At 44.7% G+C, this 284,689-nt stretch overlaps 5 protein-coding genes and 1 non-coding gene across 8 annotated transcripts; 3 read left to right on the forward strand and 3 right to left on the reverse strand.

Annotated features, from left to right (window-relative positions):
* Positions 1-621: 621 nt before the first annotated feature.
* MYO1B (myosin IB) lies at positions 622-138,445 on the forward strand. 3 transcript variants are annotated; one of them, XM_035136296.2, is made up of 31 exons: positions 622-838; positions 33,677-33,821; positions 48,750-48,865; positions 71,333-71,427; positions 72,038-72,142; positions 75,365-75,411; positions 79,244-79,307; positions 92,861-92,959; positions 93,167-93,270; positions 94,332-94,479; positions 94,628-94,746; positions 95,349-95,435; positions 95,686-95,751; positions 99,594-99,698; positions 102,767-102,829; positions 105,088-105,288; positions 106,235-106,461; positions 109,752-109,952; positions 111,948-112,041; positions 113,595-113,744; positions 114,521-114,589; positions 115,829-115,915; positions 116,232-116,318; positions 119,881-119,967; positions 123,323-123,397; positions 124,532-124,666; positions 126,083-126,189; positions 128,841-128,973; positions 129,440-129,592; positions 131,382-131,509; positions 136,770-138,445. In XM_035136296.2, exons 2-31 carry the CDS (start codon positions 33,687-33,689, stop codon positions 136,891-136,893), a joined length of 3,411 nt encoding a protein of 1,136 aa, XP_034992187.2. In that variant the 5' UTR covers positions 622-838; positions 33,677-33,686; the 3' UTR covers positions 136,894-138,445. The 3 variants fall into 3 exon arrangements, with proteins under 3 accessions (XP_034992187.2, XP_034992196.2, XP_034992204.2); XM_035136305.2 differs by lacking the exon at positions 116,232-116,318 and having other exon boundaries at positions 623-838; XM_035136313.2 differs by lacking the exons at positions 116,232-116,318; positions 119,881-119,967 and having other exon boundaries at positions 623-838.
* On the forward strand, positions 60,274-60,350 carry TRNAH-GUG (transfer RNA histidin (anticodon GUG)). The gene has a single exon. It is a non-coding gene; the product is annotated as a tRNA-His (tRNA).
* A 16,447-nt stretch (positions 138,446-154,892) lies between the features above and the next one.
* Positions 154,893-155,774, reverse strand: LOC118084189 (testis-specific serine/threonine-protein kinase 6-like). The gene has a single exon (XM_035113605.2). The coding sequence runs from the start codon at positions 155,772-155,774 to the stop codon at positions 154,899-154,901; it is 876 nt and encodes a 291-aa protein (XP_034969496.1). The 3' UTR covers positions 154,893-154,898.
* Positions 155,775-165,579: 9,805 nt separating this feature from the next.
* On the reverse strand, positions 165,580-168,826 carry LOC118084290 (baculoviral IAP repeat-containing protein 5.1-like). Its single transcript, XM_035113707.2, has 4 exons — positions 168,689-168,826; positions 167,351-167,460; positions 166,928-167,048; positions 165,580-165,738 (listed from the first exon to the last, which is right to left on the reverse strand). Exons 1-4 carry the CDS (start codon positions 168,824-168,826, stop codon positions 165,580-165,582), a joined length of 528 nt encoding a protein of 175 aa, XP_034969598.1.
* Positions 168,827-206,960: 38,134 nt separating this feature from the next.
* Positions 206,961-211,238, reverse strand: LOC118093213 (testis-specific serine/threonine-protein kinase 6-like). Its single transcript, XM_035132189.2, has one exon. The coding sequence runs from the start codon at positions 208,829-208,831 to the stop codon at positions 207,998-208,000; it is 834 nt and encodes a 277-aa protein (XP_034988080.1). The 5' UTR covers positions 208,832-211,238; the 3' UTR covers positions 206,961-207,997.
* Positions 211,239-215,701: 4,463 nt separating this feature from the next.
* NABP1 (nucleic acid binding protein 1) lies at positions 215,702-239,195 on the forward strand. The gene is made up of 6 exons (XM_035136337.2): positions 215,702-216,406; positions 216,786-216,924; positions 224,631-224,702; positions 227,366-227,441; positions 227,735-227,804; positions 231,253-239,195. The coding sequence occupies exons 1-6, from the start codon at positions 216,316-216,318 to the stop codon at positions 231,450-231,452; spliced, it is 648 nt and encodes a 215-aa protein (XP_034992228.1). The 5' UTR covers positions 215,702-216,315; the 3' UTR covers positions 231,453-239,195.
* Positions 239,196-284,689: the final 45,494 nt, after the last annotated feature.

Consider the following 284,689-nt stretch of genomic DNA (forward strand, 5'->3'; position numbering starts at 1 on the left):
TGGGGTGGGGGTCCCTTCCAACTCTACCTGCTATGATTCTAAGTCGCTTGGAAACCTTCGGGTGTTGACAGAATATGCACATCGTGCAGACTTAAACATATAGAATAAGAGAACAACAAGAACATATGTTTGAAGAAGATTGAAAAACGTTTATGGAATATATGGGAAATAATTGTGTACAGCTGAAAACGCTTGGCAGCATTAAGATACAGTAAATTCAACAGTCTAAACAAGTTTTGATGGATGCAATAACGGAATACTGAATGGTATGGTTTTTGTAAAATATGCAGGGGTTTATGGTATGTAAAATGAACCATGGAAAGGAGGGAAGCCACTGATATCTTAAGGATGTGAAATGAGTATTTAAAATTGTACAACAGAAAACTTAATAAAAACTATATACCAGTAAAAGAAGGAACCTCCTTCGGGTGACAAGGACTATTAAGTCCAATAAATGAATGAATGGATGGATGAATGAATGAATGGATGAGGCAAACTTCCCCCTGCGCCAGCTTTAGCCGCTGGGCGGCGCTCCCCACCGGTTCGCCTCCACGCGTCTCCGCAGCGCCGACCCCGAGGGGCGTGGCCGCTCTGGCCGCCGGAGGCTTCGGCAGCGGCTTCCCTTTGGCTGGCGGGAGAAGCCGGGACAACCTCTCTCTTCTCTCTCTCTCTCTCTCTCTCGCCGGAGGGAGGCTTCCCCGCCAGGCGCAGAGGGCGCGCGTGCCGCGGAGAGAACGAGTGGAACCGAGCGCCTGCCTCCCTGCCTGGCTGGAGTTCGGCGCCGGCGCCCAGCGGAGCTGCTCCCGTCGGATCAAGAGTCGCGAAGGAAGGGGAAAAGGTACGCCGAGAGGCGCCCGCGGAGCTGCTTTGGGGGCCACCCTCCTGCCCGCCTCCTCGGGCGCTGCTGTTGAGGGGTCGCGCGCCTCCAGGTTCTCCGCTGCTTTGGGGCGAGCGGGGTGGGTGAGTTTGTAAGGGGATTAAAAGGGGGAGTGGGGGGCGTTTGGAAAGGGGCTGGGGGGGGGGTGCCGGTCCAGAGTGCTGCTGGGCCAGGGGCTTTTGGAGAGGCAGTGCGACCTCCTCACCCCCATCCACCGACCCCTCCGCCCCGCTCTGGGTGGCGAAGGGCTGGCTTGGGGAGGGACTGGCTTGGAGATCAAAAGGGCGAATTCCCCCCCCCACGTGATGGCAGGATGTGTTGCTTATGGAAGGCTGAGAGGCGACTTGGAAAGCGGCGAGGGGGGAATGGATGAGTTAAGGGAGCTGGGGTGGTCTGGCTGAGGATGGGAGGGACCCTTTTTTTTAAAAAACCCATCCTGTGGGTCTCGAAGATGGAGGTTAAGTGGGGGGAATGGGGAATCCGGGTTTGGAGACTGAAGGTGGGAATAGGGTGGTGATGGGGGATCGTTTGGGGGAAGGGGGTGGTAGGAGATTAGGGAAAGGCTTGTTTGGGGTTTGTGCCATGACGGTGAGATTTGGGAACTTTGGAGCATGGAGGCAGCCTTAGGATAGGGAGGCTGCTTTGGCTTCGTCGGGGGATGAGCAGAGGAACCAGGGTTGGTTGGGTCGCTGTATGTGTGGCTGCTGGTCTGTGATCTGGATCCGCGCTTCTTTGGGACCGGGCACCTGGGAAGTAGATCTAAATGGAATTTGACTAGGTCATTACACACCCACTTTTAGCCTCCCCCTCCCCCCCCCGAGTTTGATTTCGAAATGAGCTCTTGGAAACGTTGCCAGGGCGCAGCGTTTTCTAGGAGCAGAGGGGACTAAAAGTTTAAAGCCATGCATTTGGTTTTCTCCCGTGAAGTTGGGTAGGGGCATTTGTACCCTCTCTTGTGAAATCGGTTCTCTCCTCCTGCATCTCTTCTCTTCCCTGACTGGTCTTTGTTTAGTCTCAAGGACTGGATGTGTGAGAGAGCGCCTTTCTGTCCTTCATGTATGTGTGGCGCCTGCAGAGGGATTGAAACCAGATTCTGTGACTGTAGATTTCAGTGTGTTTAAGCCCTAGAGCCACTAGGGTGCTCATGTAACTCTTTGTCTTTAGAGACCTTTTGTCCCAAGCTTTGGGACATCTGTGCCTTGTTGAGGGAGGGTGGGGGACTGTTCCTTTTGTTTAAGAATCCAGAGGTAGAAATATTTAGCTGCAACAAGTTCTCTGCTTAGCAGCAAAGCTGCAAGATGGCATTGAGTAGGGGAAAGCTGCTGCTGCTGCTCTGCCTCTTTTATTGTGTTTGCTATGATTGTCACCTTATTTATGAACGGAGGCTTTGTGTCTTAAAACAGCTGTAGAGGAAACAGAAAATCAACAAGTGAAGCTTTTTTCTGCCATGGAGATGCAGTGGTGATAGGGAAAAAAACAAACTTTTTTCAACATATATTGCAGCCGTTCAAGCTTTCAGTTACTGTATTTAGGAAAGCAAATAAAGAAGGAAAAAACAATTCTTGCTACATTTCTGGCTTTATTTATATCCCCCCTCCCCTTTTTGTAAAGGAGGCAAGTTGCCCTTCGGAGTAAATATGTTTGCATGGTCCATTATCAGAGTTATAACTATGTTCATTACTCGAGAAAAGGTGGCTGGCTCATGCTTAAAGGAGTGCCTGAGTGGGAAACTCATATGGAAATAACTGTTGAGTTCATCGGTTGCACAATAGGTGACATTGTCCTAGAGTACTTTTTCCAAAGGATTTTCCTCTCCCTCTCATACTAGTGTTGAAATGATCAAGGCAGGCTTGCAAATAAGCCCACAGAGGTCACTAGCCTATTAGCCTGTATACCTGTGTGCATTTGGAATTTGTCACACACTGGTGCACTAATTGGGAGGTGGGGGAGAAGAACCAACCACCTTCTAGTTGATGAACTGTTCCAGGAGTGGGGAAGCTGTGGCCCACTAGATGATGCTGGATTCTCTTATCATCCTCATCTAGCGTGACCAATGGCCAGGGATGATTATGGGAGTTGTACAACACCATCTGGGCAGCAACTGGTTGTCCTCCGATATAGGCTACCAGGATAGTGGTTATTCAGAAGCTATCTTGGCCCCCAGTTGGGTGCTTGAAGTACTCTGCTTTGGGGACACCATCATCCTGTGAACATATGTAAACATAACTCAGTTGGTTAGAGCATGGTGCTGATAATGCCAAGGTTGCAGGCTCCAGCCTCATATGGGACACCTGCATATTCCTGAATTGCAGGGGGTTGGACTAGATTGACATGCAGAGTGTGGAAATGAGCAATCTATAGTAACACGTAGCGAAATGACAGCTCAGGTGACTGATGGACAGTAGGGCTGGGCGATATCTGGTTTTCAACATCGTGATATATCACCAGCTAACCATCGTAATATATTGATATATCACAATGTCTGAAATAAGGATGGAGTTATGTAGAGGCATTGGCTGGCTTCATGGGTTTCCCCACATTGTGATTTTTGCATAGCGCGCACACACAATGATTCTCAATATATTGCAGGTCAAAAATTATGAAACTGATATCACGATATGGACTTCAAACCAGTTTTGGACAGTACATTGCTATATCGCCCAGCCCTAGGCGACAGTCCTCCTTGCCTGTCATAGTTGACTTATTGGAGTAAGGGGAAGACAGTAACGAACTGATGAGCAGAGACTTGAATCCTCCTCTCTCCAGGACTTTGCTTCATCAGCACGTTCCCCACGGGGAACAAGCTGATGAAGTATCACCAAACAGGATTGAACGCCATTCCTCGCGACTCCTGGAGAGACTCCAGTTCTGCTCTCTGGAACCATCTGAGCATGATTTAACCCACTCCCTCATCAGCTGATGAATTGGGGGCAAAACGTTGCAGCTTACACTGCCCCTGCCAGTTCCCAGCTAAACTGAGCAAGATTATACCCCTTTCTCATCAACTGATGAGAAGGGGGCTAAATTCTGCTTCTTTGGGGAACTGGTAGATGTGACGCCATCCTTCTGTCGAAGTGGCATTTGCTGATTGGCAGGTGGGCATGGCTTGGGGGAAATGGTTTGCTGGGCCAAATTGGTCTCCCTTGGCTGGTGGGCCAAAGGTTCTTCACTCCCGGCACTATAGAGGACGTGGGTGGCACTGTGGTCTAAACCACTGAGCCTCTTGGGCTTGCTGATTGGAAGGTTGGCAGTCTGAGCAACGGGGTGAGCTTCTGCCAACCTAGCAGTTTGAAAGCACACCAGTGCAAGTAGATAAATAGGTACGGCTGCGGCAGGATGGTAAACAGCGTTTCCATGCACTCTGGTTTCCGTCATGGTGTTCTGTTCTGCCAGAAGCAGTTTAGTCATGACCCGGAAAGCTGTCTGTGGACAAACGCTGGCTCCTTTGACCTGAAGCGAGATGAGTGCTGCGCCCAATAGTCACCTTTGACTGGACTCAACCGTCCAGGGGTCATTTACCTTTTACCTTTACTCCTGGCATATCGGAACAGCTGTAAAAGCTGATGGCATGAGTGCTATGATAGCATTCATTGGGGCTTTGACCGCTGCCCCAATATATGCAGAAAGTTTTCACAGCCAGCCCACTTTGCTTTAGAGTGCTTCACTTTGGAAGAGGTCTTAAGCATCTTGCTTTGCTTTGGGATTTGGGGTTTGCCCAAACTGGATCCACATCCCAATAGATGTCCAGTTTAAAAACATGTTAGTCTGGTGTTGGTCTTGCAAGCACTAGGGGGTTGACTTTTAACAGATGGTCTGAACGGGCTGGGCTGAAATCACTGTCAGTGATGGGTGTCATTTCACTATTGAAAAGCAAATGGGATGAGTAATTGGATTGCAGATGTATTTATAGAAAAAGAGCTGTGATTTTTCAAGAAAATGGGAACTTTTGGTACCGTATCTAAGCCATAAGGGAAGATGTTAAATGTAAATGATGTTCTAGAGAAGATCACTTATTAAAAGTGCTTAGATTAACTCAAGTGTGCCATCTCTATGCACAATTTGACTCCATCTGTCATGAATGTCTTGTCTACAAGCTTATATTGAAGCCCGGTGTTTAAGGATATGCTTCAATATTTTAATGTTGGGGACCAGGGCTAATGTTTTAAAATACGTAGAATTCATTTCTGTATTCTCAAGCACTTTATTGATGAACGAGCTGAAATGTATTTTATCAGTGCAAATAATGGGGCTAAAGAAATACAACAGTTTGAACTGAGATGTGCACTATATGTCCTTTGCCTTCTCAAATAATCCTTCTTAAATGTTATTGATTATTTGCTCTGGGATGCTGGCTCCACCAGTGTCTCATTAAAGCCCTGTCTTTGATTTGGAAAGTCCTTGAATTAAAGTGGCATGCACAACATGAGGGTAGCATACCTACAGAGCTTTCAGTAAGCACTAAACCTGCTTGACAATGAAAGCCGTAACATTTATGGCATAAATCAACGGCTGTTCTTTCATAATTCAGAAATAATTAAATTTTAAAAAACACCCAAATGCAACAATATGTGGGTGGCCACCAGTATTATCTAATTTTCTTCTTGCTAGAGTTTTGATCCATTTCCAAGAAAGTTACTCAGCTTACGAGTTCCTCAAAAGACGTGGAGGTGGAATTTGTAAATTCCTTCAGTTTTAGAAGTGAGTTGATGCACACATCTCCCATCCTTTGTATTTAACACTAGTAATTACTCTGCAACGTTTTAGGTTTCTGCAGAACGCAATAGTGAGCTACTCATCTGAACACCCCAAAACATTTAGTCATTCACTTGAGCCATTTGGGCATGTATGCTAATTTTAATTCCTTTCTCCACAAGCATCTTAGTCATGACGCACCCTGATATTCCTTCTTTCGGCTTATTTTATTGTTGATGCTTTGGGAATGTTGGGATCCTGAGAACCACACTTTGGCCTAGATGACTTTCACGCCCCCGACCACCCTTGCTTTGCAATTCTAGGATCACTGCCTTCTGAAACTATGTACAGTAGAATTAGTTTTTTCTTGTTCCCCAAAAAATTGCAGAGTCAGGCAGGTGAACTGTTTGAGTCATGATCCTTTCCCTCCTTATGCCAGACTACCATTGTCTGAATCTAACATTGCTCTAGGTGACCAGCCCTGTCTTATGTGAATCATTGCTTTGTCAAATCCTGTTTCAAAGGAGAGGCTTGTCCCAAATTGGTCTCTGTTGGCCTGGCACATCTGTATAGTAGGGCAGTTAATAAGTTGATACTCACAGAAAATGTCCTGGGCAGGATACTCTTAGTCCCAACGTGGGGTATCCTTGTTTTGGTTGTCCATGTATACTTGACTTCTATGCCAATAATATTAGAAGAGGAAGAGGAAGAGGAAGAAGAAGAGTTTGGATTTGATATCCCGCTTTATCACTACCCGAAGGAGTCTCAAAGCGGCTAACATTCTCCTTTCCCTTCCTCCCCCACAACAAACCCTCTGTGAGGTGAGTGGGGCTGAGAGACTACAGAGAAGTGTGACTAGCCCAAGGTCACCCAGCAGCTGCATGTGGAGGAGTGGAGTCTCGAACCCGGTTCCCCAGATTATGAGTCTACCACTCTTAACCACTACACCACACTGGCTCTGTATATGCTGGTCTTTGACAAAAGAAACAACTACATTAGTGTGCTAACAATATGTATGTTGTTATGGCTGTTTTGTTAATGTTAACTGCTGTACAAGCAACCCCCTCATTTACGCGGGGGTTACGTTCCAAGGCACCGTGTGTTCAGTGAAATTGCATACATTTGAAACACCATTGGAAAAGTCCCCGTTCCATGCCCGCCCTGCTCCTTTTTGTGATGTTTTTCCGGTCACTTTCGGGTTTGGAGCAGTGTGTGCGTGCGCACGCAGTCGTGCACATATTGAACACGTGTAAATTGGGGGGTTTGGTTTGCCTGCATGTGAAAAATGGACTCAACTACTGTTATCCTACTCTTCCTTAAATTTCTCAATGTAACTGAAATAACTTCCTTGGAAAAAAGGGAGGTATTTATTTTAGGAGTTTTTGTGTTACATAAGTGGTGCAAAGGAGACTTGAACACTTCGATGGAATGTGCAGAGTGTTGTTGTTTCGTGCATTCTTTAGTCAGAAATGTTTCTCTTCAGTTCTGTATAGAAACTCGCTCTCCCCCCCCCCACTCCCACTTGTAGTGCTAAGTTTCTTTTGGCAGTTGTAGGAGTCCTCATATTTTACCATGCAGGAATCATGTGGGGTTGGAGATAACCCTGTGCTTGTATGATTATTTTTAAGAAGAATACAGAGCTGTAAAAAAAAAGGAAAAAAAGACATGCCCCAGAATCTCAATGCAGAATATTTGTCATTGGTTGCATCAATTGCGCTTTTGCAAATTTACCTGCTGCCGACACATTTCCAGTGTGGTTTTATGTTATCCATCTCAAGGTCTCACCCTCAGATCATAGTCTTTAAGCACTGTTGCAGTAACAGTGTGAAAACAATTCATATTTTGGTGGCATTTATTGCTTAGGGAGCGGGATCAGGCATGAGCTTAATGTACTGTGGTTAAATTGCATTAGAGTCATTAAACTGAAATTGAATCGGAGTCACCTAAATGAAACACTTATCATAAAGGAAACCATTTCTAGGTAGACAAGGGCACACTTCCGAATTCTAGCTATGCATTTATTGTTTTATGTTGGATTTCCAGGTGGGGTGTGTTGTTTTTTTTTGCTGTGTCCTTCATCTCTCTTCAGTGCTGTGATGAGCTAAGACAGGCATCCCCAAACTGCGGCCCTCCAGATGTTTTAGCCTACAACTCCCATGATCCCTAGCTAACAGGACCAGTGGTCAAGGATAATGGGAATTGTAGTTCAAAACATTTGGAGGGCCGAAGTTTGGGGATGCCTGAACTAAGATCTCAGTGAGTGGGCAGGGGGTCTAATGGACCTGGCAGTCCTTAAAGTTTCCTAAACCCAGGTTGTTCTGGTCCATGTAAATTAATCATAGAATTGTAGAGTTGGAAGGGACACTGAGGATCATCTAGTCCAGGGGTGTCAAACTCAAATTCATCGGGGGCTGCATCAGCAGTTTGGTCACCCTCAAAGGGCCGGTTGCGTCTGTAGGACTATGTATCCACTCTTTATTATCATAAATTATTGTCACTGCATTCAATTATTACTGTTTTTTGTAATAATGTAAGCTCATTCCCGCCCCCACGCGGATCACATTCCTGCGTCGTGGCGCGTGTGTGTGCGAGGGGATGTAAACGAGGGAAATTTGAACAAAAGGTGGGGATCGACGGCTTCCGGGGGGGGGGGGCTCAACTAAACCTTCGGCAGGAAGGAGAAAGCCACTGCTGGGATTAAAAACCTGCAGATGGAAAGAGGGCTTCCCTCTCCCGCCCTGCGCACACCCAACCCCCGCTAGGCAGGATGCCACACGCTGCAACCCACCCCATGCTTTGGAGAGGGGCAGGAACATGCGGTGCAGCGCCAACTCCCTGCTTTGCTTTTGCATCCTCCTTCCTCAGCGCCAGAGTCCCTTCCCCTCGTGCTGAGGGAGGGCAGCGGATTTCCCGAGGAGGAAGGCGGCGGCAGCCCCAGCGGACGTGCATCTTCGCCTCAGAGCTGCTCTTCCCCCCACCCGCGCTGTTGTCGTCTTCACCGCCGCCTCTCCCTACCGGGACTGCAGGCAGAGGAGGCTTGAAAACCTCCCCCCCCAAAAAAAATTTCCCCTCCCACCTACTCAAACCGCGAGGCGACTCCATCTGGAGCCCTACATCACGAGGGGCTGAGAGGAGGCGGCGGCAGAGCAGGAAGAGCAGGAACCCGTGCCGTCGTCGCCGCCTCCCTCCCGGCCGCCCCCCGGGAGCAGCTCCGCCGGAACTGAGAAGCCAAAGGGCGGCTCAGGGGTGGGGGGCAGAGCAAAAGCCAGGCACCCTCCCGAGTGTCTATGAGGAGAAAACGGAAGAGGGAAGAGAAACCCGGCTCCACCAAGAGAGCGGCTGTTGCGCCTCACCTACTTCCCCCTCAGGGTCACTCCGCGTCCCTTTCGTCCGCTCGCTTGCCCACCTCCCGGATGCAGCCGAGGAGAGGAAGGGAAGCGGCGGGCGGCGGCTCCCCAGTGCCGCCTCACTCGCTCTCGGAGACAACAGCAAAGCCCGCCAAAAAAAAATCCAGCGCTGCTCCGTCCCGGCACCAACTTTGCCGGCGGCGCCTGTAGGGCTTTCCTACCTCCTCGGCGGGCTTCCTCCTCCTCCTCCTCCTGCATCTCACTTCCCCGTCTGGCCGCTGTGCCACCGCCTCCCTCAGCCTCATTCGAAATTGAAATTCCCTGGCCAAGGCCGTTAGCGCGGCTCCAGCACCCCGGCCTCCGCCTGCAGCCCCGCCCCCGGTTTTGACCCTCGGCCAATTACAGGCTCCAGAACTACTGTCGGCGGTTAATGTCAGCGGCGGCTACGCGGGCCACATGACGAGGTCTGGCGGGCCGGATTAGGCCCCCGGGCCTTGTGTTTGACACCCGTGATCTAGTCCAAATGCAGGAATATGCAGCTGTCCCATATGGGGATCGAACCTGCAACCTTGGCATTATCAGCACCACGCTCTAACCAACTGAGCTTGAACTTGGCCCAATAACACCAGTGCTTAAAGGTTGTCCTGATTGCCCATATGTTGTGTGCTGGCAGTTGTCTGTTCCCATCAACAGTCTGGCTTCCACATTTTGCCTCAGCTGGAGCTCCAGACCAAGTACAAGGGTAGCCTCACATAGAGTGCACTGCAGGAATCAAGTCTTGAGATTTACTATGGCCAGGCTATTCCTGCCCAAGAAAAGCCGTAGCTCGCACACCAGCCATAGTTGGTAGAAGGCACTCCTAGCCACTGAGGCTTTTTGAGCAGTGTTAGAAACTCAGATACATAAACAAGGTGTCAAATGACTCCTTAAACTAAGGTTGCAGTTGCCAAAAATGGAATAAATAGTTGCCATTTTGGGGCAAGATGGCTCTAAAGTCTTATTTTTCAAATTATGGACTGACTGTGCTTGATTCTCAGTTAAACATCCGGCTAGTTCATCTGGGCTCAGTTAAGCACTTTGAGAACTTAGAGAAGAAAAGTCACTTGATCCAGGGTCAGTCCACATATATACTGGCCTATCCCGACCTCTTTCCTAATGGTGTCTTCTGCTGGCCGCAACTGGTTGAAAGCCAGGTGCAAAATGAGCTTGGTGCCTAGCTGATTTTGAGTACTGCTTGAGCCTCAAGTGAAGAAGATAGTTGCAGGAGTACTCCCCCCTGCCAAACCTCCCGAAACTGAACCTATTCTTAGAAGGAGAGTAACACCACCTGAAACAGGCAAATGACCATTCTTCCCGGGTACCCACCCTTCTTCTCAGGATTCAAACTCAATCTATTAGCTTGCATCCTATAAGGGGGAGGGCTTATAGAGAACCCCCCCCCTTCATCAGGAGCTGCCCGTCTCCCAGCAGTCATGAGAGCGAAGGGTCTGATGGAGGGAGTCAGGAAACGGAAAGGGAGTGCCAGGGCTCTGGCAACATCCAAGAGTCCCTGCTCCATAGGCAGGAAGAGAGGGAGGCGGAAAGAGAGGACAGGAATAGGTCAGACAGAAGACCCGTCCCCCAGACACCGGAATTGAGGAGGAGGAGGAAAGGGAGGCGCTTCTCAGTTCCGAGGCTTTTATGTTGGTCCAGAATGCGAAAGGCGCCAGTGCAGGAATCTGACTCGAGCAGGTAGACATGCAATCAGCAGTCCGTTCACTGCAAATAATGTGCACCAATAAAAACGCCTGAAAGACAAGCATGTGGAAGGTCGTTACTCAAGAGTAGTCAATACAACCCTGACACATCCATTCCGCAACTTCACCCAGACAATATTCCAAATCATACTCAGCCTCTCCTGACTCAGAAGATAAGGCTGAAATAAAGCTGTGTTTCATCAGCTCATCAGCATACTGCTCCAATTGCTCCAAAATTCCTAAGGGCCACTCCCAACGTCTTTGTACAAATGTTTAAGCAGCATTGGTAACAGAATCATGCCCCCGGCTGGCCTCCGTTTCGTCTTGGGAGACAATGGAAGAATGCGCCTTCGGGGCTGAAGTCAAACCATTGGAGAATTACGGCTCCAATACAGGAGAGGCGTGTTTTGTTGCAGTTGAGGCAGATGAAGGCATCCGGTTGTGCTGAGGCAGGTATACCATGGTGTTTCTTCTTTCTGTGCTCCTCTCAGTAGTCATTCATCCTCTGGTCAATGCTGTGGATAGACAACCTGATTGATTGTCTCCTGGCGCTGCTGTGGTCATCTGCAAGGGGTTCCCCCACAGCGAGATTGGAGCACAAGGATTATGGAGCTAAGACACAATCTCTCAATGCTACTATCTAGACACGGCCCTGAAAGGAGGAACAAGAATAGTGTGTAAAATGTTATTGTTGTTTAGTCGTTTAGTCATGACCCCATGGACCAGAGCACACCGGGCACTCCTGTCTTCCACTGCCTCCCGCAGCTTGGTCAAACTCAAGTTAGTAGCTTCAAGAACACTGTCCAACCATCTCGTCCTCTGTTGTCGCCTTCTCCTTGTGCCCTCAATCTGTCCCAACATCAGGGTCTTTTCCAGGGAGTCTTCTCTTCTCATGAGGTGGCCAAACTATTGGAGCCTCAGCTACAGAAGCTGTCTTTCCAGTGAGCACTCAGGGCTGATTTCCTTCAGAATGGATAGGTTTGATCTTCTTGCAGTCCATGGGGCTCTCAAGATTCTCCTCCAGCACCACAATTCAAAAGCATCAATTCTTCGGCCACCAGCCTTCTTTATGGTTCAGCTCTCACTTCCATACATCACTACTGAGAAAACCATAGCTTTAACTATACGGACCTTTGTCGGCAAGGTGATGTCTTTGCTTTTTAAGATGCTATCTAGGTTTGTCATCGCTTTTCTCCCAAGAAGTAGGCTTCTTTTAATTTCGTGACTGCTGTCACCATCTGCAGTGATCATGGAACCCAAGAAAGTAAAATCTCTCACTGCCTCCATTTCATCCCCTTCTATTTGCCAGGAGGTGATGGGACCAGTGGCCATGATCTTGGTTTTTTTTTTTTTTATGTTGAGCATCCCCGATAACCATCTTACAGAGCCAGTCCAGGAAGATGCTGTGGCCAGTGGTATTAAATTCCACCAACAACTTGAGAAGCAGAGATGTATTTTCCCTCTTCTGATCTCAGTAATGCGACAGCTTTGAAGCATAATGAAAACTTGCAAACTGGGATGACAAGGACAGCCAGAAAAAAGTATGCATGTTACCTAGATTTTCAGATAATTGGAAGCAATCATTGGTAGGAAAACTTCAGTCTAAATCCCCCAAGCCCAGGGTTAGCTAGGATCTGAATTGAGATGCCTCATCTACTTGGAGATAAGAATAACACGCAGGAGAAATAAGTACCGGTAATTAAGAAATAGGCATTTGAGACATGACTCACGTAATTACGTTTCCCACTAGAGATTTGCAAAAGGCTGGAAGAATATAGGAAAGTGCTGAGGGTCTGTTTTCAACAAGGTCCTCTGAGATCATCACGTTTCTGAGCATTGAGGGGAAAGAATCTCCTTATACCCCTTTCAAATATCATATTTCTTCAATAGCAGTAAGTAATAGCGCCAGTTCTTTGCTTAAGAATACGAATGACAAAACTGGAAGATGTAAACTGGAGTTTAATCCACAGGATGTCTTCTTTCTTTTGAAGATTTCTTAAATAAAAAAATCACACTTTGATGGGTATCACACTTTCATGTTTGTCTTATCTAGCCACTTTATTACCCTGATTTGAAACTGATATGCATTCAAAAACTCGAAGAGTAGTTACGACTTCTGAAACATTAGGTGGAGAAATGAATGCTTTCCTTGTAGTTGTCTAGGTACCGTCAGATTTTTTTAAAAATGTTACTTTTGAAGTCATAAGAGTTCAGCACTTCCTTTGTTTTTGAGTCCTTTCTGAATTTGCAGTTCCAATGAATAGCTCGGCAATCATACTTTGGTATGGCCAAGTCACACAACTGTTTTGTTATGCAGGGATACAAGTCGCCTTTGTTGCACGGAAGGATCTCTCCCATGATGACCAGGGACCAGTTGCTGGGCTCCCAACCATCACATAACGTCTCTGCCTACAACATCTCTGTGTTGACCACGGACATTGCACAGGGGAAGCCTAGGCTTGTAGTGCAGAACGTGTGCTGGAACTGGGTACAAAATGCTGTAGTGTGGAAGGCTATGTGCTCTGAGCTCAATGTGCCTATGCTTCTCCTACACACATATTGGCACTCAGTGTGTAATCAGTGGGGATAGGGCCAGCGCAACCTCTCCTATTCATAGAGACACCTTCATGTGATTAACATGTTAAGTGGAGCTATAGGTGATGGAACTGTCTCCTGGATGGGCTACTTTCCAAGGCTGACGAGCCCCATTTATTTCTCCCTCCCCCCTACAGCAGTGTTTCTCAACCTTTTTTGGGCCACGGCACACTTGTTCCGTGAAAAAAATCACGAGGCACACCACCATTAAAAAAGTTAAAAAATTTAACTCTGTGCCGCCCTATATTGACTATATAATTATGACTGTAAGAAACACTTGCCAATTGCTGTGTTGGTTGCAATCTCCTGTAATAAGGCTTCACAAGCTGTCTGGCGGGTCAGTGCTGTGTATTGGCGGCTGCCAGGCTCGTTTGCACTGAGCTTTGGGAAAGAGGAGGAGAAATATTGCTTTCCGGCGGGTCAGCGCTGTTTATTGGCAGCCGCCAGGCACGTGACAATGCAAATCGCCCTTCTCGTCGCCGCACGTCGCGGCACACCAGCCAGCGTCTCGTGGCACACTAGTGTGCCGCGGAACAGTGGTTGAGAAACGCTGCTCTACAGCACATGCAGAAACTGCTTTCTTGACCCTTGGACCTACTATTATCTCGTCCACTCAATCGCCTGTCTTCACATGCAGGGGGGACCTCTGATCCTAAACCTCCACTGCCTTGCAGGATATCTTCAGGAGATGAAAAGGCCAAGGGGTAAACCAGTGATGGCGAACCTATGACACACGTGTCAGATGTGACACACAGAGCCCTCACTGCTGGCACATGCCCCATCAGCCCATTCACACTGTTGTTGTCCCCCCCTCCCCAATTTGTTCTCCCGCTCCTCCTACAGCTTGTCTCCGCTGTTGCTGGTAGCCAGAGATTGGTTTTTTAACCCTTTCTGTGCTGTTTTTTCCTGGCGCCTTGGCAGACTATGATTGGGTGTAACAGCATTCGTTTTTTAACCCGTTCTGTGCTGTTTTTTGGGGGGGGGGGCGCTTTGGCAGACTATGTCGGTGCTGCGTGTTAGTTCCAGCGAAGGTATTATTCGTCATTTATTTCTGTTCTCTTCCCCCCCCCAAAAGAGCAGCAGCTTTGTGGCATCCTCCCCCCCCAAAAGCAAAGCAACTTTTGCACCCCCCCCCCAAAAACCTCCAAAACTTGGGTTAGCAGCTCCCTCCAAAAAGCTCAACAACTCTGGGCACTTTGTGATAAATAAGGGGTGTTTGGTTTGGTTTGGTTAAATAATGAGTTTTTGGTTTATTAAATACAGTTATATATTACAACTATACATTTTTGTTATTTAAACTATAAATATTGCGAAATTCTGGTTTTTTTCTCAAAGTGACACATCGCCCGAGTTATGCTTGGTTTTTTGGCAAATATTGACACACCAAGCTCAAAAGGTTGCCCATCACTGGAGTGAACCCTACACAAATCCATAGTGTGTAGGGTTGCATGGCATCTTGTATGCCTCCTTCCAGCAACTCCTTTAGCCAAGCTGGTGCCAAACGTATTGCATTGCTCTGCTTTCCTTTGGACCACATCAGTGAGGCCGAGGGGTGGCAGGTGGATCTTGTTGACTGGGCAGCCCAGGGCCTCCATAAACACTGCCCAGGCTTGTGCCCCAGGGTTTCACTTTGGTGCTGCTAATGTCTTCACCCCCGGAGGCACACTCCATTGTCTCTCGAGAGACAGATGGATGCCAACAAGGTGATTGAACAAGTGAAGGGAGCTCAACATCCCCTGGCTATTTCTGCTATACTTTCAGATTGTAAATCACAAGCATTTTTGTAGCTGCTGGGGTATCAGTCATGCCATGTGTCTGTTAGCAAGATCACTGCAGACTTGGGAATGAAAGCTGTTGCAAGGTTGCTATGGCTCTTGACTCACCAAGATCCATCCTGATTATTCTCCGCTCCACCGTAGTGAAGCCGACTTCCTCTTACCCCCAGTAAAGGTAAAAAGGTAAAGGAGCCCTGGACGGTTAAGTCCAGTCAAAGGCAACTATGGAGTTGCGGTGCTCATCTCGCTTTCAGGCCGAAGGAGCTGGCATTTGTCCACAGACAGCATTCCAGGTCATATGGGCAGCATGACTAAACCGCTTCTGGCGCAACGGAAGACCGTGACGGAAGCCAGAGCGCACGGAAACACCATTTACCTTCCTACCTATTTATCTACTTGCACTGGCGAGCTTTTGAACTGCTAGGTTGGCAGGAGCTGGGACAGAGCAATGGGAGCTCACCGCATCGCGGGGATTAGAACCACTGACCTTCTGATTGGCAAGCCCAAGAGGCTCAGGGGTTTAGGCCACAGCACCACCTGCGGCCGACAGTAGAACTGGACAGAAGGCAATGTTGCACCTACTAGCTCTGTATTTCTTAGGTGGCACGAGACACCCAAAGGTTTTCACCTTGCCCCATGACTTGCCTGTCTAAGGACCTGTTTTCTCTCGCCATCCTTTACCTCCTCCTCACCTGTCTGCATAAACAGCAGCTTGCTCAGTTCTTGCTGTCCCATGGAATAGTTTTAAGATTAGTGGTAGACAGGAAATCTGTTTGGCTGAAGTTAAGAGCATATAGAATTGCCGGCGCTACTGATAGTAGCAGGAAGCTTCTGATGTGATTTGTAACAGGTATGCTGCTTTTGCTTCCTTAGGCAATTATCCAGCCTTATTTGCATGGCACGGTGCCATTAATTGTGCTAGCGTTGCTTGCTTTGATTCCCCCTGGCTTGTTATTCCCTGCCTTTGCTCTGGATAGAGCAACTGCTTTCTAACTCTGGGTCTGAGCATCTATCCTGTTTTCTTAGCTTGGGTGAAGCTAATCTGATCCCTTTCTTTTAAGAAAACAAAAACAAAAAACCTCTCACCTTCTTATTTGGCCCTGATGATGTTGAAGACTGGTGGAAGTCAGATAGACAAAAGAATTTTGTAATGTCCACAGTTATTTAACATTGCAGTGATAAAATGTATCAAGTGATTCGAAGTGGAGCAATATGTTCCTAGTACTGTGCATGTTTAACTGACAGCTTCCTTGTAAACACATGTAAGAGCTGGACCAGTGTTGCTTTTTATTTATTCCCCCCCCCCCAAAGTTAACGTCTCGTGAAGGGGAATTTTGCAGAGTGTTATTGGAAGGTGTATCAGCTGATACCCCGTTTCTCATATTTTAAGACATACCCATAAAATAAGCCATAGCAGGATTTTTAAGCATTCAAGGAATATAAGCCATACCCCGAAAATAAGACATAGTGATAGGCGCAGCAGCAATGCCGGCCGCGGCAGGAGGAGGAGGAAAACAATAAGACATCCCTTGAAAATAAGCAATAGTGTGTGTTTTTTGAGGAAAAAATAAATATAAGACGTGTCTTATAATATGAGAAACACGGTATATTAATCTGTATCAGTACATTTAAGAGTAACTATGAATGTGGACCACTTACGGAGGCATTTGGTGTATTTTGGCCGAAGTTGGCAAAGTGCTTCCTTACTCTGGGCTCCTGGTCACTTTTGACCGGGGTTGCGCTAGTTCAGTTACTGATAGGATCAGTCAACATCTACAAAGGGCTTGTTAGCTCTGTAAAGCCTAAACTGTTGTGAAATCTACCAGCACATTCTTAAATAGCAGAAAAGTAACTTTTCTATATGTATTTATTACCCTGACCAGTCAAATGCTGTAAAAAGGACTGAAGTGGAGACTATTGGCTAATTTTACTTGCTTTAGACATAGTTATGAGTAATTATATCTGAAGAAGAAAACTCTGTGTTTACACCATGCGTTGGCAAACTAAAGCCCGGGGGCCGAATCCGGCCCAATTGCCTTCTGGATCCGGCCCGTGGACGGTCTGGGAATCGCCGCGTGGATCGGTGTGGGGATTCTGATCGTTTGGGCTGCGCCATTTCCCCGCACACCCGCACTGCGGTGGCGCCTCCTCCTCCCTCCTTCTGGCTTCTCCCCGCCCTGCCTAGAGGAGGAAGAGGGTTGGGCTTTGTTGATGCGCGGTTGGCTGAGCATCATTTTAAGCAGCCCATCTCCGGAGCCAGCCCTTTCGCATTGCTCATCGCCCCTCCGCCGCCACCAGACCCTGCCGCTTGCAAGGCACAAGTAAGCAGCCACTGGGGCTCGTCTGGTGCTGTGGAGAAGGGAGGGGAGTGTCGGTGGGGGGATTCCCCCCCAAATATAGTCTGGCCCCCCCACAAGGTCTGAGGGACAGTGGACTGGCCCCCTGCGGAAAACGTTTGCTGACCCCTGGTTTACACACTCACATCACTTCCCCCATTGCAGTCGCTTGAAGTTCTGTATGTCCCTGAAAATAGTGATTTCTGCTCATCAGCTAATTGTTGGGTTGGGAGACCCAAAGGATGGATATTTCATTACCAGCAAGATTGTTTTTCAGGGTGTGGCATCTTGAGAGGGACACCTTGCTAGGAGTGGGTGGTGGTGATGTCTTCCTCATAATAGTATAAAGAAACTTTGGTTATTGTTATTTTATACAATGACTGTTAAGGTTTTTCTAAGACCTCGTTTCTGATGATACACTCGTTGCAATGAGAAATATTTGGGTGTGTAAGAAATATGAAACAGGTATTCAGAAGTGGTTTAGGAGGTAAAGTTTGGAGAGGAACCATGAAAAAGAGGCGTCTGGCCTGAGTGTTTTACATTACAGTGGTACCTCGACTTACGAAGGCGATCCGTTCCGTGGCGCACTTCGTAAGTTGAAACCTTCGGATGTCGAAGCGTCCATTTTGCGCATGCATGAAGTGCGATTTTGTGCTTTGCGCATGCGCAGACCGCGCACGAGGCGAAAATACTTCCGGGTTTGCCGACTTCGTAAGTCGAAACCTTCGTAAGTCGAGGCATTCGGAAGTTGAGGTACCACTGTATGTCTATCTTGGCTGTAAGCAAAATGTGCCTGTGTCTTGAAGTATAGCTGTAAAAAAAACACCAATATTGTATGTTGAATTATTACATTACACAGAATAGCAAAACAAAGGGATATTCACCTTGGTACATATCCAATTCATGCACTTCTATGCCACCCCAAGCTGAGTTCATTGGAAGAAGGAGGAGAGAGACAGAGAAGCAGTATAGCGTTTTGTATTTCTGCCTGCCTGCCCACCTCATTCTCCTGAACTGCTTTGTGGGTCTGCGTAGGATATATCAGACTGGGGGGCTGTCTTTGTCCTCTTTGTGACTTGGAGGGAGCGGATGGTGCTGTGGTCTAAACTACTGAGCCTTTTGAGCTTGCCGATTGGAAGGTTGGTGGTTTGAATCTGTGCAACAGGGTGAGCTCCCGTTGCTCTGTCCCAGCTCCTGCCAACCTAGCAGCTCGAAAGCATACCAACACAAGTAGATAAATAGGTACCACCGCGGTGGGAAGGTAAACGGCATTTCTGTGTGCTCAGGCACTCATCACAGTGTCCCATCAAGCCAGAAGTGGTTTAGGCATGCTGTCCACATGACCTGGAAAGCTGTCTGCAGACAAATGCCGTCTCCCTCATCCTGAAGCGAGTTGAGCACCGCACCCCATAGTCATGTTTGACTGGACTTAACTGTCCAGGGGTCCTTTACCTTTTACCTCTCTGTGACTTGCCATGTCAGATAATAATAATAATAATAATAATAATAATAATAATAATAATAATAATAATAATAATAATAATAATAATATTTATACCCTGCCCATCTGGCTGGGTTTCCCCAGCCACTCTGGGCGGCTTCCAACAGAAATATTAGAATACACTAATTTCTTAAAGATTAAAAGCTTCCCTAAACAGGGCTGCCTTCAGATGTCCTCTAAAAGTCTGGTAGTTGTTTTTCTTTTTGACATCTGGTGGGAGGGCGTTCCACAGGGCGGGTGCCACTACCGAGAAGGCATTGTCTGCCGCTTAGGAACTACAGGGAGGAGAGAAGTCTGGTTGGATATGCAGGACTCAGTGCCTTAGTAATATTGCCAGCCAATACGTCAACTATATGCATTACTATTCATGCTTATTAGCATGATTCCTGCTCATTGTTTCAACTGACAAGGCAGCAGGCAGAAAAACAGGCTGCCAATCAAGTTTCTTTATTGAACAAGCTGTCTTCACAAAGGTGTGACTTAGGCTTCACACACACACAATCCAGACTTTAGGGTGGATGGCAAATTAAGTTAGGAAGAAGCGGGATGTCAGCACTCCTGATTATCATGCTAGAAAAGGCAGGTGTGCCCTGCACAGTTGTCTGTTTGGAATTGTTTTGGATGCATGTACATACCTGCCAAGTCTCCCGCTGAAAAATGCGGGAACAGCAGCGGTGTGGCACCAGAAGTTGCGTAGAAGCAACTTCCGGGCCGCTCTGACCACGTGTGGGCACCGGAAATAGGGCAGAGCGACACCGGAAGTCACTTCTGCGCATACCCGGCAGCCATCTTGGTGGTGGACGCATGGTGGCGGCCATCTTGGTGGTGGTGGCGGCCATCTTGGTGATGGCTGCCGCCATGCGGCCACCACTAAGATGGCCGCTGGGCATGCGTAGAAGCGACTTCTGGTGCCCACACATGGGCAGAGCAGCACCCAAAATGGAGGCTCCCTGGCAGGTAGGAAATCCGGGGGATTTCCGGGATTTTTCTCCATTCGGGAGAACAGCGGGAAACGGATTAAAATCTGGGGGTTTCCTGCGAAAAACGGGATACTTGGCAGCTAAGTGCACATAGCCCTTGACTATGTACATTGCAGTTTAATGGTTTGTGTAATAAGGATGTTTCACTTAGAAAAAAACACGTGGTAACTTGTCAGTTAAGCTTGGCTAAGTGTGTATGCTGACCTCTTGTGTGCTTGGTCCAAATTATGACACCTAAAACAAACAATCCTTTGCCTGGCATTTGTGCTTCTGTTCTGTAACTCTTCTACAAACACAACCTTTGCAACTTAAGCCCCCAAAAAGGTAGCAGTCATCTTAGTTTTAAGGGGGGGGGAATACATCTAGACTTTAAACTGGAGTGATCTGCTGCTATGGGACGTATTATTTCTTTCTCTTGAGCTGCATTCTTTTCGTAGCAATTTCTCTCTATAAAATTAACTCCTGCCGTTTTCCTCTTTCACTTACTTTAGAGGAAATACCGTAGAGGAAATTTACCAATGACTTGGATGATGGGCTTGAGGGCATCCTGAGCAAGTTTGCAGATGACACCAAATTGGGAGGGGTGGCTAATCCCCAGAGGACAGGATCACACTTCAAAATGAGTTTAACAGATTAGACAACTGGGCCAAAGCAAATAAGATGAATTTTAACAGGGAGAAATGTAAAGTACTACACTTGGGCAAAAAAAGAAAAAAAGAAAGAAAGGCACAAATACAGGATGGGAGACACCTGGCTTGAGAGCAGTACATGTGAAAAGGATCTAGGAGTCCTAGTAGACCACAAACTTGACATGAGTCAACAGTGTGATATAGCAGCTAAAAAAGCCAATGCAATTCTGGGCTGCATCAATAGGAGTATAGCATCTAGATCAAGGGAAGTAATAGTACCACTGTATTCTGCTCTGGTCAGACCTCACCTGGAGTACTGTGTCCAGTTCTGGGCACCACAGTTCAAGAAGGATACTGACAAACTGGAACGCGTCCAGAAGAGGGCAACCAAAATGGTCAAAGACCTGGAAATGATGCCTTATGAGGAACGGCTTAGGGAGCTGGGTATGTTTAGCCTGGAGAAGAGAAGGTTAAGGGGTGATATGATAGCCATGTTCAAATATATAAAAGGATGTCATATAGAGGAGGGAGAAAGGTTGTTTTCTGCTGCTCCAGAGAAGCGGACACAGAGCAATGGATTCAAACTACAAGAAAGAAGATCCCACCTAAACATTAGGAAGAACTTCCTGACAGTAAGAGCTGTTCGACAGTGGAATTTGCTACCAAGGAGTGTGGTGGAGTCTCCTTCTTTGGAGGTCTTTAAGCGGAGGCTTGACAGGCATATGTCAAGAATGCTTTGATGGTGTTTCCTGCTTGGCAGGGGGTTGGACTGGATGGCCCTTGTGGTCTCTTCCAACTCTATGATTCTATGAAATACCTGTCTGACTTATTATTGTATGCAGCTTAATGTTCTCAAAACACAATGCTGAGGCAGATGCCTTCCATAGCATTGACATATCCTTAAAACACTTAGCTGGTACCAGAGTGCATTTGTGCTGCGACGAGATAAGATTGAAAGCTTAAATGCTTCTCATGAATTGGCTTCAGAATGAATACCCTTCAGTAGCATGTGGGTGGTACACCATCCACAGTTTTGCCTGTTCAGCGTGGCGAGATAAAACCTGCTGTGCACGTTTCCCTCACTACATATTGGGCGTATTTGAACATAGCGCTATATCTTTGCATTAGGGATCCATGTCTTCACGTCTCATCTGCTTCCCCCTCCTCATCCGGCCTGGCCACAAGGAGTTCAGAAGCTTTCGCTTGTGTTTTAGATGAATTGCAGCTTGCCGTGTCCCTCAAACTTGGTTCTTAACTATGGTTAGTGGAAACAAACAAGCTTCCAGCCGCAGTTCTCAACTAACCACAGTCAAGATTAACCACAGTTTAGGATTCAGACGACCTAGTAAACTGTGGTTAATTAGAAACAGAAGCTTCCAATCTCCTCCTGATGCGACTGTGAGGAGAGGGGAGTTGCAAATGTGGGAGGCTGAGGCCAAATGTAGCCACTGCATATTTGTGTGGTCCAGGAAGTTAAGAATGGAAAAAAAGTTTACACAGTTAAAATTATCCCATAGTCATGTGCATGAACATCTCATGGAAGCAGGTATCTCGGTAGTTCCACAGAAGATAAGGGTTGGAGAAAATGTTTTGACTACAATGTTTTGTAGTCACTAAAAAGGAATGTTTTAGCGTTGCAAAAGCAGCAGAAGCTGTTCCTTAGCATACCTGACTTAGACCAGTGTTTCTCAACCTTTTTTGGGCCACGGCACACTTGTTCTATGAAAAAAAATCCCGCGGCACACCAACTCTGTGCCGCCCTATATTTAGTTTAGTTTGGAGGGGAGACGTAAAGCATGCCACTGAAGAACTGCAGCGCGGTAGCCAGGCGGACCCACCAGGCGCAGAGCCTGCGGAGTGAGCAGGGACACGTTAGATGACGCGCACAGACCCCAGGCGGGCAGACACGGGCGCGCAGCTGCCGCCGCCTCCCTCCCAGCCGCCCCAGGCAGCTGCCGCCGCTCTGGCCCGGCAAAGGGAAGCCCTGCACAGCCTTCCCCGCCTGCCTCCTCCTCCCCAGGCGGCGGCGGCGGCCTCTCTGGCCTCCGGCTGGATGCCGACTCTAAATTTTGCTGTGACGTGCGGCGACGAGAAGGGTGATTTGCATTGTCACGTGCCTGGCGGCCGCCAATACTCAATGCTAACCCGCCGGAAAGGAAGCCGGCCGGGTCACGATGCGGGCGCTCGCCTCGCATCGTGACCCGGCCGGCTTCCTTTCCGGCGGGTCAGCGACGTGACAATGTAAATCGCCCTTCTCATCGCGGCACACCAGCCAGCGTCTCGCGGCACAGTAGTGTGCCACGGAACACCGGTTGAGAAACGCTGACTTAGACAACATTTTTAAAGTGTATGTAGATTTCTCTGCTTGCATTTTGTTGTGTTCACTTTGCAAGGAATTGCTTCTCTACCTCAGGTTCATTGGGGATTAATGAAGTGGAGTAATGCTTATGGATTGATCTGTGACATCCAGTTTTTATTTCATGACTCATTAGGCTTAGTTTTGCCTTTGCCTGCTTTAGAAACTAGCGGCTTGCATAGTTTTCTTTCATACTAAACACTGGGAAATAGAGATAAAATTTCTGGAATTTGTCATAGTCCGAAAATCACTATAAAAAAAATTCCTTCAGTAGCACCTTAAAGACCAACTAAGTTTTTATTTTGGTATTAGCTTTCATGTGCATGCACACTTCTTCAGATACACTTGAAACATAAGTCAGTCCCTTATGTATATACAGAGGGTGGGGGGGGGTGGGAATGGGTGATGGGCTGATGGGAGTGGTAAACCTGTAGATGGCTGTTAACGACTGCTGATGACTGCAATTGGTCCTGCGGGGGAAAAGCAAGGGCTGAGGCGCTAAAGAAAGCTTGATCATGCATAATGAGATAAGAATCCAATGTCTTTGTTCATCCCAGGTGGCTCCATGGTTTTAAGCTTGGTAATAAGTTCCAATTCAGCAACTTCTCTTTCCAGTCTGTTCCTGAAATTTTTCTGTAATAAAACAGCTTCTTTGAGATCTTGTATAGAATGTCCTGGGAGATTGAAGTGTTCTCCTACTGGAATCTCTGTCTTGTGGTTCCTGATGTCAGATTTATGTCCATTTATCCTTTGTACACAATGTGTATGCCATCAAATGCCAACAGTGCCCTTCAGCTCTCTATATTGGACAAACAGGCCAAACCCTACGCCAAAGGATAAATGGACCTAAATCTGATATCAGGATATTTATACCCTGCCCATCTGGCTGGGTTTCCCCAGCCACTCTGGGCGGCTTCCAACAGAAAAATAAAACACAATAATCTATTAAACATTAAAAGCCTCCCTAAACAGGGCTGCCTTCGGATGTCTTCTAAAAGTCTGGTAGTTGTTTTCCTCTTTGACATCTGTTGGGAGGGCGTTCCACAGGGCAGGCGCCACCACCGAGAAGGCCCTCTGCCTAGTCCCCTGCAACTTGGCTTCTCGCAACGAGGGAACCGCCAGAAGGCCCTCGGTGCTGGACCTCAGTGTCCGGGCAGAATGATGGAGGTGTAGACGCTCCTTTAGGTATACTGGACCGAGGCCATTTAGGGCTTTAAAGGTCAGCACCAACACTTTGAATTGTGCTCGGAAACTATGCTAGTGGGTTTCAGGGACACACACAGCCTGCAGGCTATCATCTTGAGAAGCTTTTAGCAAATTGGAAGGCAAGGACAGCCTATCACTACCAATTTCCCATTTGTCCAAACTTTGCCCTTGTTTCTGGAGCAGTCCGGCTCCTTGAAGATAAACTGTAGTGACTTACGCAACCAGCCACCCTCTAGCATTCCACTGCAATATAATTTATTTGTAAAATAATGAATAAGGAAGCTGGGGGGGGGGAAGAGAGGTAAGTAGAGTGCAAGATCAAACAAACAAACAAACAAACAAACAAACAAACAAACAAACTTAACAGCTAAGTAGCCAAACCAGAGGAAGCAACAGGGTTCAGCTCACATGCCTGGAGTATGCATGGTTCTTCACGACTTTTGCTGATGGCAAACATTAGATCAGACTTCTTGGTGATAGAGGATGTAGAAATGCTCTGGAAAATGCGAGATGACGCTTCCTTTGATGCAGTCCTGTCTAACTGCCCTGCAAACAAACCAGAATAAAGCCAATTAAATAGCCAACATTGTCTTACCTCTCTGTAAACAGGATCATAGATCATAGAATCACACACACACACACACACACACACACACACACACACACACAGTAAAGTTGGAAAGTACCCCAAGGGCAACCTAGTTCAACCCCTTGCAAGGCAAGAATCTTCTTGCCCAACATGGGGCTCAGACCCACAACGCTGAGGTTAAGAACCTAATGCACTGCTCACTGAGCCATCCTTTTTGCATATTGAGGATGAATTCTCAATAAACGGTTTGTCTGGAAGTGTCCGCAGAAGCCAGTTCCAATATGTTCAATGGGACTTACTTCATAAATAGTTGGTTTTAGGATTGCAGATTAAATTGAGCTTGCTTGCCACCTGAGCATTGGTAGCTAAGCATGACAGCTGGCATAACTGTTAACTGTTATGTTTTTGTTCTTCTATTGTTGCCTTCCTTTTATTTGTTTAGAACTACTTTGGGAACAAGTTAATTGCGGGATCGTATAAAAATAAACATGATGGTCATGGATATCTAAAGCTGGCCTTTCTGAAAGCGATTTCACAAGGTACAAATCCAGAAGAAACATATAAAAACCTGGTTTGGAGGCTTGCTCGTTCTTCTAGCGCTTGTGGTTTGCAATAAATACTGAATGCAGCAGATCTATTTTTGATAGCTTAGTGCTTCTTTGACATCAGCAAAAGCAAAACAAAACAAAACCCATGCAAACAAGACACATAGAAGACAATATTTTGTCTTTGGCCCAGACAAATGTGATGTAGGGGAACAGTGCTTTCCAATTTCACATTTACTTATTATAGATTTATTGCAACAACTGTGAATTACTGCCTATTCCAGCACAGGCTGATTTGTTTGCTCAGGATCTTGTGTGTGTGACAGTGCCATCGGCTTCGAAGCATCTCAAACATGTTAGAAAGGCGAGTTCTAGCTTCCTGTGGTGGTACATTATTGTGGAGCTGTTATCTTGCAAGCAACCCTGGAAACATTTTACATTGAAGGTTGGGCTGTACGCTTATGAGATAACTTGAGGCACTTGGTTGGCTTGTCCTAGTAAAAAAAAATATTGGTGGGCATCTTTTGTTTATGAATCATCAGAGATTCCATAACTTCCCTTCCCTCTCTTGGCTATAGCTTGCACTCTTTGCATGACTGGGTGACTCAAGTTGGTCTGCTGAATTCGGAAACTTTGCGCTTCCTGACTGAGGGCTAAAATACATTCTGTCAAGGAGCAAATTACTGGAGACCCTCTTAAGATCACCCTGAAGATAATAGAAATTTGTTAAACAAGCATATTCCCCGGGAAATCAGGTCTTCCCTCAAGAGAGGGCACATGTTGCGGTGGGACCCGGCAATCAGGCCTAGATGTTGGGGCGGGGACAGTTGGAGCAGCCACAACACCCTATTGGTGGTCCCTCTAATGGGGAGCGATTGGGCTATGGGCATGCCAGTCAAAGAGTTAGAGGGACCACTATTTAACCGCTGCACGTGACCCAGAGATCCTCTTTTCGGTTCTCAGTGCATCGGAACACCCGCCCACCTCTCCCTAATTTTAGGGCTTGTGCTTGACCTTGCTATGCTGCCCATAGCTGCCAAGTCTCCCGTTTCCCCCGGGAAATCCCTGTTTTTCCAGCTCTTCCTAGCTGAAAAAACAGATTTTTTTGTCCCCCCCCCCGGTTTATTCTGGTGCGGCGGCCATTTTGGAACTGGGCGGAGCATGCTCAGAAGCGACTTTTGATGCTGCTCTGCCCAGTTCCAAAATGGCTGCAGTGCAACTTCTGGCGCGACAGCCATTTTGGAACTGGGCAAAGCAGCATCAAAAGTCACTTCTGAGTATGCTCCGCCCAGTTCCAAAATGGCGGCAGCGCTACTTCCGGTCTGCTATTTCCGGCCCGGTCCCTTATTTCTCTGACAGCAACTTGGCAGGTATGATGCCGTCATGTGTTGCCTGTCTTTGGGGCAGGGGCATGGCAGGAATTCCCCCCATTTGGCTGATTGGCTGGTGCCACTTGGATTTCGCCTGCCGCGTAGCAAATCGTCACAACTTGTCAGGTTGGCGGATAGGCTCTGGTTCTTGTCGATAGGGGTGGCAGGATTCCTAGCCATCCCTATGCATGGGTATTCCTGTAAAAGGAATCCAAGGACTCATGGTTGGCCTTTCCCAAGCGGGGTTGTGCCCTGAGCCTGAGTTCAGGGCTCATCTGGGTGGGGGTGTGGCAGGCAGACCCAAGTTTGACTGACGGTTGCTAACCGTAGTCAGCACGTCCTGCAACGCTACAGGAGCTAGCCGAACCAGAGCCTATGCAACCACTCACTTGATTTGTAATCAGTAAAGTTGTGGCCTAAATTCTGCCAAAAACCAAACCAAAATTCGAGTCCTGTCTGAATTTATTTCTAGGCCAGGTTAAAGGGTCTCCACACGCAAATAGTATTCCCCCCCCCAAAAAAAACCTTAATTTTAGGCCGCTTGTGAATAACACGTCTTTATTAAAGCTCTGGTTTTTAGACCTTGCTAGTTCAGAGGCTAGTGATGCCACATATCCAAATAAATAATCAATTTAAAGAAATGTGGGCTGGTGATACATCATAATATGTATGGAATTTGAATTCCATAATGGAGAGGAAAGTTAAGTTTCATGGAGTAAGGGTAGAAGCACAAACAGGAACTTGCCCAATATTTTCTGAGAGGTCTGCGATGTTGAAGTGTAATCTGATTTTGAACCACCGTTCTCATTACGTAGCATCGGCTTCTCTCAGTAATGCTGGAATCTTGTTTCAAGCTCTTTTAAGATGTATATTAGTAGACCGTTTGCCCAGTCTCTGTGTTACGGCATTTGCTAGTGAGCAGGTTCTCTCGCCTTCCCCCAGAAATTTCATGTCAGACACTTTGGGCCACAGAAATGCAGAGGAAGTTGTCAGCTATGGGGAAATTTTGAGGAATTGAGGGGGAAATTCTGTTCCATCGCTGACCTGTTGAAAACTCAACATTTCCACTTCTCTTATTAAAGAAGACTCCAATCTGATCAAGGTCTTTAAGGCAAATTGCTGTTGGCATCCATTTGTCTCGAGGGACAATGGAGTACGCCTCCGGGGATGAAAACCACTGCACTCACAACACCAAAGTGACCTCCCCGGGGCAAAAGCCTGGACAGGAAAAATTTAGAGGTCCTGGGCAACCCAGACAACAAGACAACCTTCTCGGCCTCGCTGATGATGTCCAAAGGAAAGCAGAGTGATATGTTTGACACCAGCTTGGCTGCAGGAGTTGGAGGAAGGAGGCATACAAGGGCGCCATCCAACCTTCTTAGCGACTCCACTCCGGATCTGTATAGGGTTTACTCCTTAGGCTTTTCTTCCCCCAAAGGGGGATGAGGTTTAGGATGAGATATTTCATTCTCCTAGATCAGGGGTAGGCAACCTAAGGCCCGGGGGCCGAATGGCGACCCAATCGCCTTCTCAATCGCCAATCCCAATCGCCTGACAGTAAGAGCTGTTCGACAGTGGAATTTGCTGCCAAGGAGTGTGGTGGAGTCTCCTTCTTTGGAGGTCTTTAAGCGGGGGCTTGACAGCCATCTGTCAGGAATGCTTTGATGGTGTTTCCTGCTTGGCAGCGGGTTGGACTGGATGGCCCTTGTGGTCATCTGTGATTCTATGATTCAATCCGGCCCACAGACGGTCCGGGAATCAGCGTGTTTTTACCTGAGTAGAATGTGTCCTTTTATTTAAATGCATCTCTGGGTTATTTGTGGGGCATAGGAATTAGTTCATATTCCCCCCCCCCCAAAAAAAATATAGTCCGGCCCACCACATGGTCTGAGGGACAGTGGACCGGCCCACGGCTGAAAAAGATTGCTGTTTCCTGTCCTAGATGGATTGTCTTCCCAGGTTGACGAGCCCCATCTGCCCCCCACTTCCCTCTACAGCACGTGCAGAGACTGCCTTCATTGCACCCACTTATTGGTCTCATCCGCTCAATCTACCAGAGTCTGTCTTTGCATGCAGGGGAAGTCTCTAACTCACAGAGGGTTTTGAGACCCATCAGCTGCACTGCACTCACCTGGTTTAGCTGGCCAGCCAAAGCCTTTTCTCAGGGTGTGGCTGCTATCTCATGCTGACAACTTCTAGGAGCCACAGGTGAGAGCTGAGGCCAGGGTGGCGACCAAAGCTGGACAAACTACCACAGAAGGAGCACGACGTGTCCCCCGCCAGAGGTACTCCCCCCTCACCTAACACCCCGTACACCCCAAGTAAAATATTGTAGGAATAATAATGGGAAGCATTGTATTTTATAGATAACGCCTGATACCTAAAGGTGTTGTTGAGATGGAGCACTTTGCATGCTGGAAATGGAGCTTGTCTCATGCTGATTTGAAAATTCTTGAGAATGTCCTTCGGTTAATTTCGTTTGGCAGAGATTTATGATATTATAGCATATGGCCTAAAATGGGGCCAATTCTCCACCCCTCCCCTGTGTTCTTTGACTTGAATGGAAAGATTTACAACTTTCTTTCTCCTCAGTCTCAGTCAATCTATATATCTTGAAATAATGTATTTCTAATACCCTAAATGGCTGAATACATTTTTAGTGCCTGTGTCACCATAAATTAGGACACTGTGCCAGAGGCTGTTCGTTCAGCCTTACGTTTACTCGAAAACATGCCTCACTGTGTTCAGTGGGGCTTACTCCCAGGTAAATATTAATGTGATTGCAGCCACAGTTTCTAAATATAATAAGGAAATGGGGAAAAGGTATGTATGTTAATGATCCGGCCCAGTTCTTGCTTCTGAGGATATTTTGGAGTGGCGACGGTCTTTAAAAATAGAATCTGCTGAGCTCCTTAGGTCCTGGTGTTATTATCCATTTTCTTTTCCTGAATGGATGCTTAATTTGAATAGCACACTGAACTGTTTCCTTGTGATTTATTTGTTAGAAATTGAGACTTCTCATATTGTTTTTGGAGTTCAATGTGGAATACAGTGTACCTCGGGTTACAAACTCTTCAGGTTACAAACACTGCTAATCCAGAAATATTACCTCGGGTTAAGAACTTTGCTTCAGGATGAGAACAGAAATCGTGCTCTGGCGGCGCGGCAGCAGCAGGAGGCCCCATTAGCTAAAGTGGTACCTCAGGTTAAGAACAGTTGCAGGTTAAGAATGGACCTCCGGAACGAATTACGGTAAGTTCTTAACCAGAGGTACTACTGTATATTTATGATCTTATTATACAGTTCAAAAGGGTGCTGACAAAACAGTTGTAGAAAACTTACTGTGTACATAGATTGCTGTAGTTGAACACTGGGTATTGCTTAATGATGATTCTTTTATTAGTATGCCGGTTCATTTTAGCCGCTGATTTATGTTAACTTTAGGAGGATATTGGTGACAGTAACTAACCTACTAATAATATCTCTTAGTTATTGCAATACATCGTTGATTAAGAGTGTATAAGTTGAGCATCATCATCATTTCCACTTGGTGGGAACAACTAGTTTTTGTCACTACAGTGTAAGGTAGTTTTGATTTTGGAGCATATACTTGCAAGTATTAATAAAATATATCATTAGATTATCCATGCTAGAGAAACAAACCTTTTTTCACCCCCCCCCCTTTTAAACAGTGCTTGTCATATAAATGTGGGGTGTGTGGGTGTCAAGCAGACTTGAATACAGAACTTTTGGCTACAACTGACTTTGCACAGTGTTTATGGGCAACACCTCACAGCAACCTATCTAATTTATTTCGATAGACTTAGACAGGCTTGTCAAGGATAAAGATAACCATGGTTGCTGTATACTAGTTCCAAGATCAGAGGAGGAGGCTACCAAGTCCTGCTTTCGGACTTCCTGCAAGTCACCTGGCTAGCTGATCCAAGAGGGTTTGATCCAGCAAGGGTGCTCTTGTGTTCTCCTTGCTTAATCTTGCTGTAGGTAGACCTTTTTCGATTTGGCAGTTAGACCCGCAACTAACGCGGCTTCATAAGCTGTGCTGCTGTTTCAGTTTGGAACACTTTAAATGTCACTTAAGATACGAGCTGTTTCTTGGTTTCGTCTTGTTGGAATAGGAGGCTTATTGGTTTGGCTTTGTCCACACTTGAAATTCCACAGCGGTGATGCATTTTAGTATGGTAGGTAGCTTGTAATTTAGAGTGGTAAAAAATCGAGACTCTGCTTCAGACTAAAAAATTTAGCCACAAATGACCTTATTAGGATTTGTATTGCTCAGGAAAGCGTGCCTTGAGAAGTACAGATCCAATGCAAACAAATTTCCATTATTAACTTAAGGTCAGAAGTTGTTGTTTTGGTGTTTCTGACATGGAAAAGTTTGACACTGCGGGTTCTGATCAGCATGAAACTAGAAGCAGCTGATGCAGAATGGGTGTGAGGTTTTAGAGTCTCTTGCACAAAGAATGGGGATGTACCGTATTTATCCATGTATAAGATGACCTTTTCCCCCTGATTTTTTTGTGATAAATTGAGGGTTGTCTTATACACTGGTCAATATGCTAAGTAAGGAAGGGCAGGTGCTGTGGCGGTAGCAGGGACATGTTGGAGAGAAGGCAGCCTACCCACTCTTCCGAGCTTAGGAAGACTATTTGGTGAGTGCCAGTATGCGGTGTATTGCGGCACCAGTTCCATCAGCCAGAGCAGGGGGTCATCAAAAAGCTGCTCAACAGCTCAGCGAACTTACAAAAGAACAACAACAACTGTTGAGGGCTCCCAAAAATAGGGGCCATCTTATACATGAGGTCGTGTTATACACGGAAAAATACGGTTTTATTTCTTTGGAAGGGACCCAGGTGGCGCTGTGGGTTAAACCACAGAGTCTAGGGCTTGCTGATCAGAAGGTCGGCGGTTCGAATCCCTGTGACGGGGTGAGCTCCCGTTGCTTGGTCCCAGCTCCTGCCAACCTAGCAGTTCGAAAGCAGATCAAAGTGCAAGTAGATAAATAAAAACCGCTCCAGCGGGAAGGTAAACGGCGTTTCCGTGCGCTGCTCTGGTTCGCCAGAAGCAGCTTTGTCATGCTGGCCACATGACCCGGAAGCTGTCTGCGGACAAACGCTGGCTCCCTCGGCCTATAGAGCGAGATGAGCGCCGCAACCCCAGAGTCGGACACGGCTGGACCTGATGGTCAGGGGCCCCTTTACCTTTACCTTATTTCTTTGGAAGTAAGATCCTCACGGTTCAGTGTACAGTGGACCCTCTGGATATGAATTTAATTCGTTCCAGGGGTCTGTGCCCACCCCGAAAAAATCCATATCCGAAGGCGCTGCTTCTGTGCGTGGCGTGAGAAGCCAATCCTGCAGCCAATCAGAAGCTGCGCCAGCATCGCCGCCCGCCATGCCAGCGTCACGGAAGTCAGTCCCCATGCTGTGAGGTGTACGTAGTGTACGGGGACTGCCCGAGCGGGCGGCAGGCCGGATTGACGAGCCTGGGGGGGTCGCATCTGGCCTCCGGGCCTTAGTTTGCCGACCCCTGTTCTATGCAGTTACGTTTTCCTTTTGCTTGGCTTTCTTCTTCCAGACCAAATGCCTTCATTTCCTTTTTACAAAGAACGCAAGAAGGCTTTCAGTCAAGCCTACGTAAGGCGGTGGGATCCTTTGGGATCCTTCTAGTCTTTTCTGATGAGTTTTGTTCCGTGCCAGACCCTCCCAGTTCATTGCTAATACCAGGCTTATTAAGCACCTGCGGCCGATTAAATAGCCGGGCTGCCCATTAACCCCTTCAGTGCACGTTCACTTAAAGCCAAACTGTTTCCTTTTGTTTGGAAGCCATGGATGTGTCTAATTGTAGCTTTCTGGAAACGTGTGAATTAAAGGGACTCTTTCTATGTAGATAGTGTGGAGATAAACACAGGGATGCGACCTTACAGTGTGCATTAAATTTTCCTGTGCCTTCAGTTAGTTTTGCAGATGGAATAATTCTCATGTAGGCACCTCTCTGGTAAGATAAGCCTCCACGAATCATAATTTCACCATGTACATGTTTTAATTAAAGGTACAGAGGCCCTGCTTCTGAATGGTTGGCCACCCCAGTGCTGTGACAGCCTGGGTGCTTTTGAGACATAGCCACCATCATTCTTACAAGGCAGGAAGTCCGCTTGCTTTAGCTGTACATTTGCAACTTGATTCTTTTGGATGGTTATGATTGTGTCATAGCTAATAATAATTTTATTATTTGTATCCCGCCCATCTGGCTGGGTTGCCCCAGCCACTCTGGGCAGCTCCTAGAATATATAAGAACATAATAAAACATTGAACATTAAAACTTTCTCAATACAGTGGTACCTCTGGTTACGAACGCTTCTGGTTATGAGCTCCGCTAACCCGGAAGTAGCTGCTCCTGGTTGCCAGCTTTGCCCCAGGATGCGGACAGAAATCATGCGCCGGAAGCGCGCCCGCAGCAGAAGGCCCCCGTTAGCAAAAGCGCACCTCAGGATAAGAACGGTTTCAGCTTAAGAACGGACCTCCGGAACAAATTAAGTTCATAACCTGAGGGACCATTGTACAGCACTGCCTTCGGGTGTCTTCTAAAGGTTGTATAGTTACTTATCTCCATGGCATCTGTTGCAAGGGCGTTCCACAGGGAGGGCGCCACTGCCGAGAAGGCCCTCTGCCTGGTTCCCTGTAGCTTTACTTCTTGCAGGGAGGGAACCGCCAGAAGGCCCTCAAAGCTGGACCTCAGTGTCTGGGCTGAACTACAGGGGTGTAGATGCTCCTTCAGGTATACGGGGCCAAAGCCGTTTAGGGCTAGAAAAGTTACAGAACCATACTGCAAGGAGACCTGAGTTCTCGGAGCCTTCTACCTTCCTTGAATGGTTTTTTTCATAGTTGCGATATAGCAAAAGCAAACAGTGGAAACAGTTGTTTTCTGACCTTGAAGGCAATGCTCTCGACTGCTTCTGCTCAGTTTCTTTTGATTAGGCTGCCTGCTGTGAGCAATTTTTCCAAAATTACCCCTTCTCCCCCCCCCCTCCTGTGTTGCTATGTGCTTGAAATGTCATTTGAGGTACTTTGTCCTTGTGTTTTATGTTAAAGTTTAATCTCCTTGCTTTTGGTTTCTGCCTGCAGTAAAGAGAAAATGGCAAAGATGGAGGTGAAGACATCTCTTTTGGACAACATGATTGGGGTTGGGGATATGGTGCTTCTCGAGCCGCTCACGGAGGAATCCTTTATCGATAATCTCAAGCAGCGTTTTGATCACAGTGAGATATATGTAAGTATGCTGTAACCTTACTCTATAATGGAGCTTGTATAGAAAGCCTCACTCAGGACCTCAGTACAAACTGATCCAGATCGCCTGAGGCGCTTCTCTGTGTGTCCCCCTCCCCAAGAGGTTCGGAGGGTGACAACACGATAATGGGCCTTTTCTGTGGTGGCTCCCCATTTGTGGAATGCTCTCTCCAGAGAGGCTTGCCTGGTGCCATCATTATATGTCTTTAAGTACCAGGCAAAAACATTCCTCTTTACTCAGGCCTTCGGTCATTAAACAATCTATAGCCTTTTAAATGTGGGAGGTCCCAGCTCCTGCCAACCTAGCAGTTCGAAAGCACGTCAAAGTGCAAGTACATAAATAGGTATCACTCTGGCGGGAAGGTAAACGACGTTTCCGTGCGCTGCTCTGGTTTCACCAGGAGCAGCTTAGTCATCCTGGCCACATGACCTGGAAAAACTGTCTACGGAAGCGGACAAACGCCAGCTCCCTCGGCCTGTAAAGCGAGATGAGCGCTGCAACCCCAGAGTCGTTCGCGACTGGACTTAACTGTCAGTGGTCCCTTTACGTTTACCTTTACTGCTATTATGATTTTTTTTCTGTGATTGTTTTATTGTCTTTTATTATGATGCTATGTAAATTATGCTTTTAATGTTGAACACTACCCTGGGATCTTCGGATAAAGTGTGGTATATAAATTGAATGAATGAATGAATGATAGATAGATAGATAGATATAAATATGGGATCATTCCATGCAATTAGGTATAGGAATTCAAGACTGTATTTAGAATTGGTTGCGACCAAAACGGACAAATAAACACACAGAAAATCAGGATATGCAATGAAGGTGTGAACAACATTAATAGAACACAATGGTATGGTTCTCATTGATGTCTATGCATCAAACTAATGTGACAAACAGTAACTAGAGACCAAACATGTTTCAACTCCCACAAGCTCTTCCTTACTAGTCAAGAAATCTGTTACACAATTTGTCACCCAAAATTAGCCACTTGCCTAATAGTTGACACTCTGAGCTGACCATAAGGCTGCAAATACCCATTCAGTGAACATGAAACAATTGTGTTTTTCCACTCAGGCCAAGTCATATATGTTTAGGAGCATCTCCAGATCTTAGGTTTTAGATGTCAGCTATCCACCATGTGTTCTACATGGATTTAGCATGCCTAGAGTATTTTTGTTTGTTTGTTAAAACCTGATAAATGTTTTGAACTGATGTATGCATAACAGTGGACAAATAAACCCATTCAGCTGATAACAGGATTCCTTCCAGTAGCACCTTAGAGACCAACTAAGTTTGTCATTGGTATGAGCTTTTGTGTGCATGCACACTTCTTCAGGTGCGGCAGACCACCCTTACTTGTAGCTGATAACATAGTAATCCTGAAGCGAAGTCATTTTAAGGTGATGAATTGCAATGTTTTCACTTACCTGTTTTATTTTTAAAAAAATGCTGGGAACTGAATTTTGTTGTTGGGTCTTCTGGAATGTTTCATAACAACACAAAACCATTAAGACTTTATTAAGCAGGTTGGGGGGAGAGAAGTGGTGCTGGGAGGGAGTTTAAGGCAACGGAGGAGAAGGGGTGGAGTTGCTTAACAGCAGCAAACCCTGGAGTGGCTCAGGGTGGTAGAGTTCGAGGAGGAGAGGCAACTTTCAAGGCAGGGTTATCTTGGGGGTGGAAAGGTAACGAAAAGTTTGGTCAAGGCCACTTTTAAAAGCAAATGCATGTATTTCGTAACTGGGAAACTTGCCTAGGGGTCAACAGGTGCCCTTGATTCCTGAAAGTGAATTGTATAATAATACACTTTGCTTTTCCTTTCCTTTTGAACTCATTCTGGAGTTTGCTTGGTGAACTCATCTGTTGACAAGACTCTTGATTTATGCACATGAGATTTCCCTCCTCTGAGCAGATCCCCCCCCCCCGCCCCAAAGCTTTTTGTGTGTGTAAACTGCTACTGTTTAGGACCTCAAAAAGAGAGAGAAAGGATCGCAATGCTGGTCTGTCTTCAAAGGGCATTCTTCCCTTTTGATAAGGAAAGTATTCTGTGACTCAGAATTGCTTTCGGCTTTTCTCGGCCCCTTGCATAGACTCAGCCAACAGGCTTTGCCAAAGTGAGAGGTGCGGGCTAAATCCTGCTCTTTAGAACGGTGATCTGTGCAGGTGTACAGATATGAAGGTTTAGAGGTTGGGTGCAGGGCCACAAGGATGTGTGCTCCCCACCCCACCCAAGTGAACTCCCCTTGTCTCACTCAGCTTCCATTTCGGAATAAATGTGAAAGCATTGCTAACCAGAGTTAGAAATGAAACTATTAATTTATTATTTGTACCCCACCCATCTGACTGGGTTGCCCCAGACACTCTGGGTGGCTTCCAACATATATAAAAACATAACAAAACACTAAACATTAAAAAGCTTCCCTCTACAGGGCTGTCTTCAGTGGTCTTCTAAATGATATGTAATTACTCATCTGCTTGACATCTGATAGGAGGGTGCCACTACCAAGAAGGCCCTCTGCCTGGTTCCCTGTAACCTCACTTCTCGCAGTGAGGGAATGGCCAGAAAACCTTTGGAGCTGGACCTCAGTGTCTGGGCAGAACGATGTGGGTGGAGACGCTCCTTCAGGTATACAGGGCCAAGGTCATTTAGGACTTTCAAGGTCAGCACCAACACTTTGAATTGTGCTCTGAAACCAACTGAGAGAGGCAACCTTTGTATTTCAGGACCAGTGTTATATGGTCCTGGCGGCTGTTCCCAGTCACCAGTCTAGCTTCTGCATATTGGATTAGTTGTCGTTTCTGAGTCACCTTCTAAGGTAGCCTCGCGTAGACCGCATTGCAGTAGTCCAAGCAGGAGATAACCAGGGCATGTACCAATCTAGCAAGACAGTGCGCAGGCAGGTAGGGTCTCAGCCGGAGTACCAGATGAACAGCCACCCTGGATGCAGAATTACACTTGTTTACCTGCCAGTTCTACTTTGCCCCTTCTCCTTTCTCTCTCACCCTCTGTTTTATTGCTTAAAAGAGACTTATTTAGGACTGTTAGCTAATTTCCATTTTGCTCTCACAGTATCATTCTTAAGGGCTGACAGGGACCTGCTTATAAACAAGGTTGTTTAAAGAAAAGAAAAAGAAAAGCAGGAATTCACATGCTCCAGGCTACAGAAAGCCTCATGGGGATTGCCTCTACCTAGCTAGCACTGTCTAATGGTCCAGACTTCTCTTACTTTCCTGCTTTTGTCTTGGGATTCTCAGTATCTGTGCTGAAAGCTAGACAGATCAGGGTTTTAGATATAGGTAGGTAGCTGTGTTGGTCTGCCGTAGTCGAAACAAAATAAAAAAATTCCTTCCAGTAGCACCTTCCAGTGAGCACTCAGGGCTGATTTCCTTCAGAATGGATAGGTTTGATCTTCTTGCTGTCCATAAGACTCTCATTAAGTAATATAGCCCTGCATTTGTCTGTTAGAGATAAAATGGGATCAATTTTTCTTTCTTTAAAAGTTCACAAAATAGAAATAGAAATACTTTATTGTCACTGTACCACTTGTTTACAGTGAGATTAAATGAGCCCCACTCTCCACGACAATCTCAGCTATAGACTTTGGTTAACTATTGCCGCCCTCGACATTCAGATGTAGAACTTAGTTTTAGTGCCAACTCACACCATTTTGGTTCCACTTCACACATTTTGTGGTTTTGTGCACCTTCAAGGTGCGTAGCTAAAGATGCTGCATTTGAATGTGGCAAATGCATCTCAGAGGACTGTGATTGGCTGAAGCTCCAGACTGATTGACACTTGCTGCATGTGAAATTTATTATTATTTATATCCCCGCCCTTCCTCCCAAATGGCCCTTTAGATGGATTTGACTGTTAAACCTACTGCCCTGAACAACTTTCAGGTATGGAGGTGAGATGCCTAGTCTTGTCTGTTAGTTTCTACTCTTTCTTTTTGACTCTCTTCTTTCTGGATAGCCAGGTGGTTGTCAAATGTACGGGGGGGGGGGGGGATGATGACCTGCTACCGCGGCGAAATTAGTTGCAGTGTTTGCTTTGGTGCAATTTACTTAGAAACATTTGCCTTCCGGGTGGAAAAATGGAAAGCGTAATGCTGATGGTCAACAAAAGAGGTTTAAAGACTGTCTCAAGGCAAATCTAAAAAAAAATGTAGTATAAACACTGACAACTGGGAAACACTGGCCTGCGAGCGCTCCAGTTGGAGAACAGCCTTTACCAGAGGTGTCATGTGCTTTGAAGAAACTCGATTTCAGGACGCAAGGGAGAAACATGCTAAGAGGAAGGCACGCTTGGCAAATCCACACCGTGATCAACTCCCGCCCGGAAACCAATGTCCCCACTGTGGAAGGACGTGTGGGTCCAGAATTGGCCTCCACAGTCACTTACGGACCCATTGTTAAAACTGTGTTTATGGAAGACAATCTTACTCGGATACAAGTGATCGCCAAAGAAGAAGAAGAATGCCTATTAACTTAAAACAGAGCTGTTTGGTCCGGTGTCAGATTAAAAAAGACTTTCAAGCAAGTATGAAAATCCCAGTCATCATATCTTGGCCAAAAAAGAGGAATGACTGGGGCAGCCAACATATCTGATTATTTTCACTTAAAACAATTGCTAGGACCAATGAGATTGAAGTAAACACTTGCTTCTTAGATATGCCTTTGATTGTCAGTATAAAGAAGGTAGCTTTTTCATTGAGGCACCAGGTCATGTTCTTGCTGCCAGTGTTCCTCTGTTACTTTTTTATTTATTTTCCAAGTAATGCTAAGAATGTTGTCTGTGCTCCCAATCGTTCTATCGCTATGTAAATTTTGCTGCCCTCGCTGCTTTCACTCCTTACTGAACCTGTTTCCCCTGCCCTCTGGAGCACGTTGTACCGCTTGTTAAATGTGCTCTACTTAATTGTAAAGCAAAGCTCAGCCCTGAAGCCTCGCATCCTGAAATCTGAAACTTTGCTTGGCGTGACGGATCAAGGAAGGCAAAGACTGCTGTTGGGTTTGCAGGAATTTTGAACCCGATGCATAGCTAAATGCACAGAAGGATCCGTGGTGGTTCTGTTCTAGTGAGGGAGCGTTCAAGTACACACACAAACTACACACACAAACTGCTGTCTTCCTCAAGGTGCAAGAAATCAAGTGTGTATTCAAAGGTACATTCTAGCCACTCTTCTTCCCCTCTCCCTCACCGACAATCAGGCTGCTTTTCAGCCTCCCCAGGGCTTTAAAATGCAATTTAGGGGGAAGGGTTTGGCATGTGAAATGCCAAAAATGTACTATTTTAAAGCGAAGGGACTTCAAAGGGAGACTGCTGAAATACACCAGGAGTTTCAAGGCTATCATAATTGCGGGTCCAACTGAGACAAATAATTTTTCACACCTTTTATGCCATAGGTCAGTGCTCCCCAACCTTTTTATCGCAGTGGACCAGTCAACGTTTGATAATTTTACCACGGCCCACTGAGGGGGGGATGTTGATTGTTTATATTTTATTTAGATTGTTTTGATTTAAATTTTTTAATTTAATTGTATTTCAATGTTCCTTGGGCGGCCTGGTACCAATTGATCCACGGACCGGTACCGGTCCATGGCCCGGGGGTTGAGGACCACTGCCATAGGTGACCTACCAACATTACTGGGTAATGAAAAATGACGACTGTGCTTTTCTGCATTTCATTTGCTCCATACCTCACTTTTCACGCACACCCTTCCCACCAAACCTTCACACACACACACACACACACACACACACACACACACACACACAGAGAAAGTAGAATTGGAAAGTAATCCAAAGGTAATGTAGTCCAATCCCTTCTTGCCCAACATGGAGTTCAGTCTCTCAACCCTGAGGTTAAGAACCTCATGTTCTGCTGACTGAGCCATCCCAGTAGTAAAATATCTCCTGTAGAATTGTAGAGTTGGAAGGGTCCACAAGGGCCATCTAGTCCAAACCTCTGCAAAGCAGGGAACTCACCTAAAGCATCCATGACAGATGGCCATCCAACCTGCTCAGAAACCTCCAAGGAAGGAGAGTCCACAACTTCCCTGGGGGACTGTTCCACTCTCAAACAGCTCTTACTGTCAGAAAGTTTTTTTCTGATGTTTAGTTGGACATTCCTTTCTTGATCATTGGTTCAAGTCCTACCTTCCAGAACAGGAGAAAACATATTGCTCCATGTGACAGCCCTTGAGATACTTAAACCTCATATTTGAGATATATATTTGAGATATATATATATATAATAATAATATTCATTTTTTAAACAAACAAGAACATACAAATAGCATTTATAACAAATAATAACTTCATATAATGCTGCAAACTTACTAATACAAAATCAAACTAAGCAAAAACAGAAAACCCCCCACAAAAAACAAAAGAACCAGCACCTCTCATTTAGAGTCTTCATGATGTATTTTTTTATTTTTTAAAAAAAACAAAACTTGGAAGATCAAGAAGTGGTCTAGTAGTTCTGTCCGCATCAGGGTTTCAGCATGTGCTGGGGGCAGGAAGTGCAGAGGGAAGAGAATACTTGTTACTGGCACCAAGGTGGAAACGGAGAACAGCTGTGAGTCTCAAGGTAAACTACCTTGAGTGGTTACTGTAGAATGAGTCATACAGGCAAAACTGTTCTTAATTTTCTTTACTTGAAAGGTAGGCTGTCTACCCCGTAAGACAGTGCTTGGTTGCATAAATCGTATATACCAGTCTACCTTTGCCAGTTTAGATTCTGTATTCTGCCCTTGAAACAGCTTGGCCGTTCAATTGGCCATGATTCCTGTGTTAATTATAGTATCTAATCCTCCCTATAGAATCAATAATGATGTAATGCAAAATTACATTCTCTCCCTTTTGGGGCTGAGGAATAGAGTTAATGCATTTTTTGTACTGTATTTATGATTTCCTGGAATAAAAGAGGGGTGGGCACTTCCCCTCCTGCCTCTCCTTGTCAGTCTTCAATGGCCAAGCAAATTTTCTTTCAGGTCTATTGATCCAGTGCTGCAAGTTCTTTAAGAGCTGGGAAGAGCGCCATCTCTTCTCTTCCACCCCACCCTTTCAGTCGCTGCCTCACCATTTACTGCCTTTGACTTGGATCCATGAACTGGCATGCTGCCTTTAACTAACTAGGGAAGAGATGAATAGGTGTGTAAAACAGCTCTCTTTTAGAAGGTGGAATGAAATGTGCTATGGCTTATTTTCAGCCCATTAACAGATCTGTAAGCTATAGTGTCTAGATCAGGCACCCCCAAACTGCGGCCCTCCAGATGTTTTGGCCTACAACTCCCATGATCCCTAGCTAACAGGACCAGTGGTCAGGGATGATGGGAATTGTAGTCCAAAACATCTGGAGGGCCAAAGTTTGGGGATGCCTGGTCTAGATCATAGCTGCCAAGTTCTCCCTTTTTTAAGGGAAATTCCCTTATGCTGAATAGGCTTCCTCACGAGAAAAGGGAAAACTTGGCAGCTACGGTCTAGATAAGGGGTGGGGAATCAGTGGTTCCCCAGATCTTGCACTGCAGCTTGCATCATTCTGGCTGGGGAACATGGAATATAGGGTGAGATTCATCAACGTTGTTGCATGCGCGGAATAAGGATTCCCACCCCTCTTCTCCCCTTATGCACCCTAAATCTGCTCTGGAGGCTTTGGAAAACCCCAGAACATGCTTAGGGAGGCACAGGGGAAAGAGAATGGAAAAAAGTCCTGCTATGTAAGTGGACTTCATTCATTGCCCACATACCCCACTTAGTGCAACAATGAATTCCTTCCATAGAGTCCAATAGCATCTGGAGGGCAACAGATGCCACGAATCAACTAGTTCAGGGGTTCCCAAACTAAGGCCCAGGGGCCGGATGCGGCCCAATCACCTTCTAAATCCGGCCCGTGGACGGTCCGGCAATCAGCATGTTTTTACATGAGTAGATTGTGTCCTTTTTTAAAAAATGCATCTCTGGGTTATTTGTGGGGCCTGCCTGGTGTTTTTACATGAGTACCGTAGAAGGTGTCTTTTTATTTAAAATGTATCTCTGGGTTATTTTGGGGGCATAGGAATTCGTTCATTTTTTTTTTCAAAATATAGTCCGGCCCCCACAAGGTCTGACACATAAGAACAAAACCAAAATGTGGGATAGCTCAGTGGGTAGAACGTGATGCTCTTAATCTGAGGGTCATGGGTTTGAGCCCCACGTTAGGCAAAAGATTCCTGCATTGCAAGGGGGGTGGACTAGATGAGCCTTGTAGTCCCTTGCAACTCTACAGTTCTATGATTCCCATATGGGATACCTGTAAAGTAGTAATATAGGGAGTACTGACAAAGAAGACAGCTTATATAAGAAAGAAAAGGAAACAAGGAATATATTTGTTAGAACAACAAATAAGAGAACTTGAGAGAGAAAATGTAGAAACTTGTGCTTCAGAAATCTGTAAACAATTACTCCTGGCTTGAAAACAAGAACTGAAAAAATATGCGGCCAAACCATTGAGATTAAAAAACAAAATAACAACAACCCCCAAACAAACAAAAAGATATTTGAGAAACCGAACAAAGCTGATAAACCTCTGCCCCATATGTTGAAGAAGGAAGAGATAAATAAATAGCCCTATAACCACCACCCCCGACAAGAATGGGCTGTAACACCCAAACAGATTGTTATGGAATTTGAGAAATTTTATAGAATGTAATATAAAACGGAGAGTCCTTTATCGACTGAGATTAGTAAATTCTTAAACTCTTTAAAATTGTTTAAACTTAAAGAAGAGGATGTAAGGAAATTGAATGGAGAGTCCTTTATCGACTGAGATTAGTAAAGTCTTAAACTCTTTAAAATTGTCTAAACTAAAAGAAGAGGCTGTAAGGAAATTGAATGCACCAGTTGAAATGGAGGAAGTAAAAGCTGCTCTAGAAGGACTTTCAGGAATGGATGGACTTGTACCACAATTTTATTTTATTTTTAACAAAAATTCTTGATGGAGCTGCTTTGACACACCAACTTCTATGATTAATTCAATTAAAATGTCTAAAAACATGTCAAGAACCTGGGAGAATGCCAAAATAGTAGTTGTTCTTAAAGAAAACCTCTTGAAATTTCATTGTATAGTTCTTTGTCATTGTTCAATTACGATGTAAAGTTATGGACCAGTGTACTAGCTAATTGTTTAAATAGAATAATTGAAAGAGAACAACCAGACTTTGTAAAAGACAGAAGCATAGCTGCCAAGTTATCCCTTTTTTACAGGGATTTTCCCTTATGCTGAATAGGCTTCCTCGTGAGAAAAGGGAAAACTTGGCAGCTATGGACAGAAGAGTGACACAGTGTAATAAAAACAAATCAAAAGAACCAGGAGCATTTCTTTTTATGGATGCCGGAAAAGCTTTTGACTATATTGAATGTCCATCTTCAAAAGCTGTATTGAGAATGCCGGGATTTGGTGCAGTATATAGACAAATGCCTGTTGTCTTTGTCCATGGAGTTTTCTTGGCAGGGATACTGGAGTGGCTTGCCAGTTCCTTCTCCAGGTGGATCGCGTTTAGTCAAAACTCTCCACTATGACCTGTCCATCTTGGGTGGCCCTGCACAGCATAGCTCATAGCTTCTCTGAGTTATTCAAGCCCCTTCGCCACGTCGCTTGACTGTAGCTCTCTCACGACAATTCACTTGTCCCAGTGTGCAAGGAGGAGAAACACACATGATGGAAATGGCATTAACTATGCACTAAGTCAGAGGTTTTTAAACGGTGGTTGCCAACCTGGCTGCCCAGAAATCTCCACATATACACAACTGGACCTGCACCAATAGCAAAATGTGCTTGGCGCCTGGGGAATTTTGAACACTGAACCCATGAAGAGAGTTCCCCCTTCAAAATGCTTCTAGCTGATCCACTCCTTCAGCTGCCTCTCTGTTCCAAAATTGCAGCGTCCTGAGACCGTTTATAATTTTTTTTCAAGTCAGGGCTTTGTTACCCACATTTGCATATAATGTATAATTTGCCCCTGAGGTGATAGCTAGGTGTGGGTTAGAAGCTATGGTTAAATCCGTTATAGTTCAAAGCAAGAAGTATAAATGGAAGGTTTGTCATTTCAGTGTCTTTTTTGGAGGGTTAATTACATAACCAGGTTACAAATATTCCAGGGTAGCATTTTTAAAAATACTCTCCCCCCCCCCCTAAGCAGGGCTTACAAGCTCTGCTGAGCAGGTCATTTAGCCTCTAAACATAGGTACTAGGGCACACATGTATATTAAAAAACACTGGGAGGGATGTCGTGGGACAGTCAAGACTTTATAAAGACCATGTGCTCTTCGAGCAAAGGAAGGAAATGCTCCTAAATACTTATAGAACCGGGTTCTGAAATTAGTTACGTTTTGGTTCGTATGATTTTCTCAGGGCCACTTTGCAGGACTTGGGTGTCCAGTTGCGGTCCCGAATTACAGACCTGAAAGATGTGCTTAGAAAATCGAACAAAATTGGCTCTTGACCAGGAGCCTACTGAACGTTGGACTCCCCTTCGATTATTTCATGCGCCGTTGGAACATTTCGGGACTTGTTCTGCCTGAGGTGTTGGTGAATGCGGGACTCCTTTAATTTAGACTGAAGCCAATCGTGGCCTTATCAGCAAAGTTTATATGGGCTTATATTCTTTCCCCATCGCTTTGGTTTAATATTAAAGGTAAAGGTAAAGGGACCCCTGACCATTAGGTCCGGTCGTGACCGACTCTGGGGTTGCGCGCTCATCTCGCATTATTGGCCGAGGGAGCCGGCGTATAGCTTCCAGGTCATGTGGCCAGCATGACAAAGCCGCTTCTGGAAAACCAGAGCAGCACATGGAAACGCCGTTTACCTTCCCACTGTAGCGGTTCCTATTTATCTACTTGCATTTTGACGTGCTTTCGAACTGCTAGGTTGGCATAATATTAGCGTTTCAAATTCTTTGCAAGCTTATGCCCGGGTTCTGGCACGCACATAAAAGCCAGCACACACATCAAAAAGTCTATTTATTGGATGCAATAAAAGTGCTGCTCTGCTTTGACTGTGGGCAATAACCACAGGGCTATGCAAATGTCATTTTAAAGCACGCTGTGGCAGCATGACATTTGCGTCACTGCTAATCAGATTCCCTCTGTACCCTGGTTTCAAAGATTGGTTAACGTGGGCTTGCCAATCTGTTCCAAGGGGAATCTGGTTAGTGTCTTGTGTTGCCCCTGCTGGGCTTCAGCAATCTTGCTTTTCTCCATGAGGTTTGGAGCTATCTTGTCTTAGGATGATGATAGTCAAGATAATGAGTAGTCTGTGGTTCAGCTAGGCCCAAATCTAGGGGGGCTGCAGCCCAGGGGTCCCCTAATGACTACGTAGAGAGCAGCAGCAGGTGACAGTGACAAAAAGGCGGGCAGGCGGGTGGCCGCCGAGGGCGCTGCTGCGCGACGGGCGGGCGGGCTTAGCGTGCAGCGCTGCTGCCGATGGCGCTGCTGCGCGGCGGGGTGGCCGGCGGGTGGGCGCAGCTGGGTGATGCCCCCCCTGGCGGGCCGGCGCCGTGGCGCCCTGCGCCACCCAGCCTGGCCGTAGAGCCGGCCCTGATCGCCCAGCTCCACCACACCACTGTGTGTGCTACAGTGGTGTCTTTTTCTTTCAGAGGTTTGAATGAGCTTCCGTTGCAGAAATTGAGCGTGATCCAGGGCATTCTTCCATATTTTAGAATGTGTGAACTTTTTTGAGATGAGAGCCTGGTAAGAAAGAACTGGTATTAATTAATAGGGGGAGGCAGAATTTCTAGAAACTCTGGAATGATTGGTTGCTAAGGGACTCTGTTCCAGAGTTTTTACTGAGCATGCATGTATATGCAGTGCTATTTTGGAAGAACACTTTGTGTGCTCCCACAAGGAAGATCCTTGTACTGTAGTGTTCATACTGCAAAACCTCCAAAAAGCCCACTTCTGATTTTACTTCTGGGGCAGAGTAGCTACTGTCATACAACTTCTTGCTACTTTCCTGGTTCTCTTTTTTCACCCCTTGCCAGTTCAAGGTGCCTTTAGACCGAGAGCAACCAAGAGTATCCACTGGGTACATATTGCCTCCAGAGCAGAATAATATTCTATTTCAGGAAAATCTCTTTTCGCTTCTTTGGGTCAGTGCCTCACAAGCCCTTGTGTGCCCTGTTCATTATTGTATTATGTCACACAGTGATGGGATGAGTGGGAACTGAATCTGTCTACCTACTGGCTTGTGTTTGTTTTGGATCTCAGCGGCTCAAATAATGAACAGATCTATGGCTTTGCGACGGTTTTAGCGGTGACTAACACATGTTAGAACTTGTGTAACATGGCAACAGCCAGATTCCATCCATCAGTCTTAGCGAAGAGAGAGAGAGAGAGAGAGAGAGAGAGAGAGAGAGAGAGAGAGAGAGAGAGAGAGAGAGAGAGAGAGAGAGTCTGTGTGTCTATCAACTATTAATGCCCAGATAAGTCTGTGGCCCAGGCTTACACGAACTTCTGTGGCAAAGCAAAGAGAGGAATTCAGATCAATGTCTTCCTGTGCTTTGATCACGAGACCAGTCCTTTGGGGCTGCAGTTCCAAAATAGTAGCAGTATAAGAGCTCGCAGCAAGCCGTAGATATTCTAATCCCTTCGACGCTGTGGCATTTTCTTTCCCCTACCCACAGGAGTTCTGTTTTCATCGCTGGAATGCAATTGCACTCATTCCATGCTCAAGGAATTAAGTCATTTATATCTGGACTTGTTTATACTGGAGTCCTGGTGGGAAGGAGGGTTTTGTGTGGGAAAATTCTCTTTCCCTGGTGTCCCCCCCCCACCCCCCAACCTCTTCCCATTACTGGTACTGCAACACAGTTAACTTTGGAGTGAAACTGTAGGTGACTAAATTAGTGCAGAGATTTCTTTCTGAGTCGTACCGAACCCAAAGCAGTGACTTCTTGACATACTTCAGCTTCAACAAGAGAACATGGATGGATGTGCCCCTGATTGGGTGTCATTCTTTGACCTCTTGAAAAAAATGGGTTATTTTAGGATGTGGTATACTGGATTTGGAGCACACTGGTGAACAGCTGGTTCCTTCCTCTCAGAATATCAGAACAGCTTAATTACGAAAAAGAAAAATAGCGCCCCCAGTTCTCCTCAGACATAACCTTTTGTATCTTGCTTAATTTCCCCTTATGTTGTCTGAAGAGGACTCCCCCCCCCCCCGAAGAATTTGAGTCCAAATATGCAATGCTTTTGTGCAGTAGTTGTTTGAGAATTCTCCCCCCCCCCCTCAGTTTCTTGATACCTTTGCTGATTATATGGTATCAAATCACAATTCATCTGTCTTCACTTCCAGCTGTATTTTCCTCTTGCCATTCAGTACTGAGAGATGAAGTAACCTTGCTTTTTGAGCTGTGGTTAAACCACTGAGCTAGGGCTTGCTGATCAGAAGGTCGGCGGTTCGAATCCCTGTGACGGGGTGAGCTCCCGTTGCTTGGTCCCAGCTCCTGCCAACCTAGCAGTTCGAAAGCACGTCAAAATGCAAGTAGATAAATAGGAACCGCTACAGCGGGAAGGTAAACGGTGTTTCCATGTGCTGCTCTGGTTCGCCAGAAGCGGCTTTGTCATGCTGGCCACATGACCTGGAAGCTGTACGCCGGCTCCCTCGGCCAATAATGCGAGATGAGCGCGCAACCCCAGAGTCGGTCACGACTGGACCTAATGGTCAGGGGTCCCTTTACCTTTACCTTTTTAAAATATGAACATGACGTTTTGCCAAATCGCTCTTTGGTATTAGTAAATATGAAGGGCTCCCCACCCATCTTTTGGATTTACAGTGGTACCTCGAGTTACAAATGCCTCAGGTTACAAACGCTTCAAGTTACAAACTCCGCTAACCTGGAAGAGCTACCTCGAGTTGAGAACGAAAGCACGCCTCTAGTTAAGAACAAATTCAGGTTAAGAACGGACCTCCAGAACGAATTAAGTTCGTAACTAGAGGTACCACTGTACATCCTTTTAAACGGAGCAACAGAGCCTTTAGGGTCAGTTATAGTATACAGTCATACCTTGGTTTAAGTACGCTTCGGTATGAGTACTTTCAGTTTAAGTACTCCGCGGACCCGTCTGGAACGGATTAATCCACTTTCCATTACTTTCAATGGGAAAGTTCGCTTCAGGTTAAGTTCACTTTAGGTTAAGTACAGACTTCCAGAACCAATTACACTCATACTTTGGGTTAAGTATGCTTCAGGCTGAGTACTCCGCGGACCCGTCTGGAACGGATTAATCCACTTTCCATTACTTTCAATAGGAAAGTTCGCTTCAGGTTAAGTACGCTTCAGTTTAAGTACTCCGCGGACCCGCCTGGAACGGATTAATCCACTTTCCATTACTTCGAATGGGAAAGTTCGCTTCAGGTTAAGTAAAGACTTCCAGAACCAATTGTGTACTTAAACTGAGGTACCACTGTAATGCTTCTCACTTTGTAAAGTATGCACAGGCCTAAACAAATTCAAAAACATTCTTCACAGAATCACAGGTGACCATAGGGGTCATCTAGTCCAACCATCTGCAATGCATGAATATTCACCCAACGTATGACTCCAACCCACGACCCTGATATTAAGAGTCTTATCCTCTACTGACTTGCTAGTTTTGTGTTCTTAACGGCAAAATAATATTTCATGATGAATTCATCAAGTTAATCCTGCATTCTACTTTACTTTTTAGAATTAAAGCTGGGTTGTTGTTTTTTAATTTGCCCACTTTTGAAATTTCCTTCATATTTGACGTCTTTGCGGAGTTCAGGTCATAATTGTTCCAATGCAAATGATAAGGTAGAGGTAAGCATTCCTTAACGTGTTTTGTAAGTTAAATTGTCACATCATCTGTTAAAACTGTGCATTCTTTCTTTTCGGCAGACTTACATCGGTAGCGTGGTGATATCGATAAATCCATACAGATTGCTCCCCATTTATTCCCCAGAAAAAGTGGAAGAATACAGAAACAGAAACTTCTATGAACTCAGACCTCACATGTAAGTATGTAAAAAGTTTCAGGTTCTTACTCTTCTTCAAGAAATGCAGTTTATAGACGGGAACAGCTGTTTCCTGCAAGTCACAGAATGTGTTTGGTCCATCGTGCCTTTGATTAGCTCTTAAGTTTGTTCACAGAATTTTTTGTTCCAAGGGAAGAAATCTGGATATTTTATTCACTGATTGTGATAGAAGTTAGTCTTACAGATGATGTTACAGTGGTACCTCTACTTACGAATAACTCTACTTATGAATGTTTCTGCTTACGAACGGAGCGCCACCCGCCATCTTGGATGCGGTTTAGATTCCTATGCATTCCTATGGGATTCGACTTACAATTTTTTCCGACTTACGGAAGTGCATTCGGAACGCATTAAATTCGTAAGTAGAGGTACCACTGTACTTTCTAGTTACATCTTAGGCCCAGAATTAGATGACACAGCAGATGCTCGGTGGCCACTGAAAATAGGAGCCCTGTGTTTTGCTCTCTCCCCTACTCTTCCTGGCTTCAGTAACTAGACCTGACTGGGAAGCAGGGAGGGAGGGAGAGGAAGTGGCTGGAGGAGGAGTATTTGCAAATGAATGGATGGACATGGAAAAGTTAAAAGGTTAACCTTACAAGGCAAGGAATACCTGTTTGTTGAAATGGTGGACATGTCGCATGTGATGTTAAGTCAAGGCTCCACGTTCCTCCCCTGGTCCTCCTGCTGTTGCCATGCTACTTCTGGCTAAGCTGTGGTCTGGCTTAGCATTACCTCTGAATCTCCAGGAACCACGTGCTGGGAGCCAAGAACAAATCTTGGTTGAAACTCGTGGTTTATCAGGAATGAGACAAACTATGAGCCCAAGTTTGGAGGTCAAATGCTAAGCCAGACTTAGCCCTGGGAGGCATGCCATCAGCAAGATTGGGGAAGCAAACATAACCTTCAGTTTTCTTATTTGTGCTAAGCCACGGTTTACAGACGGGGATTCCCAACTCACTTTGTTTTGTAATGTTAACTGGGTCAAAGTACATTTCTTCCTTTAGGCAGGGATGTGGGCCCTCTGTCCTTCACCACTCCCTTCTTCCTGTCACAATTTTAGTTGCTCCTTCTATTTATAATAAAAACTTCCCTGTCACCTCGCTTTCGCCCTTGCTCTGTATCAAGACAGTTCCTTGATTAAATGTTCTGATTTCTCTGCAAACCGACACCTTGCGCATTATATGTAATTCCAAATCAAGAATAGGGCTTTGCATATATGTCCCTGCTTTTTCGCCAAGGGGCATGTGGTTCGCCCCCCCTCAATTAATCCCTACAACGACCCTGTGAGGTTGGCCAAGAGGCTGTGACTGGCCTGAGATCACTTGAGCTTCATGACTGAGTGGGGATTTGAACCCTGTATGAAGCTGTAGAGAAATGAGGATGATAAATTCCATGGCAAAAAAAGGTGTCTAGACCTTCCATTGTCACTACTGTAACCTAGGCTTAAGGTGCAATTTGGTAATTAGTTATGTCTCTGAGTTTCTAACTGCTCCCAATTCCCTCAGCTGGGAGTTGGTGGGAGTTGCAGTTGAGGAACAACTCTGTTCTAAGATTTAGGTAAAGGTAAAGGGACCCCTGACCATTAGGTCCAGTCGTGACCGACTCTGCAGTTGCGGTGCTCATCTCGCTTTATTGGCCGAGGGAGCCGGTGTACAGCTTCCAGTTCATGTGGCCAGCATGACTAAGCTGCTTCTGGGGAACCAGAGCAGCACACAGAAACGCTGTTTACCTTCCCGCCGGAGCGGTACCTATTTATCTACTTGCACTTTGACGTGCTTTCAAACTGCTGGGTTGTCAGGAACTGGGACTGAGCAATGGGAGCTCACCCTGTCAAACCGCTGACCTTCTGATTGGCAAGCCCCTAGGCTCTGTGGTTTAACCCACAGCGCCACCCGCGTCCCCATTCTAAGATTTACTTGTACTCAAATTCTCAGTCTGGTCCTTTTTGGAAGGGATGTTGGGATTTGTTCTTTATCCACCACCCCACTCCTTTTGTTGCTTTTGCCTTCTCAGAAAACCATTGAAATTGTTTAGTTCTGTGCGACAGGAGAAGATGCCTGGTACTGTATAGGAATAATCATGGCAATAGCCTGGGCCATCTCTGCATTCTAGGCACCCCCCCCCCCCCCCAGTGTATCAACAGCATCTGCAGATGTATCAGTAGGAAAATCCCCAAGAGATAACAGGAATCTGTGTTTGCCAAGGAGGCCATGAATCTTGTCTACCAAGCAAAGAACTATTACCGGTAAATGTCGAAGCTCTGCGTAGAAGTCTCAAGCGCCGCCTCTGAGACCACCTTAACTACCGCTGCGATTTTGCCAGAGGGCAAAGGAAAAACTTTTGCTGATGTGCTTTGTGTGGTTCTGGCCCACTTCTGCCCGATCTCACTTGAGCAGCGAGGGAAGAATGTGCTGAGGAAGCAGGAAGGCAAATGTCAGGCCAAGAGGTCATGGGATGTTCAGTTCTGTATCACTGGAGAACAAATTAAAGACAGACATCAGGAAAACAAAATCTTAAATCACAGTTCCTTCCAACTTAAGAAAATGAATTGATTCCCTCTTATCTGGTGTTCATGTGCCTCTTATTTGTACATATGCATATCCTCCAACATTTATCTTATGAAAATAGAGACGTCCTATTCAATAATAATAATAATAATAATAATAATAATAATAATAATAATAATAATAATACCCCACCCATCTGACTGGGTTGCCCCAGCCACTCTGGGTGCTTTCCAACATAATAAGAACATTATAAAACATTGAACATTTAAAAGCTTCCCCATACAAGGCTGCCTTCAGGTGTCTTCTAAAGGTTGTAGAGTTACTTATCTCCTTGGCATCTGTTGCGAGGGTGTTCGCTATACAGGGCTGCCTTCAGGTTCTATAGTTACTTATCTCCTTGCCTCAGGGGTCGCATAATAATAATAATAATAATAATAATAATAATAATAATAATAATAATATATTTATACCCCATCTGCTGGGTTCCCCCAGCCACTCTGGGCGGCTTCCAACAAAATATTAAAATACAGAAATCCATCAAATATTAAAAGCTTCCCTAAACAGGGCTGCCTTGAGATGCCTTCTAAAGGTCTGGTAATTGTTTTTCTCTTTGACATCTGATGGGAGGGCGTTCCACAGGGCGGGTGCCACTACCGAGAAGGCCCTCTGCCTGGTTCCCTGTAACTTGGCTTCTCGTAGCGAGGGAACCGCCAGAAGGCCCTCGGCGCTGGACCTCAGTGTCCGGGCAGAACGATGGGGTGGAGACGCTCTTTCAGGTATACTCCATAACTCCATAACTACCCATCAACATTTCTTCGACGAAAAATAGGAACATCCTAAGGATAGCTCAGCTGGTAGAGCACGAGACTCTTCATCTCAGGGTTGTGGGTTCAAGACCCACATTGGGCAAAAGATTCTTGCATTGCAGGGGGTTGGACTAGATCAGTATTTCTCAACCTTTTTTGGGCCAAGGCACACTTGTTCCATGAAAAAAATCACGAGGCACACCACCATTAAAAAAATTAACTCTGTGCCGCCCTATATTGACTATATAATTATGACTGTAAGAAACACTTGCCAATTGCTGTGTTGGTTGCAATCTCCTGTAATAAGGCTTCACAAGCCGCTGATTTCTCTGCCAGCACAATCCTTTGCTCAGCAAGTTTCAGGTTGAGCTCATCCAGCCAGCTTCTTTAAGTTTGTCTAAAACCACCCTCCCGTGGTGGTGGCTGTTGAGAGCTGCGCTCGCTCCACGTCGTGACCCGGCCGGCTTCCTTTCTGGCGGGTCAGTGCTGCTTATTGGTGGCCGCCAGGCACGTGACAATGCAAATCGCCCTTCTCGTCGCCGCACGTCGCGGCACACCAGCCAGCGTCTCGCGGCACACTAGTGTGCCACGGAACAGCGGTTGAGAAACGCTGGACTAGATGACCCTCGTTGCCCCTTCCAACTCTACAATTCTGTGATTACGACATTCTGGGATCAAATCTGAAACTGGGACACCTTCTGCAAATCTGGTACTGTCCCTGGAAAATAGGGACACTCAGAGGGTCTGCATGTGCCTTGAGTGCATGCATAAGAGATATATGTGGCTAGGTAGGGAAAATGGGACTTATGAGGACAGGCAAGGGACTGTCTCTTTTTGTTGACATTTTTAAAGCACCATTAGCTACTAAATTAACCATATTTCTGGGTCCAAATGATGGGTGCCCCCAGCCTGTACTTGGCTTCTCTGTTCTACATTAATGCCAGATATTAGAGGCACTATTTAAATGTGTGTGTATATATAAGCAAAATGAATAGTTGTTTATTGTGCCCCCTCCCCTCAGCATGGCAGTTTTTTTTTGGGGGGGGGGGGAGAAGAGATAAACAACCTAAGTTTCCTGTAGCAGTATAGCCAGCCATGTGGTTTATATATGGCTCCTCTTGCATAATTGTGCTTGAAAGCTTGTTAATTACAGTTGCAGCCTAATTTTAAGTCTTACCAAGAATTGATACTATAAAAGCAATCAGGGTCCCCCCCCCCAGTAAAACAAAAGTGGAAAGTAGACTCGGGCAAGATAGGGTGGTCTCAAAAGCCCCCTATTATGTACACTACGACTGTTAGGCCTTTTTGTGGCAGATATAATTCATGCATCTGAGCTGGTGCCTTGCGGGGGAGGGGGAGAGAAATCATTTACTGTACCATATATTAAAAAATGGGGAAGAAAACTTGGGCGAATGGTTTAATCCCACTTATTTTGAATACATAATTCTCTCTGCGTGGTGTGTATTCACATCAATCCCTGTGGAACTGCGTGGTGGTTTGAAAGTGTCCAGAAGGCATGGAGAATTCTGCTAACTTTTTCTAAAAGGAAGTTGCCTTTTTTTGTTTTTTGTTTAAACAGATTAGTGTGTAGGGGGTTGTGGAATTCACTGTGCAGCAATGCCTTCCCTCGGGCCACTCAGATCTGTGTGAATGTTAACAGTGTGATGATGCAGATACTTTTGCATTCTCCCTGGCTGTGTGGAATTTGCCAGACATGCCCCGCAGCAAACTTTACCCCTAACTCCCTGGATCCCCTGAAAATGGTTGGGGGTTTTTCAGCATGCCCCTTAAACATTTTTTGTCCTCAATAATCAAAGCACATACTTAAACGGTATGGAACTCTTAACAAGCACACATAGCACAGTGCGGCAGAGTGATGCTACCGTAATTAAAAACAAACAAACACCTAGGCAAAAATAAAATATTTGGTCTTGAGCAGGGGTCAGCAATTTTTTTCAGCAGGGGGCCGGTCCACTGTCCCTCAGACCTTGTGGGGGGCCGGACTATATTTTGGAAAAAAATATGAACAAATTCCTATGCCCCACAAATTACCCAGAGATGCATTTTAAATAAAAGGACACATTCTACTCATGTAAAAACACCAGGCAGGCCCCACAAATAACCCAGAGATGTATTTTAAATAAAATGACACATTCTACTCATGTAAAAACATGCTGATTCCCAGACCGTTTGCGGGCCGGATCTAGAAGGTGTTTGGGCCGCATCCGGCCTCCGGGCCTTAGTTTGGGGACCCCTGGTCTTGAGGCTCAGGCTGCTAAAAGGAGGCACACCAAACTGGCGCATTTTAAGGGAAAAGTTAAGACGTCTGCATCCCTGTAGTATAATGAAAAGCATGGGCCCCAGGGCTTTGCAAGCTGCTTCTGGTACGGTAATTTGGCTCGGGTCAAAGCAGCCTCTCCGACTCCAGTATCAGCAAATAAAATAAAACAAATTGAGTACAGAGCCAAGGACACATATTCCTGAGTGTTCTTCGACCTTTTTGTGGACCACCTGAATGGAATTTATGGGCATCCCAGTGGTCTGTATGGCACAGTTTCAGAAACTCCTTTCTTACAAGTCACTTCTGTCTTTTAGAAGGCAGACAAAAATACCGTATTCTGTTTGGGTAAGCCCTTATGGCAGGGGTTCCCAACAAAATTTTCTCGAGGACCCCTCATCGAGCCGCTATTGTGACAAGGACCCCCCTTAATTCCTAATCCTAAAATTAAAAAGTGAGAGCCAAATTAAGAGTCTTTTTATATTTTGTATTTATACGTTTTTTACAGTTACAACAGAGTACTCCATCAGTATACAGTTAGTTTTAATTTTCAGTTCTTAATGAGATGAGTTAAATCTGTCCTTTGAGTCCATTATTTCTGAAATATTAGGTTCCAAACTTGAAACTTTCACTCTGAAATCCGACCGCATGTCGAGCCGATTGCTATATTTGTTTTTCATGAAACACATGGAAGAAAATGCTTGCTCACACCGATATGTGGTTGCAAATGGAAGGATCTTTTTCATTGCCTTATCTCCAAGTTTCTTGTAGTCCTTGCGGCATACAGCAGAACTACTGCCTCTATCTAATTCTAGTTTTGCGCTAGACTCTGCTCATGCAGGAAGTGGCCAAAACAAAAAATATGTTATCATACGAAATATATTTAATATATTTTTTATTCTAATAGGATCTTGAGGACCCCTCTGGCATAGCTCGCGGACCCCTGGGGGTCCCTGGACCACCTGTTGGGAACCACTGCCTTATGGCATCAGATGTGGGACAGGTGGGGCACAGGAAAGGGTTGCTATAGTTTATCCCATAGCTTAACACATCTCCCCCAAATGTCAGTTGTAGTCGTGACTTCACTCATTGGCTAAGAACACTTCAATATGTTAGTAGGCACATTTCTCATGAAAGAATTGGACATAGTGATGCTTGCACATTTTGCCTCTTGAGTTCTTGAAGGACTTGAATTTATTTTCTTTTTTTAATGAACATTGGGAAATGGATACACCTAGTAGCATGGCTAGAATCAAGGTAAAGGTAATGGTACCCTTGACCATTAGGTCCAGTTGCGGACGACTCTGGGGTTGTGGCGCTCATCTTGCTCTATAGGCCGAGGGAGCTGGCGTTTGTCCACAGACAGTTTCCAGGTCATGTGGCCAGCATGACTAAGCCGCTTCTGGCGAGCCAGAGCTGCGCACGGAAACGCTGTTTACCTTCCTGCTGGAGTGGTACCTATTTATCTACTTGCACTTGATGTGCTTTCAAACTGCTAGGTGGGCAGGAGCTGGGACCGAACAACCGGAGCTCACCCCGTCGCGGGGATTCGAACCGCCGACCTTCTGATTGGCAAGCCCGAGGCTCTGTGGTTTAGACCACAGCGCCACCCGCGTCCCTAGAATCAAGATAAATCCTAGTAAATCAGACAACATGGCAACCCTAGTGGATACCTAAATTAATCAGTTGGCACTCCTATCCTAAAACCTCCTCTAAAATACTTTGCGGTGCTCACTTCTTTGTAAAATTCCTAATGTTCTTGTCCTCGTATGTCAGGATTATGAATCAGAAATAGTTAAAATACTTTCACCAGAACACTGTTTAGATTCCCTGTTGCCAGCAACATCTCTTATTGCTCAATGTTCATAGTGAACTGTCAGTCTTGCTTTGGTGACCAAGATTTTGTAATGTTCATAAAGTGAGCATCTGGAGAGAGAACTGCTAACAGTATTTAACCATACAGTCATACCTCGGTTTAAGTATTTTCAGTTTAAGTTCTCCGGAAGTCCGTAACCAGTTACACTCATACCGTACTTTCAATGGGAAAGTTCACTTCAGGTTAAGTACGGACTTCCAGAACCAATTACACTCATACTTTGGGTTAAGTATGCTTCAGGTTGTGTAGTCCACGGACCTGTCTGGAACGGATTAATCCACTTTCCATTACTTTCAATGGGAAGGTTCGCTTCAGGTTAAGTACGCTTCAGTTTAAGTACTCCACGGACCGTCTGGAACGGATTAATCCACTTTCCATTACTTTCAATGGGAAAGTATGCTTCAGGTTAAGTACAGACTTCTGGAACCAATTGTGTTTGTAAACCGAGGTACCACTATATTGTATATGTGTATTTTCTTAATAAAACTTCTTTGTGTCTGGAGTATTTAATGGCCTGTAATATTTTTTTTTTTAGGAGATGGCATGCGCTTCTGCTCTCGATTCACGCATCAATATATTTTTAATTAATTGGTTCTGTAGGATTAGAAATGCATTGAGAGCTACATTTTGTTTATGTAATGGGCAGTGGTTTTGCAAATTGGTTTTGCCAGATTCCGACCGTAGCTTAATGATGTTGGGGCCTTTTCTCAGTGAGGAAAAGTAAAGCTGAGAAAACAATGCGCTTGTAAATGTAAACACATCTGCACTCTTTGAGCATTGACACAAGGACACTTCCATTGTAGACTACTGTGCGGCCTTGCAAGTACATTTAAAAAAAGCAAAGAAACACATACAGTCATTAAAAGATACTAGGCTGCTCATGCTAGGATTGACAACCAAAATTGAGCCCAGTGCTTGGAGCCCTCAGGAAAAATGGATGAAGTTAGTAGTCTTTAATGCAGTGGGAGTCCGTTCACCTAAGGTGCACAATTTAAAAGCTAGCGGGGAGGACTCTCCCATCTTGCTCCTTTATTTCTGGCTACTGGCTTGGAAGCAAATTCTATTTCTATTTCTAGTTGGTTGGCAACCCTTGTTGGTCATCACCAATGCCCTGAAAACCAAGACTTCCCCACTTAGCTGCTTAGATGAGATCCTAACTCGCCACATGTAACTAGGGTGGTCTTAATTTTAGACAAGGAACTCCTCCCATTGTCTTAAAAAGTGAAATGTGAGCTGATCCTAAATTTGGCAAGGGAGGGAAGCCTTTAGTGAACTTGTGGGATGCAGATATCTAAGATAGGAATGACATTCTGACCAGGTGCGGCGGTGATGGGGGGCATAATTCCGCCCCCCTCCCCAAGTAAACCTGGACCTAGCAGTTTCCGGCAGGTCAGTTTATGGAAGGATTTCAGAAAACTGTAAAGCATCAAACCCGTCACCCAAATCCAAAAGGGATAAGGGAGTCAGAAGTCAACATTGCTTAGTTTAAGTTGTTAATCTAAATAAGCAGCGTGAAGATGTGCCCTGTGTAAACCAAAGAGATGTAAACTAAAGTATTTGGCATGAGTGCTGATGGTTCTCTCTTATATTCCCTTTGTTCCTAGTAGATATGACCATTCGTTGTAGAGGCCCCCAGTTGCAATTAACAGCAGCTGCCTGTCCCTTTCATTGAAAATGTGTCATTTATGTTTAAGGCTTTATTTTTTCCCCTCCCTGCTTCAATTTACAGCATACAAATGGCATCCATCTGCTGCCCTTAAGTGCCTTTGGCCATTATTTAAAGCAACAATCAGGGGCAGCAAGAAATCCTTAGAAACAGCCCTTTTGCTGAAAAGCTGATAGCTTGAACCTCACCCCCTAAGCAAATCCTTAATAAATAGGCTGGCCTATCTTGCTTGAATTTTGGATTTTTAATTTAACTTCTCTTTGCTCTGGGAAGCTTTTGATTTATAAAAGGGAACAAAAGTTTCTAGCTATTAAGATAGACATAATTTTATTAAACGCGTACAAGATGGAACCAACAAATTTTGATAACTTAAAATAGACTGAATCGGATGGTAACTTTGGCTTCGAGCACTGGCTCCTGATTAGCTAAGTACTGCAGACCCCCTGTTTTTCCAGAAGCCAAACCATGGACCCCCTGCTTTTGAAAATGTTGATATCTCTGTGGCAGTTTTTTCTTATGTGACTAGTACTACCGTGGCTCCAACATGTCCCAGCTCAAACTGGGGGTGCATGTCTTCCGGGACAAGCTCTAATGCGAGTCATATGACCCACACAAGAGCACAGCCCCCCCCCCCAACAGATGACCTAGACAGTTGGTGGGTATGTGCCATAGACCCCTCTGAGCAGGGGCGTAGCAATGGGGGTGGGTGGGCGATGGGGGCGGTTCGCCCTGGGTTCCACTCTGGGGGGGCTACCACTTGGCGCCCCCACCCCCATGACTCCCAAGCCGAGCCTCCAGACTCCCGGTAAAAAGCGCAGAGCGGACAAATTTATTGTCCCTTTTCTGCTTTAAAAATACATTGATCAGGTTAGTAAGTTTTACTTAATGTACTAAAAGTGTGACTTTAAAGGTTTGTGTAAGTTTGTGAAGTCTTATTCTCAGTATCGTGGACCATGCCCTTTCCCTCTTCTCGTACATTTTTTTAAAAATAATATATCTTTATTATTTAAAAATTATAAAACAAACATATTACATACAAACACATATTATACTTACAAACGTAAATTATACATTCCAATAACAAATAACAAACAACAAACTATAAACATAAAACCAATTATTCTATCACTTTCAAACTTGTTAAGTTGTGGGTAAGCATAGCAGACGACACAGCAACCTCTCCAAAGCAGCTCTTTATTTGGAAGCTGGAACAGAACTGAACTGCATTGCCGAGCTGGCCTGCTTTTATAGAGGCTGGCTCAAACAATGTATCAAACATAATTCAAAGTTCCCTCCTAAAGTTCCCTCCTAAAACAACTGTCGAGGACCTGAGGGAAAACTATATACACTAATACATAACAAAATATATGATCTGTTATCTACATTTTAAAATGACTTCCAATTAGACTTGCTGTATTTCTCTTCTCGTACATTTACGTACTCTCCCCCCCCTCCCCGCCACCTTTATAAAAACCACACGCCATGAAATCTACTCTATCACATTTTTTAAAAGAAAGAAAGATAAAATGCTGAAAAGAGTGAAACGAACGTTTCAGGCAATTGAGCATGTGGTTCAAAACGTAAAAGTGGCGTACAGTACTTAAAACTGCATATGCGCAAATGAGAAAAATATGCACAGCCGTTTATGAGTCTTATTAGTGGGATAGGATGAAAGGGAAAATGAGTTGCAATGGCTGGTTTTCCTTCTCCCCCCCTCCCCTTCCCCCTTGGAGCATTAAGAAAGAGTTGGTGCTTGCAAGGCAAATGGAAGCAGTGTGCCTTAATGTGGGGTTTGAAAAGAGCTACGAGTCAATTAGACTCGGAGGCATTGAGGATATTCCAGATGGTGGGGACATTGTAGGAGAAGGAGATGCCACCTGCTGTGAGTAAGCAGCAGGGACAGACTGCGCTGTTGTTTGCTTACAGTGGTGGCGGTGGGGGGGGGGAAGTGTTTCTGGGGGGGCAAGAAGGGTTGTGTTTGGAGTGTTTTGTTCTGGCCCCGGAAAACTGAGCAGGTATCGTCTCGCTGAAACGAGGGATTTCAGGACAAAAAGGGGAAAGTTCAAAAGGAAGCATGTCCCGCTCTCACGAGCATCTCATCATAGCACTAGCTCTTCTCTTGTCCGAAAAAGTTACGCCTCTTTCTTTCTTGTTGCGTGATAGTATTCATGAATGGCCCCCAGTGTCTTGTCCTTGGGGCCCACGTTAAAAGATTTGGATTGGTTTTGCTTGGACTAAAAACTAAGAGATCACCGCCTGCCTTGTGGCACAATGGGTCAGTGTGTCTGGCTGTGAACCAGAAGGTTGGTGGTTCAAGCCCACCCAGGGACTGTGGGCAGGATTCCTGCATTGCCGGGGTGGTGGTGATGGACTAGATGATCCTTGGGACCCCTTCCAACTCCACAATTCTATGATTCTATACCAGGCATCCCCAAACTTTGGCCCTCCAGATGTTTTGGACTACAATTCCCATCATCCCTGACCACTGGTCCTGTTAGCTAGGGATCATGGGAGTTGTAGGTCAAAACATCTGGAGGGCCGCAGTTTGGGGATGCCTGTTCTATACCCTGTGTTTCTGTAATAGAAGGTGACTTGAGAGCATCTTCTGCAGCCTGGCCATAAGTCTATGGAGAACAGGGGGGCCTGTTTCACAGAGGCTGGATGCCCCAAAATCCAAGCCTGAGCAATTCTTAGCACTGTGAGATTCTGTTTTAAAACTTTGATCTGTTTTTAGTCCTTAACGGGTATGAACATTAAGAATACTGCATGTTATCATGGGTAGAGTTTATTTGCTCCTGAGGCTTTTGAGTAGGGCAGGATTAGAAAGTGGATTAAAGACTCAATTTGAAGATGATTCTTTGCTGAAACAGTTGCGTTTTTGAGAAGGTGGGCCATGATTATGCAGGAAAGGTCAGTGGGGAGACAGGTATATTTCATAGCATTAGAAAATCTCTGTCTTTGCCAACCCAGTGCCCTCCAGTTGTTTCAGACTATGGCCATTGCATGTGTTTTATTCTAGTACAGTGGTACCTCTACTTACGAATTTAATGCGTTCTGAACGCACATTCGTAAGTCGAAAAAATGTGTAAGTCGAATCCCATAGGAATGCATCGGGAGAAAAAAATCGTAAGTCGAAGCAACCCTATCTAAAAATTCGTAAGTAGAAAAAATCCTATCTAAACCACATCCAAGATGGCGGACGGAGCTCCATTCGTAAGTAGAAACATTCGTAAGTAGAGGTACCACTGTACTGTCCATTTAATGCAAAAAATCCAGGACAAATATTTAAACCCCATACTGAAATTAAATTGTTCTGACTCCTACAGGGATTCCTTCTTGTTGATTAGGTGTAGGCATGATATCATGGAGAATGTATCGAAATTTCTGAGTGACGCCGTGAAACTATGTGGTTATAAGACTTGAGAGGCACTTTTAAACTTGTAGTTCTATCTTAAAGTATTTCCTTTTTTGAAAAGATGCCAGTTTTGTACTTTGACACATATATTTTTGTATACTCTCTATGCCATGGGTGTCAAACACAAGGCCCGGGGGCCAAATCCGGCCCGCCAGACCTCGTCATGTGGCCCGCCGAGCGCCCCAGCCAGCGGGACCCAGCAGCGGGACCTTGCTGCTGAAGCGCCGCGCCAACAAACAGCTGCGGCCTGGGGGGGGGGGTAGAAAGGCGGGCGGAGCAGCGCTGCGTGGAGCGCCCCGAGCCACAGCAGGAGAAGGAGGAGGCAGCTTGCCGGGTCAGCGCCCAGCAGCGCCGCACGGAGAGTCCCGAGCCTCTGCGACGCAGCAGTGCTCTGTAGCACTTTGAATCCTCCTCCTCCTGCCACGGCTCGGCGCCTGGAAACGGCTGCTGCTGCTGCTGCAGCAGCACAGACAAAGCACCCAGCAGCGCTGTGTGGAGGAGGAGGAGGATTCAAAGTGCTACAGAGCACTGCTGCGTTGCAGAGGCTCGGGACTCTCCGTATGGCGCTGCTGGGCACCGACCCGGCAAGCCGCCTCCTCCTCCTCCTCCTCTTGCCTCACCTCCTCCTCCTCCTGCCGCGGCTCAGCCTCATGAATGTGAGCTCAGCAGCGGCTCAGCCTCATGAACGTGCAACTCTGAGGCTTTACGCACGTCTCCTAAAACGGACACCCGCTGCCTCACGCTGCACGGGAAATGCTTTTTGCCCCTGGGTCCCTTCGCGCTCTTTTCTGGCGCTGAATCAAGGCGACGACCCCCCCCCCTTCCCTTTCTTCAAATCAAATATGTTTATTCGGCTGTACGCCCATCATAAAACACAACACAACAAAACAAAACAAATAAAAACCACAGACTCATACAAACCCTTTCTTCCTTCCTCTCTCTCGTTCTTATTCTTTCTTTCCCTCTTCTTCCTTCCTTCTTTATCTCTGTCTTCTCTCCCTCTTTCTTTTTCTTTCCTTCTTTATTCCCTTCCTTCTTTCCTACTCTTCTTTCTCTCACCTCTTTCCTTCCTCTCTCCCTCCTGCTCCCTCTTTTCTTTCTTTCTTTCTTCCTTCCTTTCTTCCTTCCGTCCTTCCCATCTTTCTTCCTCTCCTCAGAAACATAGGATGCTGCTTTATACTTCTGGCCCTTAAACCCTGGAACCAGGAGAGCAGCTCCAGTGAGTCAACCTCAGCCAGTCCCTTTGGTGAAGGGTGGTGGCTCACTGGCAGAACATCTGTCCTGCATGCAGAAGGACCCCAGCATCTCCAGGTACCAGTAGCTCTGCAAAGCTCCTGCATGAAACCCTAGTGAGCCTCCACCACCCAGTGCAGTTACCAAAAATCATTTTTCAATAAATTGTACAATAATTGTACATTTGAATATCTACTTGCCATTATTCTGACTATGTTTCTGCTTTCAGAGCTAGTTATTACTTACATTATTACAAAAAAACAGTAATAATTGAATGCAGTGACAATAATTTATGATAATAAAGAGTGGACACATAGTCCTACAGATACAACTGGCACTTTGAGGGTGACCAAACTGCTGATGCGGCCCCCGATGAATTTGAGTTTGACACCCCTGCTCTATGCCAATAAAGGTAATTGATTTACTCCCATCAGCCTCGATGAGCAGAGCAGTGCTGGTTTGGGAGTTGCTGTTCAAAGCACCCAGGTTGGCGAAGGCTGATTTCTATAGAATTACGAATTCTCTTAAATTTACCCTGGTGCCTTATTGGTTCTAAGAATGGCGGTGGTGTAGAAGAGGTGGCAAAGAAGAACTGGGAGGCGGGGGAGTAATAAAATACAATTTTTGCAAGGAAAAGGAAGCGCTCAATATGGACTAACCTAAATAGGCACCCCACATCATCCTGAAGAGCATTTGGTGGGGGCAGGGTTCCCCCCCCTCCCTTCATGTGGTAGGAGACTAGTATGGTTTCTTTTTACGTGAATACTTTACAACAAGCCCTTATTTCATTTTTTTAAGGGCAGTGAATAGCCCTGCTGACATCCTGGCAAAATAATTGGAAACACATGCTCGAAACTCTTAAAATGAGAAGAACGTGAAAGATTTATTTGGTTCAGTAATTACACGATTGCTCAGAAGACTGGATTGGTAATTGAGGTTTGCAGCTATGGATGTTAACAGTATGAAGGGCTAGGCACTGATACAGGTCAGGACTTCATGGCTGCCGCGAGAGTTGTGGGGCTGCCCCCAACGCATCATCAACCCTACACATGTAAGCAGGAGAACGATAAGTTAAGAACACTTTCATTGGGACTTCTTATAACTTCTGGTGAAGCAGTGTAGTGTTGTGTAGTGATTTAAGTGTTTGACTATACAGACAAGGGTTCAAATCCCCACTCAGCCATGAAGCTCACTGGGTGACCTTGGGCCAATCACTACCTCTCAGCCTAACCTACCTCACAGGGTTGTCGTGGGGAATAAATGAGGGGCGGGGGGAGAACCATGCAGACCACCTTGATCTCCTTGAAGGAAATATGGGATATAAATGCACCGTATTTTTCGGACCATAACACACACCTAGTTTTTGGAGGAGGAAAACCAGGAATTTCCCCCCCCCCGGGTTTTCCTCCTCTAAAAGTCTGGGAGGGGGGGCGCTGGAGGGGGAGCAAAGGAGGCAGCGGGGGTTGGAGGGGGAGAATGAGCAGCATCCCTCCGCTGCCCCCCGCTTCTCGCTGAACGTGGCTGAGGCGGGGGGAGGGTGATATTGTATGTGAGGTAGGGCTTACCTCCCCCCCCCCCAATATTTTATTCAAGTTGGAAGAAGGAGGGAAGGAAGGAAGGGGTGAGAGAGAAAGAGAGACAAGGAAGGAAGGGGTGAAAAAGAAAGAGAGAGAGAGAGACGAAGAGAGAGGGAAGGAGGGAGGGAAGAAATGAGGGAAGGAAAGGGAGAGAGAGGGAGAGAGGGAGGGAGGGAAGAAAGAAAGAAAGAAAGAAAGAGAATCTTAAAAAGCAGAGACATCACCTTCCGACAAAGGTCCGTATAGTTAAAGCTATGATTTTCCCAGTAGTGATGTATGGAACTGAGAGCTGGACCATAAAGAAGGCTGATCGCCAAAGGATCGATGCTTTTGAATTATGGTGCTGGAGGAGACTCTTGAGAGTCCCATGGACTGCAAGAAGATCAAATCTATCCATTCTTAAGGAAATCAGCACTGAGTGCTCACTGGAAGGACAGATCGTGAAGCTGGAAGGACAGATCATGAGCTTTGGCCACCTCATGAGAAGAGAAGACTCCCTGGAAAAGACCTTGATGTTGGGAAAGATGGAGGGCGTAAGGAGAAGGGGATGACAGAGGACGAGATGGTTGGACAGTGTTCTCGAAGCTACGAACATGAGTCTGACCAAACTATGGGAGGCAGTGGAAGACAGGAGTGCCTGGCATGCTCTGGTCCATGGAGTCACGAAGAGTCGGACATGACTAAACGACTAAACAACAAGTGCAATTGAAACGATGATCACCAAACCCTGCTCACTCTGCTCAAATCTCTAAACTGGAGAGGAAAACTGAGACTTGTTTTGATATTGTGCTTCAGAGGTGTTGCCTTAGGGAATCTTTAATTTCACCTTATTGCAGCCCTCGCTTATCACTCTCAGTTGTGTAACTTGGTTTGTTGATGCGCACTCAGTCCTCTGTGTCCTCTCCCACTGCTGAGATCCTCTTTGACTTCTTGGTTTTCCAGGGACTTGGGAGTCACAAAGCAGCTATGAGAATGAGGTAGAAAACCCAAAAGTGAATCTGACTGGAGATAAGGGCTTGTTTTTCGAGCCACCTCTGTGGGTGCCGATGGGAGCAAGGGAGCTATCTGTCCATTATATTCCTTTGCAAATAGTTCATACTGAGTTGATGAAAGTAGAATTGATAGTCTTGAGAGTCCTGGGTAGAATATACAACCCCCCCCCCCATGAATATGCTTTTTTTAAAAAAAAAACGTTTTGAAAAATATTGAATTTTGCATAACTCACTGCCTCCATTTAGTGTCACATTTGTATACAGTCATACCTCAGGTTACATTTGCTGCAGGTTACATACTTTCGGGTTGCGTAATCCACAAACCTGGAAGTATTTTCGCCGTGCGTGTGGTCTGCGCATGCGCAGAAGCATTCTGCGCAGTTCGTGCATGCACAGAAGCGTGCTATCACGCTTTCACGCATGCACGAAAGCATTGTTCGGGTTACGTACTTTTCGGGTTATGAACGGCACCTTGGAACGAATCAGGTACATAACCCAAGGTACCACTGTATTGCACTTTACAACACATCTAAAATGTTTCATTTTCAGCTGTATAGCTAAGTCCTCGATTTTGCTCAAACAAGGACAGACGAGGACAAGATCTTCAGAGCCCAGGGCATAATGGCAGAATAATTGCTGGGGTTTGCGTGTTCTGTAAATATTTCTATCCTGCAGGAGCCTTCAGGAGTGGCGTTTAAGGGGTCTAATGGGCTGCAACACAAAGGGGATTGGAAAAACCCTATAGCATGTGTGTGCAGCAATTTGGTTCCTAGCTAGTGTATTTAGAAAGAATTGGCAACTTTAAAGGAAACAAAGGTTCTAGCTTATAAAATAAACATATTAGAACAAAATCCAGAAACTTTCTTTCTTTCTCTTTCTCCCTTTTACTTTTTTCTAGTTACAGGTGTTGGTCTGACGTAGTCGAAACAAAAAAACAAAAAAAACTCTTCCAGTTGCGCCTTAGAGACCAACTAAAATTGTCATTGGTGTGAGCTTTCGTGTACATGCACACATATTCAGATACCATGCACCTGAAAAAGTGTGCATGCACACGAAAGCTCATACCAATGACAAACTTAGTTGGTCTCTAAGGTGCTCCTGGAAGGAATTTTTTTTATTTTGTTTCGACTTTTTTCTGGGTCGCTCTCCAGAGTCCTTTTCTACGCATAAGATGCTAACTTCTAATTTGACACTCAGAACTATAAGGCAGGGGTCGGCAAGGTTTACCTCGCCTGGGCCGGTTCACTCCAGCAGAGATCCCTCCATGGGCCGGATCGTGTGCGTGTGTGAGTGCGTGCACCCATGAATTTGGGTGGATTTCTGGCACCGCGGAAGCGAGCCCCTGCGTCGCACTGTGCCAGTTTAGCACACCGCGCGGGGACTCACCAAGCGGGCGGCTTGGTTCGGGGGCGGCTCATGGGCTGGTTAAACGACCCCCGTGGGCTGCTTGTGGCCCATGGGCCTTAGGTTGCCGACCCCTGCTCTAAGGCTTCTTGTGCAGACTACCAGCAAGAATGCATTTTATTCTGCAAGCAAGGTAGCTTTTAAATGCACCTGCTCTCAGCTTGTGCTTGGCACTCGTTTGGATTGCCTAAGGTGACCTGGGGACAAGGTTTGGTGGCAGCTGGTGTTGATGTTATGCCTGTTAGTGGTGGCAGACTAGATGAGTTTTCTCACCCTACAACTCTGATCCTCTTTTGCAGAGTTGGTTAGGAGTCTACGTACTCCCACAGGTTTACCTGTTAAAAACAGCTGTCTAGAGTTTTAGCCTTTCTGCAGTCAAATTTTTGCCACATCTCTCCTCTTCCACCGTTTGAGCAGTACCTTTTCTTAGACGCACTCTCACATTACCTTGCAAGGTTTTTACTGCTGCCAGGTAGAGCAGACTGCAAGTTTCAGCATGCAGATGAAGCTACACATTTCTTGTATCTTTGATATGGTTAACATAATCATGGAGGTAATGGAAGAATTAGGCCTTTATCCACTGAATTATAACTCCAGAGAGCTTGATGAAAATGCTTGGTGCAATTTTTTGTGGCTGAAAACAACACCACAGTGATAAATTGTCACACAATAAATTGTAAAAATTACTCTTGTCTCTCCCAAGGGACGTGAGGTGCATATAAAATTGATTTCAAATAACTTAGTTTATGGCTTACAGCGTGTCCTATGCATTTCAGTGGGATAAAGAGATTAAAATATTGTTACCTGACAATAGCGAAATGTACAAAATATTAAGCAGACTCTTCCCAAATGAATGCTTAAAATGTGGAGCGAAGTGGCATAAAGGCTCTCCATAGGTTGGACAGATTGTGTTGCAGTAGTATTTGAAATTAGCCAGGTACCAGGTGCATTTTGCCCCTGGCTATCGACGTGGTTGGCGCTGTGGGTTAAACCACAGAGCCTAGGGCTTTCCGGTCAGAAGGTCAGTGGTTCAAATCCCCGTGATGGGGTGAGCTCCCGTTGTTCGGTCCCTGCTCCTGCCAACCTAGCATTTCGAAAGCACGTCAAAGTGCAAGTAGATAAATAGGTACCGCTCCGGTGGGTAAAGGTAAACGGCGTTTCCGTGCGCTGTTCTGGTTTCGCCAGAAGCTGCTTTGTCATGCTGGCCACATGATGCCGGCTCCCTCGGCCAATAAAGCGAGATGAGCGCCGCAACCCCAGAGTCGTCCGCAACTGGACCTAATGGTCAGGGATCCCTTTACCTTTACCTTTATCAACTGCTAGCGACCAAGTTAAGATGCTTGGGTGCCAGGATGGTGTCTGACATTTCCACCATCTGGAGATGCATGCCTGGGGAATCTTTGTTTTCACACACTAATACCACATCCTGTAGAATTCTAACGGTTGTATTTTATCTGCACAATCAGAGTGAATTTCAAGAACCATAAATGCTTCTGAGCAGCCTGGGCAGGAGCAGTGAACAACACTATAGTTAATTGCTGTAGCTTGTCTTCGCTTACTCCACCCAACTGCCCAGCTCACAGGGGTGAAGAATATTCCTATGTTATGAATGGTCCATGTCACCATTAAGAAAAAGAGGTCGGAAAAGTCCAGTTCTCAAAGTTCTTAACCTAGCTGAAGGTTGTCAGCTGAACTAGCCAGGTGTTTAACTGAGAATCAATCGCCGTCAGTGCATCATTTGAAAAACACAACTTTAGAGCTGTCTTGGCCCAAAGTGGTAACTAGACGTTCCGTTTTGGCAACTGTAAGTTGGTCTCTAAGGTGCTACTGGAAGGAATTTTTTAGTTTGTTTCAACTACGTCAGACCAACACGGCTACCTACCTGTAACTATTCCTTGGGATGACTTTAAACAACTGAATCAGAGGTTTAAGATGGTGTGCAATTCATGGGAGTCCAGCAGTAAGATTAATACAATTGGTTTGCAGAGAACACATGGGAATTCTCCTTATAGTCTGGCTGTGCTATCGGCAGAAACTGGCAAACAAAAACGGTGTTGGCAAGGGCCAATGAGATAAGAGCAGTGCAGATTATTGGATACTTTGGAAAAGGACGTTTTAATTCTTTACATCAGCAAGAGCCACAGAAGTATCCTCCGGATAAAGCGTGGATAATATTTACTTGGGCTGGTTGTTCCTTAAAGTGTTGCATTGATTGAATGTCTTAATTCATGTTTATGGTGTCTGCAAGCGGAGTTGACACTGAGCAGCATGGTGTCATGCAGGAAAATCAAAGCCTTGCAAAGAGTTCAGCAGAAATTCTAGCATGCAGACTGGCAATCTTGGGCCATGCTGAGCCTGCCTGAGTCATGGTTGAAACTGCACAGGCCTCCCTAAGTGCTGAATCAGCAAGTTGGTTGCCGAGGTTCATGGGTACGAACTCAATGCTTATTGTGGTCAGTTTAAAAATGGCTATTGGTGGAGAAAGTCTTAGTTTTGTATCCAAGGAGTTTCCCCAAATAAATGACGATACTCAAAAGCACCAACTTACTGGGTTTTTGTGAGCTAGGCCAGTGGTTTTTGGTCCCTGGCAGGTATTTCAGTGAACTATAAAAGGTTGCTGACGGTGAAAGAAATGTAGTTTATTAAATTTTTCTAAATGTGATTTCCAGATACAGTGCTGTATCTGAAAAGCATCTAGCCTGAAGACTGAGGAAAAGACAGCCACATTCTTTTCACTTAACTTGCAATTGTTTAAAAGTTTTGCATTTAAAAAATTTAAATTTCTCATTTAATACTTTTAGTTTTGTGTTTTCCATTTTTTCATTACTATGAATGATAAGAACGTTGCAAAAAGTAAAGTTTTTCTTTTGTTGCTTAATGTTTTCATATAACTGTAAGAACAGCACCGTTGCCTCAGTTTAAATTTGAAAAACCTTTACATCCTCATCTTTGTAAAGGCTTGTTCACGTGTTTTTAATTTTAAATTTTGATATCGGTGTTCTGTGTACACGGTTGCAATTCGGACTAGATATTCAATTAAATAATTTAAAAAAAAGGATTTGTGGATCCTTCCTGCATGGTAGAAAATATCTTTGTTACAGTAACACTTCTTAAATTCCCTTCCCCTCACACATAAAGGCATTGGTGTCAGGATGTATCCCCAAAATGTTGGGTAGTGGCAAACACCCAATAATTGGCATCATGTCAGGCAATCATTGGGTGTTTGCCACTGTCCATCATCTGAAAATACAGCTTCCTTTTTAAAAGATTGTATACACTGCTTGACACTTCTTGTGTTCTAGAGCCATGTGTTTTGGTAATCACGTGAATATCTCTGGAAATAACCTCTAAGTGATGGGTTCCTTGAACTGTCATCGTAATATACATGCTCATTACATGCTCAGCTTGCATGTAATGAAAAGCCAAACCATGGTTTAGTGGAAGCAGTGAGTTCATGGAGAGAAGACTGCAGCTGCTGTGCTCCTTGCTCAGTCCTGGTTTGGCTTAGTATGCTGTCTGAACCCAGGCTTATAACCCCTAGCTCCAGACATACCAAGAGCTATAACCAAGGTTTGCTCTTGGCTTACCACTCATGGTTTATCTGGGGGAGGCAAAACACAACCCTGCATATGGATAACATGTTCAGACAAACCACGGTTTAGCCATGGGCAGCGTGGCAGCAACTGGACGAGGGGAATAGCACAACAACCACAGTCTCCACCCTGGGGACCAATACACACTAAGATGTTCCCATTAAACCATGGTTTGGCTTAGCTGGGACATTGTCTGCCACCATGTTATTCCAGCAACGGAACTGATCACTGTAAGCCCTCTTTTGAGGCAGCAGGTAGTGGCATGAAAGGTCTCTCTGCCAGAATATGCAATGGTTGCTGCTTCACTTCATGGATGAGACCCAGGGGGCAGGGAAGAAGAATATTAGTTGGCATGTCTCGTGTCTATCCTGTCTACTGTGTCTTTACGCCCAAACATTAAAGGGTAAAGGTAACGGTACCCCTGACCGTTAGGTCCAGCCGTGACCGACTCTCGCATTATTGGCCGAGGGAGCCGGTGTACAGCTTCCAGGTCATGTGGCCAGCATGACAAAGCCGCTTCTGGTGAACCAGAGCAGCGCACGGAAACACCATTTACCTTACCTATTTCTCTACTTGCACTTTGACGTGCTTTCGAACTGCTAGGTTGGCAGGAGCTGGGACCGAGCAACGGGAGCTCACCCCGTCGCGGGGATTCAAACCGCCCACCTTCTGATCGGCAAGCCATAGGCTCTGTGGTTTAACCCACAGCACCCAAACATTATAAACATCTTTAAAAGAAGCTTGCCACTTTCACCCAGTTCTGCATTATATAAATGAATTGCTTTGGCTGTAGATGGGAGTATAGCCTGCACAAGCCTCCCATCAGACGTTGTGTATAGTCAGCAGATTTTCAGAAGACAAAACTACACAGTGGCACTGATTTGTAATGTCTATCATCTGATCCGCTTTATCAGCCTACTGCAGAGAAATTCTTGTGTTCAGGGCTTGAATAGGAATTGTTTTCCCTGCCTCCTGAATGCTGATGGATCTGACCTAGATAGAAGCGTTTCACAGTTCACCGAAGTGACTGAAGGATGTGATGTGTGTATGAAACATGGGGCTTACCTGTCTCCTCAATTTATCGTATTCTCTTTCCTAGATTTGCCCTGTCAGATGAGGCATATCGATCTCTGAGAGACCAGGATAAAGACCAGTGCATACTTATAACTGGAGAGAGTGGAGCTGGAAAAACAGGTAGTGTTTGATTTCCACAAAATGGAGCCAGGGCTGACCTTCGAACTTTTAATTCACTCTAAGATATTAGAACGTGTGCCCTGTTCTTCATCCGAATACTAGAACTTTGTTGTCTAGTCTAGTTGTGTTGAAAATTATTTCATGCCTGCTTCCATTTGAAGAGCCTCTTAGCCTCTGTGGATCGTCTCCTCCATATTACATACCCTCCAGCATTTTGAGAGGGCAATTTGGGGCACCCTCCACCGCATCCCTCTCCCTGCCAACAATTCCTCCCTCGCCCGCCTGCTTGCCCCTCTCCCCCTCACTCCTCCTCCCCTTGCAGTATTCCTCCTTCTCCTCAGCATCCAGGGAGCATTGGGAGATAGTGACTTCTAGACTTCGTCTCGTGTGGGTTTTGCCATGGCATTTCCTCCATTCCTTAGTGCGATTTTGCTAAAAGTGCAAAGTGTTGTCAAGCATAAAAGCTGAAAACAATAGGCTTGAAACCTGAATAATTCATTATTTCTGCGTGGTTCATTCAGGGATTTCTCCTGCAAGTTATGATTTTGGATAGGATATTTTTCAACTTAGAAAGCAATGTTGTTGTTGTTATTGTTGTTTTAACCTTTAGAGGCCAGCAAACTTGTCATGTCCTACGTAGCGGCTGTTTGTGGCAAAGGAGCAGAAGTTAATCAAGTGAAAGAACAACTTTTGCAGTCTAATCCAGTGCTTGAAGGTAAGGAACTAGTAACTAATATTGGTGTATATACTTCACTTGTAGTAATACAGTTGTTGAATACACAGTTGAAAGCTCTAAACAGCAGCTATTGGGTTTAAGTTATTCAGCCAGCTTGACTCCCCTTTATTACATACACAGCCCCAAATGACAAAAACAATAACAGGGACCCAACAACATCATATAGATCAATATGGCCAACTTGACCCAACAGCCCTTCCCCCCTCCCACGCACGCAAACAAATCTCACTAAAGTTAATCAAAGGCAATCAACCACGCCCTGCCCCACCCCACCCCACCCCACCCCACCCCACCTTCTCTCACTGCTAATGTAAACCAAGGGATGCGGGTGGCGCTGTGGTCTGAACCACTGAGCCTCTTGGGCTTGCAAGTCGGAAGGTCGGCGGTTCGAATCCCCGCAACGGAGGGAGCTCCTGTTGCTCTGTCCCAGCTCCTGCCAACCCAGCAGTTCAAAAGCACACTAGTGCAAGTAGATAAATAGGTACCACTGTGGAGGGACAGTAAACGGTGTTTCCGTGCGCTCTGGTTTCCATCACGGTGTCCCGTTGCGCCAGAAGCGGTTTAGTCCTGCTGGCCACATGACCCGGAAAGCTGTCTGTGGACAAACGCCGGCTCCCTTGGCCTGAAAGTGAGATGAGCGCTGCAACCCCAGAGTCGTCCGCGACTGGACCTAATGGTCAGGGGTTCCTTTACCTTTACCTTTAATGTAAACCAACAAATGAATAGAAAGAACCTGCCCAAGTGATGCTAATACAAAAAACCTCACACGTATACCAATTTTGTAAAAAGGAAAAATAATATGTAAGTTGACTACCCAACTTCTGCCCACCACTTTCCCCCCTAAGCTCTCTTTCCCTTCAACTCTAAGTTACTCTGTGATCTGAAAAAAGGAAGAGACATTGCATGTTCTTTTGTAATTCAAGAAAATCTTTAATACAAATTATTTTGGTTATTCAGCCAGCAAACATTTATTATATGGATACAATTAAATGTTACTGCTCATCTACCTCCCACTAATGAATTAGTGGTTTTTTGAGGTTTGCTCACACTCTACTCTGACCTGAGCTTGATGTCCCTCGTGGATCTGCACCATTGGCTATTCTGACATCACCTTAGCTTTTGAAAGATAGAATCTTGCCAGTCTTCTCTTGGGGAGAGGAGTAGAAGATTGGCTTATATCCCCTGGTTTCCCCATCCTAGTCAAGAAGCCAATCTCCAGGACTTTAGCTTTTCAAAATTGACTCCACTAATTGTGGGTCCAGGATCAGAGAGGGGAGCTGCATGTACAACCCCTAGTTGCACATAGCAAGATGGGAATTGTGGAGATGTGTGAGCAGAGTCCTGCTTCCACACTTGTGGTGCCCCTGGCACCACTGGTATTGGATTTCAGCAAAAAAACAAAACAAACAAACAACAACTTCCAAAAGGCTTTGATCTTTTTGTACACCCACCACATGTGGAGCATGGTTCCAAATCAGCAGCGATCAATTTTGGTGGGATTTTTCACACAAATCCACATCAATTTTTCTGTATCTTGTTCTAGATCTCTGCCCTATTTCCACAAATGTTCCTTTGTTTTTGAATTCCAAAATTATGCTGTATAGCCCACCTATTAGTCATAGAATCATAGAGTTGGAAGAGACCACAAGGGCCATCCAGTCCAACCCCCTGCCAAGCAGGAGACACTATCAAAGCATTCCTGACAGATGGCTGTCAAATACCTCCAAAGAAGGAGACTCCACTACACTCCTTGGCAGCAAATTCCACTACCGAACAGCTCTTACTATCAGGAAGTTCTTCCTAATGTTTAGGTGGAATCTTCTTTCTTGTAGTTTGAATCCATTGCTCCGTGTCCGCTTCTCTGGAGCAGCAGAAAACAACCTTTCTCCCTCCTCTGTACGACATCCTTTTATATATTTCAACATGGCTATCATATCATCCCGTAACCTTCCCTTCTCCATGCTAAACATACCCAGCTCTTTTACTGCCTGTAGATTTTAAAAGTATCCCACATTTATTTTTATCCCATATGGTTTTATACTTCCTATTGCCCTTCTGTTTACAATTTGGGTAGCAATATTAACTTGTAACTTTATTATGTTGTAATGGCTTCAAATGGAAGCTGTTCGCCAACCGTATTTAGATTGCATTGTCTTCTACCTTTGTTTGGAATCACACTTCAAGAACTTCTTAAGATTTTGCCTGTCTAAGTTACCAAGTGATCAAATTCCATCTGGTGTGTATCTGCTGTACATGAATATCAGGAAACAATGAACTTATGGTGAGACGGAAGAATGTGTCTCCAAACTCTTATAATGGAGCACTTGTATTTGATTCTGCATTCATTTATAAATGATCCCAGTGTTTAGCCTCATGTTTAATTATATGCAGCCCGGAGACTGGAAATATGATTTACCGCTTGCAAACTTTGCACTGTATAAAGTTTGCAGAACAATTGTTTCAGTTACCCCGAACAACAACAGTGACACATGCTGCCTTTGGGCTTCAGTTCTTTCATCCCGGGAAATCTCAAAATGCAGATTTGCTAAAGCAGAATCAACATTTTTCCCATCCGCCCAAATGCCCACTTGACTTGAGCATTGGTTATGTATTAATGGCAAAGCATGCGAATCCCACTATGGCTGTCTATGGAGTTAATAGGAGATAGGAAGGTCATAATGCAATTTAATCAACACAGAATAACATGAAGCATTAATTCCACATGGCATGGTGTAGGAACAAAAATAGTGACAAATTGCTCGCTCTGGGACTAAAATGAACAAACTTTTTTTATATATAAAAAATGCATGGCCCAGTAATAGTCTGAACCAGTGTTGTCCTGGGCTGGTGCAGACATAACATCAAACCATGGTTTCATGTTACATGAATCATTGGTGGGGGATCTCATGCTCATACTTTTCTGTCTCCCCCACCAGCTGTTCCCTTTCTTGGTTTGAGGAAAACTTTGCAAGCCAGGATCAAACTCTGGTTTGAATTTTGATTTCATCACCCCACATTTTAGCTTATCTGGGTTTTTTTTTATTAGAAGGTAAAGCTGGCAACAACCCCAAGAAATGTCTTTGTTTATTCTTGCAGATTGACTTGGTTTTTAAAGCACATATTTTCCTTTTTTCCTTCCTTCCTTCCTTCCTTCCTTCCTTCCTTCCTTCCTTCCTTCCTTCCTTCCTTCCTTCCTTCCAGCATTTGGAAATGCCAAAACTGTAAGGAATGACAACTCATCAAGATTTGTAAGTATTGAATGATTGATTGATTTATAAACTGCTTTGACCAAAGAGCTCTCCAAGCCGTGTACAGATAGAATTGGAGATAAATAAATCCACAGTCCAACTAAAGCTATTGTATGTATGTAAAACAAAGATAAAATCATTAAAATGTTTTGAAAACAAAGGTAACTAAATTACATGTCTGGGTAGGCTTGCAGAAACAAACAAGTGAAAAGTTTTTAGCAGACATCAAAAACAATATAGTTCATAATGTCAATAGGCAAGAGAATTCCAAAGTACTGTACAGGTATATCTATATATCTAGGGAAGGCACCAAATTCTGTCGGCCGTTGGATTCTACCAGAATCATAGAGATGATAATAGAATGTTGAACTAATGTTCCACAATTGTTTCTTTTCTTTTCTATAAGCCAAAGTTAGCACTGAAAGCCTTGCCCAAGGCCTTTCTGTGAGACAAACTCCCCTTCTGTTTATGGTGTAAGAATCTTGGATCTAGCCTGATGTCAAGGCATATTCAGATTTGTTTTACTTAAATGCTGTTCGGTAGCTGTATTTTCAGGTAGCTGTTTCTGAAAGCAAGGCAGAAATAGTTTCTGTGGCATTCTAAGAAATGTTTTGAACAGGAGAGTGAAAGCCGTAACCACTTCACCTAACCGTAACCTTGAATCCTAAATGTTGCAAAATGAATTCATGGGAAATGAGGCCAATGCTGTCAGAATATTCCAAGATTTGTAATAGAAAGGCTAGGGACAGGCTTAAGTGGGAAATGTTACAGGTTAGGTGAAAACCCTGCTTCTCTGCAGCTTTTGAAAATCCTCGGAAAGTTCTTCTGAAATGGTTTGAATTATTAGCATTGTGGCTTTTCCATAATCTATCTATACACACACACACACACACACACACACACACACACACACACACACACACGGCCTTACTGCTGTTGTCATTTTAAATAGTCATGCCTGTCACCCCTTATGTAAAGTCTCCACTAAGTAAATAAACTGTAATAAGTTACGGCCATGAGGCTCTCTGATGTGGAAAAGTCAAGTCAGAAGGCAGGGAGAGAACCTGTGCTGGCAGTATTGTGCCTCAGAAGGTTATGGGGAGAGAAGCATTATTCCATAACTTTTGAGAGTCTGTGTAGTATACAAAATGCAGGTGGTGTTGTGGTCTAAACCACTGAGCCTCTTGGGCTTGCCGATTGGAAGGTCGGCAGTTCGAATCCCCATGACAGGTTGAGCTCCCGTTGCCCTGTCCCAGCTTCTGCCAACTTAGCAGTTCGAAAGCGATGTCCTCTGTCGAGAGCCAAGGGATGCCATGAATTGGGTACTCTGTGATTCATCCTCGGTCAGAGAATCATAGAATTGTAGAGTTGGAAGGGGCCACTAGGATCATCTAGTCGAACCCCCTGCAATGCAGGAATCTTCTGCCCAACGTGGGGCTCAAACCCACGACCTGGAGATTAAGTCTCATGCTCTACCAACTGAGCTATCCCAGAGAGAAGGGTTCTGTGTGTACAAATGGTGTTTGTGAGCCATGCTGGACCGTTTCTGCTGCTGATTGAACTGTCCTCTTGGCTTGTGTGGTTCTCATGTCAGAAAAGGGAGGCTTTGAGAAGCAAGGTCCCTGAGCCCCTACTATGGGTCAGGCAGGCATGCCCCCAAATGCATATGCATGCGGAAACAGCAAATCACCAGGATCAGGGATTATTGTTTCTGGGAGTGTGAAAACCAGCCCTGCGACTCCAGGGCACCAAGTGCATTGCAGATCAGATGTTTAGCTCTGGAGGTGCTAATTACTTTGCAGCTACGATTTGCAAATTGCTGGCAAACATCTTTTCTTATGGGCAGTATTGACTGTTGAATAAAAGCTCACTGAATTTCTATACCTTTAGGAGTTTGAACTTTTTTTACCTATGTGAATGCTCTCTTATTATTATTTCTATACCTTTAGGAGTTTGAACTTTTTTTACCTATGTGAATGCTCTCTTATTATTATTTTTCATTAACTGCCAGGTAAATCCACCACCCCCTCTCTCTATAGTGGTATCTCGACTTACGAAGGCGGTTTGTTCCGTGGCGCTCTTCGTAAGTCGAAACCTTCGGATGTCGAAGCGTTCCTTTTGTGCATGCGCGATTTTGCGCTTTGCGCATGCGCAGAACGCCCGTGTGGCAAAAATACTTCCGGGTTTGCCGACTTTGTAAGTCGATACCTTCGGAAGTCGAGGCATTCGGAAGTTGAGGTACCACTGTATCCACATTATAAATAACTGTTACTCCAATTTACCTTGTTAAATGGGGGGACCCTTGTACACAATTCATTTAACTCCACCGCTTTCTTACTCGTTCTAGTTACTCGTGTTAGTAGGGAGTTAGTAGGGAGTTAGTAGTTACTCGTGTTAGTAGGGAGAGCTGAGCTGCAGGGGCTTTAAATGTCCCCCTCCTCAGTAGCTGCTATGGAGCAAAGTTGTCTAGTCTGGGAAGGAGGGGTTGTAGGGAAAGAGTGGGGTGAAGAAAGGAACCTGTTGCGAGCCAGAGTTGGGAGCAAAGTGCCAGGGCGAGCCACATAACCTTGGGAGTGTTTTCCTTCCAGCCCTGCTCTTGCCTCAAGGCTCTGTAGTTTGGAGTGTCTGGGGTAGGGCAGGCAAACAAACCATGGCATACGGCGGATGGGTGGGGCTTGGCAAAAACGGTCTCACGGCTCAAGTGGGGAGGCCTGGGGAGCCAACTTAGGTTTTTGGGCTGGAGATTACCCATCCCTGGTAATAGGGGTGAATTCTGATTTTTGTTGGACTACAACTCCCATTATCTCTGACCACCGTCCATACTAGCTGGGGTTGATGGGAGTTGGAGTCTTACAGAATTGGGAGGGCAAGGTTTCCTATAGGTGGTGTAGAGAGGAATCCCCCCCCCAATATTTAATAAAGGAGGACAAATAGTTAGCATTGCCACCATAGCTCCTCCCAATGGTTGTGCATTGATGTAATGTGGATGTTCTGGTCTGTATAAACCAGGCACCCCCAACCTTCGCCCCTCCAGATGTTTTGGCCTACAACTCCCATGATTCCTAGCTAACAGGACCAAAACATCTGGAGGGGCGAAGGTTGGGGGTGCCTGGTATAAACTGTGCCTCCTGCCTTGGAGCCCAGCAGCCAGTTGCTATGCTAGATATGATGGGACTTCTAACTGGCCAACTGTACACCTATGCAGAGTCAGGATTTTGAAAGCTTTTCAGTAGCCTGTCCATTTTAAAATGCTGCTTTCAGATGCATATGTTCTTTCATCCTCTGCAAAGTTCTTTACTTTACTTGGCCAAATTTCCAAAAGACTCTTATCCAAGGACTGACCTTGCAACATCAGTAATTGTCCCTTTTCCTAGTCAGCTGTGTGTGAGAAGCAGGCAAGAAATGTCAGGATCTTGTGAATGGAGAGATTTCACGGTAAATCTTAAGATAATAGGCCCAGATGAAAATATTAGGAAAACTGACTTTATGTTTGTTGTCGTTGCAGTTGTTAAAATTCTTGCCGAGTTGATATAGTGGTGATCTGGCCTGCAAGCAAAAATTAATTTAATAGCTTGGCTCTTATGAGCCGTCAGATCTTTCCTTTGCTTGGTTAAAAATAAATTAGCATTCATTATTTGGTTTGACCCAGTTATAGTGCAACCCGGGAGATCTTAATCTTAAGATTATTAGAAGTCATTTACACTTAAATATACACACTTCAGGACAATGGAATTTCTCGTACAACATTTAACTCCAAGGACGACTTGAAAATGTCAGGCTACCTCTTTTGTTTCATGCAAGTCCCCCCCCCCCAAATCTGTTCTCTTTGCAGGGAAAGTACATGGACATCGAATTTGATTTCAAAGGTGATCCGCTTGGAGGAGTTATAAGCAATTGTAAGTATTGGCATAGATTTCTGTGAGTATTTTCATTATGCCATTTGAAAGGATGTGTAATTTAGATTGAGCGTTTGACTGACATAATTCCTTCAATCTGTAGTTTGCAAAAAGAATGGAGAACTGGCCCGGCTTATTTAAACATTCAGATCCTTTTGCCAAACTACGTTTACATGTGTTCCCATAAAGCCCCCCTCTCCACACCACCAGTGTAAGCAGATGGCTTGGGCAGGTGCATCTATGTGACCCTGAATCCTTACCCTGCCTGCCTGTCATTTCTTCAAAAAGATCCTTTCCTGGATCCTTTCAGGGGAAATGTATGGAGACCTGAGGTTATGCAGCTGCTGTGCATAAAGGGTGTGTGTTTGTGAAAGATCTCTCTGCATCACAGAATGAATTGTATGTAGCAGTGAGTGCAACCTATCAGATTCACATTATCCCCAACTAAGCAAAAGCGCTGAAGAACACAACTGCTCTTTGATGCATTTTCACCCGGCTCTCTCATTAAGCCGAGCTTCCCTTCGCGGAATTTTCTTTCGACTCGACATTATGAAATGGTAATTCACTCAGCCAGATACGTTATATGCATGCATATATTATTATTATTATTATTATTATTATTATTATTATTATTATTATTATTATTTTGCTTTAGCCAGTCTTACTTGAAGAACAATAGCCTAAGACTCCAAAGCCTGCTATTTGTTTGTTCATCAAATTACAGTCCTCCTTAACCTATTGCATGCCTGTTCTTCAGAAGCCGGTCACATAGCTTCCATTCTGTGGAACCGAGAAGGAGCCGGCTTTTAATCAAACTCTTATTGTTCCTGAGTTGTTTCAGTAAAGCATGAAGTCACCAGTAAAAGTTGGACTTCACCAGGGGTTCGCTCAGTAACAAATCTTCCTCTTGCTATAGATTTCTCCCTGGAAAAAGCTCTTGCTTAAAGAAAGTGCCGTCATTCTGTCTCCTGTCATACTAGCTTCCAGGCAAATAGTTAAAACTGGACCCTTTGATCTAAAAATGTCAGTCTCGTTGCAGGTTCCTTTTCAGTGCATGAAACTTGAAATCAAAGGACCGCAATTCCCTTGTTGATCTACTCCAGTCTAAAATAGCATCTTTGAGCGGGTGAATGGGGTTTCCCCCCCCCCAACATTTAGTCAATGTAACTATTTAAATTAATTGATTTAAAAGTCGCTCTCAGCTGAGGCAGCAGATTTTAAATTTTAAATTTGTTTGTATTTTAGAATTAATTGTTTTAGGATGTCTGCCTGAGGGTTAGCATTGTATCCATGCCTGCTGTCCTTCCTTCCTCTTCTTTCTTTAGTGTACAGTGGTATCTCGGGTTACAAACGCTTCAGGTTACAAACGCTTTGGGTCACAAACTCCGCACACCTGGAAGTAGTACCTCGGGTTGAGAACTTTGCCCCAGGATGAGAACAGAAATTGCTGTATTGGATGTGACAATTAACAAATCTGACAATTGTACAACCACACACACCACACACACACACACACACACACACAGAGCTTTGAAATATTTTAAATCCTTGAAGGCACAATCAAAGAGCAATTCAATTCAGCAAACTTGTTGTGGCTTATCAAGTCTGGGTCTTTAAGGGATTGAAGACCACATGGGAAATCCCATCTATACCACTTTGAGTTACACACACTTAATGGTTTTTGAATTACAACTTGTTTAGTGCAGTGAGAAGCTTTGGGGCAGCCTCAGACAAGTTATCCTGGAGTCCCACCCCCCTCAGATAAGCAAGTCATTGCGGCACTGCAAAGTTATGCTTTGTCCTTTTCAGATTCTCAGCTGAGAGGGAGAAGAGGGCTAAGGGAGCTACAGAACTCTGCCGTTGACCATCTGAGCAGGATCCCTGAGTTTGTGCCCTACCTTTCAGCGCCATAATGATAGACTAGGAAATAACTATGGAACGGCGTACAGCAATGGCTATTTGGAAAGCTTTTAATCAATAAGGGTATATTTGCAACCCAAATGGCAGGGCAAGGCTATAATTAAGTCCCAAATCTGTTTCTCCTCCAGAAACACGATAATACAAACAAGGACTGTTGGTTTTTATTTGGCTCGAAAAGAAACTCCCCCACCCTCGCTTCTTTTATAACGGAGAAAATGTGTCAAGTAGCTGAAATCTCCGTTCTCCACCAGGTTCCCTTGATGCTGGCCTTTTAATTATGTGAATATGCGAGATACAAAAGCAGTACACTCGGAATCCTGCTTTTTAATGGTTAGATGTTATGGGATTAATTTTTGGCTCCTATTTTGTTCTTGGATTGCCGTGCTTCCCCCATTTTTGGAAATGCAGGCCTCTTGTTTTAAGTTGTTAGCGCATCGCATATGAGTTTCCGAGGCAGTTTTCTGGGCCTGTAAAGCATGACTGTGTCCCCTTACTTCTGCCCTGCTTTCCCTCCCTAAAGGCTTCAAATCACTTCCTATCCTTTGGCTCTTCCATGGAGAAATAGATGGTGGAGCCAGTCTTAACCCACTAAGCGACCTGCGTTGTGTCAGGAGCTGGCAGGAGCCCGAGGAGAAGGAGGATTTGCAGGCAGAAGAGGGGGAAAGAGAGGAAAAAGATCCAGGGTAAAGGGCGAGTGATTTGTGGGGTTCTGTGCCACCCATGAGGCTGGCAGAGGCAGAAGGAGGGTGACCAAAGCAAGAGATAGATCAGCAAGAGCGAAAGGAGCCGACACTTAGGGAAGAGCTGCAAGTTCAAAAAGGCGGGAACAGTTAGAGGAGCGTTCAAAAGAGGGACAAGGTGGCAGTGAAAATACTCCACTTTCTGAGCCTGGCACATATCTAAGCATAGTTTGCTTAGCTCGTTAGCAAGCAACTGTATTGTCTAATCACTGAACAATAGGATTTGATCATAGAATCTAGTCCAACCCCCTGCAATGCATGAATCTTTTGCCCAGCTTGGGACTCGAACCCACAACCCTGAGATTGTCGGGTCAGCCGGGGGCAGGAACGACCCACAGGCATAATGCAGGAACGAATCCAGCCCGTCTCTCCCATCAGCGATCAGCGTTCAGCGTCTAGGGAGTTCCGACAGCCCTTCCCGACGATTTATTATGACCCGTGTCTTGGAGACACTGAGTACATATTCAGAGTCCAGCAGAGATAAAACGCAGACGGAGCCAGGCTGAGGTTGTGTACTACAAGCTACTTTATTGAGTGTAAGGCAGGACAAAAGAAAACATGTCACCTCTCGATGAGAGAAGTCCGAAGAAAAAAACAAACAAACGGAAACAGCAAACACCCGCTCCCGTGATTCCAGCAATCTTTGCTGGAATGCATAACACAGACATGTGACATGCACAGTGAGAGGAATAGAAACCTAACAGAGATTAACAGTCTCATTCTCCACCGACTGAGCCTGTCCAGTGAGACGTCAATGTAACTGAGTGTTTCACCGGTGAAGAGCTATCAAATACCCAAAACTGAACTTCTCACAGGAAACAAATTCTGATCCCGTTCCTCATGGGTGCTGCACAATTTTGCCGCTTTTTACCCCTCGGCTGCCTTGCCTGCACAGCATCTGGGTTGTAGGCAAACCGTTGCTTAATGTAGGATGTGCTCCTCAGTGAAATAGGCGGGGTAATTTTGTTGGCACTCTGGGCCAGGTGCCCCCCAGATGTTCTTTTTTTCGGCTTGCTATTCTGGGATGGGAGAAGTCTGACTCAAGCTTCGCTTCTTCTTGCCTGCTAGAACAGTCCAAGGAATATTTGTCCAAGAGTACAAGATCTGTGAAGAGGTTTTCAAACCTTTTTCTGTAGTGCTTTAACTGTGTGTGATTGTGTGTGCGGTGCATAATGCTCTCTGCACCATGCTTTTAGATTCCAACCTTCACAGAGGGGTTTTCGTAGTCGCTTGTTCTTTTCGTTAACCTGTCTTCCAATGCAGCCTGGATAGCTCGGTCGGTTAGAGCGTGGTGCTGATAATGCCAAGGTTGCAAGTTCAATCCCCATATGGGACAGATGTATATTCCTGCATTGCAGGGGATTGGATCAGAACAGGGGTCAGCAAAGATGTTTAGCCGCGGGCCGGTCCACTGTCCCCCAGACCAGAGGGCCAGAGAAACAGCACTGGGGGGGGGCTGGAAGAAGAGGCGAGGGGGGCAAGTAATCCTCCTCCCCACCCTCCAGCCCCAGCCCCAGGCGCTGCACTTACCTTCCTTGGGGCTGCCGTCACCGTCGCCACTGCTGCTTCTCGTGGGTAGGCAGAGCGAGCTCATCCGATCACCTCTCTGCCTCACAGGAGCACCATGGCGGCGATGGATGGAGGGAAGATGTGTGGCGTGAAAGGGCTGGCTCCGGAGAGGGGCTGCTTAAAACGGTGCTCAGCCAGCTCAGCCCAGCCCCCTTCCTTCTCTAGGCAGGGCTGGGAGAAGCCAGGAGGAGGGAGAGAGAAGGCGCCGTCGTGGTGTGTGTGTGGGGGGGGAGAGGGGTGGGGAATGGAATGGTGCAGGGGGGAAAATGGCGTAGCCCGAACGAACAGAATCTCCACGCCAATCCACAGACAGTCCATGGGCCGGATCCTGAAGGCAGTTGGGCCTGATCCGGCCCGCGGACCTTAGTTTGCCGACCCCTGGACTAGAAGATCCTCGGGGTCCCTTCGTAGTTTAGGTTCGAAAGATTTAAGTACGTTTAAACAACTAACTGGTTGATTCAGTAGCTTTGTATGCACTATTCTAAAGGGTTAACTAAACTCCCAACCACACTGTTTTTTTTCTGCTCACATTCAGTTCTGAATTTGCTACTACTCTGGTGAAGAGGCGGTAATCCTTGTCTGGGCAGATTTCCTCTGTCCAAGCCCCCATCCCCTTTCCCCTCAGTAGCACTTTGGGATGACACACATGTCTTGGAAGGAAGTGTGTGGCTTGTCAGGCTGCAAGTTTATATTTAACTTTCAACTCTGTTGCTTGCCGCACACAAAAAAGGAAAGAAAAGGGGGTGGGGGAGACTGGTTAGCCAGGATGGTCCCTACTGTGTAATGGAAGAAGAGGAAGTGACTAAAAATAACTGTTCCTGGACCATTCAGAATATATTATGCTACTGACATTTATTTCTTGCTTGTGATATATAGTCATTTCTTTCCCAAATGTGATTTCAATTTGTAATGCAAATGAAAGAAGGAGAAGTTAACTGTTGTTAACTGTTGTATAATAGACGAGAAAAGCATCCCAAAGGTGGTTTTTTTTTGTTTTTTTGCAGCATGGCTTACCAATTGTACACATTTAAAAAAAGGTGGTGTTTATGTAGACTAGCTAGCCTTAAACAATGGCTTGTTGTCTTGGCTTTTTTCTTTTTTTCTTTTATATTTCTTTTATATTTTTCTTTTATATTTCTAACTTTATTAGAACAATACATACAATACATTTTGCAAAAGCAAACAAAAACAAACAAAACAAAACAAAACAAAACACAACAATAAGAACAAACTAAAACACCAAAACCTCACATATTCTCTTGACTTCCATTCATCCCCTTGTGTTATCTAAACTTCATTTTCCACTTCACACATTTATATTTCTTCTTTCTAAAATTTTAAAATTACTTTATTATTTGTTCCTCTATTGTCTTGCAAGATTCAGTCCAGACCCGTCAAAGCATTTAGATTTTTACAGTACTGTTTTATATACTCTCTAAAGACATCCCATTCTTTATTTAATCTCTGTTTTGAGTCGTCTCTTAATCTTCCTGTCATTTTGGCTAATTCTATATATTGTATCATCTTCACCTGCCAGTCTAATTTGGTGGGTATCACTTCTCCTTTCCATTTTTTTGCTATTAAAATTCTAGCCGCCGTTGTCACATACATGAAGATTCTTCTATTTTTGGGGGGGGGATTTCAGTAGGCATGATGGGAAGGCTCCTATTGGATTTTTTTTTGAAATGAACATTTAAAGATTTTTTAAAAGTTCATTTATATATTGTGTCCCAGAATTCTCTTACTGTCTTGGCTTGTCAGAAACTACATAAGCTTCCTAGTTTGTTTCTCCTGTCCGTGCCAAGCCAGGAGCAATCAGGTAGATTGCTTTTGCATGGTAAACAGTGATAAGTCAGCAACTATGGCTTATCCTGACATGCAAACATGGCCATAGTGTGGAGCATTGCTTTTTTAATCATGTGGCCGGGTGTATGTCTACTGTAAGCCTATGCAGAGAAAAATCTTGGGGTGAAGTTTCACCCTATGATGGCAGCTTCATTCTCTGTACCATACTGCTGTAGGGTAGGGGGAAATTTGGGGTCTAGCAGATGTGGTGGATGTGTGGCAGAATGCACAAATAGTAAGATGTAGTGCTGCATAGGAAGTAAATGAGTTATTCTTACATCATTGGCAGGCTGCAGTTAGTTACCGCCCCAGAGACAACAGGGAACTTAAATAACCTTCAGCACCTTATACTGCCTGCAGCGTTTCAAACAAAAGTTTTCTAATAGATGTACATTTACCATCAAGCAATTTGATATTTGACTCGAGCTAATAAAATGTTAACCATGCCTTCTTCTGAGGAGATGTATCCTCCCACTAGCACCAATAATTTAATAATAATAATAATAATAATAATAATAATAATAATAATAATAATAATTTTATTAGTTGCACCCTGCCCTATCTGGTTGGGTTGCCCCAACCACTCTGGGCGGCTTCCAACAAATATAAAAGCGTAATAAAACATCAAACGTTTAAAACTTCCCTATACAGAGCTGCCGTCAGATTTCTTCTAAAAGTTTTATAGTTATTTATCTCCTTGAGAAGTTCCAGAAAAACGTCTACTTCTGCTTCATTGACTATGCAAAAGCCTTTGACTGTGTCGACCACAGCAAACTTTGGCAAGTTCTTAAAGAAATGGGAGTGCCTGATCACCTCATCTGTCTCCTGAGAAATCTCTATGTGGGACAAGAAGCTACAGTTAGAACTGGATATGGAACAACTGATTGGTTCAAAATTGGGAAAGGAGTACGACAAGGTTGTATATTGTCTCCCTGCTTATTTAACTTATATGCAGAATTCATCATGCGAAAGGCTGGACTAGATGAATCCCAAGCCGGAATTAAGATTGCCGGAAGAAATATCAACAACCTCAGATATGCAGATGACACAACCTTGATGGCAGAAAGTGAGGAGGAATTAAAGAACCTTTTAATGAGGGTGAAAGAGGAGAGCGCAAAATATGGTCTGAAGCTCAACATCAAAAAAACCAAGATCATGGCCACTGGTCCCATCACCTCCTGGCAAATAGAAGAGGAGGAAATGGAGGCAGTGAGAGATTTTACTTTCTTGGGCTCCTTGATCACTGCAGATGGTGACAGCAGTCACGAAATTAAAAGACGCCTGCTTCTTGGGAGAAAAGCAATGACAAACCTAGACAGCATCTTAAAAAGCAGAGACATCACCTTGCCGACAAAGGTCCGTATAGTTAAAGCTATGGTTTTCCCAGTAGTGATGTATGGAAGTGAGAGCTGGACCATAAAGAAGGCTGATCGCCGAAGAATTGATGCTTTTGAATTATGGTGCTGGAGGAGACTCTTGAGAGTCCCATGGACTGCAAGAAGATCAAACCTATCCGTTCTTAAGGAAATCAGCCCTGAGTGCTCCCTGGAAGGACAGATCGTGAAGCTGAGGCTCCAATACTTTGGCCACCTCATGAGAAGAGAAGAATCCTTGGAAAAGACCCTGATGTTGGGAAAGATTGAGGGCACTAGGAGAAGGGGACGACAGAGGACAAGATGGTTGGACAGTGTTTTCGAAGCTACGAACATGAGTTTGACCAAACTGCGGGAGGCAGTGCAAGACAGGAGTGCCTGGCGTGCTATGGTCCATGGGGTAACGAAGAGTCGGACACGACTAAACGACTAAACAACAACATCTCCTTGAGATCTGATGGGAGGGCATTCCACAGGGTGGGTGCCACTACCGAGAAGGCCCTCTGCCAGGTACCTTGTAACCTCACTTCTTGTGATCTTCTCTCCCCCCTCCCCCCAAATCCCACGCCCAGCACTTAGCGGCCTTGCAGATAAATATACAAAATTTGCCAGCATACACATTCTTCTCACCACCTACCTGCTTGCATTTACCTGAGCCCTGCAGGATGTATTTTGTGATAAGTCCGGCAAGTAATTGGTAAATGGCAAACGGGGAGCTTGGTGTGCTAGCCTGCCAGTGTGCAAACACACTTCATTTCCTATATTGCTGTGCCTCTTTTGCACTTTCTTTTTGGGTGAAAACTTGTCTGAAATATTTAATCTTTGTTTCTTAATGCAGAGTTGAAAACCACTAGTATAATGAGTTTTTTTTGAAGATTCCTTACCAGCTTTTTAAAAGGATCTATAGGCAGTGCTTTATGCTTGGGATCTCTAAAACGGGCATAACCTAAGCTCTGTTTCAAATAACACTGGGAATGGTAGTTGCCTGTTATAGTAAATATCTGGCTTCCTGCTTATAACTACTTTCTGGAAAGAAAAAAAAATCCTGTAAGGACAGTGCTGTGAATGTTCCTCTATGGAAATTGTTAATTGCTTTAACTTCCCTCCTGAAGACAATCTGAGAGAGACTGGTACTTCTAACAGAATCAGCTGAAGGTTTTCAGGAAACTGTTTATATAAGTCTCTCTAGGGGCATGTAAGTAATTGCAGCCAGGCCTTGCGCGCCGTGTTTACACCAGCTGAACTCTCCTTTCGAACAAGTATACTTGCGCTGGTTTTAGAACGATTTGCACATGAGGGTTCATAAGTGTTTGACAAAAGCAAGGAGATACCGCAGAATTCCTTTAGCCTGTAGTCATTCTGGAAAGGGAGAGAAAATACTTATGGCGAACAGTATATTGAGCGGCTGAAAAGCTAGTAAATTCCTAGATGCAGAACAGCTTGCCTATGTCTGTTGCATCTTTTTACAGATGTCTACTTACAACAGTCACCTCTGTATGCAGATGTCTTCTCTTGCTGTGGTCTCTAGCATGGATTGCATATGTGAAGGAGAATGTCTCTGATTTTTATTTTTTATTTTACCCTTGCACTTTTGTTTCTAGCAGTGTTTTCTAGCATGGGGTAAAGCAAAGAGAGCCATGACATTTAGCCTCTCATAAATGGAATGTGACCCAAAATGACAGATATGAAGTTGGCACTTTACTGTACGATATAAAGGCTGTGGGGACGCAGGTGGCACTGTGGTGTAAACCACTGAGCCTAGGGCTTGCTGATCAGAAGGCCGGCGGTTCGAATCCCCGCGACGGCGTGAGCGCCCGTTGCTTGGTCTCTGCTCCTGCCAACCTAGCAGTTTGAAAGCACATCAAAATGCAAGTAGATAAATAGGTACCGCTGCGGCGGGAAGGTAAACTGCATTTCCGTGCGCTGCTCTGGTTCACCAGAAGCGACTTTGTCATGCTGGCCACATGACCCGGAAGTTGTCTGCGGACAAACGCCAGCTCCAAGATGAGATGAGCGCTGCAACCCCAGAGTCGTCTGCAACTGGACTTAACGGTCAGGGGTTCCTCTACCTTTACCTATAAAGGCTATGGGTTGTAGTCAGCTAAGCTGTACTTTGAGTAGACCCATTGAACTGAACAAACTAAGTTAGGTACATTCATTTTCCTGGATTTACTCTGAGTAAAACTTCATTGCATACCAGCCAGATGGGTGGGGTATAATAATAATAATAATAATAATAATAATAATAATAATAATAATAATAATTAGTAGTAGTAGTAGTAGTAGTAGTAGTAGTAGTAGCTAGATGGTGCTGTGGGTTAAACCACAGAGCCTAGGGCTTGCTAATCAGAAGGTCGGCGGTTCGAATCCCCGCGACGGGGTGAGCTCCCGTTGCTCGGTCCCAGCTCCTGCCAACCTAGCAGTTTGAAAGCACGTCAAAATGCAAGTAGATAAATAGGAACCGCTACTGCGGGAAGGTAAACGGCGTTTCCATGTGCTGCTCTGGGTTGCCAGAAGCAGCTTTGTCATGCTGGCCACATGACCTGGAAGCTATACGCCGGCTCCCTCGGCCAATAATGCGAGATGAGCGCGCAACCCGTCCCTTTACCTTTTAGTAGTAGTACCTAGATCAAAGTGGAAAAATGAAGACAGAAACATAGGCTTGTGGAAACCAATCACTGCTGCATTTAGCATGTTGCCCTTCCATCAGCTGTGTCCATTTCCGGATACTTTTGGTGAAATTGTAGTATTATAAAGAGCACCAACAGATCTTATCAATCCTGCCCAGTGTTTTGCAGTATAATCTTTCAGGCATGTCAGGGCATGTGGATATGTGTTCCGAGTTGTTCTAATACCTATTGAGGTTAACTGTACATCAATCTGTACAGTATTGGAGTGCAAAGGGGACCAGCAGACATCTAAATCTTAAAGCACAGGAGTAAACTGAAACAGAACCCAGTTCTTGGGTTCTTTGTCCTTGTTACACTTCGAGCATACATAATATTCTGCAGGTCCTGGTTACCCAGGGTGCAATGGCATTTGTCTACACAGTATATGAGAGAGTACCATCACTACATGCATGGAGACAATTCCATGAATTCCCCCCATTCCCTCCCTGGCTTCTAGTGATGTGACCATTTGATGGGAGAGACACCTTCAAGTGACCCCCAACCATGTGTTGGTGGTATTCTCCGTTACACTGCAACCACATCAAGTGACGATTACGAGGAATTTGTTGCATGTGTGTGAGTAAAGGGGAATTTTGTCACATGACTACAGAGGAGAATCTAGTATGTGGCTATATGTAATAGGAGCCTACTTTGGTAGATGATCTGAGCCAAAATCAACAGTGTATTTGGTCCACTGTTGAGAGAGAGAGAGAGAGAGAGAGAGAGAGAGAGAGAGAGAGAGAGAGAGAGAGAGAGAGAGAGAGAGAGCAGACTTCTCATCTCAGGTACTAGCCTGGCTCTCTTCCCCAGACACATTATCATGACTGGAGGTTTTAAAAGTTTTATGAATGAAGTCAGTGCAACATCCCAACTTTGGGTCTGCAGGTTATAAGCTATTAAACCACAACAGAGTGCTATGATACACAAAGAGGCTTAACTAAGACGTTGACCCAACACTTGACATACACCTTGTGCGCATCTTTGGATAGCAGGCACAGCTATTGCACAATGGATACCCTCAGTCTCTGGACTCAGCAAGCAAACAGGTACCCCTGTGTAGAGAATGGACATGTGTGGCTTGTTGCTTTAGTTCATTATTACCTGGTTTGAAATATGAATTTGTCCAGTTCTTAAAACTTGGCTTGTTGAAAGAAAGGGCTGCTAAATGTTCGGGTTTTCCTGGCAACATGCGGGAATCACCATGAAAATGGCGTCTGGGTAGATTTTTGCCAAATCGGCAGAATGTCCGGTGAAATGTATGGCAAGTTAATCTTTAAAAAAACCATTTTTGTTTTGGGGAGGGGGGGGAAGCTAAGAAAGAAAGAAAGAAACTCAACAACTCTGTCCAGATTTTCACTTTTGGGAATATGTCAGCCCTTTGAAAGATAATCACTTGATTTTACTGGGTGTGGAAAATCATGCATTGTTGTTAATTATGGTCGTATTGATTCCAAAGATCACATAGTTCTTTGTTGTTGCTTCAACTATCATGGTCATATCAAACCTATTGTTGTCATCTGTCTGTCTCGAGAGACAATGATAGTGAATCTTCAGTGGTGAGGTCAAACCAGTGGAGAATCGCCACACCTTCTGTAGCTGCAAAGACTGGTACCTAACTTACAATGGCTGCCTCTCGCATGACCTCTTCAGGGCACAAGTGTGTATGGAGGTCCTGGGCTGCCCAGACGACAATACCCTTCTCTCGGCCTCACTGATGTGGTCCAAAGGGAAGCAGAGCAATACGTTTGGCACCAGCTTGGCTGCAGGAGTTTCCACAAGGAGGCGTACAGGACACTATCCAACCATCTTAGGACCTCCACGCTGGGTTTACTCCTTAGCCTTTTCTTCTCCCAAAGATATCCCGCCAGGCAGCAAAGGATTAGGATCAGAGTTTTCCATATCGAACCAAAGAACACATAAATGTTGCACTGCTATACTCTTCAATAACAGATTGCGTTCTCCAAATGTTAGTGCTTGACTTCATTAGCACATTCTTGGGTTTAAAGGGGGAGAACGATACCCTTGCTTCGAGCTCCAGAGATTCATTCATTTATACAGATTTTTCTATTGAAGCGTAAACGGGCCTTCTAAACGTTCTACCCTGGCTCTGTGACGCAGAACAACAGCGCTTTCATTCCGAGCATCATTTGTGGAAAGACCCCTGTATATTTACTTTTCTAATAGCAGCAGGTGACATGAAGACAAAACGCTGCTGGTAATGTGCTGAAATATTAATAGGCCTTATTGTGTGGCTTCTTGTTCTGAATGTTAATGTAGCGTAAAACACAGCAGTAGCCCGATGGGGATAAGTTGCTTTTGGCATGCAAATACACCCTTTGAGGGTAAAGGCTTATAGCAAACCTGCATTGGAGAGACAAGGTGAAGGAGTGAACGATAGATATGTTTGCGTATGACTGGGTGTCGTTGCAGGAGTGGGGCTTTTATTGCCCCTATTCATTCTACCCAGACATAAGCTTGAAGAGTTTCCAAAGTAATCTAGCTTAAGTCCTTGGTTTGACGCAGGCTGTATTCAAACTATACTTTAGCAGATTAATTTGTGTAATGGAAGAAGGCCAGGGGTATGCCTTGGAGAGCCTTTTCATCCGTTTGTTTGAATATGGATGGAAAATGTGTGCGTATTGCTTGATTATCCGGCCACACTTTATTGTATTTCATATTTAAGAGATGGCAGCAGCTAGGGCATGCTCTGCCATGAGGGTTTCAGAGTGTCCCAACATACGGTACTTTTCCGTGTATAAGTCGAGGTTTTGTTATTTTAAAAAATTGTAAAAAAATTGGGAGTAGTCTTATACACGGCTACATGGGGGGACGTGGGATTGGTCGCTGTCGCGAGCTGGAGATTGTCAGTGGCTATTGGGCGTGTTATTGGTGGCTGCGGCAAAGGCTGGTGTTGATTGGCTGTTGCTGCGGCAATTGGGCGGCTTCTACCAGGGAGGGGACAGACGATAGGTGGCTTTTGCGATGTATGCGAGTGGCAGCATAGGTCAGTCGGGTGAGCGATTTTCGGCAATTCCCCCTTTAAAAAGCTCAACAACTATGGGCAATCCTCCCCCCCATTTTCTTAATTTGGAGTCCTCAAAAATAGGGGGCGTCTTATACATGGGGGCGTCTTATACATGGGCAAATACAGTAAGTGTCTGTTTACTTGTTAGTCATTTCCCCCTCAGAAAAGTGAACTCGAAGCAAGTTACAGAGACAAACATTAACACAAAGCAGAAAAATCAGAATAAAAACAACCTAAAATGCTCAATGATTATATGTATAAGACCGCACAGTGTGCCACAATTCTCTTATATAAAAAATAAATAACGGGAATGGGTTCGTACAGTTCTCAGATACAGGTGTGATTGTGGCAAAAGAGAGGCAGACTAGAGGAGTGGGAAAATAATTTCTGTGGCATCTTGTGTTTTTTTTAGATCTGTTGGAAAAATCTCGCGTTGTTAAACAACCAAGAGGTGAAAGGAATTTCCACATTTTTTATCAGATATTGTCTGGAGGATCGGAAGATTTGCTCAGTGAGTACAACTCTGGTGGTATTTTAAATGTCTAATAGAATTGCACATGAAGTTGCGTAAGTTAATTGAAGTCTCCATAATTGATTTCAGTGGTATGTGTGCCTTTCAGTGCGCGCACGTGTTAAGCGGCTTCAATTCTCACAGCTATTAAGAGCAATAGTGGGTCAGGGGACTTAGCTGTTAACAAAGCCTATTTTCGTTTCGTAGAAAAACTTAAGCTGGAGAGGGACTTCAGTCGATACAACTACCTTAGCCTGGACTCTGCAAAAGTGAATGGAGTAGATGATGCAGCAAATTTCAGAACGGTTCGGGTAAGAATTGGTGCAATAATAATAATAATAATAATAATAATAATAATAATAATAATAATAATAATTATTATTATTATTATTTATTTATACCCCAGCCATCTGGCTGGATTTCCCCAGCCACTCTGGGAGGCTTCCAACAGAATATTAAAATAATCTATTAAATATTAAAAGCTTCCCTAAACAGGGCTGCCTTCAGATGTCTTCTAAAAGTCTGGTAGTTGTTTTTCTCTTTGACATCTGGTGGGTGGGCGGTCCGTATTAGTTCAACTTGGCTTCATTTTATAATGCTGCTAAATTGTTGAGTCACCAAAGATGATTGGCAGCATAAAAACATGAAATCTGACGATATGATCCATTAAAAGAGTTCAATACTATTTGGGATATTAAAAGTTACTTCTGCTACCATAAGCAGGCTTCTGTGGCCTGAGGCTGTGAAGCGGTTTATAAATTTGCAAAAAATAATAATATATGAGTGTTACTTTTTTTTAACAAAGCTTGTTACAACAAAGGGTACATTGGGATTCCACATCACCGAGACATGAAACTATGGTTTACTTAACTTTTATTAGCTTAAATAAGCCAGATTCATAAACCAGGGTTTGAAGTTGACTCTTTTTTTTTTTACACTAGGCATAGCTAAGATTAACCACAGTTTGCTGAGTTCAGATGACGCAGCAAGCTATGGTTAGTTAAAAAGGAGAGTTTCTGAACTCATTCTGCTCCCTACCCCTTCTGTGGTGTGACACGAGGCCGTTCCTCTCAGGATAAGCAATGGCTTATTGTGACTTCGCAAATGAGTGTTGTGCTTTGTTTCTGCGGCCTGCCAGTTCAGTGCATTCGGAAGCGGCAGAAAGACACAGTTTAATGCTGCTTTGGTATCTGTAAGGCTGAAGGGCGGTTTAAACATATTTTAAATAAACTAATAATAGCTAGTTGTGAGGATAAAATGAAGGGTAGGTGGGTAGGGGAAGAAGACCACTGTGTTCCAGCTTGTGCTCTTTGGAGAAAGGACAGGCAAGATAAATCAATGTGATGAATAAAACTTGATTTCCCTCTTCTAGAATGCCATGCAGATCGTGGGGTTTATGGACCATGAAACGCAGTCAGTTTTTGAAGTTGTCGCGGCCGTCTTAAAACTGGGAAACATTGAATTCAAACCTGAATCTCGAGTGAATGGTTTGGATGAAAGCAAAATCAAAGATAAGAACGGTAATTCAAATAATTTATTCTGATACAATCAAATCTACCTGCACTTTGATAACTGGTTTAAAACCTCCCCCCCCTTTTTGACTTCTGAATGTACTTGCTGCCTAGGTAGGTCAGACTGATTTTAAGTTGAGATTCTTTGCTTCCATAGAGCTCAAAGAAATATGCGAGTTGACAGGCATTGATCAGTCTGTGCTGGAGAGAGCCTTCAGCTTCCGCACTGTTGAAGCCAAGCAGGAGAAAGTCTCTACAACCTTAAATGTGTCTCAGGTAACATCGAATTACTACTGTGAATATGTGTTTTTCTTTCTGGTAGAAAACGTAGGGGAATTTTCCTTTGTCACAATGAATAAAATGTGTCCTGAAAAGAGGAACTTCTGTGGCCCCTCTTGAAGGAGCTGTATTTTCCTATTATTTCATTGTGGAGATATGGATCTCTACTGCGGGTGTCAGTTCCTAGCTCAAAGTGGGCTTTTCTATCTTTAACTATGATCACAGGCTATCAGTTTTTTGCTTTCCAGAATTGATTATTGTAGTTGAATTTCATGAGTTTCTGCAATTTCTTAAGGCACCCCTTCACTCAGCGGTGTTGGAGTCACTTTTGCGTGTGGAGACCCTTTAACCAGTCCTAGAAATAAATTAAATGTAATAATGATTTAATAACAACATCAAAACAATTCATTAGAAAATTCCCTTGCGTATCATGACTTCTGCAAAGCACGCCTATGTGCTTATATTCATAATTCGACAGCCAGCACTTGTGTGTGTAGATTTGTTCCTCCTTATGCTGTGCCAGAACCAGAAAGAGTCCTGGGCCCAACCCCAAATGTTTCTAATATTCGTGTGTCTTTTTTTCTTCTTTCTTTAATTAGGCATACTATGCACGGGATGCACTGGCAAAGAATCTTTACAGTAGACTGTTTTCCTGGCTTGTTACCAGAATCAATGAGAGCATTAAGGTAGTGTTCTTTGAAATTCAGCATACTTAGAATAAATAAGCCTGACAAGTTAAACTATATGCTCATCAGTTTGTGGCATAATAATGCAAGGTTTTTAGCAGGAAAACAATAGATGTACTCATGTAATTGACCCCTGCTTTATCTTCTGTGTCATAACAGTAATTTTCATTAAAAAAAAATTAATTGGGCAGCAATGCTACCTCCTTGCTGTATTTAATAAACATCTGAAAATAACTTTTGTTTTCTTAAGGCACAAATGAAAGTAAGAAAGAAAGTCATGGGCGTTTTGGACATCTACGGCTTTGAAATTTTCGAGGTACTTTGCTCTAACTGTAATCGTAATGCTTTGTAGCAAGATGTAGTGAATCATTCATTCATTCATTCAGATTTGAACCAGCCTCTTCAACAAAGTTTCCCAAGCCAGCCTACAATAAAATGACTGCCAAGAAGCAGGTAGAATCAGTGCAAAAAGTGAAAAAAAAGGTAACGTGGAAACAACAGCAAAACATTAAAACTAACCCTGAAATATCAAGGCAGAAGAACACCCAGATAAAATATGGTCCAGTATTTTTTTAAAAGCCTAAAGCTCCATCAGCAATAGGCATGGAAAGGTGTGAGGAAATAAAACTGATTTTTCTTCATGTAAACTTCATAAAGGTAGATGCCAAGTGTACAGACCAAAACCCTGGTCATCACTCACATATCGTACACACAGAAAAAGACTCACTGTTTTTAGGTTTTGTGTTAAGCTTCTTAAGAGTTTCTGACAAAAAGGTGGCATATAAATGTTTAAATTTAAAATTTTAAGGAAGTAGTAATAATTCATAACGTAGAGGGCTAAAATGCTAATTTTGCTCAGGTCCCTCCTTTTGTAGATCATGCACAATGAGAAATCAGGTTGTGACAAGCAGTGCCCAAAGGTTATCTATTGATTTAGCAATGTGCATACACTTAATCTCAGAATTCTCAGAATTTGTTCCTGTGCCCTTTGAATAGCATTTTATCTTTTTTAGTAATAAGGTTATACCTAGCTTGAAAGCAAAACAAACCTTGCATTTCAGATCAAGGAGAGATGTCAGGTTAATTTGTGTCTGCCCAAGGCTATTATACCAGGAATATAATACATATACTGCAGCTTCTTATATTCAGGCTTATCTGTCATGTGACTGTTCCATCCAAAATGTTTTTCATAGCTCAGTTTTTTCACCTTTTCAGCCAGGAGGGTAGAGGCGTAAAAACAGTCCCTACAACCCATATTGCCTCTCTTTAATTGGCTTAGCAATGCAGAGAGGTAGAGTAGACTGAAATATGAGACAGCAAAATACAAAATTACTCTGTTGAGCTGACATCTAACATTAATATGCTGAAATTCAGCAAGGACAAATGTGAATTTTAATATATGAGGAGCGAACAATATGCTGCTCACGGATAAAATAAATTATAAGAGGGTGGCAGTGTAGTTTTAGGCATTAATCCTGTTGCCATTAAAGTCAATGGCAAAGGCTTTAAATGAATCATCCTCAAAATTCTTAACTTGGACTACCCTGGAGGAGTCTGTTGTTGTTTAGTCGTGTCCGACTCTTCGTGACCCCCATGGACCAGAGCACGTCAGGCACTCCTGTCTTCCACTGCCTCCCGCAGTTTGGTCAAACCTACGATAGTAGCTTCGAGAACACTGTCCAACCATCTCGTCCTCTGTCGTCCCCTTCTCCTTGTGCCCTCTATCTTTCCCAACATCAGGGTCTTTTCCAGGGAGTCTTCTCTTCTCATGAGGTGGCCAAAGTATTGGAGCCTCAGCTTCAGGACCTGTCCTTCGAGTGAGCACTCAGGGCTGATTTCTTTCAGAATGGATAGGTTTGATCTTCTTGCAGTCCATGGGACTCTCAAGAGTCTCCTCCAGCACCATAATTCAAAAGCATCAATTCTTCGGCGGTCAGCCTTCTTTATGGTCCAGCTCTCACTCCCATACATCACTACTGGGAAAACCATAGCTTTAACTATACGGACCTTTGTCAGCAAGGTGATGTCTCTGCTTTTTAAGATGCTGTCTAGGTTTGTCATTGCTTTTCTCCCAAGAAGCAGGCGTCTTTTAATTTCGTGACTGCTGTCACCATCTGCAGTGATCATCAACATGATATGAAAAATCATATTGAAAAGTGACACAAGAGAATTGTGGCACCTTGCATTAAGGGCCAAGGTAAACAGGATGTTAATTACATCTTTGCATATAGCGTGCAGGATTCTACTTTATTGCCCATGGTATCTCAGGTGTGGTGGTGATGCGTAGGTAGATGTTATCATGTGTGTGTTTCTGCTCCCTTGCTGTCATCCTAAGGGTAAATCCATCCTCTGAAGCAGATGTTCGTTTTTGGAAGAAGCATCCCATTGGTACCAATGGGGAACTCCCTTCGTTGCAATGCAAACTTCTAACTTAGAGGAGGGATTCCCCTCCCCCCATAGGACCACAGCAAGCGAAGGGAGAGTTACAACCCCGAGCCCTCCCTGCCCTGCCAGACTGTTGCACTCCTGATAATTGTCAGCTACCCAGCCAGCTCATTCTATTGCCTTTTAAAAACAAACAAACAAAAATCCTTATCTTCAGAACTTTGTTTTCCAGATACTGGCTATCACCCTTATATTTAAAAAGCTGGATTTTAGGGGTTACTTTGTAACGCCTGAAAGAGAGAGATAGAGAGAGAGAGAAGTTGTATTATAAGGTCACAAACCTCAGAAGTCGAACAGCTTTGTTCCCGAACGTTGTGGCTCCCGAACGATTGAAACCCGAAAGAAGTGACTGTTCCGATTTGCGAACTATTTTTGGAAGCCGAACGTCCGATGGGGCTTCCACGGCTTCCGATTGGCTGCAGGAGCTTCCTGCAGCCACTCAGAAGCCGTGCTTTGGTTTTCGAACGTTTTGGAAGTGAACGGACTTCCAGAACGGATTCCGTTTGGCTTCTAAAGTACAACTGCATAGTTTGGCCTAACTATGTTATTATGACAGAAGTTTTAATTGACTCGTGTCCACTTCATCAGATGGCATCAAGTATTATCCTCAGGGAAGAACAACATTTGATTCAGACACTATCTCTCTCTCTCTCTCTCTCTCTCTCTGTGTGTGTGTGTGTGTGTGTATGTATGTATGTATGTATGTATGTATGCATGCATGCATATATTCTATCCTGGAAAACATACCTAACAGATGCTCTTGTTTTTATTTATTTATTTGAAAATATTTACTGTATATACTGCTATATCACCACAAAAAATATTAAAGCAGTTTACAAAAGTTTAAAAAAAACCAGAGAACCATTCAATAACTAAAGTAGAATCATAAAATAGAACATAAGAAGAGGCTGCTGGATCAGGCCCAAGGCCCATCTATCACAGCATCCATTTTCTGCTTGTGATAGTGACTTCTCTTGCCAGAGAGGCCCATCTTGGAAGAGGTACTAATGACCCATGCACAGCGTTAAAAGTTTTATAGCTGGCTTGGCTGATCATGCCTCACCTTAATAATCCGGGCTATGAACCAACCTTTTCCCCTTGCACGCATCTCCCTCTTTCCAGCAGCAATTAAACCAGGAAGCCTCTAATGAATAACGATTTATCATTTCAGCCTTCTGGGAAACTTTGTTTTCCCGCTGTCGAGCAAGGCAGGATATCCGCTTCAAACCATAGTTAAATATCCTGGCTTGGTCCAATGCTTGATATGCTATGGTCAGCTGAAGACCTCATGGTTTGCTTGCTCATGTAGCGAAGAAAAGAGCCATGGGGTGGGGCTCATAGTCATTAACATAATTATGGGCTCATACGCTGTGAATCTGGGTGTATTTCTAGCCCTGTAACTTCTTTTGGGTAGGCTGTTTTTAAGGGAAATTTTGAATCCTTTCTGATGAGTAAAAAGAGCCAAGTCGTCTACCTGTAGTACTCCTGAACCAAGCACCCAATACGAAGCGTGATTAGCAAATGGTCTTCAGGCATATATATAAATCCTGTCGTGCATGGAATAAGTGCATATCATATTAAATCCCAGAAGTTAGTCCCGTTGCCACAATCTGCTTGCAGGCTAGAGATTTGGATAGGTCTCATCTCTGGATAAATATACCGCAAGGCTTCCATGTGTCGCCATTGTCACTCTTTCCTAACTTTGTTTTGTAGGATAACAGTTTTGAGCAGTTCATTATTAACTACTGCAACGAGAAGCTGCAGCAGATCTTCATTGAGCTTACCTTGAAGGAAGAGCAAGAAGAGTACATACGAGAGGTAAAACCCATTTGTTTCCTTGTGTACCTATCTGCCTCCGTCCACCTACAATCCTTGTCCTTGTTGCTGTTTGCTTTAATAGCTTTTTACATGTTTTTCCTTGATGGTTGCGATGCCCTTGTCAGGTACGAAACAGAACGACCATGTTGATGTTCTGTTTGTGAAGCATTAGTAGTAGTATCAGCCCTGAAAGCAGAGAGACAGTTGAAGGTGAAGGAGAGATTCTTCAGGTGGAGAATATCCTTTTGACACAAAATGGTTTTGTGGAGTGGGCGATGGCATCCAAAGTTGGCAGGTAGAGAGGAGATTCACTGGGCTCCACTCTACCCAGGGCTATTTTTCAGCTAGAACTCGCCAAAACTCAGTTCTGGCACATCTCAGGTGAGCGCCATTCTCATTATAAGAGAACAAGGGAAGCGTTCATTGTACCTCTTTTTCTAGGAAAATGGCACTGACTCTAACCCGCGTTTTCTTCCCCACTTTTATTCCTGACTTTCCCCAGGCTCCTTCCACCCACCCACTTCTCCACAATATTTAGACAGTCTACTAGAATCCAGTCACCAAAGTCAAATTTATGCTTATAGATATATTCTGTATATAGATATATTCCAGATAGAGAATATAGACACTATATTCTTCTAGATTTTTTTTTTAAAGAAACGAACACATTCCAGGTCTGGTTTGCCTAAAATACCAAGGTCATAAGCTCCTTCGTTTACATGTACGGTAGCTGCATTACCTTGTAGCTGCATTTATTTAACGCTACAATTCTGATGGCAAGTTGGCAGATGGCAAGTTAAATTTCAGACATTTGCCCACACAATGATTTTGGTGTATGAACCTATAGCCCTGTTCACAAGTTACTTGTAGGGCATAGCTGTACAGTGGTACCTCTGGTTAAGAACTTAATTTGTTCCGGAGGTCCATTCTTAACCTGAAACCGTTCTTCGCCTGAGGTACCACTTTAGCTAATGGGGCCTTCCACTGCTGCCACGCCACTGCTGCGCAATTTCTGTTCTCATCCTGAGGTAAAGTTCTTAACCTAAGGTACGGCTTAGCGGAGTCTGTAACCTGAGGTGTTTGTAACCTGAACAGTGGTACCTTGGGTTAATAACTTAATTTGTTCTGGAGGTCCGTTCTTAACCTGAAACTGTTCTTAACCTGAGGTACCACTTTAGCTAATGGGGCTTCCTGCTGCCGCTGCCGCACAATTTCTGTTCTCATCCTGAGGTAAAGTTCTTAACCCGAGGTACTACTTCCGGGTTAGCGGAGTCTGAAACCCGAAGTGTTTGTAACCTGAAGTGTTTGTAACCCAAGGTACCACTGTATTTACTTGGGAGATGGCCTGTGCTTTTAGCTCCGCCCCCCCCCCCCCCAGTGTTACATCTTCTTCCTCGGACAACCATGGATTGGCCACTTTTGTATTTAAAGCAACAACAGTAACTGGTTTGCACAACTGAAACCCTTTTCAACAATTGTGCATAGTAGGTTAGAGACAAACCCTCAGAAATATTTTTGTGGGCGGGGCAAAGCTGCATTTATACTGGGTGGCGCTATACATCACTTAGGATTTGGTTTGCGATGTACCGTATTTTTCATTCATTTTTTCCCCCTAAAAAGTAAGAGGAAATGTCTGTGCGTCTTATGGAGCGAATGTGTGGTCCCTGGAGCCGACTTGCCCAGGGGCTAAAGGCAGATCATGCTTTTTTTTTTTAAAGAAAGAGCTAAAGGCTAACGAGGGAATGAGCCTGTTGAAAGGAACCCGCTCAGCAGCTGATTGCAAGAGATAGGGAAGGGAGATAAGAGAGCTAGCTGCCTTCTCGGCCCCTCCCGGCCCCTTGCCTAGGCCTCAATTGTTGTCTGCAGAGGGAGACATGTACCTGGCTGATTAGATTATCTGTCTGGAAACTGTAGAAATGGGTCCCTTTCCTAGAGAAGTTGCAGAACTGTGAGTTGAACCCCATAAAAACAGGATTTTCCCCCCTTTGCAAGGAAACTCAGCAACTTTGAGCTGATCCTAAAAAATGGAGCTTTCACCCTTTGAAAGATGCACAACTCTGAGCTGACCCCCCCCAAAAAATGGAGCTTTCCCCTTCACAAAAAAGCTTCCTCAAATATTTAATTGGGGGGGGCAAAGGCACCTAGGCCTCTAGGAGTTGGCTGCCTAGGACAATTCAAGAAAGCAATTTTTTTTCTTGTTTTCCTCCTCTAAAAACTAGGTGCGTCCTATGGAGCGAAAAATACGGTGCTTGCAAAAAAGGTTAACCACCACCAAAGTGGGCTGCATAGCCTATGCTGACCGTGTTATTTCAGCTTGTCATCTCTGTCTCAAGATGAAGGTTGAAGGGGGGGGGGAAACCCACACCAGCAGTTCTTGAGATGAAATTGTCAATTTCCTTAGAAACACTCCCAAGATGCACAAAAACATTATTGACCCAAAGCTTTGCACTAAAAGGGCTTTGGCTCTGTTTCAGTTAAGTGCATGGGAAATTGACACAGATTGAGGAATGGAATGGAAAGGAAACCTGGCTGCCGTTCAAGGACGCTCATCTTGCTCCAGCAACGTTAGCAGCTTCTGCAGCTTTGACATAATGCTGAAGTCCCGACGATCACAAATTGCTGTGAGGAGAACGGGGATACAGCCCTTCATTTCCTTTAAACTACAGGACCCCCACTCCATATCATAATAGTTCAGCTCACTTTCGCCAAAGGAGATTCAGATATTGGTGGCCGCTATCATCTCTGTGCGATCCTGGCTCAGGGTGCCTGCCTCGAGGGGCTTCCCACTAGCCCTTAATTTCTTGAAATTTAAAAGTGGGTGTCAAGCCAATTTAAGGCTTGGGAGGTGAAAAGTGATTAAAACACATATACCCTTAAGGTTTCGTTTGTCTTTAGTGGCCTTATTAGGGCCCAGAGGAACTGGGGTATTGTGCCAGGAATAAAAGAAGGTGAGCCCCTAGCTTACTAAAATACGCTCTAGTTGGAATGGGTGAAATTTTAGCAGAGCGCCTTCAAAGTGCCTTCCTACCATGGTTTTCTTCTTCAATTTCTGTGTTTTATTTCTATAGGGTATTGAGTGGACGCACATTGAATACTTCAACAATGCTATAATTTGCGACCTAATAGAAAATGTAAGTCATAACTATAGAAAAATGAAATTTTCTGGAATGTTCTCATTCTTTTGATTTGATGACTGCCATACGAGAACAGGCCTTTTCTGCAGTGGCTCCCTGACTGTGGAATGCTCTCCCCAGGGAGGGATGCCTGCCATCTTCATTACGTATCTTTAGGCGCCAGGCAAAAACATTCCTCTTCTCCCAGGCCTTTGGCTAACTAAAACATGAATGGCCTTTAAAACTGGGGGTGAGGTATTGTTTTTCTGTGTTATTATGGTATGCATTTTTTTGTGTTTTTATATTGTGAACCTCCCTGTGATCCTCAGATGAAGGGTGCTGTAAAAATTTAAATAATAATGATAATGGGTTTATTCAGTTCCGAAGAATGTATTGTGGCATAGTGCTTTAAGGTGTAAGGAATTATCCCTGTATATAGTGTCGTTTCCCCACCTTTTCCCAACCTGGTGTCTTCCAGATGAGATTTTTCGACTGCAGTGCCACAAGCCTCTGCTAGCATTCCCAACAGTCAGGGGTGATGGGTCCAAGATCTGGAGGGCACTAGCCTGGAGAAGCTTGAAGTAAAGCATTCTGAAGGGTGGAATTGAGCAAAATACTCATTTTTTTAAAAGCATTTTTCTCCTGCCCGTTATAAACAAACAAACAAAAAACCCTGCTCTCAGAGCACCTTACAAGTGTCATGAAGAAGACATTCCCTTCCCTCAAGTTTATAATCTAAAAGACACAGCACAAAAGGAAAAGGGATTGGGGGAAGAGGAGGAAAAAAGAATGTGCAGCAACCGTTTCTTAGTTGCAGAGTTTGTCGAATGACCAGCCGGAATGGAAAGGCTTCAAGGAGTGGAGGAGCCAAAAGTTGCTAGTTTTTCAGCAGAGGCCTTGCAGTCCCTCCTGTCTTGCTCTCTCCTACCCTGATGGAATGGCGATTAAGGGGAGCAGGCTGGTGGAGACATCGTCCAGTGCCAATGCCTCGACATAAACTGCCCTGTGTATTGCAGCAGCAATAATAATAATGATGATGATAATAATCTTATTATTTGTATTCCGCCCACCTGACTGGGTTGCCCCAGCCACTCTGGGCGGCTCCCAACAGAATAGTAGATGTAAGTAACATTATTCTTGAGGATTAGGTGGCAAGCTTTTTTAAAAAGGTTTCCCTTCCCAATAAATAACATTTCTCTTTTGAATGCTAAACGGAACGCTTTGCGTCTTTCAGCGTATGTTTCAAATACAGCATGTACTTGCAGACAGCAGCTCCTGTTGGCTGCCCACAATTTAAAGTCTCATTAGTTCCTTGACAACGGTGAAATCTGGAGCAGTTCTTTAGCCAGCATCACCAGACAGAGCAGGCGAGACAGAGACACCAGCGTCCTCCTTCAACTGTCTCGCTTTGGATCAGAGCTGAGCTTTATCTCGGAAGTTCAAATCGCAAGGATTTGAGAAGGAACAGTTGAAATAAAAGGCATGGATTTTAAAATGGAAAAGAATAGGTGTGCTCCCAGTGAATGATACACTCCTATATGTTTGCGGCTAAGAGACACTATCCTATTCCCCACCTCATCAGCAAGAGGAGGAAGAGATTCATCTGCTCGGTGATGCTGTTGCCAAGCACCACATTGAGGGAGCCTTTTTTACTTCTCTCTGATCTCAGGGGAATAGGGCATTAGAAGGGGTTTCCTCCAAGCAAAAGGGCGCAAATTCCCTCCTGAATTTTGTGACACCTCTTGGGTCTCAGTGTCTGGAAACCTGATAGACTTGAAGAATGGGGAAGTACCTAGGAAGTAGAGAACAGGTTCGAGCCCTATGTTGCGTGAAAGATTCCTGCATTGCAGGGGGTTGGGCTAGATGACCCTCAGGGTCCCTTTCAACTCTACAATGTTATAAAACAACACCCTGGTAAACTTGGAGAAATATGTAGCCTTTTTCTTTTCGTTTCGTTTCTTTTCTGGAAATTGCTGCATGTAAATGCCGCTAAATAAATAAATAAATATTTTGGACATGTTCAGGTAAATCCTATTTAGAAGTTTTAGTTGTGCTCAGCATTTCGAGTTATCTAATCTGAATAAATGCCTTATAATATGGTAAGGGCTGTGTATGGCAGACGTACACGCAGGCTTTCAACTCTGCATTCTGACTCGAAATTCGATTTGCTAATTACCTGCTTAAGTTTGGCATTAATTTACTGTGGACCTTAAGGGATGCATAGAATATTTATGGCCATATCACCTGGAATGAACCTTATTATTGTTGCCCAACAGAATCAGAATGGAATTCTAGCCATGCTGGATGAGGAATGCTTGCGGCCAGGAGCTGTTACGGACGACACATTCTTAGAGAAGTTGAACCAGGTCTGTGCCACTCACCAGCACTTCGAGAGCAGGATGAGCAAATGTTCGCGCTTCTTGAATGATACTTCCCTGCCCCACTGTTGCTTCAGAATCCAGCATTATGCTGGCAAGGTAATTCACGTTGCTTGGTTTTATACACAAGGCTAACATTCCAGCTTTGGGCAGCTTGAAAGCATGCTTGCCTTAGATGCCCCAAGGTGAGGTATTTAGCCAAAAAGAGAGATGCACAAACTACTGCAGATAACAGCTTTCCTTTATGTTTCCACTGCAGCCATCCCAGTCGTGAAGAGATAAGCCAGAACACAGTTTAAAGTAGCTTCTCTCTTTTGTTTATGGTGCACACAACTGGGATCAGGAAGGGCTTAAGGCAAAGGAAATTTGTGCTCTGGGTTAATATCATACCTGCCAAGTTCCGGCCTGAGAAATAAGGGACTGGACCGGAAGTAGCAGACCGGAAGTAGCGCTGCCGCCATTTTGGAACTGGGCGGAGCAGCATCAAAAGTCGCTTCTGAGCATGCTCCGCCCAGTTCCAAAATGGCCGCCGCACCAGAATAAACCGGGGGAAAACAAAAAAATTCGTTTTTTCGGCTGGGGACAGCTGGAAAAACGGGGGTTTCCCAGGGAATACGGGAGACTTGGCAGCTATGGTTAATATAGTTTACTTAACATGCAGCAGGGGAACCATCTAGGGGGGCTGAGGGGCCGAGCAGCCTCCTCCCTGAAATATTCAAGGAGGGGGCCGGACCCCATCAATATTTCGCAGCCTGCGACGAGCCTCACTGGGCCTACTTGTTGCTACAGCAGGCCCTGTCGGTCCTTCCTGCGATTGTGGCGGGCCTCTCGGGGCCTACCCATGGCTGTGGCAGGCCTTGCAGCCTCGTGACACCACATGTGTGCACTCAGCACCCTCAAAGTTGGACGGAACCTAGCGCCTCTGACACGCAGCAGTAGTATTATGGAGGCATTAGCCATTTGTTCTTGACATTTGTTTTTTGTTTTTCCTCCCCTGGATTGATGATCTCTTGTTCATTGAGACACTCTTGGTTCCCATTGTCAGGTGATGTATCAGGTAGAAGGATTTGTTGACAAGAACAACGACCTGCTTTACCGTGACCTGTCCCAGGCCATGTGGAGGGCCAACCACTCCCTCATTAAAGCACTCTTCCCCGAAGGAAACCCGGCCAAGATTAACCTCAAGAGGCCCCCAACAGCAGGTTCGCAGTTCAAGGCTTCCGTGGCAACCTTGATGAAGAACTTGCAGACAAAAAATCCCAACTACATCAGGTAACCTTCAAGGAATCCAGTTCCCTGGCCTTGTAATACAGCCTAATAAAACAGTAACTCATTGCTACTGAAAATGCTGGAGCCGCATGAAGCATTTGACCAACTGGCATAGCTGCCAAGTTTTCCCTTTTCTCGCGAGGAAGCCTATTCAGCATAAGGGAAAATCCCTTTAAAAAAGGGATAACTTGGCAGCTATGCCAACTGGAATGGGCTTTTTGTCTTTCTAAAACTTTTTGAAATTACTTTATTTGGGGGTGGAGTTATGTGTGCTACAGTCAAACCTTGGTTTGAGAACACTCCGGTTTGAATACTTTCGGTTTAAGTACTCTGCGGACCCAGAAGTGTTTACTTCCGGGTTCCACGGCATGCGCAGAAGTGACCTGCGCGGTTCGCACATGCGCGGAAATGGCACTCAGCTTAAGTACTTTTTGGGGAGCGAATGGCTCCCTGGAAAGAACTGAGTACTTAAACCGGGGTACCACTGTATAGCGACGTATCACTATACGTCGTATACGTATAGCGACCATCTTAAGCGTCCCTGGCGCCGTGGTGCACCGGATCCCTCCGGCGCCCTCCCGCCCCATTTCCCAGTGCGGTGGGCGGGCGGGCAGACACAGCGCGGTTGCCGTGGGCGCAGCTGCGCGGGCGGACCGGCTGGCCAGTGGGTGGGCGCGGCTTGCGGCGCCCTCCTGGCGGGCCGGCGCCGTGGTGCCCTGCGCCACCCACCCTGCATGTGGGGCCGGCCCTGAAAACGTCTTTAGTACTTAATGGGCAGTAGTGAAAACCAATGATTGGGCGGCGGGCGGGTTTGCTTTGAACTTTGTTCACATATTAAATAGGAGTGTCTCTGGACTACCCTATTTGTTTTATCTTCCAAGCCCTTCCTTCAACGTTTACATTGCAGGGGAATGATGGGGTTACATGGTACACCATAGAAGGCAGAGAACATCTAAGTTCATTTGCGGATGACATTGTGATAATACTGTAAGACCCGATAGATGTCTCACCAGATATAATTAAAGAGTTGGCATGGTATGGGGTGGTTGCAAGGTTAAAAGTTCATTATGAGAAGTCTGTAGTGTAAATATGGCTCTCAGAGTGCAGGCCAAGTGCGCTATGGGGATCCCACCTTGCATTAAATCACTCTTGAGATCTGGGAGTTCAGATTCCAAAAGATCTAAGTAAACCGTGTGCCTTAAACTTATGCCCGGTGCTCAGAAGAATTAGGAAAGGAACAAAAAGCTGGATAAGCTGAAAGTTGTCCCTTTTAGGCAGATTAGCAATAAAAATGTCAAACCTCCCGAAGCTGTTATTTATGTTTCAGGTGTTTCTCATTTTTAATTCCGGGAAAGTTTCTTTGAAAATGGCAAGCTTCCATTAATAAATTTATTTTCTGAGAATGAAAGGGCCAGTCTGGGTTGTGATTTACTATGCAGAAGGGCAATCCATATGGCACGAGGAATTCCACATTAACTTTTTTTAAATATAAAAAAACAAAGCTTGTCAGTAATGTCACTTAATTTATTTTATACTGGGTGATAAAGGAAAGGTCGTGTTGGGCATGGGATGGTCAGGACCAGAGACAGTCGCTCTGCAGGCACAACCTTCCCCTTCCAATAAACCCCCATACAATTGCAAAGCTTTGCAATGTGTTCGCATGGTGTATGTTTTGCAGTCTAGAAAGTGTGGCAGTCCAAAGTAGGTGCCGCTGGTACTGATATATTAAATCATCCACCCTCCTACTGTGCAGACAGAGAGACACAGTTTCAGGGACTGAAAAGGAGAAAGACTGTACCAGCTTAAGGCATAGGTGCCAACTCCCAGATTGAAAAATCTGGGGTCGGCAGTGGCGCGGCACCAGAAGTCGCGCTGCGGCCATTTTGGAACTGGGCAGAGCAGCACCGGAAGTTGCTTCTACGCATGCCCTGCCCATTTCCAAAATGGCCACCACCAGAAATCGCTTCTGCGCATGTCTGGAGTCTCTGGACATGCGCAGAAGGAGCCTCCCCGGGTCGGTAAGAATCCGGGGGATTTATGGGGTTTTTTAAAATCCGGGCTGCCAGCGGGAAATGGCTGGAAAAACGGGGGTTTCCCGGGGAATACGGGAGACTTGGCAGCTTTGGCTTAAGGACTTCTGTATCACCTATCCATTTACAGACGAGAGATCGATTAGCCAGTGTTGAACTCAACTGGCTGTTACTTTATTTCCAACAGGAAGATTTGGGAGCAAGTTACTAAAGGTCTCGCTCACAGTTTGTGGCATTGGTTTTGGGTTCAGCGGATGAACGGAGTGACCTGATTTCAGATATATATTCTGCAGTAGCAGAAGAGCAAATGTGGAAGGCCTCAGGATGATTTGAGTGGGAGATAGAGATGTAGAAAATCTACCTAATCAATGGGATGGCTTCTGGAAAATGAAGGTGCTGGGACTGGTTCCCCATATGTCAGAGAGATAAAAACCTACAGATCGTATTAAAGCACAATGAGATTCATACACATGCTGGGTATGATGTCCCCAGACTGCTGGAGGGGCTATGGGTCAGTGGGGTACATGTGTTCATCTGTGGTGGAAGTGCCCATACCTAGCAAGACTTTGGGATGAAGTACTCAAGGAGATCAACACTACTACGGGGCAAACAATTGTTAAAACTCCCAAATCAATGCTGTTTTCACTATTAGACTCTTTTCCTTATAGACAGGATTAGATTTATAATCTAATTAATAGACTAGTGATACTGTGGAAGAGCAAAAGGACTCCTTATTTTATATCTCTGGTGCAGTGAATGTTACACAGAGAAGCTTACACATCAAATCCATGTCATCAAGTGACAAGCAAAGCAGGATGCCTTTTCGGGGCGTAGAATGAAGTAGTTCTATTTTGCATTCTAGTAAGACTGTGACAGTACAAGGCTCTGAGCCCCAGGGCTTGTTTGGCAGGAAGGAAAGGATACAAATTTAATTAGTAAATAGGGGCACTTGCAATTCGATATGCAGCTATTTGGAAAAAATAATGAGCCAGGTGTCTGTGGAATTATCATAAGTTAATGTTTATAATGTCTTAAGATCCATTGTCTGATAAATATGATAACCGTGATTGCCTTCTATATTTAATCCATAATGGGAGAGAAGATTATGTTACCTGCTTTAGTCATTTATTGTTGTTTCTGTCTGAGACGTGCAAATGATTGCAGTCAATTGCATGTTAAATAAACCGAGTGGAAAAGAAATAGTTGTGCTTGTGTAGCAGAAATGATTGTGCAACATCTTAATGAATGTTGTTTTTCATGCAGATGCATTAAGCCCAATGACAAAAAAGCTGCGTATATCTTCAACGAGGCTCTAGTTTGTCACCAGGTCCGGTATTTGGGTCTGCTGGAAAACGTTCGTGTCAGAAGGGCAGGATATGCGTTCAGGCAACCTTACGAGCCTTGCCTAGAAAGATACAAAATGCTTTGTAAACAGACATGGCCACACTGGAGAGGTCCTGCCAGGTAAGAGTTGTTAACTAAGTGGTGCAGGTGTATTGGTGTGGCGCTGTGGTCTAAACCACTGAGCCTTGGGCTTGCCGGTCGGAAGGTCGGCGGTTCGAATCCCCGCGACAGGGTGAGCTCCCGTTGTTCAGTCCCAGCCTCTGTCAACCTAGCAATTCGAAAGCAAGTCAAAGTGCAAGTAGATAAATAGGCACCGCTCCAAGCGGGAAGGTAAACGGCGTTTCCATGTGCTGCTCTGGTTTCGCCAGAAGCGGCTTAGTCCTGCTGGCCACATGACCCGGAAAAACTGTCTGTGGACAAAAATCGGCTCCCTCGGCCAGTAAAGCGAGATGAGCGCCGCAACCCCAGAGTCGTTCGTGACTGGACTTAACTGACAGGGGTCTTTTACCTTTTTATTGGTGCTTATTTGGCCCATCGCCGATTGTTTAACATGCCCATGGGACTGCATGCTCTTTCTAGCAAAAAAACCCAACCTCTTAAGCCACACCCTATTAACTTCCCTGCTCTTTGCCCTTCCTGGATTTCAAAACGCTCTCAGGGTGCCATAATTTTGCATGTTGCTACAAAGGTTCTTCACATGAGTTGAAGGTATGCAAAATTGTGGCCTCTGCACAAGATTAAAGATGATCTTGAGATTATTTTGCACGTCATCTGTATGGCGCAGAGCCAGTTACAAAGGCATCCTGTGGAGATGCGATCCCAATCAGATCATGTTATGCTAGGGAGTCCTATTCAGTAAAAGGCATACAAGGATTGGACAACCATTGATTGAAGAACTATTGTATTGTCGTTTCTATCAAATCTCCTCTCACCTCCTCTGCAAACCTTTCCCATTTTAAATTGCAGATTTATTTTGTCATGTGGCAACCCTAATTTTGTATCTTTTACATGTTTTTCCCACAATTCTACTCCATTTTGCATCAATCTGTGCTTTTGATAAACAAAATACCTATTTTGTTACATTTAAATATGTATAATACCTATTGTTGTTACATTTAAACTGCCAAGAACTGTGAAATCTATTTGGATAGCTTAAGTTTGATCTTTATATAAGTTTGAGACGTGGAGTTCAGGACATTTCCGCTATAAATTCACAAAGAGGTACCTTGGTTCTTAAACTTAATCCGTTCCAGAAGTCAGTTCCAAAACCAAAGCGTTCCAAAACCAAGGTGCGCTTTCCCTTGGAAAGTAATTCAAAACAGATTAATCCATTCCAGACTTTAAAAAAACAACCCCTAAAACAGCAATTTAACATGAATTTTACTCTCTAATGAGACCATTGATCCATAAAATAAAAGCTACTATGAATAATAAATAAGATAATATTGTTGATGATAAAAATTAAAATTATTATTATTTTTCAACCTGCACTGATGATAGTCATTGTTTCGATGGGGGGCATTTATCTATTTCTGTAGTCTCACAATCGATCAATAGCTGAACTGGGTTCCACACAGTCACAAAAACAAATTAACCAAAAAAGCCTCAAAAACAAAAGCCCCAAACTTAATCCATTCCAGAAGTCCATTTGACTTCCAAAACGTTCAAAGACCAGGGCGTGGCTTCTAATTGGTGCAGGCGCCCTGGAAACAATAGCAGACAACTGCATTGGACGTTCAGCTTCCGAAAAATGTTTGAAAACTAGAACATTTACTTCCGGGTTTTCCGCGTTTGGGAACCAAGGCGTTTGAGTACCAAGGTACCACTGTACCTAGTTAAAACATTGCTTTGTCAATTTCACAACCAGGCTGGAATTTTCTAATCCTTAATGACTTTATCAGAGCAGACGTTTGTTATTTTGTATACCATTTTCACATCTGAAGCACAAGTGTTTGCAAACAGAATAGATAACAATTAATGGCCTTTTTTAAAAAAATGCCTTTGCCATAGTAGAGTTTCCCCTTTAATAATATGCTTATTGTAAGCTCAGCCTGTGTAAGAGGAGCTGGTTTTGAGAGAGGGGGGTAAATCACTTCCATTTGTTTTCTGTTGCAGAGCTGGTGTAGAGGTATTGTTCAATGAGCTGGAAGTCCCTGAAGAAGAATACTCCTTGGGCAGATCAAAAATATTCATCCGCAACCCAAGAACAGTATGTGAACCAATTTTTCCTCCATTACAGCAAAGGCAGCTTCAGTACATTTCTCTCTTTCCTCCTCCTCTTTCTTTACAAGATAACAGAGTTTTAAGGTGAAATTCAGGTTGTTAAGTGATGGAGGGCTAAAGCTTAGGTTTTGGAAAGAAGAGAGAAATAAATTTAATCCAGCATTATTATTATTTTCTTGTCACCGTCACATGCCATCTAACAATTGTATCACGCATTCCTCAAAACGTTGGTTTTGTGTGGGCCTCAGTTGCAGACAAAAGAAAGCAGCTTGTTAAAGTTCATTTCTTGCATTCCACCTTCTCTCCCTAGCTGCATTTTGACATATCACAACAGCTCTTAGTCCCGGATAAATGACAGAACAGGAATGGACAATATAACAACACTTGCAGTTTATGAACGGACTGCTTACAGACGTAGACTTTGTTTGGATAAATGTGACAACATTTGGAATGTAGTAGGCTATTAACATCTGCATATGTATTAGGATAATAACACTGTATCGGTTTATATAAGAATCTATGGGAGTACACTACATTGCATTTTTGTATGTACAGTGATACGTCGCTAGACAAATGCCTCGCACAAAGAAAAACTCGCAAGACGAAAGCGTTTTGCGAGTTTTTTGGAGGCTCGCAAGACGAAGTTTCCTATGGCTGTGCTTCGCAAGATGAAGCAGGGCAGGCGCACAAACGGGAGAGTGGCCGTCTGGTTGGGCGCGCGAACGGCTGCTGGGGAAGGAGGGGGGGAGCCTCTCCCTGGCCCTCCTCCTGCTTCCCCCTCCCCAGAGCCTCAAAAACCTCCGGCCGTGGCGGGTGACTTGGCGCCTTTTTTTTGCACTTTTTTTCGCCCATAGGAACCCATTAATTAAATTTCAGTGCATTCCTATGGGAAAACGCGCTTCGCAAGACGAAATTTTCGCAATACCAAATGACTCGTGGAACGAATTAATTTAGTCTTGTGAGGTACCACTGTATATATATATTTCTTATACATAGCTCTGCTCTTTTTTTAACCCAACTTTTCCCCTCTTTATCACTTTATTTCTTTATAATTGAAATTCTTTCAATAAAGTATTCGTTGTTGTTTTTTTAAAGTATAGGAATGGATTGTTCCTAGTTTGAATTGCAGCTGGGGAATGTCATTTCTGAATGCAGTCCCATGTAAAGCTCCCTGCAGGCAAAATGCTAGTACACCAGTGAGAGGTTCAAGCTTTCTCCCTGCAGAACTAGTTTTCCTCATGAGGATTATTGTTTTTAAACATAGGGGGCAGAGGCTTGACAGGCATATGTCAAGAATGCTTTGATGGTGTTTCCTGCTTGGCAGGGGGTTGGACTGGATGGCCCTTGTGGTCTCTTCCAATTCTATGATTCTATGATTCTATAACCTCTCCACCCACATTGTCAAATGGTACAGCCCGTTGTCTCAGATACCTCGCTGCCACCACATTCTGCTGCGTGTGTGTGCAAATGCTAAAATAACTTAGATGTCAAACATTTTACTCTTCCTTCTCATGTCTCCCCCCCCCAAACCCTGCATAGCTCTTCAAATTAGAAGATCTGAGAAAACAGCGCCTTGAGGATTTGGCCACCCTGATCCAGAAGATCTACAGGGGCTGGAAGTGTCGCACACATTTTCTTCTCATGAAAAGGAGTCAGATTGTGATTGCTGCTTGGTACAGGAGATACGCAGTAAGAAAAGATTATATCTGGGGCTTTTTTAATCCTGTCCCTTCTCAAGAGTTCAGTGCAGTTAGCAATACTTAGCAAAAAAAAAATGTGACCTCTGTGGTTAAACAAAAGTACCCAGTGAATTTTTTAAAATGGCTGTAAACTCAGAACTGTGCTCTGCTTTTGTAATGAGTATTCTTGGAAGATGCTCAGGTTTGGACGCTGGTAAGTCTTGCCTCGGCTTTGTAATCTTAAAGCAATTAGTTGAGGTATGTGTGTTAGAGTACCCTTGGTTGGTCTCAATGTGCACTTTTAATTCAGTTTGATAAGCCATAGAAACAGCAGTAGAGCTCTTGGACCCAAAGCAGACATAATATGGTTTGCTGCCTTAATCCTGATTCAGGTTCCAAATGCCCAGTGAAACCATGTGGTGTTTTTTTCTTTGCTTGGCTAAAATATGCCTCCAGGTGACATGTATAAGGAGACACCTTGTGATCAGAACCTGTCTTTAACCATGTTTTGCTCATTGCCAACGTAACACTTAACCATTGTCAATACAGACATGGGTTGCAAACCTGCTTCAAACCACGGTTTCAGATGGCCAATTATTGACCATGGTTTAGTTATTTAGACACAATGCCTAGAAGTGCAGCGTGCTTCTAGCAAACAGGCTGTACCACTCACCAGGGGCAGTCCCTACATAGCATGTGTCCCTAACAGAACCAGTACAAAGTGTGTGTGACAATCTGAGTATTTCAGTTATGTAAAACTCTGACTCGTTTAAATTTTCAATGCAGCAACAAAAGAAGTACCAGCAGATCAAGAGTTCTGCCATCGTGGTGCAGTCTTATATCAGAGGATGGAAGGTGAGAAAAAATCAATTCAGAAGACTTGACTGCTGCCTCTCCGTGGTAGAGAAAAGGGGGTACTTGTAGCAAATCACACCCTGCCATTGGAAAACCTTGTTGTTTTTAAAAAGGATGTAATTAATGGATTTACTGCTTTGCGGTGTAGAAGCAGCGACTGGGGTTCAGAAAGCCAAGTTGGACATGCGAGATGTAGGCCCAATCATAATGTTCTTTAAAAACAACTAAGACTGCTTAGAATGTGCGGAAAGAAGCGAAAATAAAAATCCAGTCAAGAAAAATGTGGTTTACCAGAATGCTGTTTGGATTATTCTTAAAATGATATGCTATCCCCCCCCCCGCCGCCCCCAGATTTCATTTTGTTTAACTTAAGCTCTCTCTAGAATTTGTGTTACGTGCATTTGCTGATATATTTTGAAAATTTGAGTAGTTGTGGCTTAAAATCCCAAGCCACCGGTAGAATTAGATGGGCCTGGGAAATCTGGCTTAGGTCCCACTCCTACTCATGTACTGTATCAATAACTGATTGGAAGACCAATGCTGTTACCCCTTTCCTCAGTAGCTTTGCAATGCTGCCTGCTTTAGCATCCTGAGGCCTACATTGTGAAAGGCACTGGGCAGCACTAGATTACACCAGAAAGTCATAATAATAATAATAATAATAATAATAATAATAATAATAATAGTAGTAGTAGTAGTAGTAATAATAATTATACCCCACCCATCTGGTTAGGTTTCCCCAGCCACTCTGCGCAGCTCCCAACAGAATATTAAAAATGTGATGAAACATCAAACACTTACTTCCCTAAACAAGGCTGCCTTCAGATGTCTTTTAAAAGTCAAATAGTTGTTTATTTATTTGACATCTGATGGGAGGGCATTCCACAGGGTGGGCGCCACTACCGAGAAGGCCCTCTGCCTGGTTCCCTGTAGCTTTACTTCTTGCAGTGAGGGAACCGCCAGAAGGCCCTCAGAGCTGGACCACAGTGTCTTGGCTGAACGATAGGGATGGAGACGCTATTTCAGGTATACTGGGCTGAGGCCATTTAGTGCTTTAAAGGTCAGCACCAACACTTTGAATTGTGCTCGGAAACGTACTGGGATGGAATAATTATGAAACGTTTGCCTTGTCTGGGAGTTTGAAGTGGGCAGGTGGGCATCAAATCACTCTGTTATCCTTTGCACACCTCTATTTTAAGCGCTAACTCTTCTTTGGCACGGGCTATTGCTGTTTCACAGGCTCGAAAGCTGCTCCGTGAACTCAAGCATCAGAAACGCTGTCAGGAAGCTGTTACGACTATTGCCGCTTATTGGCACGGAGCTCAGGTAAGAAAACACAAGCCAACTTCCGTTTGTTTCCGAGCCAGCTACATGGGTGCAAAGGTTGCCTTTCGATGGAAAGAGTGGCAGAAATGTTTTCAGCTGCTTGCTTCCCTTCACTTGAGTTTTCTCCACTTCCCTCACCCCACTCCAAGCTGTGCTTTTACACAAGTTCCAGTCTAAAAATCCAGGCACACTTTTCATTTGTTCTGTGTGAAACGGCTTCCTTTCTGTCCACTGGGAAAACTGAAGCAAACTCTCTTCTTTTCTTTCCTTTGTCTCTCTCAAAATTTCCTGCGATTCATTTTCAAATGCACCGCAGGTGCGAAGGGAGCTGAGGCGGCTGAAGGAGGAGGCTAGGAATAAGCTTGCTATTGCTGTTATTTGGGCTTACTGGCTTGGATTAAAGGTACTACACACAAGCATCATCTGTCCCCTTCCCTTATCCCACTCACCTTTTTAAAAAAGCAAGAATTAATCATTTGTGCTGGCTTACTAAACATGAGCATGCCACTACTGATAGCCTTCCCTTTACACCTTTGCCCCGATTAACCTGAAAAAAATTCCATAAACTAAAAAAAAGTCCGAGCATGCCCAGCTGTTTAGCACTAATTGCTTGTTAACAAGCCGTAAAGCGTCTAGACTGAAAAAAGGGCTCCAAAATGTATTTAACTAAACTTGCACGTCTCGAAGCAAAGGGCCTTTTATTAGCATGCACACGCAGTAGTAATTTTATAGGTTCCCACGCTAAGAGCTGAGGGGGGGGGAAATGTTCTATTAATTAAATTCACAGCCGTGACATAGGTTCTAACCCAGGCATCCCCAAACTTCGGCCCTCCATATGTTTTGGACTACATTTCCCATCTTCCCCGACCACTGGTCCTGTTAGCTAGGGATCATGGGAGTTGTAGGCCAAAACATCTGGAGGGCTGAAGTTTGGGGATGCCTGTTCTAACCCATGTCCTAATATTTCACAATTTGTGTGAAAAGTGTTAGGTTTTGTTTTTTTTAATCCCAACAGAATTCTATGATCTAAATTTCTCATTTTTTATAGTAAAAACATGGAACATATCAAATGTCAGGCCTACAGATGTCAAAGGGTTCTTTAGCGTCCTCAATGTGGTCCATCGCTCCTTATCACTTGGCGTTATTGAGCCATCTTCTAGTGGCCATCAAACCATACCTTTAGTTGCGCAAAGGGGCAAGCATACTAAGGGTTTGCTGCATGCCACCGCATTGGGCTCCCTGCAGGTTTCATTTAAAACTGGCAGCTCAGGGAGTGCTAGTGTAATTGGCAATTTGTTGACATTTGCAGCCAAGGTTCGGAACTGGGAACAGAAGCAGTCAGTAGACTGGGCATGTGAGAGATCAAGCAGCCAATTAACACTAAATGCATTGCTTCTGATAAATGAGCCCCTAGAGGGCCATGAAAAACTGTGTCCCGAGCTTTTTCGACTCGTCTACCCATTGTACCCAAGGGGCGCAGTGTGAAAGGTGTAGGTGAGCATGTTGGCCTCTGAAACTGGTGCTTGGTGCTGATCCCCAGCTGCATCGGAGCGCTATGTAGATCGAGAGAATACTTAAAATTAACCCTTTAGGATTTTGGGAAGAATATTGCCGATATGGTGCCAAATGGCTCTGTGGGCTAAACCACTGAGCCTAGGGTTTGCTGATCAGAAGGTCGGGGCTAGGGCTTGCTGATCCCTGTGACGGGGTGAGCTCCTGTTGCTTGGTCCCAGCTCCTGCCAACCTAGCAGTTCGAAAGCACATCAAAATGCAAGTAGATAAATAGGAACCGCTATAGCGGGAAGGTAAACGGCGTTTCCATGTGCTGCTCTGGTTTGCCAGAAGCGGCTTTGTCATGCTGGCCACATGAACTGGAAGCTATACGCTGGCTCCCTCGGCCAATAATGCGAGATGAGCGTGCAACCCCAGAGTTGGTCACGACTGGACCTAATGGTCAGGGGTCCCTTTACCTTTCCTTTACCTATTGCCGATATGATAGTTAACATCAGTCATATCTAAAAAAAAATGACACAGGAAATTCCTAAGAGGAATAGTCATACTTTGGCATGTCTGAAGTCCGTTTTGGGGCCCAGTTGATTAAATCTGCCCCCCCCGGGGGGCAGTATATGTCCTACCTGGGGGTGAAAAAAAGCTCAACAACTTAGGGGTAGAATTGTAGAAAAAGCGCAACAACTTCAATCCTAAAAAACTTGAACCCTAAAAAAAAGTTCAACAACTTTGGTCGGCTCTCATGCATGTTTACTTCATCAAATCTGGCCCTCTTTGAAAAATGTTTGGGCACCCCTGGTTTACAGTGATCAACTGACCACACAATATTGATACAGAGAAAAGAAGAAAACGTGTGTTATGTAACAAAACCTCCTCCCTGGAGAACGTTCTTTTGAAACAACTGCAAAGTATACTGGAGAGCCTTACCAAATGTGGCTGTACCTTAGGGAAGTAAACACCACATGGAACATCACTATTTGCTGCAGCTGTTGTTGTTTTTTAATTTTTGTTTTGTATGGTAAAACGCTCCACTTAGGTGAAATGATTCAACTGTTTATTTTGGGCTTTACTAGTGATATACCATAAAAAGTAGCTCGAGGGTTATAGGTTTAATTTGGAAAACCAAGCTAGTCTGTGATAGCTGGGATACTGTCAAAGTAGACTAGCATTGAATCACGTCATGTGGTTGTTGGCCCCTTTGGAGTGGAAATTTACTTTAGGAAACAACTGGAAATTCTCCTGCAAGATAGCTTTGACTGATTGATTTCTTTGAGGAAAAGTTTTTTTAATAATAATAATAATAATAATAATAATAATAATAATGGGTGCTTGGTATGACCAGCCTCTTGATCCGTAGAATTTCAAATGTTTATTTGATTTGGTGATCAAATTGCACAGGGCACCAGCATGTAAGTCAAACAAAACAAAACACATACACGCAACATCTTCCCAAAAACACTTCAGGCATGAGGGGTTCACATACTGAACCCAGTTATGAAACAATCCTCAACTGCTGACCATAAACAAAAATATCACTTAGAGTAAATTGATCATTGCCTGAACCCTAATGACACTGCAATTCCCCCCAACATTCGTATGCCATTTACTAAGAACTTGATTGCGCTTGTGTGAACTTCTATTTGAATACAGACTTAAGTAGCAGAGCATGCTTTTGTTACGACTGCAAAATTTGCAAGACAAACATTCTGTGAGATGAACTGTGTATCAATGCTGCAGGTGCATAGCTACGGCTGCTGTTAGTGTAGTGCTTTACTCAAACAACCATTTGAACTCTGTAGGTGCCTGTCCTCTACTAACCCTAAAATACCAAAAAGCAATAACAGAATCTCATGACCATACAGAATGTGTAGCTCTTTTAACATCCCTATATGTGTTACCCATTCCCTGTGTTCTACACATACCGAAGTCATGTTGATGTGATGTGATGTTCATGTATGTCTCTGTGTGACATCAAAAAAGAAGAAGCTCTTTTACAAGATTTTGGAAGAAAGCGCATTGACACCCACAATTGTGTGAGGCTGGCCTAAACTGGGATCCTTAAGTACTTCGTGTCCAGACCTTAGTGTTTTAAGGGGACGTGTCCTAATGTTTTATCTGGAATAACAACCCTTTGGGCTGCAACTGTGCAGAAAGTTTTCCATTTAAAGTTGAGATCTATACAGCATTTGCCAGACCTAACATGCCATACGAGAGTGCCAGAACCCAGGGAACTTCCACCACTCTTACTTCTCTTACCTGCCTTGGTGAAGCAGCGCCGAGGGGTCTGCTTGCACTTTCACCCTCTCTTCACCCTATCATGCTGGGGTTCTATAAGTTGCATACTGTTCTTCCATCTTCCTGTATTGGCTTGTTCTATCAGTGGGAGAATTCTATTCCTGATCATTGTGCTTACCTGCATCAGGCTGCCTCTGTGATTCACTGTCTAAACCTTTTAGGCTCGAAGGGAGTTGAAACGCTTGAAGGAAGAGGCTAGGCGTAAGCATGCTGTTGCAGTCATTTGGGCTTACTGGCTTGGACTAAAGGTACTCTCTTAAACTATTCCCTTATGTCAATAATGAACTCAATAAAAAGCGTGCTCTCTACTAACGCATAATCAACCTCTGGTGCTGTGAGATTGCTCTAGCAAGCATGATCTTTAAGGAAATTATTCTTTCCCCTAGATAGACTCTTAGAAACAAGCAAGCAAAATGGCATTTTGCAGATTATGCCAGGCAACTTTGTGTGTGTGCGTTTTCAAATCTATGCTGCTCTTTCAAAAACATTGTTAATCTTACCAGCAGCGCGACTTCTCAAAGGGATAATAAATAGTTTTAACTAATAGGGGTTTCATTGCAGCTATTGACACCAGCTGGCTTTGGCGACGATTCAAGTCATTGCAAGCAATTCTTTTCTGAACCACCTTTTGCTGTTGTGTGACGATAGCTCTCTGCTTTTGTTGGTACATGATTGTCCAGAATTACTAAACATTGAGAATGCTCAATTTTCCTTCTGACGAGGTATTTCCTCTCGGCAAATGGATTGCACTCATGTGGAGGGACTATTTGTGTGAGCAGATGCGTTCCAGGGGATGGGGGAAAGAGAGGAGGCTAAGATATGTGACCACTGCAATTTCAGTGGCTGTAGCAAAACTCCTCCTGCCACAGTTATACAGGAATCACAGCAGCCCCACACAGTCCTGATTTGCATGTCACACTAAGCCAAATTATGGCTTAGTGCAGGTGTGGGGGAACTCTCCAGATGTTGCTGAACTATAGCTCCCACCATCCTGTCATTGACCATGTTTGCCAGGGATGATGGGAGCTGGAAGTTAGCAACATCTGAAGGGCCAGATGTTGGTATAGTGGAGCCGTTTATGCATACAGGGTCCCCGAGCAGAGTTTGCAGGCACTTTGCAGCTCGCTGGTTCTTTCTGCCGCGGCATCATGCCGATCTGCGGCCGAGCCAGCTTCTCGCATCGTTGACCTGTAAGCAACTTAAACAAGGGCAAATTTCTTAAAGGTGCAACCCTATTCCATTCAAATTAATAAGGTCCTTTATATTTGTGTTAGAAGTCAAATATATGAAGATGCTGTATATTCTTGCTGCCTTTTGCAGCGGCGGAACATATGTCAGCGCTGCCCAGGGTGGGCGTGCTCCCAAGGGGCATGGGGCGCAGAGGGTGCCCTCCCAGGCGCAGGATACTGCTCGGGTGCACGGAGCGGCACGCCCACAGGGGCAGAGCGAGCCACTCATGGCGGACATTCGGCGTGCCGCCCGCCCGTGATTCCCAAGCCTTCCCCCAGCTGTCAAAACGAAGGAGGAAGGGGGGAAGGCCGCCGGCAAAGCGGTGCAGCTCTCCCCTTCCTCCGACAGCTTGGGGTGGGTTTGGGAGTCACGGGCGGCGCGCCAAATGTCACCCACCCACTCAGCGAAGACACCCAGGGCGAACCGTTCCCACCGCACCCCTCTTCCTCCGCCCCTGGCCGTTTGTTAACCAGACACTCAAAAGATCAGAGCAAGTCATGCTTGATGTGGTTCTGCTCTCTCTTTCTCCCGTTTACATGATTTTGAAAAACTAGATGAATCTTACAGTTCAGCTGTTTCCTAAGAGCTGCCCTTTCTGAATATCTAGAAATCAAACACATATGATATGGTGTGTGTGTGTGTGTCGGGGGGGGGGGGATATTCTCCACATACCTTCCAAGTTGCTGTCAGAGAAATAAGGGACCGGGCTGGAAATAGAAGACCGGAAGTAGCGCTGCCGCCATTTTGGAACTGGGCGGAGCATGCTCAGAAGTGACTTTTGATGCTGCTTTGCCCAGTTCCAAAATGGCCGCCGCGCCAGAATAAACTGGGGAAAAACAAAAAAAAATCCATTTTTTCAGCTAGGAACAGCTGGAAAAACGGGGATTTCCCGGGGAAAACGGGAGACTTGGCAGCTATGATTCTCCATTTTATTAAGAACCTGATAATGTCAGGTAGAGATAATGAGGACTTCGTCTCAACCTGTTTTTGGGTCGTACCACTTCAGACACCTTTGACTGAATGCTTCTCTACCAAATATTAACATGCACAAAGAAAATAGGAACCAGCTGTCACTGCCTGCATGTGACACTCAGTGGGGCTCTTGAGAGTTTATGGAGCCTTGGCCAATGAACAGTCGCAGGGGGGCAGCCAAGTTCTGGTTTTCTCCCCCCCCCTTCTCCCCTTGCAAAATTACTGCGGACGCTTAAGCATTGCCATTTTACAAATAGACCCTAACTACATGGGAAAGAGATTACTTTGCTTCAGGAGGCTCCCTGGTGCTATAATTTCTAGTGTGGGTTGGAGCTGTGTGGCAAAAATGTGTCTTTGCTAGCCAGGGTGGGAGTAGGGAGTATAGAACCCTCTGCTTTTTTGGGGTCTGGGATATAATTCCTTGTGCAAAGGTAGGAGTTGCACCTATTGTGGCCCGCCCTTAATGCCCCTAGCCCTGTGGCTCCCAACGTGGGGCACACGCCCCACTGGGGGACAATTCGAGAATGAGTTATTAACAGTGAATGGCCTTTTAGGCTTCCTCCATGTGAATAGGAGTTCACTTTTTGAATAATAAAAAATATATATCACGGGGCGGAGGAATCAGGATTTTAGAGATGCGTAGGTGGGGCATGGCAAAAAAAGGTTGGGAATCACTGCCCTAGCCTCAGCCATGTTTTTCCTCTGACCTCCCCCCCCCACTTGTATGTGAACCCAAAAAAGTTGCTTATCTATTTATTACTTACTTATTTCATAAAATGTATACACTGCTTGATTGTAAACAAAACAAAACAAAACCTCAAAGCAGTCTACAAAAGATAAAAGGCGTAAAATCAAGAAAAATTGGCAACCCCACTTTAAAACAAACAAACGTTAAAATACTTAAACAGATTCAACTTTCTAAGCATCTGCATAGGCTTGTCTAAACAGGAATGTTTTTAGCAGGTGCCAAAAAGTGTCCAGTGAAAGTGTTTGCTTGATCTCAATAGGCAGGGAGTTCCAAAGTGTTAGGCGCTGCCACACTAAATGATTGAGTTCTTACAAATGATGGAATGTGGCAATTGGATTCCAAAAGGTTCCCCGCCTGGTATAGAGAGGAACATTCAGCCATGTGAGTCCTTAGCTCTAAACTGAAATGGTACCACCCAAACTCAGGTTTCCTGATAATAATAAACACATCCAGAAATGCTAAAGCCTCTTAAGTAGTCAATGAAGATTTTTATTTTGCCTGTGTCTACCCTAACTTTTTGTATTTGGGGGGAACCTAGATTGTGATCTTGCCTCTGGAGAACAACACTAAAATTGTCTCCTTGGAATTTATGCTTATGCGAAGAAAACAAAAACTAAAGCTGAATGTTTACTCTCACGTTTTTAATTTCTCAGGTCCGTAGAGAGTACAGGAAATTCTTCCGGGCCAACGCTGGAAGGAAGATCTACGAATTTATAATTCAGAAAATTGTACGTTTCCCTCCCTCCTTATACAGTTACCGCAGCAATCACATTCACCTGCAGCCAGTCATCAGAAAAGAATAGCAAACACAATCATTTGAAGATGTTTTATTTCTCAACATACATAAGATGTGCTGATTGGAGGAATACATACAGTCATACCTCGGTTTGCGACCGCAATTCGTTCCGGGGAGCCGGTCGCTGCCCGAGTTCATCGTAATCCGAGGGGCACTTCTGCGCATGCACGAAGCGCCGATAGAGTGCTTCTGCGTGTGTGCGTGCTGCGCAGATTGCTTCTGTGCATGCACACACTGCGCAGATCGCTTCTGCACATCCGTGTGCTGCGGAACCCGGATGTAAACACTTCCGGGACCACGGCGGTCGCAAACTGAGGCGGTCGCAAACCGAGGTATGACTGTAGTACATAGAGAACAACTATGCTTTCTCTATTGATGTTTTTTTTAAATTATCTGTGCTGCAGATGGCAAAGTAGACTGCATTTAACCTAAAACAAAAAGTTGCTCAGCTCCTCACAGCTGTGCCACAGAAAAAACAGGAGCCCATGAGCCCATGGCTTGCTGTGGCTTAGTCTTGCAATGCTAATCTGTGGTTTGGTGCCCGTGTTGAGAACCTTTGTTCCTCCAGATAATCGCTGAGCTACAATTCCCATTCCCCTTGGCCATTGGTCATGCTTGCAGGGCCGGCTCTAGGTATAGTTCCAGCGGCGTGGGGCGGCAGGCGGGGCGCTACGCAGCAAAGCCGCGTGGAAGCCATGCTGCGCGCTGCGAGGGGGCAGGCGCCGGAGCGATCTCCGCGCCTCAGCGCCAGGCGCCCAACCTGCTCAAGACTGCCCTGCATGCTTGCTGGGATGAGTGGGAGATGTAGTTCAGCAACACCAGGAGGGTCCAAAGGTTCCCTGCACCTGGGTTAGTATCACATCAGAAACAGCTCATTGGCTTAGTAAAAAGTACAATGGTTTTACACTCAGTTGTTGCCAGCAATGTAATATCTTTTTGTGTAAATAAAGCTGGATGTTGGTTTGCCAGATCTTGTGAATAGGGAATGTGGTTGTATGAAGCCTGCTTGAATTAATATTTTTAGTAAAAAAAAAATTAATGGCTTGCTTAATTCTTCTTACCATAGATGCAAAAGTATTTTTTGGAAATGAAGAATAAGATGCCTTCTTTATCGCCAATCGATAAAAACTGGCCAGCAAGGCCTTATCTCTTCTTGGATTCAACTCACAAGGAACTGAAGAGGATATTCCACTTGTGGAGGGTAACCATATGATATAGGAGTTAATTGCATTTGTTTGTTTGTATTTTTATTTATAGTCTGTTCTACCTTCTACTCTCAGGCACTCAAAGCAATTTAAAGAATAATATAGTGTTTTGTTTTATTGTTGTTGTATGAAACAGATAGAAACATAAACACAAAGCATTGGAACATCTGAACAAATAAAATATGATAAAAGCCATTAATAAAGCACCAGGGGAACAATACATGCAGTGGTCCTTATTTTTCATTAGAAGTGTCTCAGCAAAAATACATGTATTTCAGCGGCTGTCAATAGTTTCAAATGGCATCAATCCAAAGAGACTGAAATTGCTCTTGGGTTTCATTTGTTAGTGGGGAGCTTACTGAACTCAAGCAAAATCCAACCTGGGAACTGTGCATACGCTATTTGGAACTTCCCAGATAAACTGGTTGAAGTCGGGGGTGTCTGCTCTCTCTCTCTCTCTCTCTCTCTCTCTCCCCTCTTCCCTCCACAGTTTAGTTAAGTTGCTGAGGATGGCTGAATCAAAATGAGAAGTGTTAAGCACCAGTTCTTGAAACAGTCCTCTGGGTGATTTCCATATTTTCCCATTAATCTACACTTTCCCCAGCCATTGGAATTTCCTTAAGCCTTGTATTCTGGCCTGTATGTTACTAATTAGTTTTATGAGGCAGAGGGAACATGTGTAATGATCGCTGTGAGCATATCTGTTCATCCTGTGAGATTTAATCAGATGAGTTATTTAAGAAGCAAATGACAAAGGTAAAGGTAAAGGGACCACTGACAGTTAAGTCCAGTTATGAATGGCTCTGGGGTTGCGGCGCTCATCTCGCTTTACTGGCCAAGGGAGCCGGCGTACAGCCTCCGGGTCATGTGGCCAGCATGACTGAGCTGCTTCTGGCGAAACCAGAGCAGCGTACGGAAACGCCGTTTACCTTCCCACCGGAGCGGTACCTATTTATCTACTTGCACTTTGACGTGCTTTCAAACTGCTACCCGTAGGTTGGCAGGAGCAGGGACCAAACAACGGTAGCTCACCCTGTCGCGGGGATTCGAACCGCCGACCTTCTGATTGGCAAGCCCTAGGCTCTGTGGTTTAGACCACAGCGCCACCCGCGTCCCAGATAAGCAAATGGTAGCTAAGTAGATTTTTTTTAAACAAAATCATTTTGATGCCCTCCCTAGGTTGTCTTGTGATGAATGTGTGTTCACTGGGAAACAGGTAGAAAATGAGGTACTTCTTGTGGAGCTGATTGCTGCGTTTATATAATTGCCTGTGGGATGTGACTGATTCAATCCAGAAATGCATTAAAATTGGCTTCTTATGCACAAAGGGAATAGCAAGTCATGGCAGCTGCTCTTCCGAAGCCACTTTCAAAGAATAGCTTTGTGATTCATCTGTAATGCTGTTTTTGCAGTGTAAAAAGTACCGGGACCAATTCACAGACCAGAAGAAACTGGTTTATGAAGAAAAACTGGAAGCTAGCGAACTTTTCAAGGACAAGAAAGCTTTATACCCAGCCAGGTAATGAGCCGTTCGGAGGCCTTTGCTGAGGCTGCAAGATTGAAATGACCTTATTTCATATAGGTTGAGGGGAAATTTGCTAGAAAATCCTGCTTATCTTTACTAGCAGATGCTGCCCATTGTAGGCTTTCGCAACTTTCCTTATCTCCATGGACTTGCCCAGAGAGCTTATATTACATGGATTATTGGCTTAATAAAATATTTCTTCCAATGGCTTTACATCTGGAAAATTGAATCTAAGTTGGTTAAGCACACTGAACACGCCACATACAAGGCTATCGAATTTAGGTACTATGTAGGTTTCAAATGGATGTTACATAAAATCTCATTTTTTAAAAAACAACAACAACAACAACTTTATGTCCCATTTCTCCCATGCCAAAGTGCAAGAGAGGGGATTATTAAAACCTAGGGATGAAGAAGCTTTCTAGAAGATGCCTCATCATTTTAAAATTACACACTTCCCAGGAGTGTGTTGTGTTGTATGTGTTTGCATCTTCGTGAGGCCTGCCTGGTATCGGTCAGCAACTCTCACAAATATTCTGAAGAACGGATTTTTTTTTAAAAAAAGAATTAAAACCTCGCATTCTAGGAAACCTCTGTGGGGAGCAGGGACTGGTAGTGTGTGGAAATGTAGATCCCTGAGTGACGACCGTGGAAAATGCAAGTTTCATGCTAGGGATTATTAGGGAAAGGATTGAAAATAAAACTGTCAATTCAGTGATGCCCTGGAAAAGGCACAGAAAAAGGAGCAAGACCTCTGTGAAGAAAGACCACATCCATATCCATTGAAGCTCCTAGTTTAGTTTACGGGGGGAAAGGGACAACACAATAGTGGTTTATAAAGTTACATGTGGTTTGAAGGAATTTGAGATGTGATAGCTTTTTCTCCTTTTGTAATACAGAACTTGGGGGGGGGGGTCATCCGGTGAAAATTAATTAGTGGGTGATGCAGGACAGACATAAGGAAGGACTACAGTGGTACCTCGGTTTACAAACACAATTGGTTCCAGAAGTCTGTACTTAACCTGAAGCGTACTTAACCTGAAGCGAACTTTCCCATTGAAAGTAATGGAAAGCGGATTAATCCGTTCCAGACAGGTCCACGGAGTACTTAAACTGAAAATACTCAAACCGAGGTGTACTTAAACCGAGGTATGGCTGTACTTTAAACACAGCCCATAATTAACTTAAGACATGTGTTTGGATACCACTCGGGTCTTTTTTTCACTTTGGTATTAAAACAAGCAGCCAAAGTTAAGTTCTTTATCTTATCAGTTTCTTAGACAGGTAGGAGCTGGTCCTCATATGTCTGGATGAATCTCGGGCAGCACTCCTTTGTTCCAGCCAGGGGTACACACAGTTCATGTTGCTTCAGGGGTTGTAACACTGTCTGGATTATTTCTTCCTTTGGAAGCAGGGGGCAAGAATCTAATGCAAAATGACGACAAAAAATTGTTTGGGAATCTTAATAAGTGTTGTAAGAAACGTATTCTTTTTGTAATTAAATATATGTTGGGTGTCTGTTTTTGTTAAGAGAGTCCTCTGACATGGTTATGGATTAGACTCCTGGGCTGCATGGCTACAGGGCTACGTGTTCTTCTCACTGGGTTTTGCTCTCAGGGTTGTACCCTGGTCTGTTTCCCAGATGAGGAAATGGGTCTAAAGTAGCCAGAAGTGGTAATTGCTACACCACAAATACACATGTCACACACAACTGGATTTCCTGTGAGGCAAAGATCTGAGGGGCAAAGGATTTTATTCTATTTCATCTTATTTTATTGCCTCTGCAGGGTCTTAATTTTTCCTACTGATTATAATGTAGAGGCATAGCTCCCTTAATAGTAGGGGGAAATTGAGTGTACAGGAAACCCAGAAATTCTTCAGCCTAGGAAATTTCTGGGGGCTAAAAATCTCATCATTCCTTTCAGGTTGACCGTAGTGAGCCAGCAAAGTTATCTTCCATAATAGTGGTGATTATGATGTTGACGATAACAACAACAACAATTTTTTTATTTATATGTGTCCCATCTGACTGGGTTGCCCCAGCCACTCTGGGCAGCTTCCAGCAAAATATATATAAAAAAACACACGTAAGAGAACTTTGTCAGCATCTCCCATTAAATGCTCCCTAAATGGTTCAGGACCACAATACCTCAAGGGCTGCCTCTCCACACATGAACCGGCCCAGACCCTTGACCATAATCTGAGGCTATTCTTTGTGTGCCTCCTCCATGAGAGCTCCGGAGGGTGGCATCACAAGAAAGGGCCTTTTCTGCAGTGGCTCTCTGCTTGTGGAATGCTCTCCCCAGGGAGGCTTGCCTGGCACCTTCATTGCATGTCTTTAGACACCAGGTAAAAACATTCCTCTTCTCCCAAGCCTTTTGATAATTACTGGGTAATTACTGGATAATTAAACAATCTATGGCCTTTTAAACTGGGGTGTGTGTGTGAGTATTTTTCTCTGTTACTGTGTTAGATATTTTTCTGCTTTTATATTGTAAACCACCCAGTGTTTCCCGGATGAAGAGCAGTATAGAAATTTAATTAACCACCAGGCAAGTGGCTGTTTGCAAGCTTGACTAAAGGCATGCCAATGGAGCCATTTTATGAGCTTTCTTCATCTCTTTATTTCTGTTGTCTCCCTCCAGTGTTGGGCAGCCTTTCCAAGGGGCTTACCTCGAAATCAGCAAAAACCCCAAGTATAAGAAACTAAAAGATGCCGTGGAGGAAAAAATCATTATTGCTGAAGTAGTAAACAAAATCAACAGAGCAAATGGAAAGGTAAAAAAAGAAGAAGCAGCTTATACCCAGTGAGATTCACTTTTTGTTCCCTTTGACTTATGTTACATAAGCTTATTACTGTGTGAAGCAAAAGCAAGACATGTTGCTCTTAATAATCCTGTCTCCCCAGTGCTCTTAGCCTTATTTAGAATAGCTATTCCCAATGGTGATGGAATGTTTAAATGCATAAGCATCAATGAGACTTGTGACTTACCCTGTCCCTAGGTAACTAGTTCCTTATCCCATTTCCATAGCCATTTTGTAATTCATTCCCCCATTTCAAGATGGCGGATTCATTTGGAAAGGTCCAGCTGTGGCATTATCGCCACTGAACCAAAATGGCTTTTACTTTTGTCACATAGACTTGAAGAATCTTGGTACAAGCCAGACCTTGAAGTTGCATTGATTCTTTAATAGTTGCCCCTATGTATTAGCCCCGTGAATAATCCCTGTCATTCTTCCTCAGTGCACTGCTAGGATTTTCTTGCTCACAAAAAACAACGTGCTGCTTGCCGATCAGAAATCAGGGCATATCAAATCAGAGGTTCCTCTAGGGGATGTCACTAAAGTGTCCATGAGCTCCCAGAATGATGGCTTCTTTGCTGTACATCTCAAAGAGGTAGGTATGAAATGAGCAAACGTTCATAATTCAAAACTCATGAATCACAGCCTATACAGAATAAAATGGGGTTTTCTGCTATCCCGCTATCTACACACTATAATTTTACTATAATTTCAGCCCCTTCCCTATTTTTTTAAAAATGGTTTTCCATTTGAACAGCATATAACAACAATAACTTGTCCAGTGGCACATTCTTCTAAAGCTTTCTGTGTACTATGTAGTACAGTGGTACCTCTACTTACGAATTTAATCCGTTCCGAATGCACATCCGTATGTAGAAAAATTCGTAAGTCAAATCACGATTTCCCATAGGAATGCATTGGAAACGGATTAATTCGTTCTGGAGCCTAGAAAAAAGACTTTGAAGTCCACTTTAACTGCACAGCAACATTACCTTTCAGTGCAGGCGGCAGCAAGGGCTTGATCCGGCTGTAGGCCGAACAGCGGGGTGGCGGGAGCGCTGGCGGCAGCGGCAAGGGCCCGATCCGGCAGGAGCCGGCAGAGCGCGGCAGCGGCAAGGGCCCGGAATCGACCCAGCGGGAGCACTGGTGGCGGCAAGGGCAAGATCCGCTGGGAGCCGGCTGAGCGCAGCGGCGGCGAGAGCCCGATTCAGCCCAGGGGGGTGGCGGGAGCGCTGGCGGCAGCAAGGGCCAGATCCGGAGGAAGCCGGCTGAGCACGGTGGTGACGAGGGCTGATTCAGCCCAGCAGGGGTGGCGGGAGCGCTGGCAGCAGTAAGGGCCAGATCCGGCAGGAGCTGGCTGAGTGCGGTGGTGACGAGGGCTGATTCAGCCCAGCAGGGGTGGCGGGAGCGCTGGTGGCAGTAAGGGCCAGATCCGGCGGGAGTTGGCTGAGCGCGGTGGTGACGAGGGCCGATTCAGCCCAGCAGGGGTGGGGGGAGCGCTGGTGGCAGTAAGGGCCAGATCCGGCGGGAGTTGGCTGAGCGCGGTGGTGACGAGGGCCGATTCACCCCAGCAGGGGTGGCGGGAGCGCTGGCGGCGGCAAGGGCCATATCCGGCGGGAGCCGGCTGAGCGTGGTGGTGACGAGGGCCCGATTTGGCCCAGCAGGGGTGGTGGGAGCGCTGGCGGCGAGGGCCCTTCGGATGTCGTAAGTGGGCCCCAATTTTTTTTACTTGTAAGAAGAATATTTCGTAAGTAGGGTCATTCGTAAGTAGAGGTACCACTGTACATAATGAGCTTATCTGTGTATTATCAGTTTAAAAAGCCTGTCCACAGGGATCATTGTGTTGAGGGTGGAATAAAAGTATTTTCCATCTCATTTGTAAAGGAAAAGCACGTTTCACCAAAAATGTCCTTCCTTGAAGTGCCTTCTGTGCTGAGTAAGACACATTTCAAATATTATTTAGCCAAACTTCAATAGGGATTTCAATAGATTGTTTCCAGTAATGAGCTTTGGTTAATCGGGCTGCTGATAACAGAAAAAAAGTACTATGGGCTTCTCCACACTTATCCTTTGCCCTATGCTTTCCAGGCACAACTCCACACTTTAAAGCTCCGTGTCCAAGTGTTCTTTTTTTTCCGCTCACATTCCCTGTGAAAACCTGCTCTCTAAAGCTGAAGCGCAGCAAACAGCAATTCAGATGCTCCATGGATTGCTGTTTGCTCCGAATCAGCTGCAAAGAGCTAGTTTTCATGGGGAAAGCTCTGGGGCAGGAAAAAATAGTGCCAGAAAACAGAGCTCTAAAGCTGGGAGGAAAGCTAAGTGTGGATAATCCCTGTTTTAATTCAGATTGAATGATAACGTGCAAGTTTCCTTTTCTGTGCCAGGGATCTGGAGCAGCTGGGAAAGGGGACTTCCTGTTCAGCAGCGATCACCTGATCGAAATGGCCACGAAGCTTTACCGCACCACGCTCAGCCAAACGAAGCAGAAGCTCAACATTGAAATATCCGATGAGTATGTCCTGCCATTTGCCCACTTTAAACAGCTTCTGCTGGGAGAATTCGAAATGACTCTAAATGAAAAGATTGAAACTGATTTAATAATACGAAAACAAACTGAAGGTTAAAAATATGAAGGTTGATGAGAAACAAACCACCACGGAGAGGCAGGGAAAGCATGTGGAAGCAACAGTTTTGAAACTGTTGAGCGAGGGGGCCACCACAGAAGTGGCCACACTCTACTCTCCATTTCCGCAACCTGCCTGACTACAGTTGTAAGTCCGGGAAGCCGGTGTTAGGATTCCTCCCTACACTAAGGTAGTTTTCAAAAAGAACTTCATTTATCCCTTTGCTGCCTTATCCAGCATTGCTCCCTAACAATATCCAAAGCCTGCCCACATGACAATCTTGTAGGCCAATGCCCATCTGGTTGTATGATTTGGATCTTTGGGTCTCTCTCTGCTATTTGAGCAGGGACGCAAATTTATGCTTTTAAAACTGTCTTTTCAGGAGTTATTTCTTAACCCCAGCTTCATCTTGACAATTTGACTGGCACTTAGTAATGTGTGGAACATAATTGATTCCACTGCATGAGCAGTTTTCTTACCCTTCCTTTGAATAAGAGGTGATAAAATCAGAGTCTCCTAGTAATCTTGGTGTGTGTTCTTGTAAAACGGGGGCCTTGTGCATTCCATTACTTTCTCACCCGTTTATTGCTATAGAATTACTTGCTCGCAGGAGGGTCTGGAAGAAACGGAGACTTGTGAATTTTCAGATGACTTATTTTTGGCGTAAGCTGAATTGTCAGCGCTGATGGTGTTTTGGAGCCCTTTTTTATTCAATAGGGGAAGAAATGCATTTAATCTACTAGTAAACCATAATTGCTGATAGCCTTTGTTTCCAAAGGTGCCAGACTTGACCAAAATTAAATCTGTGTGTGCTTGGTAAATATTTAGCACACTGGATGAGTCTGCTTAACGCAACTTCAATAACACTTACGTGATGTAACCCTGCAGGTCTGTTTCCTAATGATGCAAACAATTCCAGACTATGGTAATCCCTAGTGTACAACTACTTGTGTTCACATTTGTGTAGGTGTGGGGGATTGCTACTTCTACAAACCATCGAAAAGGAGGTATACAGGACTCGCAGGGAGCATGTGAGCTTATGGTCTTCAAGTCCAATTATGGTTGTGCTTGTGTGTTGCTCCTTTAGTCTAGCAATGACATATTTGTACAGCCGTACTTGAACAGCTTAGTTCTTGAACCTTTTGGCTCCCGTACGCTGCAAACCCGGAAGTGATTGTTCTGGTTTGCGAGCTGTTTTTTGAAACTGAACATCCAACGGGGCTTCCACGGCTTCCGATTGGCTGCAGGAGCTTCCTGCAACCAATGGGAAGCCACGCTTTGGTTTCCAAATGTTTTGGAAGTCGAACGGACTTCTGAAACAGATTCCGTTCCACTTCCAAGGTACAACTGTATCACCAGGTGTACCTTTGGGGCAGAGGGATCGAAAAGAAACTGAGGAGCAGTGCTGAACACCTTTAATTGGGACTACTGCTCTGCCCCTAGGAACTGCATGAAAGGAGACGGTGCATTGGAGCTCAGAATATTAGTTGTGGGGCACTGCAGCTCAGGGACAGACCATGTGCTTTTGCTTGCAGAATGTCCCGGGTTCAATCCCCAGCATCTCTGAATAGGGCTGGGAAATATTCCTGCCACAATTCCCTGGAGCTGCCACTTAGTGTAGGCAATACTGAAGTGAAAAACCAATGATTTGACTTTGTGTAAGGCAGCTTTTATGAGCTGGGGGCAATAGCTTCATCAGAGACCATCAGCCACCAACAGCTGAGGAAGGCGCGTTAGGTTCCTCTACATTGGCTTACAGCAGCGTAACAACTCCCACCATCCCTAGCTAGCAGGACCAGTGGTCAAGGGTAATCAGAACTGTACAGTCGTACCTTGGTTGTCGAATGTCTTGGTTGTCGAATGTTTTGGCTCCCGAAGGCCGCAAACCCGAAAGTGAGTGTTCCAGTTTGCAAACGTTTTTGGAAGCCGAACATCCGACACGGCTTCCGGTTGAGTGCAGGAAGCTCCTGCAACCAATCGGAAGCCGTGCCTTGGTTTTCGAACGTTTTCGGAAGTCGAACGGACAACCAAGGTACGACTGCATTCCAAAAACAGCAAGAGACCCAAGTTTTGGAAACACTTGCTTAGAGTAACTGTTGCCCTTCTTCTATGCATCATTATTTGTTGTGGTCCTTTCCGTGCAGCCTTTCAGAAGATGGAGCATGGTGAAAATATGAATAAGCATTGCTCGCTAGGACTTTATGTAGTTATCTAGTGTTTGGGACAGGATTGGTGTAACCCTGCGGACCATTAGCCACAGTTTTTCAGTCGCTGGCTGACGTGCCGTTTATCTCTTTATTTAATCAGTTATTCCTCTCCTGCCTTTCACAATTGTAATCCGTCTAAAGTGGATTATATGTTACAGTGCTTTAAAAAAAAAGTTTTAAAGATATGATTTAGTTGAGGGAGAAAGAGATGCAATTCTCTAAATGGCTGACCACTTTTGCCATAAGGTTTTAGGGGAAGGGAGGGAGTGGATGGGAGTTCTGGGCTAATGGCTCATCAGGGACTCCCAACTGGGTAGCTGGAAAAATGTACTCTGTAGAAGCTCTGAAAAGATCAGGCTCCTTCGTCCCAGGAGCTCTGCAGTTAGTTTGATTTGTGGCTTCTGGTTTAAGGCAAAAATCCTTCTGAAGTGTGCTAAATCCCTGTTGGAAGCCTCGCTTAAGATAAAAGGCTGGAAAAGAGAGGTTGCCTCTTCTAAAAGGTGGCGTGCTTTCCTGCTTTGTTACCAATGGGATCTGTCAGTGCTAAATGGTGCTGTGATGTTTATCTTCATTATATCTGGAGCTGCTGCACCGAATGTGGAGGAGGGGAATATTCAGTAACACTCAAACTAATGGTTTGCAAGCTACTGGGAATTTAGCTTAGCCATTTGGATGCAGGAAAGCCAAGAGAGGGGAGAGGGTGTCCAAGAATTCAGTTACACAACTTGGACAGGACTGAGTGGGAAATAACATGGTCACTGTGAAAAGCTGAATAATATGAAAACGAGGGGTTTTAGACATTAAATGGATTCAGATAAGCCCTAAATTGTCATACAGCAGATATGTGGCTGCCAGGGCCCAGATGTAGTCAGTTCTACCCTACCCGACCAAGATTTTTCTTAGAAGCTTGATTTTACCTTATTATTTTTAACGACGTCTTTCCAATGGCTGAGAGAACCCTCCAAATGTGATTGTGCAGATTGCCTTAAAGAGCATTCCTTACATGCAACAAGGATGTATCGGCATGTTGTTTGAAAAGCAAGCTACCGCCTACCCAAAGTTAAACCATTGATTTCAACTGGAGAGGGTTGGACACATGCCTTGCTTCCTCGTTGGAGTAAACGGGGTCTAAAAAGTGATTAATTTTCACTGAAACATGCCCATGGTGGTTACTTCTGTAGGATAGGGCCTGGTGTGTCGAGCAAAGAACGATTCAGTCTATCAGCAGCAAGGGAGAGGGATATTCTGATGGGAGCAGCTAGAAGGGGGGAGGGTTGAAATGGGTAGGAAGAAGGGACTAGAGTGCCTTGGAAATTACATTACTATGGAAATAGTAAGCATATACGTAGGAATACTTTTTTATGGATCTCTGTGGGTGGTTAGACACATGTGGAAGCAGGAACAGTGATTTCAAATGGTTAGCTAACATTGTGCCCTCCATATATTGTTGGATTCCAGCTCACATCAGCCTCAGCCAGCATGGCTAATGGGCAGGGAAGATGGAAGTTGTAGTCCAACAACATTTGAAAGGTTGGGTAAAAGAATCTGTTGAGGGCCGGGGGTGGGGGCTGTTTCTGAATTGAGGGATTTGGTAAGAGTAGTTCACAAATGGGACCAGTTTAGGTTGTACCCCTTAGAGTATACCTCATAGGAAAAGGGGACCGTTTGTGGAAAATGTGGGCTTTTCAAGTTTGTTTACAAACTCTGCCACCCTCTCAAAAGGTTTCTTTTTATTTGTCAGAATTGCTTTGACTTGACTTTAGAGGATTAAAAAAGAAAGAAAGACATCACAGGATACATTAGCTAGCAAAGATTTCATGACTTGAGAATAGAGAGCAGTCAGTTTGCAGTGAGCAATAAATACTTTGCTTTCTTCTGTCATATAGTATCTTCCCTGTTCCATGAGACCCACCAGACGGGGTTGGTGAAATGTGTCCCATTTTGACTCCCTTATTTCCCCGCGTCAAGTGTGGCGGGGAATAAATATATCTGTACTCAATGTGCTGGAAGATGGGATACAGCTGAAAAGCATTTTGCAATTGTTTCAGCCGGCAGTAGAATTTCCGACACACCATATTGAGCCAATCTTGAACGTAAAGCCAAATTGTGACATTTTGTATATATTCCAGTGCCTGTGTTTTTATTTTATTTTTGTAAAGGCACGCTAAGTGCTGAAGGGCAACACAGTAAGTGTGTCAGCCAGGGTCCCCCACCCCAACTTTCTTTCCTTTCCTCTGTATGATTCTCTCCGCTGTACTCCATGCTCTGGTAACTTCCCAGATTGGATTATTGCAACACACTCTACGTGGGGCTGCCCTTGAAGATGATTTGGAAACTTCAGTTGCTCCAAAACGACTCTCAAAATATGAAGATTTCTTTAATCAAATAGCAGCCCTAGTAGTTGCTTTTTAAAAGTTACTTGGCCTGATACCCAAGATAGAAAATCTGGATATTCTTCTTGTCTGCCCTCAACAGTAATATTTCTTTTTAAAAAAAAAAAAAAAAGCAAACATTTTGTATTTGTTTAAAAGCCAATAAAATTGTTTTTTTTAAAGCAAACAAAAGTATCTGGCATTTGCAACCCGTTAATAACCCATTAACAGAATGTACAACCTGCCTCACTGCCTGCTATAAGCAAATTTTGGAGGTGGCTCACTCACTTAGCACTATGGAAAATAAGCAAAAATCAAGGGTGGCGGACAGGGGGAGTAGATTTGCAGTGAGTTACTGGTTAGGAATATCCAGCACTGGCCATATTCAGGTCCATTGGTTTTAGCATGTCTTCTCTAAGCACGATTAACGTGAGATAATTACCTTCTATTTCATTGCTAATATAAAGAGGGCTTGTGATGTGTTACGCTTCTTTGCTTTCTCCTTGCTGCTGCAGCCAACTGGGACGAACGCCATACCGAACTGAAACCTGTGTTTTTGCACCTCCTAGGTTCCTCGTTCAGTTCAGACAAGACAAAGTGTGCGTCAAGTTTGTGCGGGGCAACCAGAAGAACGGCAACGTGCCCACTTGCAAGCGAAAAAACAACCGGCTTCTCGAAGTTGCTGTACCTTAATTTATGCACGCACTCTCCCTACAATTCTCCATAATGGTGCAATTTTACTCATTTGGCAGGGGGGGAGGGTGGGATTTGAGGGAGGGGCAGTCTGCTAAAAGGTGCGACTAACTTATTGACCCCCCCCCCTTCTTTTAAGTTGTTACAGCTTTTGGTTGGTTTTTATATACAGGCTTTGTGTGCTGATAGCATATTATAAACAGAAGGATGCCTTGCCGCATACAATTTCTGTGGTCATTCCTTACTTTTTAACGCCGCATATCGTAAACCCCGTACGCTTTCATGGCCCGTTCCTCATATTTATTCTTTAGAGCAGAATCCTTCGCCGCAGATTACATAGACCCATTTTCCCCCAACCCTAGTCTGTGGCAGAGCTCAGTCCAAAGGGTTAATCATAAACCAGGGCTGAAGAGTCTTGGCAAAATTCTGGGGCTGCTGCAGCTACCTTGTTAATTGCAAACAGCACAAAGCACCATGTAATTTGATCTTTAATGGAATATGTGGGGCAGGAAGCCCTAATTCTGCAAAGCAGAAGGAATGTACCACTGCATATGCAGCAGCTGCGTATGGGTTTTTTTAAAAAATTATTATTATTTACAGTGTGAATGGGGGGGGGGGGACCTAGCATTCTGCATCAGACTTTTTAATTGCCAGCTTTTAATGACTTTATAAGACTAGGAAGCAGAAATGATTCCATTAAAGAGGCAAGAAGTGCGTTAGACAGTTAACAATAGCCACACAACAGCGCAAGGCATCTCTCTTGTTCTCCCCCACCCCTCTTTAAAATGAACCTTCAATGTTTAAAACTCCTTAAAAAGCAGTTGTTTGCATGGGGAAACGAGAGGGCAAGGTATTTAACACTACGTGTCAAATGAAAGAATAGAGGAATTTTCTCCCCCCCCCCCCCAGATGTTGGCATGCGTGCTGTACAATGTGCAATAAAGCATTCATACAACTTGTGAAAATTATTTATAATAACTTCTGTGGGTAATAAAAGATGAGAGATCCTGCGTATTTGTTATGAGGACTTAAGTTAGGCTAGTTCTTTCTTAATGCTGACGTTATTACTTTGGAAGAAGGGGGAATCATTTCGGTGGGGAGGTATGATGTACATAAATTTGATATTAATGATAAATAATTGTTTTAATTCTGTGCTGTTTGGTACTCTTGTGATAACCATATTTTTGTATTTCAACCAGTTTTATATAAGTTTGTGTGCCTGATATGTAATGTGTGCACAGAAACACTTTACAATCAAGAACTGCATTCTAAACTTTCCGAATGGAGATTGCAGCTTAAAGCCTTGTATAAACCAGGAGAATTAGCCGAATGCATTGATTTATGGAGTATCGTTTTCCAGTGTTTAGACAGAAGTTAGCTAAAAGAGATTGTTGAATGTGACTGTTTGACTTGTTGATGTAAGGATGGTTTTAGATCTATTGTATTCTCAGACTGATGCGAGAAGTTGCCATCAAGGAGAGGTTTCTGCACAATATGTGCAATGCAAAAAACCAACCAACCTAAGTATAAATAAAGAGAAGCTTTGAAACAATGGCTTGCTGCGTTTGGCCTTGGGTTATTTATCAGCCATCAAATACGTGGTTTTTTTTAAGAGTGCAGAGTAGAAAAAATAACGACAGCAGATCTATTGATAATACAGACTTTTCCCCCCAGATGCATTTCTTAAACAAAAATCTTCCTGCAGCTGTACTTCCATCCCATTTGATCTTTGGTGAAATGGCTTCAGAAGAGCTTTTAACCACTTAAGCTGCTGCTTCATATTAAATGCAGAAAACCCAAACTTACACAGCTCATATTAAATAGTAGCTTCACCATCTGAACTAAGAGGATTCTTCCAATATATGGAGCTGACTGCTATCCCAACATCCCTGTATATTTGTGTGGCCATGGAATGATGCTATTCAGATGAAGAGGCAGGAGACCACACAGGCTGGTTTCTCAATGGCTGGGGTCAGCCGGAAACAGGCCTAGCTCCCACCCCAATAGTGCCTCCAAAATGAACCCCTTTACTTTATCCCCATATAAGTGGGCGGGCGGGTATGATTAATTCATGTGGGAAAAGTAAAACACCATTAGTATTTAGAGGATCTGGCTACCAGGACTGGGTGATATATATCGTCCAAAACCAGTTTCAGGTCCATATCATGATAACTGGTTTCATAATTTTGGACCTGGCAGTATATTGCAAATCATGGATGTGCGTCTGTTATGCAAAAAAATCACTATGTGGGGAAAACTGTGAAGCCAGCCAATGCCCCTACAGAGCTCCATTCTCATTTCAGACATACTGATATATTGTGATGTTTAGCTAGTGATATATATTTCAATGTTAAAATCCGGATATCGCTCAGCCATAGCTGCTACAGTGAGGACAACATTTGACCTGTTGCCTCGACCACCGCAGATAAAGAGTTGGCATGGAGATGGAGAGCATTATCTCCCTGCCGGAAGTGAATAGATGTCATTTGGCCCTCATGGAAAAGAGCAGAATGCAGTCCACAAGAACATTGCAGGGAGGAAAATGTTGCAGAATGTGTTAAAGAAACAAAACGAAAACCAGACAGGAGCAGCCCAGTGGTTTTCTCTCTGGAGGAAGAAACCTAAAATGAGATAGAGGAGTATACTTTCTTCAACTTCCATTTCCTCTCTCTGTTTTTAATAATCCTGTCTTTAGTGGGAAAGTCTAGCCGTCCTTATTAAGAGACCCGCCCAATTCCCTTAGAGAGCCATGTCCCCTTTACAAGATGCTTCCTGTGCAGAACCCGTGAGGACCAGTGGATAATCCGTGGAGTTTGCATGTTTCATCTCTCTGCCTCTTCTCACATCTGTTTTAAGCCTCTGAGCGTGGAATGTTAAGGGCTGGGAAAGGGAATGGGCCACTGGGGAATTTTACAGTCCACTCTCACCCCCTCCCTTATATTTTAACATGGCAAGAAAGGCTACAGCTACGCTGCTCTTTGCTCACTGACCTCAGCTACCCTCTGTGACTCCGTTGGGAAAAGTCAGCGGACGGCTGCTTCTGGCCATCATCAAGGCGGATTTTGCAGATCAGCCCACCAGTTGTGGCCGAAAGCTTTTCTTTTGATGTGTGGCTTTTGCTGCAGTGCACTCTCCGACCTGGTGAGCATAGGGGGAGTTGGGCAGAAGGAAAACATGGCTCCACAGAGGGAGATTGTACTTTACGCGCTCCTCCATCCCCCACCTCTGCAGAAATTGGTGGGTGAAATGCAGGCGGTGTGCAGTTTTTGCATTGATCGTAAAACTCAGGAGTGGTAAAGTTTGGAATCTTAATTGTTAAAGATTCAAGCGTTGCTCTGTCCTTCTCCCATCTGAATCTCATTAAGCACATGTCATTTTTCTTCTGTTTTTAATTTCCCCTTTCCATCCCTATGAGCTGGGCTTAAGATCCAGATTTCCGTCCTTATCGTCAATCCAACTGCTGATGAGACGTGCAAAACCTTAGAATTTAGAGCAGATAGTGCAATATGTGTGCGCTTTGTGCTTCCCCCCTTTTTTTTAAGGGAGGGTTGCAACACAGAGAACAGGCTTGGCATTCTGGAAGACATGGCCTAAGGTCATGCATACACTCAATGCTATCTTTCTAGAAAAAGAGGTGCTGGAACTCGCCATGAAACTTCTCCCTTGTTCTCTTAGCATGGCAATGGCGCCCACCTGAGAGGTGCCGGAGCTGCGCTCTGGCTGAAAAAAAGCCCTGCGTACATTAACTGTCTGTCACACTGCTTCTATTTTGCTTCACGAAGTAACGTGATAAATGTTGGAAAGGACCAGTGTGGCAAGCGTTGGATTCAGACATTGTCTAGGTCTAGGAAGTTCTCCTGGAGCAGCAACATGGGTCAGGAATGGCTTTGCCCAACCTAGGCTGATGCACCAATTGCAATCTTTCCTATGATAAAGTAACACACCCCTCAAGTTGGGTTACTGCAATGCAGACCTCAGGGGGATGCAAGACTGACCTTTGACGGGAACAGTTTTATACAGATTAGTTTGGGATATATCTTATACATTTCTGATATTTTGAATAATTTTACCATTTTGGAAGTAACTAGAATTGCTTTTTATGTGTATATGAAATAGATAGACCATAGAGTTGATTGGAGGTTACGTAATATAAGAAGTGAAAATGCATTTAATTTTAAACATCACAGTCACACCTTCATCTTATTGGAAAATGTATTCATGGTTCTAGTGAGCTATGGTTGATGAAAAGGCGGGGGTGGGGGGTGGGGAGAGACGACCATCCGGAACTCAGTACTGCAAACAAAAGGCAGAAAAAACTAAAGAGCAAGCAAAGCGAGAGGAATTCTTCCTGAAATACCATTGTACCCAGAAAGCAACTGGAAGAACAGGAATTGCTGAAATTAGCTCTTAGGAAGCTGTGGCTCTCCTACTACAAATGATATAAACTCTAAAGCAGAAATTTAATCTGAACCTTGTTTGTATATTTTCCAACTTCCAATGTGTTTTGTTTGTTTGATCCTGCAGTTTTTAATGAAAATATTTGATCTTTGTGTGCCTCTTCCCCAAGAGGCCTGGAGGATGGCAACACGAGAATGGGCCTTTTCTGTGGTGGCTCCCTATTTGTGGAATGCTCTCCCCAGGGTGGTTTGCCTGGTACGGTACTTTCATTATATACTTTTAGGTGCCAGGCAAAAACATTTCTCTGTAACCAGGCCTTAGGCTGATTGACATCCAATGCCCTTTTAAAATGTTTGGGAAGGGGGCAAGTCATTGGGTTGTTGGGTATATTTTTATTATATATTTTTATTTTGTGATTTTATATTGTGAACTGCCCGAGACCTGTAGGTATAGGGCGGTATACAAATTTAATTAATAATAAAAAATAATGATGATGATGATTTGAATTGCTATAAGCTACATTCAGTGATGTGCAGCATTAGAAAGTTGTGGGGCAGAAATGAATAAGTAGGATGTTGACATGATGCCACAATCTGCTGTTTTTCACCAACACTGAAAGGTGGTCCTGGCAATTAATTAGTCCAGCATAAAAAAATATAACAGTTTCGTGATCCTACAGTTTCGTGATCCGCCATTTGTCATGTTGGGCGAAACTAGTAAACAGAACAGGAATGGAGAGCTGGAGAGGTATAATAAAAACCATTGCATCTTAGAGAATTGTTTGGAGACATTGTTAGCTGTTGTGTTTTTCCAGAACCAGCCTCTTCTTGGGTGAGAGAGGCTGTAGGAGCACGTAGCAAATAGCTGCAGCTGGGGCATAGCAAAGAGGCACATGCATGCTACTTTCTAGGGTTTTACAGATTGTATGTTTATATTCTGGCTTGCTCTTTCCAGCTCAAACATTCTGCATCCTGTCATTGGGGGAATTATGTGTGACATCCTTAAATGGGACAACCCCCCCATTTTTTCATGCAGGGGGAGGAGGAGGTTTTCCTTCCTTCCTTCTCCCCCCCCCCAAAAAAGCAATTTTGCCTTCTTCCAACAGCTTTTTGCGTGTAGAGAACGAACGTGAATAGACGCGTAGGCAGAAGCAAGAAATGGTCGCCCCATTGCTCTGCATCTTTTGGAATCGTGTTCCCTTGCTCCAGATGTTCAGCATCACAAGGAGAGAAATGTTTGGCATTGGGTTTTTGTTTGAAACTGGTTGTTGATAGTCTCCCGAGACAGCCTGTGACAAACTGTATAATAAAAATGTTAAAAATAGTGCGGCCATTCCCTGGTAAAGCAAAAGTTCCCACAATTCAGTGTGCTGGGAAAGTTGCTGAACTTTCCTTTGACAGAATGTGCTAGTCCTCTGCTTTTACAACCTTCTACTGATCCCCAGTTCCTTGTTTACATGCGGTTCTCTTCCTGCCCTCTCCAAGTAATACAGTAGTTGGTTCCGACTCCTCCAAGAACAATGGAGTAATATACTTAGAAACTTCTAAGAAAAGCGCTTAATATGACTGTAGACGGGGAAATATTTGATGAGCAACGCTTGACTGAAGGCAAATTTTATAGCATACCCTCCAACATTTCTCCAGTGAAAATAGAGACATCCTATTTATTATTATTATTATTATTATTATTATTATTATTATTATTATTATTATTACTATTATTATTATTACCCCACCCATCTGACCAGGTTGCTTCCAAAAAACTTCCCTATACAGGCAGCCTTCAGATGTCTTCTAAAGGTTGTATAGTTACTTATCTCCTTGGCTTGGGGGGACGTATAACTCTATACCCTCCAACATTTCTCCAATGAAAAGAGGGTGTTCTAAGGGAAAGTGGGACATTCTGGGATAAAATCGGAAACTGGGACGGCTTCTGTAAATCTGGGACAGCCTCTGGAAAATAGGCTGGAAGGTCAGCAATGGACCGTTCAGAAACTATGGACCCTTGGCAGGTGCCTTATCATTCCTGTGCCAAAACAAATGTAGGGAAAGGCAAAGAATTAAGGAGTATCCAAAGCTTTGCAAGCTGTCCTGTTCCACAGCTTATTCCTTGTTCAGAAGTTCATGAGAAGTTCTGCACACTTGAACCATTCGGTTAGGATTGACTGAATATGTAGGAATGTAGTTTAAGCCTGCAATCCTTCCACGCACCAGGAGTAAGCACCATTGAAATTAGTAAAGTTTAATTTGGATTAGACTGAGACAGGCTTGTGCTTCATGACCACAGCAAGTGATATCCTAACACTGCAGCCTGCTTGCACAAGAATCCTATTCTTAGCATAGTGCAGCAGCCAAATCCAATGGGTGCCTTGTGTTTTTGAAAGACCGTGCACGCCTGCTATTCTTATATTTGGGGATAGTTCGGCTTTTCACACCAACTTGCAAACATCTGCATCTTGCCTAATACATGCATCTCATTGGGGTTGGGGAAATGTTACAAAGCAGAAAGTAAATGCTACACATCGCTCAGTGATTTTTATTCTCATCATTATCTCATTCTCTGCAATATAAAAGAAATAGTCTTTGGATGCCAATCTAGTAAAAGAAAATGCTTTCACACTTCTTTTCAGCCGCCTGCACATTGCTAAGCTATTTATGCCAGGTGGAAATACCGGTAGCTGGCATTAGGGATGTATAAATCTTGTCTAGTACCCAAATCTCAACTTTTCAGTAAGCCTCAATTTTTGTAGTTGCCGCAGGTTTGAAGTCAGGGCTGCTTATTGTGTATTCAGAACCCTGCGCACAAATCCGTTCAAATTATTTATGGTTTTCTCCTGTACCACCTTTGGGTAGTGCAGATTCCCCTGTCTCCCGCCCCACAATGGTTCTATCTCCTAGAGATCTATTTGATGGCGTGATTTTACAGAGTTCGATTTGCAAACCAGCCTCACCTACAGAACTCGACTGCACCCCCCCCCCCAAAAAAAACATGCTAAAACGCTGATATTAATAAAAGCAGCATAATCCCAGGGCTAAACAACAAAATGCAGCATTGTAAATCAAACTCTGTGTGGGAAAATGATGGGATTCTGGGATATACAGGAATTATGCAAAATAAGCAGTCATGAATATGTGTTCTCCTATTTTGCAAGATTTACAACAGAGGCCTGTGCATGCTTGCTTAGAAGTAAGCCACACTGTGCAGTGGGGCTTACTCCCAAGTAACATGTGCATAGGTTGGTAGGCTTATTCTGATGCCGAGTGGGGGAGAGGAAGGCTAAGTCCTGATGCCTCTTGATCACCAGAGATCATATTGAACTCCATGCTGTATCAACCTCATGATATCAAGGTTCACCCCTTCCGTCTCCTCCTAGATTCCCCATAATGTTGTTTCATGGTGGCTGCAGTTCTGTCCTGTCCTGCAGCCGTATCTCAGACCCTCCAAGTGTCCCTATTTCTGATTTGATTCTGGATTGTGCCCGTTTTCCTTAAGATGTCCCTATATTCTCTGGAGGGATCATAGAATCATAGAATCATAGAGTTGGAAGAGACCACAAGGGCCATCCAGTCCAACCCCCTGCCAAGCAGGAAACACCATCAAAGCATTCCTGACATATGCCTGTCAAGCCTCTGCTTAAAGACCTCCAAAGAAGGAGACTCCACCACACTCCTTGGCAGCAAATTCCACTGCCGAACAGCTCTTACTGTCAGGAAGTTCTTCCTAATGTTTAGGTGGAATTTTCTTTCTTGTAGTTTGAATCCGTTGCTCCGTGTCCGCTTCTCTGGAGCAGCAGAAAACAACCTTTCTCCCTCCTCTATATGACATCCTTTTATATATTTGAACATGGTTATCATATCACCCCTTAACCTTCTCTTCTCCAGGCTAAGTATGGAATTATGCGACCCCTGAGCCAAGGAGATAAGTAATTATACAACCTTTAGAAGACATCTGAAGGTAGATCTATATAGAGAAGTTTTTTAATCTTTCATGTTTTATTATGTTTTTATATATATTGGGAGGTGCCCAGAGTGGCTGAGGCAGTGGGGCAACCCAGTCAGATGGGCAGGGTGTGAATAATAAAATTTGTTGTTCTAGTTACAGGTAGGTAGCCGTGTTGGTCTGGTGTAGTCGAAACAAAATAAAATTCCTTCCAGTAGTGCCTTAGAGACCAACTAAGTTTGTCATTGGTATGAGCTTTCGTGTGCATGCACACTTCTTCAGGTGCTACTGGAAGGAATTTTAAATTTTGTTGTTGTTATTGAATAGGATGCCTGTATTTTCATTGGAGAAATGCTGAAGGGCATGTTATACAAAGTAAGCCCACTGACTCAGCATGGTTTCACAAGCAGAGTACAGTCAAACCTCGGCTTGCGACCGCCTCCATTTGCAACCGCTTCGGTTTCCGACCACCGTGGACCTGGAAGTGTTTACATCCAGGTTCCGCAGCACTCGGATGCACAGAAGCGATCTGCGCAGAAACGTGCCTCGGGGAGCGATGAACTCGGGGAGCGACCGGCTCCCCGGAACCAATTGTGGTCGTAAACGGAGGTGGTAGAAGTGGAAACTCACTGGGAGACATTGTGGCCAGCATGATCTATCTCACAGGTTTGTTGAGAAGGGTATACTGGCAGATGTGGGTGCTAAATAGACATAAGTAAATAAGAACCCCTTCAAATAAAAAAGGCACAGTTTGGGAGATGCTGAGTAGACATAGCAAGATTTTACAAAACTTTCTAGGGGATGTCTACCCATTGATCAATACGACCAAACTTAACTTCCTTTTGCAACCCAAACTTTCACGACTCCCAAGTTCAGCTGCCCTTTGGTTGCCGAACCATTCCAGTCGTACAAATGAAAAAGATGAAATAAAAATAACCAACTGTTCTAGGGACATAAAACTTGGTTGCAAAGCTTTCAAGTCACGGCAGATATGTCCGATAAGCTTCAGATTTGTTTCTGAAGGACTCCTGGAAGCTGAAAAGGATACACATGAATTGTGGGAAAACGGCTGCTCAGTAATCAGATACTTCCATGTTCTTGGGCATTCAAATCCAGGGTTTTAACTCTTTCTCGGGATTCGGTGACAGCCTGAAAATGTTTTGTCTTAAAACCTCAAAGTTGGAGAGAGAGAGAATGACCGTGAACAGTCACTGCTTCATTAAGTAGATAGCAGAAGTTCCTGGGTAACTTTGCCTCTTCGGCAGCAAATCAGCAGCCGATTTAAACAAATAAGCAACTATATACTTCATTCTGCTTGAATTCATTAACCTTTTCATAATTACAGCTTTCAGCGTTAGCCACCTTTTGTCCTGTTACCTAGCACCTGGGAACTGCGGCTGGCCCCTGCCTTTAACCCTATTGATCCACAGCTGCTTTCTAGAATGCTGTAGCCTAGTTGATGCATCCTGGGAGGAAATGTTAGGCTGCAAATCAGGGGCAACCGATCTGGAGACACACGGTAGTAGCTAGATTTGTTTTGCTTCTTGTCAAGAGAGTAGGCGCAAGGAAGCAGGCCATCACTACGCGATTGGTGTAAACTCATTGCTGTAAGACTTTCTCTGAATTTATTTTTTATGTGCTGTTTGTTGGGAGATTTGCTTTAAGCCACTGTTTAATGTTATTTTTATAGTTCATGTAGAAGGCATGTTCATGCAGAAGAGGAAGAGAGGCATCTGTAATGCAACCAAACCTTCTGGGCTATTTTCGTACAGCCTAACCAATTGGATCTCAGAGCCACCTTTAAGCCTGAAACGTGACAATGCCTTGGGGTATGCAAATAGTGGCTGGATCTCACGAAAGGTTGAAGGTGAAGTATTATTGCTGGCAAGTAAGCTTAAGTGAATGCAGCAGGTCTTAATTCTGGACAAACATGCCTAAGATCAGGCTAACACCATCAGATTAGGGCAAATGGTATGAATTTTGTCCCTTAGCTTCCCACCTGCAAAAATGCAATAGAGGAATAACTGAGCCTAACTGAGCCTCGGTCCAGTATACCTGAAGGAGCGTCTCCACCCCTATCGTTCTGCCCAGACACTGAGGTCCAGTACCGAGGGCCTTCTGGCGGTTCCCTTGCTACAAGAAACCAAGTTACAGGGAACCAGGCAGAGGGCCTTCTCGGTAGTGGCACCCACCCTGTGGAATGCCCTCCCACCAGAGGTCAAAGATAACAACAATTACCAGACCTTTAGAAGGCATCTCAAGGCAGCCCTGTTTAGGGAAGCTTTTAATGTTTGATGGATTTCTGTATTTTAATATTTTGTTGGAAGCCGCCCAGAGTGGCTGGGGGAACCCGGCCAGATGGGCGGGGTATAAGTAATATATTATTGTTGTTGTTTAGTCATTTAGTCGTGTCCGACTCTTCGTGACCCCATTATTATTATTATTATTATTATTATTATTATTATTATTATTATTATTATTTCTTCAGTGGGTTGTATTGGGTTGTGGCCATTTGGTGCATCTAAGCTTCTGTGTGTACACCAATAGCAAGTCATGACTTAATCCCTTTTGGAAGAAAAGGACTTGGTCCGCATTATTAAAGGATTGTGCCTTTAGCACGCAAGCAAAGAGAACAGGCAAGGGAGTGATGAAGACAGTATGCTCATATGATAACTGAGAACAAGGAGAATTGATGCTGCACGCATCTCAAAAGGCAGGCTTAATCCACATTTCAAAATGTGGACGTTTGTAGGGAGAGGACTGCTTTGTTTTCTTTCTTTCCTTCCTGCTTTGCTGATCCGCCCCAGCACTCTCTTGTACCATTAGTAAGTGACCTTCCGAGATTACCATCTGCTTAAAGAAGAGTGCTGTGGCATATCAGGCCTTATGTGTCTCCTTGTCCTTTTAACCCCAGCTGCTTTCCCAAGCTTCTCAAGGGGGGACATCCTCTTGAAACATTAGCCACATGTCCCATCTTCCCTGCAATTCTCAGCAGATGTAACGGTGCTGAGGCCAATTTCTTACTGGAGACAGATGGATGCTCTTGTTTTTTGTTTTGTTTTTAGCATCTAGCGGACGAGCTATCCTTCCTCCCAAGTTGGGATAAATAATGAAATAATGTGCCAACGGAATGTGAAAAATCTGAAGACACCATTTTGGACGTGGAATTCTTTATTAGATGAATGGACCCATTTTCAAGGGAAAGGATGGAGGGGGATCTTGTTGACTTTATGTGAATGGTGATATGTTTAATCTGTACATAGGTAACTTTGGTGTGTCCTAAATTCTGGTTGCAAATGGCAGCAAACTGCAAAGACAACATGGGGTGTTCTGCCTGTAAGGCGAGAAAGATGCTTTCGACGAAGAGACAGAGTACTTCTGTTTTTCATGTGTCTGCATGGCCCACTTTTCTCAACATGCCAAAGTGATTCTCCAGGAAGAAACTGTGCAAGTGTCTCCAGATCTAATTTGTGTTGACTCTCTTTACCATTCTGTTCGTTATAAAACCCCTAATTTATCTTGATTGCATGCTTGGCTCAAGTAGATCTGATTAACGCCTCTGCATTTTCACCGCAGCTATTAGGAACAAAGTTGTAATTACGAGTAACGTTCAGGTTTGTTTGTTTGCTTGCTTGCTTGCTTCTGAATGACCTTGAAATAGTCACACATCAATTTTTGCAGCTGAATCGTCTTGAGAACTGTCTCTTGTCTGCAGCCACCTTCGAAGGGCCTAATGCTCAAAATGGCCTTAATATGGTAGAAAGTTTTGCCAACGTGGTATGTATACTGCCATGGTTACTGCTGCCTAACCAGAAGTGGTGTTAAAGCAGGGGTCCCCAAACTAAGGCCCGGGGGCCGGATCTGGCCCAATCGCCTTCTAAATCCGGCCTGCGGACAGTCCGGGAATCAGCATGTTTTTACATGAGTAGAATGTGTCCTTTTATTTAAAATGCATCTCTAGGTTATTTGTGGGGCATAGGAATTCGTTCATATTTTTTTTCAAAATATAGTCCGCCCCCCCCCCCCCAGGTCTGAGGGACAGTGGGCCGGCCCACTGCTGAAAAAGTTTGCTGACCCCTGTGTTAAAGGATTAGGAAGGACCATCACAAGGTCTAATGACTTGGACTCAGGTCCTCTGATAATGTCTTAGATATTCAGTCAGGTCACACTAAACGCATTGGCCCTAAGGTGGGTGACCAATCAGAAAATAACTCCTGGGGGCAAGGAGCAAAACAGACCTTCCTGCCTTTAAAATAAAAATAAAAATCTATCTATCTATCTATCTATCTATCTATCTATCTATCTATCTATCTATCTATCTATCTATCTATACATATAAAACAATTATTTTATTTCCTCATTACATTTATATCTCACCATTCCTCCATATACTCCATATTTTCTTTTGTTTTCAAGCAGAAAGATTTTGTGCGCTGTTAGTTCTTCACTGTGTTTAGATATCTGATAATATACGGTTACCATATTTCAAAATTGAAAACCCAGACACAAAAAGTTTTGTGGGGGGTGGGGGCAAAGTTCCGATATGGACTGCCATACGCACAGGTTTTCCCAGACATTTTAGTCGCTTTTTCATTTTCGGCGGACGAATCCTAGCTACGTCCGGAAAATTCCAGGCATATGGCAGCCCTAGGTAATACAACTTCTGATAAGAACAAGCAAATAGTTCTGCGTGGATGTTACTGGCCCAGAGATGGGAAGAAGGTAAAGTCCCCACCAGAGAAGAATGGCAGATCAAGTTGATGGCTTATGCTGAAATGGCTAAAATGACCAGAAGAATCAGAAATCAGGAAAACCAAAATTTTAATAAGGAATGGGGGAAATTTATAACTTATCTTAAAGACCATTGTAAACAGTTAAAATTGTTAGTAGGATTGGAATATCATTTGTAGTTTAATGGTGAATTTTGGATACAATGCAGAGATGTGTATTATTATAAAAGATACAGGAGGAAATTATTAACAGTAGGACCCACAAAGGGGAGGAAGGAAGTCCAAGAGATTACCAAATTTTTTCGTTTATAAGACCAAATTTAGAAAATGGGCATATGCACTATCAATGTATAAGACACCCTCAGATATTTAACCTTATTTTAAAGTAAAAAACCCTAGTCTTATACACAGAAAAGTACGGTAATTGGAATCTAGTTATTATGTTGTATGTTGGATATGTGACAGTAAAAATTCAATCTGAAAAACCAAATGAATAAATTTCTTTTTAAAAAAAACAAAAAACCAAGCAAACATTACGTGTCACAAGCATACAATTTCTGAAACTGCGTACACCAGTAGTTGAGCCGTACACTTGTACTGGCATTCACACATAACGTTCAGAAAGTGTACTTCCTTTATATGGTGTATACAATTGTTGAAGCTGTACACATCAACGACTGCACAGTCCTTCGCACTGGGACCGAAAGTGGGTGAGAACCTGGACTGCCTCTACACATTTCAACGGAATGGAATGTGTGAACAGAACTTAATAAGACACTCTTACAACATCAATAGTGCCAGCCTATACATGTCTACTCGGAAGTGGGGTCCATGGGACGTAATCCCAGGGAAGCGGGTACAGGATTGCAGCCCAAGTCCCACTAATTCTCAGGAGCCACTGGAATAGAAATATAATGCTGGCCATTGACTGTAGCAGCAAAAGATTTAATTTGGAATGTACCTTTATAAATATTAAGTAGTGTGCTGAGATAATTCTCTCTTGGGAACACAAGACCATTCTGGGCCTGTCTATTTAAACAGAAAATGTGGGGGGGGGGGGAGGGGGGGAGTAAATAGGGTTCCTTTTTATATTAATATTTATAGGCTATTTCCCCAACTTATAGGCTTACAAAGCATATCACAACGTTTTAAACTGTCACAGGTTTGTTTGTTTTTTTTAAATGCAGTGCCCAAACAATAAAATAAATTTTATTTTATTTTTCATCTTTCTGTGCTTTCCTATTTATGGGTTGGTATATTCCTTCCAGGCCGAAACTGAGGCTGCTACAACAACAACAACAACAACAACAACAACAACAACAACAACAACAACTATTATTATTATTATTATTATTATTATTATTATTATTATTATTTATACCCCACCCATCTGGCTGGGTTTAGAGAACATCTTTTAACCCAAAGGAATCCTGGGAACTTTAGCATACCCCCTCAGCCAAGCTACAATTCCCATCACCCTCAACCAAGAACAGTTTCCACGATTTTTGGCAGCGGCGGCAGCAGCGGGGGGATTCATATGCTTTTAAATATATGGTATAATTTACCTAGGAGTGCTAATTTCCACTCATTTGGTCCGTTAAATGCTTCCTCTTACCTTTCCCCCAGGTGTTTCCTCACCTCCAGGGAGGATGAAAACCATCGCTTTGCCCCCGCCTTCCCAGAAACAGACATTTTGATTGGGCACCTGCCCACAGTTGTCAAGGTGACAGCCAATCAGAAGGAGTGTTCCTAAGACCCATTAAGGTAGAGCCTAGGGGGAAACCTCAGACCTGGGGGTCTGAATGTGGCCCTCTAAGCCTCTCTATTCGGCCCTCGGGACTCCCCAGGCCACACATCCTACTGGCACCGGTCCAAACCTTCCTTGAGTGGTTATCCCCACCCCCACCCCAGACTGGAATATATCCTTGAAGGGTGATAATGTCTCTGGCTTGCCTGGATACAAGATGAGAGAAGCGTTTTCAGAAAACCTTTGCTTGGCTGGCCTGCAGTCCACTGTACTAAGGTAAGAGTAATAATATCTCTGCTTTTTTGCTTTTTGCCCCACTCACAACGGACGTGTATGGCCCTCCTAAGGCAATGCGGCCCCAGGTGTGAAATTACCTAAACTGCACCACCGGGAACACGCATAGCCTACCCTCCAACATTTTTTCTCCCATGAAAATAGGGACGTCCCGTTCCATAATGATAATTTTACTATTCATACCTCACACATCTTCCTGGGTTGCCCCAGCCACTCTGGGCAGCTTCCAACAAATACATATATGCTTCTATGAGGTGCTTTGTTTTATTTTGATAAAATGTCTGATAAAATGGGTCGACAGTCCTACTCGAGTACTCAAAGTGTTTGTCCCTCATATCCTCCCAACATGGTTCCAGTGAAAATAGGGACGTTCCTATTCCATAATAATCATATTATTATTATTATTATTATTATTATTATTATTATTATTATTTATTATTATTATTCATACGTCGCCTGTCTGACTGGGTTGCCCCAGCCACTCTGGGTAGCTTCCAGCAAATATATATATATATAAACATAATAAAATGTTAACTTTTTTTTTTTTAAAAAAAACCTATACAGGGCTGCTTTAAGATGTCTCCTGAAGGTTGCATAGTTACTTATCTCCTTGGCTCGGGGGGGTCGCATAACTCCATACCCTCCGACATTTCTCCAACATAAAAATAGGGACGTCCTAAGGGGAAGTGGGAAATTCTGGGATCAAATCAGAAACCGGGACGGCTTCTATAACTCTGGGACTGTCCCTAGAAAATAGGGACACTTGGAGGGTCTGACCCAGCAGAAGTCTGAGGATGAGAGGATGGATGTTTTATCATTATCATCATTATCATCACCACCATTTTATTTTATTTTATTTATTAGATTTATATACCGCTCTTCATCAAAAGATTTCAGGGGTGGTCACAGAATAAAATACAAGGTAAAACGCAAGTGAGCAATTAAATGAAAACAGCAAAACAATACCACCACCCCTCCAGACACATTTAAAAGGCTGTAGAATATTAATCAGCCAAAGGCCTGGTTAAAGAGTAACGTTTTCGCCTGGTGCCTAAAAATATAAAATTAAAGGCTGTGGGAAGTTTGAGCAAGCTAGGGCTGAAGTGATTTCACCCCTGCTAGCCTTGCTCCCAGGAAAATCAGAGGATTTCTATATCAGGTTCCTATTGGAAGACCGGTCAAATGCCAGAACACTAGCAGTGGCAAAGTTTTTATCGGTGGTCACAAGAACTAATGTTTCCTATTCCGAATTTGAGTAAGATGTCTGAGTGGTTTGAGGGCAGGGTGTCCCAGCTGTGTATCGCTTGGTAACGAATTGATGGGTCTATGGACCGTAATAAAGATTGTTGTTGTTGTTAAAATTAAAGGCGCGTGGGGAATCTCCCTGGGGAAAAAGAGCATCACACAAACAAGAAGGCACCACAGAGAAGGCCCGTTCTCATGTTGCCGCCCCCTGGACCTCGTGTGGAGGAAGCACACGGAGGAGTGTTTCAGATGCTCAACGCAGAGTCCAGGACAGTTTATATGGGGAGAGGTGCTCCTTCAGGTTTATTCATTTATACTCCGCCTTTTCCCCTGACGGGACTCAAGGCGGCTTACAGATAAAAGGGAGAATGGCTAAAAAACATGGAAGGAAAATCATTTAAAGAAATAATTAAACATGTATAGATTTTAAACTGTATACATATAGTTTAAAATACACAGATAATTACACACACACATGCCTAGCAGGGCATCAGCCCTTTCATTAAAAGCAGCCAGTTCCTCAAAGCCTGTTGGAAGAAGGTCTAGGGTGTTGCATAGCCTTAGATCTAGAGATTTACTGTATTGGCAACGCAGCGGCAACGCAGCACGGCTCCCCCCTCCCAGCCCAATATGCTATGCAGCCAGCAGCAGCAAGGAATGGAGCTACTTATATTCAGGTATTTTTTCTCTCCCCCCCCCCCGCATTTTTAAAGGTGTGGCTTATATTTGGGCCAATATGGTATATTTACGGTGTAATTCTGTGCATGTCTACTCAGAAGCAGACCCCACTGAGTTCAATGGGACATCTCCCTAGGTCAGTTGTAGCCTTACCCATCCCGGGTTCTTACCTTACTTTCCTTTAAAGAAGTGAGAGCAACATTGCAATCTCACAATAACCTTTTTGAGGTAGGTTGGAATTCAAGTGACTTGGCCACTTGGCTCCATCCATGCCCACCATTGCGCCACACCATTCCCAAATCAGTGCATTTCCTTTGGGAATCAAGAAGTTCGGGGGGATGGAGGCCATTGCAAAAATAATAATAAGGAAGGAAGGAAGGAAGGAAGGAAGGAAGGAAGGAAGGAAGGAAGGAAGGAAGGAAGGAAGGAAGAAAGAAAGAAAGAAAGAAAGAAAAAGAAAGAGAGGAAGGGGACCCATTTAGAAAAGGACTGAAACGTACAGAGAGGTCTCCAGGTGGGAGCTTCAGGGTTTATTTCTGGAATAGACTTCAGACGACACTGTGCAGTGGTATGTCTCATTTCCTCGCTTGCCCATTGGCCAGCTTTGGATCTGCGATGAAGTCCAAGTCTTTTGGCAAGGGTCACAGGTCTTTTCTCCTGCTGTGTGTTGCGCAGTTGTAAATTGGCGTGTGGTTTTGGGTACTGCAGGTTCCATCCGTCCAGTGTTTCTACTGCCCACCCACCCCCACGGTCTTCTACCGTGAAAGCCTTTGAATCCCATCTCCTTGGGCTCCATCTTGTCACACCAGAAGCTTTCTCCGTTGGCACCTCTGAAGGTGGCAGCATAACCGCTGCCCCCCCCTCCAGTCATGACCCCAGTCCGCTCTGTAGCTCCACCCTTGTCAATATCGCTTTAAGCATCTGTTCTTTCCCTCCCTACAGCAGTTCCAACACGTCACACAGCTTCATCTGCCTTAATCGATCCTAGTGTTGAGCGATCTGGAAGTGTCTTTGTTTACGAGGGCTCCTTTCAGCCAGGTGTTTTTTGCCACCTGCCCCACTCCAGGCCGAGAGGCTGGGCTGAACTGAAGCAGTAGGGCGATGAGGGCTTTGCAGGCCTCGGGCAACAGGCCCAGGCCGTCTGGGTAGAACACCCCCTTCTTTTGTCGGCGCGGCATGCTGTGGATGTGGGTGTCGTCAAAGGGCATGCAGCCAGTCACCATCACATAAAGGACGACCCCCAGGCTCCAAACATCATATTTCTTGGGGTCATAGGGGATGCCCAGCAGTACCTCAGGGGAGGCGTAGGCAGCCGATCCGCAGTAAGTGGTGCTCAGGTCTGGATAGCCGCGGGACTCCCTGCCAAAGCCAAAGTCGGTCAGCTTGGCACGGCGCCCGTCGGCGGTGAGCAGCACGTTCTCGCACTTGAGGTCCCGGTGCACCAAGTTCCGGTCGTGCAAGTAGCGCACGGCAGCCACTACCTGGGCGAAGATGTCCCGGGCGTCTGGGACGCAGGGCAGCTTCCCCAGCTGTTGCACCAGCTGCAGCAGGTCGGTGGAAGCGGCTTCCATCACGATGTAGAGCTTCCCATTGCAGACCTCGATGAACTCAAAGACGCGCACAATGTTTGGGTGGCGGATGGCTCGTAAGATGGACAGCTCTCGTGGGAGAAACTTGTGGACGAAATCGGGGGGTGCCCGGCGTCGGTCTACCACCTTGATGGCTAGTGGCCCCTTGTACTTGGCCGAGGTGGCTACTCTTACCTTAGAATAGCTCCCCTCCCCCAGTGTTTGGCCCAGCTTGTAGCCAAGCTCACTTAGCCACCTGTCCCCTCCAGAACTCTTCGACATGGTGCAGGGTGCCGTGGAGAGCTCCGATGGGTTTGACCGGGACTTAGATATTAAAACTGGGACCAGAGGCTTTAACCCATTGTGTGTGGTAGATGTTAACCTGCACCCCCTCCCATGCTGCCACTGAGTGCTTAAGACAGCAGCTTTATACAACCTTACCCCAGAGTATTGTGATGTGCTAGAGGTGTCATGGGGTCACCCCTCCTTGGGTTGCCAAGGCTGCTGTGCTTGCCTCCTTCACTTCACCTATACTTGTAGGACATGCACAAAAACTCAGTGATCACAATATTTCTCTCCTACGATTACCAGTGTACCTCTATTCCTTTGGTCTAGCGTTAGGGCAATGTGGTCATAAGGACTTCAGCAAAAGCGTTCCTGATGGGAGTTTTATTCTACACTGCTATAGCCTTCACAAGAAGGGAGGTTGATGGGGGAACATCTGGTGCCTCCACCTCGAAAGATCTCAGGTAGCTTGCTGGAAAATGTCCCCTTCTGAATTCCCAGAGAACTGCTGCCAAGATGGACAGTGCATTCTCGACTAACCTGGGTCATTTGAGTGCTTTGTTGTATAATAACAATAACAATAATATTTATACTCTGCCCATCTGGCTGGGTTCCCCCAGCCACTCTGGGAGGCTTCCAACAAAATATTAAAAATACAATAAAACATCAAACATTAAAAACTTCCCTAAACAGGGCTGCCTTCAGATGTCTTCTAAAAGTCAGAGAGTTGTTTATTTCCTTGACATCTGATGGGAGGGTGTTCCACAGGGAGGGCTCCACTACCGAGAAGGCCCTCTGCCTGGTTCCCTGTAACTTCGCTTCTCACAGTCAGGGAACCGCCAGAATATTTCAGTTCTTATCATACAGGTGAACAGTTCACCACTTGAAATTTCTACTCTGAGAGGAGCCAAGGGGGAATCCATGTTTATTATCGCAAGAAGGAATCATGTACTGGTAAAGGTTGTTCCTCCATATACATTTTAAAGAAATTATCTTAAGCTTCTCTAATATAAGTAACAAATCAAAAGTAGCTTGGAAAGATTTTTATTCCAGGCTTTTGTTTTTCTCATTTCCATCCCTGATTATTATTTCCATTTGTTCATTTATTTTATTTCATAAAATTTATACATTGTAAAAAACAAAACAAAACCCCTCTCAAAGCGCTTTACATATTATATTCTTTTAAATTTGCCATAGATTAGATGTGTTTGTGATCTTGCTAACGCTTAATGTTTCCAGTGTCTGTGGTTCTTTCTTTCTCTCTGTTGCAAAGAACTCAGGGAGACCCTTTAGCATCTTCCCATTTGCAGCAGCTCAAGGAAGTATGAGACAGGGTAAAAAGATCCTTACTGAACTTGTAAGCTGGGCAGATTCGTTAAATTTCATATGATTGGTTTAAATTTGGCAGTAAAGCAGGCAACGGACAGGAACACAGAGTGTAGGCATACAGTCAATAAATAAAATGGGCAACGGTAAGGTGTAGCCTTTGATGCACAGTCTTCATAGGAACAACCCTATTCAGGCTTAAGATATGGTTCTGCTGAACAACTCAGCATCATTTGGTTTCTGTAGTGGAAAGGGTGGGCAGTTCTGCAAGATTACAGGATTTCCCAATGTAGCTTTCTATAAAATGATGTAGCATGATAATGTTTGTGCGTATGGCAGAGCAGTGTTGCAAACTGAGATTGAAAGCTGGGAGCTAAATGGCACCTTAAACCTAGGTAATGGGCGCCACAACGGAATGTCTAGGCGCAGTTTTTTTATAACAAGAATACAAAGCTGAAAATGAAGGAACTGCAGTTAAAATATTATGTTCATTTTTCACATGGTCTAGTCCTTCCCTTGCCCCAATATTCTTAAGAGGGTCTCTTCTCCAGTCGACAGAGAGTAGCTGGAAGTGGGGAGGCAGGAAAAGGTCCCCCTTTCCTTCCACTCTGCAGTTTTAACCTGAAATCTTAGACGCGGTACTGCACCCAGAACTCAGAAACTGCTTGCACTAATGAAATTCCCTGTTGCAAAATGTGCCTAGAACAATGGGAGTTTTGAACACTGTGGCAGAGTATCTTCAGGGTTTCTTCCTACCTTTACTAAAGTGTTTATTTCTTGTTTACTTTGCCAAGCGAAAATCTATTTGAAAATTAGGTGTACACAGAAGTACTGTTGTTTGCCCTACCAAGAGCATAGGCCCTAATCTTCTAGTTCAGGGTTTCCCAAACTTGGTTTCCCAGCTGTTTTTAGACTACAATTCCCATCAGCCCTGACCACTGCTCCTGCTAGCTATGAATGATGGGAGTTGTAGTCCAATAACAGCTGGAGCCCCAAGTTTGCTTTAGGAGATAGTGGAAGATAAATGTTATCTATTCAGTGGTCTGTGTTTGCCTGAGTTTGAGTCTTGTCTAAGGATTCCGAGCTCCTGTGTTCTGATTCGAAACATGATATCCAATCACAGAACATTTCAGGATTTGGGCCTCTGTCATTAGCCCTTAAACTCTGTCATGATTCGCAGCTTGGAAGTTCAGACAGCCAATCACATTGGGAGTAGGAGTGGCCCAGGCCTTCAGAAATGTATATAAGCAGTTGATTTGCCCTTGTTGTCCAGATCTGTTAGTTCAGTAATGGTTCTTGCTGTTATCACTTTGTCTTGCCTCGTGGAAACTCACCTACACTTCAATAAACATGCTCAGTGAAAACCAAAAGGTGTGGGAACAGGAGTACCCCTTTAAACAGTTGCAAGGTAAAGTTTAGGTTAGGGTTACTGGTTGTACGTTAAGAAAATGACCACTTGGTTGTCTATTAGGCTCCCTCCAGATCTGTGTTTTGCTGCCCCTTGTTCGAAGGGTTTTGAGGGCCATGACATCCTTCCAGGATTTAGGTTAGTCCCCATGTATCCAAGTAGTACATTTTTCCCCACCTCCCTGATCTGGTAGGGCTCTAATCTTCCGGGTCAGGCTTAGACTTTGTCTAGTCTTACCGATGTCTATTAGGCTGTTATGTCCACCTCCCCATTTCCCCTGTAGCCCACAGCAGCAGGTCTGCTGCTTCCAGACTGCAAGCCCTCTTGGCTGGCTACGTCAGAGAATCCTGACATTGAAATCAGCTATCTGCATAGGAAGAGAATGGAGAAGGTTTTGAACGTTGGTCCTGCCCAACATCCATCGCCGTGCAGGGCCAGACCCACAGAGACTTTCCATTCGGTCGGATCCTAGAGTTTCTATTGAAGTGGTTTAGTCATAAAAAAAGTCTTTCTGCAGAGGCAACCATCCAACTTCCTGGCTTCACGGAACGATGGGAAATGAGGGGGAGGGGTTGGTTGGGGACGTGGAAGAAGCAGCAAGCTAAATTTACGAAAGCCAATAATTAAAACCAAAGCGGAGGAAAAAGAGCGAGGGAAGCAAGTATCCACTTCCAAAAATGTTAAGTTTAGGAGTTTGCATGCCACGAAGGCGATTATTTTAGCACAGGAGGAAAACCGAGCCGCTGGCCAACTGTAGGATGCCATCTACTTTTGTGGGCAGCTTATTAATTCCAGGCGCTTAACATGAATGAATCATAGCTAAAGATGAACTCTTTGGTGCCCTTTTGAGCATGAGCAAAAACCCTAGCAAGAAAGCAGACGTGAATGGTATGAGGGGTTTCCCCCTAGTTTTCATTTGGAGGTCAGAATTCCCCTTTCCTTCACCTCGCTCAGTCCCCCTGGAGAAATACAGAAATGTTCCCCACCCCCAGTCCCTAATGGAACAGACATGCTGGGTGCATCTAGACATATTTTTTTTAAAAAAAGTGATTCAGTTGAACCCGTTGTAAACTTATATACAGGGAAATCCCGTTGGCGAAAGACGGGACTCCACAGCGCCATCTGGTGTCACTGTGTTATAACACACGTAAAGCACTTATGAATGTAGCTGAGTCCACTGTTAGAGATGGGCATATGTATAAATATAATGGTTGTGGTGGTACAACCTACTACATGCCCTAAATGTAGCAAAAGCTGGGATGGCTTCTGTAAATCTGGGACTGTCCCTGGAAAACAGGGACAGCTATAAATGGAAGATCAGCTTCCCAGCTCTATGGATGGTGTTTTGAGGTCCTTGTGTGACGGCGTCAGGGTAGAATTCCCTGTATGGTGCAAAATTCCCCTCTAAGCACAGATAAAAGAAAATTGCCTTTGATTTGAACACTGCTAGTGACAGTGTTGTTGCTTGACCTAAGAGTAAACTCAGGGATTGTTAGAAAGGGTTTTTTTTAATTAAAAAAAAGAAAAAGAAAGAAATTTTGAAATATAATTGGGTGGCCCCTGGTGTGTTGCTGAGCAGAATGTGTAAACGGTCTGCTTTGAGTCATAGTCATATAACTGTGTTCCAGGGAAGAAGCACAGAAGCATAATGCTTAGAGCTAAATGGGTAAAGCTCAGCTTTGTAACAAGATCCACCCCCACGTCACTCCAACTAAATAGCAGGATATTCAACAAGTGCTGAAAACACAGCATTCAGGTTAATCAAACCTTGCTAGGTATCGTGTTCAGTTGTGCTTTCATTCAGCTTCCAGAGGCAGAACAATTGCTGTTTTACTAATTGGTTTCTGAGTACTAAGTGCCATTCAGTACAGAAAACAGAGGTTGTTTTTTTAAAGTTCACTCTTTTTTTGCATCTTAATCACCTGCCAACTATTTTGGCTCTAAATTATTTTTCAAAGTTACAGTAAATGTTAAGAATACAGTATAGCCCGAATATAGGCTTGTTCATTTGTTTTCAAAGAAATGTGAATGCTAGTTAGTAGAGAACTGGAACTGGACCCCAGTGGGACAGAATGTTGCCACTGGCAGACACAGGACGTGTGTGTGTGTGTGTGTGTGTGTGTGTGTGTGTACGCGTGCGCAAAACCTTGTGGATCTCAAAAGAGGACTGATACCTGGGCTTCTCAGCTGTGCCAAACTGAAGCAACTGTATATAAAAAAAAAGCAGGGGAGAAAACCTCCCTGATTTCTTCCCTGGTTGGTATGAACTGGCTGGACTTTAGATGAAGTACTTGATCTGCTGCGTCACCACTGACCCGCCCCCTCTTTCCTGTTAACACAGCAATCCTACCCCCCCCCCCCCGATTGCTGGCTGAAGTGCGTTAAAACGAGGTGGAACTTCTCCACTGCAAGCAGAGAGCAGCTCAGTTGGCCAGAGGGCATCGGTTGCGCCTGGCATGTCTGCAGAAAGTTCCCTAGGAGCACATCTGTTGCTGGCAGGTTCCCAAGTGGGGCAGGGTCCACGTGGCCAAGGATCTACGGGGAGAGTCCATCAACAGCAGCCCCCTCTATCTTGACATCACCTTTCGAAGTGGGTTTAAGTCGAGAGAATACAAAGTGCGCATTTTTGTATGTATGCCTATGCAGAGCCTTATGTACTTGAGTGATGTGCCAACGAGGAAGAACACGCTTTTCAGTCTTCTCCTTTGTAATTTTCTGTGTTGTTTTTGGTTACCGCTATTTCTTGTTTCGCAGGTGGGAAATGGTTGGTCTCTTAGACGTAAGAGAGGTGTGGAGCTGCTTTAAAGGGCAAGCTGTCCTACATTGGGGGTGACATTCGGCTGACCCTGCTGTTGGGCATAGGCTGTGGCACAGAAAGTGGGTCTTCGTGAATATTTCCCTTGCTGAGCTAGCTTCAGAGTACAGTATGGCATGGTCAGTAGTGGAGAAGCTCCTTTGCTTACTTAAGCTCTCCTGATGAGAGAGAGGAAGGAAGAGAGAAAGAAGGAGAGAGAAGGCGAGAGAGAAAGAGAGAGAGAGAGAGAGCGCATTGCAGGCTCAGAACTGCAGCTGTGTGAGAGAGGCCAGGGGTCTAGGGTTGCAGACTCAATAGAGGACAGGACTTCTGTGCCTTTAATTGCCCTGCTCTCTTTTCAGTCTGGAAACATTAAAGAGAAACCAGCAGACCCTTTGCTTGGAAATTAAACAAAGGGTCTGCTGGTTTCTCTTTAAGGTTTCCAGACTCAAAAGAGAGCAGGGCAATTAAAGGTACAGAAGTCCTGTCCTCTATTGAGTCTGGCAACCCTGCGGGGATCCCTAACAGAGAATGCTCAGCATCTTCACCAAATTACAGCTCCCAGAATTCTTGGGAGGGAAGTTGTGACTGTTAAGCTGGTATCATGCCAAAATATCGGGGACTCTTGCAACTCTGCAATTCTATGGTTCTAAAAGCTACAGCGTATGCAGTTATGAGTGCCGGTGCTCCCTTAAAAGACCAGACTGAACAATCTATTTCCTTTTACTCCCTGTGTGTGTTTCTGCTCTGCACACACAACTTCTCTCCATCGCCCCCCCCCCAGAGAAAGGAGGTTGTGATGATGCTGTGGTTGCTAGGTAACCACAACGGGCTGCTTCTCCCTTCTCCAAGAACGGGCAAAATGGCTAACTGAAAGCCTGAAGCACAGCCATAATCACCTTGCACTTTCTCCCTTGGATCTTTGTTCCACCCTTCCAACAGCTTCCCATGGCAGCCTTACGACACCCAGTCTATAAATAAAGGCAGTAAAAACATTGAAAACATACACCAGATATCCACAAAGCAGTCAATTCTGATATATGGGGGGTGATAACCCAGACTGGATTGCTTAACTAAAGAGATTCAAATAAATCTGCAGACTAGCTTCCTGGTGTATTGAGGAGAATCTGCTCTGCTACATGACTCACTCGCGTGAGCGAAGGAAGGATAATATTTAATCAATATATCCTCTCCTACTGTCCTTATCATTCCCACACTTGCTAACTCTCCTAGGGCAGGAGTCTTGCCCAAAAACTGCATTGGAAGCTCAATGGGGAGGTCTTGTTGTCCAGATTAGGCCCTGTGGCTGGAGGTTCCCAACCCTAAGGAAAGGGGAGCATAGCAAGCGACACAGAAAGGAGAGAAGTGGGTCAAAGGTTTAATGGTGAGTACTGAAGAACAAATCACTCCCAAGACTACATAAACAAAACTTAAGGCGGCAGTCCACTGGTTCTTTATTTTTGACAAAGACCAGTTCATTTTTTTTAAAACATAATTTTAATTGATTTTACAAATTACAAAAAACGGTACATACATGAACACCTTTTCCACCTTCTACCCACCCCCCTCCATGGGTCCTCCCCTGCCACAGAAGTATCCCACGCAGGTGAACAGAGATGGTCCATTTTATGGTTGGATTTCTGTCCTCCTCCCCCTCCCCTGCCCCCAAAGCCCCCCCCCCCTGCCACCAGAGAGCTCCAGGAAATCAGGGCCGTACGCAGGAAGGCATCCATCCAACCATCTATTCTCATACCAAAAAGAAAAAAAAAGGAAAAAAATAGAAAAAAAGGGAAAAAAACAAAGCAAAAATAATCTTTTTCCCACTCATAATTAATAAACCATATTTTGTGGGCTTCCCCGACCTCCCCCCTTCCCCGGTTTTCATCCCTTTTTTATCCTCTTCAACAGTTTCTTAATCTATAAAATAATTACCTTTATACCTTATACTATTTTAAAACTTGACTATTATCATTTTCACCGAATATCTAAATCACTAAAAAATCAAACTCCATTTTTTCTTCCCGTGCCTAATTCCCCCCCCCCTCTATAAGCCTCCATATTTTCACCTTTTTCCAAACTCAATTCACTTTTAAACTATAACTATTCCCAATCTAACCTTTCACCCCCAATTTCCGGCTCCAACCCTCCAATCCAGCAAGTTCCGTAGTCAGCAGTCCAGTTTTAATCCTAATGATCCATCCTATTAATCACAACCCCACTCTCCCTTCACCCCACCCCCTTTTTACAGTATTTTGCCATCCAGGCCTCCATACAGCACCCCTGAGTTTCTTCTCTTCTCTGATTATTTTTTTCCTCTTCCCTGTGGGCATTCTGGAGTTCCAGTAAATCCAATCGTACCCCCCTCAAAGGAGGGGCACTCCACCTGTCTTTTTGTAGAGTAAAACCGTCTTTTCTTTCGTGGTGAGCTTCATTTTGTATTATATTATCACAGTCATCGTCTTCATCTTTTCGTTCCAAATCACAGTCCCCGTCATTGTCAAAATCCTCCAAATCACTGTCTCTGTCATTCTCACACTCGTCCTCCTCAGTTTCAGTAGCTTCATCCTCTAAAAATTCATATTCCGCCATCACCATCTGGAATTGTTGCTTTAACTCTTGCTGTTGTGTCTCATCTTGACATAGTCCTATTCTTACTTCCCACATGATGGTCAAAACAGTCCGCTGGAACTCAGGCGAATACCTTTTTGTTGACATAGTTCAATCCTGTCAAGGTCAAAACTTGTCACATGGGGTGGAAAATGGTCACAGTTTGTTTTCTCAACTCCATTTTAACAAGCTGGCTGCATTCTCCGAGTCTTAATACATAGAAGTAAAGTCCAAACTCATATTTCAAAAGCATATAAACCAAAAAATTCCAAAAATAAAAATAAAACTAAAATTCCACTTATAAATCCTGATCAGCTCCCTGGGTTGTCTGGGCTGCCGGCTCCCGGGGAAAAGAAAGGTCTTTCTTGATCTTTTCCTCTTTCTGCAGGGTATTCACGTCCACAGTCTTTCTCCCCTTTTACCCTGCATCTAGGGGAGATCCTCTTTAATGCCTTTGAGGGAACCTTTTAAATTAAAATCTTCTGTTTACGGCTTCGGGTTTCTATTTACTGTTTCTTAAATTGCCGGTAGGGGGGGGGTGGCTTCCATTTTTCCCCCTCTCTCCCAAATCCAAATTAATTTATAATCCAAATTTTGAGGTTACTTACAATCTTGTTTCCGAATCGTTTTTTCAAAAGAATCCAGTGCTCTCTGCCTTCGGCTTGAAGCTTCTCTCCACTAGGGTAACGTTGTCGTTCAAAATGGCCCCCGCGACTTCTACCCTCCTCGCTCCGGAGCTCTTATTAGAGCTTGCCGGAGAGTTGGGGAGTCCGGATTGGGGCTCTGCCGAACAAAATTCACCCCCGGGACGCTCTTCCCGGGGTTCTAAGGGGCGCAGCGTCGCTCTCGCTGCCCTCCCCACTCCTAGCAGAGACGGGTCGCCTCGGAGACGAGACAAAAACCCGCCGATCGGCGCTGGCGCTGAACCGGAAGCCTATTTTTGACAAAGACAAGTTCACTTACATGCGTTTATTTATTTTTTTAAAAAAAATGTGTGCTGCTGTTCATAAAATAATGCAAAACCTGTTTCCAGCAACCGTGCATATGTAGAATAAAAGCCAAATAAAATTTTTGCAACCAGAGATCATCAGCTATTATGGAATGGTGTTTTCTTAATTGCGCCTGAGTAAGCTTGGTGGCATGTGATGGAAAAGTTTTCAGCGGACATTTGGATGAACATTCAACAGAGCTGGGTTGATATTAAAAACTCTGATTCCTGTTGCTGCTGGAAGAGCCTCACCAGTGACCAAGGATGTTCCTGCAAATAGTTCACCGATGGCATACAAGCTTGCAAATGACAGGAATAGCACAGCCATGCCGGATGACAATTTTACGGTAGCACTGCAATTGGGGCAGTGTGTCAGTGTGCAAAAGCAGTCGATTTAGGTGTCATCGTGAAAAATGGAAAGACCCATAGTTCTATGCAGAAGTCTTTATTTGAAAATGCCCTCCTTAGGCCTTCCATAAGTTTTTTAAAAAAGAGTCTTCGCTTACTGGTTTCATACAGAGCAGCATTACACAAGATGCAGTACTGACAGATCCCCTGTGGACCGCCCCCCCCATGGCATATTGTTCACCCGAAAGCCTCTCTCAGGTATGTACTACAGTACTTGCATCACTGTCAATACAACAGCCTCCCCTTGTCTTCGTGGTGGCCCATTTTCTTTCTATGTGGTAGTTGGCATGTCGTTTTCTGTTGCAGGAGGAGTGGCTGGGTCAGGTTCTGGCGTATACTGGTATTTGTTCACAAAATGGTCCACGAGACGCTGCCTGGTTGCTGCCACTTCTTTCTCATAGGCGTTTATTACACTTTGCCCAGTTTTGCTCTGGAGAAGCAAGGGGGTAGATTTTACTGAGCTGACATTTTTGAAGCTAAACACTGCAAGCATCTCCTTTAGATATTTCAAGATACGGCAGGGAGCCTGGAACTACCAGTGCCTCAAGCTCACTGTTCCCCTGTGTGGGGTGGTTACTTGTGACATGTTCCCCTAGAGCAATGTGCACACAATTGCTACGAAAGGGGCACCTTTCACATCTCTGGGGGGTGATAGGTGGCACTAGAGAAGCGGTACAGGGAACCAAAAGCATGAAGTGCAGGCGGCAAACATTTTGTGCACGTCCGATTGACATGCAACCTCCAATGCGCAGGTCATTTTGGACCTGGAAGGGGGCAGACTTATGCACATTCCGCCAATGCCTGCAGGGGCCAGGAAAGGAACTCCCCTACAAAATGTGGCCGCCTGTTACTTCGCACCAGTTGTTCCAGTGGCAAGATTTTCTCCAACCCTTTCCCACTTGAGTTAGGGGTCAGAGCTCTTTACCGCTGAATCAGAGCCAACGGCAATCTGCTGGAGACCTGAATTGCTGTTTGCCGCATCTCAGCTTTAAGAAGCAGTGTTTTCTCCGGGAAAACTCTGGAGTTAAAAAAGGAGCATTCAGACACATGGGCCTTTGTCCGGAAGGCACAGAGCAAAAGGTAAGGATGGACAAGCCCTTAGACACAGAGATGCCAAGATTTACATGAACTCATGTTCTTAGCTTCGAGAACACTGTCCAACCATCTCGTCCTCTGTTGTCCCCTTCTCCTTGTGCCCTCCATCTTTCCCAACATCAAGGTCTTTTCCAGGAAGTCTTCTCTTCTCATGAGGTGGCCAAAGTATTGGAGCCTCAGCTTCATGATCTGTCCTTCCAGTGAACACTCAGGTCTGATTTCCTTCAGAATGGATAGGTTTGACCTTCTTGCAGTCCATGGGACTCTCAAGAGTCTCCTCCAGCACCATAATTCAAAAATTATGAACATGAGTTTGACCAAATTAAAAAATTACGAACATGAGTTTGACCAAACTGCGGGAGGCAGTGGAAGGCAGGAGTGCCTGGCGTGCTAAGGTCCATGGGGTCACGAAGAGTCGGACACGACTAAACGACTAAACAACAACAACACATGAACTAGTGGAGAGCCAAAATTCATTTTGGTGCAAATTTCCAAAGCCCACAGATATCCGTGTCTTTACTTACAAGAAAGATCCTGACCCGCTCCATCTCTAGTTCGTAGTATTCTTCAACTGTCAGGTCGTCAAAACTTTTAGAAAGGGACAAAAACCCACAAGAGTCTCCGGCACGCTTGGAGTGCTCCAGCCTTCAGTGGGAATAGTAAGATGGCAAGTGAGCTGCTTAAGAGTACCAAGAGAGATTAGAGGAATTTTGTCCTCATCCCTCCCCAACTTCAACAACTTTCTCCATGCTGCTTTCACTTCAATAAGGTCTGTAACGATTTACATTGGTGCTTTTCTAGCTAACATGCATTAGCCAAGGTGCACAAAGTGTAACCCAAATACAGTAGAAAGGCAGAGTCTTATCTACTGATGCCAGCTTGGTATTTCAAATCGTTTTCACCTTGGGCAATTGCTAGGCCAGAGAACCTCGTTGGGTCTTACTTACCAGGGATCATGATCTGGCTCCCAGCCCTCCAACTCTATTAAGCAGAAGAAACACTTTGCCAGGTCAGGTTCATTTGCTCCTGGACAGTGGATCAAGCCAGCCCTGGCCATCTGAATGAGAAGAGCAGAACAACATGTTGAAGACATTGGCAGGGAAGCTATACTGTGCAACATGGGGCGATTCTTGCCATCCTGACACCTTGGGTACCTTGAATGTGCCACTCTTTGGACTCTTTGGACTTTGTTGTAGCAAATAAGGCTACAACAGCTTAGAATATTTTCTTCCCCACATATACGATAAATCATGTAATCATAGAATTGTAGAGCTGGAAGGGAGTCAACTAGTCCATGCCCCCTGCAAAGCAGGAATATTTTTTTGTCCAATGTGGGACTCGAACCCATGACGCTGAGATTAAGTGCCTCGTGCTCTGCCGACTGAGCTACCCAAGTTTAAGTAAAATAGATTAGACTAGACATCCTTAAAGCTTTTGATTGCTTAGAGTGGTAATACCTATTAGCAGTACTAACTAAAATGGAATTTGGTCCTAATTTCTTACAAACCCTCAAACAAATATACTGTACTCCCAAACCTCAGCAAAATGCAGGACTAACAGTATGGGCTCTCATACCATAGCAATCCAAAGAGGCACAAAACAAGGATGCCTGCTATCTCCATCCTGGCTCTGGAACCTCTAGCAATCTGAATCTGAGCAGCCACAGACATCAAGGGAGTGGAAATAAAAGGCAGAACCTATAAATTAGGGCTCTTGGCAGATGACCTAATGGTCACAACACCAGACCCCATAAACTCAGCAACCTCCCTAATCAGAGAACTCAAGATATTTGCAATGGTGTTGGGTCTACAGGTAGATTTTGCAAAGTCCGAGGCTATGTGTTTCAACACCCCGCTCCCCTACCCAAAAATAATTTGCCAAGATAAAACTTTGCTGCACCAAGTTCAGATACCTAGGGGTACAAATAACCAGAAACCTCAGCAAATTATACCTTCACAACCACAACCCCTTGTGATGTCAAACCTACAAAGACCTGAAGAGAGGGAACAACACCAACTTCACTCTCTCAGGCAAAATAGCCATGATCAAAATTGATCACCCTCCCAAAATTAACCTACCTATTCCAAACCCTCCCAATCAGGATTCCCCCAGCCCAGCTTTGCAAATGGCAGAAAAAATACACTCATTTATCTTCTCACACAAGCAAGCAAACAAACAAGAATAAGCCCCAAATACCTGCACCTCCCCTCCTCAACTCAGTAGCACTTCTGCATACTTTACCTACAAAATCTGGTTTTCTTATTTGTTTGATTAAGCAGACCTACACTTTCAGGAGTACACTTGCAGTTCTCTTTAAAAGGCCAGCATGCAAAGCTTCTCAAGCGATTCTCATAATAATGCATGCTTCTATATTCTAGCAGGCACTTGGAGTTTGAGTTGACTTTGTTCAGCACAGTCTCCATTTCTGTGACTCCTTAGCAGGGTTTCCCTGGCATGACTTACGTCTTTCTATATAAGGCACTGCATTAAGCTGACTTGATTGGTCTCCCCTGTGAACATCATTCAACGTAAATGAGCAAGGGGGAACCCCACCCAAAGCAATCTGCAGGTGTCAAAAGAGGAAAGCTGTGGCAAAACAATAAATAAAAGAGATAGCCCAGCAGCCAAGCCCTGTTTGGTTTGTTCAGTTCAAGTACTTTATTAAAAATATTTTTACTCTGTTTTCCAGCCAAAAGTAAAGGCTCCTAGCGTGACTTAGCATGATCAATAATAAGCTTATGCTTACAATAAGACACATACACACACAAAAGGAAAAATGGCTTGCTGGGAGAAGGGGAAAAAAACCCTTAGGCACTAGTTTTCAGTAACAAGGTTTTTGTAAGTTTTTTTTTTCCTGGTGGGAAGAGGGGAGCAAGCTCACTACAACTGTTCTTTCTTTGGCTGATTAGTCCAACCATTGAAGGCAGCCCTGTTTAGGGAAGTTTTTAATGTTCGATGTTTTATCGTGTTTTTAATATTCTGTTAGGAGCTATCCAAACAGGCACTTGAGCCCCACGTTGGGCAAAAGATTTCTTCATTGCATGGGGTTGAACTTCCTACATTTATTCTTCTCATTATGAAGATTCAGGAACGTTTGGTTGTCCTGTAATGATGAAAAGAAATTGTTAACTGGGATTCTATCGAGTTGCGTTTGAGAAATGCTTATTTCTTTAGCCTTCCCTTTAGCCATTCATTTGCTTCCCTCTGGTGTTGAAATGTACGTATTGCTCTATAACAGCCTTCCAGGATAAGGATCCTGCAGGTGTTGCTGAATTCCAGCTCCTCCCGTTCCTGAATTTTGGCTATGCTGCTTGGGACTGAAAGGTGCAGAAGTCTTAACAGCATCTGCATAGCTGCCAAGTTTTCCCTTTTCTCACGAGGAAGCCTATTCAGCATAATGGAAAATCCCTTAAAAAAAGGGATAACTTGGCAGCTATGCATCTGGAGGGCGACAGGCATCCCACCCCCTTTCATGCAACTGCGAATAATGATACAAAAAGGACAAATACGACCGCAATGTATGGCTTCTTAGCAAATTGCCATAGTTAGGTGGCCAAAGGCAAATGTACAGATTCTTATTTTTAGGAAGTTCTTCAAGTAGATTGCTCCTGTTCTATTACTGTCTCGGCTCCTAGGCCCCACACCCTATTATTTATTCTATTTACTATATCTTTCATTGCCATAAGAAGTGTATGGTAAGAGAGAAAATGGCCAGGCGACAGTCAAATTTGGGGGAACCCTTGGCCCGGTACTTACAATGGACCTCCCCCCCCCCAAAAAAAACACCTCACCACCCTGCTACTTACTTTCTTTGGTGGCATGTTCCACCAAGCTCCCAGACAGGGGGGGGGGGGATGGAGGATTGCTGCCAGCCACCGTAAGTTACCCAAAACGAAATTCCCCTGCCCATAGATCTGTGAAATCTGCAGGTTTTATACATTGGTCATCGTACCCAAAAAAATCATGAGAGCCTTACAAGATCAGCGCACATTCAGCAAATGGTGTGCATATGATTATGTCTGTGTGTACATCATACTCTCCAACATTTATCTGATGAAAATAAGGACATCCTTTATTATTATTATTATTATTATTATTATTATTATTATTATTATTAGGATGCGGGTGGCACTGTGGTCTAAACCACTGAGCCTAGGGCTTGCTGATCAGAAAGTCAGCGGTTCAATCCCCGCGACGGGGTGAGCTCCCGTTGCTCAGCCCCAGCTCCTGCCAACCTAGCAGTTCGAAAGCACGTCAAAGGGCAGGTAGATAAATACCTTCTCTGGCGGGAAGGTAAACGGCATTTCCGTGCGCTGCTCTGGTTTTGCCAGAAGTGGCTTAGTCATGCTGGCCACATGACCTGAAATCTGAATGCCGGCTTCCTCAGCCAGTAAAGTGAGATGAGCGCCGCAACACCAAAGTCGTCCACGACTGGACCTAACGGTCAGGGGTCCCTTTACCTCAATCGGTATGTTGCCCTTCAGATATTCTTGGACTCCAACTCCCATCTGCCCCAGTCAGCATAGCCCATGGTCATGACTGATGGGAATTGTAGTCCCAGCAACATCCAGAGGGCACCAGGTTGGCTAACCGCAGATATGGTGCATATTACATCATCAACACTATTGCCTTTGGGGAGTACGAAACCTAGCAACATCTGCTGCCATCCTTTTGCAAATAAACACTGTTTTGACCAGTTGAGAAATTTCCCTTTTTGAGATGGTTTTGAGTAACAGTTAACATCAAAAAAACCAAGATCATGGCCACTGGTCCCATCACCTCCTGGCAAATAGAAGGGGAAGAAATGGAGGCAGTGAGAGATTTTACTTTCTTGGGCTCATTGATCACTGCAGATGGTGACAGCAGTCACGAAATTAAAAGACGCCTGCTTCTTGGGAGAAAAGCAATGACAAACCTAGACAGCATCTTAAAAAGCAGAGACATCACCTTGCCAACAAAGGTCCGTATAGTTAAAGCTCTGGTTTCCCCAGTAGTGATGTATGGAAGTGAGAGCTGGACCATAAAGAAGGCTGATCGCCGAAGAATTGATGCTTTTGAATTTTGGTGCTGGAGGAGACTCTTGAGAGTCCCATGGACTGCAAGAAGACCAAACCTATCCATCCTGAAGGAAATCAGCCCTGAGTGCTCCCTGGAAGGACAGATCGTGAAGCTGAGGCTCCAATACTTTGGCCACCTCATGAGAAGAGAAGAGTCCCTGGAAAATGTTGGGAAAGATGGAGGGCACAAGGAGAAGGGGACCACAGAGCATGAGATGGTTGGACAGTGTTCTCGAAGCCACCAACATGAGTCTCACCAAACTGCAGGAGGCAGTGGAAGACAGGAGTGCCTGGTGTGCTCTGTTCCATGGGGTCATGAAGAGTCGGACATGACTGAACGACTGAACAACAACAACAGTTTAGAATATGTTTTTTTGTCCCGTTTTGAAAAGTCTTCTGTTTATAGGGTGAAATGGAAGGAAGCAAACATACTTTCGAGATGAAGGTGGCAGTGTGTGCTGCTGGATGTAAAACGACTTCTGCAAATTCTCCCAGCTGACACAGACTCAGTAAGAAACAAATTGTTTTAAAGGTAGAACTTAATTAGCTGACACTTCTTTATTCCAGCCCAGCTTCTTCGGGTCCCTAGTGCACTTGTTGGGCTTGCAGCTCTCACCACCACCACCCCCGTTTTCAGTGAATGTGTGTGAAGAATGACTGTCACATCAGGTGGACATGATAGCTCCCTACTGATTGCTGGAAGCAACTCCAAAGGAGGCTGCTTTTTATTCCTTTGCATTACCACCAGGAAATCGTTTCTCGAGCATTAAAAATAAGCTATTGGAAATCTAGCAAATGAAATGAAATCAAGCCCAGAAGCTTGCTGGTACTTTTGCTGACTCTCATCTGCTATATGAAAGGAAATCAAGCCTTTGGTTTTTCAAATGTGGTGTGTGTGTGTGTGTGTGTGTGTGTGTGTGTGTGTGTGTGTGTAAAACCCACTGTTCGGCTAAGCTCTGTTTAGACTGTAGATGGTTCCCATTAGAATCACCTTCACGTTGTTGCATTTATAGTGAAAATGCAGTAACCAAGTTCAGGGAGGTGAGGTGTCTTTGGGCTCCCTGAATATCTGTGGGCAAGGGGCTGAGCCTTCTCGATGTGGAGGGGGTGGAGGAGGCTCCCTACAGTTGGCAGTAGGGACGCTGGTGGCGCTGTGGTCTAAACCACTGAGCCTCTTGGGCTTGCCAATCAGAAGGTCGGCGGTTCGAATCTCAGTGACGGAGTTAGCAAAGGATCCAGGAGTAACCCCAAGCTACAAACCTGCTCCTTTATAAAGGGATGGAGGGCTGTAGAACATGAATACAGGGCAGCTGTTCGGAGGAACCCTGATGTGGAAACAGAGCTCTCTCTCTAGGGACAGAAGAGGAAGGTGCGTCATTGTTCAACTGTGCTAAACAGTAAGGTACAAATGCAAATATTTTGGAGGAGGGGAAAACATGCAATAGCTTTACACACTAGGCTGGCCAGCTTTTATGCAAAACCTGCCTTCTGTGCTGGCTGGTTTCCAAGGATACCGGGTGTCAATAACTAAAGCATCCTTTCCCAGCCTTCTTATTCACAGTCAAATAAAGGATCACAAGTAGCCTACGATAACCATTCAGCCAAAGTTGTAGGAGAGAATGAACAACCAAACTAAAAGTGATATACTTACTGTATTTTGGAAGATGCAAGTGGGGGAAACTTGCCCCATCATAACATCTAAGATTGGAACTATTTGTGTTGAGAAGAGCTTATGAAACCAATACGGTCACTGTGACTTCAACGTCTTCCAGGAACTGGTCTTATCAGAGAGGGTATATCAACATGAGAAGATAAGTTTCCCTTTCCTTAGAAACCCTGGGAATTGTTGCACTGACAGAGCTCTCAGCAACCTCATCATAAAACATAGCAGTTGACAGTGTGCAAATGAGGCCAGGAGCCTTTTATTTTGTTTTAGATTTCTGCCCGGGGCTCTTCCATTCATAGACACTGCAGGGCGGCTTACAATAAAATGAAAGAACAACGTACCTGAGAACACCCTCTTTCTTATTTGGTGATCACTCGTGGCCGAGTAAGATTGTCTTCCATAAATATGGTTTTAACAGTGAGTCCGTAAGTGACGGTGGAGGCCAATTCTGGATCCAGACGTCCTTCCACAGTGGGGACATAGGTTTCCAGGTGGGAGTTGATCACAGTGAGGATCTGCCAAGCGTGCCTTCCTCTTAGCACGTTTCTCCCTTTCGTCCTGAGTTCGAGCATCTTCAAAGCCTATGACACTTTTGGTAAAGGCTGTTCTCCAATTGGAGCGCTCGCAGGCCAGTGTTTCCCAGTTGTCAGTATTTATACTACTTTTTAAAGATTTGCCTTGAGAGAGTCTTTAAACCTCTTTCTGTTGAACACCAGCATTACACTTTCCATTTTTAAGTTCGGAAGAGAGTACAGTGGTACCTCGGGTTAAGAACTTAATTCGTTCCGGAGGTCCGTTCTTAACCTGAAACTGTTCTTAACCCGAGGTACTATTTCTGGGTTAGCGGAGTCTGTAACCTGAAGTGTCTGTAACCTGAAGCGTCTGTAACCTGAAGCGTCTGTAACCCAAGGTACCACTGTAGTTGCTTTGGAAGAACACCATACAGGTGTTAAAAGTTGAGATAGAATGGCGGCAAAATATAAAACCAATGACGAAAACAACGGTGCCGTGGAGGTACATTATGATGTGCATGCAGAGCCGATTGGTGCTCATCATGTGGTGTGTGCACTCTGAGCAAGGGTGGCAATCGAGCTCTGGGATCTGGATACTAAGCCCAATTGCTGTGGAATGGAGAAAGACAACACTATTTCTAGTCAAACACCAATTTCCTCTTTAATCTAGCAAAGGGGAAGTGGATCTAGAAATAGTGTTGTCTTTAGCTGTAGTTCAGTTAAAGGTAAAGGTAAAGGTACCCCTGACCGTTAGGTCCAGTCGCGGACGACTCTGGGGTCACGCACACATCTTGCTCTATAGGCTGAGGGAACTGGCGTTTGTCCGCAGGCAGCTTCCGGGTCATGTGGCCAGCATGATTAAGCTGCTTCTGGTGAACCAGAGCAGCGCACGGAAACGCCATTTACCTTCCCGCCGGAGCGGTACCTATTTATCTACTTGCACTTTGCCGTGCTTTCGAACTGCTAGGTTGGCAGGAGCTGGGACCGAACAATGGGAGCTCACCCCATCGCGGGGATTCGAACTACTGACTTTCTGATCGGCAAACCGAAGGCTCAGTGGTTTAGACCACAGCGCCACCCTCGTCCCTGTATATATATATATATATCCTATATAATAATTTGCAAGTTGTCCCTGCGTCCAAGCTGTCCCGTGTGTCCCTGGGGCACTGCGCATGTGCCCCAGGGATACAGGGATTGGACAGCAGAGACTGCGCGCGCGCACTCTCCCCCCCCTCTGCCTCCTCCAACCGCCGCTCCCGCCGGACACTGCCTCACTGCAGGGCACGTCAGGGAAGCGAGGGTGGAGGCCGGCGAAGGCCTCCTCACAACCCTCCCTGGCCCGTGAGAGGAGCGGCGGTTGGAGGAGGCGGGGGGGGGAGAGTGCACGCGTCCTTCCTGTCGGCGGCTGGGGGAGAGGAAGGAAGGAGGAGAAAGCGCTCCTCCGTTCCTGTCCCCCTGCCGCCGACAGCAAGGACGGGTCCCAGGGTTCGGAGAAGCGCTGCACAAGCGCTTCTCCGAACCGTGGGATGTCTGCTTCCTGTCGGCGGCTGCGGGAGAGGAACGGAGGAGGAGAAAGCAGCGCTTTCTCCTCCTTCGTTCCTGTCCCCCTGCCGCCGACAGCAAGGACAGGTCCCAGGGTTCAGAGAAGCGCTGTGCAAGTGCTTCTCCGAACTCTGGGATGTCTGCTTCCTGTCGGCGGCTGCAGGAGAGGAACGGAGGAGGAGAAAGCAGCGCTTTCTCCTCCTCCGTTCCTGTCCCCCTGCCGCCGACAGCAATGACAGGTCCCAGGGTTCGGAGAAGCGCTGCGCAAGCGCTTCTCCGAACCCTGGGAGGTCTCCTTGCTGTCGGCGGCTGCGGGAGAGGAACGGAGGAGGAGAAATCAGCGCTTTCACCTCCTCCGTTCCTGTCCCCTTGCCGCCGACAGCAATGACAGGTCCCAGGGTTCGGAGAAGCGCTGCGCAAGCGGTTCTCCGAACCCCAGGATTTTCTAGAGCCCGTTATTGAACGGGCTGAAATACACTAGTATATATATAATAGACTGATTACAGTAAAAGATGCAGGAATTCCCCCCCCCCCCAAATGGAACCCATGGAGGGAAGGAAGGAGGTATGAAGGTTTGAAAGAACCCTTTTTAATTTTTGGAATCGTTATGTTTGTGGTGCACAACCTTTATGTAAAACCAATAATTTTTTATACATATATATATATATATATATATATATATATATATATATAATCATAGAGTTGGAAGAGACCACAAGGGCCATCCAGTCCAACCCCCTGCCAAACAGGAAACACCATCAAAGCATTCCTGACAGATGGCTGTCAAGCCTCTACTTAAAGACCTCCAAAGAAGGAGACTCCACCACACTCCTTGGCAGCAAGTTCCACTGTCGAACAGCTCTTACTGTCAGGAAGTTCTTCCTAATGTTTAGGTGGAATCTTCTTTCTTGTAGTTTGAATCCATTGCTCCGTGTCCGCTTCTCTGGAGCAGCAGAAAACAACCTTTCACCTTCCTCTATATGACATCCTTTTATATATTTGAACATGGCTATCATATCACCCCTTAACCTTCTCTTCTCCAGGCTAAACATACCCAGCTCCCTAAGCCGTTCCGCATAAGGCATCATTTCCAGGCCTTTGACCATTTTGGTTGCCCTCCTCTGGACACGTTCCAGATATAAGGCTGTCTGTTGTCGTGAGCACTCTTCTGTGGCTCCTCCTGTCATAATGCTATCGACACAGTTCCGCAGCCCTTTTTAAAACCAAAGGACACCATGAAATTCAACTCGGTTAGCTGACCTCTGTGTGTAAAACAACATTCACCATTATAGTGTGAAGTAAAGAGATATATGCTAGTTTCTCCTCCCACCGCCCACGTTTTGCTTTGTCTGTAAATGTGCACCCAATGTAATAGACAAAAAGCAGAAGTCACAAATAGATCGTTTCAGTGCATCTGTTGACAGCAGAAGTGTGGCAAGTATTGGCTTGGCTTCCATTTCACAAAACTCGCTTCCTCTTCCTAAAAATCATTGTAAAAAGAGATGAGAGCTAAAATTAGATTTCTTTATGGTTCTCCAAAAGGTCGAGGAGGTTGGAGGTAGACTTAAAGCAGTTAAGAGCACTACTTTGAACAGGAGCTTATGAACATACATTTATACATTTTTTAAACTCAGCTTTCAACTAAGGGATGGCATTTCAAAGGTGCTGACAAGCCAGCCAAGGTGCTGGCTGTGATATGACAACTTACATCCAGTCTCCTGAAAACTGTGTTTTGCCATTCTTCTTTTAGACTTTAACTTGCAGAGCACTGTTAAAATCTTTACCTAAGGGTTATTGTCAAATAATTGACATTAGAATGTTATTTGCAGTATTCCCTCTTTGCCTCAGATGTATGAAACTGGTGAAATTTTCTTTTGATGGGATGATTTCCATGAAGCATTTTTCATTTAAAACAGGACTTTTCAAATTATTCCCACGAGCATGCATACACATACATTTTTATATTTGTAAGTTTGCATATTTATATAAAAAAATGGAATCAGACTTTGTTTTTGTTTTTTTTAAAAAAGAGCATTAATCTGATTAATATTTTCTGGTTTTTGACATCACTGTGAAGGGGTAACTGATGAATGATCAGGATTTTCAACCAGAGGACCTAAATGTTTGTTAACAAAAGGGCCTAAAAGTTTGTCTTATTTGATGGCCTAGACATTGTTCTTCAACACTGGGTCCCAATATGTGGGTGGACTACCACTCCCATCATCCTTGACCCTTGAGCTACGCTGGCTGTGGATGATGGGTATTGTAGTCTAGCCACACCTGGGGATCCAAGATTGAAGAACACGGGCCTAGAATGTTTTGCCTGCCCAGGGAAGCTGATGCCCTCAAGCTAGTGGGAGACACAGGCTGTGGATGCAGCACTGTTAATTTGCACATGGGTCACAGTCCATCACACAGATCTGATGTGCTTTTCTGTGTGTTCATCCACACATGAGCATGCCCCAAGGGAATGAGTGAGCTACTTCCTTCTCAGTTCCTCTTAATAGCCACTGCTGAGAACAGCAGCAGGAAGTACATCTCTCATATCCTCAGAATGCAGCTTTTATTTTCTCTTTTCAATGCAAAATTGATAAAAATCAATTGGACTTTTCATGGGTCCTTCCAAAAGTGGGTGATTCAACAGCACTCCTCTGATTCAAGATGCAAGTGTAACCCAGGCAGCTGGAATCCATATGACATCCTTTGTATGAGTGGGTAGTCCCTCTTTCCCTAGCTTCATTTTTTAAGGGGGGGGGGGTAGGATGTTAACAATAAAAATAAAACAAGAGTACATTTAGGTTTTCTGAGCCATGCTCTCAGACCCACCAAGTGTCCCTATTTCCCAGGGACGTCCCTGATTTAGAGAACCCACCCCAGTTTTTGATTTGATCCTGGAATGCCCCACTTTTCCTTAGGACATCCCTATTTTCATCGGAGAAATGTTGGAGGGTATGGAGTTATCTGACCCCCCGGGCCATTGGAAGGCAATCCTGTATAGGGAAGGGTTTTTTTTAAAAAAAAAGTTTAATGTTTTATTATGTTTAAATATACATTCGTACCTTGCGTCTTGGTACTCGGGCGTTTTGGCTCCCGAATGCCACATACCCGGAAGTGAGTGTTCCGGTTTGCGAACGTTCTTTGGAATCCAAACATCCAAACATGGGGCTTCTGCGGCTTCCGATTGGCTGCAAGAGCTTCTTGCAGCCAATCAGAAGTTGTGCTTTGGTTTCTGAATGTTTTGGAATTCGAACAGACTTCCGGAATGGATTGCGTTCAACTTCCAAGGTATGACTGTATGTTGGAAGCTAATCTATTTCATACATTAAAATATGTGTTTCCAAGCTTTGTAAGATGAGTATCATAGCCGCAATAGATTGCTGCTGAATTTCAAATGCTATAGGACTAGAATGGCCAATCTGTGACACAGATGTCCTGATAAGCAGCTCAGGTAGTTTGAGTTTTATGGTACATGATGGGGATAGCTGTGGAATAGGGTGCCGCAACTCTGGCTCAGAAGCCAGCCTGTTTCTGTATCTCAGTAGAAAAGTTAGCACACATCTATTGTGGTGCAGAATGAAGTGGCTACACTTGCCCAAAGAAAAAAGTGGGCTACCACCAAACCCTGGAAAGGGACGCGGGTGGCGCTGTGGGTTAAACCACTGAGCCTAGGGCTTGCCGATCAGAAGGTCAGCGGTTTGAATCCCCGCAACAGGGTGAGCTCCCGTTGCTTGGTCCCAGCTCCTGCCAACCTAGCAGTTCGAAAGCACAAAGTGCAAGTAGATAAATAGGTACCGCTCCAAGCGGGAAGGTAAACGCCGTTTCCGTGCGCTGCTCTGGTTCACCAGAAGCAGCTTAGTCATGCTGGCCATATGACCTGGAAGCTGTACGCCGGCTTCCTCGGCCAATAACGCGAGATGAGCACCGCAACCCCAGAGTCAGTCACGACTGGACCTAATGGTCAGGGGTCCCTTTACCTTTACCACCAAACGAGAATCACAGAGCACCCACAATGATTAGCTAGAAGAGCTTAGCAAACATGCTTTTCGTTCATAGATAAGGTATAAGGTAAAGGACCTCTGGATGGTTAAGTCCAGTTGAATTCGACTATGGGGTGCAGCACTCATCAGGCCAAGGCAGCTGGCGTTTGTCCACAGACAGCTTTCTGGGTCACGTGGCCAGCATGACTTAACTGCTTCTGGCGCAATGGAACACCGTGACAGAAACCAGAGTGCACAGAAACGCCATTTACCTTCCCACCGCAGCGGTACCTATCTAACTACTTGCACTGGTGTGCTTTCGAACTGCTAGGTAGGCAGGAGCTGGGTTGACAGAGCAACGGGAGCTCACTCTGTCGCGGGGATTCGAACCGCCAACCTTCCGAATGGCAAGCCCAAAAGGCTCAGTGGTTTAGACCACAGAGCCACCAGCTCCCCTTTTGTTCATAGAGAGGCGCGTCCTCTATTCCATGGTGTTTGTGTAGTTTTCTGATGCTGGATCAGGGCCAGCCTTTCAGTAGAAGCATTGTAAGGGTGAGGTCTCTTCCATGACCTTCAGTATGTGCAGCAAATCTGATTTCTCCCTAAACCTTTAAAAAGTTAGAATGTGTGCGTCTGGGCTTTCTGTTACTGAGCTGTATTCCTGGTCTGTTCATTTCGCCCAGTCATTCTATCTATTTCTCTCCCATCTCTTCCATCTATCTCACTTACACACTGGCATTTCTTCAAAGAATTCGGAGAGGTTCTCATATGGTTTCCATCCAGGCATTTTCCAGGGCCAGATGTCCAGAACTCCTTTTTAAAAATACGAGTCCTAAACTGAATAAATTATAAAGAGGGTAATGAATGTGCGCAAGAAGATTAGGGGAGAGAAGCTGAGCTTCAGGGAAATGCTCTTCTGCGGGGGCTTTTGAAATCTAGACAGATGTGTTTCCTAACGCTCTCATTTGGGCAACGGAGGGGCAGCAGTGTGCAAATCTGCTTAACAATAAATGTTATTAATACTAAGTCATTGCTCCCAGGGCTTTGTGATAGCAAAAAAATAATTAGCACACAGGACAAACAAACGGAAGATCAGAGCTGATTAAAATTATAATTAAAGTTCAGGAATGACACTTTGCTATCGCAGACATCTCTGTAGACTATTTGAAGAGGGCATTAAACAAAATCAATCATTTCTACATAATAACAGTATTTACAAGAGCACAATGGGAATGCAATATGTTTAACTGGAGACATGCTGGAGCCTGAAGTGTGTTTGCAATATTAAAATACAGTGGAGTGTGTGTGTGTGTGTGTGTGTGTGTGTGTGTGTGAAATTATTAAAACTAATGTACTTCCCCCTGCCAGCTACTAGGCCTAATAATAATGAGAAAGGCAATGATAATGAAAACTGAGAAGAGGGTGGGCTGAAATGGCATTTGAAAGAAGAGGATTTGCCAAGTAGATTTTAGCACAAAGCTGATTTTGATTGCACTACAATGACGCAAGATAACGCGGATGTGGGGACAGGAGGACCCTGATTCATAAACCTGAATCATTCATTGAGGAAAAAATGCATTAAAAATAAGAATGATAGGTTGTGGTTAGCAGCTTCAGTCAATGCCTTCCTTGTATTCATAGTCTATAGGGATGATGAATAGCTCTTGTTGCATTAATCAGAAAAGAAGCAATAAGGAACTTCTTGCATTTCGGTAGAGGTTGCACAATGTCTGGGGAGGACAATTACCAGGCTCTGTACAAACAAGAGCTTCCCAGGATGTAGGAGGGATTGTTGAAGGATTGGGTCCACCCCACCCCCCAATCCCCACACCATGTTCTGGCCAAACTGGTTCTACAGCAAAAGCCAAAAATTATTCCCAGCAATAAATGTCTGTATGCCCTCTGGATGTCGTTGGATTACAGCTCCCACAATCCTTCAGCAGCAACCATGATGATCAGGGCTGATGGGGAGTCCAAAAACATCTGAGTGGGGGCACAGTTGGGTGTCACTGTCACAGACATTTATTCATCTTTCCCTGCTCAATATAGAGGGCTATTTGGTAATGTCAGAAACAGACAGATTGTAGCTGCTTCTGGTCTCCAAAAATGAGCCCAAAGTGAGAGGCCCTGCTTCTGTATCACAGAAGGTTGACCTTTCATGGTGCACAGACTACCCAAAAGACCTCGGGTGAATGAACCTGTACAGTCTGGGTTTCCCCTCAACATCTCGTGAAGTTCCATTTGTCCCGCAAATGTCTCATCAGTTTACAAATTGGGTGCTCATTTAAACCCCAGCTTCCTAGCTTCACCAGAGACATCTGGTTGGCCACTGTGTGAAAGTGGAGGCTAGACAACTTGACAGACCCTTGGTTTGATTCAGCAGGACCCTTGGCAATTTCTTGTGGAAATGAGACTGAGACAGAAAGCTGAGCAGACAGATGGAAATCTCTGAGGGTGCCAGAATGCCTCTCAGGGGACCTGATGTTGTCCATGTGAGTTCGCTTTTTGTAGGATTGCTTAACCTTTTGACCTGTTTATTATCCTGTTTTGTTTGCAGGACGGTTACATGACGTTGGCTATTTCATGAGCAGTTATTCCGTTTGGTTTGCGGGGCCAACAGCATAGCCTCAAATGTAACAATATATTCCAGGTATTCATTCTAGTTAAGCTGAAGATGCGCTCAAGATCTCAGCTGTGTTATATAAGCCACAACTGGAATGACAAAGGAGCTTGTCTCTGCCAGCAGAGGGAACTGCTGTTGTGAAAATGCCAGAGCAAGCTTCAGTTTTGTCATTCAATATCTTAACAGAAGGTGAAACCACGAAACACTCAAAAGAATCACACAGTGAGTCTAGTATTGCTTGGACTGTGACTTTGGCCTTGTGTTTCTCCAACAGACCACCTCCTTTCCCGATGGTAAACGTCCTTTGAAACAGAGGTGGCTTCCTAAAGCAGTTTGTGAGATGGAGCAGGAGAGTCAGTTAAATCAATAAATGTTAAAGATCCCACTGGGCGTGTCACAACACATTTTGGATTCCAGCCTGAGGCTGCCTCCAGATGTTGTATTTTCCTGTGCTGATCCAAAGTGACACTTTGTGGCAGGAGATGTCAAAACTGGCAAAGGTGTCTCCAGGCCTTAAAGATAACAGATGGCCTCATTTTCAGCTTCTTTGACCATAAAGCAAATGGAGACTTCTAAAGTGTCAGAAAGCCCTGGATTTCTGGTACCAAACTGAAAGCACCATTTGGATAGCTCGTTATCAGAAACAGGAGGTGCTATTCAATGTTGGAGGTTCTGAGTAGCACTTCCTGTTTCTGATAATGAACCTCTGGAAAAGAACCTCAGGTCATGTTTCGGCAATGAAAATGTGGTTGTTGTTGTTTAGTCCGACTCTTCGTGACCCCATGGACCAGAGCATGCCAGGCACTCCTGTCTTCCACCGCCTCCCACAGTTTGGTCAGACTCATGTTCGTAGCTTCAAGAACACTGTCCAACCATCTCATCCTCTGTCGTCCCCTTCTCCTTGTGTCTTCAATCTTTCCCAACATCAGGGTCTTTTCCAGGGAGTCTTCTCTTCTCATGAGGTGGCCAAAGTATTGGAGCCTCAGCTTCAGGATCTATCCTTCCAGTGAGCACTCTGGGCTGATTTCCTTAAGAAGTGGTAGGTTTGATCTTCTTGCAGTCCATGGGACTCTCAAGAGTCTCCTCCAGCACCATAATTCAAAAGCATCAATTCTTCAGCGATCAGCCTTCTTTATGGTCCAGCTCTCACTTCCATACATCTCTTGATTCCCTACTTTAGCATTCCAATCCCCTGTAATGAGAAGAACATCCTTCTTTGGTGTGATTTCTAGAAGGTGTTGTAAGTCTTCATAAAATTGGTCAATTTCACTTTCTTCAGCACCGGTAGTTGGTGCATAAACTTGGATTACTGTGATGTTAAAAGGTCTGCCTTGGATTCGTATCGAGATCATTCTGTCATTTTTGAGATTGCATCCAATTACAGCTTTTGCCACTCTTTTGTTGACTATGAGGGCCACTTCATTTCTTTTACGGGATTCTTGCCAACAGTAGTAGATATAATGGTCATCCGAACTGAAATCGCCCATTCCCGTCCAGTTTAGTTCACTGATGCTCAGGATGTCAATATTTATTCTTGCCATTTTTTGACCACATCCAGCTTACCAAGGTTCATGGTTCTTACATTCCAGGTTCCTATGCAATATTTTTCATTACACCATTGGACTTTCCTTTCGCTTGCAGGCATATCCGCAACTGAGCGACCTCTGGTTCGCCAGAAGTCATACTGGCCACATGACCCAGAAGCTGTCTGTGGACAAACGCTGGTTCCCTTGGCCTATAAAGCGATATGAGCGCCACAACCCTAGAGTCGTCCGTGACTGGACCTATCAGTCAGGGGTACCTTTACCTTTACCTTTAAGGAAAAGTGGGACATTCTGGGATCAAATCTGAAACTGGGATTTGTGCAAATCCAGGACCGTCCTGGGAAAATAGGGACACTTGGAGGGTCTGAGGCTGCATTGTGAGGATTGAGACCCATTGAGGTTTATCACATCTGGAAGAGTCCTAGCATAAGTCCCCACCCACCCACCCCAAAAATCTGATCTGTACTGTCTCCATCACCAAAAAGGTCATATAGCCATCAAAGCATACCCTATCTGCATTTTCTTTAATTAGTTCTTATGCTACTGGAAAACATGGCTTTTCAATTAAGAAAGCAAAACAAGCACTTAACCTTGCACTGCTGGTGCACTTTATTAGCATTAAATACTGCCTTTTAAAAGCCTTTTAGTAAATGAATAACAAAAAAAACCACAGGGCTCAGAAATACAGGAAATTTGTTTTCAAATGATGTGAGGGTGAATGAATGAGGGTGTGGGTGGGGGAGAGAAGCCTGTTCTCTCTTTTATAACCAAACAGAAAGAGAAAATACAAGAGGGGGGGGGGATGCGGAATTTCCATTAAAGTTACATAAGACGGTAAGATGGCAAATATTTGAGCAATTGGTAAATCAAATAGATAAGGACAGAAGAAATGTGATTCACAAGCCCTATCCCTTTTTTGTAATAGGTTAAAGAGGCACAGGAGAAAAACACAACTCTGGTTCTTTCTGGTGATGAACCGAAGAATCCAGATTAAGAAAGCACAGCTCAGTTAAAAGAAAAGAAATAGATAAAGGTTGAAGGATGCTGGTTGAGTGATCCTTTATATATATATATATATATATATATATATATATATATATATATATATGCAAGAGCAATTGTTCTGCATATGCACAAAATAATAAAAAAAGGAACAGGGTCTTCCTCTCCCACCTCTGAAGGAAGTTATTTTCTCAGTGCTCGCGTTGAGTTATGTGGAGATAACCATAACAGAGGGAGTCAATTTGGCAAGAAGGAGAAGGCTGGAAGGAAGAGCAGAGAGAAATTATTGTTGCTGCTTCCCCCACAAAGCAGAATATTAAATGGAACGTCTGATGAAGGGCGAAATGAAAGCTGTGGATCTAAGGTTGCCAACTGACCAGGAAAACTGCCCTGGCCCACTCATGTGCCTTTAGTAGCAACTCAATTGGTGGAAATCATCATGTTTGTGGCATGGAGATAAACAGCATCACTTTTTAATGTCTGCAGATCAAGCAGATGTTAAATGCACAGATATGGTATGCACAAAGTTTATATATACTGTATATGTATATTTAAAAAGAAAGATTGATGCTTGGATAAACCCATTCAAATATTAAACAAGGCATTCAAAATGCATCTACAAATGTTACCCCCCCCTTTTTTTTCCTGGCAGGGCTCATGTAACTCAAATGGGCAGAAATTCAGCTGGTGAAACTTTCCCCCAACATAACTTCTCCACGCTAGAAAAGGAATTTAACTTCCTTCAATGTGTTCCGTTGTTGAAAGGAAAAGGTACATGGAATTGGGTGTTTAGACATTCCCAATGCATGTTTTATTCATTTATATATTATGTCCTGCCTTTTCCCCACTATCAACATCTGTGGCGGTTCATATGGAGCTTATAAAATATCTGCGGCAAGGAAAAACAAAAGGCTTTAATAAAACAAGTATTGGAGGAGTGGCTCAGAAAAGATAGGATGTGTTCACGCAGTGAAGTTGTTTGCCTCCCCCCTCCCCCAGCTGTTCACATCAGCACAGCTTCATTAATGTCAGATTCATTTCTGACTGTGTATACCCCAGGTCCAGAGGACTGGACAAGCATGTCTTAGCCTACGCAAACACGTTCACACCTTGCCAAAGGTGTGGTGCCAGTTTGCAAAACGATGCATCAAGCAGTATTTTATAACGAAGCAAAGGATACAAGCACGTTTTGGATAATGTTATGCGAACGTGGATTAAAAACTCAGCCCTGGAAATGCAGCAAGTGGGCAGTAAACAGGAGTGTGAACAAAGCCACAGAAACTGCACAGTTGCGTATCAGAATCAGGCAATGAATAGGAAGAGGTACTGTGGGTGTCATTTAACAAGAAGATGCTATTCAGTGCTGAGAATTCCTCATTCGAGATGTGTAGCCTCCTGCACAGAAGCACAGTTCCCAGGGTTCTCTGGGACAAGGGACTGACAAAATAGTTTATTTTGGTAATAATAATAATAATAATAATAATATTTATTTATACCCCACCCATCTGGCTGGGTTTCCCCAGCCACTCTGGACGGCTCCCAACAGAACACCAAAAACACGATAAAATATCAAACATCAAAAACTTCCCTAAACAGGGCTGCCTTCAGATGTCTTCTAAAAGTCAGATAGTTGTTTATTCCCTTATTACATGATGGGAGGGCGTTCCACAGGGTGGGTGCCACTACTGAGAACGCCCTCTGCCTGGTTCCCTGTAACCTCACTTCTTACAATGAGGGAACTGCCAGAAGGCCCTCGGAGCTGGACCTCGGTGTCTGGGCTGGTAGATCTCATATCCAGTCTTCAGCAGAGCTCAGGCATGTAAGCCAAGCGTAGTCTAATTGCAGGCTGTAGGTGGCACTGCTCATCTCTTATTCAGCCCATGGCATCCCTAATCAGAAAACAGCAGCTCTGGGATAACTTTTTTCATTTTTTTCAGCATGGCTTTGCAATTCCTCATGTAGCACATGCCTATGTACGTGTATTTAGAAGTTTGTTCCATTGCATTCAAAATAGATCACTCACTAGTAAGTATGCAGAGGACTGCCACCTTAGCCATTTTTACAGCCTATGCAGGATTACTCAGAAGTAATCCCCATTTAGCAGTGTTTACCCCTATGTAAGTGGGGCTTGGGATTCAGCCTCCGAGTTCCTGGATTTACAGACATGGGGTGGTGAGGGGGCAGAGGAGGGACGGATGCTTTCAAAGGAATTCAAGAAAATACACACAATTCAGAGGTAAGCAAAGTTACATTAAAGGAAAAGGGACCCTTGACCGTTAGGTCCAAGACGACTCTGGGGTTGCGGCGCTCATCTCGCATTATTGGCCGAGGGAGCTGGCGTACAGCTTCTGGGTCATGTGGCCAACATGACTAAGCCGCTTCTGGCGAACCAGAGCAGTGCACGGAAACGCCGTTTACCTTCCCGCCAGAGCGAAACCTATTTACTTGCACTTTGACATGCTTTCGAACTGGTAGGTTGGCAGGAGCAGGGGCTGAGCGACGGGAGCTCACCCCGTCGCGGGGATTCGAACCGCCGACCTTCTGATCGGCAAGCCCTAGGCTCTGTGGTTTAGACCACAGTGCCACCTGCAAGTCAGGTTAGGTTAGGCTTATTAAATATGGGAGAAATTAAACATAATGTTTTTCTGATTGTTCTGCCAGTTTGCGAGATGGAACAATCCTCCCCAGTCACATTGCTCTGGGGTCCTCCTGACCCCCACTGGGCCAAATTCAGAAGGCATGGGGCAATCGTTAGGGCTAATTGAGCTGGGGATCCTAGCAACAGTTCCCACACCTCTGCTGGCACAACCCAATAAACCTAACCAAGACCGGCATCGATAACAAATCTAATCAAGTCTGCACTACTAATTTAAACAACATTTCAAACAATCCCGAGATCTTAACCAATATGCCCTTTAACAAAGAATGGGATTCGGAGAGACAGGCAGGTGCCCTTTTACAAATCTGGGCCAGAAGGGATTCGCCCCCTCCAAATCAAAATCAAATAGCTACAGAGGACTACCAGAAGAACTGGATGGAAAATTCCCATCTCACTTTATCCGACCCTGACTTGCTGGTCATCAATGATTGGCAAAAATGCCCCAGAGGGGGAAACATAAAACAGATGATGCTGATCTAGCAAGAATCCATACCAGCCTGGATCTAAGGCCAAACTGCGTCCAAGGAAACAGTGATCCAACCTTAAACAATACTATCCCCAAAGAGACTTCTCAGCTCAACCCTGTTTATTGTATCTCTATATTCAATTGGCCTCTAATGCGTGATGACAGCTCATTGGAAAGAAAGAACAGAGGTGTTAGCCGAAATAATTTCAATAGCGGGGATAGAAAAGAAGAGTCTTAGGGAGCTGTCATGTTCATGGCTATACCCTCGGGGGTGTAAGGGAATTAGAAGTGTCATTGAATTGTCTTTTTCCTCTTGGGAAGGCTGCAAAACCTTCTGGCCTTTGCTCCTTAACTTTACAAAATGTGACGTGTCCTTTAAGTGGGATAACCACTCCCTAGGAAAAAATATCTCAATTTACATATAGACCACCACAATCACAAGACCATCAGTTTGTCAGGTTCAGACAGGCGGAAATGCCCATGAACAAAGTTCCAGCTTGACGAAATGAACTGCGTAGCATGATCTCCCAAGAGTGTGTGCCCATAATTTATGTCCCTTCCTTTTGAGCTCAGTTGGACTTTCTCCAGCATTCATAGAATGGAAGTTTCTGTTCTAGATCAACTGCTCTGTTTAACTGTTGAGTAAACAAAGCTTTAAAGAGCCGATCCGGAATAGACATGATTTGGTCAAACACTTGAATTGTCACCCTGGAGGGTTTTGCCTGGAAAAGTGTGAGTTGCTAGGAGGTGCCTCTGGTCCAGACTGCCCGTATTCAGCAGGAGAAATTTAAGTAACAACACACACAACATAACAGGCTATCTATCTATCTATCTATCTATCTATCTATCTATCTATCTATCTATCTATCTATTTCTATCTATCTCTATCTATCTATCTATCTATCTATCTATCTATCTATCTATCTATCTATCTATCTATCATCTACCTACCTAACTACCTACCTACCTACCTATCATCTATCTATCATCTATCTATCTATCTATCTATCTATCTATCTATCTATCTAATCTATCTATCATCTATCTATCATCTATCATTTGGGAGGCTCTGGACTCTGATTCTCCAACACACATATGAAAATAAAATCTGTCCGTGGCGAAAGTTGTCCCCTACCCAGCTGACAATAGAGACCGAATTCTTAAAACCACAGTCTGGAAAGACTCAGGCACTGTACAAACCATACAGCAAAAACTTATTTAAAAAATATTTCCTTAGAGACCAACTAAGTTTGTTATTGGTATGAGCTTTCGTGTGCATACACACTTGTTCATGCACACGAAAGCTCATACCAATAACAAACTTAGTTGGTCTCTAAGGTGCTACTGGGAGGATTTTTTAAATTTTGTTTCGACTACAGCAGACCAGCACGGCTACCTACCTGTAACTGGTTAAAACTTATGTAACACACACCTCCAGTCAAGCATTCCGGGAACTGTAATTCACCCTTCCCTGAGCTACAATTCCCAATAAACATAACAAATTGCCGTTGCCAGGATTCTGGGGGTGGTGAGGATGTGATTTAAATGTGGTGTGTTTGCAGCGGCAGGTTGGCACTGTGCTATATCATTTTAAAAAACAACAACCACTTTACCAAGTCATCAGGGCCAGCCCTACTGTTTGGCAGAATGAAATGGGCACCTCGGGCAGCAGATGCTGGGGAGTAGGGCCACCCAGTTTGTCCAGTGTTTTCCTTAGCTAGGCTAATACCCTCAGGTGCACAGCCTCATTTCTAGTGTGGAAGTAAGTTTAAACTGGACCCAGGTGGCGCTGTGGTTAAACCACTGAGCCTAGGGCTTGCTGATCAGAAGGTTGGCGGTTTGAATCCCTGTAACGGGGTGAGCTCCCGTTGCTTGGTCCCAGCTCCTGCCAACCTAGCAGTTCGAAAGCACGTCAAAATGCAAGTAGATAAATAGGAACCGCTACAGCGGGAAGGTAAACGGCGTTTCCATGTGCTGCTCTGGTTTTCCAGAAGCGGCTTTGTCATGCTGGCCACATGACCTGGAAGCTATACGCCGGCTCCCTCGGCCAATAATGCGAGATGAGCGCGCAACCCCAGAGTCGGTCACGACTGGACCTAATGGTCAGGGGTCCCTTTACCTTAAGTTTAAACTGCTGATCCAATTCCAGCCAGTTTATGAATGTCTGGTGAAAGAGGGAGCACCTTTTTCTTTGCCTCAGCCAGCGAAATATATCGGGGCAGCTCTGGTCATGTTGCAGCAAGCCAGGCCATACTGAGAAACTCATTTTAGTTATCCAACACGCGGGAGCCTCGTGATGTACCAGTGAGGGCACATGAGTCTGCTGATAACAGAACAGATTGCCGTGGTGAAGGTTGGTGAGTCACTTTGCAGAAATGGTCAAAACAACATGTGCCTCTGTGCTCGAATTCTCCGAAGAAAAGGCATTAGTCTCCTACATAATTAAAAGATTGCCTCACCTTCTACACATCTCTGCCTGGGAGTACTGCGTTGCACCCTGTAATACTTGAGTTTAACAAACTGAAGGAGAAGGGATTACACAACAGAAAATGAAATCTCCTGGGGGAAAAGAAAGAAAGAAAGAAAGATCCCTTCTTTATTGCCCTGCACAGTTGTTCTGGTGACATTTGGCCAGATCCATGGCTTAATTAGAGACAAGTAAGCAAGTAAGCAAATAAAATGAAATGAAATAAGAATTGCAAGACAAATGACCATCATGTGGGTTGATTTATTTAAAGATTGGCATTTCCCCATCCTCCAAAAAAGATAAGACGTGTCCTCCAACATTGAAAATATTAACATTTCTCCCTCCCCACAACTGACCCTCCTCGACCACCCATTTCTCTCTCTCCCCGCCCCACCGCCCCGTGTCCCTCAAAGCATTTCCTATCGGGAGAAGGGCAACTTCCACCACCACTTCACCAACGGGGCACAGTGCACTTGCCCTCCACCACCCTAAGAAAACCCCTTAATCCTGATTTTATTTTATTTTTGGTTAGATTTACAAAAAGAAAAACACACGCCAATAAAACACATTATAGAAAGGGGCAAGATTGGATATGGATGCACAAACCATATTTCTTTTCTTTTCTTTTCTTTTTTTTCTTTTCTTTTTTTCTTTTCTTTTCAAAGACTCCTTTCACTCTGCTCCCCTTTTCTTCCCAAGGCTGCCCCTGCCCTCTGCCTGCCCCTTTCATGTGGGACTGGGTCTTGGCAGTGGCAGCTTTTCCTCCTCAGCCACTCCAAGCTGTCTTATTTTATTTTATCTTATTTTATTTTATTTATACATACATACATACATACATACCCTGCCCATCCGGGCAGGTCTCCCCAGCCACTCTGGGTGGCTCCCAACAGAATATTAAAAACACGATAAAACATCAAACATTAAAAACTTCCCTAAACGGGGCTGCCTTCAGATGTTTTCTAAAAGGCAGGTAGTTGTTTATTTCCTTGACGTCTGATGGGAAGGCGTTCCACATTGCTGGTGCCACTACCGAGAAGGCCCTCTGCCTGGTTCCCTGCAACCTCACTTCTCACAGTGAGGGAACCGCCAGAAGGCCCTCGGAGCTGGACCTCAGTGTCCGGGCAGAATGATGGGGGTGGAGACGCTCCTTCAGGTATACTGGGCCGAGGCTGTCTAGGGCTTTAAAGGTCAGCACCAACACTTTGAATTGTGCTCGGAAACGTACTGGGAGCCAATGTAGGTCTTCCAAGACCAGGGTTATGTGGTCTCAGTGGCCACTCCCAGTCACCAGTCTAGCTGCCACATTCTGGATTAGTTGTAATGCCCAAGGGAGGAAGCTAAATAACAACAACAACAACAACAACAACAACAACAACAATAATATATTTATTTATTTATACCCCACCCATCTGGCCGCCCCCCCCCGCCACTCTGGGCAGCTTCCAACACACATTAAAATACATTAAAATATCACAGATTAAAAACTTCACTAAACAGGGCTGCCTTTAGGTATTTTCTAAAAGTCAGGTAGTTTTTTATCTCTCTGACCTCTGGTGGGAGGGCGTTTCACAGAGTGGGTGCCACTACCGAGAAGGCCCTCTGCCTGGTTCCCTGTAGCTTTGCTTCTCACAGTGAGGGAACCACCAGAAGGCCCTCGGCGCTGGATCTCAGTGTCCGGGCTGAACAATGGGGGTGGAGACGCTCCTTCAGGTATACAGGACCGAGGCTGTTTGAGCTTTAAAGGTCAGCACCAACACTTTGAATTGTGTTCGGAAACGTACTACTGGGAGCCAATGTAGATCTCTCAGGACCGGTGTTATGTGGTCTCGGCGGCCGCTCCCAGTCACCAGTCTGGCTGCCGCATTCTGGATTAATTGCAGTTTCCGGGTCACCTTCAAAGGTAGGCCCACGTAGAGCTGGCAGCAATGGCCATGGGATGCTCCCTCACTGCCACTGCTTGGGACAAGCGCCAGTTCATCCTCCTCCTCAAGCTCAGCGGTCACATGGGCAGGGGAAATAGGGACAATCCAAAATCAAATCAGAAGCTGGGGTGGGTTTTGCAATTTCGGATCTGTCCCTGGAAAATCGGGACACTTGGAGGGTATGGGTAAGGTGGTGAAGGTCCTCCTCTCTTGTTAGAGATCTGTTCTCATCTTACAGGCTCCTGTGAGACTTAATTGTGCAGTTTTAATTACTATACAAAATTTTAAACGTCTTTCCCTTCACCCAGAGTCTCTCCAATGTCCAAGACTGCGCAGTTGCCGTGTTACAGCCCCCATCCCAAGTCTACTTCATCTTGACTTTCTTTGCTGCCTCTGATGTTTTGAACCATTAGTCCCCAAACCCATTGGTCTAGTCCTGCTGCATTTGCTGTCTTCTCTGCTGGGTTTTCCACCCCTCACTTTATATGCAGTCAGGGTCTATGCAGGCTATTCTTCCAGCCGAGCTTCAGGTCAAGTGAAATTGTGGGAGCTGGGGTTGTTCCTCAGCTACCTCTCCTCACCGCAATTGGTTTTAAGAAGCTTGCAATTTTCTGCATCGACAAAAGAGTCCTACCGGCCAAACAGAACAGGGCGTCTGTACCAACAAAAGAATTCTGCTGGACAAACAGTAAAACGGGATGTTAACCACCCTCCTGGCAAACTTGATGCTTTCTGCCAGTGCTTAGCGACATTTATTGTTTAGCTGGTTGGGTGATCAACTGATAAACCCCCCCCCCCAATCTCTGCTGTTGGGGCACTTGCCTAATCCGTTTGCTTGCCAAGAACAAGTTGGGTTATACAAGTTTAGCAACACTCAAAAAACACCGGGCCCAAACAGGAGCACACAAGACTTTAGTTTCAGGTAGGTAGCCGTGTTGGTATGACGCAGTCGAAATATATAAAGATATAAAAAAATTATCCAGTAGCACCTTAGAGGCCAACTAAGTTTGTTCTTGGTATAATCTTTTGTGGGCATGCACAATTCTTCAGATACACTGAAACAAAAGTCACCAGACCCTTATATATAGCCAAAGCGTGGGGTGGGGTTTTTCTCAACTTGAAAGAGAAGTTGCTGAATTACAACTTATCATTAAACTGAAAACTTAATGGAGAGACCTGGTCTTAATAGAGATACTGGATTCCTGTCTCATTATATATGCTACCGTAATAATCTGCATACTATCCCTTGCTTTTTTCCTGTAAGACTTCAGTGGGTGTGTATATGCAGCTATGGCTATATCTAACTAACGCACGCACACAATTTAAATTGGCAGCTCTTAGGTTTTCTGTTTTGCGTGTCTTACTGTACTTTCCCATCTGTAGGAGAAATAAAGGCTACCATTCTGTGCGTGATTGCTTGCGAGTAAGTCCTTTTGACCTCAGATGAAATGTTGGTTCTGTAAACTGTGGGACTGTGGAACCATTTGATGGCTTGATTAAAATCACCGGGAAGCGATTCTGTACTAGTAAGCTTTATTTTATTTTATTTTATTTTATTGCTGGGTGAGGCGTTTGCTTTCTGAGTGCTGCAGTTTCCAGATTTGAAAAAGGAGAAAAGAAAAAAAGAAGAGAGTAAACACTTAATTTGGTATTTCAAAATCAACACTTACTGATTTGATCCAGTTTTGTTAATCCGGTGATTTTGCAGAACATATAACAGCAAACAAATTACAATCTTAGTAGATCTCTCCCCACCCTTCAGCTCCTTATTCAGTTGTTGATCCACCAGTTGGTCCCACCAGATGTGCGGGGTATAAATAATTAAATAATAATAATAATAATAATAATAATAATAATAATAAACATTCTACGCTCCAGAAATAGATTAATTCAGGTTTTACAAGGGGCCTCTGATAAATACATTTCCTGCTCAAAATGGCTCAAAGGAAGCAGTTCTCTGTATAATTTAACGTTTTTGATCACAACAGTGACTACAGTATTGTTGTGGATTTGTGGGTCCTGACGCCCTTGGTTTTCTGGGTGCCCTGCCTCCTCTTAGATTCCCGGGTGTTAGGGTTTAAAGCTAACAGGCACTGGATTTAATAGTATAAAAATGCAGATTAAGCTTCTTTCCCAGACCAGGGAATCGCCTGAGGGGAAGTCCCTAAGAAGTACAGAGGTGTTGATGACCAGTTATCAACACATCGAAGGAAGATTCCCCAAATTGAGGTAGCCAGGGTGAAACTGGGCAATGGCGATGTAAATGAGTGGGGGTGGTTGCCAGGATGACAGGGGGTGTGATGTCACCAAAGTAAAAAATGTCCTTTTTACACAAGGCTTGGGTTGCGTTTTTAGCCCAGCCCTGACTGTGAGAACCAGGAAGCCGGTCTAGGTGGAACATATTCTGACCCATCAGGGCTTTCCTGAGGTTTTTAATCAATGTCACATAAATCCTCCGTCCTTGTACTCGTGTCTAGTCTTGGCAAACATATAAGGCATGAAATGAAAACTGGACTGGAACCATGCTTTAACTTTGATATAAAGCTGTCTTTAAAAAGGTGGAGCCTTTCTTTAAAGTTGTTGTTTAGTCGTGTCCGACTCTTCGTGACCCCATGGACCATAGCACGTCAGGCACTCCTGTTTTCCACTGCCTCCCGCAGTTTGGTCAAACTCATGTTTGTAGCTTCAAGAACACTGTGTCCAGCCATCTCGTCCTCTGTCATCCCCTTCTCCTTGTGCCCTCCATGGTTCCCAACATCAGGGTCTTTTCCAGGGAGTCTTCTCTTCTCATGAGGTGGCCAAAGTATTGGAGCCTCAGCTTCAGGATCTGTCCTTCCAGTGAGCACTCGGGGCTGATTTCCTTCAGAATGGATAGGTTTGATCTTCTTGCAGTCCATGGGACTCTCAAGAGTCTCCTCCAGCACCATAATTCAAAAGCATCAATTCTTTGGCGATCAGCCTTTATGGTCCAGCTCTCACTTCCATACATCACTACTGGGAAAACCATAGCTTTAACTATACTGTACGGACCTTTGTTGGCAATGTGATGTCTCTGCTTTTTAAAATGTTGTCTTTAAAGTTACCACACCACAATTTCCTTGTAATATATACAATATTATTTCCATTGAAGTTTTCCTGAAGTTCTCTTGCTCCCTCCTTCCTCTATCTTCTTTTCTTTATGAAGTGTGCTTTAATGGTAATTTCAATATCCCTGCATCCTGGGTTCATAAAGTCTCTGCCCCCCCTAGTTTTTATCATTTTTATTTTTACACTTGAGACAAATCAAATCAAAACCAAACAATTAATACTGACTCCCCTTCCATTCCTTTCCTTGGTTCATTTTGTTACTTTCTTATTCCACCACATATTCTAATTCCCCCCTATATCTTATTCTTTATCGACTTTACATCTCAATATTTTTTACTGCTGAATTTATTTGTTTATTGTTAACTTTTTGATATGTTTACAATATATTTCCAAATAATCCATAAAATATTCCCAGTCTTCTTTGAATACTTTTTTTTGGCCTTGTTCTCTTATTCTGTTTGTCAGTCTTGCCATTTCTATATATATTATTAGCTTCGTCTGCCATCCCTCCTTCGTCCGTTCGTATCTTCGCTCCACTTCTGAGCATTGGGCTTGTAAAGTTAGTTTGTCCCTTGCAATTTCCGGTGAATTACCTGGTAGGAAGACTCCCCGCCCGAAGAATCGCAGGGATAAAATGGGAAGAAAAAAGAGTGAACAGCAACCTTTTGTCCACATGAAAGTAAACCAAAGTTGAGATATCTGCATGCCAACCAGCCAGTGCTTTCATAAGTGATTTAAACACGGACACGAAACATGGTCCCAAAGTGGTATTTTAGCTGTGCCCCGTGTTGTATAATTGTCGCCATTTCTTGCTAAAATAATTTCTCTCTCTCTCCAGCGACGGCTTAGCAATTGCTGCCTATAATTGTGCAATCTGACTCAAATGGGAAATGGCTTGCTGAGCCTAATAAGCACTTAGGTGTGGGTCCTCTAAATGTACCTGCTGCCATGGCAACTCCTGTTTATAATACACAAGAAGGTAAGCCTGTTAAGTCAGTCTCTGCGCAGGTCCGTTCTGCCTGCCTTTCCTTTCTCAAAGCCAAGAGGCCTTGCATTTGCCAGAGCTGTTTTAATTACCAGACCTGGAAATGACCAGGCTGCATATTTAGATGAGTATCTGATTAACCTTCAGATGGACACATTTTGCTGTGGGTTAAACCACTGAGCCTCTTGGGCTTGCCGATCAGAAGGACGGCAGTTTGAATCCCCGCGACGGGATGAGCTCCCGTTGCTCGGTCCCAGCTTCTGCCAACCTAGCAGTGTGAAAGCACGTCAAAGTGCAAGTAGATAAATAGATACTACTACAGCGGGAAGGTAAACGGCGTTTCCGTGTGCTGCTCTGGTTCACCAGAAGCGGCTTTGTCATGCTGGCCACATGACCTGGAAGCTGTACACCAGCTCCCTTGGCCAATAACGTGAGATGAGTGCCGCAACCCCAGAGTCGGTTACGACTGGACCTAATGGTCAGGGGGTCCCTTTACCTTTACCTCTTTTAATTCCCTATAGGTACGTGGGTGGCGCTGTGGTCTAAACCACTGAGCCTTGGGCTTGCCAATTGGAAGGTTGGCGGTTCGAATCCCTGTGACGGGGTGAGCTCCTGTTGCTCGGTCCCTGCTCCTGCCAACCTAGCAGTTCGAAACCACGTCAAAGTGCAAGTAGATAAATAGGTACCGCCCTGGCGGGAAGGTAAACGACGTTTCTGCGCGCTGCTCTGGTTTCACCAGAAGTGGCTTTGTCATGCTGGCCACATGACCCGGAAAAACTGTCTGAGGACAAAACGTCGGCTCCCTCGACCAGTAAAGCGAGATGAGCGCCACAACCCCAGAGTCGTTCGCGACTGGACGTAACTGTCAGGGGTCCTTTACCTTTTCCTTTTTAAATTCCCCATATTTTCACCCGGCCAACATAGATCAACTTTGCATGTAGAGATGGGCAAATTTCTACTGCAAAAACACTCCTCATCCAGCATGAAGTCACCTGGTGCAGGTCTGGGGAACCTCTGGCCCTCCAGGTGCTGCTGAACTACAACTCCCATCAACCCCAGCAAGAATGGCCAATAGCCAGATATCTATCATTGTAAATCAGCGGCATCTGAAGGGCCAAAAGTTCTCTATACCTTCTCCACCAGGTTTGCTAACTTTTCCCATCATGCTTCTTTTATGGGTGGAGGCAACCTACCTGATCCTGAACACACCCACGGTGGTGAAGAAAGCCTTACCTGCTGGATTTCTGCCTGTCATGTAAATGGACATGGGACTGATGAATTTGCACAACACTGAATCAATCAGTTTGGTCAATGGTGGAACCGTGAAAGACCTTAGCATGTGTCTGTATGCTAGCACTTTTTATGAGATATTTGCAGGGAGCAGTAGTGTATCAATTGCAGCTCCAGACATCAATGCGTCATAATCCAAGCTGGTGGGGGTTGAAGGCTGCAAAGCAGCATGAACCTTGCTTGCAAATGATGTGATCCCATTTCTCTTTTAAGAATTTTATTTATACTTTTCAGATATATACATTTCACTTATTTTACAATCATTTTGACATTTTAAAACTTGACTTCCTTCCCCCTCTTTCTGCGGTTCCTTAAGTTTATTTTTTAAGATCTTCTGCTCATTTATTTATCCTGCCAATGTTTTTTATCTGCTTACAATTTATCTGTAAATATTCAATAAACCATTTCCATTCTTTTATTTAAAAAGCTTGTTATCTTGATTTCCTATTCTTACGGTAAGTTTCACCATTTCTGCATATTCCATAAGTTTTTGTATCCATTCTTCCTTCCCTGGGACTTCTTCTTCTTTCCATTTTTGGGCAAGTAACATTTTTGCCGCTGTAGTCGCGTACATGAATAAATTTCTATACAATTTAGGTAGTATAATTCCCAGAAGAAAGCCTTTTTTTTAAAAAAAATAACAAACGTCATTTCATTATATATCATTTCCCAGTAAGCCTTAACCTTACTGTGACCACACTTGGTCTGAAGCCCTGAGAAGAGGACACACCATTCTGTTGAGATATGTGGGCACCTTCCGTTTCCTCCTATTGCTCCCTGCTCTATCAAACGCATAGAAATATTTAGATACATGCTGATCTCCACAAACTCAGACACGATATTTGAAAAACATAGAATTCTATTTCACACGTCAACACGACCTCATAAATTAGCTGATGAAGACGCCCATCTCGAAACAGGGTCCTGTCAACTGGGTTCTTTTCCTGAATCGACTCGGCATTCCGGCTCTATATAAAACGACCCTTTTGGAATCGGACTGATATTTATGGATATTATTAGTTGATAGCTTTTGTGTCTTTACACTGTAATGTACTATTACTTTCTAAGTTGTGACATATTCTCTGGTGAACTTGAAGCTCATTTCTTGTTTGTATTCATTTTGTTCTGTTCAAGACTGTTCGTCTTACCAGAATACATACCTTATTTGTAACTCGCGAGTAGGATTTATTCCTAACATTGAAATTTCTGGCCAGAGTTCTTGGTATAATAAACTCCTGCTCTATCAAAGCATGAGAATTGTCATTTTGGTAAAAACCTTTCCTAATAGAGGAGTATCTTTATATATAAAGATTCTTGATTGAAGGATAAAAGTAATGTCTCAATACAGAGGTACCTTGGTTCTCAAACTTAATCCATTCCAGACATCCGTTCCAAAACCAATGCATTCCCAAACGTAGGCACGCTTTCCCATAGAAACAAAAAAGCCGCAAAAACAAAAATGCAAAAAAGAAAAGAAAAAAAGACAGACCTCAGTGTAACACTCAAATCGGAAGCGTAACACTCAAAATGGAGCATGTTCAGCTTCCGAAAAAAGTTCACAAACCGGAACACTTCCTGGTTTGCAGTGTTTGGGTTCCAAGTTGTTTGAGTACCGAGGCATTTGAGAACCAGGGTACCACTGTACTTGTAAGTGCACAGGGTGAAATAAGGCATAAAAAGCGCGGAGGGGGAAGGAAAAGGGGGGGAGAGGGAACACCCATATATACAAAACAAAACCAGAACTTATAAACATTACAAGATTGTAGTCAACCTACATTTAACCCAATGCAGTGTTTATAGAAACAAATTCCATGAGAGCTTAATGGAAGCCTGGGGGAAAGGAAACAATTCTCTTGATCTGAGCTTGAGCTCCTCTCTCTTGTCCTGGGAGTGAGGAGATAGTACGGAAGAAGCTTTTGAGACCCACCTCAGACCCACAGGTCTTGCTGGTGGGGTTCAGGACTAATGGAGACATCTCTTAGGGATGGTATTAGACCAGGCGAGGTCATTTCCTGTGTGATGCTGCAATTGACCTGATTCAGCAGTGCCCAGGTTGTCATGAAAGACACGAGGAACAGGAAAAACCGGATGCCGGTTATTACGTGAGCCAGAACAGAACTTACCTCTGAGGAAAACACACATATTTCAAAGGCAATTTATCGACTCCGGTCACATCCACACCATATATTTGAAGTGCATGGCATCAATCACAGGGGCTGTCATTTGTTAAGGGTGTTGGGAATTGTAGCTCTGGGAAGGGTAAAACTACAGTTCCCTGGAGGGAAGCCATGTATTTTTAAATGCACATTGTGGATGTGACACCTGTGTCTTCTGATTCTTCTATTTTGGCTTGATATTTAAGGAATTCAGCCTCCAAATACAGTAAGCTCACAACTTGCACATGTTTAACTTACGCATATTCAGCTTTACCTGCTTGGGAAAAAAATTAAAAAAAATTAAAAGGGGTGGTGGAAACAGGGTGGGTGTCCAGGTAAAAACTGTGGGTAAATGCCAGGATCTGTCCAGGTCTTCTTAGGCCCCTATGCCTGGGCAGGACGTCTGGAACACCTTCAGCATACACCCGGGAATCATGGACTCATAACTGGGCTTTATGAGCACCAAATCAGCAGTAAACAGCAGAAGCATTTGTAGAGGTTTCAAAACATTCCTCATTTATTTCTATTAACTACTGCATATTTACAGATCTGGCTTTGTGAGTGTTACAGCCTCTCACTTAGCCATCTTGTCTACAGAAGATATTAAACTGCACACAGCACACGGCAGAGAGCAGAGTCAGGACTGAAAAACAACAAAGTAACAATTCCTAACTGTTCCCTCCCAACAGCAGATATCACCAGATTTTCAGAATGGGAGGGGTGAAAATGCTCACAACCTCCCCCTTTTCATTCTGACCATTATGAAAATCTAGCACAAAAGCAATTTCTTTACATATATACCAAGTTGTTCCTTATTAACAGCTTTAGTCAAAGCATCAGCAGGTATTTCTTTCCCTGGCATATATGAGACTTTTACAACTCCCTTCTGAATGCATTCTCTGGCACGGTGCAATTTGATTAGCAAATGTTTTGTTCTTTGCTTGCACCCTTCTGAATGGATTAGTTCTATGCAGGCTTTGTTGTCCTGATAAACTTGAATTGGACAACAAATTTTAACTCTCATATCCTCACATAGTTGCAATAACCACTCTACATTCATGAGGGAAAAATTTAAAGCGTTGAGTTCTGCTTCACATGAACTCATGCTTATTGTTGCCTGTTTCTTACAAGACCAATCAAATAGGCACTGATTGTACAAATAACACACACCTGAGGTGCTCTTGCCATCAGTTGTATCACTACCAAAACTGGCATCGGCATAGATCTCAAGACCTCCAGAGTTTTGGCTAGTAAGCTTCAACCTGTAATGCATAGTGCCTTTTAAATACCTAACTATGCGTTTCAGCGCCTTCCAGTCTTGCACTGTAGGTTTATTTACATATCTGCTGAGCAAATTTACGCTAACAGCAATGTCTGGTCTTGTTCACCTTGCTATAAAACTAAGTTTACCCAACACACTTCTGAACAATGTAGTGTCAGGAAAAACATTAGCATTAGTATCATGTTGGTACCCTGTGACCATGGGGGTGTCTACAGAATTGGCATCTGTCAGATTTAATTTTTCAATCACATCATTTATCTTACGTGATTGATGCAGCAAAACATCACCTTGCTTATTTCTCTCTACTTCCAGTGAGAGATAATTGCTGACTTCCCCTAGGTCTTTCATATCAAAATGCTTTTGCAGTTTTGCAAGAGTGGTTTTGTAAATATTTGCATCCTTCCAGAAAAACAAAATATCATCCACAAAACAAATGCAGTACAATTTGTGCTGGTTAGATTCTTTAACAAAAACACAAGAATCAGCCTTTCCTTGCTTGAAACCTAAGGAAAACAGCACTTCTGTCAGCTTAGTGTGCCAGCATCGAGCGCTTTGTTTTAGACCATACAGGGATTTTTTTAATTTACACACCATTCCCTTTTTTATCTGCACTCCGTCTGGCGGTGACATGTAAATACTCTCATTGAGAATTCCGTACAAAAACGCAGTATTAACGTCGTGATGAGATATGGTCATGCCCTCTTCTGCAGCAATTTTCATCAACAGCCTAACTGTCTCAAATTTGACTGTCGGTGAATATGTCTCATGATAGTCCTGATCAGGAACTTGAGAAAAACCACGTGCAACTAATCTGGCTTTATATCTGACCACTTTACCAGTCTGATCAGTCTTGGTTTTGTAAATCCACCTGCTGTCTACAAGTTTCATGCCTGGTTCTGCTGGAACCAATTCCCACGTGTCATTTTGCTTTAGGGAATTCAATTCAGCTTTCATGGCGTTAAGCCAAGGTTCAGCATCTTTTTCAGGTAAATTTTGAACCTCTTTGTAGTTAGTTGGTTCAAAAACTGAGTTTGGGTTGCTAGTGGCAGCCATATCTGAAATAGCAGCTTTAGCAAATTCTTTAGAAAATCGTTTAGGTGCTTGTCCCTTGGTAGTTCTCTCAGATCTACGCAATACTCTGGGATCCTCTGGGTCTGGTTCCTCCTCCTTGGGAGAATGGTGACCTGTATCTGGCAAAGATTCTACCTCTAGATCAGTGTGAGACCCATCTGATTTCTTAAAAGAGGTCTTTTCATTCTGATCATCTGTATCAGTGTCAGAATCTGTGCTACCATCAGCATCAATTACAGGTTTTGCCTCTTTGTTAATTGGTTTAACCACCTCATCATCTGAAATGGGATGACATTGAAAAATGCCAACTTTGTCCCATTTTGGATTACAATCCATGCTTCTGGTCAGCCTAATTGTGTTTGTGTCTGTCATCAGCACACGATAGGAACCTTTTTCATAACCTAGAAAAATGCCATGTTGACCAGATTTGCTCAGTTTGTCACCTTGCAGAGTGTGCACCCAAACTTCAGAACCGAAAATTTTTAAATGTTTTACAAACGGTTTCCTTTTGAACAGCATTTCGTATGGGGTGCAATCAATGGCTGATTGATACCTGCGGTTGTAAATATAGGTGAAACACGATAGAGCTTCAGCCCAGAAGGGGTTGGGTAGGCCTGAATCATGCAACAGAGTTTTAATTCCTTGTTGCAAGGTCTGGTTTACTCTTTCACATAAACCATTCTGCCATGGAGATCTGGGCGTGGCAGTCATGTGCTCTATGCCCTGTTCAGCAGTAAAGTTTTCAAACTGTTCTGAACAAAATTCTCCACCCCTGTCAGTAAAAAGACAACGTACATGCTCATCGTGAACATTCCTGAGCCATGCACAAAATTTTTGAAACTTGGAGAAGGCTTCAGACTTCTTTTGTAACATATAGACCCAAACATATCTAGAATAGGCATCTATCAGAACCAAAAAATAACATGAGTTTCCTCTAGAGAGTGCTAGAGGTCCAACCAAGTCTGCATGCACAATCTCATAAGGTTTCTTAACCTCCCTCCCAGATTTTGTACCTTTGGGAGCTTGCTTAATTTTGTTCTCTGCACATGAGACACATTTCATATGATAAGGACACTTTTGAACTTTCATGCCCTCAACCATATTTTGCATTTTACCTACTGCCTGGAAATGCAAATGACCAAACAAACGATGATAATCATGAATACAATGGTTATGCAATTTCTCATTCTTATCTACTGATATATTACAGCATGCCTTTTCAGTTTCTTTAGTTGCTCCAGCAGCTGTACCTGTAACAAAAGGCAATACATATAAACCATCAACACACTTAGCATAAAGAATGAGTTTGTTATCTCGAAGAATTTCACACCGAGAGTTTGCAAACACCACTTTAAATCCTTGAGCGTCTAGCTGAGAAACACTCAAGAGATTATCCTGCAAATGAGGAGCATACATAACATTTTTAACTGTTGCATTAAGGCTCTGCAAAGAAACCGTTCCCTGAGCCAAACTTTTAATAGTCGTTCCATCCGCTTGATGAATTGCTCCTCCCTGTTTCTCAAGATGAAGAAAGAGATTTTTATCATTGGCCACGTGCCTTGTGGCTCCTGAATCGACAACAAAAACAGAACGTGTGAGTTGATTAGAACTGCGTGAGATCAAAGCCTTTGATGCAGCTGGCCCTTGGGGTTTTCGGCCTCCTCCCCTTTTGCCTTTGAAGTTGCTCTTCTTCTTTGAAGAGTTTTTACACTGATTTTTAAAATGGCCGACCTCTCCGCAAGAAAAACAGCGGCGCATTTTAAGAGCTTTTGCAACACTTTCACTTTCCCCTGTTGAAGGCTTGTAAGCATTTCCAACAGCCTTGTCCCTGCTTTCTCTAGCAGTCTGTCTGCGATCCCACTCATTCAAGAGCACGCTAGACACATAATCTTCTGTTAGACGGTCATTGGGCAAAGACGACAATTGAGCAGCTACAGCATCATAAGATTCATCCAAACTGTTTATGATAAGCATTGCAAAAACAGCTTCTGAAATATTTAAGTCTCGCTGGACAAGATCCTGTCTGAGACGTTTTAACTGGGCTAGATGGCTGGGCAAATCACCATCTTTCTGTAATTCCAGCCTACACAGCTTTTTAAAGAAAAGCACACTGGATCCTGCATTTTGTCTTAGATGCATATCTCGAAGTTTATTCCAAACAGCCCGTGCAGTCTGCTGGTTCTCCAAATTGACCAACAACTGGTCCTGGACACTCAGAATAATTGTCCCCCTGGCTCTCATGTCTGCCTCATGCCACGCTGGCCATCCATCATCATCCTCATTGGGGGGGTCATCTTCTATAGTATGGTAAAGCTTTTCCCTTTGTAAAAGTGCTTTCATTTTGACCTGCCACGTAGGATAGGTCTCTGGTGTAAGGAGAGGAAAAGATAGAGACATCTGGCCAGAATGTGCAGAAGCCATGCCTGTGTTTAGTTAACAGCAAGACACTTCCCTTCATGCACCCCAAATACTCTTGACTCTTTCAGCAACTTCTCTCCCCACTCAGCACAATTAACAGGCAAACTGGAAAAGCGTCTCTGCTGTCTTCTTGGCAGCCAGCAACATACCTTTCTGTAAATCAAACAGCAGCTTGAAAAACAGCTTCAGCTCACAGCTCAACTCCGATGTGCAGCATCAGATGGAAATGGATCAGAAACATCCAATTATCCAACCATCAATAGCCATCTGCAACCACCAGTCTGCTACCAGCAACCATCCGCCTGCTACCATATGTGGGTAAATGCCAGGATCTGTCCAGGTCTTCTTAGGCCCCTATGCCTGGGCAGGACGTCTGGAACACCTTCAGCATACACCCGGGAATCATGGACTCATAACTGGGCTTTATGAGCACCAAATCAGCAGTAAACAGCAGAAGCATTTGTAGAGGTTTCAAAACATTCCTCATTTATTTCTATTAACTACTGCATATTTACAGATCTGGCTTTGTGAGTGTTACAGCCTCTCACTTAGCCATCTTGTCTACAGAAGATATTAAACTGCACACAGCACACGGCAGAGAGCAGAGTCAGGACTGAAAAACAACAAAGTAACAATTCCTAACTGTTCCCTCCCAACAGCAGATATCACCAGATTTTCAGAATGGGAGGGGTGAAAATGCTCACAAAAACAACAACTCTTGCAATCCCGCCGACCATTGAACTCAATGTGCTTTGATGATACTTGATTTTGGCTTTAGGTGTGATCCTCGGAATGTAACCCCCGCATAATTATATGTAAAATGGCACTGGGGCTGGTTAGTTATGGCACAGGACCCAAGTTTATTGTGGTAAGAAATGAAAGGCCTTGTTGCCATGAGGTGTTTTTTTAGTTTTGAACTGTCTGATAAAATGCGTCGATAATCCTACTTGAGTACACAAAGTGTTTGTCCCTCATATCCTCCAACATTCAGCCTCTGAAAATAGGGACGTCCTATTCCATAGTAATCATATTATTATTATTATTATTATTATTATTATTATTATTATTATTATTATTAACAGGTCACCTTTCTGACTGAGTTGCCCTAGCCACTCTGGGTAGCTTCCAACAAATATATAAACAGTAAACTTTTTTATTAAAAAAAATCCTAATACAGGGCTGCCTTCTAAAGATTGTACTGTGTAGTCACATATCTCCTTGGCTCAAGGGTTGCATAACTCCATACCCTCCAACTTTTCTCCGATGAAAATAGGGACGTTCTAAGGGAAAGCAGGACATTCTGTGATCAAATCAGAAACAGGGGTGGTTTTTGTCAATGAAAAACAGGGGTGCATGGAGGGTCTGTTGTCCCTGTGTTATGAACATCATTGGAGGGAGAGCTGGCCAGTCTGGAAAAACACCTCAGGTCAGGTTGACAGACACGGCAGCTTGACTTTCACTTGGGCTGTGCCTGCATCATCTCTCCCATATGACCCCAATATTCTTATCTTGTGGAGCAATTATCATTCCACTGAGCCATTATCAAGGGAAACCCCAAAGGCCAAACTAGATTAGAAGTTTGCCACATAGCTTGCCCTTGCATCATTTCTCTCCCCTGCTTCGTCCCCGCTGCGGTTCCAATGGCGCCTACAAGAACTTCTCTTCCATTGAGCAGCAAGCGTAAGCCATGATGTGTGTGATTCTCCCTCAGGACCGTGGATCTTTATTTTACTTTATTTGCTTTCGGGCGAGTCAACGAGTCAATTTCTGCAAACGCAGAAGGTATAAAGATTATTGCTTGGGGAGAGAAGGGGGCAAAAGCAGGTGGAGAGAAAAAGCAGAGAGTAAGTGAGAACAGTCTGACCCGATTAGCTGCAGATAGGTTCATGAAGACAAAGACTTTGGATAACTCACTGAATGGCGGACTGCAGGATGATCTGCCTGTTCCGTTGGTGAGGCCTTGCCTTGGATTGACCAGAAAAGGTCCAATCAGGGCCGTCTTAAGCATATCTGGCGCCACCATGCAAAGATCCCTCTGGTGCCCCCCCCCCCGTTTTCCAGAGTTGTTGACCTTTTCCCAAGCCTGTGTGGGGATCACTCTCTTCCCATGGAGGCTTGGGAGTTCAGGGAAAGGGGAGGCTGCTGGCAAAGCCGCGCAGCTCCCCCCCCTCACTGGGGCGCCCCTGAGAGGCCAGCGCCCTGGCGCAACGCACCACCAAGCCCAATAGGAAAGACGGCTCTGGGTCCAATGCTTGCTTTCACCCGAGGATCAGGAAACTGGCCATCTCCATTGCTGAAGGTGGCAAGTTAGGTTCCAGTGAGCCATCACAGACTGATAATCATATCCCCTATTATAGTGGAGACTTGGGCAATTCATAGAATCATGGAGTTCAAAGGGACCCTGGGGATCATCTGGTCCAAGGCAGGAATATGCAGCTGTCCCTTATGGAGATCAAACCTGCGACCTTGGCATTATCAGCACCACGCTCCAACCAACTGAGCTATGTATGTATTGATTGGATGACTGCTTTGTGCATGGGCATAGCCAAGGGGAGGTCAACTGCCCCCCCCCCCCGATCAAGTAAAACAACAGAAATACAGTCGTACCTTGGAAGCTGAATGGAATCCGTCCCGGAAGTCTGTTCCACTTCCCAAACGTTCAGAAACCAAAATGCAGCTTCCGATTGGCTGCAGGAAGTTCCTGCAGCCAATCGGAAGCTGCGGAAGCCTTGTCAGACATTCAGGTTCCAAAGAATGTTCGCAAACTGTAATACTCACTTCCGGGTTTGCGGCGTTCGGGAGCCAAAACGTTAGAATTGCAAGGCGTTTGAGATCCAAGGTACGACTGTACTTAACTGACTGACCAATCATGTTGGTTCTGTCTCTCAACAAAAGTCCTGCCTGCCCCCCAACAAAAATCATGGCTACGCCCATGGCCTTGTGGACATTTCTACCATGATATAGTATTGTGGGCCAATATTCGATACAATTGAGTTGAGCTTTTTTCCAATCTGGACCTCTGTTACCGATTACATGGCTTGCATAATCCTGATCAACTCTCATGATGGACTGTGACAACGTTCACACACTCGGTTCACGCACCATACATTTAAAGCATGTTGCCCTTCACCCTGTAAATAATCCCTTTGATTCGGGAAAGTTTGGATCCTAAGATCTTGGGCGAGCTTACAATTTTTGTTGGGAATCCACGGTTGCCCTTTAAATATGATCCAATCAGAAGAGGGTACAGTACTTTTATAAGCATTTTGATTCCATAGGAAAAGCCTGACCATGCAGCTGCCTAGGACTGCACAAGCAATGGTACCCCATACCAAAGGCAGTGTGAGAGTCCTGTTTCTGGTCCAGCTCCTTCCAGTACGGCCAGCACCCCACCTATGCTGAGACGGCATGTCAGAATCCTCTATAATGCTACAGGGGATTCTGACGCACTTCCTCAGTACAGGATGCTACCCTGTGCGAGACACCGCTCCCGCAAACCAATTCCCCCAAACTTGAGCGATCCGTAGGAACCCCCCTCTAAACAAACGAGAAGCATCACCCTGAGCAGAATGAGAAGCTGACACACAAAAGTGGGTTTTAAAGATCTCATTGGCACCCCAAACCTAAATACATTTGTTTGGAAGTAAGTCCCGTTAATTTCAGAGGAACTTACATCTGAATTGCTTTTCTCTTTTTCCTTTCCCCCCACTAAATCAGTTTGCCCACTTCTTCTCTCATGCTCAACATCCCAGAAATCTTTCTGACAACTTATACATTTCCATTGTCCGGTTAACATGACCCCCCTCCCTTGAAGCAGCTGCGTCTGGTAGGTGTCCTGGCGACACCAGAGTAGGGAAAGCCATCACACTTAGGCTTCCCCCTTCAGCCAGCTGTTCTTAGATACTTGCCCCACACAGGGCCGAGATTCTGGGCTGAACTGGAGCAGCTGCTTAATAAGGGCTTGGCAGGGCTCCGCCACAGCAGGCAGGTCTTCGGGGAAAACGACGCCTTTCTTCTGGCGGCACGGCATGTTATGGATGTGGGTGTCATCGAAGGGCATGCAGCCGGTTATCATCACGTAGAGCATGACGCCCAAACTCCACACGTCGTACTTTTTGGGGTCGTAGGGGACGCCCATGAGGACCTCAGGAGAGGCGTAGGCCGCAGAGCCACAGTAGGTGGTACTCAGCTCTGGGTACCCGCGCGATTCTCTGCCAAAGCCAAAGTCGGTCAGCTTTGCTCGGCGGCCGTCCGAAGTGAGCAGCACGTTCTCACACTTGAGATCCCGGTGCACCAAATGCCGGTCGTGGAGGTAGCGCACGGCACCCACAACCTGGGCAAAGATGTCCCGGGCCTCAGGGGCGCAGGGCAGTTTGCCCGTTTTCTGCACCATCTGCAGCAGGTCCGTAGACGCGGCCTCCATCACAATGTACAGCGTCCCGTTGCAGACTTCGATGAACTCGTAGACTCTGACGATGTGCGGGTGACGGATCCCTCTCAAGATGGAGAGCTCCCTCGGCAGAAACTTCTCCACAAAATCCCGGGGCGCTCGACGCCGGTCCACCATTTTGATGGCTAGTGGCCCCTTGTATTTGGCTGAAGTGGCTACTCTCACCTTGGAATAGCTGCCTTCTCCCAAGGTTTGGCCCAACTTGTAACCAAGGTCGCTCAGAAGTTTGTCTCCTCTGGAAGCCCTTGACATGATGACCTGGTCAGGCTGACAAGGCCTGTAGTTTTTCTTCCCGGGACTCAGTGCTTTAACCCATTGTGATAGACATCTCTAGACTTTCACCCCCCATGTGCCCACTGAGGGCCTGGCTTCGAAGTCATCACTACTCATACAGGTATTGTGAAGTGGCTGGGAGTGTCATGCGCTGTGTCTTCCTGTGCATAATCAGCAGTGCCAAGACCCTTGTGGTCCCAGAACTAGTAGGTCCAGCTTCGATATCAACACTGGGGAGCTGGAGGAGGTTTCGATTCCTCTTCTTCAAGGGATGGATGATATAACCTGCTTCAACTTTATGGAGGAATTCTCAATGACATTCTTCTCTCTTTTTTATACATAAAATTTATTTATTTGGCTTTTCAAACAATTTTTTTTACAGAGCTATATCACACATCAATCATAAAAACAAGATCCTAAGGAATCTCCTGGATTTCCACCCTCCCCTTTGTGGGTCCTTTCCTATTAATCCTTTCCTCTTGCATCTTTTATGACAATCCAAAACCTTTACCTCTTCCATTATGTCCAGAATTCCCAGGTGGAGCTACCTCTTGAGGCATTGTATAGTTTTTTTATATTTTATAATTTTTATTAAATTTTCTGTTTTACAAATTAGAATATTCATATAAACAACCTTAAAATTTCAAAGACTCCCCTTCTTCTCTTTCCATGGCTCATTTTGCATAACAATCCCTGCATAGTCTATAAAAACGAAACCATTCAGCATTCCATTATTACATCAATCAAAACTTATTTACACTTGAATTTATCTTAACGCTGCCAAAGTTTTCAAGTGTATACAATTTTCCTCCATATATTCAATAAACATTTTTCAATCTTCTTTAAACGTATGTTCTTCTTGTTCTCTTATTAGGTCCGCAAGCTGCGCATTTTCCATCAGTTTAAGTTGCCATTCTTCTTTAGCTGGGACCTCATTTGTTATCCATTTTTGGGTTAACAAAACACGGGCCGCAGTAGTGGCATACATAAATAATCTTTTTTTGACACCTGGGAATATCTGTCTGAAATATCCCCAACAAAAAAGACTTTTTTTTTTAAAAAAGGGTACTTTTAAACTCCCCCCCAATCCATTATAAATTATTTCCCAATACTCTTTTACCCTTCCTCCCTTGACCTGCTTCAGAAGTTCCTTTAGATCTGGGGGTGGAGAACATTTGGCCCTCCACATGTTCTTGGACTCCAGCTCCCATCAGGCCCAGCTACCAAGGATGATGGGAACTGAAGCTCAACCACATCTGGAGGGCCACAGGCTGTCCACCACCTCTGCTTTCAATTCTTAATCTTTTCAAATCAGTTGTGCAAAACGGCTCAAATGTGCAGAACCAATTTTTTGTCTGCCAAGAACACACAGGACGTTCTAGGGAGTTCTAACTGTCTGGATGATGGAAATAGGCCCTCGATTTAAAAGGAAAAGGGAAGTTGAAATATTTTATGCTAATATAAATTAGCATCATGGTTTATTCTAATGTAGGGATGTGGGTGGCACTGTGGTCTAAATCACTGAGCCTAGGGCTTGCCTATCAGAAGGTCGGCAGTTCGAATCCCTGTGACGGGGTGAGCTCCCGTTGTTCGGTTCCAGCTCCTGCCAACCTAGCAATTCGAAAGCACGAAATGCAAGTAGATAAATAGGTACTGCTCTGGCAGGAAGGTAAATGGTGTTTCCATGCACTGCTCTGGTTCACCAGAAGCGGCTTAGTCATGCTGGCCACATGACCCGGAAGCTGTCTGTGGACAAACGCCGGCTCCCTTGGCCTACAGAGCGAGACGAGAGACGCAACCCCAGAGTCATCCGCGACTGGACCTAACGGTCAGGGGTACCTTCACCTTTATTCTAAGGTGCATTTTAAAGGCAAGCTGGGTTTGTCTCTCTGCAAAGGAGCTGCCCTGACAAAGAAGGCCTGAAAGAGATCTCCAAGGAGGGCAGGGAACTCAAGGTCAAACTGGCAGGTAAAAGCAAAACCTTCAATTTCTTCCAGTAAGAAATGTTGCACAAATAGGAAGTTGTTTAACTCCTGTTAGGAGGTGTCACAGATAGGAAGTAGTTTGACTCCTCTTACGAAATATGCTTTAATTAAATCCATCATTTTGATCCCTTGAAGTGCAACAACTAATGGCCTACACCTGCCTAGTAATAACAACCTACCCTAAATGTTCGGGTGGCACACTTAGAAGCATACATAGAATCATAGAGCTGGAGGGCGAAAACATCTGGAGGGCCAACTTTGCCTATGCCCGACGTAAAGATATCTAAAGCCATTTGCACATAACAAAACATGTATTTTATCAGAGTCATTGTTGAACTGAAACCAGTGATATGTTAGGGAGCAGGCTAGCAGGTGGGGCCCATTACTTACATCAGTGATGGCCAAACTTGGCCCTCCAGCTGTTTTGGGACTACAACTCCCATCATCCCTGACCACTGGTCCTGTTAACTAGGGATGATGGGAATTGTGGTCCCAAAACATCTGGAGGGTCAAGTTTGCCTATGCCTGCTATAGCTTGTTTAGCTTATACGTAAATCCAGCACTGGACCCAGCATGGCAGCTGTGCAAATACATATAGCAAAGAGGTTTTTTTAATGAAGAATGCCCCATGCACTCATCGGGGGAGGCTCTATTCTTCAACAACAACAACAACAACAATTTTATTATTTATACCCCGTCCATTTGACTGGGTTGCCCTAGCCACTCTGGGTGGCTTCCAACATATATAAAAACATAATAAAACATTCAACATACCCCCCCCCCCAACTAAACTATACAGGGCTCCCTTTATAGATGTCTCTTAAAGGTTGCAGAATTACTTAACTCCTTGGCTCAGGGGTCACATAACTCCATGGCCCCCAACATTTTCCCAATGAAAATAGGGATGTCCTAAGGAAAAGCGGAACATTCCGGGATCAAATCAGAAACTGGGACGGCTTCTGCAAATCTGGGACTAAAAGGTAAAGGTAAAGGACCCCTGACAGTTACGGTATGAACGACTCGGGTTGCGGCACTCATCTCGCTTTACTGGCCGAGGGAGCACGGCGTTTGTCCGCAGTTTTTCTGGGTCTTGTGTGAAACCAGAGCAGCGCACGGAAACACCATGTACCTTCCCATTTACCTTCCTATTTATCTACTTGCACTTTGACATGCTTTCAAACTGCTAGGTTGGCAGGAGCTGGAACCGAGCAACGAGAGCTCACCCCGTTGCAGGGATTCGAACCACCGACCTTCCGATCAGCAAGCCCTAGGCTCAGTGCTTTAGACCACAGCGCCACCCAAGTCCCTTTAAATCTGGGACTGTCCCTGATAAATAGGGACACTTGGGAGGATCGGCCCTCTGTATTTGGTATCCTAGGCTGCAGCCAAAGTATTTGGAGCTGAGTGGTTAGAAATCATGAAGGCGGGGCTTTTTTTCTTTCTCTCAGGGGGAACTCACTGGAACTTAGCTCCAGCACCTCTCAGGTGGGTTCTGGCACCTCTTTTTCTAGAAAAACAGCACTGCATGTAGGCATAATAAATGCGGTTTTTTTTAAAAAAAACACACACACACCTTGTCTCTTATTTCTATTGCTTTTAATGTTCTTACTGCACCTACCTGTGGGTAGTAGCAGTTGAATAATCTAGAGCCACGTGCATCCACATGCATTATAATTATAAGACCGCAGATAGCAAGGTAATGTTTTCAGCTGTCATATATTGCTGGCTGGCAGGCAAATGGACAAACAGGGCCAGTACACTTAAAAGAAGAAAAATGCACGAGAGCCAAACTGGAGGAAAAACAGGAAGGTTTTGTGCAAGAATGCTGCAATAATTTGCCGCCAGCAGATTCCGCCTCCCACCAAGGGAACCACAATTTGTTGCTGAAGAAAGGCAACATCTCAGATTTTGATCACCAGTCTCCCTCTGTTCAAATTTCACCTCATATGTTAACTAAGTGGCATCTACGATTCCCAGAGTTCTCTGGGAAGGGGGATTGCTAAACCACTCTGGGAATTGTAGCTATGAGGGGACGATACTGCTTTAAATGTATAGTGTTGGCCTGGGTAGGCCTTGACCTACAGCCCTAGGTCTTTACTGAGCACTTTGCAGGGAGATTATACAAATGATGAGCATTCCTCCTGAATTTATCCTGATTTGCTTGTGGTTATGCATCTTCTTTGGTCAAGGGTCCCTTTGCCTTTACAGTGGAACCTCGGTTTATGAACACCTCGGTTTATGAATTTTCGGTTTACGAACGCTGCGGACCCATCTGGAACGGATTAATTCACTTTCCATTACTTTCAATGGGAAAGTTCGCTTCAGTTTATGAACAGACTTCCGGAACCAATTGTGTTCATAAACCGAGGTACCACTGTATACATCTTCTAATTAATCAACCATTTATCCCATTCATTTTAAGTGCATTTCCGCATCTTTTCTAACCACAAAACCTGCACACGAAAGCTTATACCCAGAAGAAACTTAGTTGGTCTCTAAGCTGCTACTGGACAATTTTTTCATTTTTTCGACAGCGTCAGACCAACACGGCTACCTACCTGATTCTAGAACCACAAAACCTGTTATTGTTTTGAAAAGAAAGGTGGGTTTGTTGCACCACGACACTTGAGTTGCACAAACCTAAATTTCCAGTTTGGATTGAATCTCTCCAGGCAGCTTGGAGGCGACCTATGTCTTCTGCTGCAAAAACCGCACTTATGAAAGCCCACATGATAGTGAGGTTACCTTGGCATGTGAGTGATTGCAAAATTAGAGGTCCCTTCCTAAGGTATAGAAAAACAAACAGGTGACCATTAGTAGGTGACTAAGAGGGCAGGTGGCGGGTGGTGCTGTGGTCTAAGCACAGAGCCCAGGGTTTGCCGATCAGAAGGTTGATGGTTCGAATCCCGGTGACAGGGTGAGCTCCCATTGCTCGGTCCCTGCTCCTGCCAACCTAGCAGTTCGAAAGGATGTCAAGTGCAAGTAGATAAGTAGGTACCACTCCGGTGGGAAGGTAAACAGGTTTCCGTGCGCTGCTCTGGTTCGCCAGAAGTGGCTTAGTCATGGTAGCCACATGACCCGGAAGCTGTCTGTGGACAAACACCAGCTCCCTCGGCCAGTAAAGCGAGATGAGCGCCGCAACCCCAGTCTCCGCGATTGGACTTAACAGTCAGGGGTCCCTTTTCTTTTACCTTTAAGAGGGCAGGAAGGAGGGTGGTGAACATGAAGAGCCTAGGGATGGAATGGGCAGAGCAATTTGGAAGATGATCTGGGATGCATAAATATCGAAAAGGGCCTCTTGCCTGGTTCCCTGTAACCTCACTTTTCACAGTGAGGGAACCACCAGAAGGCTCTCAGACTGGACCTCAGGGTCTGAGCTTAATGATGGGGGCAGAGATGCGCCTTTAGTCCATGCTAATTGTTAAGCGGTTTATGTATCAGCCTTCCCCAACCTGGCACCCTCCAGATGTTTTGAACTGCAATTCCCGTCAGCCTCAGCCAGCTTGGCCAGTGTCCAGGTACGATGGTTTTTGTATAACAAAAGACTCCCTACTAAATAATATTTTTTAAAAAACATGGCTAGACATGCAAACCTACTTGGGAGTAAACCCCATTGGGTTGTTTTTTTTGTGAGACTTACACCCAAGAAACACAGGACTGAGCTTTAAAATGTTGGGAGTAATGATAAATTGTAGGTTGGTTCTTGGGTTCTAGAAAAGTTCTGTACACACATGGCAAGTGTAATCTGAGTGATGCTTGGAACTATACACTTACGTGGGAGCAGCCCCATTGAACTCAGTGGGACTTACTTCCGAGTAGAAAAACATAGGTTTCCGGGCTGCTACGGTAGTCTTTATCTCCACACTCCATTTTAAGACTTGAACACCAAGTCTTTGTTAACATTCCGCTGGATGAAGAGTTCTGGACACTGCGAAGGCTCGCTAGCTATTTTGTGGCCATTTTTTTTTGGTCGCTGCTAATAAAGGCGCTGTGCCTAACGGAGGCTTGCTCTCTCTCTCTCTCACGGACGGGCCCACACGGCCTCCTTTGCTTTTAAATGCTTTACGGCTCGGTTACTTTCCTTTAAGAAAAGCAGAATCTGATTCCCCGCGTCCTCTTCCGATCAAACATATCCCGCATTATAGATTTGGGAAGTAAACGCGCGCGCACACACACAAACACACAATCCCGTTGCAAGCAGTTTCCCGAGGAATATTTTCGGGGGGGGGAATAAAGGGGTGCAGGGCGGGGGAAATGATCGCAGCCCCCACCTCTCCAGCTTTGGTGTTGGGGGTGGGGGAATCAGCAGCGCGATAAATAAAGGCAACAGCCAGTCATTCAGCGACCCTTCCCCGAGGCTCATGATGAGCTTGCAGTCCTGTCTCCCGGCGAGACAGGCTCAATCCTGCTCCGGAGAGCGAGGCAGGGAAAAAAGAGAGAAACGGGAGGGGAGCGACTGTAAATATTCTAGGTCAGAGCACAAAAGAATCGCGGCCAACCAATCAGCGCCTCTTACGGGGCACTTTGTCACATTCAGTTCCATTCTGGTGTCTCCGCGTTCCACGGACCATTCCATTTTTCTCGGGGGGGGGGAAGCCTTCCTCGCCCTCCTTGCGCGTCTCCGGCGCCGTGGGAACACGGAGCAGAACCGCTCCGGCGCAGCAGGATCCCAACCCGAGGCCTTGGAGCTCGTCTCTTGACTCCCTTCTCCGCGCCACCCTTTTCCGTACCTTCCGACGCGACTTTGCTTTCCCGCTCATCCCCCCGCGCGGAGGAAATGGTGCGGCCCGGCTGAATATAAAACGGCGGCGCCGGCACATGCTTCTTTTAGACGGAACGAGCGCGCTTGGAGGGCGAGGTGGCGTGTTTGCGCGCTTGTGTGAAAGTGGCGCTGGGGTGCGGGGCAGCTGGCGAGTTGGGGGGGTTGGAGAGGAGGCTGAGGAGGAGGAAGCACCTTACTCGCTGTGCAATAATAGTCATAAGAGAAAAAGAGCGCCCCGATTTTCTTGCAGAGGGGAAGAGAAGGGAGCCTATATCGAAGGTGCCTTTTCTCGTTCGCCAGTAGGGGCGGCGGCGGCGGCGACAGCAGCACCAGCAGCCAAGCCCCGTGCCTGTTTTAATCAGCGCCCCGGCTCCCCCCTTCACCCGTCCAGCCTTACGAGGCTTGTGTGGTCGGCTGAGAGAGGGAGAGGCGAGCTGGGAGTTTCAGGGAAGAGGGATCGCCGGGGGTGCCTCCTTCTTCCTCATAAACACGCTTCCCCGCCGACCTCCCCAGAGTATATATATTGCACATTACTGTTACCTTCTCCAAGGGCTGGTCAAACCCGATCTCGTCTAATCCGCCACCCCCCCCCCCCCGGCCACAGCTCCTGCCGCCCCTGCCCTGTTTTCCAAGTGTCCCTCTCGGCTAAGGGGTGCTTTGTCCTGCTCACTCTGCCCCAGCAGCGCCCGTGCCTTCCTCCTGAAAAGCAAAGCAGCATGAGCATGGCAAACGAAACATACCTCCTCATAAAAGACATAAAGGCCGGACTGAAAAATTTAAATGTCATCTTTATTGTGCTAGAGATCGGTAAGTGGGGTCCCGTGGAACTGTCGTGCTTTTGTTTGTTTTTAACTTCCCGACTTTCTTGGCCCGGGCGCTAGGTGTGCAAATGTGTGTGTGTGTCTGAGAGAGAGAGAGAGGAGTTGACACGTGTCCACTTTTCAGGGAAAAGAGTTTGGGTTCACCTTCTCTTAATCTGCACTTAAATAGACCCCACTTTTAGGGGCCAGAAGAGTGGCTCCTTCCCTGGGCTTCGGCAAAAGTTGCAGGTGATTTTGCACCCAGGCAAAGTTGCGTTTTTGAAAGGATGTTGTCCCCTTGTTCTAAGGACATTTGCTCAAACCACCTTTCTTTTTCTCTGTCCTCCCCCCCCCCTGCTTTCCCCCCTTTCCATATTCCCTTGCAGGCCGTGTCACCAAAACCAAAGATGGGCACGAAGTGCGGTCTTGCAAAGTAGCCGACAAGACAGGCAGCATCCTCATCTCGGTGTGGGATGAACTTGGCAGTCTCATCCAGCCGGGAGATATTATCCGGTTGACCAAAGGGTATGTATGTGTTCCCGACAGTGGGGTTAGGCCGAGTGAGCGGCCTCTGCCCAGCCTCTCTTTTGTTTCGTTGCTGAAGCAACTGGCTGACTCAGTGTTCCTGTTAACGCTTTGAGCTTCCTCTCCCTTTCTTAGAATCGTAATTGGTGTAGCAGGAGGAGGGAAAGGGAGGCAGAAAACAACATCTCGTGGGGCCAGGTTAGAGGTGCTCATTTTTCCTTACTGCGTGTACCTCAATATATAGAGGAAGTTGCCTTTTGCCAGGTTGTTTATTATTATTTATTGCATTTAAATCCCCACCCACCCTGCTCCTTTAATCCCAACAACCACACCCTGCGAGGCAGGTCCGGCTGAGAGGCAGTGACTGGTCACCCAGTGAGCCGTAGAATGGTAGAGTTGGAGGGGACCCCGAGGGTCATCTAGTCCAACCCCTGCAATAATAAAAATAAAATAAATAATAATTTATTTTTTGTACCCCCGCTCTGGGAGGCTCCCGACGGAATAAAACATCAAACATTAAAAACTTCCCTAAGCGTGGCTGCCTTCAGATGCAATGCAGGAATCTTAACTAGATTTTACACGGCCATCATAGTGGGTTAAGTAAGCAAGCGCCTTCTTTTCGCCTACCCCTGGAGGCTAGGACCCAAACCAATGGGTTCAAGTGGAAAGACAGCATATTCCCCCCGTTACACTTTCTAGTCACTTGAATCCATTGGCTTGAGCCCTAGCCTCTGGGGCAGGAGGAAGCATGGGGCTTCGTGGCCGAGTAGGGATTTCAACCCTGGCCTCCTCTGACTGGCAGTGGGTCTGCCCATCTGGCTGGTTTTCCCCAGCCACTCTGGGTGGCTTCCAAGAAAATATAAAAAATACAATAAAACATCAAACATTAAAAAACTTCCCTAAACAGGGCTGTCTTCAAATGTCTTCTAAAAGTCAGATAGTTGTTTATTTCCTTGACATCTGATGGGGGTGTTCTGCAGGGCCGGCGCCACTACCGAGAAGACCTTCTGCCTGGTTCCCTGTAACCTCACTTCTTGCAGTGGAGGAACTGCCAGAAGGCCCTCGGCGCTGGACCTCAGTGTCCGGGCTGGACGATGGGGGTGGAGACGCTCCTTCAGTTTGACTTGACAGCTTACCTGTGCTCCTAGGGCGACCTGCACGCAGAGTGTGCGCTCTCTTCTGCTGACCTTAGACCTCTGTCGGGGCCTACCTTTTAAAGCAAAAGGGACGTTTCCAGCCTCCCTTCCCAAACTCACTTGCCTCTCTACAGATGCTAGATTTAGAGGGAACCACTGTGGGAAGCAAGGGGAGACAAGTGGCAGAAGGCACAAGAAGGGTTCGGCTCCTCTCGCGGGCCCACTCCTCAGTTCTCCTTGCCCCTCCCTTCCTTTGAACGTGATCGGGGCAGATCCAGGATTTAAACAGATGGGTTTGCTGCTGTCACATCCGGCTTGGCTCACAAGGATGCAGCCTTGACCACACTGGCCGATGAGTCATCTCTTAAAAGCTGATGGCTTCTTATTTTCCTTAAAGGAAGCGATGAGACACCCTCTTTCCCCTGTATGTTCTGTTTTGAGCTGGGTAGGCCAAGAGTCATTTGGCTTATTTTAGTGGGTTCAATAATAGCTGAAACAGAACCCACACTTCGCGCCGTGCTTAAGTCCTATGGAGATGAAAGAAGACCTTATAACACAGTGTGAGCCAGGGGAATTTTCTCCCCCACTCCCAGCCAGATTACTTCTTTGGGTAGGGGCTGTTTTGGAGTTCCGCAGAAGAAAAACCGCCCTCCCAACTTGCAGCTGCTGCACCTTCCTGCCCCGCAGGCCACAGTTTTTCTTTACTACAAAAATCAACGCTGCAACATTCCAACTCATTCATGCGGTTTTGCTGTTGGTAACATCTAGTATTTCCGCAGCCCGCAGGGATCAGCTTCCAAACACTTTGCCCATCTAAATTGTGTGCGTGCCATACCTGTATGACATGCACACAATTTGCCCCTGGGGTCATGCAGGCACTAGGTAGGGTTGTATCCCTGGTCACATGATGAGGCAGGAGCACAGATTTCCCGGGAAGCAAACCACAGTCATTCTTCAGGTTTTTTTTATTTATTTTTGGGGTACACATTTAAAGTGTGTTAAGTGGCCCAATAGGGAGCCAGGTGGCACTGTGGTTAAACCACTGAGCCTAGGGCTTGCTGATCAGAAGGGCTTGCTGATCAGAAGGCGGTTCGAATCCCTGTGACGGGGTGAGCTCCCGTTGCTTGGTCCCAGCTCCTGCCAACCTAGCAGTTCGAAAGCACGTCAAAATGCAAGTAGATAAATAGGAACCGCTACAGCGGGAAGGTAAACGGCGTTTCCATGTGCTGCTCTGGTTTGCCAGAAGCGGCTTTGTCATGCTGGCCACATGACCTGGAAGCTATACGCCAGCTCCCTCAGCCAATAATGCGAGATGAGCGCGCAACCCCAGAGTCGGTCACAACTGGACCTAATGGTCAGGGGTCCCTTTACCTTTACCTTTTAAGTGGCCCAATATGTGGCTTGTTACACGGTTGAAATCTCAAGGCCAGCTATCCCCAGCCTCTTCCCTGTTTCCCTAGCAGAATAGGAGCTGTGGATCTGAACATGTTCCTTCTGGATAATCCAAGCAGTAGCTGGGCTTGCTTGCACAAGCCTTAACAAGTCACAAACGCCAGCATGGCATTGTATGCTGCTTTGAAATCTGATCTGTTAGGGGACTGAGGGTTCAGCATAATGTGATTTTTAAAAGAAGCAACCAACTGTTTCTGCCTCCTCTTTCGATGAGCTCTCACCGTGCACAGCGGAGAGGTTGGCTTTCTTTAGCATGAAGAGAAGCAGAAGTAGCAATTAGTTGTAAAAGCGTCTGCTTCTATTACAAGTGTGGTATATTTTTATGTGACAAACGCAGTCCAGAGGAACGCTGGTGGGTATCTGGGATTGCCATGTCAAATTGCTTTTTAAAACCCAATTAAAAACCAAAAGTGTATTTACTCGCATTCACAGAGGGTTGATCAGTTGCTTTTGGTTTAACATTTTAAAGGTTTCAGACTGGTGGTGGCCTTTTCTGCTGTATTTCTGAGAGAGAGAGGAAATCCTGCCTGTATTTTGTGTGCGAGAGCTTTCTAGGTTTCAGCAAAGGAGGTCACGTTGCCTATGTTCTGTGACCTACCTTGCAGGCAGATTGTAAGGATTACCGAGATAATGTTTGTAATCTGCTTTGAACATGCAAAAGTACTCTAAAGCGCTAGGTACTTTTATTGTGAATGATGTTGAAACGGTAAGCACCAAGCATTGTCTGTGAAAGCAATACCCTCTTTGCAAAAGTCTATAGTCTGTTCATAAAGGAAAACGTAATCATTTCTTAAAAGAGTGAAATGGGATGTGTTCAAGAGTCATAGAATTCCCATTGTGAGCTACAGTTTAGTCTGTGCAAAAGTATTATTATTATTATTATTATTATTATTATTAACAGTTCCTTTTCCTTTGGATTAATGAGGTGTATGATAACAATGGCAGAGGGCAAGCAATGTCTCCAAGGCCACACGTACTGCTAGGATAGTGAGCAAATATTGTTTGTTGGAATTAGACTGGGTTAACCTATGATCAACGGTAAAGTTGGTTGAGTGACCACGGGTCGAATTATTCCGTGTCTAAAACCACACCTCCTCAGGATTCTCCTGGAGACAAAATGACAACCTCTCAGCTAGAGCTCTTTGGGAGAGGGCTTAGATATAAATGTGACAAACACAAAAAAAGTAACTCGCAGTGGCCCACTTGATACAGAATGTTAAACCATGGGTTGTTTTGCAAACTGTAAGATCATCACAAGTTGTCCCACAAGCGATCAGCCAAACAATGGCTGGATTATCCAAAGTTTGGTTTCTTTCCCAGCTCCTTATGCCTTCGTAAGTTGGTGAGCATTTGTGGTGGGATCCCAAAAGAGACCATGGTTAAGGAAGAGGGATGGGTTCATGGCATAACACCAAGCCGTAGTTAAAACAAACCAAGGTGGTTTTTTTAATGTCAGCAGCAACCCATGACTTCAGACCATGGTTTGTTGGCAATAAACAAACCACAGCTAAGTTGCTGGGCAGGGTTTGCTCACAACACTAAGCCATAGTTTCATAAACCATGGCTCAGTGTTGCATGCTAGCCAGGCTAGCAAGAACGTTAATTATTGGTTTCATTGCAAAATGCAACAATGGCTGCTTATTTAAGGCCATTTGGAGTGTTCCCGATTGCCTATATTGCATGCATACGCCACTGGATTTCACCCCTAGGCTCATTTGTGATCTCTTCAAGTTACAACTTGGCACAAAATGCAGTGTTAAGGTCACTTTCCATTTGCGTCATCTTAGCAGAACTAATATGTGACTGACGGGTGGAGCTAATATAGAGTGGCTGGCTTACTTGTTTGGACACCGATAAAACGTATACCACTTGTGCCAGCAGTCTGTGTGACAGCCTTAGAAACACTAGTGGCAGAGAGGCAGACAGGATCCTGTATGCCTACTAGTGGTTTATTGCCGAGCCTCAGGAACAGATCCCTTTGCTAGCTTTATAAATAAAAAATTTCTTTGTTAATGATATTTTAAGAGCCAAACAAACCGAGCAGGTCTCCCAACCTGCTGTGGGGAAAAGTGGTTATAGTGCAGTGTGACAATCCAAACCTCGTTTTCTCTCGCATCATTTAGTTCAGAGTTTCCCAAACTTGGGTCTCCAGCTGCATTGGGACTACAATTCCCATCATCCCTGACCAATGGTCCTCCTAGCGAGGGATGATGGGAGTTGTAGTCCCAAAACAGCTGGAGCCCCAAGTTTGGGGAACCCTGTTTAGTTGTCCCTCTCTTTTGCATTTGGCAAAAAGAAAGAAAGAAAGAAAGAAAGAAAGAAAAAGAAGGGAAAATACCGTAGTTGATCGCTGGTTAAAAACCAAAGTTTGAAGGTCACGCATATGAATGAAAACAAACTTTCATTCTTGCAGGCAAATATTCACTAGTATAAAGGATTTGCTTGTGGGAGATAAGGAATTCTTCCAAAGGATGTGTTTTGTTGGGCTTGCAATAAATGAAAGCTTTCTTGTCTCTATACCCCAGCAGTGTCTCAAGTCCCCATTTGACAATGTTTGATTTGTGCTCTTTTTGTGTTCATACATCTATGCACATGTGTGAGAGAGGGACAAATCAGACATACACTTAGAGAATGTAGTAATGAAAGTGAATGATCTTGCAAGTCACACAGGGCGCTTCGGCAGAACGCTTGGTGTGTTGTTTGCAAATGGCTTTTGACAAATGCTCCCGACTCAGTTAAAAGTTGGTCATGCTGACATACCATTGAGATCAGTGGGGCCCAAATACTTGCGGCCAACTTAAGTCCCACCGATTGCCGTGGCACTTAAATGTGCCTAACTTCACCTGAACAGGAGCTTTAACCCTCCAGCCCTCACAACTGTGCAAAACCTTTGGCTATACAGTAGCGAAAATAAATAAATCCCGATGTGCAGAGCTATAGGTAGATCGGAACGGCAATAAAACTGCTGGTGTCTTGTGTCAGTTCCGCTGGTAGGATTAAGTGGTTGAACAATTTTCAGCATGTTTTGAAGCAGATAGACCCTCCAGATGTTCCCCCATTGCTTCTCTAAAGCAGGCATCCCCCAACTTCGGCACTCTCCACATGTTTTGGCCTACAACTCCCATGATCCCTAGCTAACAGGACCAGTGGTCAGGGATGATGGGAATTGTAGTCCAAAACATCTGGAGGGCCGAAGTTTGGGGATGCCTGCTCTAAAGGAAACAATGCTTTTCTTTAATGTCTTGGCATTCCAGGAGAAAGCATGGATGCTGCAAGTATTGTCATAGTAGCAGTAGCTGTACTAAAAGGGATTAGACAGGATAGGGAAGGAATAGTCCATCAATAGCTACCAGTCACAATGAGCAACATGGTAGCTCCAGAATCAGATACACCATGCATCTGAATCCCATTGGGAAGCAGCAGCTCATGTCCGGCTTAAGGTCTTCCCAGCAGGCACCTGGTTGGCCATCGCGGGAAGTAGAAAGCTCTGTTAGATGGTCTGATTCCGTGGGGCACCCCATTGGATGAATGGATGAGTCCTCGAGTGAGAGAGAGTGCTTAAAATCCAACCACTGTAATAAAGACGCCAGGAAACCTCTGAGAGAGTTGCGTAACTTTGGCCGCAGGAACGGACTAAGAAGCAAAAGGACGCTCAGGGACAGGCGATGTCCCTGTGGACAGAGACAAGTGGAACCAGTTGCGCATGTTTTTTTAAAAATATTTATTTTATTAAGTTTATTTTACAACACATACACACACACTCATAAAAATACACAATCTAAAACAAAGAACAAAAAACAATGAAATGCAAATAAAACATAATAACATATGCAAACTTACACAGATTAAATAATCGACAGTATATGTGTGTGTATATATGTATATGTATATGTGTATGTGTGTGTATATGTGTGTGTGTGTGTGTGTGTGTGTGTGTGTGTATATATATATATACTGTTTCAATTCTTCTTTTCTTCCAATTGACTTCCTTTGTCCTCAACCACGGTTCTCTTTTCGTTTTTGGTGTCTCCTTCTTGGTTCATTATTACCCCTTTTTCTTTCTATTTTTAGTTTTTATACCATGCTTTATTTTGCAGAAGTTAACCAAAGCAAGTCCCAAGTATTAATTTGAGGGCACTGCTTTTTCAGGTATTCTCTATATTTCCCCCGTTATTTTTGAAATTTTTGCTTGGGCTTGACCCCTAATGGCTTCCATCAATCTAGCCAATTCAGTATAGTCAAATACTGTAATTTATCTCGCCACACTTTTTTTTGTCGCCAGTTGTGCATGTTCTTTTGTACTGCCTCTGTCTGGTATCAGACAATCCAATCTAGGTTGGTTGGTTGTAGGGAGTGGAATTCAGACGAATGCAAGGTGCCCTTCCTAATGTTTAGTGGCCAGGTTTCTGCAACGCACAATGAGGGTTCGTGGATGCTATACAACACTTACGGTAACTTAAATGTTAGGTGCAGTGTTGCTGTTTTGTAATGATTGGGTTGTTGTTTGTTTGTGTTGAACCCTACTGGAATCTGGTACATAGGCCACTAAAAGTTTGAGCATCTGACTAAGAAATGACCTGTGAGTACAAAAACTTCAAGGAAGAATGGGGGGAAATGATAATTTACTTAGGAGGCAAGCAGATGAAAGCATTCAAGATTTGAATCCCGCTTGTAATGTAACAAATACTATGGACAATATGGAGAGAGATAAAATATAGACGATGAAATGATATGCAGTTGAAAACGTTGACAGTAGGACCCATGGGGGGGGGAGAGACCTGAGATTCAGAGAAATCTCTCTATATGGATATTTATTTGGTTTTGTTGTAAATTTATATCTGTAAAACCAAATAAAAACGATTTCAAAAAAGAAAGAAAGGAATGACTTGTGAGTAAAGAGCTGGCCAGAAAGCCGCACACTTAAGGTTAGCGCTAAAGTCCTATTGATTTTGGTGGTGTGTGTGGTCCACTCTCCCTTGGGATTTTTTCTGAGAGGAAGATGTGCTTAACCCAACTCCCCCCCCCAAAAAAACCCCAAACGCTGGTCAAGCCTGGGCATTAATTACATCCCCCCCTCTCCCGGTGCTTTCTAACGCTTCTGGTATTTCTCTTGGCTAGATATGCGTCTCTGTGGAAAGGATGTCTCACGCTTTACACCGGGAGGGGAGGCGATCTTCAGAAAATCGGGGAGTGAGTATCTCGCTTTGCACGTGCGCTCGGTTACTCTCGAAGCCTTGCGCTTCGCAGGCTGGAGCGGTAGGTATCAAATGCCGCCTTGCAAGCGTCTGCCCAACTTGCCGTTGCTTTCTGGGGTTTAGCAAAGTTCTGTCTGCCAAAAGAGCCTTTTCCCCCCAATCAGTTTGGCTTTCCTCGATCTCAATATTGTTTTTTCCGACAAGCGTGTGGGGAACCCTGCCTGTGATTGCTTATGTAACAGACGGCTTCCTCAGCCATGCGTCCGTCTGGCCTGAATGCCTTGACTTAAAAGTACACCTGTGAACAGGTAAGTGTCCAGCCGCCTAAGCAGCTGTCTCCTTTGTTGTGGGTTAACGCATTGTCGTTTTCAAGGACTTGCAGCGCCGAAAACTGAAGTCCTCTATTTAATCCACAGGCTAGGTACGGTAGAGGCAGCCGCATTGCGAGCTTCTACATTCTGGCTCTGGTAATGAGCTCCAGCCTTTTCCTGCGGGAGCCAGCCTCTCTAGGGGTGTAAAGGTAAATTTCCCCCTTCCGTCGAGCAAGAGTCTCTGGGGTCGTAATGATGGCGGTCTAAGGTGTCGTGGGCAAATGCTGCTGGTTTGCTTTCTCGAGCATATGCATCCGTCGTGACCAGGCAGTCTGTCGAGACCTGTAATGGAAAGTTCGGAAGCGGAGAGCATTGTTGGCAAGCTGGGATGTGTCGCTTCGGGCCCATTCGCCCGGGCACCTGCCCTTGTGTGGATGGGCCATTGCTGAATAACGCTTCATTGCATCAGATAGCTGCAACTTCCTGTATCCCCCCCCCTTCCAGGCGCCTGCGATGTTCATTCGGGGTGAACCAGGCCAAAACGTGGAGGAATGTTGTGGAAACCTTACAGCAGTAGGAGGAGGACGCAGGAACCTGCCTTATGCTGGGGAGCCAGGCCATTGGCCCATTTAGCTCAGTATTGTCCACTCTGATTGGCTCTGGCTCCCCAGGGTTTCAAGGCAGGGGTCTATGGCAGCTCTCCCTAGAAACACCAGGGATTAAACCTTTGACATTCTACATGCCCAGCAGATGTTCTGCTACTGAGCTGTGGCTCTTCCCCACAGAAAGTTAGACATTGTCTGTCTAAGGTTGTGTGTGGCTGCGTTTGTGGTCTGATCTGCCGAAAGTGATATCTGATAATTCATAATTGAGGCCATTTTCATAATGTATTACAGGCATAGGCAAACTCGGCCCTCCAGATGTTTTGGGACTACAACTCCCATCACCCCTAGCTAACGGGACCAGTGGTCTGGGATGATGGGAGTTGTAGTCCCAAAACATCTGGAGGGCCAAGTTTGCCTATGCCCGATGTATTAGCTTCTCTGCTATATTGGGAGTGTTTCCCAAAATTGGAATGTCAGGGGGGATAGTCTAGGGTTAATACTAACTCGGGAAATAAATCCATTTCCCATCACTGCATAAAATTATTGCCCCATAGCCTCTTAATTTGAACGATGTGGGAATATTTTAATCTCAAAATAAGTTACTGCAAGAATTGAAAAAAATGTTTTTCGTCATCCTGAGTGATATCATTTTGAGATTGGGGAGGATTAGTGTAGGATTCGGAATGTAGCTGACTTAAGTGCGGCGAAATCAGTCTTCAACCTGGTGCCACTTTAACTGTTTTGGACTGCAACTCCCATCATCCCCGGTCCAAATGGCTCAGCTAGTGGGAGCTGTGCTCCGACACAGGTGGATTGCACCTGGTAGTTAATGTGGAGTGTTGCTTGTGCAGCTGGAATTATTTTAAAAATAGAATAAGGTGCATCGAATGAACAATAACCGGGAGTCACGGCTGGTTCTGTTTTGACGCCTGTGGTTCCTTTAGCTTAAAATGCCAAGCAGGCCTGCAAGATTTTTCTGATGGGGCAGGTGGCAAATGCCACTTGACTGCCCTGGAGCTAAATGTTCTCCAGATTGAGAAATGCTTGAGAATTGCCTGACTGGTTCCATGTTGGGCCCTACTTTATAGCACGGTGCACTGCAATGCAGAACAACTGTTGCATTGCAGCGTTCGACAGTACAGGATTGCAGCCTTCGTTATGGATTTGGCGTTCTTAGGCCTTCCTGTTTTTTTAAAAAAACTTCTGCAATCGGTTCTTGCCACTGACATCTTCTGCATGGTCTGATCTTGGGGTGCTTCGTTTCGATGCAAGCTCCTCTTTAATTCAGCAGGACTTGCTGCTAAGTGTTTGCCGCTGTGTATCTTTTATGGCGACAGACGGAATATTTCCTGTGTGTCCTTTATGAAGACGAATAGACTGTTAAGCATGACCCACCTGCCGACTTGCGGTCTTGCAAAAGGAAGCAGCGGGACAAGTTTTACGCAGGCTTGGAGCTTCAGCCTATTTGGGTGCAAGTTCCGTCGGAATTGATAGGATTGACTTCCAAGTGGACCATGTGTAGAGCTGGCCTTGTTCATATCTCCGGGTCTAGTTTCTGGGATGGGGGTAGGGGGGGGGGCTTCAAGCATCTGGTGCTAATGCCCTTATTGAGGGAAGGGGGGGGTGGCGGCTCTGGAATTTAAAACAAGGCATGTACTGGTCCCTGGAAACGAAGTGGGACGAGGAGAGCTGAGGAAAGAAATCTCCACACTCCCCTCTCACGAGCTTGTTTTTCTTTGCAGGTTCTGCATGGTGTACTCGGAAGTGCCCAACTTCAGTGAGCCCAGCTCGGATCACCCTGGGCAGCCCAGCAAAGTGGTATGTGCAATCTCGTGCAGCATCGTAACATGTCCACAATTGAGGGTGCAGACAAACCCTTGACAGTGTGGCCTATACAGAAGTGGGTTTCTCCTGTGGGAGGAGAGGAGCGTCTTAAAAGGACAAGAGGAACAAGAATTAGCTTATGTTTTGGGGCGTCTCATGGATAATTCTTTTCTCCAAGCCCCCACAGTTCTATCTGTACCATGGTTGTCTTAATCTCTCTCTCTCTCTCTCTCTCTCTCTCTCTCTCTCTCTCTCTCTCTCTCTCTCTCTCTCCGTTCCTTTTAAAGGCCCAGGGTGAGCAGAGTAACAATTCCCTTCCATCAACTAATCTGAGTTCTTGTACTTTTGGGCCTACTGGTAAGTGAGTGTGCGTTGTAGAATAATAATAATAATAAAGTTTCTGTCTTGGAAATGAAGGTTCAGGAACACCTGCGGCGGCAGGTTTCAACTATGGTTTACGGCAGGGGTCCCCAAACTTACCCGGCTTTGGGCCGGATGCCCGCCGTGCAGATTGCGTGGTGGGCTGGAGGGTGGGGGAGCGGGGGCACGCGGCTGTGCACGCGCATGCGCAAACACTATTTCTGGCACACTCCCGACCTGGAAAGCGCCGGAAATAGCTTGTGCGCATGTGCAGAAGCCTCCTCCGACCCGGAAGTACACCGGAAATGACGCTTGTGTGTGTGCACAAGCTATTTCTGTCGCTTTTCTGGGTCGAAAGTTGGCAGCCTCGCACCGTAAGAGCGGGCGGCGGCAGCGGGGGTCCCCGGGGGCCGCATTAAAGAGCCTTGGGGGCCGTATGTGTCCCCTGGGCCATAGTCTGGGGACCCCTGGTTTACGGGAACTAAGATCGAAAGCCTATCATTCGATCTCTGCAGGTTTCCACAAACCACAGTTGAAACCAGTTTTAAGCTGGTTCGGGCTTAAACCAGAAAACGGATGCTTCCTGTCTCTTCTGGCTGGGCCAGAAGAGGGAAGTGTGTTTGTTCCTCACACTCAAGCGTGCTTATTCTTGTAATGTTAAAACACTGGTTTAGTGTTGACATATCGAAACTGGGCCTACGGGTTGGATTCAGAAGGAAAGTAGTTGAGCCGTGGGTTAATGCCCCCACCCCTCTGACTCCTCCCTCTGGCACAGTTGGGCCTGCAACAAGCTTCCTGCTCAGGTTGTGGCTTAAAGGGCACCTGGTGATTGGGAAGGGTGAGTTATCAGGCAGTACTGGGGCAAGAAGGTTTGGTTCCCCCAACTACCTATTGTGTTTCTCTTGCTTCTTGGGAAATCGTACTCCCATACAGGAAGGAGGAAACAGCAGGTCGGGTGTGAAGAAGCTGCTACATGGGGGTTGTGGGGATGTTGTGGATAGGAGGAGAGGCTATATTGATAAAATATTACCCTTCCTCACTCCCGCTAGTGAGTCAAGCAGCAGAGCACATTCCCCTTCCAACAGGAAGCTAGTTTGCAGATTCGTTTGAGTCTCTTTAGTTAAGCACTCCAGTCTGGCTTGCCCAGATTGGATTATTCCCGGTAAGTCCCCTTTTGATCCCTCTCAAAAGAATAAAAGAGACAACAGTATTTCCTTAAAAGTAACAAGAAGTTTACTTGCATCCAGTTCACAGGATGATCCCCAAAGGCAGGCTTTGGCTTGTAGTTACAGTTGCAGAGTAAGGTGTGGATTTGTCCCATATGGGGATTTATCCCATGTGCTGCTGGCTGAGAGCCAGCAGTGCAGTCCAAGAGAGTCAAAAGGAAGAGAGAGAAGGTGGCTGCGAGACTGGACCTTTTGTTGGGTCTACCAGGGTCACGCCCATCTACCTGGTCACATGCAAGGGGAGGATGCTCCAGACCAGGTGTAACAAGAAGTTATGCTGTCCGGATCAACATCTCCCTGTCTGTGTCCACTCTAGGGAAACAAGGAGTGTTGTATTTGACTGCCCCAATGGATTACATCCCACAGGGGTGGGGGGTGAGGATCCGAGGGCCACAACTGCCTGCTTGCCTGCCTGCCTTGCATGGCTTGCTCACAAAGGATGCGTCTCAAGACAGAACAGAGGCATCCTTCCCCAATCCTGGAATCACAGCATGTTTCCTGGAAGACAGGAAGAGAAATCCCCAGGCACAGCCCCACACCGTACTGTAGCCTTGCGCTTAAAAGAGGGACTGCCATGCTTGCAGCGTTTGTTGGGGGTGGGGTGCTCCATCTCTGTTGACCCATCTACCAAGAAGCCATTTTGACTTGCCCTGGGCAACCAAGAGAATAGCTACTCGCGACCCTGGAATGTTCATTTTCTCCCTTCCATTCCAAGCACCTAGGCACATACAGTGGTTACCTTGGTTCTCAAACTTAATCCGTTCTGGAAGTCTATTCCAAAACCAAAGCGTTCCAAAACCGAGGCGCGCTTTCCCGTAGAAAGTAATGCAAAATAAATTAATCCGTTCCAGACTTTTTAAAAACAACTCCTAAAACAGCAATTCAACGTGAATTTTTCTATCGAGCAAGACCATTGATCCATAAAATGAAAGCAATAAACAATGTACTGCAGTCACACAATCAGTCTATCAGTAGCTGAACCGGGTTCCACACAGCCACAAAAACAAAACAAAAAATGCCACAAAATCGCCAAATAAATAGCAAAAACAGACAGACCTCAGTGTAACACTCTAAACGGAAGTGTAGCACTCAAATCGGAAGTGTGGCACTCAAATCGGAAGCGTAACACTCAGAACGGAGCATGTTCGGCTTCCGAAAAAGGTTTGCAAACCAGAACATTTACTTCCAGGTTTGCAGTGTTTGGGTTCCAAGTTGTTTGAGTACCAAGGTGTTTGAGAACCAAGGTAGCACTGTATTCCAAAAGAAAGTAACCAGAACAAAAGCCAAATTGGGTAACGGAAACACAAGAATGTTTCATTACAAAAGAAGATGTATTGACGGTGCTGGTGAATGCCATGTTGCCCCCCCCCCCCCGGGTTTAAGCAGTTAACATAATAATAATAATAATAATAATAATAATAATAATAATAATAATAATTTATACCCTGCCTATCTGGCTGGGTTTCCCAGCCACCATTGATTTCTCCTGATGTGCCTCAGAGGCTAAAGCTGCCCTCCATCACAAACATCCAATGTGCCTTCTGGTTTGCACCCGTGGCTTTCCCAAAGCGCCTCCTGTTTCTGGGCTTCCTAGCCTTGCGGTCTATTCTGATGATTCTCCTGAATGCCTTTTCTTACCGGCCATGGTCACCCCACTCAGGGCGTGGCCCTATTTCCTTTGGCTTAAGGCCCATGGCTGCCAATAGATGCTCAAGAGCCAACTATGTTTGTTTGCTTTTAAAAGTCAAGTGGTAATCTACAGGGGAGAGTCCTTCAGGAAGTCGCTTTTTGGTAGCCACAGGCTCCTTGGAATGGGAAGATGACCCAATTGTGAGGAGTGTTGCCGTTTCCTTTGAGCACTGTGGCAGGTTTCAATATCTGCTATATCTGGGGTTTATCCAGAGCTGGGAGAAGATGCTCTTGTTACTCCTGTTGCTGCTAAGACACCGGAACACATGACTTCCCTTGTTTTCTCCTTGCCGTTGGTTACTGTTGGCATGTGGATGGCAAAGCAAGCTGCTGTTAGGGACTCCGTGGCCTCTGCAGGCACCTTCCCAGCTCACCTCAACCTCTTAACGCTCAGCAAATTGTGAGAGAGGACAGCTTCATATACATGCAAAGCGGTCGCCGGGACCAAGAAGCCGCAGCTTAGAATGTCTTGACGCGCGAATGTCTTGTGTCTGTGTGTTGTCTTTTATTCTTCTTCTTTGCTTTTGTAGGAAATGGTTTGCCAGCAGGACCTGAGCTGAGCGGAGTATCACCTGCTTATAATCATGCCTCCTCCTCCTCCTCCTATGCAGGTACTGGGAGGGTTGGCGGGCGGGGACCCGCCCCTCCTTCAGTGCCGTCCAATCATGCGCGCCCCCCACAAAGCACACTGAGTAACGGGAGGGATCCCCGCAGAGCCTCAAAAAGATGACCCGGCCAAATGACTCGCTTGTCCGCCTAAACTCTATATACGCCCTACTTGAACACTTAATTGCACTTTTATTTATGGTTAACTGTGGGGGGGGGAGTTTGGTCTACTAGTTCTCTACCTTCTGCTGTCCAGAGAAGAGGATTTCCTCCTCCCCCCAACACCTTTCTCTCTCTTCGCCATCCACCCCCCCCCCCAGGCTGAAAAACCCAGTGAAGCTGCTGATACCACATGAGTCTAGTAGGGAAAATGTCTTAAAATAAGACTCGCAGTTGGAAATTGGGATTCCTTGTTGTGCATCAGATGTTGATTTCCAAAACAAACCTTGAGCGTGGTGGAATGCTTGTTGTCCCCCCCCCCCTTTTCCTTTTTTCGGTTAAGTTTGAACTGCCCAGCCTTAAGGTGTCTTAATATCTTCTTTCTGCTGTCCTGACCAACTCCCATCGCGGCTAATGGAGGCTGGCGGATGGAACAAGGGGCAACTGCTCTGTTTAACCTGTGAGAAGTGGAGACGATCTGCCAAATGTTATCGTAAAAAGGAGGTGGGTTGGTGTGTCCCCCCCCCCCCGTTGGGGTGGGGTAAGTGATGGTGGCTGTGTTCGACTAGAGGAGGCCAACCTCCCCGTGCCAAACTCTGCCTGCTGCTTCTCCAGGATCTATTTTAAAATCCCAGATTCCCTCCAGGAATGCAAAGCACACCTGCTTAAGTTCTGTAGGCCCTGCTGCATGAGAAACAAATGGAAATTCTTTCAGTGTACCTCTTGGATGGCTTGTAATTGACCTTCATGGAAGCTGCGATGGCAACTGAAGATCCAGTAGGATACGACTTTCATAAGGCACAGCTTCTCAGAGGCCAGAGAGATTATTTGCCAGTCGGTTCTACAAAGTGCATAAATCGGCCATTTTTGTGAGCCCAGCCAATGTAGTCCCCCCCCCTCCCCCAAGTGGCCGATGGCGATTTCAAGTTTATTCTGTGGAGAGTGATGCGGGGCGGAAGAGGAAGGGAATCCCCACCCACAGAGAAACAGTATGCCAGGCAGAAATCTGGCTCGAGCTGTTCTTCTTGACACACTGGTTTTCTTTTTTTGGAGCCCTCCCATCCCACAAGTGTATGTATTTAAGGGGGGGGGGCATTCAACCTCACCTTGCAGCCCAGGGAGTGTTTTACCACTATATCCTGCTGATGGTTTCAGACGGTGAAAAAAGTGTTTGGAGCGAAGAGCTGAAACGAAACCTATGTATACGATTCGTGTCGATGCCTGATTTTCTCGCGAGAGCCACCCTCAAAATTCTCAAGGGCCAATTTGCACACGCTGACGCTTTCTGCTTCTAGAGCTAATACCTCAGTTTCTAGAAAGGGCAGCCTTGTGCTGCTTAGTGCGAATTGTTTTCAAGCTGCTGAGTTCGGAAAGGGGGAAAATAACTCCCGGGGTCGTGTAAAATATGTGAGGTTTGTCCTTTTTATATGTTAAGCATTCTCAGTGTGTCTTTGTACTGGGTAATCCTAGAATTATTTTCAATCAATTTTTTTTTTGGGGGGGAGAGAAATCGTATTTGGAATTCATGCAAATGCTGTAAAATGACTGTTTTTCCTTCTCTTTTTGTTTGTTATATTCTTGAAGCGGACCTCATAAATAAAAGTTGCACTAACCATGTAAAGCAAAAAGCAAAAAAGCAAAAACACTCCACCATTTCCCCCCTTGTCAAGATCATTTTCTGCTCTGAAATGTGTGTGTTTGATTTCATCTGTAACAATGCTTATTTGGAAGCAGGTCTCATCAACTATATTTCCAAGAATATATAGGAGTATGGGGTGTGTTCCTTGCTTGTGTCGCTCTTAATCTGTGTGTCACTCTTAATCTGCCAGCTTCTGATGAGCGTTTTTGGCATCTTCATCTTTCTTGTTTACAAAGGCTTCCTTTGCTTATAAAACAGAAAGCAGTAATAGCATCAATGAAAGGAACAGGAAGGCAGTAACACCCCAGCATAAAATATGAAAAAGATGTGGGCTGCCCTCTCTCTTTTTTTGGAAGTTCACTTCCACTTATTTTGAGATTTTTTTGGGGGGGGGGGGAACAGAGCAATCCTTATACAGTGCCTGATACCTTTAGGTGCTTTATAAATAAAATACAGCAATGAGCATGGGTTTAGTTCTGCCTGCATTGGGACCCTGCAAAATTCTGATCTGTGCTTCAGTAAGTGGGCACTAGGGTGATGACTTTTTTACAACCTCATTTCCCTGTATCATAATTTGATGAGCTTTCATTAAAGATCAGATAAAATCTTACTTTCAAAGAGATTTGATCAAAAAACCTCACGCACAAAATGATTTTAAATTTTTTATCAGTTTTTTGACCATTTTTGAAGTCACTGTAAGCAGATATAAAATTGAACCCAAGCTTTAGAGTCACATATATACAACATTATATAGGGTCATCAAACACACAAAGAAGCTTTTTTTAGCTGCAGTAACAGTATAGACGCTGCTAGAGGACGATGTTTTGCTACCTCTCCTGTAGGTTCTTTTCCCAGCATTCCCGGCAGGGTCTGCTGGCTGAGTTTTGAGGTCCCCCAAAGGGGCTTTTACCTTGCGCAGGTGTGGCATTTGTATACCCTATGTTGCTTAGAACACTCGCAAATTGTGGAATGTGGTGTTGTGTCCAAATTTGATACGAAATATATATAGAATTGTTAATACAATTTTATGAAATGGTAAAACGGCATACAAAAAAATTAAAAACTGCGTAACCTTTTTAAATATTTCAATGGAATATACCTCATTTTAGTCGTTAATAGGCAAAAGTTCATCCATTTGTGCTACAGGAAATAATTTTTGAGAAAAAAAAAGTCATTACCCTACTGCATACCTGCCAAGTTCCTGCCTGAAAAATAAGGGATCGGACCGGAAGTAGCATACCGGAAGTAGCACTGCCGCCATTTTGGAACTGGGCGGAGCATGCTCAGAGGTGACTTTTGATGCTGCTCTGCCCAGTTCAAAAATGGCAACAGCAGGCTGGCTCCCTCAGATAGAGGCGATCTGGGGGTAACTGGGAAATAGCCTCCCGGTTGTGTGGAGCTTGAAGCATCCGTTGGTTTACAGCCACCAGCTCCCAGGCCGTTGTAAACAGGTAAAGTATAAAATACCAAAAAGGGTGCTGGTTGAGATCAGCACAATGGAACCTTGCCTCTTAGGGTGACCTTGCCAGCTGACCCACCCTGTTTAATTACATGTGGATGAGCTATGCTCTGAGCCCAAATGCCAGCTGATCACAGAACGGATACATTAGAAGCACCGTACATGGTTGAAATCGCTAATTTGCAAGGAGGAGAAGCAAACTTGTTGAACCCAAGAGCATATTTATGGTTAGTAATATATCCATATATCCATACGTATTTCCAGATTCTAAATGTCTTGCTGTCCCTTGATTAATCACTTTGTTCTTTTAAATTTTCTCAAGGGGAAACTGCATCAAGCCAAGAGAACTTGGGCTGAGGCGAGACAGGAGGAGCCTCTACTTATTTTTGCCAGCCTTCCTTCTGGATATTTCTTCAGCCCCCCACTCCCTGTTATGTAGTCGCTAAGAATACATATGGCTCTTGCTCATAATATAGCCTCAGTGCCCCACATGGGAAGAAAAAAAAACCCCTTTGTAACCCTTGACAGTTGCTTGGTTCATGATGTAGAGGAAGGTTGAATTATTCTGCTAGGGCAGCTGGCAGTGACAATGAGCATTGTTTAATGATGTCTGCCATTGTTCACGCTCCCCCCCCCCCAAAGCAATCTTCCTCAGCCTGCTGTCCCTCAGTTCTTGTCGGCGCTCCCGTTTACCACTAACCATTGCCCAGGCTTTCTGGCCTTGATGGGAGTTGTAGTCTAGAAGGCACCAAGTTTGGGAAAAGGCTGTCCTAAAAGTAACACCATTTTAAAATACAATGGTTAGATGTCAAGAGATCCCTACTTTCTGTATTTCAGAGGGTTAACATCCTCATCAATGATCATGGTCTTTTTTTCCTGGCTCTCAAAATCCGTTCAGGAAGTCCGTTCCAAAACCAAAGTTTTCCAAAACCAAGGCGTGCTTTCCCACAGAAAGTAATGCAAAATGGATTAATAGGTTCCAGACTTTTTTTTAAAAAAAAAACCTGAAACAGCAATTTAACATGAATTTTACTATTTAGTGAGACCATTGATCTATAAAATGAAAGCAATAAACAATGTACAGTGGACGCTCGGGTTGCGAACGTGATCCGTGTGGGAGGCACCTTCGCAACCTGCAGCACCATGTCTGCGCATGCGCAAAGCGTGATTTAGTGCTTCTGCACATGTGCGAGCGCCAAAACCCGGAAGTAGCCTGTTCCAGTACTTCCAGGTTTGGCGCAGTGTGCAACCCAAAAACACACAACCTGAAGCGTCTATAACTCGAGGTATGACTGTACTGCAATCACGCAATCAGTAGCTGAACTGGGTTCCACACAGTCACAAAACAAAACAAAAAAGCCGCAAAAACAAAAAGGCAAAATAAATAGCAAAATCAGAGAGACCTCAGCGTAACGCTCGGAACGGAAGTGTGGCACTCAAATCGGAAGCACAAGACTAAAAAAAAACAGCATGTTTGGCTTCCGGAAAAAGTTCACAAACTAACACTTCTGGGTTTGCAGTGTTTGGGTTTAAGTTGTTTGAGTACTAAGGTACCATTGTACTTGAGAGTATGCAGTACTGACTCCCCCCCCCCCCCACAAATGTTTAAAGTGTGGCACTTGCTGTAACAACTTCATGGTGAATACCGGCACCTTTTTTCCTTTAAAAAAAAGCACTGACTGCACACAATGAGACTTCTAATTTTTTTAATTGAATTTTTATTCAGTTTTCTTTTTCTATCATTACATACATCTCATATCCATAATATTTATACAGTGGTACCTCGGTTTATGAACACAATTGGTTCCGGAAGTCTGTTCATAAACTGAAGCGTTCATAAACTGAAGCAAACTTTCCTATTGAAAGTAATGAAAAGTGAATTAATCCGTTCCAGATGGGTCCGCGGCGTTCGTAAACCAAAAATTCGTAAACCGAGGTGTTCGTAAACTGAAAATTCGTAAACCGAGGTGTTCGTAAACCGAGGTTCCACTGTATTACATTCCCTCTTCCCTCCCCTCCTGGGCTTCCCCCAACTTCCACTTCTGATTTGTTTTTCCCTTATTACACAATTCTTTTTTTAGTTGCAATTCTTCCCATTAGAGAGAGATCCATCCTATTCCATATGTCCAAATTTCTTTTAATTTCATGCTGAGTCCCCCCCCCATAATTACCTTTAAAAATGTTCCTATTTTTGTTGTTATCCATACTCCTAGATACTTTACTTTTTTGTATGCTTCTATCCCTACCATCTCTATTATTTCTTTCCGATCCTTTAAGGTTTTTTCATAGCAATTTAGTTTTGCTTTTATTTAATTTAAATCCTGCCACTTGACCAAACTCTTCGTATTATATTCATTACTTTTGGGAGAGAATGAGACTTTTAAAAAAACTGAATGTTTTTAAATGCACAAACCTAGGTGTGTCTTTTTATATACCTGGCATGCCCTCTCTTCTGACGAGGCAGCCATACTTGTAAGGAAGATCAAGTCAGTCCTTTTCAAAATAGCTGGCTCATTAATGCAAAGGCTGAGCCTGTCTCATTCTGCCCCATAAGGAGCGGTTAAGGCTCTCCAGCATCTGTGTCCTCGCCTACCCCTGGGAATGATGGGGGAGGCTGTATTGCTGCCTGCCTCTCTGACACAATAGTGTTGGCCTCTTTTCCCCGAGAGGCAGCTCAATGGTAGGCAGAGCTCTCTTACCTGAAATGCTCAAAACATGCGACTGTCTGGAATTCGCTGTTCTCTCGTCACATAATCACCACCTTGCCCCCTAACTTGGAATAGGGAAAGGGAAACACACAGAAATGTGGACATTCGAGTCTCCCTTCACTGTCTCAAAACCTGCCCCCTGGACTGAAGTGCCGGTAACAGTTGAATAGGTTAGTTGGTGCTCTTTCTTGCCATTCTGGGATTTTCAGAGACCAAAAAGCAACCGCAGAGAGGATTTGGCAAGAAGCTTCCTCTGATGTGCAAACTGAAATAAGATTATTATGGGCCAGGGAGGGAAATTGAAGAACAGTGCTCCCTGCTCGTAGAAGCCTTATCTGTTCAGTATCCCCCCCCCCCGGGGTTTGATTTGTGTAAAAAGGACTGCATGCGTAGCTTGTAAATATTGTCACTGATGACATGACCCCCTTAGTTCAGCCGAGTGTAGTTTTCACTGCATATGCTCTAGAGCAAGCATCCCCAAACTTCAGCCCTCCAGATGTTTTGGACTACAATTCCCATCTTCCCCGACCACTGGTCCTGTTAGCTAGGGATCATGGGAGTTGTAGGCCAAATCATCTGGAGGGCCGCAGTTTGGGGATGCCTGCTCTAGAGCATGGATAGGCAAACTAAGGCCCAGGGGCCAGATCCGGCCCAATCGCCTTCTAAAGTCAGGTCATGGATGGTCTGGGAATCGGCGTGTTTTTACATGAGTACAATGTGCCTCTGGGTTGTTTGTGAGGCAGCCTGGTGTTTTTACATGAGTAGAATGTGTGCTTTTATTTAAGAAGCATCTCTGGGTTATTTGTGGGGCATAGGAATTCATTCATTTTTCTTCCCCTTCAAAATATAGTCCGGCCCCCCACAAGGTCTGAGGGACAGTGGACCGGCCCCCTGCTGAAAAAGTTTGCTGACCCCTGAGGCCATTGCTGCAACATAGCTTTGTTTTTGAGCTAGTTGTGACTACAGCAGAGCGGTTGTGTCTTTTCTCAGTGGCTTTCGGGAATGGGGAGTGGGGCATTGGGACTTGCAACATGGTAGACCCACATTAGAACGGTGCATGCTTCCAAGTACAGGCGGGGCAGGCTGCGAAACTATTTACATTAGGCAAGCAAAGGTAGCAACATAAATAATCCATCCCTTGCTCAGCATTGCCAAATGTCAGCCTGAATACTCCCTCTAGTGGTGTACAGTTGCAGGGTTAATGCCAACATTACTAGAAAAAGAGAGATTGCTCTTCTGCCACCAAGTCTCCTGAGCCCATGAGCTCAGGCTTTTGTAGCAAATCTGCCATTTGTACCTATAGGTCCCTGCGGTTTTATATTGACTTGTCCTATTGTGCAGGAAAATGCGATTGCGTGTGCGCACAGCGAACATGCTGGCTTGGATCCCAAGCGGTTTGCCACAAGTGGAAGGGCAGTATGGTTCGTGCAAGGCAGCATGATGTTCCAGCCATGATGGCTCCATAGTAGGGCATCTGCTTTGCAGGCAAAAGGTCCCCTGCCAGTCCGTGTACTGAGGCAGATGGACCAACAGTCTGGTTCAGTGCAAGGCAACTTCCTATGCCCCTTGACCCTAAAAGGAGTGGCTTTGGGGCCCAGCAGGCTGTACAAACCCTGCAGGTGCCCTTATTTTCCAGGAACAGTCCTGGATTTACAAAAACCATCCTGGTTTCTGATTTGATCCCCAAATGTCCCGCTTTTCCTTAGGGCATCCGTAGTTTCATTGGCTAAATGTTGGAGGGTATGGAGTTGTGCAACCCCTGAGCCAAGGAGATAAGTAAATATACAACCTTAAGGCAGCCATGTATAGGGCTTTTTATTTTTAAATGTTTTATTATGTTTTTATATATGTTGGAAGCCACCCAGAGTGGCTGGGGCAACCCAGTCAGATGACAGGGTAATAATAATAATAATAATAATAATAATAATAATAATAATAATAATAATAATTTATTATACATATCCCGCCCACCTGGCTGGGTTTCCCCAGCCACTCTGGGCGGCTTCCAACAGAAAAATGAAATAAAATAATTATTAAACATTAAAAGCCTCCCTAAACAGGGCTGCCTTCAGATGTCTTCTAAAAATCTGGTAATGTTTTTTTCTTTGACATCTGATGGGAGGGCGTTCCACAGGGTGGGCGCCACCACCGAGAAGGCCCTCTGCCTGGTTCCCTGCAACTTGGCTTCTCGCAACGAAGAAATCGCCAGAAGGCCCTCAGTACTGGACCTCAGTGTGCGGGCAGAACGATGGGGGTGGAGACGCTCCTTCAGGTATACTGGACCGAGGCCATTTAGGGAGCCAGAACGTTCGAGAACTAAGCTGTTCAAAAACCAAAGTATGATTGTACTGCCTAGATTGCGCTGTCCAGTGTAACCCATCCCCATGGTCTCGCTGCCCTTAAGGAGGCATTCTGGAAATGCATGGAAGTTGGTCTAGAGATGAAGGAGCTTTTGAGAATCAGGAGTGGTGAGGAGGAACTGGAATAAATAGCAGTTTACACCTGCTATTTTTCTTTTTTCTTCTGTTATTCGGGAAGAAGAGAAATAAGACGCTCTTATGCGTTAGGGAATTCTTTGCTCTTTCCTCCCACTCCCCGCTTGATTGGCATGAGATTTAATTTGAGCTAATCAGCTTGAGTAGGCAAAGTGAAAGTGCAGCCATTGCCTGATTGCAGCCTCGAATGCAGTTTGATTGTGAAGCATGGCAATATCTGCATTTTATGCACTTTTACAGTAGGATTTCAGGAAAACAAACCAGCAGGGTCTGGGGGGAGGAAGAACCTGCAAACCAAGGACCCAATGCCCCCTTCACCCAACTTTCATGTGCAAACAGTCAGTTGGGGTGGGAAATGGCAACATGGACAGGGAGATGGAGGGAGGGAGGGGAGATGGAGTAGCTCAGCGGTTCGAATCCCCATGTTGGGGTGAGCTCCTGTTGCTCTGTCCCAGCTTCTGCCAACCTAGCAGTTTGAAGGCACGCCAATGAAAGTAGATAAATAGGTACCACTGCGGCGGGAACGGAAACAGCATTTCCGTGTGCTCTGGCACTTGTCACGGTGTCCTGTGGTACCAGAAGCGGTTTAGTCCTGCTGGCCACATGACCCAGAAAGCTGTCTGGGGACAAATGCTGGCTCCCTCGGCCTGAAAGTGAGATGAGCCCTGCAACCCCATAGTCACCTTTGACTGGACATAATCACTCGGGGGTCTTTTACCTTTTTTACCATTATTATTATTATTACTATTGTTACTATTATTATTACCATTAACACCATAAAGGTCCTTTATTTTTACCTTTAGTCTAATAATGAAATGCTGTTCTGATGAGCAATGCTGATGTTCTGCTATGATAGGTTTGGGGACCCTTTGTCCCTCCAGATATTGCCAAACTCCCATTAGCCCCAGCTAGCATGGCCAAAATAGCCAAGAATGATGGGAGCTGTAGTTCAGCAACGTCTGGAAGGACAAAGGTTCTGCACTCCTGCCCTGGGCAAAACCCCCAACTTTTACAATATTACCATTGATGGAATCTTCAGCGATGGCAGTGGTTAGGAAACATTTTCTTTTTTTCCGGAACTCTGCCTGCATTTCTAGAACAGAAGAGAGATATCGCATAGCACGTTTGATATGTATTTTGAAAGATAGGGGAGGAGCAGCCTGTTGTAGAGCATTAGGAAGGTGCTTCTATCACACCCAGTGCTATTTTTCTAGAAAAAGAGGTGCCAGAACTCACCACGAACACCTCCGTACTCCTACAGTGGCAATGCCGCCCACTTGAGAGGTGCCGGAACTGAGTTTCGGTGCGTTCCGATTGAAAAAAAAGCCCTGCCCACACCATACATTTAATGCACATTCAAATCACCTGGCTTTCCTCCCAAAGCATCCTGGGAACTGTAGTTTGTAACAGGTGCTGAGCATTGCCGCTCTGTGTGGTGTAAACGACAGATCTCAGCATTTTTTTAGTTTTTTAAAGGAAGTCATGTGCTTTAAATGTGCTGCAAATGTATGGTGTGCGTTGGATTTAAATGTTGGTGGTGTGGCTGTAACATTTCAGTAGGAACATTCTCCCATGCGGAAGAGGTTTCGATAGCTGGGAAGGAGAATGATACAGAGCACCGTACATTCCATCAAACTCACTCTCCCCCGCCCCCGCATTTATAGCTTATTTTTTTTTAAATGATAAAAATGGTTGAAACAGAATCCCCTCACCCCGCAGGAGCCATCTGTTCAACATTGACCTTAATTTTCTGGATGAGTGCTTCAAACATTTTAAAGCCGTGTCTACATTTCATTTAGCAGGAACCTCAGGTGCTGAAGAGTAAAAGAGTCTGGAGTGTTCTGAAGGAACACACGCCATTATCCAGTAAATTGTTCTCTTCATATAATTTAGTGAATGGCTTGGTAAATATTTGACAGTTCTGTACTGGCTAGTTTAGCTTTAATCCTCTATTACATAGCACAGCACAAGCCCCCGGCATACAAACGTTTTCCCCCCATTTCAGGTTATAGTTTGAATTGTTCACATTTATGAAAGTGAGTTATTTCAGTGATACACCTCTTTCAGAGCACAATCCTAGCCATGTCTGCTCAGAAGTAAGTCCTACTAAATTGAGTGGGGCTTACTGCTGAATACATGCGGTTAGGATTGCAGCCTTACTCTCTGTTTTAGTGACCATAAAATACATGCTGCAGTGTAGCTAATGTCAATCAAAATCTGACCTTGCCTTCTCAGAAAGCGCTTCCTCTCACACGTTGAAACACCTGATTCTCACTGTTCCTATATCTTGTATGTGGGAGGAAATTCAACATATGTATCTCTGTAGACCCGCGTGTGTGGCTGAACAGCAAAATAATCACCTGGTTATCTGGATTTAAAATGCAGAGCTAGCACACAGAGAACTCCAGTAGCAGAGTATCAAACTCACAAAAATAAGCAGCACAGTATAGTGTTTGGAATATAGGTTGTTAGACCTTTTTATTCTGTTCAGCTGCATATAGCAACTGCCCTCTTTCTACCCCTCTTGCATTGAGCAGACCACACACTGCTAAGTAAGTTTAAAATGAATTACTTACCGATTCAAAGTCTCCGTCATGCATTGTTCCATGCCGCAGCAAGGATAGCACAGGTAAAATACTCTTGGGTATTTTAGTTCCAAACATGTGCTGTAAGCTTGGGGAGCAAGCTCACACACATCCATGTTGTTACATGATGCAGGGGGGAGGGGAGGAAGGAAGGAGAAAGTCTTCACTTTCTCTCCAGAAGAAAGTGTGACCGAGCTGAGTCTATCTAGCAATACAACTCTGTGGTTCTTTACCCCTTCATGCACCCCTTCATAGCAGTCGTGCATAGCTATGTTTGACTGCAATCTCCCACACTGCAGTCCTCTTTGCCATTTCCCATCCTGTCCTACCCTAAAAAGCAAAATTATCAAGGATAGTACGGGGCTTAAGTGGATAGAGAGCGTTGGCAAAAACTGGGTGCTCTGATTGTGTGAGCAGAAGTACTTTTCTTTCTACTACCGTGTTTCTCATATTATAAGACATGTCTTATATTTATTTTTTCCTCAAAAAAACACACTATGGCTTATTTTCAAGGGATGTCTTATTTTTTCCCTCCTCCTCCTGCCGCAGCCAGCATTGCTGCTGCGCCTATCACTATGTCTTATTTTCGGGGTATGGCTTATATTCCTTGAATGCTTAAAAATCCTGCTATGGCTTATTTTATGGGTATGTCTTAAAATATGAGAAACAGGGTACAGAGGAGCTTCTCAACCCCTGCTGGTCTGTGAGCTCCATTCAGAAAGTCTACCGAAAGATTGCAGAACTGTTGAGAATAATCTGAACTTGCCTTGCCTTAATCTTTTCTGATAGCAGAGATTGAGACCATTTTGTTTGAGTCTATATTACTGAACAGGCCAACAAGGCCTTGGCTTTGGCGCTGTAATTTTCATAATAATGGTGTTGTGATACCAGGAGACAGAGACAAAATGCTGTCTGAAATATATATCATTTTGCTGACTGAGGACAACTTCTTCAGTCTAATAATGAGGGAAAGCAGGAAAGAACATTGCAAGCTCCTTTATCAGAGCAATAATGCTTGTTTATATTTACAAAAGGTTCTGCTTCATCTGTATAAATGTAAGAGAAAATCACTATCTGCTTCTTTATATGATTCCAGCGAGGTTTTGAGCAATGTCTACAAAACCAGAACTGATCACTGTCGGGAGGGAACACCATTCCCCGCCCTCCACTTTTGGTGGTCCTGCTCTAAATTATCTTGGTTCTGGGAAAAGCTTTGTTATGCAATGATTCATTGTTCCTTTGAATCCTTTAATTATATTGTTAGGATTTTAGAAGCAACGCCATGCAAGGAAGATTAAGAGCTTGTTTAGAACTTATTGGCAGCGGCCAAAATCCCTGTTGACAATATCTGCTGGAAGAACACAGCTCCGACATTGAAATGTTGGTTGGCCAACATGTGACATATAGGGGGGGGGGAAGAGTTGTCAAATGCACTAGACACCCCCACCAACTTAACTTCAGTGTGCTTGAGGACTATGTCTCCTCTCAGCCCTAGACAGCATGGGCAATGGGGGGATCCAACAGGAAGATGTAGGGGAGCATGACCAATTTGGTTGCACTGGGTGTGTAGCCTTGGGCAGGGCCAGCTCTAGGGGAGGCTGGGTGGCGCAGGGCACCAGGGGGGCGCAGCGCTGTGTGCTGCGCCCGCCCACCAGCCACGGCAAGAAACGGGGCGGGGGCGCCGGAGTGATCTCCGCGCCAGGGCACCCCAACATGCTTAAGGCGGCCCTGGCCTTGGGGGTGCTGCAGGGGATATCACAACTAATATTTAGAATGGAGCACAAGAGGTGGGGGGGGGGACACAAATTTAGTTGTTTTGCAGGGTGCCCCTGAAATTTGATACCCTAAGGGCTACTGTGGAAGGTAACCGAGGTTCCTCGGACCTCTTCATATCAGACACATGTATTAACACATTTTGCTACAAGCTGCATGACTCTGGAAGCTGAGGCAGTCAAATCAATGTCCTATTGAAGTATTATGGGCGATTTGGATTTTCTGTCTTGGAAGCCAACTGTTCTCTGTAATACAGCAGTTAAGTGATAGTGTTGATGTGTAATTGGGAAAAATAATGAGATGAGAGACGGACAAAAACTTTAAATCCCAGTTTCATCAAGAGACAAGATCAAGGAGTCTGGGCTAATATGTGAGAAAATTGCTTTCTGTTCCACTGTTTAATGCAGTCATCCCCTTGCTTGCTTGTGGAAATGCTTTTTCTTAGTAGCCCACTGAATCTGATTTGGAGAATGCATTGCAGAACTCGAATACAAAATTACCCTAATTTTAAAATGCGAAATACCAAATTGTCATGGAGGAGGATTTTTTTTTTTTTGTACACACACTCTGAAAGAAAATAGCAGCTATTTTCAGGGAAAGCGTTGCCAAGTGCTTTGTAGAGCAGAGCTGATAAAAAAAATGTATTCCACCCAATTTAGGATTAAGACCAGTGTTTAGAAATTTAACACATGTAGCCATTATACAGGCTAGTGACATTCTATTCTTGGTGTAAGCTATGTTATTGAAAAATCGCATGCATTGTTCCTTAAAGGCTCTGGATGTTTTTATGGCTATATGTCTCACTCGTAGTTGCACTGCGTTATAGAGTTTGTAGACTTCAGGCTGTAAAAGCATGGACTTTGGTCTCTTTGCAAAGTATTCAGTAACCCGTGTTACTTACTCTGCTCTCAGGGCTGTGGCTCAGTGGTTGGGCACCTAGTTTGCATAGAGAAAATCCCAGATTCAGTGCCAGGGATCTTAAGATGGGACTGGGAAGAAAAATTCCTGTCTACAATGCCGTAGACTAGAGCCACTGGCAGAACCAATCTGGGACCAGTGAGATGACTCTCTATGACACAGCTTCTTCTTCCTGCCCTTGTGGCCAAGGGAGGAGCCCAGGAACACTGCAAAGTGGGAAGAAGTAGGACAGGAAGAATTAACCGGTTCCAACTCTTCCATGTAGAGCAGGCATGGGGATCTTTGGGCCCTAAAGAGCTATATTATCACAGCAGCTTTCTTGTTTTTGGTATCTGTCTAGAGAGACAATGGAGTGCTCCTCTGGTTGTGAGGTCAAGCTGCTGTGCTAGCAACACCAAAGTGACCTCCTTGGTGCACAAGCCAGAGCAGAACCTCCTCTTGGCCTCATTGATGTGCTCCAAAGGAAAGCAGAGCAATACTTTTGGCACCGGCTTGGCTGCAGGAGTTGCCGGAAGGAGGCGTACAAACCACCATCCAACTGTCTTAGGAACTCCACTCTGGGTTTACTCCTTAGCCTTTTCTTCTCCCGAAGATATCTCACAAGGCAGAGGAGGCTTAGGACCAGAGTTTTCCTTTAGCCCCCAAATGGACAACGAGCAAAGTCCCAACTAAAGAAGATTGGCAACTTAAACTGATGGAATATGCGCAGCTTGCGGACCTAACAGAGAGAATTAGAGAACAAGAAGAACATATGTCTAAAGAAGATTGGAAAATGTTTATTGAATAGACGGGGAGGTGGGAATTGTGTACACTTGAAAATGTTGGCAGCATTCAGATAAATTCAACAGTGTAAACAAGTTTTGATGGACGCAATAATGGAATACTGAATGGTTTGGTTTATGTAAAATATGCAGGGATTTGTGTTATGCAAAATGAACCATGGAAAGAGAAGAAGGGAAGTCATTGATATTTTAAGGTTGCTTAAATGAATATTCTAAATTGTAAATCAAATATATATGGATCAGAGTTTTCCTTCTCCTAGATGGACTATCTTCCCAGCCCCTCATTTCCCTCTACAGCACGTGCAAAAACTGCCTTCTTGACCGTTGGACCCACTGCTGGTCCTGGTCTCTCAACCCACCGGAGGCTGTCTTCTCATGCAATGGAAGCCCCTCACTCACTGAGGGTTTGAAACCCGTCGGCTACCCTCACCTAGTTTAGCCAGCCGATCTACCCCATTTCTCAGAGTGTGGCCGCAGTCACATGCTGACAGCTTCTAGGAGCCACAGGTGAGAGCTGCATACCTGCCAAGTTGCTGTCAGAGAAAGAAGGGACCGGGCCGGAAATAGCTGACCGGAAGTAGCGCTGCCGCCATTTTGGAACTGGGCGGAGCATGCTCAGAAGTGACTTTTGTTGCTGCTTTGCCCAGTTCCAAAATGGCCGCCACGCCAGAAGTCGCACTGCAGCCATTTTGGAACTGGGCAGAGCAGCATCAAAAGTCGCTTCTGAGCATGCTCCGCCCAGTTCCAAAATGGCCACCGCACCAGAATAAACCGGGGAAAAACAAAAAAAAAATCCGTTTTTTCAGCTAGGAACAGCTGGAAAAATTGGGATTTCCCGGGGAAAACGGGAGACTTGGCAGCTATGGAGAGCTGCGTGCAGAGTGGGGACCATAGATGGACGAACTATTACAGAAGGAGCACAACGTGCCCCCCACCAGAGGTACTAACCCTCCCCATACAACATCTGGAGGGCCAAAGCTTTCCCAGCCCTGATATAGATCTTTTAGCAAAGAGTACCGTGTACAACTGAGTAAGATGGCAATCTTTTTACCTGTACATATCAAGTTTTCACTGCATTCATTGCGGTACCTTTTCTTTTTCTTTCCCCCACCTTTGCATCTTCCTTTTACAGTCCTTTTAAGTGGGGCAAAGAAAGGGGTTAATAGGAAGGTCATACAATAAAAGCATGAGTTTAGCATGACTGCGCTAAAACGAATATGCCTTCGACATTGATTAACAGCTGATAACAAAGTGTTCTCTCAGCACAAAAGAGTCAAGGTTTTAATATTCAGAATCGGAACAATAAATGTTAATAACTTAATAAGCTTTCCCCCCTTGCAGTATATTAATTCCTCTTTCTCCCAGCATGCCGTCTGCATTACTTCAGTTACAGAAAGGGGGTCAACTTTTACTCAAAGTGTTAATTAAAACTAGCATGCTTTTCTCCTGTACGAAGCACTTGAAAGCAGCCACCAGAGATTCCCTTTTAAAAGCAGGATCGTTTTGTAGCAAACTGGAAGCTTTGTAGCAGAAATTTGCTTTTTAGCAGGCAGTGTGCAAGCCAGGTTTAGGGCCTGCATTCCACTTGGAGACCAAATCCTCCGTCCGTCAAAATGAAGAATAGTAATGCACGTGCAAGTGAACACAATGTGCAAAGATACATTTTTATTAGATGAAACAGCTTTGCAAAAAATGTCTCTTGTGCAAAACTGAACACAAATATGTGTGCAGTGCTACCTTGGTTCTCAAACGCCTTGGTACTCAAACAACTTGGAACCCAAACACTGCAAACCCGGAAGTAAGTGTTCTGGTTTGAAAACTTTTACGGAAGCCGAACGTGCTCCGTTTTGAGTGTTATGCTTCCATTTTGAGTGTTATACACTGGAACCTCGGTTTATGAACACCTCGGTTTATGAATTTTCGGTTTACGAACGCCGCAGACCCATCTGGAAGGGATTAATTCACTTTCCATTACTTTCAATGGGAAAGTTCGCTTCAGTTTATGAACGCTTCAGTTTATGAACAGACTTCCGGAACCAATTACACCCATGCTTCGGGTTAAGTACGCTTCAGGTTGAGTACTCCGCGGACCCGTCTGGAACGGATTAATCCACTTTCCATTACTTTCAATGGGAAAGTTCGCTTCAGTTTATGAATGCTTCAGTTTAAGTACTCCGCGGACCATCTGGAACAGAATAATCCACTTTCCATTACTTTCAATGGGAAAGTTCGCTTCAGTTTATGAACGCTTCAGTTTATGAACAGACTTCCGGAACCAATTGTGTTCATAAACCGAGGTACCACTGTACTGAGGTCTGTCTGTTTTTGCTATTTTATATATTGTTTTTTGGTTTTGCGGCTCTCTTTTTTTTCTTTTTGTGACTGTGTGGAACCCAGTTTAGCTATTGATTGATTGATTGTGTGACTGCAGTACATAGTTTATTGCTTTCATTTTATGGATCAATGGTCTCGTTAGATAGTAAAATTGCTGTTTTAGGGGTTGTTTTTAAAAGTATGGAACGGATCAATCCATTTCGCATTACTTTCTATGGGAAAGCGTGCCTTGGTTTTAGAATGGACTTCCGGAAGGTAATTGAATTAGGAGCGGAAAAATGAGAAATCAAAATTGACAGGTTTGCCAACCCCCAGCTGCAGCCTTGCACTCTGTGTTGAACTACAACTCCCATCATCCATGACCATTGGCTGTGGTGGTTGGGGCTGATGGAAGCTGGAGTCCATCGACATCGGGAAACTCCCAGGTTCCCATAACCAGCAGAACTCTTTTAGAATAGCATAATATGAGCAGAACGAGAATTCCAGTCAGAATTCTGTCTTCCACATTCCGTACCAAATGGAGCTCCTTAACTACCTTGAAAGGCAGCCTGGCTTCCATTATATATAAATAAAATATTATAAATATGTGTGTGAGAGAGTGAGTGTGCGCGTGCACACACACACACACACACACACACACACACACACACACACACACACAATGTCCTAACAGCAAAATGTCCTGGGCTGGACCTGTTTCCGATCATAATCATAATAAATTTATTATTTGTACCCCGCCCATCTGACTGGGTTTCCCCAGCCACTCTGGGTGGCTTCCAACAATATGAAAGCATAATAAAACATCAAGCATTAAAGAATTCCCTAAACAGGGATGCCTTCAGATGTCTTCTAAAAGTCAGATAGTTGTTTATTTCCTTGACATCTGATGGGAGGCCGTTCCACAGGTTGGGTGCCAGTACCAAGAAGGCCCTCTGCTTGGTTCCCTGTAACCTCACTTCTCGCAGCGAGGAAACCACCAGAAGGCCCTCAGAGCTGGACCTCAGTTTCTGGGCCGGAAAACAAGAACCTGCTGGATCAGGTAAGTGGTTCCCCGTTTGTGGAATTTTCTCTCCAGGGAGGCTCTCTTGGCACCTCTATGGCATATCTTTAGGCTCCAGGCAAAAACATTTCTCTATAACCAGGCCTGATTAAACAATCTATGGCCTTTGATGGAAAGAAGACAAAGTCCTGACCAGAGACGAATATTTGATGAAGATGATGGAGTATGCCGAAATGGCGAAACTGACCGGGAAAATAAAAAACCAGGAAGAGAAGAACTTCAAGAAGGAATGGGAAAAATTTACAATGTATTTTTGCTTTTTGTTGTTGCATATTTTGCATTCTCCCCCCCAATAATTTTTATTAATTTTCCCCAAATATCTTAAACACAATACAGCTTAACAATATTATTCTGCTTGAAATCTGTATCTTATCCGAATTAACTTCCCTCCACCTCTCTTCTGGCTTCTCTACTTCTGGCTCTTACTTAAGCATGTTTACTATATAAAATGTCTATAATTCCTTAATAAAATTTTGTATTGTACTTTAAACATACAATCCTCATTATATTACAGCATTACATCTTATGGTATAACCAAATGTTTACAATAAACATTATGAGTTTTATTTCAGTCCTGCGAGTCTCTTTATTTATGTACAGTTTTCTCTAAGTATACCATAAATTTGGACCATTCTTTTTGGAATTTCTCATCGTCCTGCCGTCGGAATCTTCCAGTTAGTCTTGCTATTTCCACATACTCCAAAACTTTCTGTTGCCATTCTTCAATTGTCAGAATATCCTGTGGTTTCCATCTCTGTGCGAGGAGTAGTCTTCCTGCTGTTGCGTATTTTGCATTCTCATTTTGCATTTTTAATGTTGTAAACTGCCCTGTGATCTCTGAATGAAGGGTGGTAGACACATTAAATGAATGAATGAATGAATGCCCAGCATCTTGTTCTGACAGTGGCTAACCAGATGAACATGAGAAGCATGTAGGGAGGACTTGAGCACATCCAGAGACATGGCTCTCTTCCATGTCAATAGGAAGGTAACCAAGGATCGACACTGCTTTTTAAAACACACACACACACACAAACCCAGAAAAACCACCCACCCACCCAAGTGTGTTCAGATGCTAGCTCTTCACAGCCCTTTATTAAGTCCCTGAATGTAACACCAGGTAATCATTGGATTAGTGCTAATTAATGCAACTCTGAGTAATCACTGGATTAGAATTCATTAGCGTTGCTACAGGTAAGCTTGGGCTTATTTTAATGAGTTTCAGAGTGAAAGATGAGAATGTAGTTCTCAGCGCACCACCTTTTCAGAGAAAGTGATTAGGTATCTTTTCAGGTGTGCCCAATTCACCACAGGAGGAAACAAGTGTATCCTGCCTGACAGACAAGAGGCTTTCCATTTCTGTTGTATTCCATAGAATGTTCTATGTTGAGAATCTATTGTTCAGTTAGGAAAGGCGTTTCCATCACTCCTGCATACCTGATCCTCAGCTGGCTCCCCCTCCTTTATTCGACATGCAAACACTGACCCACCACCATTACTTTGAGGGTAGCCTTTGATATATCAGTTTGCCATTGAAAAAGAAAATAAAAAAAGCTTCTGTTCCTAATTGCGGCAGAATGATGGGGGACAAGCCCTTCTTGAAATGACCATGCTGTAAGATCTGGACTTCCTCCCTGCAGACTGAAGGTGTAAATAGGTGAATAAACCATATTTCTTAAAGCTATGGCAGTCTCCGCCATGTCTCAATTCTCCAAAGGACCCCAGACCCCAGGTGAGTGCCTGGACCCCCCCCCCGGGATCTGGCTATTGCTCGGCGGCGGGGGGGAGGCACCTAACTTTTGCAACAACTTACATTTCTTTTTCAGTATCTTAAACAAACGAAGGCTTATTCCTTCTATCAACACATTACATCCAAACGGTGTCATTTCATTTCAGAATGGATTCCGATCTATGGTAGGTTGCGAGGAAAGAACTGTGTTAGAGTCGTAATTTTCTTCTTTGGCTTAGTGGGATAAGTGCTGTGTATATACTTGGAGTAAACAGTCCAATTTGGGCAAGGAAACAAGCGCTGCTTACCTACCACTTTGACGTCTTAAAGCACTCAAGGAATGCTACCATCTAATCATCTCGCTCCCTCGTCTGGGTATTAAACTGAAGCAAAAAATGCCGCCTTCCTAGACAATTTATTGCCGGGTTTGCAAAAATGGGGGGGGGGGTCATGTTTTCTTCCCCACTTGAGAGCGCACGTAAAACATTTCTCTTTATGTCTGCCATTAAAGCCATACATATTTGCCAAGGTATAAATAAAGAAATCAGCCCTGAGTGCTCACTGGAAGGACAGATCCTGAAGCTGAGGCTCCAATACTTTGGCCACCTCATGAGAAGAGAAGACTCCCTGGAAAAGACCCTGATGTTGGGAAAGATGGAGGGCACAAGGAGAAGGGGACGGCAGAGGATGAGATGGTTGGACAGTGTTCTCGAAGCTACGAACATGAGTTTGACCAAACTGCGGGAGGCAGTGGAAGACAGGAGTGCCTGGCGTGCTATGGTCCATGGGGTCACGAAGAGTCGGACACGACTAAACGACTAAACAACAACAAATAAAGAAACATCTTTTGACTTGCAATAAAACCTAGACTGGTACATTTCAGGAGACTTTTTTTTTTTTTGGTCAAGACAAACCTTCTCCCTCTTTTTCCTTTCTTTTGTTGAAAAGGGTTCTGTGTTATTGCCTTGAGTAGCCACAATTTCATTACCGAGGCCAGTATAGATGACTTCTTGTGTGTGCTACCTTTAGTTCTGAATGTCCTTAGGGCCTGGAGGAACATTCCACATTTTTAGGCCAGGTCTGAATTTGTTTTTGAGTTTCTGCAGCTCTCAAAGACGGCGAGAAATCCAGAGCTTAACTAGTGAGTCATTGAAGTTAATTTATCTTTTCCCTTGGAAATAGATATGCTGGTGTTTTCACTCCCAAACCTGCTTTATTAATTATATGGGAATTTAAAAAATGAAACCCAAGAGACGCTTGGTGCGTCCTGCTGCTGTCTCTTGTGTCACGATGGAAAGCAGATGAGACCTTGCAGCCGGAAATAGATTACAGCGTCTCCAGAAAGCTAAAGGTGACCTGAAAAAGACTTCTCTGCTCATCTCCTACAGTTACTGGCAAGCAAGCTCTGTAGGGTTCGTGCTGTACTTCTGTTCAATATATCCTTTCTTACTATCCTTAACATTCCCACACCATTTTTTTTGGGGGGGGGGTCACTTTTCCTTCACATTTTGCTGCAGCAGCTCCATACGGGCCCAATTGAGAAGCCCTGATGATCTCCTTATTTGAAGAACGGATTCAGGAGACCCATGGCTAACCCCATTCCACCCCATCTTGCCCATGCTACCCCCTGCAGGAATGCCACCAGTGGTATCCTTAGATCTTCTGAGCTTTCCATAGCTCTCAGTGGGGGGACCTCTGCAGCAGATTCCATTGCTACCCCCAGAAGCTGGTGGAGCCCGTTGGAGAGGGATGTCCGCTACATCCTCACCCCCTCAACAGCAGAGCTCAGAAGGTTAGGGCTGACACTTAAATAAATAAAGCAAAATCTCCCTGTACGTCTTGCAACAGGCTTGAGAAAGTCGCCAGCCTTCGGCGGAAAATGTTCCTGTAGCAGGAAGCCGTTAAGTTGAAATCCATTTGTGGCGCTGTGAAACTTGGGTCTCGCTAGGGAACTAGGAGTGGCTAGCTGACCGCAGGATGCAACTGTCCCATTGTTTGGTCTTTATGTACACTCTTTTATCTTGTTTTGGCTGTTCTTCCCCAGTTGGGAGTGAGCCACGTCTACCCTGAACCTCTTACTCTTTTGTTTCACAGAATCCTGTTTACATTTGTGCTCTGCAAAGCAACGCGAGTGACACACCTATCTTTTCCATCACTGACCTTTCCAGCCTTGCTTTGTAATAACACCCGGCACCTGTTTCTTTTTTGTACCTATACCTGTCAGTTAAGAGTAACATTTCATGTATCTGACAGAGTGGACCGTCGTCCATGAAAGCTGGTGTCACAGTAAGTCTGTTGATCTTTAAGATGTTGCTTAGTCTGTTGCAGGAGAAACCAATGAAGAAGCTCATCCCTCTGGAATTTGCAATATGATTTCATGTTTTAATATCATCTATCTATTGTCCAGCTATCATGTGTGAAGTCAGTCTTTTAGCACATCTTCTTTGGAACTCCTGCCTCTTGAAATTAGACAGTTCCCCGCATTATATTGTTTTAGACCCCTGCTGAAAACTTATTTATTTCCATTGTCACCAAACCATTAAACTCAATCTCCTCTTCAGCTACATCCACCATGACACTCAAATCTTGTACAGTTGTACTTTGGATCTCAAATGGCTTAGTTGCTGAATGTTTCGGTTTCCGAAGGATCGAAAACCAGAAGTGAGTGTTCTGGTTTTCGAACGATTTTGGGAAGCCGAATGTCCGGTGCAGCTTCCACGGCTTCCAATTGGCTGCAGGAAGCTCCTGCAGCCAATTGGACGCCGTGCCTTGGTTATCAAACGTTTTGGAAGTCGGACAGACTTCTGCAATGGATTCCATTCAGCTTCCAAGATACTGTACGACTGTATTAAAAACAGTTACGTTGCTTCCTATTAAACTGGCCACATCAATTTATGATTCTATCTACATATGGTGGGCTAAACTCTGGAGCCAAATAAAGGGACGGAGGCTTCTTAATGGCTTTTATTTATTTCAAGAAGCCTACCCTGAGATATAATTTAATAAAATGCAAAGCAAAAACATTATCAACAAAACACAGATGAGACCAACAAAAGCTTTTAAAAACGAATATACATAACTATATTAGTTTTAAAACATTGTAGATTTTATCTTTCTTTTGTTGGTTTTTTAAAGAAATTATTGACACTGCTTAGAGTTTTCTGGTTAAGCCATCTAATGATCTCTCTAAATAAAACAAATATATCCAGTGCAATGAACCCCTCCGCAGCACTTTTAATCCCCCCCCCCAGCCTTGAGTTATTCAAAAAGGAGGCGGGGGAAAGGATGTTGGAAAGTAAACACATATTCTCTGCAACAACGATACACATTGCATGGTGGCGCATTTGCTTTGCTTAATGTTCTCTTCTAAATTTACCTGATTCCGGCGCATGGGCCTGTAAACATGATAATGAGATGAAATTATAGGAGCTGTCAATTGATGCTGTCTGAATGGCTGCCAAGATGTTTGTTGATTGCTGGTGCAACGCCAGGCCTCTTTAGAAATTAAAGGATTCTTTTAAATCATAAAATTGCTTTGTATTGAGAGTTAATTATGAATGACTGCGAAGCATTTTCTATTGAGCAAATAAGCCTATTTTCACTCCCTGCGCTGATTGGCAAAGTGTTTTGCATCTTTCCTGTAGCAATTGCCACAGGCCCCCGTGCATATTAGGCCTTGTCCTCTGCTGTGCCGTGCGTGGAAGGCATCAAACCACTCTTGCTTATCTGGCACCGAATTCTGGGAACTTTCTAGTAAAACGAATGCACCTTTAAAAAGTTAACTTTCTTTCCCTCACGCTCGTGAAGACTGACACGAAGCCATTTTTTGGTGGAACTCTGCAAGATCCATGGAAGTCATGGAATTCTACTCAATATTGATCCAGATTCCACGTGGCAGGATTCCCCCCAAAATACACCAGAGGCAATTGTATTTCATCCAGCAGAGCTTTGAGCAAAATGGGCACAAATCCAATACAGTGGTACCTCTGGTTATGAACTTAATTCCTTCCAGAGGTCCATCCTTAACCTGAAACCGTTCTTAACCTGAGGTAAAACTTTAGCTAATGGGGCCTGCCGCTGCCGCCGGGCTGCCGGCGTGCGATTTCTGTTCTCATCCTGAGGTAAAGTCCTTAATCTGAGGTACTACTTCCAGGTTAGTGGAGTCTGTAACATAGCTGCCAAGTACCACGTATTTCCCGGGAAACCCCCATTTTTCCTTACCGTTTCCCGGCGGTCTCCTGTTTCAGCTCCTCTCCAGTTAATCTCCCTTATTTTGGCTCCTGTCGGCGGCCATTTTTCTGGTGCCACTTTGCCCATCTATGGGCACTAGAAAATGGCCGGCGCCTGAAGTCACGTCTACGCATGTCCAGAAGTGCGTAGACGCAACTTCCGGTGCCGCTTTGCCCATCGATGGGCACCGAAAATTGCCGGCGCCGGCACCGGAAGTTGCGTCTACGCACTTCCGGTGTCGTGTGGCTGCCGATCCCAGATTTCTCCGCAAGAGATTTGGCAGGTATGGTCTGTAACCCGAAGTGTTTGTAACCCAAGGTACCACTGTACATTCAGGATTGGCACTGTCCATAAGAAATCCAGTTGCAGCAGACTTAACTTAAACTTACAATAACTTATAATAAGTCTAAACCTTAACACTATAGCATACTATGTACAGAACACCACACCAGAAGGAAAAGAGATAGAAAGAGAAACTGAAACTTATAGTCAGCATGACCTTGACAGAAAGAGATAAGAGAACCAGTTTAAGCCAGCTGTACTCAGTTTATCTGAAGGAATAAAGCAAACATCATGAACCTTCTGCTTGCTTCTTTCACACAGAAGCTTCCAGATCCTTCTTGAATTAAGTAGAATACGAGAAAGATCTCTACACAGCAGATCAATATTTTATGCACCAAGAAATGCAAACTGACATAATGTATATGTAACCAGAGTCCTTTTCACATTTCGGAGGGACGGGAGCCTGAAGCTGTTCTGAAATGTTGAGTCAAGAGAGCGGGAGAGAGGATGCTCCTAGCTCAGTCTTCCTTACTTGCAAGTAACTAATTAACTCCTCCCATAAAATAGATCGGGCTAATGCAGGAGCAAGGTGATCTTTACACAAAAGAGAAGAGCTAGTTCAGCCTTTGCCATCTTTGTGTCCTCTAAATGCTTAGAACTCTATCAGCCCCAGACAGCACCGTGTGGCTGTGCTAGTTGTGCTGATGGAAAGTCGGAGTTCAAAGGCTGAGCTATAGCTTATTCCATCGTATTTGGCTCGAGCAGGGTTTCTCAAACTTGGGTCTCCAGCTGTTTTGGAGCTACAATTCCCATCATCCCTGACCACTGGTCCTGCAATGATAGGAGCTGTGATCCAAAAACAACTGGAGACCTAGGTTTGGAAAACTCTGGGCTAGAGGATTTCTTTTCTTCAGTAGTATGAGATGAGGCCCTGATGCAACACGGTTTCTTGCCTTTGATGATTCCCGATAAAGCAACAGAGGGTCACCTTGGATTGCCATTGGGCCGGACATTTCTGAAGTTCGTTTCCCGTTGCAAGTCACATCCCAGGGCTTGGAAAGGCTCAAATTGGTTTTTCTCCTTGCTGAAGGCTGTTCACAGTCACTATACACCACCGATGGTTTCTCTGCTCATGACAATCCAGCAAAAAGCACATCAAGATCCTTCATCACAGGCATAAGCCATCGTTTTTCTGCCCTGTGTTTGTGAAGTTAGTGGCGACAAGAAAAATTCTCACCTGCGCTTGTGGCAAAATATTTGGATGACCTGTTTCTGTGGCCGTGGTTTGCTGCTGCAAGCGGAGAAAGAAAACCACAGAGGAGGAGGAGGGTCTGAATCGGCTTACAGGGCATTTGAAAACAAAACCCCAGGACATGCATTCATCCCAAGAGAGCATAGCTGCCAAGTACCCCGTTTTCCCTGGGAAACCCCTGTATTTTCTTACTGTTTCCCGCAGGTGTCATGAATGGCAAAATACCCCGTATTTCCCTGGATTACGGAGCTCCTACCGGCGGCCATGTTCTTCTGGTGCCGCGCTGGCACCGGAAGTCGCTTCTACGCACTTCCAGACATGCGTAGAAGTGACTTCCGATGCCGCTGTGCCCATTTCCAAAATGTCCGCAGCACCAGAAGTCGCTTCTACGCACTTCTGGACATGCATAGAAGCGACTGCTGGCGCCGCGGCGCTGCTGATCCCGGATTTTTCAATCCGGAACTTGGCACCTATGCCAAGAGAGGGTTGATAGCTCAGCCAGCAATGATTTGATTTGGTGCTCAAAGTGTTAGGCAAAAGCCTGGTGCTTCATATTTTATGCAGTCTGATACATCAGATGCTTGCGACTCCCTCTTCAGACAGAATATCTGTGGCTACAGGTACTCCAGAGAGACAAAAATGAGCCAGATACAATGCAGAGAAATGCTTCTTGGGAGATTCCCCCCTCCCCTGCTGCCTCCCCTGGCAGAGTAGCATCCCTGCATAAATTTTCAGCAAGAGATTATCTGGATTAGAACTACGAAAGGTGATCCCTCCGTTAGGATGCATGTTGCAGCTGCCTCGGTGCCTTTTCAGTGGCTCAAGTAGGGAGCCTAATCATCTTGCTCTCTTCGATGGAGACACTTCAGAGATCCAAGATATTCATGCACCGACTGCCGCACGTTCCCTGTGATGTCTTCTAAGGCTCAGCCTCTTGTACAAGGGCAGGTCACACTGGGACTTAAGAGCTCATCACGGCACTCATAGTTTTAGCTGCTTTCAAACAGAATCTGAAATGGAGCCACCAAATTGGCAGCCACAGAGAAAGAGAGCTTCTCTCTCCCCCAGGGCAGTGTTGAAAAGGGAATAAATAACAAGACAACAGCTTCTGTTGAGAAAGACAGGATTCCTAGGTGTGGGGATTCTCATCCTTATCCAAGATTACAGTCACAAAGAAATGGCCACCATGAAAATCATGTGACTTAGCCAGGTGGGCAGGTGACCCAGACCCTCCAAGTGTCCTTATTTTCCAGGGATGGTCCTGGATTTAGAGAAGCTGTCCCAGTTCTGATTTGATCCTAGAATTTTCCGCTTTTCCTTAGGATGTCCCTATTTTCATTGGAGGGTATGGAGTTATGTGACCCCTGAACCAAGGAGATAAGTATCTATATAACCTTTAGAAGACATCCGAAGGCAGCTCTATCTAGGGAAGTTTTAAAGTGGTTTAATGTTTTATTGCCTTTTTATATATGTTGGAAGGCGCCCAGAGTGGCTGGGGTGACCCAGTCAGATGGGTGGGGTACAAATAATAAAATTGTTATTGTTGTTACAGAATAGGACAATTCCTTCCAGTAGCACCTTAGAGACCAACTAAGTTTGCCATTGGTATGAGCTTTCGTGTGCGCGCACACTTCTTCAGATACACTGAAACAGAAGTCACCAGACCCTTATATATATAGTGAGAGGGTGGGGAGGGGTATTACTCAGAAGGGTGGTGGGAATGGGTGATCGGCTGATAGGTGTGGTAAACCTGTTGATGACTGTTAACGATTGCAATTGGTCTTACAGGAAAAAGCAAGGGGTGAGATGGCTAAAAATAGCTTTATCATGTATAATGAGATAAGAATCCAATGTCTCTATTCAGACCAGGTCTCTCCATGGTTTTAAGTTTGGTAAAGGTAAAGGTACCCCTGACCGTTAGATCTAGTCGTGAACGACTCTGGGGTTGTGGCGCTCATCTCGCTCTATAGGTTGAGGGAGCCGGCGTTTGTCCGCAGACAGCTTCCGGGTCATGTGGCCAGCATAACAAAGCTGCTTCTAAGCTGTGAAACAGTCTCTGTCAGGAGATTGTGGGCACTCCTTCCTTGGAGGCTTCTAAGCAGAGGTTGGATGGCCATCTGCCATGGATGCTTTAGCTGAGATTTCCGCATTGCAGGGGGTTGGACTAGATGACCCTTGGGGTCCCCTCCATCTCTACAATTCTATGATTCTATGTTCCTATGTTCTAATATCCCAGAAGCATCAATGTTCTCCTGCATCCAGAAGATGGCAGTATTGTCCTGCAGGACAAGGCACTCAGAGCTTTCTGGTTGCCTGTGAAACTGCCTATGCCAATGACCGTCTGTATATACATCCGGTGGGTTTCAAGACTCTGAGCGGAATCTGATTTTTAGAGCAGTTTTTACGATGATATCATTATTTCTTTACAGCTACAAATTAACTGTCTGCTTCAATATGCCCTGTGTTCTTCATGCCTTGAGGGATCTCCTTGTCAGTTATGCAAGCTTCCCATTTTATGAGTCTGACATGGTACCAATGAGAATCAAGAACGATTCCATAAAGACAAGCCATTAGAGACGACAAGCCGGCGTAATACCTTTGGGCAGGGAACCCAGAGCGCGCTGCTTTTGCCATTGATTCCCGGCAATTATATTACAGTTGCCTCTATGAACAAACATCCAGCCACGCTTGGCAAAATAACTTTAGTTATTATGACAGCGACGTTCGCCTCTGTCGCTGGTATTGTTTTGCTTTAGCTGTTAGACACCTAATGCAGAATGAAGGGGGAAAACGAGGGGAATGTGCTGGTTGGAGGAGGATAATCTCGCTGATATGGACAGGCTACAAATGACCCTTGTTTTCAAGACGATATGAGAGGCAGCCAGGATCTGCAGGAACAGATGGACACAGTGCTTCTGCAGTCTTTGAGCCCTGTCTGTGGTCCATGTGCATGACCCTCATTTGATGACTGCAGCACCGAGGAATATAGCTTGCAGGTATAAATGGACCACCACCCCACTGGTTGAACCTTCATTTTAACCTCCCATCGCCCGCTGCCAGTCACCAGGAGAGATCCAGATAGGGTTGCATCATATAGGCATCGGGTGGTGTTTGGCATGGGTGAATGAACCACCTAACACCCGGGGCAGAGCGTTCCAGTTACCCAGTCCCACTCACCTTGCCGTGCGCCTTCAGATATTGCGTAGCCTTGCTGAGTCATCAAGCAACGTTCAAGCATGTGTGAACGGGCCTAAGACTGGCGGGATCAGGGTGGACTGCACACCCTACATGCCAGACTTTCCACTTCAGATTACATGCACTGACAGGAAGGGACAAAATGCTCTGGGTGATTCTCAAGAATGATGATGAAGGCAGAGTGTACATTGCACCAACTCTCATTTGTGTGTGTGTGTTGGTGCAACTCAAATCTGCAATGAGAGAGTCATAGAATCATAGAGTTGGAAGAGACCACAAGGGCCATCCAGTCCAACCCCCTGCCAAGCAGGAAACACCATCAAAGCATTCCTGACATATGGCTGTCAAGCCTCCGCTTAAAGACCTCCAAAGAAGGAGACTCCACCACACTCCTTGGCAGCAAATTCCACTGCCGAACAGCTCTTACTGTCAAGAAGTTCTTCCTAATGTTTAGGTGGAATCTTCTTTCTTGTAGTTTGAATCCATTGCTCCATGTCTACTTCTCTGGAGCAGCAGAAAACAATCTTTCTCCCTCCTCTATTTGACACCCTTTTATATATTTGAACATGGCTATCATATCACCCCTTAACCTTCTCTTCTCCCGGCTAAACATACCCAGCTCCCTAAGCCATTCCTCATAAGGCATCGTTTCCAGGCCTTTGACCATTTTGGTTGCCCTCCTCTGGATACGTTCCAGCTTGTCAGTATCCTTCTTGAACTGTGGTGCCCAGAACTGGACACAGTTCTCCAGGTGAGGTCTGACCAGAGCAGAATACAGTGGTACTATTACTTCCCTTTTATTTTATCCAACGTTTTTGGGTGTGCGGCTATGTTATTTTTATTTTTTAGAAACTTCTTCCCAATAGAAAACCAGCACAACAACCAGCTCACAGCTGCATGGGTGCCAACTTGAATAAAATATTGGGGGGAGACAGGTAAGCAGCAACCCGCATAATCAATCACATGATGCAGCACACACAATTTGCATGGCAATACCCATCAACTGTAGCCCCCCCAGCCTCCTCAATTTTTTTGGGGGGGGGGGGGTAAATGGACCTCGGTGCCTGGGAGTTGGTTCCCATGCACAGCTGCCATACTTGTTTTATGTTTGCAGGAAGCGTGGCACATGGGCGAGCAATTTAAAATCAACCCCATCCCTCCAGTTGAATTTCTATCGTCTATTCTGCCCTCATTTTACTGCACATGTTGAGCAGACCTGCTTTTTCTTTTTCTTTCCTTTTGCAGATGAGGCCTGCAGGGACCCTCTTGTCACCTTACCCTGAGGAAGACACAGATGAGGATGTGATACAGGGAATAAGAGCTCCTCACAAGCCCTTCCAGCCTGATAATGTGGCCCTTTTGCCCTCCTCAGACTCAGAAGCCAAGACCCATGCGATAGGTCCACCACCTCTCAAACAACTGTTGGTTGTGGGAAATTGACAAGGGTCTTTTAAGGAAGCATAGCTAGCTTCTCCAAGGAGGGAAGGCTAATTTCAGCAATGCTTAGCCAACCTTTGTAAGCAGGGCCATCTTAAGCCTGTTGGGTGCCCTGGCGCCGTGGTGCGACGATCCCTCCAGCGCCCCCCGCCCCGTTTCTCCACGCAGCTGGTGGGTGGGTGCAGCCTGTTTGTAAGGTTTTTTCAGATGGCTTCTCCATTGGAGGAGAGTCACAGCCAACGACTCTTATTGGGAGCTTTCCATGGTCCTGATTTAAGTAGGCCCCACCCACCTCTTCTTTAAAGAGAGGTTACTTACAACAACATCATTATTATTTTTAAAGTATGTTTTTACTGATTTTTCAGGTAACACCACAGAGCAAAGGAGAATACAGGTGGAATACAGGTACCAATCCGGAAAAATATATTAAAAATAAATAAATAATTGTCCAGTAGCACCTTAGAGACCAACTAAGTTTGTTCTTGGTATAAGCTTTCGTGTGCATGCGCACTTCTTCAGATAGCTGAATGCCCCCGAAAGCTTATATCAAGAACAAACTTAGTTGGTCTCTAAGGTGCTACTGGACAATTTTATATATATATATATTTCGACTGCGTCAGACCAACACGGCTACTTACCTGAATCTACAATCCCAAAAAAGCTCAACAAACCATCATGCCAAAATATTATTGACCATGGGTACCAAGAACTTTATCAGCATGGCATAGACTTCTCACCCTCACTTAACTGCGAGCTCTCGGTGCAGGTTTTAGCAATTTGAAAATGCAGTATTGAAAGCTACACATTGATGGTGCTAATAGAGGACCCTTCCAACTCTACAATTCTATGATTCTAAGGGAAAAATATAGTTGTGTAGGGAAGGGAATCCATTACTTAGGGGCTGCCATTTCAGCAAATTTTGTGAGTGACTTGAGGCTGTGTGATGGGAAAGAAAACCCGCCTAGCATAAACAACACCTCCAAGACTAACCTTTAAGGTGTACAAGACTCCTTTGTTGTCCTTGCTACAACAGAGTAACAAGGCTATCCCTCTCCAGATTGCATAATGGTTACCAGACTGAGCTGCGAACCAGGAAGTCTTGGATGGAAAGCTCACCTCTGCCACAAGCTCGGTGGGCAGCCCCTGGGAAGCTGCTATCTGGCTTGACAATAGAGGACAAGTCTATCGACAGCCACCATACTGGTCGGAATATAGGTCACACTTTCCCTCTCAGATCTGTCTTTTATAAAACCTGAGTATGGCCTGTAACGGCCCTCTTATGAGTCCAGAAGTTGGGATTTAAGAGATCTTATTTTAGGGGTGCGGCCTATATTTGGGGGCTGCTTATATTTGGACCAATATGGTATTTGTCCTGGCAGTTAGAAGAGGCTTTCATGTTCAGAGGCTTTTGAATACCCAGTGTTGTGGGCACAGAGTGTGTGCGTGGAAATATTGTATTTGTACCTTGTTTATGAGCCTCTCGGGGCACCAGTCTAGCCTCTGAGACAGGACAGTAGGCTAGAGCCACCCTTGATTTTGTGGGATGGAACACTGGGGCAGACAAGTCACAACAGTTCCTAGAGTGTCCACTAACAGGAACTCACCTGGAGGGACATCTGACTACAGGTCAGTTCCTGTTCCCTCAGACATGCAAATGAGTTGGATTAGATAAGCCCCTAGCCTGCAATCACTCTCTCTCTTAGCTACTTCCTCCCTCGATGAGGACACATCTCCAGAGAATCTCCAGTTAGCATGGTTCTCACTCTAGGCCTGCAGCCAAGAGTGAGACCAAATGGAGTCTTACTTTACTAAGTAGTCTCTAGATATATGTATACTTGTAACTTTTCTAAGCAAGCCTGCCTTTCTGAGATTATGCTGTAACTCAGGATGAAACTGTAAGTAAACTCTATCTTATTTTATAAACACTGTGTTGTGTATTTCTTTTAAGAGGGACAAAGGGGACCTTTGCCAGGAAGTGTAATATTGAACTATAAAGTGTAATATTGTTATAGAGATTCTAGCGAATCTAACGCACATGCTTTGCTGCGCACAAAAGGGGAATGTCACTCTGCTAATATTGGAAGCTTGCTAACACAAGCTTGGATAGGATCTATCTAATAATATATCCTAATCCACATCCCTAACATTCCCATAAAGGGTTATTACGGCCCAGGACTGCGTATTTTTGTGTATTTTTGAAGGATTGCTTTGGATTGTGATTTTGAACTGAGTAGGATTTTTTCAGTTAGAACTTCCTGGTGAGCACATGGTCTATTGTTCTCCAGTGTGCCTAGGGGATTAGCTACCCCTCCCCTCCCTCAGAGTTTACAGCACTGAGAACTCAGAGGCAGTGAAGATTATTTTGCATTTTGAGATATTTTTAGAGATTTTGATTTTGGAATTTTTGGCAATTTTTTTTGAATTTTGAGAAATTTTTAGAATTTTGAGATTCCAAGATGGCTTTTGCAGATTTTGATAGTGGAGTTAAGCCAGGATTCATGGCTCTAGATGATGACAATTATGTATTTTGGAAACAACGCCTGATAGCATTTTTAGATGCAAGGAATGTTTTGGATGCCATTGAAAAACCTATGCCTACTGGCACAACAGCAGAGGATCTAGCCAAGATAGCAAGTTGGAAACGCATGAACAGCGAGGCCAGATACATAATTTTGAGTGGACTTCGCAACAGGCATCTAACATCAGTTAATAGCAAAGATGATGCAGCTAAAATCTTAAAAGATATTGAGCGCAGATATGGAGCATCTACTAAGAACTCCTACAGGAATTTGATGAGCAAATTAACTGCGCTGAGGATGAATTCAAGAGAAGAATTCACTGACCATATCAGCAAATTTAGTGAAATTGTTCAGAGGATTGATCTTACTCCTAAAGCCCTTGATGAAGAAACAAAGGTTTCATTTTTGATAGCATCTCTAGGACCAAGCTTCAGTTCATTCAAGAGTTGCATGGATCACAAAAGGGACCTGACTTTTGAAGAACTGATTGATCATTTGAGAGAGGAATGCAGAGATTACCTTGATTCTTCAGAAAGGAATACAGGGAGAAAGGACACTAATTATGCTTCCAAGCATTTTCAAAGGTCCAGACAAACGCCAAAGGAAATAATTTGCTTTAACTGCAATTTAAAAGGGCACATGGCGAAGGAATGCCGGGCACCTAGGAATAAATCCCGCCCCTTTCCACCAAAAGGCGAAAAGAAGGGGGGGCGTGGGCGTGCAATGATATTGCAAGAAAGAAATGTAGCTTTCCAGAGCTGTGAAGGAAAGCGCAATAAGTGGCTTCTGGACAGTGCAGCAAGCAGCCACTTCTGTTATAAAAGGGAATATTTCAATGAAATAGACAATAATAAACAGTCTGAGATTGAAATTGCTGATGGAAATGTTATAAAGTCAATAGGTGCAGGATCTTTGAACTTGAATTTCAAAGTGAACAATGAGTCTTTTGATACTACAGTGAGTAATGTTAAGTATGCACCAAAGCTGAACTGTAATCTAATAAGTGTGTCTAGCTTGGACAAGAAAGGTTTTGAAATTATATTTAAAAATGGACAATGCAATGTGATAAAAGATGGTGAAGTGTTTATTCAAGCCAAACTAATCAATGATGTGTATGAGATTGATATTTCAGAGAATGAGTCTGCAAGGGTTGCACAACCCAGCAGAAAGGATCAACCAGATCTGGAACTCTGGCACAAAAGGCTTGGACACAGGGATACCAACCTTATCCTGAAAATGCAGAAGGAAAATCTGGTAAAAGGTCTACAGGTAAAGAATTGCAGTACACCAATGCCAAACTGTACAACTTGCATAACTGAAAAGGCAGTCAAGCCTTCCTTCCCACGTTGTACAGAGAAGAGAAGCACAAAAGTCATGGACACTGTTCATACTGACCTATGTGGTCCGCTGAATGTACCTTCCCTAGGAAACAATAAGTACATTCTGATATTTATAGATGACTTCTCAAGATATTGTGTTGGATATTTTCTAGAGGAAAAGAGTCAGACACCGGAATTGTTCAAACTGTACTTAAACATGGTGAAGAACAAATTCCAGAGAGCTCCTTCCACCTTAATTTCGGATAATGGTGGAGAGTTTTGCTCACGGCAGATGAAGGCCATCATGGCACAAGAAGGCATAGCACATGTAACTACAGTTGCTTACACGCCTCAACAGAACTCCATTGCTGAGAGAAAGTTTAGGTCTATTATGGAGATGACAAGGTGCATGTTAAAAGAGGCCAACTTGTCACAGAAGCTATGGGGTGAAGCGGCGAATACGGCGATTTATTTGCAAAACAGATTGCCTACAAAGGGTGCAGAACGCACACCATTTGAACTTTGGCACGGGAGAGTCCCAAGTCTGCAGCACATACGTGTGTTTGGAAGTGTCTGTTATTACCACGTGCCCAAAGAGCGCAGACACAAGCTTGACTCCAGAGCAAAAGCAGGTATCCTGGTTGGATATGCTCCTGGAGGAAAGGGATATAGAGTTCTAGATCCAAAGAGTGGCAGAGTAGACCCATACCATGTGATTCATTTTGATGAACTAGGAAAGTTTGATACAAATAACACTGTTATTGACTGTTCTAGAGAGTCACCAGATGAAGAGTTTATAAGTTTTCCTTTAGCACAAGGAACTAATATACCTTCTAGTGTCACAACACCCCCTACAGGCGACACCCCAGAAGACGCAGAGGTCCAGACCCCTGGCGGCACCAGAGACGAAGAGGAGGAGCTGTACGTGGACATGCCAGCGTTGGAGGAGGATGAGGATGCTGATGCGGTTGCACAACCAGAGGTCAGATGCTCATCCAGAACCAACAAGGGCGTTCCGCCACTACGACTGTCCTACTTTGCAGGGTCGGCGTCTCCACCAGAACCTTCCACTTGGGAAGAGGTAGAGCAGATGCCAGCCACCGAAGCCAGTCTCTGGAGGAAAGCCGCGCAGGAGGAGATTGACGCACTGCACAAGAACAAGACCTGGACACTCACAGAATTACCTGCTGGTAAGAAAGCAATTGGGAGCAAATGGGTGTTCAAGGTTAAAAGGGGTTCAGAAGGGGAGGTGCAACGTTACAAAGCAAGACTAGTGGCACAAGGTTTTTCACAGCAATATGGCCACGACTATGACCAAGTCTTTGCTCCGACAGTAAGATACAGTAGCGTAAGATTACTTTTAAGCATCGCAGCATCAAAAGGGATGGAGGTGAAACACATCGATATAGCTACTGCGTTTTTGCATGGGGAAATTTCTGAAGAAATTTACATGAAGCAGCCTAAAGGTTTTATAAAGCCAAATGAGGCACATTTGGTTTGCAAGCTTCAAAAGGGACTGTATGGTTTAAAACAAGCAGCCAGAGCCTGGAACTTGAAATTGCATGGAATGCTGGTGAAACTTGGGTACAAGCAAGGTGAAGCTGACAAGTGTTTGTACACTAAGCAGAGTAATGGACAATTTTCTTATATTCTTGCCTTCGTTGACGACCTTTTAATCGCAACGTCAAATGACAGGGATTATAAAAATGTAGTCCAGCACCTCAACAAGGAAGTGCAAGTGAAGGAATTAGGACCAGTTGAGTATTACCTTGGGATTCAAGTGGAAAGAGAACAGGATGGTTCATTTCTACTTAATCAGAAGCAAAAGATAATTGAACTGTTGGAGAGTATGCAATTGCAGGATGCAAAACCCGTCGACACCCCGATGGCTACAGACTTCTTAAAGAACCAAGAGGATTCGAAGCTGCTGCCAAACAACACAGAGTATCGTTCAGCGATTGGTAAACTTTTGTATTTAGTTACCACATGCAGACCTGATTTAGCCAATGCAGTAGGGATTCTCAGCAGGAAAGTGAGTAGTCCCACTGAGCATGATTGGGTTGGTGTGAAGAGGGTGGTTCGATATCTTAAGGGTACAATGGATTGTAAATTAAAGTTACCAGCTGTCAGTGACCCTAAGCTCATTGGGTACACTGATGCTGACTGGGCGGGTGATAATTCTGATTATAAATCCACAAGCGGGCATGTCTTTATGTATGGGGGCGGAGCTATCACATGGGGCAGTTATAAACAGAAATGTATAGCTTTATCGTCTACAGAATCGGAATATGTTGCGGCTACAGAAGCGTGCAGAGAGATTTCCTGGCTGGACCAACTCCTAACAGACTTTGGCGTGGAGAGAAAGGAACCTATAAGCCTGCTGGAGGACAACCAAAGCTGTCTAAAGCTGGCGCAGAATGAGAAGTTCCTAGCACGCTCAAAACACATTGGGGTCAGGTACCACTACGTTCGCCAGATGATACAAGATGGACTTGTCGAACTGTCATACTGCTGCACTTCAGAGATGACAGCAGACATCCTAACAAAACCCCTGCCAAGACAGAGTTTCCAGAACCTGCGTGTCAAGCTGGGACTCTTGGGTGGTTGAATAAAGTTTATGTTTTGTTTTGTATGTAATGAATGTTGTGAATTGCCTGAGAAGGGGTTTGTGGGATGGAACACTGGGGCAGACAAGTCACAACAGTTCCTAGAGTGTCCACTAACAGGAACTCACCTGGAGGGACATCTGACTACAGGTCAGTTCCTGTTCCCTCAGACATGCAAATGAGTTGGATTAGATAAGCCCCTAGCCTGCAATCACTCTCTCTCTTAGCTACTTCCTCCCTCGATGAGGACACATCTCCAGAGAATCTCCAGTTAGCATGGTTCTCACTCTAGGCCTGCAGCCAAGAGTGAGACCAAATGGAGTCTTACTTTACTAAGTAGTCTCTAGATATATGTATACTTGTAACTTTTCTAAGCAAGCCTGCCTTTCTGAGATTATGCTGTAACTCAGGATGAAACTGTAAGTAAACTCTATCTTATTTTATAAACACTGTGTTGTGTATTTCTTTTAAGAGGGACAAAGGGGACCTTTGCCAGGAAGTGTAATATTGAACTATAAAGTGTAATATTGTTATAGAGATTCTAGCGAATCTAACGCACATGCTTTGCTGCGCACAAAAGGGGAATGTCACTCTGCTAATATTGGAAGCTTGCTAACACAAGCTTGGATAGGATCTATCTAATAATATATCCTAATCCACATCCCTAACATTCCCATAGATTTCATCTAGAAAGGTTCCTCTCATATTCTTTTCCTGCAGCCCAAGTCCTCTGTCTCTAACATAACATACATGTCTACCTTATAAGGAGTGTTTGTAAGGATTGCCATGAAACATCTGGGAACTCTTACCTGCTGAATTGAAGCTCAGCTAAATCTCTCTTTGGATTTTCCAGGCATTCAATAAGATCTGATTCAGCAGGTAAGATTGGATTTTGGCAAGCTACAGCTGTGGAACAACAAGAAAAGGTCTCGGACTCACGGGAAGTTGTCATTACACAATATGGTCAAAATATGGGCCGGGTAAAAGTGATGAGCCTGTGAACTGTCCAAACCTGTATATAAATGCTAAATATTTTTCTCTCTCCCAATTCTGAATGGCCCATTCAGAAACTGGCCAAACAGCAATTCTGCAAAAGGCTCTTCCACAGATTTGCTGTTATCCTCGGAGCAATACAACCCAAAAAGATCAGGAGAAACACAACAAGCCCCTTCATGCTCATTTGTGCTCAGTATTTGTATCATTATTAAAAGGTGCAGCGAGGGCAAGTTTCAAGCCATGAAAATGATGTGCCTGGAGCAGGAACTACTCAGTGCGGAGAACATTCCCGCTATATTTCCATTTTTCCTTCTGCGGGCATCTCCTTGTGAGTTGTTTGTAGCTCACCTCAGCCTGACATTTGCAGAGAAAAATGCAGCTTCTGTTTATAGCACCTGGAGTGGGAAGTTTGCATTCTGCAATCAGGCCCACTGCTTGACAGCTATTCTTAAAGCGGCTATTCTTCACTCTGTCTGTATGTGTGAGGAATGCACAACTATATGTCCAAAGTCTCAACAGATGTCAAGAGTACCTCAATGGAAAAATGCTGTGAATAGCTTCCCTTGTACAAAACATTATATGTGTGTGTGTGTGTATGAATATTTAAGGTCTGGGAAACAAAACATGGTTATGCTTAGACTAACCCTGCAGGATATAAAAACAAGATGGAAATTTCACTAGATTAATGTCTGTGAATATAAGAACAGTACACTATTAAGAGACAGAAGAAAGAAATAAAATGTAAAATCGCTGTGCAGAAAGCGGTGGAAGTGCTCTAGGAATTAATGTATTTTGTCATCTAATTTTTATTTTCCCTTTTTTATCTTCTTTCCTTTTCTAGGTATGTTTATCTTTCCCCCCCCCCCCCCACTGTGTCTTTTTCTTCTTTACCGGTCTAAAATAGTTTAGTCTAACAATTCAATCTATCTTTGTACATTTTGAACAGAATTGATTGATCTGTCACTGATAATGAAATGTACGATGAAATGTATACTTTTTCTTTCATTTTAATGCATTTCTTGTGAGCTTTGTGATTTATTAACAAAATGAAATAAAAAACTGTGTGTGTGTGTGTGTGTGTGTGTGAGAGAGAGAGAGAGAGAGAGAGAGAGAGAGTGTATTCATTTGAGAGAAAAAATTATACTTCAACGCCATAAAAAGCATTCTGGACGTCTGGCAACTCTACCATAATCCCCACCATGCTGACTGCGGCTGCTGGGAGTTGGAGTCCAACAAGTCACAGATTCCCGCCCCCCCCCACCTGCCGCTCTGAAATGTAACAGGTGTGGCTTTGAAAGTACCTGTTGGGATCACTCTACAGAAGAAAATATACGTTTTTCCAAGTGGTGCAGGCGGTTAATCTGAACGAATCTCATGCTTCTGGAGAAAAATGATTACATAGTCAGGCTTCCTATCCTGCTTGGTGCATGCTGACATGAAGCCATTTTTTCCCAAATCATTATTTTTCGCACATGCTAATCCAGATCTTGAGAAACACATGTTGAAACCATGGCTGCCGCTATGTAATAAAGGCCTGCTGAGCACCTGAGTGTTTGAGCCCCGATGTGTTCAGGCTCTGACATGTTTGGCGGGGGTGGGGGGGGGAAATTTTCATAGCTTGACAGGCTTTGCTTATTGCTGTCGAGATGTCTGGCCACTGGCTGACTCCTTAATGACAGGCTGGCTTGCGATTCCCCCCAAACGATAGGAATCGCTGGCAGGTCTTGCCCATGTATTGTTTCTTGAATTCTTATCATTGGCAGCGGGTGACATAAGCCTCGTACGGCGGCCATTTTGCCTGGACTTGCTGGGATGAACAGGCAGGCAAGGGTGGTGGTTTATGGAAACTTTAAAAATCTCTGCAACGAATTATTATGCCCCACAAACAACACAGAGATGCATTTTAAATAAAAGCACACATTCTACTCATGTAAAAACACGCTGATTCCCAGACCGTCTGCGGGCTAGATTTAGAAGGTGATTGGGCCGGATCTGGCCCCTGGGCCTTAGTTTGCCTACCCATGCAATACAACATTAAAAACAGAACAAAACATCAAACATTAAAAACTTTCCTAAACAGGGCTGCCTTCAGATGTTTTTTAAAAGTCAGATAGTTGTTTATTTCCTTGACATCCGGTGGGAGGGCAGGCGCCACCACCGAGAAGACCCTCTGCCTGGTTCCCTGTAACCTCACTTCTCGCAGTGAGGGAGCCGCGAGAAGGCCCTCGGAGCTGGACCTCAGTGTCTGGGCTGAACAATGGGGGTGGAGATGCTCCTTCAGTATACTGGGGCAAGGCAGTTTAGGCCCTTATCTCTGAAAAAAAAATGCCTATGGATGCTCATATGAGCTGGGTGTGTTAGCTCAAAGCTTTTTATGCAGTAGATTGCATTATCTTGCATGGGCCGCGCCCCTACCCATGGGATGAGTGGACTGCGTTTCAGGTTAGTGCGTACTATTCAGCTTCCATTTCTTCTCAGCTGAGACCTGATTTTGTAGACGTCACATTTAGAAGGGTTTGCCTACGTCTGGTTCACACAGTCAACTTGAGGGGGCCTGTTGCAAGAGGACAAATAATCCCGAGCGCACCCTGTTTGTGGGATGGAGCCACACCTTCTCCTTTCCAAATTTCTTTGCACTTGGACCACACAGGGAGCCAAAACGTGCATGCCTTAGAGTTCACAGAAACCGACAGGCAAGCACAAACACTCTTTGTGAACCTGAAAGAGACAGGCACTTTTTCCTCGATCCTTTCTATTCATATAATTTTATACGGAAACAATATGGTCCAGGGCGTTTGTTAAGTGGGGCTTGGATTTGCGCTCCTGTTCCTACACAGCCAGGAACTTGACGTGTGGCCAAACCTAACATTTCCCACCTCAGTTTGCTGTCTGTAAGGGAGATGCATTAGCAGCTGTGTCGGAGAAAGAATTGTTTGAGAAAGAATGGACACCATCGCTTATAAAAATGATGGAGGATGCAGAAATGGCAAGGCTAACAGCCCAAATTAGAGATAAAAATAAATAAATGTTTTTTTGGGAGGAAGTATTTTGTAGAATATTTAAAGAAATATTATAGTATTATGAAAACGCGAGCAGGATTTGAAAAAAATGAGTAACAGCTTAGAAATATTAAGTTGAATAATTTAGGATGATCAAATTTATAGATTAAGAATAAAAATATATATGCAGCATTTAAGGGAATATATACAACATCATGGAAGGGTGGATGGGAGGTCACAAGCGGATTTCAGTGTCATGAAAAATGTGTACAATTTGAAAACTTAATAAATAACATTTATTAAAAAAGAGAAAGAATGGACATCAGATCTCCCCCCGGCAGATTAAAAGTGTTGTAAGAATTCAACAGCCTAAGGCACTGGGAATTTAATATTTTTGGTGCCTAAACTGTTGTATTATAACCCCATGTTTGTGACCATCTTGACCCTTCACTAGCCCTTTAATAAGGGACAGTTTTACTTATTGTAAGTATTTATTAAAGCATTTTATTTTTATTTTGCAAATTTATTAAAGGAATAAAAAGGAGAGAAAAGGCGGGGGAAACCAAACCAAAATCGGTATCTTATATTAACAGGAAGTACGAAAAACATCAATACACACCAGGGCCATCTAAAGTATATCCTGTGCCATGGTGCAAAGATCCCTCCAGCGCCCCCCTCCCTCGTTTCCCACAGTTGCCGACCTTTTTATGGCGCTGCCGGCAGCTTTGTGGGGCTGGGGGTGGCGGGCAGTGGCTAGAGGGCGGTTCCTCCGGCGGGGAAGAGGTGGAGGCTCCGGGTGTGGTGCTGCTTCATCACAGCATGGCGGAGGTGGGCGAGGACAGGGAGCTGGTGCTGGGAGGAGCCGTGTCCAGCCTCCGCCTCTTCCCTGGTGCCCTCCAGAACTTGGCACCCTGGCGCCCTGCGCCACTAGCCTGTATGGGTAAGACGCCCCTGATACACACAATCTTAATTTACATATACAGATAGCTCTATGCCCTCCAAATGTTCCAACAGGTGTTTATAGAAAGTACATAGAATCATAGAATCATAGAGTTGGAAGAGACCACAAGGGCCATCCAGTCCAACCCCCCGCCAAGCAGGAAACACCATCAAAGCATTCTTGACATATGCCTGTCAAGCCTCTGGCACAGGATATACTTACATTTACTGTATTAAGTGCTTAGTTTGGTCAGTATTGAATATACACTTCTAGAGCTAACACTAAATACATGACTTCTGGTAGAGGTCAGCTAGAGGGCCGTGAAAATTTGTGTCCCGGCCTTTTTATTTTATTTATTTTATATAATTCATTTATTTGATTTTTAAAAAAGTATGAACATGTAACAAAAAAACAGTTACTCTGAATCTCCTTACTTTCCCCCATCCCTTCCATGGATCCTAATGATAATATTTACAACTGCATATCAATACTTATCCAAGTTTATATCCTTCTAAATTATCCATACTTTCCGTTACTTTGCAACTGTGATTCAAATCCTGCTAATGTTTTAACTTGCTTGCAGTGGTCTCAAGAATAAATTACAAACTTTCCCCATTCTTTCTTAAAGTTCTTCTTCATTTCTGTGCTTCCCAGGTAATTTTGTCATTTCGACATATTCCATCAACTTGGTTTGCCATTCTTCTCTGGTTGGGGTTATCTCTTCCTTCCATCTCTGGGCTAATAGCATCCGCGCGGCTGTTGTCGCATACATAAACAATCTTTTCTGGTCCTTTGGTATCTCAGTACCTATCATTCCTAATAAAAAAATTGCCCTGGCCTTTTTAGACTCGTCTACCCATGTACTCTCGGCCAATAACGCGAGATGAGCGCCGCAACCCCAGAGTCGGTCACGACTGAACCTAATGGTCAGGGGTCCCTTTACCTTTACCTTTTACCCATGTACTATCTGAAACCCAATGGGCACATTGGTTGTGAATATTTCTTTTTGCCAATTCTCCTTCCCTACTACTGCTCTCAGTCTTTGGTTTCTTCATGGGTCCTCCAGCCTTAAAAATGGGCCTGAAATGTGTACATTGGGGCAAGGGGAAGCACAAAACTGCATGTATGGGTGAAATTAACATTCAAAGGTCATTTCGTATCACATTTTGGAGCGATCTTTACCCACAATTCCTGGAGAGGAGCCTCCAGCACACAGTCTCAGTCTGGCTTTCCTAGGGTTCATATTCCATATAAAGCCACATCTTAGATGTTTGCTAATACCGGCTAAATCTCTCGCTTTAGCTCGGGCACCCAGTGGCTTCATATCAGAAACTTTCTTTTACAAAGTGAACAATTGTGTAACAATCCCGAGAGGCCGGCAGAAGCTAACAACAGGAAAGTGAAGGCAGCCCAAGCACCAAATGTTTCTGAATAAATATGTGAGAGTGCAGTTATCCCAGAGGGAGCAGAGAATAAATTGCTCTAGCAGGCATGCCCTGTGTTTTCAGCTAAATGCGGCAGGTTGCTCAAGTGAGCTTGTGGGGAGGTTAGCAGAGAAGGAGACAGGCTTTCTCCATCCCAATATATATATATATATATATATATTTTAAAAAGCAAATCAAAATCCCACAGGAGTAGTATTATGACAAGCCCACCCACAGCAAGTCTCCAGCCCTCAACATCTATGCATGAGATGCCATATATATGTGTTTGTGTGTATGAGAGAGAGAGAGAGAGAGAGAGAGAGAGAGAGAGAGAGAGAGAGAGAGAGAATATAACATGCACTTCACACTGGACTGATTAGGAAAAGTAGCCTTATTGAGGAAAGGAATAGCCATGCTGCTGTCCCAAACCACCTGAGAAACAGCAAATTCTCCACCTGCAAAGGAAGTCTCTTTATGGGCTAAGAGTTTGCTGCTTCTCAAATGGTTTGGTTTAGAACAGGCACCCCCAAACTTCGGCCCTCCAGATGTTTTGGACTACAATTCCCATCATCCCTGACCACTGGTCCTGTTAGCTAGGGATCATGGGAGTTGTAGGCCAAAACATCTGGAGGGCCGCAGTTTGGGGATGCCTGCTTTAGAATTATAGAATTGCAGATCTGGAAGGGACCACAAGAACCATCTAGCCCTCCAGATGTTTTGGACTACAATTCCCATCTTCCCCGACCACTGGTCCAGTTAGCTAGGGATCATGGGAGTTGTAGGCCAAAACATCTGGAGGGCTGCAGTTGGAGGGATGCCTTGTTTAGAATCATAGAATTGCAGATCTGGAAGGGACCACAAGAACCATCTAGTCCAACCCCCTGCAATGTAGGAATCTTTTGCCCAATGTTGGGCTCAAACCCACAACCCCAAGATGAAGAGTCTCATGGTCTACCGACTGAGCAATGTTGGACTATGTTAATAAGCCTCTAAAATGAAAAGGTCCTGGGAACAGAAGCTCTCTGCAGCCTGGGATGTGAAGCTGACAAGTCTCCCCTCACACAAAAAAAGAGAGGTCTGTTAAAGGGTCTCCAGTCAGTTTCATCTCAGTTCCTTTAAAGTTTGGAAGCAGATCCTGAAGAACCCGGTGGCTGCCTGCAACGATGAAACCGGCAAGCACACTGTGTGACAAAGTCCCTTCTCAATTTTCACAGTGGGAGGCGAGCGTTCAGACTTTGCCTCCAGATCAGTCGGCTTCAGCGGCGTCTTTTATCCCCAATAATATCAGAGACCCTGTTTGACAGATGCGGGTGACATATCCTGCCATTGATTCCAAACATCACTCCAAAGCACAACGAGGATGTGGGAAGCGGCATTTCCACAGAGCAGCGAATTTTAGAAAGCTTGCATACTTTTTCTAGGAGGGAAAAGAGAATGAAAGGGTCAAACGACCCAGGGCTGTCTTCTGCACACTCTGTAAATTTGAACTAAAGCCCAATATCTTGCCAAGGAAGTACTTGTTACAAATCTCCGCTTTTCCTATTGTACCAACAAGAACAACAACAACAATTTATTATTATTTATTTCCCAGCCACTCTGGGCGGCTCCCAATGGAATATTAAAAACACGACAAACTTTTAAAACTTCCCTAAACAGGGCTGCCTTCAGATGTCTTTAAAAAATAGGATAGCTGCTTATTTCCTTGACTTCTGATGGGAGGGTGTTCCACAGGGTGGGCGCCACTACCAAGAAGGCCCTGTGCCTGGTTCCCTGTATCCTCACTTCTCACAGTGAGGGAACCACCAAAAGGCCCTCAACGCTGGCCCTCGGCGCTGAGTGATGGGGGTGGAGGCGCTCCTTCAGGTATACATTGTAATGTTTAGCTGGTGATATATCGCAATGTTGAAAACCAGATCTTGCCCAGCCCTAGTTGTTTCTTACCCCTGTCTCAGGCTCTCTTGAATTCTCTATTCCCGTTTCTTACTTTGTTCCCCGGATGTAAAGACTGTGAATTCTGCACCCTACTGTCTTTCTCCTTCCCAAGGAAAGTGAATTCATAGGCAGGGCCGTCTTAAGGATATCTGGCGCCGTGGCGCGAAGATCCCTCCGGCGCCCCCCCCCCCCGTTTTCCAGCGCGGCTTTCTGGCAGGTGCAGCAGCACAGCGCCCCCTGGCAGCCCAGCGCCCTGGCACATTGCACCACCCAGCCTTGCCTTAGAGCCGGCCCTGTTCATAGGTTACCAAATAACCACTGCAGCTCTTATTTGAACGCATGCAGCTGCTCTCAGGGATAATCTGATCATCTGAAGAATGGCAACAGTGGGAGGGCAAGCAGAGAGATGGGTGCTGTCGCTGCAACTGATTCCATAAATTAACCCACACTCTTCAAGTGCTGCAGTCCATTCGAGCACCACAGAACCTGCGCAATCCAGCTCTTAATAATACCCCCGCCCCCAGAAAAAAAGACTGGCCAGGACTACTGTTATCCCTATACAGTGGTACCTCTACTTACGAATAACTCTATACTTACGAATGTTTCTACTTACAAACGGAGCTCCGTCCGCCATCTTGGATGCGGTTTAGATCGGATTTTTTCTACTTACGAATTTTTAGATAGGAAGAAGAGGAAGAAGAGTTTGGATTTGATATCCCGCTTTATCACTACCGGAAGGAGTCTCAAAGCGGCTAACAATCTCCTTTCCCCTCCTCCCCCACAAGACACCCCTGTGAGGTGGGTGGGGCTGAGAGACTTCAGAGAGAAGTGTGACTAGCCCAAGGTCACCCAGCAGCTGCATGTGGAGGAGCGGAGACGCGAACCCGGTTCCCTAGATTAGAGTCTACTGCTCTTAACCACTACACCACACTGGCTCTTAGGGTTTTTATGTTTTGAAGTAATTCCAATAAAATAGGGTTGCTTCGACTTACGAATTTTTTCTCCCAATGCATTCCTATGGGATTCGACTTTGCAATTTTTTCCGACTTACGGATGTGCGTTCGGAACGCATTAAATTCGTAAGTAGAGGCTGAGAGAGACCCTCCAGTGCAGGGGCCCTCTAGATGCAGTTGGACTCCAACTCCCAGCAGTCCCTGCAACACAGCCTGGAATGACGAGAGCTGCAGTCCAACATCTCTGTGGAGGACATAGGAAGAGGCCTGCTGGATCAGGCCAGAGGCCCATCTAGTTCAGCATCCTGTTCTCACAATGGCCAACCCAATGCCTCTGGGATGCCCACAAACAGCTCATAAGCTCAGTGGCACTCTCGCACTTGTTGACCCCCCAGCCTCTAGGATCTCTTCCCATTAGACCCCCCTACTTTCTTGAATGCTTTCCTTCTCCTCAGCCTGCCCCAGTGACATGCGGTCAGTGGACCAAGGGAACTAGGCTAGTCACCTAGAAGTTCCCAGCGGGGTCCAAGAGCCGCCCCCATCACCTTCCCAAAGCCCTCCAGCAGGGCTCCGGCATTGTGTCAGAGGCCTTGCACATGCATGACATCGTTCTTCCCTCCACAGTCTCCCTTGCCACTGGCTTGCCTCATGGAGCGACTCATGTCGCTAGAATCACAACCAAACTGACCATTGCCCCTCTCCTCACAGAAGCTGGACTGGAAACACTGAATTCTACCACCGGCTTTGCTAACCGAGTGGTTGGTTGTGAGCATTCCGGCTTTACAGTGGCTCAGCCAATGGATTCCAGAGACTTCATTGCCATTAGACAATATAGTGCCCTGTGCTCTGCTGAATCTCATCACCCTACGTATTTGCCATTGCAGAGCCTCATCAGGTGCTCCTGAAGGCTGTCTGTCTACTGCAGGTTAGCTCCTGTTCCTTGCACTGAGCCCCAGGAATCAGGCTAGCCAGAGGCCAAAATAAATGCAATTTCTAATGAGGGTATAATTGGACCGAGTCCGATCCTTTCTAAATGGAGTCTCCTACAGCTGCATATAATCTGGCAAGGACCTATAATGTAATGAGGTTTTCTGCAGGGCTGCTATGAATTAGCCCGTGGGGTAGCCTTATTAGGTAGCAGAAATCTGGGAGCTGCTACAGCCTGCAACTCTCAGCTCCTGAACGTGATGATGGGCGCGGTCAAATGCCTAAATTAAGGTTCCCCTTCTCCCTCCCTCCACATCAGAGCACTCTTGAGGAGAGGCCTCCGTCCCCTCCCCCAATACAGGGAGTCAAAAGTGGCTGAAGTCAAAACGATGTAGATCACAAGAATATATTTTGAGATCTCCAGGCTGATCATAATTAGAAGAAAAAAAGTCTTCTGCAGAGAAATTGTGACTCATAGTTTATGTTCCCCGGAGTGTTGCTATGGCAAAGGAAGCCTGTGCCAACCGCTGCACAGATATTAATCCCCAATTTGAAAGAAAGATAAATAGACAAACTTTGCTTTAGCCAGAACCCAGCCTAACTTTCTATCAACAGTGGAATGCATCTTGCTGGAACGGGCAACCCAGGTGGTCAGGAGAAACTCAAAGCTTTAAATCGAAAGGACTGAAAGTACAAAAGTTTTTTGAAAGGAGAGCCAGTTTCTTTCTCCGAAGAGGGTGCACACCCAGAGACTGGCAGGAGAGAGAGAGAAAGATCAGCTGCTCAAGAAATAGATAACGATCAGAAGGTTGGCGGTTCGAATCCCTGCGACGGGGTGAGCTCCCGTTGCTCGGTCCCAGCTCCTGCCAACCTAGCAGTTCGAAAGCATGTCAAAGTGCAAGTAGATAAATAGGTACCGCTCCGGTGGGAAGGTAAACAGTGTTTCCGTGCACTGCTCTGGTTTCTCCAGAAGTGGCTTAGTCATGCTGGCCACATGACCCGGAAAAACTGTCTGCGGACAAACGCCGGCTCCCCCGGCCAGTAAAGCGAGATGAACGCCGCAACCCCAGAGTTGTTCGCAAATCACGACTGGACTTAACTGTCAGGGGGACTTTACCTTTTTAAGGGTGTTTCCACATGAGGCCTAATTCACATTTTGAGCCTCTCTTTGCTCACTATCTGCATTAAAAGCCGATGATAGTTGTGGATGAGAAAGCTGGGGAGAGGAATGGGTAAAGCAGATCAACACCCCAGCCCAATTCATGCTGGACGGTGGGTTGAAACAACCCACCTCATGTGAGAAGTTGCACACCTGAAATGACACTGGGAACAGTGAAACTTGTAACAAGCTATGAGTGCATGCACGTACGAGAAAGTCAGTTTCATGTAGTGGCTACAGCTCACTGGGCTACATATCCTCCAACATTTCTCCGATGAAAATAGGGAACTTCTGTTCAACAACAACAACAAATTTATTATCCATACCCTGCCCATCTGACTGGGTTGCCCCAGCCACTCTGGGCGGTTTCCAACATATATAAAAACATCATAAAGCATTAAATATTTTTAAAAACTTCCCTGTACAGGTCTGCCTTCAGATGTCTTTAAAAGGTTGCATAGTGCTCAGAAATCAAGATGACAAGAAATTTTTTTTTTTTAAAAAAAGGGAAATGGTTATTATGTAATTGCAAAAGTATTGTAAACAGGTTACTACATTGGCAGGATTTTAAGAACACTTGTAATTTTAGAAAGAGTATAGGAAATTTGAGGTAGAAAAAATAATTTGGAGTAGAAATGACATGCAGTTGAAAAGGAAAATCAAGGAACCGGGGGTGGGGGTCACAGGATTTGGATAATCCCATTTTATGGATTGTTTTTGTGTATATTTTTCTTTGTTTGTGGCTGCTGTTGTTTTTGTTGAAAATTTAATAAAAATATTATATTAAAAATAAATAAAGGTTGCATAGTTACTTATTTCTTTGGCTTGGGGGGTCTACACTCTCCAACATGTCTCTGATGAAAATAGGGACGCCCTATTCCAAAATGAAAATACTAATAATTTTATTATTTATACCCCACCCATCTGACTCTGTTGCCCCAGCCCTTCTGGATAGCTTCCAACATATATATAAAATAGGGCTGTCCTAAGGAAAAAATGGGACATTTCAGAATCAAATCAGAAACTGGGGCGGCTTCTGTAAATTTGGGGCTGTCCTTGGGATACAGAGACACTTTTGAGGATCTGCATTGGGCTAAGACTGGGGAGGGTCAGGTTTAAATCCCCATTTAGCCGTGAAATTCATTGAGTGGCCTTGAGCCGGTCACTAACTCACCACCCAAGCTCCCTCAACAGGGTTGTTGTGAGGATAAAAGGAGGCAAGGAAGAGAAAGGAAGCAGGGGACCAAGGTGACTCTGTGCCGCTAAGCAGTGTGAGGCATTTAAAAAGTGTAACTTTTCCTCATAGGAAAATCCATTGTGATCTGATAAGTGAGGGTGCGCTGCCTCAGGTTGAATGCATAAAAAGACCCCTCCTGTGGTACCTCTACTTACGAATGTTTCTACTTACGAACGGAGCTCCGTCCGCCATCTTGGATGCGGTTTAGATAGGATTTTTTCTACTTACGAATTTTTAGATAGGGTTACAATTTTTTTTCTTCCAATGCATTCCTATGGGATTCGACTTACAATTTTTTTCCGACTTACGACTGTGCGTTCGGAACACATTTAATTCGTAAGTAGAGGTAGCACTGTATGACACTTTGTGCCACACAGTGCCTGGGCCCAGAGAGCCAGCCAGCGGGGCAGGAACCAAACGAAAGGCAAAAGTATGACCCCAGCCCACGCTCTTCATAAATGTACAGTACTCACTTCCATTTTCAAGGCAGGGGATTAGGAAGCGGAGAGGCAAAATCTATGCAGTCTCTGTACAGGCGTTAGTGAATATAGCCAATGCAATCTTCCGTGCTTTGAAAGGCGCACCGTGATCAGAAAATTGGTTTTTCAAATACGATACCTTCCCGTTTCATGCACCCCTTTTCCGCCAGGTCACAGAATGAAGCTTCTATATGTATCAGAAACTGGAATCCACAGGTGGATTTTTTTTAATAAAAAAAACAACAGAAAAACCAACCCGTCTCTTCTCTTCAATGTTGCCAGTAATGGGGCAGAATAAATCCTGTGTTTCCGCAGTAGCTTCTGCTGTGCTTTGCAGACAAAACCAAAGCTTTTTATTCCACCCATGAGCTAAGCGTAAAGGATTAGGGTGATGTAACGCAGTGTTGGTTGCCCTGTGTTCTTACCCAGATCTCCATGATACTGTGAGGGACTTTGCACAGTCCTGGTCAATGGAAAATCTCTGTCGTGGCTAGAAGCTCAGTCACTGACGCCAGTGGGTTTAGAAACGGTCACATTCTGGGGGCAAGTGGACGTTAAAACAGGATTTGTTCTCTTGGTGCATTTTTCTGACACTATACATCCATACACCTGCTTATTTATTTGCGTGACTTGTAGCAGCAAGCACTTCATGATGTGTTTTCTGCTTGCAAAATATGGCCTCAAACTCAGCCAGCAAGGATTTAAAACTGCTCCTTCATGTGTGTCTCTCTGTGTTAGAAGACTTTCAAATAAATAAACAGATGCCTCTTCATACAAATACCTGTATCTATTTGCATGGAGAATTAAGAAACGTGAGCATCCAACTGCAGGCTGAAGTGGTAGTATTCAGACATGGGTTTACCACCTCAGCTAGGCCTCTCTGATGGGCTGTAATTCTCATGTGCTCCGTGGCAAAGCAACCTCTCTTCAGTGGAGGAGGAAGGGAGTGTGGGGTGTGAGACAAAATGACAAAAATATGAGGGGTTTTTTTTTAAAGGGCTCACAGAACTTTTTAGTTCAGTCAAGAAACGTAACGAAACATGGCTGGCACTGGGCGCCACACTTACCGCAGGGCCTGCAGCGTGCCCAAGCCACATGTCTCTCCTGGGAGTGTCATGGTGGCTTGGGCGCCTGCAGGCTGCGCACTGCCTGAAATGCCAGAGCGGGACTTGCGTCTGCCCACCACCTCTCCCTTAGGCGCCCTACAGCTGAGGGGGAGCTGGCAGAGAGGCTCCAAGCACCCGGCACCCGAGTGGCTAGCTACGCCGCTGCCTCTCTTGTTTTACCTGAACGAGGCGGTGTACACCCTGCTCTCTACATGCCCTCCAACATTTCCCCAAGGAAAATAGGGATGTCCTATTCAATACTAATACTACTACAGTCGACCCTCTGGATACGAATTAAATTCATTCCGGGGGTCCGTCCACAACCCGAAAAGTCCGTAGGAAGAGGCATCGCTTCTGCGCATGTGCATGGCGCGACAGTGCTTCTGTGCATGCGCAAAGCGTGCAGAGCGCTTCTGCGCATGCAGGGCGAAATCCGGAAGTATACACTTCCAGGTTTGCTGCGTTCGTAACCCGAATGTTATGTATCCTGAGCGGTACGTAACTAGAGGGTCCACTGTACTAATTTTATTATTTATACCCCACCCATCTTTTTGGGTTTCCCCAGCCACTCTGGGTGGCTTCCAAAATATATAAACACATAATAAAACATTTAACAAAAAACCTTCCCTGTACAGGACTGCCTTCAGATGTCTTCTAAAGGTTGTATCTCTTATCTCTTTGGCTTGGAGGTGACATAACTCCATACCAGGCATCCCCAAACTGCGGCCCTCCAGATGTTTTGGCCTACAACTCCCATGATCCCTAGTTAACAGGACCAGTGGTCAGGGACGATGGGAATTGTAGTCCAAAACATCTGGAGGGCCGAAGTTTGGGGATGCCTGCTCCATATCCTCCAACGTTTCTCCAATGAAAATACGGACGTCCTATTCCATAATCATAATATTAATAATTTTATTATTTATACCCTGCCCACCTGACTGTTGCCCCAGGCACTCTGGGCGGCTTCCAACATATATAAAAACATAATAAACATTAAACGTTAAACAACTTCCCAATACAGGGCTGCTTTCAGATGTCTTATGAAGGTTGTATAGTTACTTATCTCTTTGACTTGGGGGTCACATAACTCCATACCCTCCAACATTTCTCCGTTAAAAATAGGGACATCCTAAGGAAAAGTGGGACATACAGAAACCAGGATAGCTTTGTAAATCTGGGACTGGCCCTGGAAAACTGGGACACTTGGAGAGTCTGGGAGATTTCATATCCTTGAGACGTGCAGAGTGCGTTTCATTCAAGAGTTGACAAAAGAGCCTGATAAAATTGGCCTGAGGACTCCCATTTCTCTCCCGTAGTACCGTTGTTTGACTTAAAGCTACCAGGAACATAAGCAATGCAGGAATAGCTGAGAGCGAAATGCAAACATGATGTTCGATTCCCTCGCAAGTGCTAAAGGGCTGCTGGAAGTTGACAGCTATCCCATGAAGGTTAAACATACATGCTTTGGCCTGTCAGTAAAATTAAGTCTTCTAATGGCTATGCAGCACTGTGCATGACACAAGTGTCTCTGTCTGAATAAACAGAGCATCCCCTTCAATGTTTCTGCTTGTGGAGCTCTTTAAAAAGCTACCCTATGAAAAAGTCTTGTGCGATCCAATAGCAAGTGAAGACAGATCCGTCGAATGCATTGGGGCTGGCAAGGTGCGAGCTCCTTTCGAAACATGGTGCTCGAGAGCCAGTGTGGTGTAGTGGTTAAGAGCGGTGGACTCGTAATCTGGGGAACCGGGTTTGCGTCTCCGCTCCTCCACATGCAGCTGCTGGGTGACCTTGGGCTAGTCACACTTCTCTGAAGTCTCTCAGCCCCACCTACCTTACAGGGTGTTTGTTGTGGGGGAGGAAGGGAAAGGAGAATGTTAGCCGCTTTGAGACTCCTTCGGGTAGTGATGAAGCGGGATATCAAATCCAAACTCTCCTTCTTCTTCTTCTTCTTCTTCTTCTTCTTCTTCTTCTTCTTCTTCTTCTTCTTCTTCTTCTTCTTCTCTGATATCTGGGAGGAATAAAACGAAAGGCAACAGCATACCCTCCAACAATTCTCCGATGAAAATGGGGACGTCCTAAATAAAATTATTATTAATAATAATAATAATAATAATAATAATAATAATAATAATAATAATGTTTGTTGTTTAGTCGTTTAGTCGTGTCCCCATGGACCATAATAATAATATTTATATCCTGCCCATCTGACAGGGTTACCCCAGCCACCCTGGCCGGCTCGCCAACATATATAAAAACATAATTAAACATTAAACATTAGACAGGGCTGTACAGGGCTGCCTTCAGATGTCTTCTGAAGGCTGTATAGTTACTGATCTCCTTGGCTCATACTTTCCGACATTTCTCTGATGAAAATAGAGACGCCCTAAGGGAAAGTGGGATGTTCAGGAATCACATCAGAAACCAGGATGGCTTCTGTAAATCTGGGACTGTCCCTGGAAAACAGGGACACTTGGAGGGGTGTGGAATAGAGGCAAATGGACTGCAGGCCCATCTCTAGGGACACCCTATTATGGGGTTAGTTGCAGCTGTGGGTGGATGTGCCATTGAGCCATGGCATTTCTTTTTGAACAAGGAGCTCAAGGTGGCATGTATAGGTCGCACCCACCCTTTTATCCACACACTCTGAGATAGGTTGGGGGAGAGATAGCGACTAGTTCAGTTATCTAATGGGTGACTGGGGATTTGAACCTGGGTCTCCTTGGCCCTA

Source organism: Zootoca vivipara, chromosome 1, assembly GCF_963506605.1.
Source record: "Zootoca vivipara chromosome 1, rZooViv1.1, whole genome shotgun sequence".
Classification (NCBI taxonomy): domain Eukaryota; kingdom Metazoa; phylum Chordata; class Lepidosauria; order Squamata; family Lacertidae; genus Zootoca; species Zootoca vivipara.

Bases quoted from the DNA above. Each gene is read 5' to 3' on its own strand.
- MYO1B (XM_035136296.2), top strand. From the start codon at position 33,687: ATGGCAAAGATGGAGGTGAAGACATCTCTTTTGGACAACATGATTGGG. The intron at 94,747-95,348 runs GTAACATCGAAT...TTCTTTAATTAG, and splicing joins CAACCTTAAATGTGTCTCAG to GCATACTATGCACGGGATGC. The intron at 116,319-119,880 runs GTACTACACACA...TAAACCTTTTAG, and splicing joins CTTACTGGCTTGGATTAAAG to GCTCGAAGGGAGTTGAAACG.
- LOC118084189 (XM_035113605.2), bottom strand. From the start codon at position 155,774: ATGTCGAAGAGTTCTGGAGGGGACAGGTGGCTAAGTGAGCTTGGCTAC.
- LOC118084290 (XM_035113707.2), bottom strand. From the start codon at position 168,826: ATGGAGACTGTGCTGAACAAAGTCAACTCAAACTCCAAGTGCCTGCTA. The intron at 167,461-168,688 runs GTAGGTCTGCTT...CTTCTCATTCAG, and splicing joins GCAAGTGTACTCCTGAAAGT to ATGGCCAGGGCTGGCTTGAT. The intron at 165,739-166,927 runs GTAAGTAAAGAC...TTGCTTCTCCAG, and splicing joins AGCGGGTCAGGATCTTTCTT to AGCAAAACTGGGCAAAGTGT.
- LOC118093213 (XM_035132189.2), bottom strand. From the start codon at position 208,831: ATGTCAAGGGCTTCCAGAGGAGACAAACTTCTGAGCGACCTTGGTTAC.
- NABP1 (XM_035136337.2), top strand. From the start codon at position 216,316: ATGAGCATGGCAAACGAAACATACCTCCTCATAAAAGACATAAAGGCC. The intron at 227,442-227,734 runs GTATGTGCAATC...TTCCTTTTAAAG, and splicing joins CTGGGCAGCCCAGCAAAGTG to GCCCAGGGTGAGCAGAGTAA. The intron at 227,805-231,252 runs GTAAGTGAGTGT...TTGCTTTTGTAG, and splicing joins TTGTACTTTTGGGCCTACTG to GAAATGGTTTGCCAGCAGGA.